Source organism: Euleptes europaea, chromosome 10 (genome assembly GCF_029931775.1).
Source record: "Euleptes europaea isolate rEulEur1 chromosome 10, rEulEur1.hap1, whole genome shotgun sequence".
Taxonomy (NCBI): domain Eukaryota; kingdom Metazoa; phylum Chordata; class Lepidosauria; order Squamata; family Sphaerodactylidae; genus Euleptes; species Euleptes europaea.
The window spans coordinates 53,534,788-53,786,261 of NC_079321.1; the positions used below are offsets into that span (position 1 = coordinate 53,534,788).

At 42.1% G+C, this 251,474-nt stretch overlaps 2 protein-coding genes across 3 annotated transcripts; one reads left to right on the forward strand and one right to left on the reverse strand.

Moving 5' to 3' along the window:
• Positions 1-16,255: 16,255 nt before the first annotated feature.
• On the reverse strand, positions 16,256-221,592 carry RNGTT (RNA guanylyltransferase and 5'-phosphatase). Of its 2 annotated transcripts, XM_056856425.1 has the most exons (16): positions 221,522-221,592; positions 218,193-218,302; positions 212,993-213,096; positions 212,817-212,905; positions 199,172-199,247; positions 189,419-189,671; positions 184,379-184,488; positions 181,513-181,614; positions 150,745-150,880; positions 147,422-147,493; positions 124,771-124,935; positions 102,453-102,521; positions 55,267-55,367; positions 27,911-27,977; positions 18,267-18,390; positions 16,256-16,413 (listed from the first exon to the last, which is right to left on the reverse strand). In XM_056856425.1, exons 1-16 carry the CDS (start codon positions 221,583-221,585, stop codon positions 16,256-16,258), a joined length of 1,800 nt encoding a protein of 599 aa, XP_056712403.1. In that variant the 5' UTR covers positions 221,586-221,592. The 2 variants fall into 2 exon arrangements, with proteins under 2 accessions (XP_056712403.1, XP_056712404.1); XM_056856426.1 differs by lacking the exons at positions 16,256-16,413; positions 27,911-27,977 and having other exon boundaries at positions 18,275-18,390.
• An 18,345-nt stretch (positions 221,593-239,937) lies between these two features.
• PNRC1 (proline rich nuclear receptor coactivator 1) lies at positions 239,938-243,223 on the forward strand. Its single transcript, XM_056856432.1, has 2 exons — positions 239,938-240,360; positions 242,436-243,223. Exons 1-2 carry the CDS (start codon positions 239,938-239,940, stop codon positions 242,877-242,879), a joined length of 867 nt encoding a protein of 288 aa, XP_056712410.1. The 3' UTR covers positions 242,880-243,223.
• The last annotated feature ends 8,251 nt before the right edge of the window (positions 243,224-251,474 follow it).

A 251,474-nucleotide genomic window follows, 5' to 3' on the forward strand; every position in this document is an offset into this window, starting at 1 on the left:
AATTTTCTAACCGTTAGAGCGGTTCCTCAGTGGAACAGGCTTCCTCGGGAGGTGGTAAGATCTCCTTCCATGGAGGTTTTTAAGAAGAGGTTAGATGGCCATCTGTCAACAATGCTGATTCTGTGACCTTAGGCAGATGATGAGAGGGAGGGCATCTTGGCAATCTCCTGGTCACTGGGTGTGTGTGGGAGGGGGAGGTTTTCTGTTCCTATTTCTATTAACATTTGTGTAATCCTTCCATTCCCAATTATACACTCTGTTTTGATAATAATCTTTGTCTCTTCATGAACAACTTTGAAGAGCTCCACGTTTACCTACCTGCTCTTCTATTGGCTCTCAGTGGTTCCAGGGTCCAGAAGCCACAGTGGGTACAGCAATGATGAAGGGAAGGCAATAATAACAGAGGGGTCAGGGAGGCTCAGTGGGCTTGGCAGCAGACGCAGGGAGTTGCTGCTGGGCCAGCCAGAAGTGGTTACAATAAAGGTGGGTAGGGAGCCACGCCGGGCTTGGTGGCAGTAAAAGGGGGGGGGGAAGAAAGCTAAGAAGAGGAAGGGATGCCCCCCATAAGTATATTGGGTCCCTACTTTTGAAATCTGAGGAACAATACAAGGATTCTTATATTAAATTTTTGCACACATAGATACATATGTTTTTAGCATAAAACATGAGCGACAAAGGGTTGTTGCTGTTATTTTTTGCTAACTTAAATGCAGTTGTCAGCTTCACATAGCATGGTTTTTAAAGATTGTATATAGCATGATTCTTATAAAGCTTTAAAAGAAATCTAATTGTCACAATACCTTTATTAAAGAACACACAGACTCATATTTGTGTAAGGATTTCTTCATATGAAACTTTGACTTGGGAATTATAACAAGATTGTCAGATGAGGTCTGCAAAGATGTTAGTGATATCTGATTCTTAGTTGTTTAGACATCTTTCTGTGACTTCAGACCTTTATTGTGATGTCCTAGCAATGCAATCCTTATTTTAGAGTCTATTGTTACTTGGACACAATGTGTTCTAGCAATATGAGTGAAATTAACCCGATTGACAATCAAGATGTCCTGAAGGATTTTCCTTTAAAGGTAAAGGTAAAGGTCCCCTGTGCAAGCACCGGGTCATTCCTGACCCATGGGGTGACATCACATCCCGACGTTTACTAGGCAGACTTTGTTTATGGGGTGGTTTGCCAGTGCCTTCCCCAGTCATCTTCCCTTTACCCCCAGCAAGCTGGGTACTCATTTTACCGACCTCGGAAGGATGGAAGGCTGAGTCGACCTTGAGCCGGCTACCTGAAACCGACTTCCTTTGGGATCGAACTCAGGTCGTGAGCAGAGCTTTTGACTGCAGTACTGCAGCTTACCACTCTGCGATTTCTATTTTATGCTGTTCCTGACACTTGTATTTTCAAAGTCCTTAATTTCTCTTTCTCCAGCACTCAGATTCTTCTACCCAGATTAGTGATGCCGTCAACTAGTATAATTGACACCAGAGTGTCTATCTCTGTTAAAGGAAGGGGTGGCTTTCACTTAAAAGTACATTATTATATCCATAGCCATTGCAAATTAAGCTAAAATGAACAGACAGAACAAAAACAAAACAAAAAAAAGAGCTAATTTCTTTTTTATTTAAAAATTATTTATTGGGAAAGGAGAAGGGTACATAGATAAAGGGGGGAATTGGCGATACAAATACAAGTATATAAAAGTGTATATTAAAAAAGAGACTGATTTAATTGTCATACAGATTTGCACGGTTATAACATCAAGGTAACCTTCCTGGCTTTTAAATGTAATTAATTAAGTTTTTCATAACCTAATAGTTAATATGATCAACTACCACCTGCTTTCTACTACATTTTTTTTAAACCTTAGCATATTGATAAAATAGTTTCCATTTTTCATGAAATAACTCATAATTCTGATCATTATTAGTCATAATATTGTCGAAGGCTTTCACGGTCAGAGTTCATCAGTTCTTATCTTCCGGATAACCTACAAGAACTGATTATTAGTCATGTTGGTCATTTTGGCCATGATTACATATTCAAAAAACTTTTCTTTCCATTCTTCTATATCAGGAAGCGACGCTTGCTTCATTTCCTTGCTAGAACAGTTCTCACAGAAGCTGTAGCATATGTAAACAGATCTTCGGATTGCGCTGGTAGTTCTAATGAGCCCAGCCCAAATCTTCAGATGACTTCACCCAGTAGTTTCATATTGATGTTGAAGAGCGTAAGGAACAAGATGGAACCATGTGGGACCCTACAGGTCAAAGACCAAGGTCAAAGGCCCACAGCACCACCTTCTGAAACCTACCCTCCAGGTAGGACCTGAACCTCTGCAAAACAGTGCCTCCCAGTCCCAACCCAGCCCAGCAAGGTAGTTGAGAAAGATACCATGGTAGATGGTATTGAAAGCTGCTGAGAGGTCCAGGAGAATCAACAGTCACATCCCATTTTCCATCTCCAGGTGCAGGTCATTCACCAGGGTAGCCAAAGCTGTTTCAGTACCATACCCAGGCCTAAAACCAGACTGGAAAGGATCTAAATAAGTCTCATTTACAGGTCTGAAATGTAAAATGGAAATGTTTTCAAGATTTTATTCCATTTTGAAGAATATTGCTTATAGATTTGCCTTAGTAACCGCAGCTTAACTTGCTTTCATAACTTCTTGGCTGTAAGGCAAGGTGACTCGCTTTCAGCAGTATCTTTGGGAAGCATAGTCTATTCTTAACTTTTGGGCCCTATTCTTGCCAGAACTGCTACATCTCAGTATGGTTTTCTCATGATCAGATTCAAGCACCCAAATGTAAAAAGGTATAGTGGTCACAACAAACTACATTCCAAACCAAGCTCCACATTCAAATTTTCTTTTCTTTAATTTATATTATTTATCATCTGCCTTTCTCACTGAGACTCAAGGAGGTTAACACAGTGTAAATCAATACAATCAACAGGATGGAACATCCAATGAACAATGGATTAGAATTGCAGAAACCTGAAAACAAGCAGAAATGTGAAACAAAGCTGAAACAGAGCAGAAGTATTGACATGTTAAACAATGCAGAAATTACAAATATAGTATGTACTATATACAGTGGTATAGTCCAGTCTCTTTTCCTTCTTTAAAGCATCTTTCTGAACCATTCTTTGAGCATAGCCCTATTACTTGTGTGAGAGTACCCTCCTGAATAACTCAGTTTTGCATAGATTGTGGACTTCCAGAGCAGAGGCCTTCCTCACTTGATCATGAAGCTCATTCTGTAAAGTGAAGGCTGCACCAGAGAACGTTGATGGCGCCTGTTTTGAGGCTGGGACCTGCAGAAGGCCCTGTTCAGATGAGTGGAGCTGATGTAGTTGAGCATAGGTAGAGAGGTGGTCTCACACATATAAGGGTCCAAGGCCATGAATGGTTTTATATATGATAGCCAATACCTTGAACTGAACCCCGGTAATTGATGGGCAGACAATGAGTGACTGAAGAATTGGATAATAACTGAGCTGCAGCATTCTGTACCAAGTGGAGTTTTTGAGTTGACTTCAAGGGGAGACCTTTGTAGAGTGCATTTTAGCTGGGTCCCTTTCCTGTGGGGAACTGAAGCCACATTCACCCTTGCCATGAGTACATAATGGTCAGACTGTGGTGCAGGCCAAACTCCAATATTGAAACCAGACCTTCCCTTAAAGGCTCAGTGTAAAAGATTGTCATGAGTTGGACCCCTTATTTGAGAGAGGCCCAAGGCAGCCAAAGAAGCTATGAAATCCTGGGCTGGACCTGGTGGGGTATTCTGAGTGTGAATGATGAAGTCCCCCAGAATGATCCATCTAGGTGTTTTCAGCACCATACCTGAGAGCACATCTACCAACTCAAGGTGCCTACCTGTGAACTAAACAGCTGGTAAACAAACAGTATGCCTAATCTATCCTAAATACCTAGTGTAAGGAGCACACAGTCAATCCCACTGATAGTTTGCACTGGAGATCTATGGAAGTTGAAGGTCTCATGGAGGACAATAGCCACCACTCCTGTCTGGCCACCTATGTGAGATTGGTAGAAGACCACATAACCAGATGGACTTAGTTGGGATGGACACATGACATATTTTCTTCCAACCAGGTCTTTGTTATTTAATCCAAGTCAAATGTCTCTTCCTGTAACATCCTAGGCAGGCATGGAGTTTTGTGCTTCACTAAACTAGTATTGCACAAAACCAAGGAAGCAATAGGAGCCCCTGCTTCATCGACTCTCAGGATTATACAGAGAGTAGATAGGCAGTGAGAATCCTTGCGAAATACTTACCATCTTTGAACAACCCCACCAGCTCCCATGCGCACCGCATTAATCAAATATCTTGCCCCAGGTAAATAGAGTCCCCAGCACCACTAATAAATGCCCCTCACACCCCACAGTTCACATGCTGCCATCTACCAAATAACTATACAGCAGTCTTAATGTTTGGACAGGTGTTCTTCTACATCAGCGCTGCTCCTGGGTTTCCGGTAAGCAACTGGCATCACTCTACCTCTGCTGTAGTGACAGAACATCTTCCAATTGTTGTCTGAAAAGGCGGAGTCCTGGTGGCATTCCCCAGGCTAGAAGCCACAGTCCAAGAGCTCTCATGCTTGCACAAAGAGACCGAGCCTTTGGGAGGTACAAGCCCTTCGGAGCTCAGTAAATGGCAGTCACTTCTCCCCTTCAGCAATGCAAAAAGACACAGGAAGCAAGCATGGAGCAAAAACCAGCGGGAGCATCTCTCCCTTCCCTTCCCAGCCCCCATGGGATTAGCAGGGTTCAGCCCTCGATCTGTGGCCTTTGGCAAGGTGTTGGCCCTTTGGAGTTCAGCCCTCAGGAAACTGCAGTCGCTTTAGCAATGCAAAAAAGACACAAGAAGCACACTGAATGCAAAGCATTCCTCTCTGATAAATTTCCAGGTATGAAAAGTGAGGCAAAGGTCCCTACAAAAAGACATTACCACCACAACCTCATCCATTTGAAAAAAAAAGTTTCAACATGCCTCCCAAAATGAACATTGACTCTTCCTTGCTGTTTCATAGGACTAGCATTGTGTTGTTTTCTCTCCAGCAGTCAGTTTAATAGAACGCTGTTCATCTGAAATGTTTCATTGCGCTTCTGTCATCTTTGCATAAGACACTGATGACTGGTCACCAAGAAAGGACCCATTTTTAATCTCTGCTTAAGTAGGCAACTTAATTCATTCCTCATTTTGTCTGCCTGGGGGCAATTTTATCAGCTAGAATCTGTCAGCTCTCTTCTGCCTCTTTTCTGCAATCTTTGAAAATGAGCTCAACCAATGCAAACTCCTGTTTGGAATATGGTCTCTGACAATAGATTGGCTTGGCTCATTTTCTACACTTAAACTGCTATCATTTCCACTATTATCCTTGCAGAGAACTGAATTACACCAACATATGGCTTGCTGTTCAATTTTTCTAGACCATGTTGCGCATGCAGACAAATCAGCTCACTTGAAAATGGATGGAATAAATTAAGTCATGGAATCAGGAAAGATTGGCCTAAAATGACATGCAAGACAGAGCCCAGTAAAATATTCAAATATAGAGTAGTCTACCATTTAACTGCGAAGGCTCCAGTGAAAGAGGCACCCTCTCACAATAACATGTCTTGGGATTTTGGAGGGTTGTGTGGGGGGTGTTTAAATACATTTTCAAGAACTGTAATTTCGCTTTCTCATTCCTACAGCCCCCTTTCCGAGCATTCTTTGTTTTAATATGCTTGTTTAAAATGCTGTATTTTTCATAGCTACTTGTTTTGTATGGCAGTACTACAGACCACATAGCCCAGTGATTTGGTGCTATCAATTAAAATTAAAAAGGTAAAGATCCCCTGTGCAAGCACCGGGTCATTCCTGACCCATGGGGTGACGTCACATCCTGACATTTCCTAGGCAGACTTTGTTTATGGGGTGGTTTGCCAGTGCCTTTCCCAGTCATCTTCCCTTTACCCCCAGCAAGCCGGGTACTCATTTTACCGACCTCGGAAGGATGGAAGGCTGAGTCAACCTTGAGCTGGCTACCTGAAACCAACTTCTGTCGGGATTGAACTCAGGTAGTGAGCAGAGCTTGGACTGCAGTACTGCAGCTTACCACTCTGTGCCATGGGGCTCATTCTCAATTAAAATTAGGTACCTCTAAATCACATTACAATGAGACTTGGGCAGAGAAAGCTTTTATTTTATGAGGATGCCTGATTTTCTTGATTGTGCCCATTATTAACCAAGTGTTTTTTGTTGAAAGTTCTGGGTAGTATGAACTGTTTCCCATTTACCTGGTCGTTAGCAGTAAGGAGCAATGGCTATCTTTTTTCAAATAGAGGGCTAGTACATAAGGAGTTTCAGTGCCCCTATTGCGCCTGCAAACACCTTTCCTGGTGCCTGCCAAGTGTTTGGGGGCTTTTGTGGGGCTTTTGCCCAGCAGAGCGTCTGGTTGGTGGTTGGAGATCTGATTGGCTGTTGCAGATATTTTAAAAGTTGTTTCAGCAGCAGCTGCCACCACAGCACAAGAATCTTACCTTGAATCATGCAGTGAAGCTGTATGTGTGCAAGAAAATATTTTAAAGGTATTCTGTTAAACAGGGATTCTGCCTGAAATGTTGAAAAGTTACTATGAGAGTTATGCATGACCTCACTCCCTGACGTTTTGTGGTTAGTTCCACCTCTCATGACAGCTATTTCGTCATTGGTTCCACTTTCTGTGGCAGCGATTTTATGGTTGTGCCCACCACACTGTGTCAGAATTCCAAAGGTGCCCCACAGGCTCAAAAAGTTGGGGACCCCTGTCCTAGGGGGTCCGAGAGCATCTCTCCTTGTGCTTAGCTTTCCTTGCATGGAAAAGCACACTCGGAGAGATGCTGTTTGAGTGGAATGTGGACTCCTGGCTCCAAGGTAAGTGGTGGGGATGGACAGCAGGGGTGGGTGTCCCCTAAGCAACCTCTACTCTCAGCCTTACAGATAAATCTAGAGTAGTACAGCAAAATGTCCTGTTGTTGGCAGTGTGGCTGAATGTTAGATAAGCTTAAGTTTAAACCACACACCAGCTAAAGTAAAGGAACTTCCATTACCTTAAATAAGTGACTTTATAAAATATTCCTAAACATGAACGGAAATGTGAATGTGGCTCTAACTCTTTGGACTCAATCGAGCACATTTTGCTAGATTGCCCACTATACGTGTCCGCTAGGAAGAAATGGTTAAATACTTGGATACATTCTGAATATTATCTTCCTAATAAAATAAAATGTCAAATTTTATTGAACGATACAACAGTAGAGATCACTGTGGCAGTGGCTAATTTCTTAGTCGATGTGTTAACAATGAAAAATTTGAGAAACTCTGTGTTATGATTTTATGTTTGTTTTAGCTTTTTTAGCTGATAGTTGTATTTATAGTTTTTTCCGTCTTTGTAATAATGGATATGCCATTAAAGGTTGATTGATTGATTGATTGATTGATTGATTGATTGAAGTAACTTTATTAAAATATTCACACACATTTTGTGGAGGAATGCAAATGTTATTAGGGGGTATGTCATTGATTGCAACCTGTGTGCATTACTGAATGCACATGTTTTATGCCTGTTTGTTTTTTAAACCTACTCACAGCATGATATTTTTGTAGCATGGCCAACTTTTATGCTCATGGCTTCAGTCTCAAAGAGAGGTTCTTTGTCTCTTGCACATATCAAGTCAGGCTGGTCCAACTGACATTGCTCACAAGTTCGGAAGAGACCACAAAGGCCATCCAGTCCAACCCCCTGCCATGCAGGATCCCACAATCAAAGCACTCCTGACAGATGGCCATCCAGCCTCTGCTTAAAGACCTCCAAAGACGGGGACTCCACCACCCTCTGAGGCAGAGCATTCCACCGTCGAACAGCCCTCACCGTCAGAAAGTTCTTCCTAATGTTTAGGTGGAAAGGTACATTGTTTACTCACCGAGAAGGTCCTTTCCGCTCTGAAGTAGAAGGTCATCTTGTGATCATTGGGTGTTTCTCGCTCCCATTACTTGGAGAGGCAGGACGAAGTTAAAATTGACTTCCTGTCTCGGGGCGAGGAACGCCCACAGATCCAGTTTACTACTAAGAGCTCACGAGAGACAATCAAACAAGTAACAAATTAAACAAAGAGACAGAAAAAACACCTCCTGGGCTGTATGTTGTCTTATCAATGTCATGAACTACTACAAACTTGTAAACTCTTAAACATAATTGTGTAACAAGGTAAAGGAGTTGGGCTAACTAACAGATAGCCACCCTTGGAAGATGAGCTACATCTCCGGGTGGGCAAGATGACCTTCTACTTCAGAGCGGAAAGGACCTTCTCGGTGAGTAAACAATGTACCTTTCCCGCTCTGAAGGAAGGTCATCTTGTGATCATTGGGATATCCAAGAGCCCTTATTCTGGGTGGGGAACTGAATCCTCATCTTCCACTACATGCTGAAGAATGTGTCTACCAAATGCCGCCTCTGCGGAAGCTAAGGTGTTTATGCGGTAGTGCCTAATGAATGTGGAAGGGTTGGACCAGGTGGCGGCCCTACAAATTTCTTCAATTGATGCCTGTTTGAAGAAGGCGGCTGATGTGGAGGTACTTCGAAAGGAGTGTGCCGTGATGCCCCGAGGCACCGGGGTGCCAGAAGCTAGTTAAGCTTCCTTGATGCAGTCCCTAAGGGTTGAACTGATCGATTGACGAGACATGGGGAGGCCTCTGTTGGGGCCGTTGAGGGAAATGAAGAGAAATTCAGTTTTCCTAAGGGAGGCGGTTCTGGAGATATATACATGTAAGGCCCGTCGCAGATCCAGAGTATGCCAGGCTGCTTCCCTGGGGTTGGAAGGGTTAGGACAGAAAGAGGGAAGATTAATGTCCTGTGTTAGATGGAAACGTGATTGGACTTTGGGAGTAAAGGAGGGATCAGTTCGGAGAACCACTCTATCTTTGTGGAAGACACATAAGTCTTTGCGGACGGAGAGGGCTTTCAGTTCCGAGACTCGTCTGGCAGATGTAATAGCTGTTAAGAAAAGGGTTTTCATTCTAAGAAATTTTAGAGGAACTTCCCTCAGTGGTTCAAAAGGTTTGGAAGTGAGGGCCGTTAACACTGTATTGAGTCTCCAGGTGGGAAAACGGTGCGTTGCCGGAGGGGTGGACTGTTCTACTCCCTTTATGAAGGCTTTGACCTGAGGATGAGAAGAAATGGGGATTCCATCGATAGAAGGGCAGATTGATGCGATGGCCGCAATCTGTTTACGAAGAGTAGCAGCTCTGAGCTTTTGTTGGACGCCGTCCTGTAAGAATTGGAGTAATTGTGGAAGGGAAGGGGAGGTAGGATCGGTATGTTTGCGTAGGCACCATCTAGCAAAGGTCTTCCATGTGTAATTGTAGATTCTGTTGGTTGACGGACGTCTAGCCTGTAGGATTGTGGAGATAACCTCTTGGGAGAGACCGAGGGCTAAAAGCCTGTTCCTTTCAATCTCCAGGCGGTTAATTGAAACCATCCTGGGTCCGGATGGTACATGGGGCCCTGTCTGAGAAGAGTGCGAATGGTTGGTATGTGCCATGGAGGTTGAACCGACAGTTCCATCAAGGCTGGAAACCAAGGGCGGCGCGGCCAGTTGGGAGCTATTAGTATGATGTCCGCCTTCTCTTGGCGAATCTTCCGTATTACCCTTGGAAGGATGGGAAGAGGAGGGAAAGCGTAGAGAAGTCCCTTCGGCCATGGGGACAGTAGGGCATCCACTTGCTCCGCTTTCTTGTGGAAGAATCTGGAGAAAAAGCGAGGAACCTGACGGTTCTGAGCAGTGGCAAACAGGTCCAGGACTGGTGTTCCGAAAAGCTCCGCTACTTGTTGGAAGGTCTGGGGATCCAAGGACCATTCTCCTTCGATGATCGGTTGTCGACTCAGCCAATCTGCCTCGAGGTTGTGGGTCCCCTGAATGTGTTCCGCTTTTAGAGAAAGGAGATGCTTCTCCGCCCAGGCGAGGATGGCGGTGGCTTCTTTGTTCAGTGTTCTGGATCTTGACCCGCCCTGCTTGTTTATATGGGCCTTGGAGGCCACGTTGTCCGTTCTGATGAGGACGTGTTGATGGTGTAGTATGGATTGGAATTTTAGAAGGGCCAGATGGATTGCTTTCAGCTCGAGGAGATTGATATGCATCTTGGACTCCGAGGGAGACCAGGTGCCCTGGGTGAAGGTGCCCGCGACGGTTGCTCCCCAGCCCACAAGGCTGGCGTCGGTGAATACCTGTATCGGTGGAGGATGAAGGTAAAATTGGCCGCCTGTAAGATTGTTGGGGTTGGACCACCAGTTTAGGCAGATTCTGGCATCGGTGGTCAAGTTGATTTGTTTGTCTATCTTGTGGGCGATGAAGAGCTGAAAGGGCTGAAGGGCGTTCTGCAGAGGTCTGGAGCGGAAGCGGATCCATGGACCCAAGTCAATGCAGGAAATCATCGAACCAAGGAATCTTGCAAGAGTCATGAGACGATGATGAGGTGCTCTGGCCAATGCCCTTGCTGTCAAGGCCAAAATGGATGCCTTGTCCTGTGGAAGAAACACTTTGTTTAGGTTGGAGTCTATAATGGCTCCTAGATGGCGGATGCGTTGAGATGGGACCAAGGAGCTCTTGGATTTATTGATGATGAAACCGTGTTGTTGTAGAGATTCAACTACGCGTTTTGTGTGATCAGAAGCTAGGGTGGCCGATGGCGCACAGATTAAGATGTCATCAAGATAAGGGTGTAATTGGATTCCTTCTCTTCGAAGCAAGGCTATGGTGACTAATATTTTGGAAAAGACACGTGGTGCAGAAGCCAAACCAAAAGGTAAAGCCCTAAACTGGAGGTGCAAGTCCGAGTAATTGAAGCGGAGAAACCTCCTATGAGCAGGATGAATGGGAATGTGAAGATAAGCTTGGGTCAAATCTATTGAAGACATGTGGGCACCAGGACGAAGGGCTTCCAGAATGGACCGGAGGGTTTCCATACGGAATTTTTTCTTCTGGACAAAGCGGTTTAGGTATTTAAGATCAAGGATCGCTCTCCAGTCGCCGTTCTTCTTAGGGACGGTAAAGAATATGGAATATATTCCAGTGGACCTTTCAGGGAGCGGCACCTCCTCAATTGCCCCTATGTGAAGTAGGTGAGATATGGCCCTTAGGGTAATCCTATGTTTGTCTGGTTTTTTATAAACTGGGGAGATTTGGAACTTGTCTCTGGGAAGAGACTTAAATTCTATGAGGTAGCCAGATTGAATGGATTGTAGTACCCAGGAGTCAGCCTGAGAGGTGATCCACTGAGGAAGGAAGGCCTGGAGCCTACCTCCCACGACGGGATCCTTATTGTTTGTTGTTTCTGGGGAACTTGTCAAATTTGTCAAACTTGTCCCCTTTGAAGGCCTGTGAGGGAGGTGGTCTTCCGAATCGGTTAAATCTGCGAAAGGAACCACGCTGGGAGGGCCAGGAGGGACGCCTCTGATCTTGCCTGAACCTTTGGAGGGTATGGGAGGAACGAAAGGTTGTAGGATAATGAGTGGGTCTGGATTCTTTTCGTTGGTTCTTTAGCATGTACCTGTTTTTGTCTTTGGTATCTACCAACATTTTGTCTAGCCTTTCCCCGAACAATTTGCCTCCCTTGAAGGGGTGAGCTAAAAGTAAGGCCTTGGAACGGTAATCCACTTGCCACGGTCTGAGCCATAGAGCACGGCGTATGGCTGTATTAGAAGCTATTGCTCTGGAGGAAAGGATGAGTGCATCCAGGGAGGCGTCTGCCATAAAGGCAGAGGCTTGCAGAACTCTAGATAAGCCCTCGGCTACTCTCTTATCCGAAGTGGGAAGGAGTTTGATTAGCTTCTTGGTCCAAGCATTAGTTGTGCGGGCCATCAGGGCAGTGGTGGTGTTAACCTGTATGGCTAGTGCGGATGTCTCGTGTACCTTCCTAGAAAGGAAATCCATCTTTCTATCTAACATATCCTTGATAAATCCTCCCCCATCCTCTGTGAAAAAATCTGAGGTTTGGAGCGCAGTTACTGCGGCGTCCACTACGGGGAGCTCTAACAGCTCCATGGCATATGGAGCCAGGTCATATAATTTTTTGGTAGAGCCTGAAAACTGCTTATTGTGTAGGGGTTTTCCCATTCTGCTCTTATAAGATTTTCAAAATGCACAGGGAGAGGAACCTTAACAATATGAGAGTCTCCCTGAGGAAAATAATCCTTGCACCCCCTGCGTTTGACCTTGGATTGAGGCTCTTCAGGGGTTTCAGGCTCACTTAAGAGGTCTAGGGCGAATAAGGCCTTAGCCAAGAGAGACTGGTAGTCTTCAAGTTGAAAAAGTCTGGGTTGCTGTTGTTGAGTGGAGGGAAGCTCTTCATCTGAAATGAATTCTCCCTCCTCCAATTCCTCGGGTAACAATTCCCGGCTGGCCACAGAATCATCATCTCTAATGGTTAGGTCGGGTCTCTTAGACTTAGACTTAAGAGCAGCCTTAGTTAACCATTGTGGTTTGGGTTGGCTGCAGACTGGATTCTCTTGAGAGGATGAAGAGGATTGGGAAGGGGATTGGGAGGAGGATTCCAAGTTATGGGGATCCCCAACCTGGGTGCTAGATTCTCCCTTCTGGGCCGTGAGGACAAGGGCTTGCAGCTTAAGAAAATGATCCTCAAAGGTGCTTTTAATTAAAGATTGAACCCGTTCCTCAGTCAAAGGGGCATTATCAGGGGCCCCACCCTCGGCCGAGGGGGGGTACTTTACCCTTCGAAGAGTCTGCCCGCTTGTTGGAGGAGGAGCCGGCAAGGACCTTAGAGGTCGATGCGGCACTCCTCTTAAGATGGCGGCGGCGGGTCGTCCTGTTCCCGCTCTTTTTGTCTTTTTTCTTTCCAGCCGCATCCGGAGCGGCGCCGCCATTGTCGGGCTTGGGGGGGGCTGGAACATCTTCCCCTGATTCACGTGCCGCGAGTCCGCCGGGGCGGCCGGCGGCAGAAACAACTTTAAGGGCTGCGTCCCTATCATTATCGGAAAGAAGCTCAACTTCTTCCGAACGACCCGCGGAGGCAGCCATCTTGGCCTCTCTCCCACAGCCGGCTCTGCCCTGACGCCGGAGCAATGCAGCCGAAGCCGCTAAGGTCCGGGCGGGCGCTAAAGACAAACGGGGGGGGGGGGACGCAGACAGGGAAATACAGAAGGAGGGAGGGAGGGAACAATTCCGGAGGAGAAAGGAGTAGGAAAAATTCTTATTTAATTGCAATGCTAGTCCCAGCAAAGGCTGGGGCGTCCTCTCTCCGTGGAGGCAGGAGAAAAAACTGGATCTGTGGGCGTTCCTCGCCCCGAGACAGGAAGTCAATTTTAACTTCGTCCTGCCTCTCCAAGTAATGGGAGCGAGAAACACCCAATGATCACAAGATGACCTTCCTTCAGAGAGGGAATAGCTTTTCTCTTAGTTTAAATCCATTACTCCGTGTCCTAGTCTCTGGAGCAACAGAGAACAAGCTCGTTCCCTCATCAACATGAAACCCCTTCATATATTTAAACATGGCTATCATGTCACCCCTTAACCTTCTCTTCTCCAGACTAAATAAACCCAGCTCCTTAAGTCTCTCCTCATAGGGCATGGATTGTGTAGTTTGGAATGGTCTCGTCTTCTACTCTTCAAGGCAGCATCCTGTTCTTTAATTTCAGAGGAGTAAAGAATTTCACCCGTTGCACAGAAAATCTGAAAATCCATTCACTCCACACAAAACTCTAGGGAGCCTGAGGGGAAAGTTGAAAGACAAAATGGGCCTGCAGAACTGAGAGATTTTTTTTTGTTCTCATGGAGGCCATACAGAGGTTTGTAATTTGAATTGGAAAGAAATAACAAGAAAAGTCTATGAAATGAATAACAATTGGTGACAGGCTACAAGGCTGTAGCAGCTAAGTAACAACCAGTTTTTACAGCATGTTCAAATAGTGACAGACAGGAAAAATATTTCTAACAGATACTTAAAATGTACACATGTTGTTTAAAACATAATTTGAAAGGTTTCTATTATCCCACGCATACAAACAGCATCAGAAATCATTTCGATTAGACCATGATACTTTGTTAACTGCATGATACAGCTTTAAACTGGGGGCCAAACAATTCGATCCATTAGAAGCTCGCATTTTAGCAACGTACACTGTCCAACTGCATAGCCTTTCTCATCAACTGGTTAGACTGCTGGAAACTACTGTGCAATCTTGCATAGTGACTGCTATCTTTTAGATACGGAACAAGGAACTCTGTAACACTCAAACAGTATTTTTGCAGAGCATTAACTACATAAAGTAATCAACTTCTTCAGTCTTTTCAATGCCTGGAAAGATAAAGATAACATTCTAGAAAGTCTTCAAAATGGCTACTGTATAAGAGATATGTTGTTATGTACAAAAACAAGGATAAGATCAGAACTTTTAAAATACCGACGTTAAACATTTCCTAATACAAACACCATTTGAATTATAATTACATAACACGTGAAGTTTCCTCAGATCAGCAGCCTGCTAAATGGTTACGTGACTCTTACATATCAGTCAGTATAAACAGCTAAAATACTAGTTGGCTTATTTAACAGTCAATGAAACGTTTTTATTACAACATAAATTTATCACTGTTTAATTACTTAATAATTGCTCAGCGGGTCAGTAAAATGCCACTTCTCAGGATAACGGAATAACTGCTACTTCTGTACCCCAGCAAAACTGAGCAAACCTATTATGTTTACCTTTTAATGCAGTAAAAATTAAGTCCTGGGGGTGGGGGGTGGCCTGCATTCAGACATCCTATTCAGCCCTACATTAAACCAGCATGTGCACTGATGTGGCTTGTGACTGGATTTGTGCGGCTCCCCACCACCACTCACATACAGAACCCAAGTCAGAAATTAACTGACCACCCATAACCTATGAACGTAGGTCCATTACGTTACTCCTCCCAGCACACGCAAACAAATTGGGATTCTAAACCAAACTTTAATCCAGGCTTAGAATCCTCGTTGTTGTGTCAGGGGAGGCCAGCTCTGGTTTATCTGCGTGCCTGGCCTTCGTACGTCCCTGGTACCAGGAGTTAATTTCTAATGGAGATTTCCATATGAAAAGGGAGGGGGGGAGAGAGAAAGCACACGGGGGCACGCACGAGCCTGCCTGGCAACAAGGTTGTTTCGTGCAACTATTGGTCTAGCCTTCAGTTTATCAAGATGTCAGAATGCAGTCTGATTGAATATACTGTTCTCAATCATCTAAGCTGACATTTTCTTTCAAAATAAGTGGTTTGGGACTCCACAGTGCTGCTTTCACAAATCAAAAGTATGCCTTTTCTATTGATTTTAGGCTTTTTCCTTGAGATGGAGGCTGCATTTCACTTTTATTTGCCTCCTAACATATCCTCTAGAATGGAATTCATGTCATTATATTAGTATGGTTAGTTGTCTTACACTTCAAAATGACAAGCATTTCTTTTGACAACTTTCATTTGCAGTTGTTTTTTATAGAGACTATTTTTCATATCAAGGATTGTGTCTATCGGCACATAAAATGTCAGATTAGCACAGGTTCTCAGCAGACAAATTGGTTTGAACAGAAACAAACAAACACAACCACGCTAAAAGTACTCGATGCATACGCAAAAGGACATCTACACAATAATTCTCAGGTAACTTCTTTAATATAAAAAAAGTTTTTAAAATTAGCGAAACCTGATCAAATTTTATTTTAAAGAGTACACGGCATGAACATTTGCTGCTACTTGTCTTTATACTTGAACCTAAGAAACAAAGGGAAACTATGCTAAATGAAACAAACCGACAAATCCTAATCACTTAAATAAAGGAAACACCACACTCTTTGAAACACTGCTTGTAAAAAAACAACAACACAGCAGTTGTGTCATGGCTTCACAGTTCCAGATTACTAGTATAAAACATTAGATTTGAAAGGTACCTATCAAACAAGGCGGCTTTCCGCTGATTCCAGACTTTTCTCATCTAACCGCTGGATTAAACTGGATTTCAAATTCCACAGAGCAATGTTCGACTGTTCAAGTACAAAGTACAAAACAAATCTGTGTTCATGATGTGGCATTCCAAAAAAATGCACGGTAAGTATTTACAGGAAGTTTATAATAACTTTTTGCAAAAGTTTTTTTTTAATCCACACATATTCTGTTGTAGAACTGTAAACAACATGCCATCCCCTCTGTTCCGAAATGTCCCGTTACGGTCGTGGTCTTTTAGGAGGAGGCGGGGGCATGAGTTCGGTGTCTGGATCCAGGGCGTGTTTCTGAGCCTGTCCTGCAGGTGCCGTTGTACACTTCTCAATGAACTCAAAGAGGATTTCCTTTGTCACTGGGTGTCGTATGCTGTTACACACAGCTGAGAACACAAGAACATACATGAAAATTAGCTGTACGAGTAGAACCTTTTCTGCTTTGAACAACTGGGTGTCAGTCTGGGGCACATCTGTACCACAGAAGCAAACCATTCAACTGTCATTGCTGAAAAGAGACCAAACATCCCGATCAACAGCGGAGTACATTCTCCACATGGAGCTTCAGCGGGCGCTGGGGCTTCTTCGGTCTTCTAATGGAGCACTTGCATGCCTTAAAAATCTTGCCTGGTTCCTCGCTATGCAATATTATTTTCTCATAATATATAAAACCACAGAAATAGTACAAATCCTACAAAGGAAGGCAGGGGAGGTTGGATTTGTCACTGCCAGCTAATGAAAGGCTTCCAAAAAGCCCCTCCTATGTGTATTGTTCTTTCCACTACCAGTTACTAGGGCTGTTGAAAAAAAAAATTGGTAAAATTCGGATTCGGCAAAATTCAGCCCGTTTTTATTTGGGAAATGCCCAAGTCCGAACTCCCCCGCTTCGGGTCTGTGCAATTTGGCTTGAGATCTGGGCCAATAGCCTCCCTGGCTGGATCCTCCCTTCGCCCACCTTGAAGTGCTGAATGGCTGCTCTGCTTGCCTGCACAAGCCACATGAGGACCCAGCTGCTGGCCTCCTCCTCTGGCTCATTTCCAGGTACAGCCTGTGACCTGAGCCTGTCGGGTCCTGGGGCAGCTGTGGGGGCAATTCCAGACATGGCCTCACCTTTGAGCCCTTCCCTACAACCTCTGTCTAGGCTGCCTGCCTCAGCAGTGCCTGCGTTAGGCCACCCCCCACCGGCACCTCTTTTGAAGCAGGTGAATGGGGGGTTGGGCTGTTATCCCCACGGACAGAGGTCTAAGCCCAACTAGAAATGGGGCAAGGCTTTTTGAATTGGGGGGTTCGCGTCCACCTTGAGTCTCAACAAAAAAGGCAAATTATGAATGAAACAAGTAAATAAGTATTTCATAACGAACCAATCTGAAATTCATCACCATTACAGGCTAGTATGGGCTACAACAATAATATTTTTACTCCAATTATTAGTTTGGAGAGAAAAAACTGAAACACAATATTTTTTGTGTCATAAGATTTTAAAGGATTATCATTTTAATGTATTTAGTTTTTGGAAGAAAATTAACTCAGAGAGCAAAACCTACACCAAATCACGCAGACTATAATACAGAAGAGCTGAAAAGCTGATAAATACTTTTGCCAGCTTATGCTTAGTAGGCTCTTTGGTACTGACAGCAATAGTTAAATGTACCTATCATACAAACTTGCATTAATTTTTAAACTCTTATATTCAGCATGTAAGAGAAAGCTGCTGCCTTGCATTTTCACAGTGTCCTTTCTATTATTTGAAGGAGAATTGGAATGTGTCACTATTCCTTAAAGGACAATTTTTTTCCATAGCCTTCATTTGTTTTATTCCCCATTGTTTGCATACTATTTTAGGATCTGAAAATTACAATTTCTCCTCCTAATTTTGTCTTCTTCCATCTGGCAAACAATGACTGCGCCATTTTGAATAGAGCTGAAATTATCAGGGATTTTTGTTCCAAAAGTTCAGCTTCTTTAGCACATTCAAGTGCCAAGCTACCTTTTCTCTGTATATCAGCACAAGGCAACCTGACACTGTGAATGCCCTTTGCCAGTTCAATGTAGACAAAATGAGTTTTATTTTAAAACATTCACAAATCAAACTCATGTTCTGAATTCAAAATTTAGCACATCCCATTTGAATGTAAAGGCAATTTAGCTCCAGCCTAAGGTTCTTGAAAAGACGTCTTTAATCAGGTTGACCTAAGTATAAATATGAAATACGACTATAGAACCAATCTATTTAACTCACCCATAGCAGTGCTGTAAGCATTTGGGAAGCTTTTGTCTATCCTTTGCCTCATGAAGACCCAGCTGTTGTTCTCAAACTTGCATTCTATAATCTTATTATCATATTGTTTCAAGTCTTTTGTTACCTGATTATAAAACAAAGAAACAATATCTTTAATTTTGTGAAAGGCAGTGAAAAGTCAAATGTTGTCCTTACCTCAGGCTCTTCAAGTTACCATAAAAAATATTGCTTTAGTAGGCATACTAATCAACCAACAAGAATGCAGGAGACTTGAGAGGGTGGGGGGAGAGACATTTGGTAACCAGGTTTGGTTCTGTAAGCAAATGGAGTGTAGTCATGGCTTGTTTTCCATCAGCAGAAGGGCAAGATTTCAGATGCTTACCTTCACTCACTGCAAACCATCATGTCCTATCCAGCACTATTCCTGGGAGTCCCCCAAATCCTTGTGGCAGACTTTCAGCCATGAGATGGGGAAGCAGGAAAGTTTTTGCTGCATGAGAGAAATAGTATGCTGGATACAGCCCAATGTACATAAGTGGAAATGTAGATGTTGAAGATGGTGCAAATTCTGCGTAAGTTATTTAAAAGGTCACTAAGAGCTCAAACAATGCACAGTAGGCTAATGAACTGACTCTAGAAGCTAAAATGACTAAACTGAGGCTGTCGTATTTTGGTCATATCATGAGACGACAAGAGTCACCGGAAAAGACAGTCATGCTAGGAAAAGTTGAGGGCAGCAGGAAAAGAGGAAGACCCAACAAGAGATGGACTGACTCAATAAAGGAAGCCACAGCCCTCAATTTGCAAGACCTGAGCAAGGCTGTCAAAGATAGGACATTTTGGAGGACTTTCATTCATAGGGTCGCCATGAGTCGGAAGCGACTTGACGGCATTTAACACACACGCACACACAGGCTAATGTTTGCATGGAATTGCTGTGCAGACCAATTGCAGGAAGGTTATATTCCTTAACAGGGTTTGTTAAACCTCTCAGATCATTTAGTGAGATATGCTTTAAAACTCAGTCTACTTTCAAATTCAATTCTAGATTTTAAGGAAACAGCACTCTAGTTTAAAAAACAGACATCTTTCCTGTCAATCTATTGGCTGAGTCTCCCAAGAGCAACAATAATAATTTATCTGGAGTTGATTATGATATCTACTATACTGTTCAGGAAAAGTAACTGTGGTTATGACATCTACTATACTGTTCAGGAAAAGTAACTGTGGTAGTGTGTCCTTCTAGCATAGCAGAGGTGACATCATGAGAAGTTGTTGTTTTTACAAAAACCATAATGCCAGTGCAAAACAGATTTTCAATCACTCCAATCTTGTTTGCATGGTTAACTCCCTAATAGGCCAATTTTTCCTGTTTCAGTAATCCTGTTTTATACAGCACATTACACATTTCTCTACGTGTGAGGAAAGCATTTCTCAGACAGATGTTTCACAACCATGGGCTCGGCTAACATATCACAGGAAGATGTAGCATCCTTGTCTAATCCATGCTGAATACGCTCAAACGCAGGAAGCAACTTTAGACTGTGTAATGATTTGGAAATGACTATTAACTGGTAGTTGCTGCCAAGGAAAATGGTATTTATATACCTTTTTTCCTGTTGAAGCAGGAAAAAAGATTGTTAGTGAATCACCTGCTTGATGGAGAGAAGAAAGGGGGGGAGAGTTTCAGTTATAGCCAATACGTTCACAAACTGGCAATGTCTGCAAGGCTTTGTCATAGCTGATAATTCTTGTAGTTCACAGGATGAGAATAGCAGAAAATTATGTGGCTGCTCTATTCGACTGTGACAATTAAGCAGTATTAACTATCTGTGTTCTTGCTCGGCCATTCATTAGCAATCTGGAAGGCCGATCTTTCCAGAAAATGCTAACGTATGCCAATGCAATGATATAAATGCATTTCCCCAAAAGAAACTGCTGATCATAGTTTAAATCATGGTAACTTGTAATTACTATAATTATCTTGAATATGGCAAGAGAAGAAAAGGCCAAAAAAAAGGGCATCTTACATCCTGTATTACTTAAGTGACCGCAAGCTACCATTAACACTTACCTTCAGTTGTAATCAGTGAAATCATGCAAGTTAATAGTACTCTAAATTATGTAGTGAACATAATTATGGAGACAATGTGCAGAATGGGAATTTTGTACATGCTCTGTAGCATTTGAGTCTTTTAGACACCAAGGGAAAAACAAAAAAACACTTTCTGCATGTCTGTGTTAAATTTTGGTGACTGAATTTGGTGCACATCAGTTTATGGAGAGCCAGCGTGGTGTAGTGGTTAAGAGCTGTGGTTTGGAGCAGTGGACTCTGATCTGGAGAACTGGGTTTGATTCCCCACTTTTCCACATGAGGAAGCTAATCTGGTGAACAGGATTTGTTTCCCTACTCCTACACATGAAGCCACTGGGTAACCTTGGCCTAGTCACACTCTCTCAGCCCCACCTACCTCACAGGGTGTCTGTTGTGGGGAGGGGAAGGTAAGGTGATTGTAAGCCGGTTTGATTCTTCCTTAAGTGGTAGAGAAAGTCGGCATATAAAAACCAACTCTTCTTCTTCTAAGTTGTATGCTGATACAAACCTTCCCTAAAACGTGAAGGATGCTAGATTTTTCCTGTGGGTTGGTGGAGGAGTCTTTCACCCTTCTAATACACCCCAACATGCTGCAGAGTAAGTTGAGCATCTCTGTTCAATTTTTTTATTTGACATCAGTTTATTTCATCTTGAGGGTCATGTTTTATGTTTTACAAGAGCCTATTGTTCCTATCCAATGGAACCAGGTCTGGCAGGGGCAGCAAACCCCTAGTCTAAGACACTATCGAGTGGCTGTGCACATTTAGGGAGATTATTTTTATTAGAGGAGTTACACTGACATGCTCTCTTCCCCTGGAAAATAGTCCATCATCATGTTGAGAGATGTAAGCTCACACACAAGTTGTGAAAGAGCCCTGGCAATTGTTGAGGACAGTCGCACATTCTTCGGGCCAGGGACCACCAGCAGATTACTATTAGTAGAACGTAAAGCTCTTTGGGGGGCATACCAGGAGAGGATGTCCTCAAAACACTATAAAGATCAGTGACAGACTCTACAGCAAGTTGTATGAGCCCATATGGGATGGGTTTAAGACTTCCCTTTGTGCAAGAAGGCAATGTCTATTTTTACCCTCATACTTCAAGCCCCATCAATCCTCAGAGGAGGCTTCTCAGGGGATGCAGGAGGCTGTAGATATCAAAGGGAGGCAAGCAAAGCTATGCTCGTAGTTTTCTGGATCCATGCTATAGACTACAAACTAGAAATCTTTAACAATATACCAAAAACTAAAAAACTAAACCCAAACTAAACTAAAAACTAAAAACTAAAAAACCAAAATAAAACATACTAAATAGATCATATTTCTTTCAAATTACCTGAACTATAAAACAATGATTGCATCTCTACAGGTTACTGTCAGAATGGTCACAATCCAGCCAAAGTTACAGAATTTGGTTCAGATATCATGTGCTGTTATGCTTCTCATACTAAAGGAGGGAAGAAGTTCTCCACTGATTCAGACTGTTCCATCTGCTGAATCATCCACTGCAAAAATTCCATCTGCTGAATCATCCACTGCATTTGTTAAATGTCTTTTATATAAATACCGACTTAAGTTAGCTGTAATTTATAGCTTCTGTAAGATGAAAGTATATCATAACTTGTTTTGCTGGATTTTTAAAAGCCTCTTTTAAGTATAGTGAAGCAAATTCAGACTATAAAAATGAATTTGTTGTGCATTTAACCAAGTCACTCTTCTTTTTGACATTTTTTTCCAAATGTTTAAATTTATTTAAACACCTTTTGCATATTTAAATTGCAAATCTTCCCCCTTAATTATATATATAAATTACAGGAGCAATGCTGATGTTCATTTGTCCATTATTAGCAGCACCAGAAGACAATACTGCTATCCCAAACTTAATGAATACTTTACAGTTAATACTATTACTTTTGATTTCCTACTCCAATTATTCCTATTCAGACTAATACCTATTATTCAGATTTCTCCCACCCTTCTTCCTCATGTTATGTTTCCCAATTATGACATGCAGCAATCAAACCTCTTGAAAGTGGAACAGACCAATCATCCTAACTTTCTCCTGAAATCAACAGGATCTGCTTCTAAATAAGCATGCCCTGGGCTATTCATGTAGGCTTGTCTCTCCCAATGACTGATGAACCTTGGTCACTCAATGGTTTTGCCCTCTTTCTGGAACATGGGGCAGGTGCCAAACTGGGGAACAGACTAGCTACACCAGAAAACAATCTTCTGTTCATCGCTCTGTGGAACAGAAGAGGTCTTAATGTGCTAGCACACTAGTAAAGTAACCCTGGCAATGTATTCACAAGCAAGCATTTTCGATCAACAGTTAAAGCAAAATTACCATGAATATCCATTGCACAACTTTCTATGAAATTATAAAACAATCTCATCACACAAACTGGGCAATAACCATGGGGCCAGGCCAGCAAATACAGGATCTGTGCTTTGCAACCTCTCCCACAAAGCACTTTCCTATTAACCACTTTTACAAACCAAACATGCCACCAGCACTCACAGTCCTCCTTCTAAAAATATGGGATTCCGTTTTTGTCCATTTTGGGTTCTGTTTGGTTCTGAAATGAAGAGACTCTTCCCACACGGCATTTTAAAAATTCACATTTTCATGCCAACTCAAACATCCAAACTTCTCAGGGAAACGGGCCACAGTTCCCCAGAACAGATAAGCTTGATGATAATCCAGGCCAAAGCAAGAATAATTAAACACAAAATTATTTTGGCACTTTGTCCTTTACCTCTTAGCATACCATACAATTGTGAAATGCTAGGTATCTGAAATAGTATTTTTCCATTCCATTCTGCCTTGCTTCCAAACAGCTCGATTTATTCAAGTTTTTTTAAAATTTAAATACGAATTCAACACTGGGAACAATTATGCTAATACTGCCAGAAAATGTGTTTGCTTTGTTAAATTGAGCTTCAAAAGCATTTCAATTGAACACACATTTTGATTGCAAGTAAGGCCTATTCTTCTATCCATTCAAAATGTTTACTTTATTACAGCTTATTACAAATATGCTGTCTAAAATGCACCAGCATGACTCTTCAATTTCTAGCCCATAATTTTATGATAATTATATGTAATAGTATGCATGGGTCGACTTCTATGCCTAACAAAGCTCCAGATTGGTGCAGTAGTTGCTCTGCTTTTCCTGAGGCGTAATATTCCCTGTGTAGGAACATGCTTCAATTAAAAAAGGAGAGCTTTAATCATATTTTTTTCCAGTATGTTTTATATTCTCTCATCTGGGTCACAGAACACTAAAAAAACAAACACGATCTCAAAAGACTAACCAGGGTATACTTACAATAGCCAGTCCTGGCAATTAAGAAATGTACATTTTATTATATACCTAGCCATTTATATGTTATTAGCAGACAGAAAAGTAAATGCCGCAGATTTCTTATATTTAGAATACCCTTCTGAAGGCATCTACTTCATTCAGCTAAGATTCCAATTATATTTTTATGAGTTAAAATACCATTTCAATATCATATTTGAAAATATCTTGCCATTTTTGCCTATGGCATATTCATGGCCAGAAAATTTCATCATTCTGACAGAGTTTTCAGTTTGTATGTTCTTGAAATTGGAGGGTGAAAAGGCTTTAGGAGACATTTTTTGTCTCTAATGTTCAGGTTGCACAGCATACAGACCTATCATCTTTCAAAGCAGATCTTTTCTGTAACATTCCATTAACGAGAGCAGTTCTTTTCATGTGAATGAAATTAGCATCAGTTTTTCGCAAGGGCAATTTGCACGAAACAGTGCATCTACATGACTAAGCCCACGTGCCCCAGGGAACTTTGTACATGTGTTGCTCAGACAGCAGTGCCTCCCCCCTCCCCGCCATCCCCACAACACATGGCAAACCTTTTCTGAATCGGAGGGGATTTTTAAAAGCTGCTCGTTATATGGCATTAAAGAAAAAAAATTCCATTGGGTCCATCTAGCCCTTGGGCATGCCTGAAGTAGTTCTTCAGGTCCTGACCTTTGTCTTATTAAAAATAATGTTTAGTTAATATTGCCAAAAATTATAAAAAGTTGGAGTTACATTCTAGCATAACCTACAATGGTCATTGCATTTTTGCATATTCCATGATTCAGCTTAGAGAGTAAAAATGTTCATTTCTTTGCTAAGGAAGTTACTGCAAATTAAATGGATTAGCCTATTCCTCAAAGCTATTTTACACAAAAACCAAGCTGAAAAAACTGTTTTAAATTCTGCAAATTCTGCACAAACAATCCCACCTCGGTGCAGATGACATTTCTGTCTATCTATAGTATATTTGTTAAGGCACTAAATTGCCAGCATGAATATTTTCTGTCTTTCCTATGGAAAAAAAAGGTAAAGGAGTAAGTGTCCGTTAGTAATGTATGTCCTTGCATCATCAGCAGAGTGATGTGGGCAGCAGGCCTCTTCACACAGCCAACAATGTCGTCCTTCTAAGACTTTCAAAACCAGGGGTCCCCAACGTGGTACCCTTGGGCACCACGGCGCCCACTGACACCTGGCACCCACCAAGTGTTTTTAGAAGGTGGGTGAGGCCAGGTGAGGCTTCTGATTGGCTGTGTGGATTTTATTAAATGTTGCTTTGGCAGCAGCTGCCACTACAGCACAAAGATCTTCACCGTGTGACTGGACGTAAGCTCTGGCAGCCATTTTGTGGCTGCACCCACTATCCTGTGTCAGAATTCCATAGGCGCCCACAGGCTGTTCAAGACAGTTACCCAACTGCAACATGTCCCCGTTGTATCAGATCTTGAGCACTAGGGTTCAGACACAAGCATGATACAAATTGTCATTTCAAGCCCAGCCTTTGGGGTTGCTGTTCTATATTCCTACTTGTGTCAGGCTCTACAATGAAGCATGGTAAGGTGGTACCTCAGTTGAGTGGATTTTATGGGGGGGTGGAAGCCTCTATCACTACCAACACCCAGGTGTCAAAGAAGCTTCTGGTCCTTCCCTTTTGGTTCCCCAGGTATCTTTAAGGATTCAGTGGCAATACCTCCATGGCCCAACAGAACTTTTGCAAGATGTAGGCATGCTCAGCTTGCCATGCTTTCTTTAAAGAAGCCTGGGAAACCAGAAGGTAAAAAGCATTAGCGGCTCCAGTTCCAGAGCAGTCATGAGGATAGTGAGAGGGTGTGGGGTATGTAGGGTAATACCACAATGGACCCAACAGCAAAACTCACTCTCACTTTGAGAAGAAAGGATACTACTCTGGGAAGAAATGAAGCTCTTAATTTAAAAAGAATAAATATGTTGTTACTCTGCTTGCCTTCATCTCATATGCTGTAGGCATGAAAGACCATATATGTAATAGTAAATGCTGTGAGAAAAGATCAGGGTTTTTAAAAAGAATTAAAGATTTTAAATTCTGCTGAGAAAGACAGACACAATGACCCCAGTCAATTGCCAAGATATACCTATAAAACACTGACAATAAGTTGTTAGCTTTAATCTTAGCCTTCATCCTTTCTGAAATACTGCAATAACTAACATTCAAAAATGGTTTACTCATTAGCAGTTCATTGATCTTTTTCATAAGTAATGTGAGAATGATGTAGATACTAGTACACCTTCCATAGAAACCAGTATTGGCCAAATAACCCCACAAATAATCTCTCTAATAATCTAATTTATCTATGGATTCAAAAACTGGGTGGTGACTGTTCCCAGCTTTCCTAGAGAGGAATGCAACCAAGCAACTTGAATTGCTGCCCAATCATAAGACAGAAAGAGCGGCCACAATGAGATCATCTGAGGGAGGACAGGAAGGATCCATCCTGCCTGGATCTGCTCCAGCTGTAACCTCCCTTCCCTTCAACTTTCAATTGCCGTTGCTGGAACCATCAGAGGTGGGGGCAGGAAGTAGTTAGGCACTCCTGCACTGTGCCAGGACCGAGTTCCTGCTTAGGATCCTTTCCCCAACTTACTTTAATGATACTGTTCACATGGCCAATTCAGCCCTGAACAATGTCACACTGAGATCCTTTCCCCAAGAACCGCTGTGTGCTGAACTTTGTCTTTTATATTAAAAATCGATCCAATAAGCCACTTTGCGAACCAATTTATGGGTACAATGCATAATCAATATACAGGTTGAGTATCCCTTATCCAGGCATCCAATATCCAGCTGACCCCAAAACCGGACTTTTTTGGGCCGGCATGCAGGCATTAGAGGCCTTCAGCTGCACACCGATTTGCTTTCTGATGGTTCAATGGACACAAAATTATTAAAAATACTGTTTAAAATTACACTCAGGACATGTGTATAAAGTGTATATAAAACATATATAAAACATAAATGAATTTTGTGTTTAGACTTGGATCCCATTCCCAAGATATCTCATTATGTATATGCAGATATTCCAAAATACGGAAAGATCCGAAATACGAACCACTTCTGGTCCCAAGCAGTCCGGATAAGGGATACTCAACCTATATAATAAACAATGAGTTGGATCTTGTGACTCTTTTCTGCTAAGTTTTCCTCCAATGGAGAAAGCATTCCTCTGATGCAGAAATTCCTTCTTCATTGAAGGAGGTTTCTCTGTGTGTGTGTTACAGGAAGGGAGTAAAGGTAAAGGTCCCCTGTGAAAGCACCAGCAAGGAAGGGAGTAATAGGATCCAATTTAGTGGAAGGGAGTAGCAAGATCCAACACATACAAAATTTTTACTAAACACAATGCCTTATACTAGGAAACATTTAAATTTCTACCAGTATATACTCATCAAGTCAAACCCTGATCATGGCCACTGGAGATGGAACACTAACTATTACATTGGAGATGGAACCAGAAAACATTGACATTTGTAATGAACATATCTACTGAAAAAGTATGAACAGTAGATACTGTGACTCAGCTTGTAACTGGGATCAATGTAAGTGTTTAAAGCAAGCCCAACAGCTTAATGTAAGCTGAGGAGGACAAAGTGAACTATTTATTTCCTTACTTCTGTTACTAATGCTCAGCCATTGCAGGTGAGCTTCTGCTGACAGGGGAGGGGAAGGGTCACAACCCCTACAGCAGCTTTCTAGAGATTTCTTTCTCTCATAGTCACCATGTCCATACATCTGCACAAAGGACATGAAGAGAACCCAGAAAAAAAGTGTAGAGTTCCCACCCATCTAGAATATATATGGTATGAAGAAGTTGCTCCATATTTTGTGGTTGTTACCAGCCCTGAGCCTGGCTTTGGCCAGGGAGGGAGGGCTAGAAATTGAAATAATAAACAAATAAATAAAAAGGAGGGGAAAATTCACTGTGGACAATGTCCGTGCTTTCTGTCAAAGCAGAACAGCATGTCAACAAATTTCAGTCAGCGCTGCCTTCACTTTCAATGAGTGTTTGAAAATAAAAGCCTGCTAGAGAGCAACAGAAATCAGGACCCTGGAGCAAGTTGCTTAATTTTGTTCTCCACCCTCCTATACCCATTAAGAAAGGCTTGAGAAGGGGGGAAAACCCTACCAAAAACTATTTCCCAAAGACACAGACATACAAAATCCATTGCTCTTACCTTAATTTGTGCAAAAGGTCTATCAAAACTTCCAACATAAAGTAGTCCAACATTCTGTGGCACAAGCCTAAAAGAGAAAATGTCTTTTAAGCCATTTCTATGCATCACTGCAGTCCTTCAGTAATGATATGCCTGACATGGCTAAACACATTTACGTGAAGGTGGCTTGTTCATAATCTGATACATTTGGTGCTGAAAACAGACAGTGGAAAAAAATATCAATAATGATGCTCAATGAGACACTAAGAGTGAGCGCTATATCTTGTGAACCAACACTATATTTCTTTTGCAAATGGGTATTCAGAAAAATGACAAAAATTCATTCTCAACATGCTGATATCCATCAATATTTGTAGTAATTAAAGATGCACAAAACCTTCTCTATTATTGCTTAAGATATTCCTGCCTCACCAAAATGTAAAATCATATGTTTGGGACACTTAATCCACAAAAGCGGACCTGCAATTTTCACTAGGATAGGATTTCAGAATTGTTATTTTGCTTATTTGTTTTGATTCCAGCACTATACCACATCATTTCTTACTTAAAGAGAAAGTGATGTAGCCTAATTTGCTATTGTACAAGATACCAAGCTATCACTCATCAGTTCCCTCTTTCAAGTGCTGATCAGCTTGTTAAAGCTCATGTTGTTTCCAAAGTACCAATCTGTCTGATACAGTACTTGGTGCTGGTCTGTTGTTCAATGGAAGTATTTTGCATTTTTCCTCATTCTGTTAAATAGGCGTATTTGCAAAACATGATACATCCCCCCGCTATTCTTCCCCTCCCCCACACATTTGAAATAACATTTCAGAAATCTGTTGCTATATTGAGGACATTTATACATAACTGTAGGTGTGTGATTTTCATTCTAACATAAATCGTTAAAGGATATTGCATCCCTTGTGCTGATATGCAAGGGTAGTAAAGCAGTTTCCAGGTTTGATAACTTTCAACAGAATCACTGTTGCCCTACACTTCCTGTTCATCTCTATTTCTGTCTCAGAGCCAGTGTGGTGTAGTGGTTAAGAGTGGTGGTTTAATCTGGAGAACCGGGTTTGATTCCCCGCTCCTCCACATGAGTGGTGGACACTAATCTGGTGAACATGGTTAGTTTCCCCACTCCCCCAAATGAAGCCAGCTAGGTGACCTTGGGCTAGTCACAGCTCTTTAGAGCTCTCTAAGCCACACCTACCTCACAGGGTGTCTGTTGTGGGTAGGGGAAGGGAAGGTGATTGAAAGCCAGTTTGATTTTTCCTTAAGTGGTAAAGGTCGGCATATAAAAATCAACTCTTCTTCATCTATAACAAAGCTTTTGCATCTCCCTTACCCAGGAAATGTGCAAGTCTCCACCCACATTAGAAGATTATGCATTCTTGAATGGGAGAGGCAAAAATTCTGTTTTGAACAAGACAGAAAATACAAGCACTTGTGTGATAAATCTTAACCTATGCTGACCATGCTTGTCACTCTCTGGCCAGCTTGATACTATAAATTTTCCTTTTTAAATGGTTAAAATTTGGGGAGACAAGAAACCTTGTTAATCTACCAGTCACCCCCTAATGATGTAGGTACTTTGCGTCTACACTTCCCCAATAATTAGGAGCTTAGTTAGACTTTTCCCGGACTATGCCCTAAGGGGGAGTGAGTTGTAGATTATGCGTAAACTTTCTCTTCTTATTGTTATTTATCAATGAAAAGTATTAATTACTTGGAAGATATACGGTTAGCTCTGCATCTGATGTTACTAAAAACTAACATGGCTATTCTTGGACTACGTCCCTAGGAGTGTGGAGGCTGGATCTGGTTACCAATGTGGGAGCTATTAAAATAGGTAGAACCAGGACTTAGCACAAAATATATCTATCTAATATCTGCTGAAGAAATATAAGTTTTAAGAAGTTGCCCCAAAGAAATCAGGCACTATCTTTGATTCTCTGAGATGCCTTGAACAAATAATTTGAAGAAAACATACCTATCCTAGATCCCATCTAAGCTATGAAGGGAAGAAGTGAGCCACTTCAGATAATCCCTTGTTATTTTACTGCAGCCATTTGAAGATTCCCCCTGTAAAAAAGGTAAAGGTCCCCCGTGCAAGCACTGGGTCATTCCTGACCCATGGGGTGATGTCACATCCTGATGTTTACTAGGCAGACTTTGTTTTACGGGGTGGTTTGCCAGTGCCTTTCCCAGTCATCTTCCCTTTACCCCCAGCAAGTTGGGTGCTCATTTTACTGACCGCGGAAGGATGGAAGGCTGAGTCACCCTTGAGCCGGCTACCTGAAACCAACCTCTGACGGGATCGAACTCAGATCGTGAGCAGAGCTTGGACTGCAGTACTGCAGATTACCACTCAGCGCCACGGGGCTCTTATACTCCCCCTGTTCTATTAGCTATTTTATACAATTGCATTGCACTCCTAAGAACACTTATCTGGGAGTGAGCTCTGTTGAACAGACCTGAGCCAGATTCTAAGTGGACCTGCTCAGGAGTGCTATCTTTAAGCATAAGCATATATATTAAGACTTGTATTTGCATTAGACACTACCTATGCTGCTTGGTCACATGCTTTCTTGTAAAGGCTTAATAGTTAGCCCAGATATTACACTTGCCACATTATTATTTTGGAATATGGTGTGAAATATTGCCTTGTGTGCGATCAGCTGCATATGCTCTGTTGGCTGGTAATGTTTTAAACTATCCTATGGTGATGTTATAATAATTTTTTTTTCTTCCAGCTGCCTCCTGTATCCCATGAGTCCTTGGTAGCTTTTCAAAAGAAGCTGTTAAAGCTGCTTTCAAAGTTTTCGCCACTCATCCGCTACAGCACCTCTACTGCTAAATGTGATTTTAAGTTATACTTACCACCCACAATATATTAGTTTTTCTCATGGTTTTTATGAAATTTATCATTGGCAGACAGCTTCTCTCTGTGTGTAAACTGCATTATGATTAAGGTTATGCTGCAAGTACAATGCAATATGTTGAACGTACACTTTTTAAAAAACGTTTATGATAAAGTATCTGTTAAGCAGTTTCAGTATCTCAGGCCAGAAGAGGAGACTGGTACAACTATCCTGAGCACAGGTTTAAATTGGATGTGCATTCCAGTGCACATCAGAACATGTATGTTGTCTGTTTATGTTGCAGAAACTTTAATAGATAAGTGGTTCAATGGAAATTCATATGAACATCCACACTGCGCTGTATCTAATCATGCATAAATGCCAATTTTGTGTAACCCTAGAGTTTAATCAGAGCATCAATGGCGACCATTTTTTTAAGGAAAGTAGATTTCTTGTGTAAATACCACTTTGATATGGACGGGAAGACAAACTCACCAGAATCAAAGGCAAATATGGAATACCACCCACTAACAGCTCTGTGAAGGGCAAAGAAATGTTCACAGTGTGGGAGTCTGCCTTGCACCAGTACCGTTAAGCACAGCAATGAAAAAAATGAATGTTAGTCTAATATCACGCAGACACACTGGCATCACATCAACTATGCGGGCAGAGATAGGATATTGCTCAAAACTAGAGTAAACAGTACAAATGTTGTAAACAGCTTTGCAAATTTTACTATGATGGAATTTGAAACATGAATTTCTGAAGTAGAAAGCAGAAGATCCAATTGTATATGATAGCCATTACAAATAAACATTGTGGAAAATGGATTAAAATACATCAGTGTCATTTATGCAGGGGAAATTTGTGTTTGGTTTGCTGCACAGTTTCCTGCTCCGAATTCACAAACATCACATGCATGAGGGATTCTCTCTACCCCTCCCCATTCCAGGAGTACCTTGTGATTAATTATGCATCCTGGTGAATCACAGAGCTTCTGAGTCCCTCCCCCTGAAAAAGCAGCCTTGTTGCACTTTACTTGGAGGGGGCGGGTCAGCTCTTAAAGGGGCTGTGTGCACTTTTGCTGGGTATTCCTCCCCATGTTAAGCTGCCTTCCAACCTTTGCAGCCTCTCTTTGGTGTCTTCCTGAACATTTTATGACGGTTTAACTCCCTCTTTTGCTCAGACTGAATGTTTACTCTTATAACAGTGCACATCAGGGGTTAAAAAAAAGTAAAGTAAAGCAACCCCTTACAATGTAAAATTCCAGTTATCTCCTCCTCTGACTATCCAAGCTATTCTGATTCTGCATCAGAGCTCTGTAAAGCTTCAGTAATTGCATTCTTCAAGTAGCAGATGTTGGTACAATAGAGTTATTGCTATACCTACTTGCTACAGCTTATTCTCTTTTTTTGTCACTTTAATTTTTACTGATTTTAACAAAGAATAGCTAACTTTGAGAATAACAAGCAATCAAGAAAAGATTAAGAGGAAGAAAAGTGGGAAATTAGTAAAAAAATTAAAAGAAGAAAAGACTAAGAATGGGATTTTTGCTCACAATACATAAAAGTTAAACTTCAGAGAAAAATGATATACATGTTGATAACAGAAGAATCCATATAAGTTATAACAAAACAAAACAAAAAAAAGAGGCAAATAATTGGTCTCCAGTACAAGGATACAGGAAATCAGGTCTAAGCCTATTTTCTCTTTATTTGCACAATGTTCAAATGATTTAAGTTATTTATCATAATCGGTTCTCTAGAAGAAGAATTAAAAGGGAAATTGCAAAAGTTAACTTTGGGTTTATGATTTCCAAACTCTCATTGCTGCTCTTGTAAAAGCATTACATGTAGCAACCATGCGAGAATGGTATGGTTTTAAACCAGAAGACGTGAGTTCCATTCTTATTCAGCAATGCTATGCGTGATCTTTAATTAGGCACAATATTAGCTTTAGCTGAAAAGTATCACAGTTCCCGCTTGATTTCTTTATCCTTACATCAGCCTTTCTCGGTAACCTTTTTTGTTGTTGTTGTTAATTACTGGAAGACAAGGGGATATTACTTGGTAGAGTGTGAAAGAAAAACTAAATCTGGGGAGTATCATAATTCTATTCTACCAAGTGCAAGTTGTGAAGCTTCTAATGTTTAGTAGCCAACTTAATCTGGCTAACAACAGGGTTAAAACTGAGCTTTCAAAGATGGGACACAATTAAAGAATATTCCCGTCTAGGTACCGGTAGTTCATAGTTGTAGAGGGCAGCTTCCAGCCACTAGTTCTATGCAGCTATACCTAGTCTTCACGTGACATGTTAAGGCAAAATAGATCTAATTTATTATAATTTGTTTTAAAGCCTGCAGCAAGGTCATAAATCTGCATTTTCTTTTGCACTTTGTTACAGTATTATTGGAGAGATAAAAATATTACCTCATTAGCAAATGAATGGATAATGTAGATATCTCCAATTATTTCAGTCCCATTAATTAGATAATTAGAACAAAGTGCTCACAAAAAGGGCTCTATTAGAGCAAAAGGGAGAGGAGAGGAGAGGAGAGGAAGTGGGTAGTTCCACTTTCCAATTTTTTGACCAATGAGAAGAAAAAAGAAAATCTAATGTGTAAATTCTTACTCAAGCATTAGATGTTTGGTACAATTACTTTATTATGTGTATAAACCTCCTTTCACTTGAGTAGATTTTAGAAAAGGCCACATTAGCCTATCAAATGAGAGCACTGCTACTGGGTCCTAATTATGACTTTCAGTTCTATAATAACTAGCCAGTCTGAGGCCGCCATCTCTGCCTTAGGGCACTGTCTGCATGTGGTGGTCACGTGACTCAAGGGGAACAAGCTGAAGCTGTATCTAGGCAAGACAAAGGAGTACTTCTGGACTTGCTTTGTTGATGGAGATTGATGCTGTTGCTAGAAGTACCTTCTTTCACGTACACCTGATTCGCAAATTAGCTCCCTATCTAGACTCAGCCAGACTGGTCATTAGGGGTATGCATATTGACATTTTGGTATTTTTCGGGGAGGGGGGTTACTGGCAAAAAATGGTGGCAATACATGGGAGCATTATTCAGGCTGCTTTGGCCCCGCTGCCATTTCCTCCCTCCCCTCTTCACTTACCTGCTGGCTGACGACTCACATCCACGTCGCCACCTTCCCCAGATTCTGGAGAAGGCAGGCAGTGTTTTTTTACTTAATATGGTAAGGAGACCATAGCCTTCAGTTTACAAGCCCTGAGCAAGAAGCTTTTCCCCAGCAGAATGCACTTCTTCCACCAGACAACAGTAACACTTGTGTTGAAGGAAGGTGCTCCTGTTAACATCATTAGTATAATAAGCATTTTGACGAGCCCTTTTAATTTTCTTTCAGTCCAGTTTCATTTTTACCTAGCTAGCAATTCAGATAGATTTTCCATATTTGGCTTTATAAAAGATGAGCCAGACGGCTTTATACCTGTCCTGAGGACTGCTGTCTGTCATCACAGCATTCTGTGCAAGGGTATAGGACTCTTTCATGTTTGCTGGATTTTCACTGCTTTACTTCACTGCTAGCACCATGTTGCTGTGTGCCGCTGCCTCTCCCGCTACCACCACACCACACTGGGAGGTTTGCTGGTCCCAGCAGCTGAGCTCGATTTTTCATATTCATGATTGGTACAGTTGAGACAAACCACAGCTCTGAGTGAAGAGGGCCTGTGTGGCTGGTTGATTGCTGGCCCCACTCTCTGCTGTTTGCTGTTGAGAGGTGAGGCTGTGAGCTTTTGATTTAAAGGGCTCCTCCTTGCCAGAGGAAGAGCTGAGGCAGCTGTGCTGGAAGTCAGAGCAGGAGGCAGAGCAGCTAGAGAGGTGTGTGCTAGTTTTTGTTTTTCCTAAGCTGCTGGGGAGCAGTAGCTGAGATTGCTGTGTGAAAGGATAGTGTGTTAGGGTGAGTGGGTGCTTGGAGCCTGCCGGAGAGGGGTTTCAGATTGGTTCCGTTTGCTCTTTGGCCTTGTTGCTGGGTGAAGAGGACCTGTGTGCCTGGGGTTGATTGTTGCCCCTGACCTCTGCTGTTGAGAGGCGGGGCTGTGAGTCTTTCATTTACAAGGCTCCTCCTTGCCAGATACTTTGGTGCGAGCCAAAGGGTGAGAGCTAGAGGGCTCTTGCCCTACAGCTCTTAACCTGGGGATCGCGCCTGAGGACCATATAAGTAGTTATGAAACTTTTACATTGGTGCTCTTGTTTCCGTCAGTAGACACTGTTTAGGTATACTAGTTTAAGGTTAGAGCAACACACCAAGGTATTTCTAGCATGAAAGAATTCACTACAAGGATGATGATGGATGCTCATGAACCATTTCCAGTCACCTGCAGGGAGTGCACCATGTTTGTCTTCCTCCCTGAGGACAAGATGGACTTCACCTGTCACAAGTGAAGTTTGATAGGGATCTCAGAGGAGAAGGTTCAGAACGTGGAGGAAAGGATTGCTACTTTCCATGACATCAATGAAGGGGAGGATTTTATTAACAGAAGCCTGGAGGCCCTGCATAGGGAAGGGAGATTATTCAAAGGGACAATGGTGTGGTTGCCTGCCCTAACGAGACTCCTCAGATTACTACAGCATGTCCCCAAAGGCGTCAAGCAAGACGGCACTCAGTGGAGGTTAGGAACCTGTAAGGGTAAGTTCCTCAGACCCATGTTCATTTTGTATCAGTGGTCTGTTGCCTGCAGCAACATGAGATCTGGAATCTTGCAGTGAAGAATGTTGGATATCCTCTTGCACTTATTCAGTTAGTTAAGATCCTTAACATTAAAACTTTTAAACCAACCATTGCCTAAGTAATAGAACAAAGAACAGGGCATGATCAGCACTGATAAGATCTACACTCTAGTCCCAGAGTGTAAACACACTTCATTGTAATATCCACTAATCAAAAGATACAACTATGAACCACCCACAGCAAAAGAAACTCAAACTCAAGCATGAGAATGTCCTCCAAAGTGAAACATCATTATACTTACGCGGCATAACTGAGTGATCGGAAGCTTTGTCAGCTTACACAGATTCATCCTTGCTCAATGGAATATTAAAGCAAATACTTCCAAATTGTACAACTGTAACACAATACAGCATAATGATACTTGTAGTTACTAAGAAATATACTGCCACCAGATGAGGGCTTTGGGTTGGATCCCACACAGAGTTTCCACAGACAGAATGTTCAGGAGCATAGCACTACTTCCTTGCTTCCCCCTTTCTGCTACAGCCCAAAGTGATGTCCCTGGCTGTCCGTTTCCCCCGCAGGAGCAGCATTTCAGTGGGCATTTTGGACTGCAGCAGGAGAGGGAGATAAGAAAATCACACTCCACAGGCAGAAACCCTTCTATCAGTAGGGGATCCAAGGCTTAAGCCACTAATTATGAAAGCATCAGTAGGATTTTTATTCAGGTGCAGGAGCCAAAACATCAAGGCGACAGTTGCTTATGAGGACCAAAGTGAACAAGATCTGGCTTTTAATAACTGGAATGTCTTTTTTTTAGATTTCTGGGACCAGTCACGGAGGGTATTGTATTATTATCTTCAAGGTCCAAAGCCTATTCCTGTAGAGATAAACCAAGCAGATTTAACAGATAGCACTGTTCTTTGTGGTCTGATGCATGGTGTTGTGTCTAAAAGGGAAAAGAGGAATATAAACTATATTTGACTTTAGTTTCTTAGTGAAACTGAGATGACACCTCAACATTTCCACTAAAGTATCCTGGAACACTAAGTCTAAGGAGGACTTGTAGCCAGTCTCTGGCAACTAACACAAACCTGTATGGTGTATACACACACTTTTTGGATGAGCTGGGAGAAGCATATTATCATAGTCTGGATTTGCACTTGACAGAGGAAATGGAGGAAGAACTCTTCAGCTAGTTCAGAATTACTTTTTTACTATATTTAGGTGTAGTAGAAGATCTGAAAACCAGGCTTCAAAAAGTTAATCACACTGGATTATCCTTAAAGTAGAAGCCTATGAATCCATATATCTGGATGGTGTAATTTTTTCTAGGTCCCTGATTTTGAACCTCAGGTCCTTGTAGGTTTGGTGAGAGGCACTAAAGTGCTTTGTTTCTTGAGGACAGCATTTATTTATTTATGTAATTCAATTTATACCCCGCCCTCCCCAGCCAAAAGCCGAACTCAGAGTGGCTTTCATCACTATATTAAATGAAATAATTACCTTTATCACAGTGTAGATGTGAAACATTTGAGACTTCATTATTCGACCACTCAGCTGAGAGTTCCCATTTAAATTTCTTAAATGTATATTAATCATTTCACTTGTTAAATCTGCAGAGGCTGCTGCATCTCAGTCTTTGTGAAACATTGAAAGATTGGAAATATGCTTCCAAGGCTTTTCTGCTTATCAGACACCTCCTAGCTGAGAGCAAGATCATAACCTCCAAAGTAAGCTTTCATGTGGTCTCTCTCTGTAGAATTGACCATCAGCCAATACCCTTCTGGGAAGCCAAAAAAATAAATTGCATTTAACTATTTTGGTACATTACTTCTAATAGTTTTCTATCAGGTTTGAGGGAGAGATGTCAAGTTAAACGATCCTCTTATATGGCATCATCACTACCCCTATCTTTCATTCTCTTGGAGTAACTCTGCATTAGATTTTATGGCTAGGAGCCCGATGTAACAGACTGTTTCTCAGTTTTCCAACGTGCCCCCAAATCCGCTGCTGAGGGTCTGGAGAACCTCATGCTATGCAGCATCACTTACTGCAGTGAGGAAGAGGAATTAGGCAAAACTGCCATCCCTTGCTCTTCCATAAGCACTGCAAGCCTCTACCATAATTACTTCTAGTTTGGTATGTAACTTACCGATAATTTTCGCTCCAAACCAAATGTAGTAAATATCTCAAATCTAAGTGCAACTTTATCTAACACTAACATTGACACATATACAATATCTCAGGCTTATTACAACTCAATTAGTTTAAGCAACTCACTCTGAAAGCATTAATTTTTTATCAGATTTTTATCTACATCTGCAAATGCTTTTAGTGAGGGGGGGGGAAATCACTGTATGATAGTCAAAGCAAAAAATGCCACGCCAATTATTTTTCTTTGTTCAGCTGGGTTCATCCTGCCTCTCTAGAGTGCAGGTGCAATATTTTTGGAATAACTCAGTCTTATGTAAAACTTTGGGTGCTTTTGTTATTTTGTTCAGTAACTGTAAAGAGTAAATTATTAAATCATCAGGGTTTGATGAATACGACAGACAGGGTCGATGGCTAGAGCGATGGTGAAGGAAGATTCAGGACGAATCTGACAAGGCACTGGCTAGAGCTCATTTGACAGCTCACTCCATGGTGGTGATGTTGGCAAAGAAACAACATTTTTTCTACCACCACTGTATCAGCAGTGCAAACCTGCAGAACTCTTCCAGGTGACCGGCGCCTAATGGGTTCTAGCACACAGCAGACTGCTCTGCAGCCTGCTGTCATCACTCTGCTAAGTACTTTGCAAATAAAATCTCTTGCATCCATTCCAACTTGGACTCAATAGTAGCAAAAACAGGATCAGGTGGTCCCCAGGGTGCCAATTTGTCCAGTTGTGTGGGATACCTTTCAGCTTGCGCAGTCTGAGGATGTGGACAGGGTTATTGGAAATTTGAGACCTACCTCCTGGGTTGTACGACCCTTGCCCCTCCCTAGCTGCTTAAATCTGCCAAGCAAGGGTCTGGTGGACTGGGTCCAGGAGACAGTAAATGCCTCCCTGAGAGACAGGGTGGTTGCTCCTGCCTTGAAGCAGGCAGTGGTGTGTCCACTCCTAACAAAAGCTATGTATCATTCTTGAGCAAGGTGGCGGCGGCTGGCCAACTTAAAATTCCTGAATGAAATGGATTGTTTAGTTCCATTCCAATCTGGTTTCAGGCCTGATTGTGGGACAGAAATGGTCTTGGTCACCTTGGTGGATGACATGCATCAGGAGATGGACATGGGTGTGTGACCCTGTTAATTTTCCTGGACAGGTTTTGATACCATTGTTCATGGTATCCTTCTGGATTACCTTTCAGGTCTGATAGGCACTGTTCTGTGGTAGTTCTGGTCCTACCTCAAGGGTGAGTTTCAGAGTGTGGTGCTGGGGGACTGCTGCTTTTCGTCTACAGGGTTCTCCAAGGTTCCATTTTATCCCCCATGCTTTTCAACATCTATGTAAAGCTGATGGGAGAGTTCGTCTGGAGATCTGAGCTGAGATGCCACTAGTATGCAGACGATACTCACCTCTATCTCAAAGTACCAGATACCATGGCCAGGTGCGTTGAGGCAGTTTTGGAATGGATGAGGGCTAACAAGCTGAAACTCAATCCTGACAAAATTGAGGTGCTACTGCAGGGGGAGGATCTGATCCATGAAATGGGTTATCCCCTGTTCTGGATGGGGCTGCACTCCCCATAAAGGAGCAGGTTTGTATCTTGGGGGTGCTCCTGGACCCAGGCCTCCTCTTGGACAAACAGCTGGAAGAAGTGGCTAGGGGCGCCTTTCCCCGTCTTTTGCGGGTGAGTCAGCTGTGGCCCTTTCTGGTCAGAAAAAATGTTGCCACTGTGGCACATGTCCTGGTAACACCTAAATTAGATTATGCAAAATGCTGTACATGGGGCTACCCTTGGAGACTGTCCAGAACTTACAGTTGGTACAGAGTGCTATGGACAGAGTGCTGACTGGAGTGGGTCATAGGGATTAGATCACTCCGTCTTGTTCCACCTACAGTGGCTTCCAATTTGCTTCCAGGCTCAATTCAAGGTGCTTTAAACCCCATATGGCCTGGGACCAACATACCTTTAGGACTATATCCTCCCATACAAACCCACTCGTACACTACAGTAATCATTGGAGGCCCTGCTTTGGTTGCCCCCACCATCTGAAGCTAGAGAGATGTCAGCCTGATAAACAGTCTTCTTGATCATGGCACCAGAACGTTGGAACTCCCTCTCCAGTGAGACACTTCTGTCTCACTCTATCAAAAGTCTTTCCCCGTAGGTGAAGACTTCTTTGTTTCATCTGGCATACCCCCAAAAGCAGTTACTGGCCCTCCTAGTGAGGTTTATGTGTTTTAATTGAATTATTTTATAATTTTTAACTGTATTTGAATTGCTCGAATGTTTAATGTTCTTATGTTTGCTGCCTTGTAGACCCTGATAGGATGGAAAGGAGACCTAAAAATATCTGCAATAGTTTCCCCCTCATTTCAGGTTGATATTCACTGCAGAAGTCATTAGTTCAGGACCAAAGTTAAAGGCAGCAACAGTATCAGCATTTATAACAACAGTGGACAGATGTTGGCTGCTATTTATTTAGAAGCATCCCTGGGGAGTCACAAGTTGTTAAAATGAAGCAAATCAGCCTGTTTTAATTAGGAGGAAAATTGATTTTTCTAAAGCACATTTTTGTTTTTGTTGCTATTTGCAGTGATTTGAGTATTACATATAGATATTTGTCAATTAAAGTTGGATAATCTTTATGTCACAGCTAGAGCACTGAAAACTGTATTGAAAAAAATGTGGGAAAATAGTGTAGCATGCCTTTAAGCCACAACTTATAGTTGTCGTCCTCCCATATGCTGAGTGTTTGTCCAGCCTATTTATAAATTATTCAAATAATAGGTATTTTCTCATTTCCTTTGGGAGATTATTACACAGTATAACAGCCAGTGCTGTTAGAATTTTTCCTTTGACTGTGAAATCTCTGTCCCTCTCCATTCCTAACCATCTGTAAAGATACATTTGTCATTAATTATACAAGACAGAAGACATGGAGACTATTTGTGATTCTTCCACAATATTTTTTCGTTCGATTCTGGAATAAAGTTTAAATTCCTGTGACTGTTCCACAGTCCAACTAACCAAATAAATAAAAGTGTCGAAAAACAGTATTGAAAAGAGGAAGGTATTTGTTTTTCAAACCACTAAAGCATTTCAATGAAAGATGACTCCTAGATGTCCCAGACCTCTAAGTAATTCCCATTTTTCTTTAATATTTACATGATTTGAACACTTTGGAAGTACATTTTGTTACTGTTTGTTCCCCCAGCAGTTCAATACCATATTTGTCCTGATGATCATGGTTTATATCCTTCATAGCAGTTCACATTTTTCTAATCCATACCTCTGATCTACTAAAGAGCAATTGTATCAGGATTCAGAAGAGAAAGGCTGATATAGTCAACAACAAAAAATTCTAACTGTGCTTTGCAGTCCAGAGATGCTCTAGATTTTGGCTGCTAGGTTGAAAAGATAAGAAAACTGCATTCATCTATAACTTTGCCCTTCTTTGTAAGTTATCTGTTATTCCAATGTATTTCTTCGAACAACATTCTCAGGCCCTATTTTATAACAAGCCAGTCTTTTAAATATCCATCCAGCAGATCAGCAAGTGATGACACTTTGCTGTTTTAACTTCTTGCTACTGTTTTTTTCCCCCGAGCCATTTTGTCCATAGCTGACTTCCCTGTGTTGCTCCAAATCAACAGCTGACATTGTGATGGTGACAACTGTTATTTTGGGATAGCATTCCCGGGCAAGTGGAAGGTACAATAAGGCAGAGCTCTGCAGAGAAAAGATCCTACAGTAAGAGAGGTTAGAGGGCAAATGGAATTTTTATCTGTAATTTTGTAGTAATAACATGTAACTTAGGCTGCTTTCACACACATTGGATAATGCACTTTAGCAGTCGTTTGTAAACAGGTTTGCAAATGAATGCTAAAGTGAATTGAAAGTGCATTATCCAAGGTGTTTGAAAACAGTTTAAGCCTTGCTGCAAAGTTTACTTTCCTGCTCCAATCTATAAACTGCACTGACTGACAGGTACTACCAAACTCCTATGTAAAATCACACGACCATCTTCACAGGTCTCTAGATGAAATACAGATAACAAAGATCATAACGGCCTAAAATTACCTATTTTTTACATTATGAATGTAAAATTGTTCTTCATATGGATAGGTGGGAAGTGCTCCATTAAAGGAATAGAAGAATGGGAAAAAATGCGTAAGGCTTCAATCTTAAGAACATGCTGCAGAGAGTCAGCCTGATCAAATTAGACTTCTGAGAAGACCTGTTTAGGATTGCTCCATGAGGGTGCTTAAAATAAGATTATCTCGTAAATATGGAGGTGAGGTATTTGATCAGAAAACATAGTGTAACATTTTGAGCAGCTGTCTTGAAGGCCCAACTGTTTATTTTGTTTAGTGACACCTGCCAGAAGTGGGCTATCAGAGATCTGTTGCCCCCTGACTCCCTAAAAGTATATGGAATGATTTATTAATGTCAGACTGGATAATAGGGCTCTGTTACACTGGAGCAACAAATAAGAGTCTCTGAGGATTATACACATGACCAAACACTGCTAGTGTAATTTAACTCTGCTGATGTTGTCTGTCGTGTAAATATTCTAACTGTGGCTATTACTGGTGGCAGAAACTGCAGCAACAGCTATGATCAATCACCAGAACAACACCAACAGCATATCATTAAAATGTAATTGACTCCTTGTTGCTCTGACAGCCACAAGATAACCACGTTCAGCCTATGTTTTTCAAACGTCTCATACTCATAGACAAGAAACTCACCTTGCTTACCACACAATACAGGATGAATATGTATTAGCATGCAAAGGATTGCCGCATTAGTCTGCCTACCCTCAGTCCTCTGCTAACAGGAACCATGAATCCTACTTTGTCATTTAAGACAAGCATTTAATCTATCAGCACTGGATAAGAGATCAGAAAGTTAACTCTACTGATACTGGGTAGGGACAAGTGCTGGTTAATTATTATTTTTTTCATTTTTATTTCACCTTTCTGGCCAATGGACATACAAAGAAGTTATGAGTTCAGTCTGGAGATAGGAACCAACACACTAGGGTCCAAATACATGGTCCATCATTTAATTCTCTGAAGAAGAATTGGAAAACAGGTGAGAATACTGGATCCTTGTTAAAGGACATTGATGGACATGATATTAATACAATTTGCAATCCTGCCCTGCACAGGATCTTGATCTCAAATCTGCCAGTGGATATACTCTCATTTTTAGACCTTACATCATGTAGACCTTCATTTGACTCTTGCTTAATCATTGTCTTGCAAGATATCTGTATGGGCTTTTCACAGTATTGTGATATTTATTGTGATATTCTATAGCACTATCCAGGTTCTAGCTGTCATCTACTTGTATATATGATTTATTGTTAGCCACAGTCGCTGTGATTTTGGTTAATTAAATGTGCCTGATATTCAAGCTTATTGCTTTGCTCTTCACCCCTACTCACAACAATCCATCAGCAACCAAACCCTACCCCATTAAGAATGCCAGGGAAGCAGCTCCTACACCTGACAGGACCCTTCCCCTGAGTCACAGAGCTACCTGTGCAGCAGCCTGACAAGCAACCAAGCAGCCCAGGAGAGGTCTGATAGAGCTGGCTCTTTACAGCTCAAGGCGGGCCAAGGGAGAAGGAGGTACCCAAGGTTCATAGCAGTTCACATTTTTCTAATAGCCGGTAGCACTGGCTGTGAGAAACACATCAATGGCTGGCCAGCTGGAAAAGTGGGAGAGTGCATGAGCATGCCCGAAGATGTTGGGGTATGGTGGCTGCAAAGAAGATGATTTGCTTTCTAAGTGATGCCGTATAACTGAGCATTCTGGATAATCAAGTGCCAGATAAATGGTTTTATTGTAAGATGCTAGACATAGCAATACAATTATAAAAATCAGCACAGAAAAGGGAAACAACTAATTTCCTCTTCAGAGCCCTATCACAGCCCTAGCTGGTTGCCTGCAGTAAATAAAAATCCCCTCCAAAGTACAAAGGAAGCATAACTGTCTTTGTATATTTTGCAGGGTTGTCCTACAGCTCAATATAGAACTGAACCTGTAGACTTCATAGAGGAAAGCATTCCACAAATAAGGTGCCACCACCAAAAAGTACCTGCTGCTATGGAATGCCTGCCCCATTACCTGTAAGAGATGGCCCCTAGATCAGGATCTCATCTAAAATCCTTAATGTACAGGACAGCTGATACAAAAGATGAGATTCTCTGAGGGACCCTGGGCTTAAGTCATAATCTCTAGTTCAAAACACAGGCAAGGGTTACATTTACCCGCTACTACAAATTAAGACACTATTATATTAAGATAAAATTATCTAGATGCATGAACCAAATCAGCGTATAATCAGACCTCAGAGAAAATGGGGAAGGGAGACCCATGCATGCTGCCTTGAGCTCCTTGGAGGACCAGTGGGATAAAAATGCAAAGATCCAGTGCAGTTTTAGCGACAGACAGACTGCCATTTTCAATCGTACTTAAACCATTTGAGTTTTCAAAACCACTTGCAATAATATTGAGGGGCTATCGGGCTGCGGCCACTGCCTTGCTTTCAGATTCATAGATCCTGGTATAAACTCATTGTCTACAAGAGACTTTCTCCTCCCTTGTTCAGTTGCATTTACAAATGTTAGGGGAAATGTTGATGAAATGGCAGTAGCAGAAACTGAAATTGCTACACTGTTAAACAGAAACATGAATTTGATTGACCATGCTGTGTCACTAGAGTTTCTTAGTTACGGAATAAGAACAATTAAAATAAAATTCTCTAGGTGCATCCAAAAAAAAGTTAGCTGTCCGCCAATCATACTTGGTCTTATACTAAACTCCTTTTGTCTGTTCGAGAATATTTTGTACCTTACAGTGCAATCCTTAGTAGAGGAGGAGGAGGAGGAGAAGAAGAAGAAGAGTTGGTTTTCATACCCCACTTTTCTCAAACTTAAGGAGTCTCAAAGCAGCTTACAATCGCCTTCCCTTCCCCACAACAGACACCTTGTGAGGTAGGTGGGGCTGAGAGAGTTCAGAGGGAACTGTGACTAGCCCAAGGTCACCCAGCAGGCTTCATATGGAGGAGTGGGAGACAAACCCGGTTCTCCAGATTAGAGTCCGCTGCTCTTAACCACTACACCATGCTGGCTCTCTATACTCTTCTATGCCCACTGAAGTCAGGCTTAAAAGGGTATAACTCTGCTAAGGGTAAGGGTGGCACCGTTAAATTCTTCATCACCAAAATGTACTATGAACCAACAGCATTTTTACCTTCAGATCCAATCCCCAAAATACAATTTACATCAGAGGGTTTTTTCCGTTATATATTTGATATACATCAACAAGATGATGACACATGTTTTGCTTGTCCAACTAAAATAAGTGTTGCTCAGCACTATCTATCAGTTACACAGGTGAATTTTATAAGGTATTCACAATACTATCTATTACAATTACTTTCACACTGTTGGAGCAAAGCATTAATAACCTTTACTTAAAATATACTACACCGGATTGTCATTTTAAAAATCAATATAAATTCAATTTTAAGGGTTGACTGTAATCTTGTGAAGGAAGCACCTTCCTTGTAAAGGAAAAACAGGAACCTGTGAAACATAGCTTGAAGTTTCTAGCTCAATTAGACTGCATTCACATGCTGAACCTCTCTCAAGAATTTTCTTGACACCCCTGGCTAGCTGGCTCTCCTTTGCATGTTTATTCCCAGGGGTGAGGAACTCACATGGACTAACCATGAGGATAGGAGATGAGAATCAAGGGGAGCAGTGGGAGTGAAATCTGCTCCATTCTTCCATCAGTGGAGCTCTGTTCATGGAAGAGGAAAAAGGGAGTGTCGTGCCCCAGTGATGCAAGGTGCTTAGAAGCACACCAGGTAGTTCTTGAGATCCTGACAGCTGCTTGCGTTCCCAGAGACGAGAGCCATGAAATACACCAAAAGGTCAGCTAGAGTAGACATGTATTTCCACAGAGAGATAACTATTTGCTCTACCTGCAAGGGAGGGCAAGACGGACAGCTGTTGTAAACATCACCTGGGAATTGAGTTGTGTGGGAGGCATGCTCTGGGTTGACTGGGATTCACCTTCCCAGGTGAGAGCGAGTTCCTTAAATCTGGACTGGGTAGAGGCTTCCCATCAGCAAAGGCAGGAAGGGTTAAAAGATTGGTAACATCCATTAGATTTTGTTCAAATGCTGGAGGTCGGATTCCTTTGCATGGAGCGGGCAGGGGTCAGGGATGTGCGTTTGCTTCACAGACATCTATGGCAGGATGTCGAAGGTAAATTTTCTGAATTCTGTTATGTTTAGCTTAAGAGTTATATTTTGCTGTTATTTTTATTAGATTTGTAACCCAACAGGCATAATAGATTATTTTCCCTGCCTTTCCTGCCTCTAGCTTAATATATACCAATAAAGTATTTTCCTGTCTAAGAGAAAAGACTGTGATTCAAAGTCCTCGTGAATCTTGGATGATTCACTCATGCTAAACGCGCTTAAACACGCACACACAGGAGAAAGGCTGAAGTAACTGGAAAGCTCTGCCCTTTGTACTTGCACAGAGGTAGCCTTTACTAGTGTTCCTCAAGTCACTGGTAATGTGGGAGGCTGATTTATAACTTGGAGTAGTGGCATGGAAAAGAGGAACATGCTTTACATGCACGTGAACACAACACGCATGTAAGAACACATAGACCCAGGGCAGGTTTATGACATGGTGGCTGCAGCACTGGGATAGATTTGAGGATTTGACAGAGTCTGGAATTTGATCAGAGCACAAACAGATGGGAAAATATATCATAGCATTGGTGAGCAGAAAGTTGTGGTTTCCAGGGACGTTTTGAGAAGGCTAGGGTAGTAACCCAATGCACCTGGGTCAAAGCAGGCTTCAGTGGTCTGGCAAGGAAAAGCAGAGGGGGCAAGGGAAGCCCTGTGACTTTTCCTCAAAGCACAGAGCGTGCCACAAGAAGCACTCAATGTGCAATCGAGGCTTCATCTCAGCCGAGAGGCAGCCAGCAGAGGCGAGGTGCAGCGAGACTGAGATTGTGGAGAGTGTCTGGAGCAACTTCACCAGTAGTTGAGCTGGATGGCCAGAGGGAGGAGAGGGCAACATCACCCACCAGCCCAACGGAGAACCATCCTGAAAGCACAGAAGTGGGTGCTGATCCGCAGTCGCACAAGGCTCATGCTGAAAAGATTAATGCCATGGAGGTAGAGAAGTTTAAGCCTCAACTATAGGAGAGAGAAGGCTGCGTGCGATCCACGAGCGATCCACACAATGGATGAGATTGGAGCAAGTGCAGCAGGGAGCTGGGGGGCAGTGCAGCCGAGTACTCCCCCCAACTCTGGTAAGGTGGACTTTGAGAGACTTTAACCAAGATACGTTGATGGAGATCATCTGGAACTGTTTCTTGTGAATGCTGAAAATGCTTGTGAAGAGCAGAACATCCCCAAAATAAAGTTTTTGTGAGTTTTATGTCCCCACGTTTGTGGGTGGTTATTGGCATTATTGGGTGAAGAGCAACTGAGTAAAATGAATTACTTTGACTAGTTTGGAACCAGAGCTTGTAGACACTTTGGGCTGTTGCCAGCAATGCACAGAGAGACTGTGTAATGGATGGGAAGAGGCGGATGTTGCATGTGGCCATTTCACTGTCTAAATACAGAGATTGCTGAAAAGGTGGCTAGTAGGAGCCCAAGCTCAAATTCGGGAAGCAGCTGCAAATTTGCCAGTGAGAGAGAGTTTGTCTGATGCCCTGAGATCACTGAGAGAGTGGAACTGAAAAATCCTCCGGGCATACTGGCAGCTACTGAAGAAGCAGACAGGCTGGAGATGACTGCAAAAGTGGAAAGGGGGTATGAAGGGGCCAGGGGAACTCAAAGAGTGAGCACAGAGGAGGTGCATGGCCGAGCCAAAGTTCCAAGAGTGCAAAGGGGAAGTCCATGCTTCGTGTTCACTGGAGGAACAAACAGAAGTTGGAGGGAACAAACTCTGGCCTTGGAGGGAATAGGCTCAACCATTTCATCTGTTCATGCCAGGCTGGTGCACCCAGAGTAGATTATTCCAAATGAATATGTCTTTGTCAAACCCTTTGAAAGTTCAGTGTGTAAGTTGCCAAAGGCACAGGTCCCGATTTCGTATCGTGGATGGGAAGGTTTTGGGGAGGTGTCTGTCCATCAAAAGCATCCTTCCCAGTTTCTGTTGGGGAATGACCTAGCAGGGAAGAGATATGCTGTGAGTGCAATTACATGTGGACAGCCACAGGAGGAGCAGCTGTCAGGAGATGTCAGGTCCCTCCCTCAAGAAGAAAGCTGTGAGGTTTTGGGAGGGACAGAGTTAGAAGGGGACTGGCCCATTGCTCTGTGTAATGACAGAGGGGGATACAAGATGTATTCTTCTTCTCTGGCCTGACCGCTTCTCAGGGGGCTCAGATGCAAGAAGTGGTAGCCAAGTTTGCCCCAGCTCTCTCCGGCAAGCTTGGAAAGACCACGTTAGCAGAGTATGTTATTTTAACAGGGGATTACGCACCCATTACTTCTGCATCCTAGAGCCACAGGGAAGCAGGCTGAGTGTGTGGAGAAATCAAAAAGATGCTGCAATTGGGGTAAGCCATCAAAAAGTGCATGTGCTGCCCTTATTGTCATAGTAAAGAAGCCAGATAACACAGTGTGATTTTGTATAGATTACAGAAAGGTGAATACTGTTACTCAGGCAGATGGATATCCTATGCCTCATATGGATGAACTCTTAGACACAGTAAAGAGGCAAATTTATTAGTACCTCTGATTTGTCAAAAGGGTACTGGCAAATTAGTTTGACTCCTAAAGCACTGACAATTTACCCATAACCTGGGACTGTTTGAATTCACAATGTTGCCCTTCGGGCTGAAAAATACCGCTCAAATGTTTCAGCACCTGATAAACTGTTTGTTAAGGGGTCTGCTATGGCATACCTGTATGATATTGCTGTATTTTCCAATTTTGGGAGGAACACCCTAGAGCATGCACAGACTGTCTTGCAGAGCTTGCAAGATGCTGGACACACACTGAAAACTTGCAAGTGTCAGATGAGTCAGCCAGAAGTTGAGTATTTAGGACATAAAGTGGAACAGGGCAAAATATATCCACTGGTGTCTAGAGTAGAAGAGATTGGAAAGTGATCACTCGCGACCACCAAGAAGCAACTGCAATCTTTTCTTGGGATAGCAGGATATTACAAGATGTTTTGTGAAGCAGTACAGTGAGATTGCTGCCTCTTTAACTGACATATGCCGGAAATGCCAACCAGACAATGTAGTTTGGACTGATCCAAATCATAAGGCTTTTGAGACTTTAAAAGCCAAGTTTATGGCTAAAGCTGTTCTGCAGGCCCCTGACTTCCAGAAGCAGTAAACCTTGGCATTATAGTTTATACTTGGGATAGTTAAAAGGTGATGTCCAAAGACTTCACTGTAGACTGCAAAGACTGGTATCAATAATAAATGCACTATTAGACCCAAGCTCCAGCCTGAGTCTAAGAGAGCAAAATACATGCAGTTGGAACGAGTTTTTATAAGTTTATTCGTTCTCTCTCCATGGCGGCAGAAAGAAAACTGGAGGGAAGAGTGCTCCCTCCTCCTTGGGTCATGTGACCAAGGGGCGGGGAGATTGCATGCCCCAAGGGGAGGGGGAGCACTCTCTTTAGAATTTGCTAGAAGCTGACAAATCTTATCCGTGGCTGGCCTGCGCCTGCGCAGCCCCAATGTGGGACTGCATAGAAGCCATTCAGATGAACAATGATTACAATGTCTCTTTTTCTTTAGTTTCTTACAATAAACTGAAATACAAGATAAACTCACAGCTCCAGCATCAAATTCTTATTTTACTGTCCCAGTGCTTTGGTCTCATAGGAGGCAGATTGCTGAACACCTGGACCTTGGGGTAGATTTGTGGAATCTGGTTGGAGCATGTTATTATGAACACTACAGGAAAAGGCTGAGCACAGAGGAACTGGCTCTGTGGGGGGAATTTCAGGCTTGTGGAGCTTGTTCCAGGATGAAGCTGGCAGAGCAGAAGAGAGGTCCCCTACAAGCTTACCTTGAAACTTTTTACAATGAGGACAGGAATCAAAATTGTGCTGTTTACTGACCAGATTAGACAATGGTCATGGCCACTGGAAGAAGGAACTGTATCCCACATATCTTGGCACTTCTAAAGGGAGACCCACTATGTCACAGGTTCCACAGTAAGAACAAAAGAACGATACTACATAATAAATATGAGATAGTAAAAGAAAATCTTCTGTCTAAAAGGAGGGAATAGAGATCAGTGGGGGGAAACTGCCTCAAGAGAAAGTTCTCCACAATACTGATTATATGACAGTTGAAACAAAACTAAGTTGGAAAGTATGTGCTCTTCCCCATGAGACATGCGTAAAGGAGAAAATCTTTCCATTTCAATGGAGATTCATGAGAGCCTGTCCCCAAACTCTAGGGAGTTCCCAAGCAGTGCTCTATGCAGGCACAGACCCCATAGGCCTTTTATGGAGACTATAAAAGCACACTGTTCTTTTGGCAAAAACGTGATTCTATAAAATTCTGGAACATGTTATAAAACAAAACATACACTGTATTTGCCATTTGTCAGCAAAAACAAAGATTGTGCAGCAGTAAAAGTTATTTGTGCACAACTCCTAGTTAGGTTTTTAATAAGAATACGTTTACAAACAATTAAGACTGTTAAAAATTCACAATCAACACTGGACTCCTTCTAAATACAGTCATTTACCCAGAAATTGTCCCAATTTTTATACTACATACAAAGAAATAAAATGACAACACATGATTTTGCACACTCATAAGAACATAATTCAACATAATTTGTCATCTTTCCATAAGAAGCGTCTGCTTCTTAGGTGACAGTTTCTTCCATAATATGAATGATGTATCTGCCACCCAACTCTACCTTTTCATTGGGTCAGGGTACATGTATGATTTTAGCCAAATCCTTTTTACTTTTTTTTACTTTTTTTTGGCCAGCGAGAACATATGCGAAGCACTTTGAGTCCTTGAAATTGCTACATGAAAGCGAAGTATTTTCCGTTGTTATTAAGAAAGCATGGCCATTTACGTATGGGAGGTCTTGCCCCGGACCCGCCTCTCTCCAGATGCACGCCTCCCCCATCCGAGTTCTCAAAACTCTGCATGGGGGCTTATTGTTGAGTTCTGGGAATTTGGATAGGGAAAATGGGCATCTAAAGAGCGGGAAATCCAAGCCAAAATCTCCCATGCGTAAATGGCCCATATAACACCGAAGAAAGATCTCATAACCCAAAGCCCGAGAAGAGACAGGCGAATGAAAGTCTCTGGCTGTATGTTTGGAAGGAGATCTCACCTGGATCAGGACAGACCGGATAAGAGCATTTACGGGCACAGTGCAGGCCGCCGCGGGGCCACGCACGCCCTGGAAGCACCAAAGTACAAGGCCTCCTTTGCTGAAGATAGTGAAGAAGTCGAGCATGGCGGAATCGGGGGGCTCCGGGCCTCGCCCGGGGGAAGGTAGGGGGAAACTGAGGTAACGGGGTCGGAGATGACGGGAAACCAGCCCAACTTCTTTACCCACATCAGATTATTCTCTAATGCTACGCATCACTTCCGCCGGAAGCAACCAGTAGAAAAAAATAGGGTGGGGCCAACGGAGAAAGGAAGACCTGTAAATGGGCCTCACTGCCGGAAAGCGAGAGAGAAAAAAGCCAAATACTTTTAAGGCACATAAAAACTGCTCAGATTATTACAATATCAGAAAATTTAGGAAGAACTGGAATCTAAAGCCATTTTCCCCCCAAAGGTTATTATACATGGCATTTCCTACTGATGACCAGGAAAATATGAGCACACACTTTGCTCCCGCAGGATATAGAATTAAAATGATGACCCAATCATACACAGTTTCAAAAGCAACCACTGACAAATTACAACAGAACATTTCCTAGCGGCCATTCACTGAATGCCCCTTTGTTCCTTCATCTTTCCTTCCATGTTTAAATTATTAACTCTTCCTTTCCCATTCCTTCTTACAAATTCTCTAACCTTTTTGTGTGTTTTTGTAAGCCTTTGGGCTTTCAGTTTGGTTTTTTAATCTATACAGTGCTTTGTGGATTATTCGAAGGAAGAATACCACCACCATCATGCCATATTGGCCCTGCACTCCACCTTCTGTCTTCCTTCTTTTCAGAGACCCAATGCCAAGTTGTTTATAGTAGCCTTGGCTATTAAAACATCTAATAAAAGTATTTTGGATATTATAGCCCCTGTACATCTCTTCTGGGGTCTAACATTTATCTGATAAGGTACAACAATGAAACAAATAATGTGTGCTGATATATAAAATAATGCTGAAATGTTCAACACGACTAGCCACATTGGAGCTTAACTCCTATGCAATCCTTCTAAACAAATATAATGGGTCCAATATTTGTGACATAAAGCACGTCGCTGACATTGGTGCCAACTGGTATCATCTTCACATTTTATAAAATATCTGATTTTACTAATTTAAATGAACCTAACATTAATGAGACCATCTAATACAGTGAGTGTCCTAAAAATTGCCATGGTACAGAAATATGAAAAATACAGCTGTAATTTATATCCCAGCTACAGACATTTTTCATATATCTATATCTTGGATTTTCCAGAAGGTCAAAGGGGACTAGTATCCCTCTCTTCTAAAGCAGCAATAACATGAGATATTCCTGATTTAAAGGGGAATATAAACAGGAATAATGTAAGAGCAGTACTGACAGTTTGAGGATAACATGGACACAAATAATTCCAAATGTTACTGTAAATACACTCAATGGATTATACTGGGGAAATTACTAAATCAGTGTTACAGGAAAACAAAGTAATGAAAGCAAGACATTCTAAATTGCCATTACCTCTGGTTGTAGGATTTCCGAACAAATTCAACATGGGAATATGTTAATTTAGTATATCCATAGAAGACAAACAAAGAAATAATATGCAAATTCTCTCAAGTGAATCTACAAACATATCCATATTCTCCAAAGGTAGCAAATAGGCAAAATATTCTGGATTTAAGCTTTCTGATGATTCTATTGAATAATGATTTCTGGATTGAGGACTTTCAGCTTTGTCTGTCTGTTCCAATGTCATGCTGATGGGTAATTCCATGAAATTATTTCCTGCTGAACATATAAACCAAGCCCCTTGTTTGAAGAACAATCTCCTACATCTTCACCACATTGTCTTACAGTAAGAGAAGCTATCAACCTTTCTTCAGATTACTGAGGCAAAGAACCTGATCATATGCTGCAGTTGCCAGGGCTTATAGTGTGGGCAAACCCTTGAAACAGGTGCATGAGTCTGATATGGACAAACCAGTATGGCCATTTTTCTTACTCTCTTGGCTATGTTTTACTCCAATGTCATGGAGTTCTCTTTGCCATCAATGTATGTAACATTGTTCCAAACAACTCTCTGGGATAAGTCTAGTGATAACTTCCTTCCTTTTGGGTGGCCTGCTACTCATCCAATGATGCAAATGTTCATTCTACCTCCTCTTTCTCAATACAGTTGTACATAACAGCGACTAAGAGTGCAATCCACAAGGGGTGAGCCAAAACAACTCTGGAGGCGGCATGACCCCAGCGGTGGCACCCTGACTCACTTCCGGCCCAGGAGCCCACGCTTGTACCAAAGGGGGCATACTTGGGGGCGGGGCTACCGTTAGTCAGCTCCTGAGCCCTTTTGGCACAGGAACACCTGCATTTGCCGGTGCAAGTTTACGCTGGCAAAAGCATAGGCGCAAGCTGGCATTCCTGGTCTACGGGGGTTGGGGGAACTTCCCCATCAGGTTGCTGGCTGCAGCACAGCAAGAGGTGGCTTGGCTGCATGGTTGCTGTGCTGTCCCCCCATGCCCCCAGGATTTGGCTGCCTGTCAGTTAAAAAAAATACAGCATCTTTCTTCTGCCAGTAGCAATTTTCATTAAAAAATTAAGTTAGAGGTATATGGATGGCTTCACAAGAGCAACAGTTTGGGAAAATGCTGAAACCCGATCATTTTTTTTTATCTTAGAACCAGAAATTAAATATGAGCCACAACTTAAAGCATTAAAAACTCGAACAAAATCTCTAGAACTTTTAGCTCTCCATTTTGAACATCTGCTGTTAGATTTGATGGTAAAGACTGCTGCGTTACAAACTGTTATTGAGATATTCTTTAGCCACACTCTTTGTTTCATTGAATGCTTCCTTTACTGCTGCTTCCGGTTCCATTAACATATTTTCTTTTCTTTAGTTATCAGCATCCTCCTTCCATTTATTGCCAAAATGTTGCAATAGCCTTCCATTTCAGATAACAGAGCCATAATTTGCTTGTGCATGCCCTTAATCAGAGGTACTTCTTCATTCTTGATTATTGGCTCTTCAACAAAATCACATATGGTTTCAAGTGCTGTTTTAGGCAGCCTACCATCTTTTGTTGACTTTGCTTTCGAAGGCAGGTATACAGCACAAAACAAATATTAGTTCATCTCTTTGGCAATGGTATGTTCATTTGTACTGGTCAGCACATTTGCAAGTCTTTTAATATTCACTTAAAAGATTGCACATTGTGCCCTTTAATTCATGCTTCACTCGTAGATGTTTCTTTTATTATTTTAGTTCAAATATGCATTTCTTTTCAAATATACTTGTTCTTGATGAGGCTTCAATGCCAGGTAACTGCAGACAGACAGATCATGAGCTCACCCTTCAGCCCCTGCACTAATTTTCTAAGAGACTTATGTTATTGTAAAAGTTTGCTAATTGGGAACTCAGTGAAATGTGTTTTCAACTAAGCCTTCAGGAAACTTAAAAGAATAACCCCAAAGTACATGCCAGATATTACTGAACCGAACAATTCATTTTCCAATAATAAATTTGAAAAACACAACTCAACACATCTCTGATACAATACAGTCATCAGATCAAGCTCTCTCTCTCTCTCTCTCTCTCCACACACACACACACACACACACACACACACACTAATGGATAAATACTACAGAAGGTAAAAATCTGAAGAATGACAATGTATTAGAGAAACTGTATCTATTCAAGGATTTTAAAAACAGATGTTTTATTATAAGGAGTGAGTGAAGACCGCCAGCTGATGACTGGACTCGTTATTTCAAATCAGATTTTGAAATTCAGGCACATGTCTTAGACCTCCTTAGTTCACTGTTCATGTGCCTCCAGAAGTCCTTCAGTAATCCAATTTAAGCCCACCAGGCAACAGCATATTGTTGGGCAATTTACAGGATAGAAGAGGAACACCCTCATTAGTATTTAGCTCCTGTCTGAATTTTCTTCCCTTGTTCCCTTCATTTCCCAGCCAGAGCCCTCCTTTCTTCAACCCTTCTGCTTCCTCCACCTATTTCTTCCCCTCTCAGACCTGGGCTTCTCTGCCCTCTTTTCAGTAATTCCCCTCTGATGGGCCTTCTTTCTACTAAGCTCCCTAGCTCCCAACCTGTAGCCCACTCTTTTAGCAGTACACAGCCCCCTCCTGACCCCAAAGCCCTCTGGAAGTTTTCTCTCCATGCTGCAGGTGGTATCACATTTTAGCCTACTTTTATATAAGATGAATGGGAAGAGTTTACATACCCTTCTCCACCAACTCTTGTTATTTTTAGCCGAAAATCCACCGAATTCAGACTGGGTGGCTTCCATTTCAAAATGTCATCACATCGTCCAGGCTTGTATTTCTTTAAAAAAATTAAGAAGAATTAAATAATGCTTACTTGTTCGTTTAAAAGCCAGAATTTGACAGCTTTTTGAGTATTTCAGAATGTGATTATGAGAACAAGTCTGTATTGTAACATCCAGTGCTCTTGGTTGGTGATTTAGCTAAAACTCAAAGTATTAAAGGCAGTACTTGGAAGGTGGTGGTACCATTCTGTGAGCACTGTATAACATGTGCTGTCCATGTAATGATTCTTAATAAGCTAAGGGAATTTTATAGGGATTTGTACAGGTTGCATACGATCACCATATGGACTTCAGGGACTAGATGCACTGAATTCAAGAGTAGAATTCACCCTCCCCCCCCCACAATTTATGCAAGTGTGTCCTAAATCTAAAACTAATGAATTTTAGCTATGAATGCCTGTGACTTTACTCCAATGTTATGCAGCTCTAAAAGATAATGGGACAGCACAAGACAAAATGAGATACTGGATTGTTACTTTAAATATATATATATATATATATATATATATATATATATATATATATATATATATATATATATATATATATATATATATATATTACTACTAAATAGTCATAAATATATAGTCATATATATGACTACTAAACATATACCAAGAGAAAGCAACAAAGCAAAATACGAAAATATGAAATACAATCACAGTTCCGAAAAATTCATTTTATTCTTTCTTATTTAAACGCTTAGATCCTCCCATCAAGGCACCATTTCACTAGGGTTTGACCAAAAGGGGGGGGGTTCACTTTTGTGAACATTTTTGTCTTCTGTTAAAAGCACCTCCCCATTTGGGGGCATGAGGGGCTTAAAAATTATTGAAATGTTTGCATGTAGTGTGCACCACCTGTCAAAATGACATCCCACATGCAGCACAATACTATGTGTTATTGTTAGAAGCTGCATCTATGAAGCTTGTCTATCTCTAGTTCAGAATAGTGCTGTTTAACTTATTCATAAATTATGTGGGTAGATTCGTGGCCAACCCAGTGACTAAATTTTTTGTCCAGGAAAGTAAAAAAAGAAAAAGACTGCTCCCAAAACAACAGAATGGCGTGACATTGACTTGCATTCAAAGAAGGATGTATGAAAACTGGCTATATAAGAGGATAAATGGAAATCTGGGTTGTGCAGGACAGCCAATTTTGCAGATCAGACCCAAACAGATCACATATTGCTCCAAAAGACTGTCTCCAAAATGGGTGAACAGACATTAAAATGGCTAATGAGATTCAATGTAAAATAACACACGTTGGGTCAAAATTCCAGTTTACATATATATTTTGCCGTCACATCACAGTTGACTTATGGCGCCCCATAGGGTTTTCAAGGCAAGAGAAATTCAGAGGTGGTTTGCCACACTCTGCCTCTGCATAGCAACCCTGGTATTCCTTGGTGGTCTCTCATCCATAGGGTTGCCAGGTCCCTCTTCACCACTGGAGGGAGGCTTTTGGGCTACAGCCTGAGGAGGGCAGGGTTTGGGGATGGGAGGGACTTCAATGCTATAGAGTCCAATTGTCAAAGTGGCCATTTTCTCTAGGTGAGCTGATCTCTATCGCCTGGAGATCAGTTGTAATAGCAGGAGATCACCAGCTAGTACCTGGAGGTTGGCAACCCTACCCATCCAAATGCTAACCAGGGCCGACACTGATTAGTTTCCAAGATCTGTTGAGACTGGGCTATCCAGGTCAGGACACAGATCTATACTGGTAGGATTCGAATTGATTATCAACAAAGAAAAAGATCTTGGGACATGGTTGGTAGTTTTACTGTCTGCTATGTGCAACAGTGGTGAAAAAGGCAAACTGTGTGAGCTATGAGTTATTAGGAAAGAGAATGAAACCTAAATAGGCAGTATCAGAGTGCCTTTAAATAAATTTTCTTATTCCAAAAATTCTTATGTCATCTCTCCAGCGACCTGCTCAAGGTGGCTTACAAATAAGACTATAAAACAAACAAATGTATTACAACTGCCTGGGCATAACAGCATAAAGTACATATTCAGCAGTCTAAAATGCTACAGATAAAATGAACCATGGGACCATAAAACAGACCATAAAACATTTAAGAGATAAAACCCTTAGTTAAAAGCCTGAGTTAAAAAGAATGTTTTAGCCTAGTGCCTAGAAGAAAGTAAAGCAGGTGCCAAGCAAGCGTCCCAGAGGAGGGTATTCCAAAGATGAGGCCCCACCACTGCAGATGTGAATGCCTGGGAGGGGGTGGGGAAAGGAAAATTCAGGACAAAAACAGATGGTTTTTTCCATTTTTCCCCCAAGGAACTTCCCCCCTCATTTTTCTAACAGGAAAATTGGAAATTCTGGAGAGTACTGAAAAAACTCCCGTGGAATATTTTCTCCTTCAGAATGAGTGAAATGCTTTTAAGGACTAGGCAGGTATGCCTTCTTGACTTCTGTGGCTCTTTTGACCTGACTCTTCTCGTGTTGTTGACCTTTTCACACCTTCCTCAAACCACTGTGACATATATAACCACAGGTTGGGTATCAAGTAGCTTATTGCCCTACCTTGCTGGAAGGGGAAAAGATCAGAAGGAGGTGGGGCAACTGAAGTTTCTGAACAGTTTTCAAAGGCAGCCCTATATAACATGCATTACAGTAATCTAACCTGGATGTGATCAGAGTATAAACCATTGTGGCAAAATCCCGCTTTTCAATGAAGGGCTGTAATTGGTTTATCAGTGATAGCATACGGGCCTGCCTAAAACTCCAGGACTGGACCTGGCAACCCGATTATGCAAGCGCACTACTACTTTCCAGCCGCGCGCCTGCCCCAAACGCTACTGGGCGGTCGCGGCGCGGTTCATTTGAAAGCTGACACAGCCGCTCTCGCCAGCCCGGGCAACCAGCCGCTAGGAACCAGATGCAAAGGGCAGTCTCCAGTGAACCTGAGAGGAGCCATGTTCCTGTAAACCTCTGTTCCAGCAGCAGCCATTTTGAGGAGAGCTGACAGCCACGTACTCAATGCAAACTGCTCCCCCTCCCAACTTCCTCCGTTGCTCAATGGGTCGTTAGCAGCGATCCTGATATCAAGATGAGTCATCCCCCCAGTCCAGCTGCAGCGATCCTTGGACGTTTGCATAGATCGCTCCCATTGTTCCTGAATGTAAATCACATCAGCAGAGAAATTCCAGACCATCACGGGTTGCGAAAGCATTGGAATTATAATAGATTTCTAAATTCTCACCACCCAGCCCCGGCAGACACAGCTTAATCCTTTTGTCACCTTTTGTCACCTGGAGGGGTGAAATCCCTCTACCCGCCCCCAGAAAAATAGTATAACTGGGGTGCCCCAAGTCCATTCTACACACCTTAGGTCTTTCCTGGCACCTTTGCCGTTACTCTGTTGGTTTGGTTTGCGCAGCCTTACCACGCTCCCTCCCGCCTTGCTGGTCAAGTCTACGGGAACCCCTGCCCCCATCTCGGTCCTCCTTTTCAATCTGTTTGCAGCCTACGTGAGATTGGACAACACCTTGTCTAGATACGGTAAATATTTGATCAACGATATCCTGCCACATTGGCAAATGTCTCTGTACTCCTCTCTTTAATTTACTAGTCTCTCTGTATGTTTGTGTTGCACCATTTGAATGCTTGAAGACATAAACACTGTTTAATTTGGAACTCCTCGTCTCTGTCTTTATTCAAACGCCTCATTAAACAGATTCTGGTATAGTTGAGTGCAATACCGCTATAAAAATACATAGTTACCGATTGCTCAGCTAATTTCCCCATATAAAGGAGCAATTCGGCTAACATCAGTCAAAGCTGGTAAAAGGTGCTAAACCATTGTTATGGTTCCATTTGGAATACTAATTGCATCACTGGGAAAAAAAGTCACTAAGCTAGAAAATGTGTGTGTGGGGGGGAGGGGAAATAGGCAAAATAATTAAGGGTTCCAAAGAGCTTCTTTGTAAAAGTATTAAAGGTATTTCTAATTTTTTTCATTTAAAAAAACTGTGGATATATTTAAAACATGGCATGAAGAAAGGACCAAGAGAAGCATTTTCATTAACGGAGGTAGCCTTCACTGACAGAACAGATGTGGGATCTACCCTCCCACAAGCAGAACCACAACTCCTATATAACTTTCCAGATCCTTAGAGAATTCACAGCAGAACATGTTGTGATACCCACGGCTTTTTTATCTGAAATATTATCCTCAAGCCTTTTGACTCAAGAAACATCTCAAGGTGGCTAGCAACAACTACGATTAAAAACAAACCTGGCCAGTTAAAAACATAGAAATTGAAATTAAACTACAGCAGAACACAAGAAAACTAAAGAAATGGGGAAGAAACCAGTTCAAAGAAAAAATACCAGCAACAAATAAATCTAACAGGAATTTTCAAAGACCCTCCCAACAGACGGTCATCTTTATTCAGTACCTAAATGCCAGTAGCAAATGAGTTAAGCAAATCTCTCCCGGGATAGAACTCCACAGACTTGGTTTCAGGGTTGAAAAGACCTGTTCATGACATGACCATGCACTGAACTTCTAACAGTGGAGGCATACAAAGGAAGGCCTCTGAAGAGGATAGGTGGGGTTCATATGGGAGCATGTAAATTCACAGAGGACAGGTCTATCAGTGGCTACTAGCCACGATAGATCAGTGGAACCTTCAAAGTCTGAGGCAATGTAAGCTGCTGACTAGCAGAGGCCAAGGAAGGGCTGTTCATACCCTGCTTGTAGATTTCCAGGAAGGAGTTCGCTGCCAGCTAAATTAGACAGACCTTTTATCTGATCCTGCAAGTATCTTCATATTATTGCATGCCAGCAGGAAACAAAATGGTTCTCAGAAACAGAAGAATTTTCATGAAGGCAGAACTTTGGTAATGTTATTTTTGACTGCCCAACAAGAGTAACAGACATCATGCAGCAACTTAGGTGCATGTCTTCAAGGCAAAGCAATCTTATATGAAGGCAAAGATGTCCAGTTTTTTTCTATGTAAAGCAAATAATTATTATACAAAAGATAATTATCATGGCCTGCATGCAGGTCATCATATTTAACTTCTTCACTTTCTTCTGCCTCTTGAGTTTTTCTCTCTCTCTGTGAAGCTCCTGTGGGACAATTTCTTCATCCGTGGCAATAAAGAAGAAGATGCTTCCCATTGCAGTTGCTGTTCCAAGCAGTGAATCCTTTGAGACCTTCTTCCTGTTGCTGTTACCCAGCTTTTGCCTCACGCTCAGAGTCTGAGTACAAATTCATCAGTTCTTTGTTGCCCCACAGATAGTGTGGCCAGGAACTCCAAGTGGGTTTTTGGTCAATATGATATACTAGTTGGACCTGCATTCGAATCTGCACTCACGAAACATCATAGGCTAGCTGCAATCTCTCAGCTAGATCTACCTCGTTTTTTTTGTTTTGTTAGAATGAAACAGATTAACCCCCATACGTATCACACTGAGGAAGAGCAAGATATAAATGTTGCCACAGAGGGAATAATTCATACCCTGGCAAGTGCCATGAGATGGCTCTCATTTATGCCTACAGTGACAGCCATGTTGCCACCCGGCAGTCAGAGTATTTCATCACTGTTATGAGGATTAAGGAAGGCACAGTTCCACACAGCTGGTTCTTATTTTCTGTATGAGATTGCTGTTTTTCATGGCCAAACTAAATGTAAGGCTGGAGTTCTGTAATAGGAATTTGGACCTACAAAGCAGCTTTGGGGAGGGGTCTAATCCAAACAAAGGCCATGGTGCTGGGTAAGGGGAGGATTAGCACTCCACACGCATTTTTCTAATCTGAAATGGCCCCTCCCAAGCCGTTTAAAGCCCCAGTAGGGAAGATGACAGAATATAGTAATCTATATCTGTCTTTTTTCTGGGGGGGGGGGGGAATGTTGAAAAGCAACCAGGGAGGGCATTTCCAAAAGGGGAATAGTGCATAGTTAAGCTTCCCTGCACAACAACCCCAACAGTGATCTCACATACACCCCTCAGCTGCTTTTTAGGGAAATTACACACTTGGTGTTCCAATCACGGAATTCTAGCATTGTGTGTTATTTGGCTCTCAGGATAATCATCACCAGTTTTGCAAGGCCCAAGCATCACTGTCCTCCAGCAATGTGAACATCTGACGAGTGGGACACTGATAACTGCCTGATCTTATTTTCTTGAAGGGAAGCAGCAAGTCAGCCAGAGCCTTTGTGAATTGCCAGTTTTAAACTACAACCTCAAGGTCTGCATGGCTCTCAGACATTACGCCAACTGCCACCTATCCATTCTCTCGATATGAGGGTAGGCATTTCTCAGTGCTGTTGTTGATATGGCATTCTCGTGGACTTGAAATCGCTGTAGCTCCAGGTGGCTGGCTGAGATGTCCACAGATTTTCCCTACATTCTTTAGAAGACTGTGGACATTCATGCTCCATTCTCTTGACTATGAGATTAATACAGTGTTTCCTGCATAATATATGCTCAACCTCTAAATTTCTTTCAGTCTTCAGGACATTGATGCTATGGTCTGCAGCTACATACTCCCCCCCCCCCCGCCTCCGCAAAGATGTGTAAGTTCTTTGTCCACAAACCCCACACAATTTGCTGATAATGTGCTCTGATGAGTTCCTGGCAAAGCATACAGAGGATAATTATACCATTCCTGAGTGCCACAGTTGCCAGAGAGGAATGAGATTGCCAGGATGCTGTGGTGGACAGTGGACAGTAACACTGTTCTGACACTCAGCAGACCCCTTTCTTTGCAACCAGGATAAAAGGATAAAAAATATATATTTAATGACAGACTAAGCAGCAACTGTCCCAATTTCCTTCCCCCCCAAACCCCCCCCCCAACAACAAAACTACATGGGATCAATAAAGCTAATAAACAAAGGAAAGGAGTTGCAAAAGAGTCAGAAAAGTGAAATTAAATAAATACCTCCCGATAACAAAAACTGAATCTTGCACATTTCAGCACACGCTGAAATAGACTCTGTACACTATTTTCACTGGATGGTGTTGCAATATCATGAAATGACAATGAAAAACCAGGAGTTCTATCAGCTTTTTAGGCAAGTAGATAAGATAGAAGGAAGGAATCATTCTAACTATGAGCTACCTTTCTTCAGATGAAAATCAATCTTTTTTCAGGAAGGTTTAGGGGCTGAGAAACTGTATCTTTCACTCCAGAAATCGAGCATCACAAAAATTCAGCACATTGCTACATTTCACAACTATTCAAAGAGACACCTATCATTTTTTTTTGCATCCATTGTTCTGTCACCAGGTTTTAAAGACCAAAACCGAGCAAATGTATACCTTAATATGAGAATTTATTGTAAGGCAAAACAATGGAACTGGATATCTAAAACTTAATAGAGGTAGCTGTTCAATTGATTCCTAGAAAAAGCAATGCAACGTTAAGTAATAGATCATGGCTGCCTCAATCAGGATGCAATTATAAGAATGACAACATTTGCACCAAAAAAATTGCTAAGTCATTAGAAATAATTTCTAGATTTGTCTGGGGGAAATGGAAACAGTGTGTTCTCCTCGTATACTAACAGTGCTGCTCTTCTCTACTTCCTCAGACAATCAGCTGGCTGAAAGTAGGGTGCTCTGCCTCTTCACCGACTGAACACATCATCAAGCCCTTCCCAGAAAGCCTATCACTAGCAGGCCTCTCTTCTCTGTTGCAGCGTAAAAATGCCTTGTCTCATTGTGATCTAATTACATCAGGTACTTCGGGGGTAGGCTCTCTTTCCACCTGATTAAGAGAAGAAATGGGAAAAAAGAGTGACTGCATCCCAGAAGTGGGACACCTTCATCCTTTCCCGATTCAGACAAATAAAAACATCATGGCATCCTTTGCTGGTCTCTACCTCAACAATGATGTGCTGTTTAAAAGTAAAGGTGCAATCACCAGGTCAACCCATGGGGTGACGTCACTTCTCAACATTTAGCATGTTTTTAAGGGGTGGCTTGCCATTGCCTTCCCCAGTCATCTACACTTTACCCCCCGGCAAGCTGGGTACTCATTTTACCAACCTTGGAAGGATGGAAGGCTGAGTCAACCTTGAGCCGGCTACCTGAAACTGACTTCCATCAGGATCGAATTCAGGTCGTGAGCAGAGCTTTTGACTGATGTGCAGTTTAGGGGCGGGGGTTAAATCTCCCCCCCTGCAAATGGAGGCGTTTGCAAGAGCAGAAAACCTTATGGAAAGATCTCCTAACACAGCGTCACAAGATCTCAGTCACCATAATTGGGGTGGCATAGCAACCCCAACAAACATGGCTAGAACAAGCAAACAGGAAGGTGACTGCAAGTGGAAGTGAGGCAGAAAAGCCAGGGGCCAGTATAGTAAGCCAGGCAGGCAGTAAAGTGACAGAAGGCAAGGAAGCAGTGATGGCCGGGGTGGGAGAAGCTGGATGATAAAGTGAAGGGAAGAAGCCAGGGAGGCAAGCAACAAAACAGCAGTGGCTGCCAAGAGGAGACGAAAGTGCTGCTTTCAACTTGCTTCCCTAACTGCTGCCCATACCAGGGACCGAGAAGGCAGTCAAGTAGCAGAGGCCCGGAGGAGAAGCAGAAGGCACTCCAGCTGCTTTCTCATTGGTTCACTCCTTCCCCAATCTGACTCAAACTAAGGGTTTTACCACTTTTCTTCTCATCCCTCCCCTGCACCCATCTAATTCCTCCAGTATTTCTTGGGTCCTGACTGGCTGCTAGAAGCTCTGCACACATACCAAACACAAAAAAAGGAGACTGGAGACTGACAGAAAGGAGCACAACCTTTGCCCATCTGTCACAGTTCCCACTGGTTACTCTGATGTCTTAGCTTTTAAGTGTGCTTCGTTAGCTATACAAAACCAAAACACGACAAGGAAACTTACACACTTGAAAAGTATACTCGAAAACGAACTGCTCTGATCCAAATCGGAGCTATCAAAATGAGCGGCAGACATAGGCTCCCAACAGATTTGCACCAGCAGCCTTCCCAAACTAATTTATAAGCTATAGTAGTTTCATATTTTGCCACTTGAGCTGCTATGCTCCTGAGTATCCTACTTAAACAGCTGATGCGAGGTTTCATATTCAACAAAACATCAAGTAGTTAAAATCTGTTCCTTGAATTGTGTTACTGTAAGACTGCATAGCTAACTTGTACAACTCAGTCTTAAAAAAACTAAAGATATCTATTCATCTAATCAAGTGTACATGCATTTTGGATTAAAAAGAGAATGTTCATTACAACTGGGAGGGAAGAAAGGTTCTGAACTGGGTGGCAGTTACTCTTACGTTGGACGGTAACTTTTCCATCAGGGAAGACCCTGATCTTTTCTTAAGAGACTCCTGTAGTTCACCTCAGATATTGCTGATGCAGCTTTTGTGGTATAGGCAATGCAAGTGGCTAGTTATCCAGAAACAGGCAGGGCACCCCACTCTATTCCCAGTTGATGCTCCCACTCACTATGGCAAGGCCCCCAGGGTGGGCTATTCCAGGGGTCCAATGGGCCATCCCAGAGAGCTTGTCTGATTACAACAAGAGACTGGCGCCTTTCCCATGACAGGCAGGGGTTTGGCTGGAAGTTGGGGCTGTGTCAATCAGGACTGTGCAGCCCAGCTGACCAGCAGGAAAGCACAGGTGGGGGAACAATGAGAGCCCAACTCAGCCAAGGGATGGAGACCCAGCAAGGGAGCTGATTGACCAGGAGGGGATGAAGGGGCAGGTTACCCTGGACTCAGAACCCACCTCCAGCTGGGAACCGGAAGAGGCTCCAGCCACTGGGCTAGCTCCTCCCTTTTCTGTCCAATGCCCCATGCAGATGTGCCAAGCCACATTTCTATCACTGCCCTTCCCTGTGGCAGTCCAGCACAGTCCAAGCCTTTCACATTAGTCATGCTACATTTTATCTCCTGCAGCAGGAGAAGCTGCCATACTTTACCTACCCTCCATATGGCTTGTAAAATGTATGGACAAACCCTTAAGTTAAGCCACAATTAAAAACAAAAACTATAAATAAAATAGCTGTGATCCAGGTCTTGTAGGCAGATGGTCACCAGTACTTCTCTGGTGATTCCAGTACCTCCCTCGATCAATAATCATATTGAGAACTTCAAAGCATCTTCAAATGTCAAATGCCAATCTATGCCCAAACCTGTTTTGCACCACAGCTGCTTTCATCCACGTCACATATTAACAGGAAATCCTGCCTCAAAAGGACAAGCAACTTAATACAATGATGAAAAGGCTACATTTTGTACCGACAATGCATTTGATGGGATGCATTTTGAGTTGGAGGGGTTAGTTTCTCTACTGCAAGATAGCTCCCTGTCTTGTAGGCAAATAAAACTATGCATAACAAAAATTTTGAACTGATGCTTTCAGAGCAGTAAAAGGCACTGTGTTGATTAATAATTCATTATGCAGACAAACTCAAGGTTCTTAAGGATGCTGACCAATCCCCACCCAAGCAATAATTAAAAGGGATATTTAGCCCTTGTCTTAAAGCATGGTTCGGTTACTTGACAGTGAAAAGACAGCACAAAAGCTGTTTTACTACATTATGGGGGGTACAAACTGTGGGGGAGGGATGGAAAGCTGATCTCAGTTGATCTCTGGAATTAAACCTTTGTTGTCCATCCTAAAAAATCAACCAATGGCTGCAGGCCATTATCATACAACTCACTAGTTTTCAAAATTTGTTGCTTCAGGGAACTTTTTCTACACTGTTGACACAGATGTCAGGAAACTCCTCAGGTCCACCATAGAATCTACCTGCAAAGAATTCTGGTACATGTTATAACGTGCATACTTAGTTCATGTTGGAGGTTGGCCAAGACTATTGGGAAACACTGCAACCCTCCTTTAACACAATGCACACTGCTCTGTGGTTACACATACCCATGTTTTGAAATGTCTTTCAGGTGAGCTTGTCTGCTATTATTTATTAATGAAAACATTCCTCTTGGCTCAAGGTGGTTTACAAGTAAAATCCAGGTAAAATTTTAAAATCCCCCTCCCCCAAGGGCTCTTCCCACCCTATCAAATGCTGGCCAAACATTACAAATCTTTTCATTGCGGAATGCCAGATAAACCAATAATCTCGCTAAGTTTATCTGAAAACTAGTACTTCTACACATCCCTTTGGTTGTTGTTGTTTTTTTAAATACTGAAATCAAATGATAAAGGGCATTGCACAAAAGAGAAATAGTTTTAAGACTGTGTTTCAGTTATGAAATCAGGACATCTTTAGTGACCCATTTTCTGTGCCCCCAAAGACACTTTCTCGCCTCCTACTCTATAGAAATTACATGTTGCATTTATTTGTCTCTAAGTGTTCAAACATGATGATAAACAAAACAGCAGCTGAGAGCTCTTACCTTTGCAATACCTGGCATAAAATATTTACATGTAAAATTCAGCACTCTCCTCTGAATAGAAGTAATCATGGCTAACAGACAAAGCTTTCACCTCCGCTTTCAAGGGGTGAGTTTTGCAGCAACAAGTGTTTTCTACCAGCAAGTGTTTTCTACTAACATGTGCAAGACTGCTGCACAAGAAAACAATTTCAGACAGCAGTTAGCTCGACTTTTCTGCATGGAGCTGCCTAAAAGGAATGAGGGCAGCTGGGGCCATTCATGCTTTTGTGGTGGGATGATATTTTGCTATCCTAAGTATTATTTAAAAACACTAAAAATATATTGTTAAACTATGTATCTTAATACATATTTAACTTAGGTATGGGATAAAGCGTGCTGTCGAGTCACAGCTGACTCATGGAAACTCCATGAAGTTCTACCTCATGGGGTTCTCAAAGCAGGAGATGAGCAGAGGTGGTTTGCCATTGCCTTCCTCTGCATTTAACTTAGACAGCATGTTTAGTCTTCAGCTCTTCTGGAATTGGTCTATATGGCTCTTCATTTGGCTCTTCAACCATACATAATTTTCAGGGGTTCATGAGGTTCTAGCGGTAGTAATCAGCATTAATTTATTTAGTAAATATGTACAATTTTTTGGAAATTAAAAAATACTATGTGGTCCATCACTTGGCAAATTAGATAGTATCAGAATCCTCACAGAATCTAACACAAGTTTTTAAAACAAGAAATGACCTAAATCCAACTCTTTTTCTGCAGATTCGTGTTATTTATTACATGTCACTAGACTAGACCACAGATTCTTAACTATTTTCATAGAAAAGTAGAGCTGGAAGTGTTCCCAAGGGTCATCTAGTCCAACCCCCTGTACAATGCAGGAAATTCACAGTTTACCTCCTGCTCCATTCCCCAGTGATCCCTGCTCTATGCCCAGAGGAGGGCAAAAACCTACAGGATTCTTGGACCGATCTGGCCTGGAGAAATATTCTTTCCTGACCCCAAAGTGGTGATTGGCATGACCCTGGGCATATAAGAAATGGGTAAAAGAGCCGAACACTGGCTCGTCCCATCCCGCAATCCCTCTTGCAATCTGCCTAAATTCATAATAAGTCACAGAATGGCATTTCATCTGAGTGGAGGGAGATGCTCAGTGGGGTGCCACAGGGCCTGGTTCTGGGGCCCAGTACTCTTCAATATTTTTATAAATGATGTGGATGAGGGTGTGGAGGGACTGCTCATTAAATTTGCAGATGACACCAAATTGGGAGAAGCAGCAAGCACCCTGGAAGATGGACACTGAATTCAGCGAGATCTGAACACACTGGAAAAGTGCAAGGATGTGAACAAAAAAAATGCAACAAGGATAAATACAGAGTTCTACATATCAGTAACAAAAATGAGAAGCAAGCATACTGGATGCGGGATACACTTCTGGGTAGCAGTGTGTGTGAACAAGGTCTTCAGTGTGATGCAGTGGCAACAAAGGTTAATCTTTGTTTAACATCAATAGAGGCATAAACATCCAAATCGCAAGATGTCATAGTCCCACTGTACACCACATTGGTCAGGCTGTACCTGGAATACTGTGTGCAGTTCTGGAGGCCTCACTTCAAAAAAAGATTTGGACAAAATGGAGTGGGTGCAGGAGAGAGCGACAAGGATGATCAGGGGCCTGGAGACCAAGCCCTATGAGGAAAGGCTGAGGGACTTGGGAATGTTCAGTCTAGAGAAGAGGAGGTTGAGATTGCTCTCTTTAAGTATTTGAAGGGCTGTAACTTACAGGAGGGCAGAGAGCTGTTCCTGTTGACAGCAGAGGATAGAACTCGCAATAATGGGTTTAAATTGCAGGTGGAATGGTATCAACTGGATATCAGGGGGGGATTTTTACTGTAAGTGTACTTCAGCAGTAGAATCAGCTGCCTAGGGAGGTGGTTATCTCCCCATCACTAGAAATCTTCAAGCAGCAGCTGGACAAACACTGGTCAGGGATGCTTTAGGCTAATCCTGCAACTCTATGATTCTATTATTCTAATCAGTATTGCTGTCAGATGGTCATCTAGCCTCTGCTTAAAACCCCCCAAAGAAGGCTACTCTATACAAATTCAACTGAACTGCATTGTGTATTCTGAGCTCTGTGATCTTCATTATCATCAATGTGCATCTTACACTAATATGCCACAAAATATCAAGAGTCAGTGATCAAATCAAAAGTAGTTCTTCTATCTCACTCAATTCTAATTAAGCACCAGTAACTATGACCCAGCTTTCCCCACAATCTCACATGACTAATACAGCAACCAAGACTCTTAAAGGACATTCATCTTCTTTCTCCTTTTTCCACTTCTCCACCTTCTTCCACTGTCAAATCTCACACTTCTTGGAGGATGTACTTAACACCAACACCACCACACTGTTTCCCCTGCTGCCAAAAGCACAGTGATAGGGATCACTGTGACCTTCCTAATGGATCATCCTGCAAATTCACTGGGAAAGAAGTTTCCTGACCTTGCATCACAAGTGTCTTTCAGTAACATTTTCCCCCTGTAAACCTCAAGAATTACATTTTAAAAAATTCTATCACCCTACAAATTTAAATTACAGAAGATTACTTTTCTGGTAAGTTTTATAAAATGCATTTACCCTAATCAAAAAGATCTGATTTATCTAATCAAAGAGCCGAGATGGCCATTGTAGCCCTCATGGACAATCACTGGACCCATCTTGATAAGGGCAGGTCAGTGCTTCTGCTTTTAACGAATCTGCCAGCAGCATTTGATACAGTTGACCATTCTATTTGGATCAGCTGTCTGGCCTCCCTGGGGGTTTGTGTCATCACCCTTGCATGGTTTGCCTCCTTTCTCCAGGAACATAGTCACAGGGTAGCCATTGGGGATGAGCCTTTGATCACGCAGCCCCTGGGTTGTGGGGTTCCTCAGAGGTCGATTCTATCCCCAATGTCATTTAATATCTACATGTGCCCTCTTGAGGAGCTCATCAGGAGGTTTGGAACTGGGAGCCACCAATATGCTGACAACACCCATCTTTTCATGGATTACAAAAATGTATGAATACGCAGATATAGCAAGATTATCCAACTGGACGAAAGAAAAACCACCAGAAGAGCACAAAGATGGCAAGCATTCTATGACAGATACACTGTAAACTAGAGATAAATATATATGTAAAAAGTGTTAAGATTATAATTGAGTTAGACAAATGGAATAAGAAATGTTGGAGTAAACGTTCAATTACTAAATAATAGTGATTTATAATATTGACTATAGAGAAGTTTTAGTAAGATAGATAATAGACAGAAAGACAATGAAAAAAGAATATAACAATAGAGGAAATCAATGTAAGACCTGTTCCGAATGTCAACCATGTACAATACAATTGTTCCCATTCCCTCTTTCCCTTCTTATTCTGTACTACTTTGAAAAATCTAATGAAATTTTTTTTTTAAAAAACACCCATCTTTTCCTCCTGATGGATAAACAGAAGGCAGATCTCTTGACCATATCCCAGTGCCTGGATGCTGTGATTGAATGGCTGAGAAGGATCTGGCTAAAGTTAAATACAGCAAAAACAGAAGTTATGTGACTTGGGAGGGCTGGATCGTTGGGGGGTCTGCTGCTCCTGGCTCTTGATGGGGTCCAGCTATTGTCAGTGGATTCCATGAAGAGCCTGGTGGTTTGGCTGGATGCCTCTCTCACCCTAGATAAACAGGTGTCTGCAGTGGCAAGGCTAGCATTTTTCTATCTCTGCTGGGCTCATCAGCTGTCCACCTCTCTGTCTCAGTCGGATCTGGCCACAATGATACATGCCATGGTCACCTTCAGGTTAGATTATTGCATCTCACTCTATGCAGGGCTGCCCTTGAGGCTGTTTTGGAAACTTCAAGTTATACAGAATGTGGCTGCTGGGCTGTTGACCAATACATTGTGGTTATCTCATATTTTGCCTGTACTTAAGCAGCTGCACTGGTTGCGTATTGGTTTCTGAGTGAAGTTAAAGGTGCTGGTTCTTACCTTTAAAGCCCTAAATGGTCTAAAAGGTCTGGGACCTTCACACCTACAAGACCACCTCTCCCTATATGTCCCCCCAAGAACGCTTCGTTCTTTATCACATGGTCTGCTGGTGGTGCCTAGCCCACATGTGGCTCAACTATCCTTGAAGAGGGCAAAAACTTTTCTATAATGGCTCCTGCCTGGTGGAACTCTCTGCCAAATGACATCCAGGAACTGCAGTATCTTTCTAGTTTCTGTAGGGTCAGTAAGACGGAGTTGTTCCGCCAGGCATTCCGTTGAAGATAGTCGAGGCCAGTTTTCTACCATCTATTAGCAGTGCCACCTGTTTTTGACAGCAGTCTGGGATGTTGGTTGTCATGTGCTAAATGATCATGCTTTATTCTGATGCCTGAGCTCGAATATTATCTTATCAATTGTATTATAAGATTTTCTATGTTTTATCTCTATTAATAGATTGTTCATTGAATGTTGTGAGCTGCCCCATGCCCTGTGACCCGTACCTGGAAATCATGGTGTGTGTTTTTTCTTCTGTGTAGCCCAGTGCAGAGCTCTTTATTGCACCAGCATTCGGGGTCAAACTTTAAACCAGTTTTAGATCAGGCTCCAAACATCTGGCCACAAGAGACCAGCTTCAAACTGAGCCACCACATTATTATTTTTTCCAAACAGAGACCAAAAGAGGTATTGCTTTGGTGGGCAACCACTTACCTCCAAAAGATGTTAGAACCCTGTTGACTTCTGTAATGCATTTCCATGCATCTCCATCTATGATAAAGCATATTAAAGCTTTATATATCCCTGGATTTCTTTTAGATTGGAAACAGAATTCCCTAATTTGAATATCATACCTAGAATTTACAAATCCAGGCGGCTACTCAAATCAATTAGGGTCAGATCAAAAATAATTTGGTCAGGTGTCTGCTTTATTATGCCAACAGTCATCCATGGAACTACAAAGACAGTCTCCTAGCCACCGCCTCAATCCACAGCAATCTACCTTGGACTTCCCCTGTCTAGCCCTCAACAGAAGAGGGTGACAAACACACTTATAAGGTAAATTGCTCCTTCTCACTGGTTGAGTAATCTCCTCATATCCTCCTGACAAATATGAAAGCCTAAATTATTGAGCTATTCCTACTCATCATTTGTTCAAACTCCTTTGGGGAAGGGCTTCCTGAGAGTTAAAGGTAGTAGGAGATCCAGTAGACCTCCAACTGTATATTAAATCTACCTAAGCATTCAATTAAACTGATGTGTATGAAAGATTTTCACAATCTAAGCAATGGTACTGTCTATTGCCATGAATTCTAGCAACTCTGTTGCTAAAGATTTCTAGCCTGTCCTGTAACACCTTAAAGAATAACAAAATTTCTGGTAGGGTATGAACTTTTGTGAGTCACAGCACAGTTCTTCCGATAAGAGCTAGAATGTGAGTTCATTATCCTTAAGTAGAGAAGAGTGAATTCAGGCACCCAATGGTTCATACTCCTGTTCATCTTCTAATGTGATTTATGCCAGCAATGCCCTTCCACCCTCTACATTGGACAAACAGGCCAGTCCCTGCGACAAAGGTTAAATGGACATAAGTCTGACATCAGAAACCACAACATTCAAAAACCAGTGGGGGACATTTTAACCTTCCAGGACAATCAGTTGCTGATTTAAGAGTACTATCTACTACCCCTCTGCATATCATACCTAATCCAATCTTGCCTGCTATTGTCATTTACTTGCTATTGACATTTTCATGCTACTGCCATTGAAGAAAATGGCTGCTTTGGAGGGTGGACTCTATGGCATTATGCCCCACTGAGATCACTCCCTTTAGTTCTCCCCCCAAATTTCCAGGAATTTCCCAATCTGGAGTTGGCAACCCTACAAGACTTTCAGTATTAAACTGCCATTGCATTCAACAGGCTGAATCCCCTCCTAAATTCCATTCACAGAAGAGTGACTTTCCTGCTTCCCCTCTCCTGCTGAAGCACCAAATGACCCCCGAAATGCTGTTCCCAAAGGATTGGGAGACTTCCAGAAACAGCATGATGGAGAAGTTGAAGGACTTCCACAGGAGGTGGAAAAAGGCCAAAAATGACACTAGCTGTGTGAGTGAGAAAGAGAGAATGATTACAGAGGCATATCTGCAATTTTCATGTTGGAACCTGGCTGTACTGTTCAGAATGACATCAGGCAGGAGAGAGTGAAAAAAAATCAGATTTAAATATTATCTGAATTTTCAAATATAATATGTAATACAGAGGTGATGATTAAATACCAAATTATTCTATTTAATCAGCTACTGCTATTTCATCAGTCATACTCACAAGTGACTGAAGTATGTGGAGAAATAAGCTACATGATTTACATGATAACCTTTGCAGACAAATTAACATTTGGAAATTTAGATAGTATGTTTGAATTGATGTCAATACTTTTATAGGTATTTCTTCAAAGGTAAAAAATAATAGAGCTTAAATGCCTGCCACTTATGTGCAATAATTTAAAATTCAGAGCATTAAACATAATTTAATAAGCATGTTAACAGCTTTTCTTTATTTTTCATTGAACAAAAGAGGGAAATGGTGAAATTTCCTCTACCTTCATTAAATATGTTAATTCCCACTTTTATTTATGCAATTTATTGAACAGCTAAACCTCTCATATTTTACAAGCAGCAGCAGCAAAAAAATTATCAATGTTCATTTTATTTAGCATAATTTTCCAGCCCTCCATCTGTTGCAGAATAGGAAGAAACTAGATGAGATGGCACTTGTGAAATGAGACTGGAAAGATGGGAGAGTTCCTCTATAGTTAAACCCCCAGTTCTCCTGCTTCAACTTAAAAAAATAATAATCAGCATATCAAGGCAACTAATGATTTAGAATATATTATGGGTATAAGTCACTAGAAACTAGAGGCTGGCTTATGACGATTAAATTCTGGCTGCGGTTGTTTTTCAGATCTAATCCCTCCGGTTTGGTTAATGCTAAAGGTAAAAGGTAAAGGTCCCCTGTGCAAGCACCGGGTCATTCCTGACCCATGGGGAGACGTCACATCCCGACGTTTTCTAGGCAGACTTTGTTTGTTTGCGGGGTGGTTTGCCAGTGCCTTCCCCAGTCATCTTCCCTTTACCCCCAGCAAGCTGGGTACTCATTTGACCGACCTCGGAAGGATGGAAGGCTGAGTCAACCTTGAGCCGGCTACCTGAAACCGACTTCTGTCGGGATCGAACTCAGGTCGTGAGCAGAGCTTTTGACTGCAGTACTGCAGCTTAACACTCTGTGCCATGGGGCTCCTTGGTTAATGCTAGCCGATCATTATCAATCTAAATGGCTCAAGTTAATCACACTTAAACTCAAGAAAATGGGAATCCCATTGGAGTCTCTCTACGTGTCTGAGGAGCAGCAAGCTTTCAGATTACTGAAACAAAGGATTCTAGACATTGAGTGGCAAACCTTGTCCTCATCAGCGCGTAGGGTCTGCTCCCAACTAAAAAGGTAACGGTAAAGGTCCCTTGTGCAAGCACTGAGTCATTCCTGACCCATGGGGCAACATCACATCCAGACGTTTACTAGGCAGACTTTGTTTACAGGGTGGTTTGCCAGTGCCTTCCCCAGTCATCTTCCCTTTACCCCCAGCAAGCTGGGTACTCATTTTACCGACCTCAGAAGGATGGAAGGCTGAGTCAACCTTGAGACAGCTACCTGAAACCAACTTCTATCGGGATCAAACTCAGGTCGTGAGCAGAGCTTGGACGGCAGTACTGCAGCTTACCACTCTGCACCACGGGGCTCCCAACTAGAGCATGGTATTTATCCAACATTCAGAGCCCTACCAACCTACTTTTCTTGTTTAACTTCCCCATGACTCTGATGGGCCTTCATGTTAGCACACCTAAACATCTTTCCATCTGAAATCCTTTGGGGCAGATTCAAGAATAACCCTGTCTGTAATTGGGCTTGCTCATATACGCAGAATCTACCAGAAACAATGACCCATGTGCTGTTCTATTGTGTCTATTATGAGTCCAGTACATACTGATACAGATGCGAAGGAACCGCTAGGCTACGCTGACCCGTCTATTATGAGTCGTTATATTGAACCGCTGATAAAAGATATTTCATATCTCTCTGCAAAAGACAAAGCGGCTTTCCTTTTGACTGACCGGCACTCTTGTACCTTGGAGAAGGTAGCAACGTTTGTTCTAGCTGCCATGAGAGTTCAAGGAACTAAGCGTAACTTACCTAAAGGCTACCATGAATGAATGATATTTACTGTTGTTTATTTATTGGATATCCTTTTATACAATTGCTTTTGTAACCAATAAAGGTATTGATTGATTGATATATTATGGTGAATTTAGTACTAGCATTAAATCTGAGATAAGTATATTCAATTCTACAACTAACCAAAAAATCCAGGGAATTTCCACGGAAAGCTGTAACAATGGTCCCAGGTCTCTGTTGAATAAAGGAATGATCCCTCAAACTGCAAGGCAGATTAGTAGCTAAGAAGAAAACATGTGTTTTTTCAAGCACATGCTCATGAATAAGCACAACTCATGTTATACATTATGTTACATTTAACTTGTACGAGCCCTCTACAATTATTACCTCTCTATGGTTGCACTATTTCCAGTCATGGGAGCGGACAACCTTGTAATCTTCTATAATATTTCACAAAATGCAGCAGCTACAACAAAAGAGTGATTCAGATCTTTCCTGCCCACCCCTTCCCACTGCAGCCCACTGTACTCTGCAAAATGTTGCTTCTGGGGTCTGCAGTGGAACAGCAGAAGTGGTTAAAATCGCCATTAATGTCAACAGAATTGCTCTTCTTGTGGAAGTGATTATTGTTACTTCTGCACTTTTAATTTCAAATGATATGGAGATCATAATGAGTAAAAGGTTAACAGAAAAGGAAAAGTTCTACATCCTCCAAAACAGCCACTAGCATCCTTTTCCTCCTCCATGGGGCTCTCTATTGAAGGGCCCAGACTTTTTTACTGAGACAACATCTTTAGTAATGTGCCCTGATGTAAGATGATGTCATAGGTGGCCACAGCATGACACCCCCTTTAAAATATTGTCAAAGGCTTTCATGGTCAGAGTTCATTGGTTCTTGTAGGTTATCGGGGCTGTGTAACCGTGGTCTTGGTATTTTCTTTCCTGACGTTTCGCCAGCAGCTGTGGCAGGCATCTTCAGAGGAGTAACACTGTCCTTCAGTTTGCAAAATGGAAGCAAAAAATAGGAATGTATAGGAATCTAATAGCCCAACTGAGTGTGCTGGCTTGCAAAGATTACAGTGGTGACTCAAAGTTCTGCAATGGTAAAATGTTGTCTGTGTTGCTGAGGCCCCAGTGAAATGATTCACAAACCACCAAGGTTTTTACATTATTACTTCTACTGAAAATTGTCTGTTCTCACTGCCCTTAAAATCTAAACAAATTTCTAAACAAGAAAAAATGTCTGCTCAAAAGACCCAAGAATTAAAGGATTAAATGTAGGAGACGTATTCAAAATGAAAAGCTATGCCGATTATGTGGTGCTGACTGTGTCTAACCCTCAGTGGTCCATTGGACATTTAATGCAACAAATTGAAGAATTTGCGGTGTATACTGGATGTAAAATTAACAAGAAAAAACCAAAGACTATATTAAATTTTTTATCAAAACAAGAAGAAGATGCTATTAGTGAAATTACAGGATGCATAGTGACAGATTAGATATTTGGGAATAAAGATAACGGGCCAAATAAAACCCTATGTAAAGATCATTATAAAGCAACATGGGGAAGAGTTGAAAAGGACTTATTAAGATGGTCGAAATTTAAAATCATCTGGTTAGAAAGAATATCAGTGATAAAAATGAATGTAGTCAAAAAGGGCAAGAGTCCAGTAGCACCTTAAAGACTAACAAAAATATTTTCTGGTAGGGTATGAGCTTTCGTGAGCCACAGCTCACTTCTTCAGATACAGCTAAACTTTATTTTCTCCTTCAGATGCTTCCAATCTACCTTGTGGATGACAATAAAAAGCTGGCAACAACAGTTAAATAAGTTTGTCTGGAATAGCAAGAATTACAAGATGAATTACAAGATGAGATGAACAGAGGAAGTCTAGCTCTTCCGAATATAAAGTTATACTATCAAGCTGCCGGATTAGTGCAGATATCAGATTGAATTAAGAACCCTGAATCAAGATTGATGAAATTAGAAAAATCAGGTATGAAAGAAGGATTTCATTATCATTTATGGTCCAAAAAAGCATCAGGGACAAAAATAGGACAAAATTCAGAACATGTAATTAGAGAATGTCTACTGAAGATATGGGAGCTTAACAGAAAAAGATTAAACCCTACACCCTCATTATTAATGTCTCTTATAGAAGATTATGATGATGGAATTGTACGGAAACAGAATGATTATATAACATATCAAGATACGACTAATGCACAAGGAGACATTAAAACATGGCAGACAATCAAAGAAGAGAACAAAAAATGTACAATGGCTAACATATTTTCAGTTAGTTTCAAGACTAAAAAAAGATTGCCAATCAACAAGAGAAAGAATAAGAAACATGACCAATTTTGAAAATCTGATAGTGAAGCACAAGGATCATCTCATGGGAAGGATTTATAAATTGTTACTTAAATACGACACTGAATCTGAGCAAGTTAAACCGTGCATGGTGAAATTGATGCAGAATCGAGGAGCAGAGATACCAATGCAGAGGACTGTGCTGGAAATGCAAGGAAAATGAAGGGACATTTTTTCCTATGTGGTGGTCTTGTAAAAAAGTCAAGAAGTTTACACAGAAATACAAATAATTTGAAAACCATACTTGTAATTAATATGCTACTAGGAATTGTACCTACAAGTGTTGGAAGATCATCAGAAGAACTGTTCAGGTACATGATTACACAGCTGCAAGGACTACATTGGCTACAAAATGGAAATCTGAGGCGTTCCCAAGAACAGAGGACTGGAAGGACAAGTTAGCAGAATATGTGGTGATGGTGAAACTGACAAACTATGTGAATAGAAGGCCAAGCAAAGAATTTCAAGACAAAATGGAAATTGTATTCCTTATATATTTCTCAAAACCTGGTGTGAGGGTGCAATGCATATTGTGAGAATATGATTTTCTATGTCAAAACCGCAGAGCTAATAAGAACAAACTTAATCATGAATAAGTTAATCAAGTTAAAACATTTAGAATTTATTAATATCAATATGTAAGGTAACTTTTTAACGATAAAACTATCTAAAAATGCATAATGAGTGGTGTTAAGTTATGCAAAGGTAGACTAGAGTAATTGAATATATGAAAGTAACTCTAATATTTCAGGTTAAAAGTATGTATTGCAGCAAATTCAGTTAGGTTACTATTATTGGTGTATTTTATTATTCTGTATCTTTTTGTTTTATTATATTTTATTCTGTATTTTCAATACCTTTGCTTTGTTTAAATTATTAAATAATAATTAAGTTTTGAAAAAGAAAAATGTCTGCTCATGAAATGGATTTTTCCTTGCTCACTCCATCTTCTGGCATCTTCAAAACCTCCTTAAAAACTGCTCCTGCCCAAGAAAACCCTTGAGAGCAGCCAAGGATGTAGTACAAACAATACAGCTTGAATGGGAATTTTGCAGGTATTATAGACCCACCCCCACCCCATCCTAATGAGCAGAAGCACCCCCCTGCTTTCACAAGGGCACTTTTGGATTAAATCCACTGGTGTCAAGTGTCAGCTTGAAAACTCAAACTGTACAAACTTGAAGAAATGGGACACATTAATACATAATCTTGCAGCCCGAAGGCTTCATATTCTTGAATAAAATACTGTATGACTTTTTCAAGGAATATCTTTACACACAACACAGGAAACAAAATCAACCTTTCAAAATGCATATTCCAAGGTATAATTACGCAATGATTAGTTTTAATTGCATTAAATTCATGTGCTTGGATCTAGATTAAAATTGCACACACTAAATTTAACCTCATTTAATTCCACAAAAACAAAATAGAAGCAGAGTTAACCTGGTGAGGAAACGCGTGTGTAACCTTCTCCTTTTCCTGCTAAAGCATCAGTTCTGAAAATTAATCACATTAACTTGTATTAGGGACTTGCTAGGAGGTTGTGGCTATACAGTCACAGCGGATGCAGTGACTTTACTGTATATGTGCCATCAGTGGTCATGTACAATGATGTGTAAGAAAAATAAACAGGTTTACAATTGAAAATTTCAGCAGAGTAGGAGACAGCAAAGGTATATGTAAGAATGGAGGATGAATTTGAGAAAATGCAGTTGCATCGATTTAAACTGCATTTTAACTGGAAGATGAGGACTAAGAGGTTAGTCCAAAGACTTCATAGTAAAAGCATCTTTTGGGCAACAAGACATGTGTTTGTTGTGAGTCAGCCTGAGAGTTACTCTTCAGAAGAAGAGGCGGCGTCAGAACAAGCCCTCACTCCCTCTGAAGAGATAACACCGGAACAGCAAGACAGGGCCTCTGAGCCAGAAGTCCGGCCGGCTGAAACAAGAGAACAGGAACAGGGAAGAGAAAGCCTTTCACCTTCAGGGTCTCCTCCACCAGTGGAGAGAAGAAGAGTAAAAGGTAGAACGGCATTGCAGCAAAGGAGAGAGTCGGCTCAGCTTTTGGACAAAAGACGTAAGCTGGCGCAGGAGGAATCAGAGTCTGAAGCCGACAGTTGAGCTGAAACCTGGAGAGTCACGAAGGCAATATAAGCAAGACTGACCGTTAAGTGCCTCGTGGGAGCAATGTTATTGCATGCCGCCTGTCTCTTATCTTGAGAAGCTTCGTTTGGAGTCCGGTTTGCCGTGCTGTTGAACTTGGAAGAAAGCCGTGGCCTGCAGCCAAGACCTTAAGGGCGAGGAGCTTGTGTCTGTCTGTGACCTTGTTCCTGTATAGTGAGTACACTGTTTCTGTCCTTATTAAGGAGCTGCCGGCCCCTCCCGGCAAGAGTAAAATACGCGTCAGGCTCTGCTTCCTTCAGCACCGATACATTGCTGTGTGGGATGCAGAGACTCAGACCTGCCTGTACGCAACAGTGTTTGTCTTCTGTTTCTCATATTTTCATGTCCCTCACCCCCAAGGCTGCTTCAAATGCTATATATCCCAACTTTTGGAGAGTGATCAGTACCTGCAACAAGTATATGACAGATCAATTACAGTGTGTGAACTGAATTAAAAGCTGCTGCTTTGTATCAATAGGTGCTGAGTTAAAAATATGCCTATTCATTAATCTTATAATAATCTTGCCCGTAAGAATCTGCAAAGGTTACTTTTTGCAGGTGCTGCTGCCCTTTTTCCTGGATGCACAATTAATTATTTTCGCTTTCTCTTTAAACTCAGCAGTCCTAGTGGACACACCTGAATTGGTGTTATTGGATAATTATGCTACTAAGATCAGTAAAATGTAATTACCCTTCCCCAGGTCCAACCTCAGCATTAGGTAAGTGTATATGGCTAGGGTTTCAAAAGCCGCCAGATCATTTTAACCATAAGAGGTGGAAATGTCATTCTGCCTGGAAAATAATATTCTCTTGATCAAGGTAACTCTTATGAAACTTCAAGACACAGGATGTAAAAAAAAAAAAAATTCCTGTTCACTGATCACTGTTGATTGAAACCCTGCTGGCAATCACTCTAGGTCAGTGGAAAACAGCTTCCTGCTCTTCAAGAATGATCTGTATAATTATGGTCTAATATAGAAACCCCGTTTTAATACCTCAAAGGAACTGAAGCTGCATCTAGTTAAAATGCACTTAAGAGTTATTTTTATTATTGTTATTAGTACTATTTAAATGCCTGAACCTTGCACGGTTTCCTGAATAAATCTTCCAATTAAAAAGCTCGGTTTCTTTTTTTGGGTAATTCAAGACTATGGCCAAGCCATAAATTTTTACCAGATGTTCAACACATACTACGTATACAGAAAACAGGGTTGCACTTAGCTATAACTGGTGTTCGTTGAGTGGTCACCTACTGCTGAGAGGTTTTTGAAGCTCGGGATAAGGAGGGGGTGGAGTGCCCTTTCCTCAGTTCCTTGCTGCCGCCACCAGAGAGAAGTAAAGCTACCCACTATGATATAAAGAGCTCACAGAGATGCAGGAAGGAGGGATGTGTGACTGCACAGGTGAGTAGCAAGCTGACCTTACCAAGTCCAGGAAGGTGGCTGTGAGCTCTTAGTTAAACAGAGACTGGAGTACCACTCTTCCCACTGCCACATCTCTCATAGCATCCATGTCCACAGAATACGGGTTAAGCATCCCCTACCCAAACATCCAAAATCCGGACCTTTGGAGCCGACATCCAGGCAGGTCCCCACTGCCAGGCCTCTCCAAAGTCCGTAGAAGCTGGGCAGTGGGGGATCTCACTTAAGCTTCACCGCCACAGTTGAACTCTGGCTGTGGCGGGGAGGGATGCCAAACTGAAGTCTGGGCACGCTGCCAGCGAGCCTACACTTCAGTTTAGCTTCTCTCCCTGCCACAGCTGAACTCCGGTTTGCAGCACCCAGACTTCAGTTTAGTGTCCCCACCGCAGCCAAAGTTTTATTGTGGCAGGGAGGGAAGCTAAACTGAAGTCTGGGCGAGCTGCAAGTGAGCCTAGAATTCAGTTTAGCTTTTCTCCTCACTGCAGCCGAACTCCGGGGAGGGAAGCTAAAGTGAAGTCTGGGCTCACTTGCAATGCACCCAGACTTCAGTTTAGCTTCCCTCCCTGCCACAGTCGAACTTTAGATCCAAAATCCAGACAGATCCAAAAATGGACCCCTTCTGGTCCCGAGCTGTCCAGATGAGGGATACTCAACCTATAGTTTGGTAAAGGTGCCTGAAGAGGACCATGTAGCAGCTTTGCAGACAGAATCTATGAGGAGACCATAGAAGACAGCAGCTGAAGCAGGCAGGGCTCTGGTGGAATGAGTCAACTCGAGCTAGCTTGTAACATAATCTAATGCACATGACTATTCATCTAGAGGTGCATTGTGCTGACAGTTTATCACCTAATTTGGAGCCAAAGCACAAGATGAACAGTTTATTATTCTTTCTAAATGGTTTGGTTCTGGCCAGGTAAAAGTAGAGTGAAGGGCTCACACTTTCTCCGCCTGTGGTTGCGGAAACAGTACCAGCAGGGTGATGTTATGATTGAGATGGAATTCAGGACAGTCTTGGTGCTGAAGAGAGCTAAGCCTTCGAAGGGGAGGTCTTTGATTCTAGATTGGGTCTCTTGAGGTAGAGCCATGAATCTCAGCCAGGAGTGCTAGCAGAGTGAAACTGCTGTGACAACACAGCAGGCTGCACAGCCAACTGGTTGTTTTGCAGAGGAGATCTGATGCCTGGACAGTTTAGATGCCTCCAGAAACAGGAGCTTTGTCAATCTGCACTTTTCCTTGAGCAGCGGTTCTAGGTATGGAGCATAGGAAAAGTTGGTAGCAGGCCATTATGCACTGGAAATTGGCTGTTTTGAAACCAAGGGCAGATGAGGCATAGATTTTCCTGCCTTCAGTTTTTGGCCCTCATTGGCCAATGGGACAAAGTGTTATGTGCTCTGTTCTTCTTCTGGATGGAATCTATGACCAAGGAGTTAGCTATGGGATGCTGAAAGAGAAATGGACATTTTTCTTGTTTTTCAATACACCAGGTGGGTGTTGGCACTGAGGCTGAACATAGCAAAGATCATGTTGTCACCTCGAGCAACTCATCCATTACTGGTCAAATTACAGAGCCTGTGGTCTCTAGATGCATGACTGATGCAAGTATGTCACCCTTGGAGGTGCACAGGAAACATCAGTTTTGAGGGTTCATGCCATTTGAATGAGCTGATTATAAACAAGCAAGTACTTACTTGGGGAATAAATGGACAGTTCCAGTATGGCGTAATCAGGTGAAGGCTCAGATGTACAGTAAGGCTCTGGTTCTTTGTAGTTGGGATTGTTTGTGGTCAAAAGAGGGGTATGGCATGGCCTCATCATACAGGTCCAGAGGGAATTCTGGAACAACCAAAGTTGGATCCGAGCAGAGTGTATGGATCCCAGCCTTGATTGCAGTAATCACAGCAAAGGTCCTGGTAAAGGGATCTTGACGACATAGGACAATAGTCTGCCAAATCTGACTGATGGGATGCATCTGAGTGGCAGGTGGATATATACGGTTGATGACAAAGGATAGGCAGTTCTGACTTTTGCCTTCTAACATGGAGTGGGTCAAATATGGAGAATGACCTGAGAGGGCACTCTTGAAATGTAAACTGCTTCTTTGACAGGTTCCAGGGCTGCCCTCTGAGGAACTGAGTCCTTCAGACAAGAAAGAGTTGGTGCCAAAGATGACCTTGTGGACTTTTTCAAGTGTTTATGTTTGTGTCAAGCCTTTTTTCAGTGGTTGCTCTTGCGCTTCACTCTGGTGAAGCTGGAGCAGAACCGGGGGCCTAACTCAGAGTCTTGGGTGGAACGAAAGGGCCTGGAGTTGGTCTCAGAACCATCCAAACCAAAGACAACTGGATCCATCTTTCTGACATGGGTGTAAGAGTTTTGTTCTGACATTTTCCTGGAGCACCAGACAGAGGTTTTCCCCCACAGAGTGGTTTTCAAGCAGGAGGCTCTATCATGCCTTGATTTAGGTGTTGGCATTGAATTGTTGGCATACTGAGCAATGAAAGACGCTGTGCTCTTCACCGAGGCACAGCAAATATTTATCATCTCTGTGGGAATTTTTGATCAACAGGACCAGCTTTTTTAAACAGAGCTTTGGGAGTCTTAATCAGGGGGGATAGCTCCCCAGCGATATCCTTTTTGAAGAATTCTCAACTGAGGTCAAGTTTTATTTCTGACTGGAAAAGTTACAATGGAGCTTTGAGAAGTGAACCTCTCTCAGCAGCAGAAAGATAAGTATGGAAAGGGCGCTCCACCCCCTCCTTATCACAATGCAAAAAGGTGGGAATGCAGCATCGGGGAGGGAGACAGAGAAACCTCAGGCATTACTTAGCTTCAAAAACCTCTCCACAGTAGGTCTGCAGATGAAGTACCCATGTGGGACTGCACAGGCACCACAACGATGAACACAGAAGAGATGCTGTAGAAAGCTGATCCTTAGTAAAAACAGACATGTGGATTTTCAGAAACCGCTATCCAGTTGGAAGGGGAAGGGTGAAGAGCGGCAATTTTTGGAACTATCTAAAAGTCATGCCAGAATAGTTCTGTGGGTGATAGGACTTTGAAGGCATCAGAACTGTATCTCCACTGTGATGCTAATATTATAGAGGGTCTTAAGTTTTAAAAGTATATCTATTCCATATGCAAAGCAATCTCAATGCCTTTATTGCCCTGAAAAATTTGTCATCAGAACACTTAAAAATCTTTAAAGGAAGTTAAGACCTTAATGAAGAAAGTAGAAAGAGCTCTATGACATAAAATTAATGGCACCAGGGTAGTACAGAGAAGCTCAATTGGTAATGTGGCTGCAGTTACAAGACCATAGTTTCACACAGTTGGTACCCTATTGTCTTACCATAATACATCATTATATGCCTAACTTTTTTTTAACCTAGAAATGTATTGGGAGTCTAGTATACTTTGGCTTTAGTTACCAACTTCATATTCTTTACACAACAGTAGACCTTTTCATGCTATGAAGCTTCAATGTTGGTTTGCTTTTTAAACCACCTAGGTTTGTGTTGCAAAAAATACTCTATAAGGCTATGGGGGTCATTTCAACAACATCTGTTAGTCACAAAGACAACTAGCTACAGAATATGTGAAACTGCATGCTGAGTTATGTTTTAGGTCTTGCAAACAGAACAGCCCTTGTAAGTTGATAACTAGTATTCATATTCCTTATATGCCCTCAAGTATGCCACCCTCAGACATCTCCCACAATGACACATAGTAAGAGGCAGTGCATAGCTAAATCATGGCTTCTAAGCACCCTGCTGCTTAAAACGTCTTGCAAGCTGAGCTGGAGTCACTTTCCAAGGTTCTAGGAGCTGTTAAATGACCCTTACATGTCCTCAGATTTCCCTTCAGAAAGCATTTTCTACCCCCCACAATGACATCCATGCTTAGAGAGAATACATAGCCGCTCCTAACCTCTTTACTGTGAGCAAATTTACTACAAACTGAACTAGGTTGATCTTGAAACATTTAGAATGTGATGCAATTGCTCCCAATAGCTTTTGCATTGAATCTGCATTTCTGTACAAAAAAAGTTTACTATTTGTTAGTATGAATTAATTTTTAAATTAATCCAGGTTTTCAACTGTAATATTAAATCAAGGATCCTCTGACTTCATGAACAGCTTTTCAGGTGGTATAGGCAATTGCAGAAGACACAGAGTGACAGGAAGGATCAGCTAGTTCTTTGGATTCAACTAATTGTCTGACATTCCAGTTTAACGACTTCCCTCCGTTTCTTAAAACTATGCTATACAATTACAGTAAGGTTGCTATTACAAAGAAAACATTTTAATTAAAAAGAAAACAATTTAAGACATTTTCTGCACAGCAAAGTGCTCCAGTTTTTTTTTAACCTAGTATTCGTCTAGACGAAAAATAAATGCAAGGATACAGGAAGAAGCACCTCACCACCTACTATGCATGTCAGAGGACAAAACCCTTCCTAGGCTGAAGGCCTATAAACATTTGCAAGCAAATGTCATGGAAACCAAAGCTCTCTCCATGGTAACATCATCTCTGAAACAGTACCTAGCCACAATAACATCGAACATACTGTGACCTTGTCTTAGAGCATATTATTGGTTTTTATTCTACAAACCACTTACAACATTCAACGTCCCTGACAATTGCAATGACTTAATAAATTAATAATTTCAAAAATGCAGTTGAGCTCACAATTGAACACACGCAGGAAACCCAATTAACTACATCCAGATAAGAGTAAACTAAGCAAGTTATGAAAAATAACGTAGTGTTTATCATTAAATCCTCGCCTATTAAGGTACCAAAGGATTTCCCACACACACACACACACGGTTCTGCTCAAACAGTATGGCACCTATTTGACATCAGACAATGTTCAGGGTTGTGTCTATGCTGCAATTTCGCAGTAATGCAGGGAAAAAAAACAATTAGGAAGACTAAGAATATTGTACCTTTACGAGGTCTATGAAAACCCCATATACTTCAGAAAATTCAGGATGCATTTGTAGAGGGTTTGCCAGACTCTTCCATTTTAGTAAAATAAAATGCTTATTTCAACAGGAACCCAACTCTAGTTTTCCAGTGCTCTTAAGAACACTAAGATCATCCTGCTGGATCAAGTCGAGATCTGCCTAGTTTAGACAGCTAAATGCTTAGATAGTTTATTTTTTAAACTATTTCAGATAGATTCAACATTATGATTTTTTTTAACACAGGAAACATAATTACAGAAATTGGTACATTTTCTTTTGTTCTTTTCCCATTGTTTCCAAAGTGCAAGGCAAGTAATTAGTAACAGAGTCAGAATATAAAAGGTAGAAATGGGGGTGGGCAAATATTTAATTTATTTGAAGGAAAAATATGAAAATAAAGGGGGGAAACAGAAAAAATAAAGTGGCTACTAGCCTCTCAATCATACTATGTTCTGCCACAGCCAACAATGTTTAAGTAATTGGGGAAATGTAAATTTGTTTTGTCCTCTGAGCCTTTTAATTTGGATTAAAACAATCAAGTATCCCCGCTTATAAACTATTTTTTTACAAAAATTGGCTATCTGTTCTTATTCAGTTCCTTTGAAGCGAAAATGTGCTCAAACTGAGATAATAAGTGATTTTTAAATGCACAGTTTATTTCAATTTCAAAATCTTGACAAAATCAAAGGCATTTTCAGCAATTACTGAATAGCTGCCACATTAACCACTCAAGTCACTACACTGGAGCAAAGAAAGCCCATTATTTCTACCAGTTCATCAGGCAAACAGACTGAAAAATAAGGTAGTCAGTTATTAACGTGAACCTTTCATTAATCTGCCAAGGTCAGTATTATGTACTGTGATTGGCGGTGGCTCTTGAGGGATTTCAGGCAGAGTTGTTTCTGTCATTACCTGTTATCCAAACCTTTCACCTGGAGATGCTGGGGATCAAACATGGAACCTTCTACATGGAAAGCAGATGCTCTGCTACTGAACCACAACCCCTTACTTATTACATTGGCTATGACACTAAGAAAAATGTTTTTGTTTTGTAATGTATCAAAGGGACGGCTGCCAAGATGCCTATGCCGTGAGGAGATGAGCCAGCAAGGCCAGAGCTGCTGCAGGGACCCCCACGCCATGCAGTGCACTGGTGGCATTGGCAGCAGGGGATGATGGTGGAGGAGTGCCAGCTGAACCTGCTGCGAAACCAGGTAGTCATGGGGAGTCTTGGGGACATGGCAGTGGTGGAACTGTTGCTGGGAGAGGAACAGCTGGTCCCTGCGTGGCCGCAGACAGGCCCAGTGCAGGATGCCCAGCACAGAAGACCAAAGCAAAAAATATGGAGGGAGCAGGCAGCATCAGCCTCCTAAGGCCGACATGAACTGAAATAGTAGCCCTTTGAGGAGACCCGGGTAGAGGGGTTAGAAGACTTGGACACCCGGGCTTGAGGAGACTTGAGGAGACCCGGGCAGAGGGGTCCCACTACACTTCAGGGCTCAATGCCAGAGCAGGGGACTTGGACACCCGGGCTTGAGGAGACTTGAGGAGACCCGGGCAGAGGGGTCCCACTACACTTCAGGACTCAATGCCAGAGCAGGGGAGACTATGGGGATGTCCCACCCCCAGAAGACCCTTTAACAGATAGGTCAGAGAAGAGCCAGGGAGGAAGGGCCAGGCCACTCCCACGATGCTTGGGGAGAGGCAAATGGTGTGAGAAAGAGCAAGGTGAATCAGAACCCCCCTCTTTTCTCTAGTCTGAGGCTCATCCAAAACCTGACCAAGAAAAAGAGAATGCTGCAGGGTGCTACAGCTCCGGACTCTGCCCAGCACAGGGGGAGTCAAACAGCTTGATACTTCACGTGTTGATCTGTCTGATTATACTTGTTTAGCTCTATGATGGGCAGCTTTCTCACCACTTTAATATAAATAAGAAACCAATTTGTCAGAATATCCCTAACTGTGCGGGTTTTTTTAAACCCCACAGAATCTGGAATATAGAACCCATACAATCAGAGTGACTCAGATGTTTAAGAGTTGAACAGGAGTGTACAAACTCCTTCTGTCAGACTAGCTGCCTCTGCTGTATGCGTAGATGCATACAGTTCATGACACTCCAACTTGTAAGCCCTCTGTCTGCATAGCGCGGGCTTTTTGTCCTATGGGACATGTTTTCATAACTGTGTGGCCATTTCCCAAAGATGCATCTGGTAGCGGGTCATGAGGGCTCCATGACTTGCGATGCGCAGACCCAGGGAACCCGCTGAGTAACATTTCCTTCCCACCAAGTCAAGTTTTTCTGCCCTCTTTGTCTAAAGGGGCAGCATGGGGCCCAAGTTTTCCTTTAGAGGGAAGTGTTTCGGTGACTAAAGAACTATTGTGAGGGTGTTGGTAGAGACACTGTGTGTCCAAGTCTTCCACCCTATATAAATTATTCACTTTCCGCAATACTTGCGAATAGGAGGCGGGTTTGGCCCAGTTATTGTGGGCAATGGCCCGAATCCCCTTGACCATTAGGATATGGACTGTTCCACATCAGTGGTGAACAACACATCCATCACCAGGTCCTCCTCCTTAGGCTGTGAAGGAGTCACCACCATTCCCAAGGCAGTAGCCATTCTGAGTAATTGTTTGTTAAAGGCTCTAACTTCCTGATGAGGAGGTGAATGGCAGCAGGAGCATGATCTGGAGTCCCAGTATCGACAAGAACTGTCACTTCAACTTCAATGGGAGCCTCTTCATCCAGGAGAGTCGATGTTGGAGGGAAAATTGAGAATCTCAATGATGTCCCTTTCTGACAAGGAGAAGGAAATTCTCTCACCTGGCGATAGAGTACGTCTCGCACTCAGTGAGCCATGTTGTTTCCGACCTGTAGAAGGCGAACACTGGTGCAGAGGAGGAGCTCAGTCTCTCCATGGGGCAAGGCTCCGTTCAGAAGGTCGACCTCTCCCCGCTCCCTTGGAAGGCAAAACACTGGAGCATTTTGTCGAAGGTCTTTTCTCTGGTCTGTTCCGAGTGGGGGGCATGATTGCAGTGGAGCCAGTTCGTCCATCCTTGGACTCATAATGTCTCTTTATTTGCCAGGTGCGATCTTGGTTGGGGAGCAGAGTCGAGGAGACTTGCCACAATGCCCTGCATCAGCCACATGTGAGGACAAGTGAGACCTCTTCTGGGCTGGTTTGTACAGAGCTGTAAGTTTTTCTGTCGACACCGGTGGGGTATGGCATCGAGGAGCTCAACTTTGATGCTCAGATCCAAGCAACTTAGATGGAGTGGGACTGGTCTTCGAAGTCCGAGCTGACTTGGAGGATCGTTTGTTCTTTTTCTTGCTCTTAGAAGAAGAGGAAGACTCACCAGATGCCCGTTTCGAAGATTGTGACGGACTCTTTAGAAAAGCCAAACCTGTCAGTGGAGCCTGGCTTTGGGATTCAGCTGGACAGAATGGCTTTTTATAGATGGACGGCTTGAGGCGGGAAGCCCATTCCTGCCTCTCCTTGGGTGTAAAGAGGCTACAAGCCTAGCAAGAGGCCGTGCTCCTTGCCCAAACCACATAAACAATCCTTATACTCATCAATTTGAGCCAATTTTGTCCCACAGGACCAACACTTCTTGAATAAAGCCATCAGAAGAAAATCTCACCAACTACGGTAACAAGGAGAAGCTCTCCACATATCATCTCTCCATGGCGGCAAAGAGAGAACTGAGAGATGGCCGCTCCCCCCGCCTGGCGGAGGGGGAGGGAGGAGCATCCTGTATCTTCTAGAAGCTTTCCATATAAGGTTCTCCGCGGCTGGCCTGCGCATGTGCAGTTCCCATGTGGGACTGCACAGAGACCATGATTATTAACAATTCTTATGTCCTTCTCTTGTAATTTCCTGAACAAACACACCCCTCCTTTTCCCACCCCTCTCACATTTAAAGCCTGGGGCATTGTATACAGGCTCTTCTCTGCAACCAAATACATGAAGCAGGAGAGTGGAGAAACAGGGAAAGTTGTGGCTGGCATTTCTAGTAGGCCTCTGGGGGAAACAGGGCTACTTGGCTGCCCACACTGCATAAAACTAGCCTGCAGCAAAGACATTGCATTATAGTGCAATAGACGGTGCACTATATACCACTGTAAGTCATTCTGGGGGGGAAACAGATTTTCAGAGAATGTGTTCCATCTGGTGGAAAAGATCACAGAAGGAGCTGGCTGAGCTGAAATCTCTTACTTCTCCCTCCTCTGCTGATGCAACCTGCTAGCAGAAGGAGAAGAAAGGGGCCATTTGACCTCCTTATTGATGCAGCGCCCTGACCTGGATGGCCCAGGCTAGCCTGATCTCGTCAGATCTCAGAAGCTAAGCAGGGTCAGCCCTGGTTCGTATTTGGATGGGAGACCACCAAGGAATACCAGGGTTGCTGTGCAGAGGAAGGCACTGGCAAACCACCTCTGTTAGTCTCTTGCCATGAAAACCCCAAAAGGGGTCGGCTGCAACTTGAAGGCACTTTACACACACACACACACACATTGATGCAGCATCCTACTCTGCAATGCAGTCTGTTTGAAAGGCTCTCCCAACCCTCACAGAGGTGTTGCGCAGACATTTTGGAGCAGGGGCGGGGGAGGTGAGGAAAGATCCATCCAATCTACTCAAGCAGGACTCTGGAGAGGTGGCATAAAAATTCCCTAAATAAGTTTCCTTTCACAAGCTTTTTCACTGAATCCAACTCAAAAGCTTCCTTCTCATCAGCCCTTTGATGCAAGCAATAGCCCCTGCTGGTTATCTGGCAAGATTCACACCATGGTTTGTTGCCTTTGCTAACCAGGACAGCAAAACATCTACAAAGACATGAACAGAAACCATTCTGTTGTCATTAACTCCTAAAATACATGTCTTTCAGATAAAGGCAGAGATTAAAGAATGAAGAACACAGATACATTCTGCCCCAAATCCTTATGCTGCTCTGTTGCATCTGTCTCCTATTGGCTGCAACAACCGTCTACTTATACTAGAATGAGTTGCCACTGAATCAGGAGAAATATCATAGAGAAGCCACATTTTCACTAGATAATTAAATTAGAGGCTGATAAAGATAACAGATCAATGAAAACAAGCCGCATTGGGATGAAAAACGAAGCAATGCTACTGCTCCTTCCTCTTGCACTCTTAATAAAACCTAAAACTTGACAGCTTTCAAGTGCAGGCTCCAGAATTAAGCACTGCTCATTTCCACTGACAATTGGAAGTCAAAAGTGGACAGGCTTGAAAAGATACTGATGCTGAATTCATGGGAAGATGCTTAACCATCACTGGAGAGGGAAGGTAAACAAATCTAGCATAACCAGGTTTATAACCATGCAGTTGAAATCCCTAGATTTGAAAAGCACTGGCTATATATTCTGTACATGTGAAAAAAAGAGAAGGGAAAAAAGCCACCATCACAGTGAATAATAATGTAGTCCTACCCTTACAGTACAGGAAAAATATCATGTTTTAGTAAGGTATATTTAGTCTACCCATCAACAAAATGGGACAATATGACTAAAATCGGATAAAAGTAATTTAAGAGAACAACTGCTGGGAAACTTGCCATGGAAACTGAGCATAATGGATGATTATTCATGGCCAGAAAATACAGCTGTAAGGGTCAATGCTATCACAGTACATTGACAGCGTGTTCTTGTAAAAGGCCAGTCTACAAACAAATTGAGAGAGCTGTACTGGCATGACAAGTGGCCAATTTCATTGGTAATGAATTTAATTAGGACTATTCTTCAGAGAGAGGAAAAACACAAAGGAAGCAATAGAGTGATATAACTATCATATTTAAAAAGGTTTGCCCAAAATGTGACATAAACCAGAAGGTCTTTAACCCCCTTAGGCTGGTTATTAACTTCCTGAGATCCAAAATATGCTGACCAAAAAAACAAACAAACCCCTCATTGTGAAAATTAGCAATATCTTCTTAAAAAACAGGGCAGCCATTTCGAAGGGTAACATTATTACCCTGAGATTTTCACTGCCTTGAAATGTTACATTCCTGAGCACAGCAATCTTATCAGAACCCTGGCCCTTCACCATGAGCTTTGTACTGTTTCAACATTTCACTGCAGTAAAGCAAAACAGCAGTTTGGATATGGGTAGCAATAGGGTGAATGTAGTCAGTAGTAGGCAGTTAATTTAAATATATTTATTACCCACAGAAGTAGAAACCTGATTCTTAAAGACACAGAAATACAGACAGAATGTTTATAGTTAATTCCTACATTCTTGGGGCCTAACTAAATGAGATTATCGGAACTTCCATTATTAAAAGCAAATAGCTGTCACTCATTTCCACAATTTCCCTTGGGGCCATGGCATGTGCGGAGAGGAGGTTTAACTCTTCCACCCTTGCATAGTACAGCATATTGAAACTAACCAACCCACACAATTATTAGCTCTAAAAATAACAAAAGGCAATCAGTGTCTCGTTGCCCACCTTCCTTGCTCTCCAGGGCTAACAATACTTTGACTGATTAGCAAAAAAAGGACAGCCTGGACCAGGGGTGTCGAACTCATTTGTTACAAGGGCCAGATATGACATAAATGTCACTTGGTCGGGCCAGGCCATGCCTCACCAGCCCAGATCAAGAGGGGAGTGGCTGCCTCAGCTTGGCAGCCTGCAGCGAGCTCGCTAGCCTAGATCGGGACTGGAGGGGAGGTGGCTGCCTGTAGCAGGCTCGCCAGCCCAGAATGGCACGGGGGGGGGCAGCGGCCTTGGCTGGCTCGCGGGCTGGATAAGAGCTCTCAAGGGGCCAGATACGGCCCGTGGGACATATGTTGGACAGCCCTGTTTTGGACCATTGGTAATAACAAGCAGGGAACCACATAAAATCACTGTCTGGTTTTATAAAGAATTTCATCAGAACGTTCAGATGGAGGCCCATAGTTAACTCTCTTAAAGAATTGTTCACCAAAATGCAAAACTGTAAAAACATTGAAAATTCAGAGGATTCCCAAAAGAAAAAAAGTAATTTTATGGAGTCTAGTTCCATCTGAGATGTTTGCTCACTGTCAAAGAAACACTTTTAGGGACCTAAATTTCTAGATAAAAATAATTAGTTCGCTTTACTCTGATCTGTCAAAGAGTAAAAGGTGACCATGTGCAAATTGACATTCTGTTGAGAGAGGCTGTTAGCTCAAACAGTCCCAACATAATAAGAAGATTATCCACAAACCAAGTTAATACCATATATGACAACCTTCCTGTGACATCTTCTTCACATGTTTGCAGCTTTAAGAAATACATACTAAATAATAAATGATTTAATGTTAATTTGGGACAAAATTAGCAATCAGATAGCTCCAGCCACTTCATCCTTCATTCCAGCAGTGAAAAAATGGGACGTAATAAATCAAAATACAAATAGGTTGGAAATGTGGGGGAAAGTAGGTTTAGCTCATTATGGGTGCTTGATCAAAGATAATATAATAATCTCTTATGAAGCAGTTAAGCTGCCAAGCAAGAATACAGTATTTCTTTTTACTATTTACAAGTGAAAAGTTACTTTTATTTCTTGAGGATGTATAAGACTTTAAGAAAATCCGCAAAATGTGAGGGACTAGTGTTAGGTACCTCTGATCTCATCAGATCCTGGAATCTAAACAAGGTCAATCCTGGTCAGTACTTGGATGGGAAACCACCAAGAAAGTCCAGGTTCACTACACAGAGGCCAGCAATGGTAAACCATCTCTTATTCATTTGTTTGTTTATTAGATTTATATCCTGCATCTAGCTGCATCCTGCATCCGGCTGTATTACAATATTAGCCACGTTATTTTTAATCCCTTTCCCAATAATTCCTAGAATGGGGTTTGCCTTTTTTCCCTGCTACAGCACATTTTGCTTCCCACAACCCCAATATCTCATTCCATCTCAGTCTTAGTCAGGGCAGACTGCATCAGCATATATTCAAGATTAGTATTTTTTGTTCCAATATGCATCACCTTACACTTACCTACACTGAACTCCATTTGCCATGTGGTAGCCCATTCACTTAATTTAGAAAGATTTTCACAATCTTGCCTTCCTGCCATCTAACCAACTTTTAATTCATGAGAGAACCAGCCCTCTTATCCCATGATTGCTAAACTTACTCAGGAGACTTTGGTGAGATACTTTCCCAAAAGTTTTTTGGAAGTCTAAGTATATGATGTCTACTGGACTGCCCACTTACTTGTAACCTGTTTAAAGAAATCCAAGAGGTAGGTGATACAGAACTTCCCTTTGCAGAAGCCACGCTGATTGACCTCCACAGATTTACAGTAAATTTACTGCACTATTCAGAACTCACTTGCAAAATACCCCCCCACACACACACTACTTTCCCCTTCCCCAGCATGAAATGAGGGAATCTCATATCAATTAATACAGAACAAGTTTATGTTCTTATTTTTCACAGTTTGCCTTTCTAAATAAATGGAAATACTGAGCAACAGGCTGTATTTTATGGTTATTTTGCACATTATAGACACTCAAATTTGCTATAAAGCCTCCCAGAGCTTGCTCTACCAGATCATTCTCTTCCTCTGTCCTGGCTTTTCAATCCACCTGCAAGGAAGTCTCAACCTGTTTTTTTGGTTTTGACACACAGTTTGAGGATTGCTAATTAAGACCCTGCACAAGGGATGAAAGATAATGTCCAAATGGCACAACAGGACAAGGGCATATATCCTACACCACGCTATGCACAGAACAGTTTCCTGCATTCCTCTCTGTTCCTGCAGCCCTTTCTGAACCCTGGAAAGATCAGACCCAGGGTTATGGGACCCACGCAGAGGAACAGCGGCATGGGTTGGAGCAGCTGGAATGAGAGGGTGCACGAGAGGGTGAAATTGCTCCTCCTTCCCCAAGCGGAAATATAATCCCCACAAAATGGAGATGCTATTGTTGGGGTGACATAGAAATTTAAACCAAAACGAAGGGATCCCACTACCCAATTAACACCAATAGGTTCAAAGTCTTTATTCTAGAAAAACTACTACTTTTATTGATTAATCAAGACAAGTGCCTGACACCCAAAGAATCCACAGCAGTTGCAAAGATTTAAAGCACAGTTTAGGCAACTATAGAAATTCTGACATCACAGTGACGTAGAGACCAGTACATTTACACATAACCAACAACCATTAATCAAGATAGGCATATCCAGTAAAAGAAGTCTCATCCCACTAAAAACTCAGTGTTCCTCGATAAACAGGAGGCAGTGGTAGCCAGGGGTGACTTTTAGCAGCTTCAGCTGGTGAGCCAGCTCCAGCCCTTCCTGGGCTGATAAGATTTTGCCACTGTGGTACATGCCCTGGTAACATAGATTAGCTTACTGCAATGTGTTCTATGTGGAAGCTACAGTTGGTACAGAATGCTGTGGTCACAGTGTTGACTGGAATGGGTCATAGGGACCACATTGCTCCAGTCTTGTTCTACCTACACTGGCTTCTAATTCGCTTCTGTGCTCAATTCAAGGTGCTGGTAATGACATTAAAAGCTCTGTACGACCTGGGACCAACAGACCTTAAGGACCTCCTTCTCCCATATGAGCCTACCCACTCACTCTGATCATTGCCTTGATCCCCCACGCTCCAGGTCACTGACTCACATTACTGTTCCTCTGCATAAATCCCATGATCCTAGGAATGAACTTTCTGGGGGATGCAGGAAGACAGAGGAATTTGGGAAAATTCAATGTGCTTGGATACATACCACTAGTATAATTTATGTGCTGTTCACAGGATAAATATCACAAAATAAAACAAACTGGGTCACATTTTTTCTAAATAAAAATAAAGTAGCCCATGCATAATGAAAAATTGTGAGAAGATGTCGTTATTTCATCTATATTTAGCCTAATTAGAATATTTTTATTCAGTGACATTTCACTGAAATTGAACCCTGAAAACTACGGGCCAGTAACGTGAAATGGCCATAGTGCCTTAAACCATCATTTACGCCCCCACCTCAATGGTCTACTTCTGTTTTACAGACCTTTTTATGTTGCTTGGGTCTAATGGTTTGTTTTGTTAACAGCTTGTTTTTTTTTTTTTTTTTGTATATTGTGGTTTTTAATTGTAAGCCACCTCGAGCAGTACCCTAAAGAGGCGGCATAGAAATATTCTAAATAAATAAATAAAGGAAAACCACTGTAGAATTTTTGTTCTGCTTTGAATTCTAAATATATTGTGCTGCTAGAGCTTTTCTCCAAAAGTGGTAATCAAATAACAGATTGTATTTGTTTCAGATTATATTGTAAGCATTTGATAGCCTTTCCTTCTTCTTCAAATACAGATCTTCATACCAAGATTCATACATATCTGCATAGGACTTAACGCAATAATACTGATGATAGCATGTCTTGGGTATTACAATGACATTAATATTAAATAATAATAATGCAAGGACGTCTACGTCTAATTATTCCAAGTCGAGCCAAATCTTAGCTTTGCATACACAGTTCCTAATTAACATTATTGAAAAATCTCTTGCCAGTTCACATAAAGGTCTTCTTAAAAATCATAAGGCACAAAGAAACAGAAATCAGCAATTAAACCCTAGGAGGTGGTTTAGGGAAAATTAGCTCTGTGGTGTGATACAAAACATAAGCTTTTGAAGTTATTTTATAGACTATTAACCATTACAATTTTAAGTGCACCTTTAAATTGTAGTAGAATGATTAATTTGTCCTCCTGCAATTGATGATGTAAACAACTAAAAGTCCATTATGAATTCCAGTGAGAGAGTTAAAGAGTATTACAAAATATCTATGGTTTAAAGCTAATTTTATTCCTCAAGTTTCTTGTCATTTCCCTGATTCTAAAGACAAAGAAAGACGTATTTTAAAGTATAACAAAGGATTTCCCCTTCATATAAAGGATTTGTGGCTCATTGAAATTTAATATCTTAATTTCCGGATAATGTGGCCAGCTTAATTTAAGCAGATACATGTTAAGAAGAGATTAGAAAACCACACTCTTTTAAAAGACACTGAAGTATACGCTTTATGTAAGATTGGTTCATGCAGTATATCTAGAAGAAATCTTAAGTCACAAACTACAAAATCAAATATATGAGCGAAAAAAATACTCGTTTTGAAACTAGGAAGTTGCTGATAAAAACTTTTCTTTGATATTCAATAGATGCTTCTAAAGCACCTTAATCTCTGCCTATTTGCAGCCACAAATCATCAGGAAAAGGCTTTATGAATAAAAATATGCGCCCTTTTCTTTTCAAAGAGAGAGTCAATAATGCTTCTATGTAGTAGGTAAATCAATTTTGCAGATTGCTTGCTTAAAGATCAAGTGGCCTCAAAAGCCTGAAGATATCCCACCTGTAATTTCCAAGACAGCTAGCCTAAATAATTTTTCTGATGAGTGGGCATTATGATTTTCCCTGATACCATTTAAGAAGAAAGGATTTTGAAAGTATTAGTTTGAACGAAACAAGGAAGCACATGAAAAAGAGATTTTACACAATGAGAATTTTATATATATATATATATATATATATATATATATATATATATATATATATATATATATATATATATATATATATATATATATATAGCATCCCTTAGATGTAAAATTATTCTGTTTTGCTGTCAAATTCTTTTTTTTTCTTCTAAAGTGGGCTGCAGATTTATAAGCAATGTAAAACATCTGCTTTTTTATCAATGCTTTCTTTTGTTCAGAATGATATTTCCAAAACCCTACTAGTTAGTGAAAATCATAATGTCCATCAGCAGAAAAAGAATTCAGGCTACCTGCTTTAAAAAGCATGTAACTGCAAGTTATGCACAAGAAAAAATATTATTCTTGAAGTTACCGCTGTCTGTACTGCTCCCTCTAATAAGATATGTCTAATTTAATTTGTCCACATGCTATTTGCAGAAGGGCAGGAAAACAAAGTCTGTCTAACAAATAAAAAGCTACTTTAATAATTTATTAAAAACTAAAAGTAAGATGAAATTAGAGAGACCAACAAAGGTCTCTAGGTTCAGCATGAAAAATTGAGTGGCTTGTGATACTTTCTTCTAATCTAAAGCAAGCACTACAATCTGATAATTCTTCTCATTTTGAGATTTAACCAATGTAAGAACCACCCCTATCTTTCCTTCCCTCTCTCCTCCTTCTACCTGCCCAGTTCTGTAGCTCAGGTGGGAGCAGGGGGAAGTCTGTTTCTCCCTGCCTCCTTCCCTTTGCCTCTTCATCCCCTTCTAATACAGATATAATGTTTCACCTGCATCCACACTTAAAAGGTGCCTGACATCTTAGTGTCAGGGCTAAGGCCTACATTTCCAAAGTTTTCAGGCACGCTGCTAATACAGCATCTAAGGCACTGGGGTTGCAGTTATCCCAATTCCAAACTGAACCCAGGAAGCATTTGCCCATCACTAGATAAAATCAATCCAAGCAGCGATTAGGATGGCAGCAACAGACACAACAGCATAAAACAGGCCTGTTGTAAGTTTGGGCAAACAACAGCGTCTTTACCAGGTTTGCCAATAAAAAGGTGCCAGGCAAATGAGCACATAATGAAGGGCATCATTACAAGAGGTTATCTGGTGTGCAGGCTAGCACTGATATGTAGTCCCAAAGTATAACGAAGCTTTAGGGTCAAAAACCGCACTTTGATTTCTGCATGGTTTCCGGATATGAACTATCGAAGAGCTTAAGTACCACTAAGCTATGTCCCAGTTGCAAAACGCAATTGTTTGTCTAAATTGTTTGTCTGCTGTATTTTCAACCAGCTGCAAAAACTGAGCAGTGCTCTAGTTACGTAGCGGGGACATGAGATTTGGGAGGAGAAACCCAAAACAGACAAGTAGGAGAGGACACTGACATGGATGGACAGGCAGAGGAAAGAGATGAGCAGAACAAAAGCAAGGGAATGCAAAAGGAGGAAACAACACAATAGCAAGGAAGTAGCATCTCATTTCTATCCCCAGAGTGTATTAAGAATGTCAACAGCATGCCTACCATAGACATGAAGTCTTTAGCCACTTCCCTTAGTCAAGTCAAAGTACTTTATTCTAAATGCTATAAAGTGCCAAAACAATACTATTACTGGGCATCACGAACGTGTAGTTTAGCACTGTGGATCAACTGCATTTAGATGGCTTACAAACAGAGCAAGGGAGACAGAGAACAGACTGAGACAACTGTTCCACTATTGTTACTTTCCACACCCGTTTTCTAAAAATGGGGTTTCCAGATAATACAAGAAGTATTTATACACAGATGCTAGTAGCTAGCAGCATATCTTGCAAAAGTACACAAGAGAAAAGAAACATGGATAAGCCAGCTTCATTTTCTCAAAAGTTTTAAGGCACCATTAGCAATATAATCATTCATACATATTTGATATAAAAGCTATGGAAATGAAAAGATTTTTCTTTATAAGCTTACATTACATGGATAATGTCAAGCAAAAGAATTTACAGCAACCTCTTAGAAATAAGTTTTAAGCTGTCAAGATCTAAATGGACCATTTCATACTTTATTTTTTAATGAAGTGTTTCATCTAGGAAATAATAACAATTTCTGTACAATTGGCTATATATGACCTTTTCAGTTATTAAAGGAAAATGATAGCAAAACTGTTTATGAAAATAAACATTTTGCTCATTTGCTTTTGCCAAGGGTTTTTATTTAGTGAAAATACTGGCTTTGTAATAGAAAAATGTGTCTTAAAATTGATCTGTGGCTCAGTGGTAGAGCATCTCCTTGGCATGCAGAAGTTCCCAGGTTTAATCCCCGGCATCTCCAGTCAAAGGGACTAGGCAAGTTGGTGATGTGAAAGACCTCTGCCTGAGACCCTGGAGAGCCACTGCCAGTCTGAGTAGACAATACTGACTTTGATGGACCAAGTGTTCATGTGATCCTAGGAAGACATACTGATTAATTGTATTTATCAATCAATTTGTATGCCCTCTAGCCTGAGGGGAGGGGTTAGTGAAAAAAATACTCTCTCACATGCTCAGCTGTCTCATTTCACTTAAAGCAGTCATGCAGAGAAGGTTAGAGCTAACTTGACTCAACCTACAGGCAGGTATATACACCCCCTCCTTCTCTGCCTGCATGGTAGCTACACAGACAGCCAAGAAGAATTTTATTTCTGGAAATCTGGACAAAGAAATCTGTACATGTGTTGCACTTACATGCATGCAGAGGAGTTCCTAATTTCCCTTACCAGCTGCTAAATTTTATACTCCAACTTTTTTCTTCATTCTAAGGATGTTCCTACACTGTATCAGTCACACATCTGAAGGATTATTGTGTTGTAGTTTTGCAAATTTAGGCTGGAAGAGCAGACTGGACTGTTAGAAACCTCATTTTGGAAAACTGTATTTCCAATACTTCTAACTATTCCAACAAAAATAATACCAGTAAGCACCACACTTTTGAATATTCATACATATTTCTTGTAGCATTCTTTACAACAACCCTGTAAGGTCAGTGTTATCCTCATACTGGACATGTGGGGGGCAGAAGAGCTGAGGCTAGAAAAGACTGGCTGCAAGTTTGGTTCCTACCAGAGGTTAAGTCTGAATTGAGAACTTCCCAGTTCATAGCTCAGTCTCTTACCCACTTTGGTACACTAGTTTCAACACTAGATTTGAGTTCATTGGCACCTTAGACACCAACAGGATTTTGGGGGTATAAGCTTTTGAGAGTCAAAGCTGCCTTTCGAAAGCTTATACCCCCAAAATCTTGTTGGTCTCTAAGGTGCTAATGGACTTGAATCTAGCTCTTATACTACAGACAAACATGGCTACCCTACTGAAATAGTTCCAGAGCTGAATTTATACCCCTCTTCCAACATTTCTGTATGATTATCTTGCACTGAAGAAATTTCTTGCTTGTTTTGTCTCTGCTGTTTTTGTTTTCCTTTACGGAGCTAAGAACCTAGGAGAACCTTTCTTCAATTACTAACCCAAAGGTTGGAACTCCTGAGATCTTTCTTCTTGGAGTTCCAATTAATCATATATTCCTATCACCTGTAACACTGATTTCATGTTACGAATCTGAAGCCTCTTCTCTGGCTACAAACTTGCTTGTTTACTTCCATAAAATCAAATCAAAGTTGTTACTTCTAAAAAAGAGAGTTCTTAAAGACCTGTGGAAGATGAGTTTCCAATTCCTGTCTCCTCCTTTTAGGATTTCTTAATAAATCAACTCAAAGACTATTCATCTTTTTTTTAGTTAAGGGTTGCTTTTTCACCACAGATGAAAGCTGGTAGACAACTAATGTTGTTGCCATTTCTTCTGACCACCTAATCATCTTCCAGTCTCTTTATGTTGTGCTTCTTCACCTTTCTTATCCAGTCTCATTTTGTTTAAAAACTGTACCAAAATCATTTGTGTCTGCTCACTGAAGAGAAAAAAAATATCTGTTTATATCTGATAATTTGATATCCTAAACAATTTGCTAGGGTTTAACACCCAATAATGCCAGAGTATGAGAAAATTTAACAAAGTTTAGGGCATTCAGACTAACTGCCAATGGCATTTCCAAGCACCAAAAGCCTAAACAGTTAAGAACCCAAAATATGGTTACTCACACTGAGACAACAGTTAGAGAACATAGAATTGCCCTACTACTACTGTAAGTTACAGAAGTAGTTACTACTACTACTACTGTAAGTTACAAAAAAACTATCATCATAAATTGCAGGCTGGATCCATGGCACTGCTTACTCAACAATGTCTATACTCATGTACACTTAATCACATTAAGACTTTTCTCCTTGAAAAATGAGATAACTGTGAATTGTCTATGTAAGATAAAAGTCATTTGACATTCCTTTCTAGAGCTCTAACTGCAAGATAAATTTTTAATTGTCAAAAAATACTAATGACAGATGTATAGGTAACATGAAAATATATATTTTATTAAACCTACAGCAAGTCACAGAAATTTAAAACAAGGAAGGAAATAATACTATTGCTTACCTTTCCTGATCCTACTTGCTCCGCATAGCTACCCATTCCACACTGTTTCTCTGTATATTAAGAAAACTACCAAATCAACATGTATTTGCAACATGCTGTTCTTTTTTCTATTAACATAAAGTTCTACCTCTTTTGCTGCTCATTTTCACAACTCTCAAATAACCCAATAAACAAGATGTGTCACACAGTGCCAGCGTTTTGCTCATCCTCTTAACACATTTAGTCAAAAACACTGGATTGAATATCCATGAATATAAGAACATCCAGGGAATACACTCAGGTACTTATACCTTTGGTCAATTTATTAAGAGATGCATGTGGAAAAATATGAAGTCCCACATACCACTGGATAAATTATTGTGAAGGTTTCAAGATAATGCAAGATATCGCTTTTGGGAGCCAATTGATTCTGCAGACAATTTTACTAAAAGCCAGAAAGAAGGGGTTTTAGATCATGTTAAATTACACTGCTAAAAACATTTTTCCAGCAGTAAATGAAGAAATTTTCAGTAGCCAAGTTGATGAATACCCATATCGAAAACGTTATTAAAGTGATAAAAATCAAACTCCTGCCAACTTACTCCTGTAGGCTGAAAAATTAGTCCATCCACTTCATGACTGACTTCTCTAGCAAAGTTTCCTTCAAGAAGCTGCAAAACACAACACATAACAAGTTTTTATTGGAATTTCAAGGTAAATATTGTGCTGCAGAATTTTCATTTTCTATGGCATCTATATAAAAACAAAGATAAATGTCAGCTTTATATTATGTAGACACTATGAGTTGATCCATACAAAGTGATCCCACACAACTGCTTCAGGAGCACATAAAAGTGATGCTGGGATCACAGTTGGTTGCATTAACTTATCATTTTTTTCTGAGCTGGTTTTTCAATAAAGACCATATAGAAAAGCCTTCTCAATTACTATAATCCCAGATAATTTCCCCCTAATCTGCTGCTATTGTAGTAATTAGGGCAACTGCATCTATAGAGCAACTGCATCTATATATCTCTATAGAAGGCACCATTTCATATGAACAGTGTGGCTGGCAATATCCCCAAATATTCCCATGGTAACTGCACAGGAGCCAGGTCTGGTGTTAACAGATCTATATGGGTTATAATATTTTTGACCAGTTTAACTTGAATTGGTATACTTTTTTTCATTTGGAGGTCATCTTGCTTTTTATATGCCTTCCAAAGCCACATAATGTTTCCCAGCGTCCCTCTTTGACCTATCAGCCTGCAGAAGTCTGAAATATGTATTTGTAAATATTTTACTCTGAAACACTAAGATTTTGGAGATAAAAATTTGTCGAAGCAAACCTTTTGGGTTGTCAAAGGGCATTTTTACGCAATGAACTTCAATAAACTCCTGAAGACAACATGTCTACAGTGCAACTTGTAGGGTTAACAACTGTGAAAAGCTAGCCCTTGATATGAACCAATTACTATTTCTGTTTTTCTTAATTGGGTTACTGTGTTTATTCTACTTAAAGATGAGGGTGAACACCCAAGTCAATGTTTGAAGAATAATACTGACAAAAACAAGCTCAGACTCCCCAGACCAACATACTGGAATACTATTATAAAGCATTATTGATTCTGTAGCTTGCTGATTTGAAACATAAGTGAAATCAAAAGAACCTGCTGAATAAAATATATACTGTGGAGCACAGTTTGGCCACTGAACACAGCAGAGCTCAAATATATATATTCTCCAGCTAGCAGAATTCTAAACGTCCCTTAGGAGATACATAAGGCATTTAAATTAATCGTATGGATACTCGGCTAAAAAGAATGAGGATGGTATATTAGGGAATCTTTTCTAGAGGCTCTGGAGAAACTGACTATTTGCAAAGGAGCTTTGCTAAGTATGCTTTGCATATTGCAATTCCACGTAAGCCACTGAAGACTGAGTCAAATACAGTGACTGTACAAGTTTTTTTCAAGAACATACTCAATTATGAGGCAGTACATTTTCCAACCACTCTCACTGTCTTTCATTTAAAAAAATTTTTTTAGAACTTGGACACCTTCAGGGGGCTCTAGATATACTTATTTTTATGATCTTCCCATAAGTTCATAGAAGAGCAGAGATCCAAACACAGAACTCTAAGGTGTGTGTAAAAGACTACAATAATGACTCTCAAAGCGGAAGACATCTCTTTTCCTCTCCCCACCTCCCAAAAAGCATTTTGATTGGACAGGAAGCACTTATGACAAACTGTTCAGAGCAGTGAATAGGGTGTTGGCCCCAGGAATGACTTCCAGTGCTGAGAATTAGTGGGGCAATTTTCAGCTTTACATATAGTTCTCACTTGCCTGCAGCTATTCGACAATGTGTCTGAAAGCTTTGCCCTATTGGCTTAATGCGAGATAAAAAATGTGTCCTTCCAGTTCTCATGCCTTTATTTTATCTTGGTTAAACTGAGGAACCGATCAAATGTCTTTTCTTCAGACTTTCAACTAGGCACTCGTCTCGTCTCCTATGGTGAATAAAACTGCCTCTAGCAACCAGGCGGAGCGCACACATCTGAAACACCCGTTCACTTCCTCCCTCCTGACAGAAAAAGAGCTTGCAGTGAAAGCAGCATCAGCGCTGCTGTATTTTCCTAGCTGCAAAACAGAGAATACGGCATGCTGAGACTCAATCACAGCACTCTGCAGAGTAAGCTAAGGCAGACCGGAGCAGTTGCGCTCTCTTTCTTTTCGCAGATCAGCGTGTGTACGCTTGGTGGTGGGGTAGCAGTAGCAACAAGGGGATTGTGACTTGCTTCAAGGGAGATGACATTAGAACTGGGAACTTCCTGCTACAGTGCACCAACTCTTAATACTATTACTGTGAACACATGATGCTGCCTTATACTGAAGCAGACCCTGTGGTAACACATGGCCACACTTTCAACTGATTGGGTCATGGTGATTGTTGTGTGGTCGGAAAAAGTGTGCAAGTTCACCATATGAAGTTCTAAAGATAGTATGTTGCATATTTATTTAAAAAAAGGTAAAGGTCCCCTGTCAAGCACCGGGTCATTCCTGACCCATGGGGTGATGTCACATCCCGACTTTTCTAGGCAGACTTTGCTTGCGGGGTGGTTTGCCAGTGCCTTCCCCAGTCATCTTCCCTTTACCCCCAGCAAGCTGGGTACTCATTTTGCCGACCTCGGAAGGATGGAAGGCTGAGTCAACCTTGAGCCGGCTACCTGATGCCAACTTCCGTTGGGATCGAACTCAGGTCGTGAGCAGAGCTTGGACTGCAGTACTGCAGCTTACCACTCTGCGCCACGGGGCTCCTATTTTGCATATTACCAACTATATATTAACCATAAAAATGATTTTTTTTCTTCCTTCCAAAAGGAAAACAGTATGGTACTAATGCTCACTAATAGCATCAGCTCACTAATTACTATCCATGATTCATTTGTAGCATTCCAAACCTGATTAATGTCAGGTCAAGTTTAACATATGATGAGGTTTATTAGTAATGCTTTGCTATCCCACAGCTTGTCAGTCTTTCACAGCGAGAGCCATCTGTTGCATGTGGGAATAACAGTCAAAGCAATGAGAGCTCCAAGTTATTGCAACTGGTCACTAACGTGCGCTCCAAAAATTGCCCAGGGCACTTAAACTGACAACCCTGCGCAATCCCTTTCAAATTTGTTTCAAATATAGCTGATAACATTTGACAGTATTATAAAACGTACTTTACAGAGTATGCCCCTACTGTAAAAGCTATTCACTGCTGCTCCATATTCTTTCATAGCCAGTAACAATCATTGAACACATGAAGCACACACTAAGTCTTAAAATGTTATGATTGCTAACTATAAATTAGCCACTTCATGAGTGCTGTATAATTAAAAGATGTATTTGTGCACTATTCAATGTATAGTTTTCCCAATTAATAAATTAATAATGCATTGTTGAGCTAGAAGTCCTAGGATCTTAAAACTGCACACTTTGCAGCTTTCGCCATGTCTCAATTAATGTGACTTATCAGTGTCCCAAAGTAAGGCGTTCTGTACCTAATGCATTTGTGATGCATGACACCGCAACCTTAGGGTGTACATCTTTAAAGGAGGGCAGGGGAAATTCTGTAGCGTTCTGAGGTAGCGTATTTGATATTATAGACCGGAAACATTTCAGGCATATAATAGAAGGCTACCTTTCTCCAATTTAAAAACCAAAGCATGTAATCGGTTAAACACAGAGAACTGAGGCAATTATATGCCATGCCTAAACCATGAAAGGAAAGGTAGGCTGAGATTATGGGTTACCTCACCATACTTAATACATGCAAAACAATACCTCCACATATGCTTTGAGTGCATTAGTGTTTACTTTCACAACACATTCACATTCACAAATTCAGGATAGTAATCCAGTGCCTCACAGTGTTACGCTTATTAAAAGCAGAGTTTTGTCATTAATTCCCCAAGATGTTTTCAAGAGCCACTCAAATAGGAAAAACAAACAAGACTGAGATAGTTTCACCACAACATACTGGAGAACACTTCACAAGGAAATGAAATTCCTCAGGGTATGAAGAATCGTTTCACGAAGGTACATTTAAGAGTTTAATTTACTGCATATTCCAAGTGTATTGATCAGAAAACGACTGGTTATGTTTTAAGCCTTCTTGTGAAAAAAATATTAGAATGGAAATTTCCTATACTGGCCAAGATAGCAGGATCTGTATCTCAAGGAGACTCTGTCCCATCCCAAACGCTGCTTGGCTGCTTTTAAAACTGAAGAAACCTTTAAAAGCAATTTCTAAGTACTGAGTGGGGGTCTTCTGATCTAATGGTGGGGGAAAGTAAAAATAGTGACTTGAATCAAACCACATCGTTCTAAGACCTAAAGCAGTGGTCCCCAACCTTTTTTTTTTTTTGGCCATGCCCCACCTAAGCATCTCTAAAATCCTGATGCTCCCCTGTGACATTGTCACCAGCTGACCACCGTGTACATTCGGATTTTAATTTTTAAAATGTGTTTGTCATAATATATATTTATATACTGTATGAGGCCCCTAGAACCATAAGAAATAAAAAAAATTCACTGTTAATAACTCATTCTCAAATTGCCCCCCTTAAAAATCAAACTGCCCCCCTGTGGGGAGTGTGCCCCACATTGGGAACCACTAACCTAAAGGCGCTTAAGTTTTCAGAAGATAGCATTAGCCATTTCTGCCAATTCCCCCCCCCCACACACACACACACACTGAATACCACTAAGGTCCCCTCCAATTTTGCTCCTGGGGAGGTCAATATGCCCTCAGGAAAAACACAAATGGGGATCTACAGATAGAGGGGGAAATCAGCAGAATCGCTGCCTCCCCCATTTTTGAAAATTTAAGTATCTTTAAGTCTTTAGAACTGTGTGGCTGGATGGATACAGGCTAGTCTCATTCGGCAGACAGCTAGAACAGTTGGGAGGGGGTGAATAGGGGGTCTGCAGTGGGAGAAGGAAATTACCAGCACTCCCCCTCTTCCTTTTCTGTGGGGAAGCAGAGAAAGAGGATAGGGTGCAAGCCTATCAGTTCAGATTCAACAAGGAATGTGATACATGAACAAGTCCTGTGGTCTGTGTCCCTTCACTTTTCCTATTTACAGTCAAAATTATTGATCGTAAAATGGTTCAAACCAGGATTGCAAACCGTTTTGTTTGTTGTTTGCAAACCCAGTTTGGAGGGAGAGCACAAAACTTCAGCTTGCTGGTTTTGATGTAAGGGGAGGCTCTGGCTTACCATAAAATGGATGGGAAATCAGACTGCATGTGCCTAAGATTTGTTCATATTAATTCACTTTAGAATGATTAACCGTTTTGCCTGAACTGAAATTGCAGCTGTAAGTCTCTGAGAATTTTCAGACTCCCACTGCAATGTAGAATATATTGGATGAATTTTTGAAAGAGGACAGAAGATGCCAAAATGAGACAATTAAGAGTAAGGCTGCTAGAAGTAGAAGTAGCCTCTTCCTTTTCAGTGATTCAGTTGCAGTGAAGTGATTACCAATATGCCTACTTCTTCCTATAGAGACATTCTGATTTTTTTTGGGGGGGGGAACCATATTGCCAAGAAGCAGTTTACAGCCTACTGCTTTCCAAAAAGGCACAACAGGCTATGTTAAAGCTATTCCATCAATTTCCACAGCACAGTTCCACAGCACAGTTGCTGAGCTGTAACCACCTTTAGTTAAGAGAATCCAAATCCTGAAAAATTAAACCTAAAGTTTCCATGTGTAAAATTAACAACCTTTCTGGGGCATTAACTACGTCCACACTAAATGCTGTTGCAGAAACATTTTTCTTCTCAATAGTGATCTCCAACCAAGCACACTAATACCTCTATAGAGAGGGGGGAGGTTTTGCCATCAAGTCACAGATGACTTATGGTGACCCCGTAGGCAAGAGATGTTCAGAGATGGTTTGCCATTACCTGCTTTCACCTCATGACCCTGGTATTCCTTGGAGGTCTCCAAATACTTGCCAGGGTCAGGCCTGAAAATATGTGACTGGCCCAAGGTCACCCAGCAAGCTTCCATGGCATGAGTCGGAATTTGAACCTGGGTTTCCCAGGTCCTAGTCCGACACCTTAACCACTACACTACCCTGGTTCTTTTTTAGTGAGTATTAGTGAGTGAAAAATGAAGCATCCTGCAAACCACTGTTTGCCAAGGTGGAGGCTCATATGCCTCCTCCTCATCCAGCAGTGTCCAGCCCAAGAATCGCCTCTCCAGATCATGATTAAGAGGCAATTCTGGCAAACGTTGACCATATTCACACTGACGTAATAATCATGGTAGGAGAAAATTAAAGTAAATCATGAAAGGACAGAACCATGCACAATAAGGAAGCAGCACAGTTCTGCAAAACATGTCATATATCTACTATGTCTGAATACTAAAAAACTCTGACTTCAAAGATTTACTGCTCTCATTAAATACTTTGTAGCACCTTCTTAATTATTTTTAAGATTTACAAATTAAAACTGAATATTCCTAAAGCATAGCAGAGCCCGATCTCGTCAGATCTCCAAAGCTAAACAGGGTCAGCCCTGCTTAGTATTTGGATGGGCAATCTCCAAGGAATATCAGGACCATGACACAAAGGCAGGCAATGGCAAACCACCATTGAACATCTCTTGCCTTGAAAATCCTACAGGGGTCGCCATAAGTCAGCTGTGACTTGACAGCACACACACACAAAAAGGGTAAGAGATTAAATAACTTTAATCTAGTTATTTTTATTTGTGTACTAATCACTTGTCTTCCCATTTCCCACTAAAAGACAGAAAATTCTGATTTTTCCCTCATGACTCTCTTATGCTTAACTATGTTGCATATAAATATAGGTATCTTGTAGAGTGAACAGATTGTTGAACTGTATTCAATGAGTTTTAAACATATTACAAATATACAGATCAAATTATTATCAAAATCACACAATTTTTCTGTTTCCAGCACAGAATGCTGATTATATGGCCTTGGAAAAACCATGAAGTAGGGAAAACCATCCCTCAGAGTAACGGTTGAAGTGGGGAAAAACAAAAAACCCAAGATGTATTTAACTACATACACACACTAGGAACCTTAAAAAAAAACATTTTTAGTGGGAGGGATGAAGAGCTGAAATTGGAGACTGGTATGAGGCAGGAAAGAAACAGAGATGGGGAAAGGGGAGGAAGAGAAAATGCACACACAAGGAGGCAGGTCTGTATGCACAAGCTATTAATTTGGACCACATGGTCAAAGTACCGTATTCCACAGCAGATACATTTAAATGTATGTTTGAAGCAATGCAGAGAATTAGCCATCTTGCAGAATTATGACAACCCAATTTGAAAGTTCAACACCAAAACTTACAATATATAGCCTGGTACAAGGCAACCCTCTTAATCTGCACCTGACATGATGGCTCATATACTTTTCCTCCATCTTGCAAGCACTCCCTTGGACTTGGAGCCAGCCTTTGTGTCATGTTCACTCTTCAAGGCCACATAAGAGTTATGTCCACGCTTCAAGGACAGCCTTCATTGACCACACTGCAGCCATCTAATCTAGCTGTTACCAGGGCATGCACCATAGTGGCAAGATCTTTTTTGCCTAGGAAAAGCTGAAGCTGGTGAAGCCACCTGTTTATCCAACAGGAGCCCCAGGTCCAGCAGCACCCATCCAAAACAAGAGACACCCTCAGTTCCTGAGTCAATTCCACTAGTAGCACCTCCATTGTATCAGGATTAAGTTTCATCTTGTTAGCCCTCATCCATCCCACAACTGCCTCCACACAAATTCAGGTTCCCCAGCATCCTGGGATCTGCTGAGAGTGCAAGACAGAGCTATCATTTGGATACTGGTAACAAACCAGTCCAGACCTCTGGATTACCTCTCCCAACAGCTTTGTGTAGATGTTAAAATGCACGGGGAGGGGGGAGATGCAACCTTGCAGGACCCCATATGTTAGAGACCAAGAGGCTGAGCATCAGCCCCCAGCACCACCCTCTGAAACCTATCTTCCGGTTAGGGCTGAAACACAGCAGAACAGTGCCTCCCACCCTAAAAGGTGGTCCAGAATGATACCATGGCCAATGGTGTCAAAAGCTAGCAAGAAGTCCAGGAGAATCAACAGGATTACACTCCTCACACCCCATCCATCTCCTGGCACAGGTCATCCGCAAGAGTGACCAAAGATGTTTCACTGCCATAACCAGGTCTGACACCAGACTGAAATGGACCCAAACAATCTCCTTCATCAAGGAATCCCTGGGAGTTGACTTGCACACTGGTATAAATATATAATCTCTGCAGTCAGGTGCTAAGGCACTTGAGAGGAGAAGTGGTGGTCGCAGTAACTGTATCTGCACTGCCCCATGATAGAAGGTTCCGACAAACATAGGGCCAGACAGACAGGGAACAAACAGCAAGCAAGGAGGAGCAACACACCAAGATTATGGGATGCACCACTCAAGTGATGACAAGACCAGTAGTAGGATGGAATGTTAAAAAAGGGCAGCTTTCAGCGGCTGAAAGACAGTTTGGAGGAACTGCAGTTGTTAGTGATGGGAAAAAATTCATTGAGCAGCTTGGAAACTTCAACTCTCCTTGCTCTAGTACGCTTTATTAAGGCTTCAAATGGCTATTGGTAGAGTTAGTCATGATTTATCAAGGTCATTTCTCACAATAATATTAGAGACCAGAGTGCAATTCCCTGTGGTTCATGCTGCACACAAAAATGGGATGCTAGAAGAAGAAATTAGTAAAATAATGGATAGTGAAACACAAAGCATTTTACTACTAAGGTGCAAAATCTTCTAATCTTCTTCGGAGAAAATGAAAAAGGAAGGGCTGACCAAGCAGAAGGGGCACAAGGAAGAAAAGGAGAAAAACAGAAGAAGATGACAAATAGGGCAGAAAACAAGAAGGAACAGATGGAGCTGGGAGAAGGGCAGGGAGAATAATAATGCCAATTCTGGCAGGAAACCCGGGGCTGAGAGGTGAGGTGAGTCAGTCCTTCCTGAAGGCATGGAAAATGGGAAAAAAAAACTGAAAATAAAAACAAAGAAAGGAGGTCATGATTTTGGCAAAAGAACAGCTCCAGATGGTGTCAATTGTTTCTCTACCTAGCTATGGATCTCAACATGTCCACTAAAATACACATATTTTTCCAGCTATTCTCATGCAATTTTAGTTATATTCCTTGCCTGCTGCATTTTTCATTTTACACTGATGGACTGCTGATTCTCCAAGTAGCACTCAGCCCTCTATTCATTAATTGTGTTTAATTCAAATATACAAATCTGGAATTTAATAGTTTTAAAATTATGCACGCATCAAAAAGGGCTGGAGGGCAATGTTAAATATGGCAGTTTCTAAAAGATAATTGAAACTACAATGGTACGAATATTAAGTGAAGCAAAAAAGTACCAACAACTAGGAAAGATGCGCTTTCAGAATATATGTGTGTCCTGGTGTTTGAAAAAAGTACCATGCTGTTTTATGGTTTACTCTTCATGACAAAATTTACTCACTCCCATTCATCTCCTGCTAGGACCAGCTGTCACATTTTAATCACCTAATATTCTTAGAAGTTACACGCCAGAGCTATACTATGCGTTAGCATTTGGGAAAGGTTGCACAGCGGTCTTAGATATCATGATCTAACTTTCTATCCTATTGTTTTGCTCATGTTTAGCAATCCTCAATGGAATCATGACCTGGGGAAGAAAAAAGGAGAGATTTTCCTCGAGCTACAGATAATTTGTTAGAAACACAAACAGAAAAAAATAGTTTTCATACGACATGGTTCAAGAATGGGCAGTGTCAACAAGTAGGAAGGGCACCACCTCTTGGCAACAGGCAGGGACCTTGTGCTAAACACACACACACAAGCCACACAAACTGGGATATAAACACAGGCTTTTATGTATGATTGCCCTACCCCAGCATAACTCAGAAAGGCAGAACTGGACATCATCTTCCAGTGGGTCCAGGACAGTTTTGACAGATGGAAAGTCAAAAACAGAGTATCACCAAAGGTGCGCAAAGGGTATCTTAGTTCAATACTCTCTAAAACACAATCTTCCAAATTCTGAATGATGAGCTGATTTCCGTTCAACAGATGTAAAGATTTCCAACTCCCCGCCTGGCAAAGAGATTCTATGGATAGGCAGCACTTGTAGGATGTGGACATAGCCAAACCCATTAAAAAAATGGCTGTGACCTCTGAAAGAGTCTTAGTCTATTCCTTATAGATAGCTCCGGGATATGCAACATGAGTCTGGCCCCAAATAAATGTCTGAATTGTGCACCGCTGGACTAGGGTTTGGGAGATCCATGTTCAAACCCCTGTCTTCCATGAAACTTGTCAGGTGACCCTGGTCCAGTCACGCACTCTCAGCCTAACCTACCTCACAGGACCATTATGAGGATAAAGTAAGGAAGGGAGAACCATGTACATTTGTCTCAACTCCTTGGAAGAAGAGTGAGATAAAAATGTACTAGAGAGATTACATCTTTATTTAACTTATTCAGGATCAAATGATTAAATCAGTTACAGCCATGGTAAAAATTACTAAATGTTTCATTAAGTGTTTAAACTGCAGCTTTCAAATTTGGGGAGGGGGGAATACGTTTATTGATGACCAGAGACATAGGTTACTTGTACTGGTGCAGACCGGTACATAAATGTCAAACTGCTGTTTTGGTGAGAATTTAAATGCCACTTTCCCCCTGACAACAGGTCTCCAAGACAGGTAACAATTAGGAAAAAAATAAGATACAGTAAATACAGTAAGTTTTTAAAAAAAAACACAGTAGTGATTTATGAAGGCACTGGAATTGGGCAATAACCTAAAATGTTCTCTCCATTTGTTCCAGATACAGTCCAATTGTTCCAGATACAGCAGTCCTCAAAATGTGTGAATGGTAATCAGGGCCAGGTAGCATTACATATTTTTATTTCAAGGTAAGGTTTTTTTGTCTTGCTCTAGGCAGATGATGCTTCCCGAAAACAATGGTTGGTGATTATTAGGGTTGGGTAGAGCAACCATTTAACTGGGGAGGTCATTTAACTGGATTTTGAGTGTGTGTTGTTAAGTGCCCTCAAGTTGCTTCCGACTCATGGAGAGACCCTATGAATCAATGTCCTCCAAAACGTCCTATCTAACAGCCTTGCTCAGGTCTTGCAAATTGAGGGCCACAGCTTCCTTTTTAGAGTAAATCCATTTCTTGTTAGGTCTTTTCCTAGCACGATTCTCTTTTCCAGTGACTCTTGTCTTCATAATGTGACCAAAGTACAATAGCCTCAGTTTAGTCATTTTACCTTCTAGGGTTAGTTCAGGCTTGATTTGACCTATAACCCACTGATTTTTGGGGGGTTGTTGTTTTTGGCAGTCCACGGTATCCATGACACTCTCCTCCAACACCACATTTCAAAGGAATCTACTTACTTCCTATTTTGTACACACAAAGCTTCCATTTTGGATAAATTCCAAATTTTTGTTGCAGTAATATCAAAAGCAATAAAGCAACCACAGCAAATACCCTCAAATTCCCTTATCCCTGTCAACCTCACTTCTTCATTCCTTCATAAAAACATTCCATCTCAAGTGCAGAGAAAAGCAGTCTTGGTCCAAAATAAATGGAAAGTTTCCCACAATTCATTTTGTCCTCGTAAGAGAAACTAGCAAGCAGTATGCCCGGTCTTGTTTGATCTTCCGTCCACATTTTGAAAAGACATTTGAATTAACTATATAAGAGTTAATATAGTCCATTACAAGAACAGAATTATATTTCAAAAGACATTTGAAAGTCTAATGGCCACTGAAAACTAATTTCCATTTGACTGTGGAGAACATTTTGGGGTAGATATAAACCACCACCACAGTTGTTACAAACGGGGGAGGGGGAGGAGAGTGACAGAATATATTACTAATTACTCCAGTTAAAATACATGTAACATTCAAAATCCATACTGCAAGACTTCATGCTTCCATAAGTGTGCAAATTTATTCCTTGTCGGATGACCTTTGGGGCACGCAGCAGAGCACTTCTATTCACACAGGCATTTACCAATTGGAATGGCAGCGCAGAGCCGCACGCCTCAGTTGATGAGTTTTCCAGACTGACATTTTAGTCGAGGACATAATAGTATGTTATGTTTTATACATGAACTTATAAGTGTCAACAGAGCAGTCATTTAAATAAAAAAGCATATTATGAGAAACATAAATGAGAACAGAAACAAACCGCCAAGAATTACTAGATTAAAAAAAACTTGAATATGCAGCAGAGTACAGAAATATACATAATCTAATCTTTTTCACCCAGTTGTATCTCATTAATGGCGCACAACAGCAAGCCACATCGTTCATATATGGTGACATGGCATTTTTAAATCAGTGGTTTCCAACTTTCCAATCACAGAAAAACCTTCAATAAAGGCCTTTAAAACCTTCAATAACTGCCTGCTTTTAACACTCCCCCTTCTTTTCCCTCTGCTGGTTTCCTCCTTACCAAACTTACTCAGGATTTTTACCTGGGTAAGGTGCAAAAATTCTAACAGTAATTTCTGAGTTCTTTTTTGCTCTTTCCCATAAAACCAGCCAACTATGCATGGCGATTCTTTGCATTGTTGCTTCTTTACTGACAACTGGAGAAAGAGAAGGTTTAAAAAAATGTGACCCACTAGAGATTCAGTGTGGTATAGTGGTCAGAATGTTTTAGTATGAGCGGAGAGCACCGGGTTCAACTTCCCACACAGTCCTACAGCTCACTAACTTGGCATACATTTTCAGAACAATTTACCTCTCAAGGTTGTTGTAAGAATCAAATGGAGGAGGGGGGAACCATATATATCACCCTAAGCACCTTGGAGGAAGAGAAGGGTTTTTGTTTTTAATGACAGATTATTTCAGATTGCTGTAATTCAGTTGTGGGTCATGACCCAACAGCTAGAAACCAATATCGTAAGACATTATTACGAGAAGGCCAGACAAGGGCAAACTCAAACAGAAGGTGAATTCCACAGCGAGTGGTAGGATAGTGTCACTTGAAAATTCTGTACAGCAACTAATATATTTCAGGGGTTAAAATATTAAACAGTAATAGCAGATCAATTAGATTCACTTATTTAAGAGAGCTTCCTACATGACATTTTTTCCTATACAATTATCTCCATCCATGTGGGAAACAGTCCTTTAAAATGCCAGAGGGGTGGAGGCCACACAAAATGGCTCATCCTTGACTCAGTTCATTCCAAAAACTACAAAATCAGAACTAATGAATAATGAAGAGAGGTCAAGAAGCAGAATGTATAAACCTAAAATAAAATAATGTGCAATATACAGACACATTCATTGTGACCTTAAAAACTGAAAGCATGTTGATGACAGTGAAGCGGGTTGTCTAGCCTCTTAGTGTATTATCATATCAACACAAGAGTCTAAATCAGGGGTGTCTAATGCAATTGTTACGAGCGCCGGACATGATCTAAATGTCACCTGGCCAGGCCAGGCCTTAACAGCCCAGATTGAGAGTGGGGGGAGGGTGGCCCCCTCGTCTGGCTTGCGGGCCGCATAATAATAATAATTAAAAGAAGAGTTGGTTTTTATATTCCAATTTTCTCTAGCTTTTAAGGACAATCAAACCAACTTACAATCTCCTTCCCTTCCTCTTCCCACAACAGACACTTTTTGAGGTAGGTGGGGATGAGAGAGTTCAGAGAGAACTGTGACTAGCCCAACGTCACCCAGCATGCTTCATGTGGAGGAGTGGGAAATCAAACCCATTTCTCCAGATTACAGTCCACTGCTCCTAACCACTATACCACGCTGTCTCTCAAGGGGCTGGATTCAGCTCACGGGCCTTATGTTTGACACTCCTGGTTTAAATTGTTGGCCATCAGAAACTAAAATTAAGGTTTATGTCCTTTCAAAATTCATGGAAGAAATAGGAAAGCAAAATATAGTGTTGCAAAAACTGCAAAATATAGTGTTGCAAAAACTGCGTTAGCCCAACAAAGACATTTCTATTTATTTAAGATGGAACTATTATTGATGTCTATTAACACTATCACAAATGTTATCCTACAGTCCTCTTTAAATTAGCTTGACTGAAATTTTACAGCCTATCAGTTACTGAGAAACACTGTTTGCATCTATTTCTTGGTTTTTCTTAGGGAAGAAAAAGTATTCATCCCTTTGGAACCCATTAGCCAAAGGTCAATCACAGCAGGGGGAAAAATACCCTTCATGCAAGCCCCCTTGCTGCTACCATCTGAAGCAATCTGGTCCCCAAAGCATATCCAATATGTAGTTTCTCTGGTGTATGTTGCCCAAGTTCATCTGTTGAACTGAATTCCTTCATCCATCTAGACCAGGAGTCGGCAAACTCATTAGTCAAAAGAGCCAAATATCAACAGTACAATGATTGAGATTTCTTTTGAGAGCCAAATTTCTTAAACTTAAACTATATAGGTAGGTACACGGTTTATTAACTTAATAAACTTTAATTAAAGTTTTAAGTCTTAATTAAACTATAGGTACACTGAATAAAACTTGATATCATACTTAATAGTGATCTTATTTATTGATAAAAATTAAATTGTAAGTCCCTGCCATTTCCCCCTCCCCGTCCGGAGTCCTCGTCTGGAGGCCTGGTCTACCGCCATAAAAGCCTATTGGTAGACCTGGCCTCCGGCTGAGTCCCGTTGGGAGGCCAGGTCTACCCATTGGCTTTCTCGGCAGTAGACCTGGCCTCCGGAGGCCCTTAGAAGCCAATTGGTAGCCCTGGCCTCTGAAGGGGGATTCCCCTCCCCTGCTTGGAGTCCAGGTCCACCGCCAAGAAAGCCAGTGGGTAGACATGGCCTCCCAATGGGACTCAGCTGGAGGCCAGGTCTACCAAAGGAAGCCCGCCCCGCCCAACAGCTGATAGGTGGGGGGCAGGAACCGCCAAGCCGCCCACCTAGCAATCACACGGCTAGAGGGGAGGGGAGGCTTTAGCCTCCCAACCATTGAAGGCAAGGGAAAGGGGGACCCAGCCATTCTCCACGGCGGGGGGGGGGGGAGAGAGACAGCGCTCCCGCTCGCCTGCTCTCTCTCTCTCAGGCATGCAGGCTCCGCAGCCCGGCTGCCAGCGTGAGCGGGCGCAAGAGCAGGGGCTCCAAGTCCGAACCAAGTTCGGAGAGCCGCACTCAACGGGCCAAAGAGCCGCATGCGGCTCTGGAGCCGCAGTTTTGAGACCCCTGATCTAGACATCTGTCTTGCTGATCTATCTGTGGGTTCCGCTAAAACACAAATCAGGACCCATATCAATGTTTCTGTGACAACTACACCTGATTACAGCTACTCCTTATAATTACAGCTAACCTTACAAGGAGCTGAAAGCCCAAATTTGCATTTCCCTTTTACTAGAATGTAAGCTACCTTTAAGAATGGGATTTTCTGTATTTCACTAGTCCACAGTCTGAGGCTTTGGTTTGTCTTTTTAATCATTGTTACATCTACTTATTTTTACTGTGTCATCAATACTGCAACCTAAAATAATGTAAGGGCTAAAAGAAACAAACAAGGGGACACATAAAAAATTAGAGGGGAGGGATGTAAGACAGACGATCTAGCATTCATTCACATGACCTTGACCTGGCATTGTAATGTATACCAGGAAGGCACATTCAAGAGATATCCCTTGGGAGTGTTTCCTAGCCTCAGAGGTTGGGGGGGGGGGACAAGGTGGAATACTCACACCCATCAAGGCCAAACACAGAGGGGAAAGGGAACAGTCCTCTAAATCACCACCAAGCTTATAGGCAGAGCCCACTCTCTCCTATAGAGATGGCACTGCTGCCTTTATCTACCACCAGGATATTGCAGATCATCTGGCCAGGAAGAGGAAAAATAATCACTATACGAAGAGACATAGAAACAGGAAAAGATAGGGACCAATCAACATCTGCTGTTCTGCCCAAACTCAAAATGGGTTTCTGAATGCCTTCTGAAAGAAAAAGTGAGCACAGCTACCTCACCATAGCATTGTCCACATTGGAAATCACCCCTCAGGGTGCACAATGCCTCTGAAAATCACTGAAGTATTCTGTGAACTTTATGAAACATGGAACCACCTCCATCCTCTATAAGTGGGAAAATGAAATCCATGTGGAGCTCCTTATCTGAACAACTGAGTAGTCTGTCTTCTAAGTATCCTGAGGCTTTCCTAATGGTAGATTTTAATGCTCGTATTGGAGCGGATAACATGCACTGGTTTCTAGCCAGTGGCAGGTTGGAGGATGATTATACTGACAAGTCCTTATTCCTTTTAAATGATAGATCTACTAGGGATAGTAAGATAAACAAAGCTGGCTTGTTTATGTTACCCTTTGCATTAGACAATGAATTGATCATCTTGAATGGCAGGAGAAGAATAGATGCATATAGCAACTACACCCTTATTTCCCAAAATGGTTGTAGACTCCAGACCAGGAAACCTTCTCTAGAATACCAAGAAAGTGGACTCTTCAATGTGGACTGGAGGTTGATACCCTATTATTTTCAAACTTATTTAAGAAGCTAATTCCAGAAATAGTTAATGCCCCTGACCTACTTATTGCTTTAAAATCATTCGAGAACCTCTTGGAGGCCTTTAAAAGATCTTTGTGCCCCTCCCAATTTAAGGGGAAGCACGGCTGATATGATCGGGAATGCAGTCAGTTAAGGAAGGCTATCCAAAGATCTGGCAGGAATTTTAGGTCATCTGGAAACGATGAGCACTTGAGATTGTTACTGCAGCTTAAAAGAAAATATAGAACTTAATAAAATTTAAAAAGTGGTATATCCAAAAAGAGTAGGACCTCCTCGTAGTAGTAGAAGGAGGAGGAGGAGGAGTTGGTTTTTATACCCTGCTTTTTTCCTCCTCAAAAGTGAGGGGAAATGTCTGTGCGTGTTATGGAGCGAATGTGTGCACAGAGCCGGCTGGGCGCGCTGGAACGACGCAAGCCGGCTCTGTGCGCCCCGTTCCAGCACGCCCAGCCGGCTCTGTGCGCCCCGGGACGCACAGAGCTGGCTGGGCGCGCTGGAACAAACAGCCGGCTTTCCCCACCCGCCTCCCAGCTGGGAGGCGGGTGGGGCACACAGAGCCGGCTCGCGTCATTCCAGCACGAGCCGGCTTTCCCCGCCCCAACGGCCAGCTGGGGGGGGGGTGTTATGGTCAGGTGCGTGTTATGGAGCGAAAAATACGGTATTCCTTCTGCTATTATGCTCCTTGAAGCAAAAATAGTTACACAGCTTCCTCTGTGGGCCACTTCAGCAGGCGAACATCTTGATGCTATTCTGCATAGGTTTTTAAGAAAGTTACTGGGTGCGCCTTACTGTGTGGCAGGGATTGCTATTAGAGCTGAGTTGGGGATTCATTCCCTGGAGGCAGAAGCGCGGGCTTTAATCTTCAGCTATCGATTAAAATTTCTCTTTGCTCTTACCGAGGTAGCCTTCTAAATTTGTTATCCAAGGACTCATATCTTAATCCCTGGTTTGAGTATGTAGATGCTAAACATCAGAGGCTTGGATTGGAAAATAACTTTTTGTCAACTATGTCTTTTTCTACAGCCTGCTCTCTGGTGAAAAAAAAGACTATTCCAGTGAGACTGTCATGGTACAGGCGAGGAGCGAGGGCTGTAAGCGTAGTCTGGGGAACAGTCCAAGGTCATTCACAGTGAAGGCAGAGTCCGAGATATCAATACAGGCAAGGGAAGTCCAAAGCGTTAGTCAGAGCCAGTCCAAGAAGTCAGGATACCAGGAATCCAATGGAGAGCAGGGAAACAAGGCAGGTAAACAAGGCAGGTACTCAAGGAGGTTGGTGACAAGTTGCTTGCACAACAGCCAAGCCTAACTGATGGCTTAAATCCCTTCCCCTGCTGCTGTAGCAGCCAGCTGATGCTGATGAGGCTGAGTTCACAGGTGGTGCTTCAGCCCTGCTCTTCCTCATCACTGCTACTGGGGAGGTTCCTCTGTAAAGCCTTCAGCCTAGCACTTTGCCGTCTCTGCTGCATTGCCAGACGGACCTGTTTTCTCCTCTGCTCCAGTGGCCCTGGCGAGGCCTCTGGAGACACTGCATGTTGCAAGGTGTCAGGTCCAACTGGAGTCCTTGAGCTGGCTGGCTGCAGACATGGTGAGTCATCCCCTGACCTTCGCTGATCCTCCCCTCCGGCAGGCTGTAGGCCCTGTGGTTGTTCCTGTGGGACTTCTGCCTGAGGATGTCCCTCTTCGTCAGAGGAGGTCTCTGCAGGCTGACTCATGACAGAGACCTAAACAGCACTGCTCTCCGTGCCCGCCATGTGTGCTCTCCTGCTTTTTTGCGGTTCACATATTAAAATTCTTGTTGTCAGTATATTGATTTCTTAACCATCCCAGTTAACAGAAGACCTTTCTTTTTAGTCAGATTCAATGTACTACCCCCAGCATTTTGAGTGGGTGCTATTCTAAAAAGCCCTATTCCGAGCATTTACGTGGATGTGGAAGTGGTTCTATTGAAACCATGCAGCATGTCTTTTTATTGTAGAAGATATAAGCACTTAAGAACACAGCTGATTAATCCATTAATTCCTGATTTAGACATGCCTATAGCTAATAATCTACAATTTCTGCTGGGTGGTTGTGATCCAGCTATCACAGTTCCAGAAGTGAAATTTATGTTGGGTTTATTTATGTTGGGCCACCAAGACTAGATTAATTCATGCCATCGTATTCCCTATTACTATGTATGGGTGTAAAAGCTGGACAGTGAAGAAAGCTGATAGGAAGAAAATAGATTCCTTTGAAATGTGGTGTTGGAGGAGAGTGTTACGGATTCCGTGGACTGCCAAAAAAACAAATCAGTGGGTTATAGATCAAATCAAGCCTGAACTGACCCTAGAAGCTAAAATGACTAAACTGAGGCTATCGTATTTTGGTCACGTCATGAGACGACAAGAGTCACTGGAAAAGACAGTCATGCTAGGAAAAGTTGAGGGCAGCAGGAAAAGAGGAAGACCCAACAAGAGATGGATTGACTCAATAAAGGAAGCCACAGCCTTCAATTTGCAAGATCTGAGCAAGGCTGTCAAAGATAGGACATTTTGGAGGACTTTCATTCATAGTGTCACCATGAGTCGGAAGCGACTTGACGGCACTTAACACACACACACACACATATATGATCATATATATATGATCAAATATAAAATAAAATAATTTTTTAAAATTCTGCCCAGCAGTTCAGTGTGGTTAGCTCACAGCCTATTGGCTAGGAGCGGTACCATTAAACGAAAGGAAAGGAAACATGGAACCAGAGAACAATTTGTATGCAAACATGTCACAGAATAAAAACATACTTTCTGTGTTAATTCTATAGACTACATTTGTTGCTATGTTTCTTTGCTCCAGAAGGATTAGTTTACATAGTTTTCCTTCTTTTTGTACAATACTGCAAAGTCTTCAAAGGCTTTGAATGGCAACTAAGCATCATGAAGTATTTCTCAAAAATATGCTGACCCGTCCCTGACGTATGCTGGCATATCTGGAGTTGTGCCAGTACCAATCCATGCTCTACCCTACCAGCGCGGAGCCTACATCAGGAGTCAGCGTACAAGGGAGCATTTTTAACTGCACGCCACGGGCAGATTTTGCCTTAGTTGTCTTCCAAAGCCTCTCTAGCCTGTCACATCTGTGATGCTGGCTTACCAGTATATCAGCAACTACCTTGATGTAAGATCCCATTGTAGGTGAGCAGTATTTACTTATTTCAAAATTTTCTATGCTGCTTTTCCAGGAAACCTGAAGTAGCTTACAAAGCATAATGAAAACGTAACATGCTAATGGATAGTTAACAATTAGAGCACAGTATTAAAAACCTAGCATAAAAACAACATAAAACACTGAGCAGTTTAAATTCTCAGGCTATTAAAATGGTAAAAGATTAACCCCTTAAATAAAAGCCCTGGTAAAATGGCATGTGTAAAAAGAAAAGAAAAGAAAAAGTACACTATGGAGAAATGGTAAAAAGGGGGGGGGACGAACTCAGGTATCGACAAAGATGAACACAAGGGGAACACATACAAAGGAATTTCCCAAGCAAGTCGGAGTCCAATAATGAAGCTGCCACCCTAACCGAGGCAGGACGGAAACTGGGTTTCCCGCCAAGGGAGACAGGAAGTTGAAAAATTTTAGTCCTGCCTCCCTGGGCACGTGATGGTAATACCCGCGAGTTTACAAGATGCCCTTCACCCAGAACGAGAAGAAAAAGTACACTATGGAGAAATGGGGGGGTGATGTGGTCAAAGTGGCCATGCTTTCCTCTCTAAATGTGCACCTGGTAAAAGAGAACACAGTTATAACAGGGGACTCAAACTAAAGTATGCAAGGCTCCCTGGTATGTGTGTGTTCCAGGGCTCTGTCCACTCATGCCACAGTCCTCCTTGGACCTTGGGTGCACATTGGTTCCCTCCTTCATAGTGTTTTGTGTGAGGGCAGTGGCAGGCTACCATCACAGGATCATGGCCACTGATCGTGACTGGAGAAACCACCAGAGAATTTGAGACAATAAAATAACTAACCATATTTTAAAAAACCGTTTCTTTTGTTGGATGAAAAGTATATGAGAGAGTTCCATATCTCTGTTCTTAATTTAGAAAACGGGGGTTGCACTTACCTGTAACCATTGTTCACCAAGTGGTCTCCTGTGCAGGCACACACAGGCCTGCATGCATACGCAGTGCCATGTGGGACTGCACAGAAGCCACAAAGATGAAGAATAGATATGAAACAAACTACTGACAACTGCCCCTAAGCTCTTTTAAATATGAGTGACACAGCTACAATACGAAAGTGCTTTCTCCCCCCACCCCCACAAATGTAGGGGTTTGCCTTCCAATAGTCCTTCTGCTTGACAAATAAGGCAAGCTCTTTCTAATCTGCCTCTAGTGTACACGTGCCATTCTGAGCCGCTTTCCAAATTCCGACACACTTGAAATTCTTTTCCTGTCAAGGCTGCACAAATTCAAACTTGAGGACACCTACATTAAAAAAAATAATCTCCGCTATTTGTCCCTCCACCAGCTGAGACTCCACAGAGTGTGTAACATGTAGGCACAGGCATAACAACCGGTCAAAAAAAAGAAAGAGTGAGGAAAGGGTTGTCTCTTCCTTAATTTTAGATTGTGGTGGAGAGAGATTTGGGCAGTTCCACATGGATCCTAAACCCTGAGATCCGAATCCCAATTTCACAATTCCTCTACCACTGCATTTTAAAGAATAAGGTATATTCTCCAATCCTGAGGGAAACATTCTGCATTTTATTATAGCAAGGTTCCATAATGCTGAGTTAAATTTTAACTGGTATCACCCCCCCCCCGCCCGTTTCTCCTCAGAGAAGAAACGTTCCAGCCTATGAGGCAGAGGGAGCGAAAACTTACATTTTAGAGTTTTTGAAGGAAAAGAATGGTTGCATTGATTTTGATCATTTGGATATTGGTACAATGCTGACAGCAAGAACGAGAGAGATGGAATACATTATCATTAATGACAACTGCCATGACAGTCAGAGAGAAGGGAATATAGTTAAGGGTGGTCTGTTCCTAAAGCTTCCCCGTAATCTACCACTTCTTCAGTACTTTTCAGCAGTGTCAGCCATATCTATGTGTCCGCAACATTTTGAGTTTCCCTCATCATCATCATCATCATCATCATCATCAGAGTTGGTTTTTATATGCCGACTTTCTCTGCCACTTAAGGCAGAATCAAACCGGCTTACAATCACCTTCCCTTTCCTTCCCCACCACAGACACCCTGTGAGGTAGGTGAGGCAGAGAGCATGACTTCCCCAAGGTCACCCAGCTGGCTTCGTGTGTAGGAGTGGGGAAACAAATCCAGTTCACCAGATTAGCCTCCACCGCTCATGTGGAGGAGTGGGTAATCAAACTTGGTTCTGCAGATCAGACTCCACCGCTCCAAACCACTGCTCTTAACCACTACACCACGCTGGCTCTGAAAGTAGCTCAGTGATGAAACAAGACTGTAGTTTTCACATCACAGTTTACAGCAAACCCTGATTAATAAGTACGATTGTGAAGGCTGGTGCCAAGAGAAACCTCAACCATGATTAAGTTCAACATGGAGAATGCATGCCACAGTTTAGCTACAGGAACATGCCTTTTCTTGTTTGCCACCCTTATACAAATAACATTTTAAAAGCTCTCCAAAAGAAAAGTATTTTACACTTTATTCATTTATTTATTTTAAAAAACTTAATTAAACATAGAACAAAAAGCACTTGTGGTTACATGCATGGTTTTATCTGTAACGAAACCCTAAAAGAGGTTGAAGTCATGTCTAAAAAGAGTGACTGCTGGATTAAATGTTCAAAAACATATTTACCTTTTTTGCTGCATAGATGTCAAAAAATGGTTTGTTTCGAACACTGAAAGGCTCTTGTGCTTTGTCAATTTGGCCAGTCTTCATTTTGTCATGTCGTGGGAGTATAATCTCTTTTTCTATACATGACAGACGAATATTGAAATCACATTCGCCAACTGGTTGTCCCTGGCAAGTTAAAATATTAAAATTCCATTAATACACAATTTAACATGAATCTTTACAAAATCCAGATAACATATTTAATTTTTAATTGTAAGCCACCTCAAGCAGGATTCTGATGCAGCAACATAGAAATATTCTAAATAAATAAACATATACTAAAATTTCACTTGACAGCTCTCAACGACTAAGCGATAACTCTCTAGTAGTAATGTTTCCAATTTACTTAGAAGGAAAATGGTAAGCAAGCAAATGTCAGAAAGCGGTTAAAATCCTACTGCTCTTTTCACTGCAAATCAAGTACTCAACATAAGTCATTCTGAGCTTCACATCCATATGTTTCTGTAATTTGAGGCAGCTATACCATCTCATCAATTATAAAATACATTTTTTGTGAAAAACAGTTAAATTTTCTCTCTGCTCCAAAATAAGGTCTTGTTTCTCTACTGTAAGTGTGCATCTGTATCCCTCCGTGACACCCTCCGTTCTTTTCTTCTCTTGTGCATGAACCTGTAAATCTCATATTAGCCCTTTTCTCTCTCTCTCCTCTCTCTCTCTCTCTCTCACCACCATTATTCCCAAATTTTTCCTTTGCCCTATTCCACAGGTTGCACTACACTCCCACCAATTTCCTCTTTTTTTCTTCCCCTCTTTCTGCCTCCACCCAATTTTAAATTTCCTTTATATGTATGAAGGCAACAGCCTACAAGGCTTTCAGTTATCCAGCAATCCACAAACCGAAGGAGTCTCACACGAAGGCTAGGAAAAGAGGTGTCAACTCCACCAGGCACCTTTGAATCCAGGGAGCGGAGAAGCAGTTATAGATACAGTTATAGATACGGAAATGCATCTTCACGACTCATTTTTTGATGGGCTTATGTGGGCTTTAGATATTCACAATAAAGAAATGTGAAAAAAATGCAAACAATGGGTAGCTCCAATCCCCCTGATGAGGGCAGGAAATAGCTAGAGGAGGGATTATGCACCTTGCATTGTGTGGTATTGCTTTAAGAGAATGATATAAACATTGGCCTTTGTCAACTCTCTTCACCCCGTGCATAATTTTATAAACCTCTATCATGTCCCCCCACCCTTAGTAAAATCTTTTCTAAACTGAAAAATCCTGGCCTCTTCAGCCTGTCCTTGTAGGAAAGGTGCTCCAACCCCCAAATCATCTTGATTGCCTTCTCGCGTTCTTTTTCCAGCTCTGCACTATACTTTTTGAGATCTGGTGACCCGAACTGCACACCATATTCCAAATGAGGCCGCATCACAGATCTATACAGAGCCATTATGATGTTGGCTGTTTTACTGTCAATCCCTTCTCAGTCCCACAGCTATATAATTTCATATGTTTAACAGAATCACTTTCATTCCCTTCACTGCTCATTGGATGTACTTGAACAGACCAATAGTGCTGCCTGGGATACACATGCTACATATTAATAATGATCATCTAAGGCCATTTTTTACATTTAGAGTCGCAATTACTGTATGACACTATTCAAACTGGATATATACAGCCCCTTAAGAAATCAGCATTCAGATTGTGTAAGCATCACAAAGCTTTAATGATAGCACAGTCTTAGGGTGGGGATCCACTTTAAGATGCCCATTGGAATTTTATTCTTGTAGTTGGCAGACACCACCCACAAACTCCACACCCACACACTCCACATTCTCCTTGGATTCAAAAGATATTGCTATGCAGCATGTAGGAATGGTGTTCAAGAAAAGAGAAGCCCAAAACTCTCTCAGATGCATACAAGCAGCTGTTCATGACTAGAGTACACACATTATTTAAAAGGGGGAAACTAAAAGCAACTGACACCTCATATGCCTTACTCTGGACTAAATACTGAATTACTTTATTCCAAAATGCACTTTGGGCCTATCACACTAAGGGGGAAATGCAGCAGATGTATACTTTGCTAAGCATGATCATGCTTTCTTTTTTCTTCCAGTTAAAAACAGCTGACAAAATATACAACGCTTTTCAAACAGAAGGCTGAGAATCGCATACTAAACACATAAAGCATAACCCTCAGTGTGTCTACATCCGAGCAGCACAATGGGGCATGACTCTTTACACTACAATTCCTGTCAAATGTGATATGGGAATTTGCCCAAGAGCACAAAGCAATGCTCAGTTATTTACATCATTCTTACTGGGGGGGAGGGGGACTCAACATCCCTGCTAAAGGCATCAGATCAAGTTTAAATTTAACACACTACTGTAATGACCTTAAGTTCTCCCCACTTATGAAACAACTTGCTTAGATTCACATTTTACTAGAAATAATCACCACTGTTTCTAACCACCTAAAATACAAGCTCAACACTTATTATATATAAGCAGTGCAGCTGTGCTCTGTATTTTCAGAGGGCAGGGTGCCCAGTGGCTAGAGGTATATTTTAATGTACAAACTGACCTTTCACAAGTGATAACTCTTCATAATAAAGTTGAAGTAACTTTGCCCAAACTTTTTATTATCGATTAAAACTTAGTGCAGTTAACAGGGCCCTTGAGGACTAGATCAAGGTCGTGAGCAGTAAAATGGTCATCCATGACACAAAAAGGGTACAGTATTTTGCTGGATTCCTTATTTAAAGGTAATATTTAAGATATGCCAGGCACACTTTCTAAACACTAGATGATACTAAACAAGAATAGTTACCTGAGCTTCTTTTAAAAGAGAAACTAACAAGAGTGGGTTTAATGCTTAAAATTTGATACACTGAGAAAACGAGAAGCTTTCTAGCACAACCAAATTACAATGAAGGACATATTCCAAACAAGTAGAACTACATGGCAACAACTAATACTGCTGAAGGAAAACAACGTTCGGAGAAACTGTTCAAAGAATGGACACACTAATCACATCTTCTTGATCTCTCTAAGATTAAACTTCAGTGGGACAAGATTGTTAAAGCAGCATCAGAATCAGAAATTCACCCCTGGCTACCAGTTATTATCCTGAAAAATAAAAGATTAGAGCCTTGGGAAAATCTTAAGAACTGTCTAATAACACAGTGGTTGCTGTACAGAGAAGATTAGATGAAATCAGAAGGAACCCTAAATACCAGACTTGTAGTGAATGGCATGAAAGGAAAAAGGCTATGCAAGCTATACCATTGTTCATCTGCCAATTTACACGATCATCTCATGCTGAAGTGTTAATTCAGGAGCCCCCAATCCTATGGAATTGCCCAACTATTTTATCTGTGAAAGTTCACAAGGCCAAATCAAAGCAGTGGCCAGATAAAAAAAGATTCTACATGAAAGAAAGGAATCCAGCCAGGAGTAATGTAAGCTATAGTTTTATGTGATATGGCAACCTTTTCAGGCCAGAGAACCAACAGGTATATTTTTGGCTTTTTAAAATGTGCATCCATTTCCAAGCAAATTTTGAAAACGGGGGGGGGGGGTCATTTTGATCCAATGTAAGAGGAAAATGAATGTGGATCTAAACAAATTTAACTGTATGTTAAATTTGTTAAAATATGTTAAAATATGTCACAAGGTCTACTGGAAACCAACTCACACAGATCGCTACCTACACAAAAACTCCAACCACCACCCCCGACAGAAAAGAGGAATAATCAAAACATTAATGGACTGTACAAGACGGATCTGTGAACCACAGTTTCTCAAGGAAGAAACTAATCATTTAAATCACGCACTGCTAGCAAACGGCTATTCCAAGAATGAAATCAGAAGGGCCATTAAACCAAACAAAAATCAGAAAACTCAGGAAAAACAGTCTCCCATAGGAAAGGTATTCTTGCCATTTATTAAAGGAGTCACTGATAGGATGGAGAAACTTTTGAAAAAACATAACCTACAAACAGTGTTTAAACCCACCAAGAAAATACAACAAATGCTACGATCAGCAAAAGACAAAAGAGACCCCCTCACCTCTGCAGGAGTATATCGTATACCTTGCAGCTGTGGAGAAGTTTACATTGGTACCACAAAACGCAGCATACAAACAAGGATAAAAGAACATGAAAGATACTGCAGACTTGGCCAACCTGAGAAATCAGCAGTGGCTGAACATGGACTGACACAAACAGGACACAGGGTCTTATTCCAAGACACTGAAAGACTGGACAATTCTACCAACTATTTTGTCAGATTGCACAGAGAAGCCATTGAAATTCATAAACATCAGCACAACTTTAACAGAAAAGAAGAGAGTTTAAGAATGAATAAGGCTTGGCTTCCTGCCCTGAAAAACCTCCAGACTAACAAAGGCTACAGTCAACAATAGCCATGCAGATTAGCTTTGGATTTCACACATTACCAGATCATTTCAGGATACAATGCTTCCATATTAACATACCACACTCTCATTAGTACATTATCTTGATACTTACAGGACAATGATTAGCACATTACGTCTGCAGGACAGTACTCAGCTCAAACCCAACCTCTCTGACTCTTCCTACACACTTGACACTGAGAGACACTGTCCTTCAGTGTTACTACTCTGAAGATGCCTGCCACAGCTGCTGGCAAAACGTCAGGAAAGAAAATTCCAAGACCACGGTTACACAGCCCGGATAACCTACAAGAACCAATTAACTGTATGTGTTAGTTTCCATTGGTTTAAACACAAAATATTATGTCCAGATGTAATTTCTGTGCTTTCCAATTGGGGTACAATTTTCAAGGACTGTACTCCTTTCACGGTGTGTCGTCTATACAGGCAATTAAAATAAAAACTCCTAGTTCTCCCCCCTCCAAAAAAAAAGCATCCCAGATGCTGTAGCATCTAGAGAGCTAATTATTTCGTTATTTACAGTGAAATGTGAAGAGACATCTGTATCCCCATGAGGATTTAGACAAACAGGAAGTAATCCGCCAAGCATTCAAGTCAACAGGAAGAATTCAAAGTAAAAAAGAGCTTTAGAGGGAAAGGAAGAAAGGACTTCTCCTCCTGCCTGTCTGAAATTGGACAGACTCCTCTGAATAATGTACACAGATGCTGAGAAGTTAATTTCAGTTGGATGGATGATCAGCCATAAAGGTATCTCCCATTGAAACCAGTTGGGGGGAAAATGAAGTTTTAGAAGCTAAATTCTGTTTTGTAGCAATCAAAATTTGCTCAGAAAAGGTGGGTATAGTCAATAACTTTAAATCCTAAGTTATTAAAATTTTGGCCATATTTTTAGAGAGAGAATATTTTATCTGGGTTTTTATTAATCATTTATTTTGTATTTATAATGTATATTTGTACTCTTTTGCTGGCAATCGCTGTAATAAATCTGACTGACTGTCACTATAATATTTATTTATTTAGGGGGGGCAACCGTTTTTGAGCCTGTGGGCACCTTGGAATTCTGACACAGGGTGGTGGACCCGGTTGGTGTGATACACATCCAGAAACATTGATAATTTTACAACCGATGATAGTGTGAGTAAGTTACCATGCTTAAAGGCCTATGATTGGCAGTACTACTTTACATCTGGCCACACAAGATATAAGGGTTTCAAATTTCCGGATGTGTTTTTAATAATCATGTTTATGAAGAAGGCCCAAGAGGCCGAAACGTGTATGGTCTATTGGTCATTTAAATTATGTATATCATCAACTATGTTTAATATTTCTGTAACAGTTTATACCAGTGGTTTTACATGTAGCCTGTATTACAGGCCTAGTGTTTTTATCATATCTATTGTGTATACTTAATAAATATAATTATTTTATAATATTTTATAATTTCCAGATCAACCTTTGAGTCTCCTCAAAAAGAACCTAGTTCAGAGAAAATCTTGCTGCCAGAGTGTACCTTGGGTTGTTTTAGAAGCAACTGCTAGCATACAGATATGGTGGAGGCTACCCATTTTGAGATTGAGGTGAAACTTGGTCTTTTGATGCCCACTATGAAAGAGGAACAGACTGTGGTCCCTATGAAAGTCCTATCTAGAATGCTCTTTTGGCATCCAAAACACAAAGAGCTTTCTCATCCTCATCCTTTGGCCATGGAAAGGTTTCAAGTAACATGATGAGATGAAGAATAACAAGATGAGAGGGAAATACTACTTTAGGAAGAAGTCTGGGTGAAGAACAACTTTGTTTAGGTGGAAAACAGTGAAGGAAGGATTCTATAGTTTGCTGGCTCATCAAGTCAACATACTAGAAATCAGGAATACTGTTTTGAATGCAAGGAGTCTAGGAAGAGACATATTCCACTTTGCTTCAAAAGACTCCCTCAGAGGACAAGTGGGAATTGAAGATGATGTCCGAGAGTGAAGGGATTTGAGAAGGAAGGGTTGAATCATCCAAACTGTCCATTTGAAGGATATGAGATTGTGATGCAGTATACCTGGTTCTGCTGTGTGAAGTCTGTATGAGGTGAAGGACATGTTCATCTGCTAAGTGTTTTTCTGCTAAGAGGAAACCATAACACAACCACTACAGGCTATCAGGACAGAGATGAACTTAGTATAATTTTGCAGAATATAATTATTAACACTAATTAACACTAGGAAGAATTTTCTAACAGAGTGGTTCCTCAGTGGAACAGGCTTCCTCAGGAGGTGGTAAGCTCTCCTTCCCTGGAGGTTTTTAAGAAGAGGTTAGATGGCCATCTATCAGCAATGCTGATTCTGTGACCTTGAGCAGATCATGAGAGGGAGGGCAACTTGGCCATCTTCTGGGCATGGAGTAGGGGTCACTGGGTGTGTGGGGGAGAGGCAGTTGTGCATTTCCTGCATTGTGCAGGAGGTTGGACTAGATGACCCTGGTGGTCCCTTCCAACTCTATGATTCTAACACCACTAGTGAATGCTTAAATGAATGTTGTTCCCCAGTGAAGGAGAAACATATTGCCCAAAGATATGGTCTCCACCACCATCCCTCTTCAGTAATGGGACACTCCTGTACTGGGCAAAGGTTGTGACTGTCAGAATCAAGAGCTTCCACTGCAAACACATAATTGTTTGACAGAACACCATTGTGTCATATGCATCCTGAGGGCAGCAGGGGGTGAAGAGGGGAGACAGAAAATAAATTAGGACAATGTTTAAGGAAACAGCTATACTTCCCCCCGAGCACTAATGAAAAAGGGAAGAGATAGGAAGGAGAAAAGAAGGAAAGCTGAGACAATTCTCTGCAAATATGCAGCAGTTGAGGCCAAAGCTTGAATAAATAAAGGGTGGGAAAGAACAACATGAAGAACAGTGAGTGCCAAAGATAAAGCACTGCGGAACTCAGAGGGAATGGGAAATATGAGCAAGGTGAAGGTTGGGAAGAGACTTCTAAATATTAAATCAAAAGGTGAAGAGGAAAACACAAGTAAACTGAGGAGTACCAGTAAAGGTCAAGAAGAAAATTTTTAAATGGAAAATGTGTTTTTTTACTTATTCACAGACTTTGAAATCTCACCTGAATATTCCAAACATGGCTTGCCTGTCGCTTTTGGGAGACCTGATAATAAGCCAGTTCTGAAAGCAATTTCATAATGTTGCAAGTTGAGAAACTTCTGAGAGTCAGGCAAGGAATGAGAAGCAGTCTACACACTACATACTCACTATTTTCAGAGCATGTGATAGCATTTTAAACATTAATAACATTCACAGCTTTCTTAAAAACCATTTGCACCTTTCCAACCTTTTCAACCCTATATCCCTGCAGCAGTGACAGTACTGGAATTGCTAGCTTGCCAGGAATATGTTTAGTTCATATTTTCCTACCTTTCTGAAATAAGATTTAACAAAATTAAGGATATAAATATATGTGGTATACATGCATAGAAAAGGTGAGTACCACCTAGAATAAGTCCTAAGAACATTTTCTGGGAACTAATTTATCTCTTCTCCCCACCCCCAATCGTTCACCACATGAGAGCAGATTAACTACATGTAACAGGAAATTGCTAATATTACATTTTCAAAAAGTAAAACATCCAGAGGCAGTAAACCTGTGAATACCAGCAGAAGGAGGCAATGTCAGGGCAAGGCCTCAGTCTCTATGCCCTGCTGTTGGACATCCAGAGGAACTGGTTGGGCTCTGTGAGAGATAAGATGCTGGACTACATGGACCACCGGTCTGATCCAGCAGGACTCATCTTATGTTCAAATCTATTTATTTCAAATCAAGTGACAAAACCCTAGAATGGTATCACAAATTCTCTTTTGTTCCCTACTTTCTGCTGGTGTGGAGAGTCCATATAAATAACTTTTCTTTCCCCCTTCTCACACATGCATGTGATTGTGAAGGTACATTCCAGCAAGTATTTTACAATGCACAATAAAACATTAAGGCATGGCTTGGGTAGGAATACATTAGACACAAAATGTTGCAGAGGGAATGAGGGGGGACCAGAGTGGAGAAAACCACAGCCATAACAAGGGGAAGGAAGATTTTGATAGAAATAAGAAAGAAGTTTGATAGTACAATTTTATTATTGAAAAACTGTTTTAAAGTTTTCTTTGTGTCAGAATTTTCTTTCCTTCTCATTTTCAAAACACCAACTTAAATTTATAGAGGGCTGTCTGTTGTTCCCGTTTCTTCCACATCCCAGAATCAAATCTACAGCAAAAGCTGAAAAGGGAATCCAATAGGAAACAAAGCCACAGTCTACAAAATAAAACCGTACAATCACTGCACAATAAACAAAAACCTCCACTGTTCAACAATACCAAATATACTCCAAATGGATGGCCAACATGAAACCAGACATCGTGCACACCAAAAGTAGCAGGACCAAGGAAAAAAATATGCCGCTACCACCACAACCATCACTAAAAAGCAATGTTTCAGCTCCATAGTGTTTTCCCAAGCCCAAAACAGCCCCTGTGGTTCTAATGGACGACCAAATAGAAACACAGCACCCGGGGAGGGGGGAACATCACCCCCACACACAGAACCCGAGGATCTAAGGAGAGAGCCTCAAAGTTCGCTGCACAGGAAGCCTGTTCGACCTTTCTGCATTCTGTTCTTAGGATTCTTGCTCAATCCTTTCTGCTAGCAGATCCCATCGCTTCTCTTTTCTGCTCCAGAGCTCCTCATCAGTCTCTTCTGTCCGATTCAACACTTCATGTGAAATCTCAAGCTGTTAATTAGGGCATACTCGATTAGGATGAGGTCTATTTTCACCCTCTTTGATTTTTAGGGGCTCAGAAAGTGAGGCACTAGTTCCTACATTTCCATCAGATGTGGAGTGTCTCTTTGAGATTCCAGGGAAATTATCTTCACAATCGGGCTTGGTTCGGTTATCCTCCTTGGGAGATGAAAAGACAGTCAATGGTTCCATGGAAATAGAGGTGGTATTTAAAGATTTCTCAAACTCCATCAGCCTTTGTTCATCTGCTGTAATATGCAAGGGTCTCCTACAACTGCTCAAAGGTTGTCGTTCATCCGGAATTATGTCCGCAGAGGGGAGAGTTGTATCTAATGTATCCGTCATTTGAACAGATTATAATCATATTTAGCAGAGGATGTTTTATTAGGAGTCCTTGGCTGAGACATCCTCTTAGTAGCCAACATAGTGGCCGGAATCAGAGGTTGGGCATCTGAATCTCTAAAGACCCTTATAGGTAGAATTTGGTAGGTGGAAAGAAAGGATTTCATTTTAAACAGCATAGCTGAAATTGTAGCATGTTCAAATGTCAGTAACACTCTCTTAAAAGCTCGAGAGCTTGGTAGCCAGTCAACAGTAGATAGGTCAATAGAGTGGGGAGATGCACATTAATTTACTCAAGGAAAGAATAATAGCTTTTTAAGATTCCCATTGCCTTTGATTTACTCTTACTAGGATGACCTGCAACATAATTTGATTAACTTGTAAAGTTTGTGTAATTATCTTTTCTTCTGATTGGATTGTTTGTTTGTTATCAGCTCTCTATAGCAATTATCACACTCATTCCCAGTATTTCTCTCATAAATTAACGACTGTCTCCTTAAGTTATCAAAAAAGTCTTTAAGAGAATCTAGTTGTTAAATAATTTTTGCAAATTGCTCAAAAATTGAAGTGACTTTTTGGGCAGTCACCAGACACTGATTTCATAGGAGGTCTAAGGGGTTATCTTGTGTATTTTGTTGATTAGAATTACTATGGTTATCTGATAGAGGGTCAGAAAAAGAACTTACATTCTTGAGCAGCTTTTTGAAGGATATATTCTGGGCAAACTTGCAGTCAGCCGAAGACACTAATGTGGGAGGTTCATTATGGGATCTTGCTGATGGCATGCTCAGTTTTTGGGGAGTCATGGTTGCAGCTCCCCCCACTGTTGCTCCCAGACCACTCCCATGAAGGTCTACAATTACCATCCACACTGTGATACGTAGCTACACAATCTCTCCTAATCATGTGACCACAGTAGGGAAAAGGGCAACACTCAAGGTGTTAACATGGGAGTACCTACAGATAATTCTTCTCTTTGGGGAGAACAGTGGGGCACAAGTATTGTAAATAATAAAAAGAAGCACACAATTGCGAGTAATTTATAAACTGGGTCTACCCTTTTTACAGATACAAGCGGAAGCTTCTGACCTGCTCTGTTCAGATTTTTCATTTACCTATCTCATAAACCTCATGTGTTAGCAAAAGTTACGATCAGTTCACAGAGGCTGCTTTTAGTCATCATGCAAAATCATATTTATAATCATGGATTTATAAATCAGTCCCTAGTTTGCTATCTCATCTGGATACATCCCAACAAACCAAGAAGGGGGGTTGTCAGCTGGCACCAAACCAGGATTTCAAACTAAGATTTATGATGTGCGTAGCACAACTTGTATTTGTTTACTAATTATTGTGAAATCTGAATTCACAAATCAAAGTTTGTTGAGCTAGTCTACCTCTTGCAGCTGTGTGGCCACAGAGATGGCAGTATAGGGAAGATTTTTCCTGCTGGCAGATATGGCATGAATTATACTTACTGGGGTTACATACAAACACCAGGATTTGTTACTTACACCTTGTAGAGTAACCATATTTTGTTGCACTAGTCATGGTTTAAACAAACCAGTTTATTGTTATATCTGAATACAGGCAGAACCCCAATACTATAGCCTACATCTTAACAGTTAATATTTTATAGGCTGAATTATGAAGTTCATAAACATTGCAATTTACCAAAGTAAGTTCAACTATAACTTTTAAATGATTAAAAAAACCAACTAAATATTCAATCCAAATAATTATGGGTGACTTCAAACCTGAAATACATTTTCCATTTAAGGGCACAGTTTAACCTATTTTAAAAATTATCAGAATGAGATTAAGAACATCTTTTAAACTTGACGCAAAACTACAGTAACTTCATAAATAATGCATGAGAATTGGCAGAAAGCTATTTGTTCTTAGTCACGTTGCAACATTAATAGCGAAGCTCAGAGAAATGTAAAAAAGAAGAATACAATAGCATTATAACTTTAATTCTTCGTCCTACTCCACCAATGGGTACTGCAGACATTGGTGAAGAAACATCCCAGAGCCGACAGGCATAGTGGGAGTCTGCATAAACTACTCATATGACAGTGCAGTAACAGGGTAAGTTACTACATGATGTTTTCTAACTACAGTCTGACCTCTGTCCCAGGAAGATACTTGAGCAGATTTTAAAGGGGTCTGCGAGTATCTAAAGAACTACTTGGTGATCTAGGAAAGTGAGCACAGATTTGTTCCTAACAGGTCCTGCCAGACCAACTTCGTTTCCTTCTTTGATTGAGTGATGAGCTTACTGGATCGTGGGAATGCCATCAATGTTGTTTATCTTGATTTCAGTAAAGCTTTTGACAGGGGCCCATATGATGTTCTGATGGGTAAGCTGGAGCACCACAGATTAGATTCTAGGATAGTTAGGTGCATGGGGAACTGGACAACCGCACCCAAAGAGTAGTCGTCAATGGCATTTCATCTAATTAGAGAGAGGTGTCTGTTGGGGTCCCAAAGAGCTCGGTTCTGGGCCTAATACTTGTCAACATTTTTATAAATTATCTGGGGGGGGGGGGGACACTACTCATTAAATTTGCAGATGACACCAAATTGGGAGGACTAGCAAATACCCCGGAAGATAACAACAGAATTCAACGAGAACACCCTAGAAAAGTGGGCACATGTAAACAAGATGCAATTCCACAAGGATAAGTGAAGAATTCTACATATGGGTAACAAAATGAGAAGCACATATACTGGATGGGTAACGCTTCTGGGTAACACTGTGGTGAACAAAATTTAGGGGTACAGGTGGTCTGTAAGCTGAATATGAGCAGTCGGTGTGATGCAGCGGCAAACAAGGCTAATGCAGTCTTGGGGTGTATCAACAAGGGCATAACATCCAAACATGACCACTGTGTCTGCGGGACCATCTCTCAGTGTCTTGGAATAAGACCCTGTGGACTGACACAAACAGGACACAGGGTCTTATTCCAAGACACTGAAAGACTGGACAATTCTACCAACTATTTTGTCAGATTGCACAGCCATTTAAATTCATAAACATCAGCACAACTTTAACAGAAAAGAAGAGAGTTTAAGAACGAAGAAGGCTTGGCTTCCTGTCCTGAAAACCTCCAGACTAACAAAGACTACAGTCAACAATAGCCATGCAGATTAGCTTTGGATTTCACACATTAACAGATCACTTCAGGATACAATGGTTCCATATTAACATACCACACCCTCATTAGCACATTATCTGATACTTACAGGACAATGATTAGCACATTACCTTTGATACTTTTTGCAGGACAATGATTCAGCTCAAACCCAACCCCTTTCTGACTATATATTACTCTTCCTACACTCTTGACACTGAGAGACACTGTCCTTCAGTGTTACTCCTCTGAAGATGCCTGCTGGCGAAACGTCAGGAAAGAAAATACCCACGGTTACACAGCCCGGATAACCTACAAGAACCTATTAGGAATTGCCTTTTTAAATTTTATGGTATATTTATTGTATATTAGGATTTTATTACATTGTTGTGTGATTTTAGTTATGTTAGCTGCCCTGAACCCGGCCTTGGCCTGGAATATAGGGCGGGATCAGTTTTTTTAGCATTATTGTTATTTTAAATATTGGATACAGTTTTATGTGTCAATATGTCAATTAAGAAAATTATAGAAAAAAGAATTTATCCGTGCACTTCCTCTCTGAGGTAGGTTAGGGTGACAAAGTATGAGTGGTATAAGGGCACCAGTTGAACTTTCATGGCTGACTGGTTATTTGAATCCAGGTCTTCTCGGTCCTAGACTGACTCTCTTACCATTGCACCCCTCTGTCTCAAAAAGGCGTGATCACTATTGTTAACACCCCTTCCAGTAAAATGCTTAATTTATAAAATCTAAAACAAACATAGAATTCAGCTCAAAGATGTTACCTTCATTACCTCCAGAAGTGGAATAAATAAATAAATTATAACACAAGAAGAACGTATATAGATATGTAAAATGAGAATAAATGAACATTTTAACCATAGATGAAGACAGCTTCTTTTTATACATTCAACACATTAATCCACTCAGGACACCAGAGATTGTTAATATCCACCCAGAAATAGACAGAGAATGCAGTCACTTCTATCTGAGTTTATCATTTGATGTGTAAATAATGTATAGTACATTCACAGTATCAGTGGATTAATTTATTTGGGATTAATTAATGCAGAGTATCTACTGTCCCCATTATCAAAGGCGACCTTTGGTAACTAACACACCCTACAGCACCAAACAAGTGAAAAGAGACAGCCTTCCATAGGCTGGGATCCAGATGCACTACTAGATACAGATACCTTGAGAATTATGGGCTTCTGTTTTGCAAACAGCTGCTTCCCCAGGCAAGATACAGAAGCTCATTTCAAAAAGAAGGGATTTTCAAAATCAGTTTGTGTCTGCAGTCCCAAGGGGAAACAATGCTGCAAATCATGCCTAATCCCACAGGTATCCCTGAAGTTGCTCTTTGGAATTTCGCTTGCTTTTATGTGAAGCGCTACTCTGACATGCTGGTTCCTTCAAAGCAATTTTCATCCAACTGCATACCCTTCCCCCCCCCCCCAAATGAACAATCCTGAGGCTGAGAAATTATTTGGTCATAAAGCACTGTCTGACATCGGAAAAACCACTTATTAAAGCAGGGAATAATTTTATTTAACACCACAAGTTCGGCTGCATTTTCATACACCAATTCCTTCTCGGCTAATCTGATCCAACAGATAAGTAGTACCTGCTCCCCTCACCCCTGCAGCCCACACACTCCTCATCTCCAGGTGAGTACACACAATCTTGTAGGCACACTTGGAGACTGGCAGCAGCTCAGCAAGCTATTCGTATTAACATAGTTTTCATTGAGTGAAACAGAAACTGGATAACTGCAACACTGCATACAAGCATATTAGAAGCTGGCCTGGGAGAGTCCCCAAAGAATCCCACAAGAATCTCTCTACCCTTTTAATGAGGCCCAAACTGCTAGATTTTTTTTAAAATATTTGTTCACATATTCACATATCCAGCACATTTGTCCACATGAACACATGAAGCTGCCTTACACTGAATCAGACCCTCGGTCCATCAAAGTTGGTATTGTCTACTCAAACCGTCAGCGGCTCTCCACGGTCTCAGGTAGAGGTCTTTCACATCACATACTTGCCTAGTCCCTTTAACTGGAGATGCCAGGGATTGAACCTGGGACCTTCAGAATGCCAAGCAGATGCTCTACCACTGAGCCACGGCTCCTCCCCTAAGGAAGGGAGGGAAATCACAGATCTAGCATATCTATCCATGTAATATACCGTATTTTTCGCTCTATAAGACGCACCTGACCGTAAGACGCAGCTATTTTTTAGAGGAGGAAAAAGAAGAAAAAATATATTTTTCTTCTTTTTCCTCCTCTTTCCCAACCGCCTCCCTTCCCAACCAACCATTTTTAACTGATGTAAAGCAAATACTTTTTTTAAAAAAACCATGAAGGCTACCTACTATCTACAGGGGGTGGGGAGGCCCCTGTGAGCTGCCGAGCGAGCGGGGCCGGGCTGCCGCGGGAGCCGGCCAAGACTCCAGCCAGCTGGGGGTGGGAAGCCCCTGTGAGCTGCCGAGCGCAGCGGGGCCGGGCCGCCCCAGGAGCCGGCCAAGACTCCAGCCAGCTGGGGGTGGGAAGCCCCTGTGAGCTGCCGAGCGCAGCGGGGCCGGGCCGCCCCAGGAGCCGGCCAAGACTCTAGCCAGCTGGGGGTGGGAGGCCCCTGTGAGCTGCCAAGCGCAGCGGGGCCGGGCCGCCCCGGGAGCCGGCCAAGACTCCTTCCAGGGAGGGGGAAGCGGAGCAGGAGGTTTCCAGTGCCAGCGGCCCTTTGTCATTCCAGGCGCGAGCGTGCCCTCGCTCTCTCCCTCTCTCTCCTTCGCTGGTGCGGCGCCTGGGCATGGCGCCGCACCAGCGAAGGAAGGAGAGGGAGAGAGCGAGGGCGCGCGCCCCTGGAATGACAAAGGGCCACTGGCGCTGGAAACCTCCTGCTCCGCTTCCCCCTCCCCGGAAGAAGTCTTGGCCGGCCCCCGGGGCAGCCCGGCCCCACTGCGCTCGGCAGCTCACAGGGGCCTCTTACCCCCAGCTGGCTAGAGTCTTGGCCGGCTCCTGGGGCGGCTCGGCCCTGCTGCGCTCGGCAGCTCACAGGGGCCTCCCACCCCCAGCTGGCTAGAGTCTTGGCCGGCTCCCGGGGCGGCCCGGCCCCGCTGCCGCTGCGCTGGGTGGCTGGGAGGGGCCTCCCGCCCCCCAGCTGGCTGGCAGCTTCCTAGCCGGCTCCTGGGCGCGCCGGCTCTGCGCTGGGCTGCCACGGCCGGGCCTCTCTGCAGCTTTGCCCTTCTCCCCGGGGGCCGGATTCCCCCTCATTCGCTCCATAAGACGCACAGAGATTTCCCCTCACTTTTGAGGAGGAAAAAAGTGCGTCTTATGGAGCGAAAAATACGGTATAACATCCCAGCTTCAATCGACCCTGGTTAGAGACTCAGGTAGCAGGCCTGGAAAGATCTTTGCCCAAGCCTTGAAAAACTGTTACCAGTCAAGCAGTAGCAGCTGCCTAGAGCGGACCGACGATTTCACTTGGTATAAAGCTGCTTAATTGCTTTCTCTATGGTTCTTTGTCCAACGGCATCTTATCTAGATGCTCTATTACACTTTGGATTTCAGACTTTGAAGCTCTTTTGAGGAAGGAAGCAATCGTATCCTTTGAAAAACATTTAATCAAAATTAATATGGATAGGAAATAGGTAAATTAATTCATCACAGGATGACTCAATTATCAAGTCAGACTTGGATTTAAAAAGAGAATGCACCAGATTAACTTCCCTGACCTCCTGTAAAGCACAAGCAATTACATTTCCCGTTATTTAATATCTAACCCGTCCAATTGGTATTTGGCCAGACGTCTCTAAAAAAAGAAAGATATAGTCTCAGTCTATTTCTTCTCAGTATAGTTTTAAAGCTTTTGCATTTTTTCTCAAAAAAAGGATTTCTCTACCTTTCTTTTTTTTTCTACTTCCAATACACTGAACAGACTGTCCCTAAAAGGTTTCATGTGGGTAGCTGTGTCAGTCTGCAGTAGAAGAGCAAGATGAGAGCCCAGTAGCACCTTAAAAATCAAGATGTCCAGGGTATAAGCTTCCAAGACTCAAAGATCCCTGTGCTGAAACAAGCAGGAATGGAAATCCCTGTGCCTTATATCCCAGTCAGAAGGTAGGAGGGGTGCTACAAAGAAGGGAGTCAGGATGCTAAAATACAATGCAAAATGTCCCTACAGGGATATTTGAAGAGGAAGAACTGCCACACAAATGTTCAAGGTCACGGATTCCAGGAGGAGGCAATCTTCACTGTGGGGGACAATATCTTCTTGGGTATTTCTGACAGAAGACACAAAGTGGGTGGGATTCCCAGGAATACCTAGACAAAGCCTGGGAGTGGAAGAGCACCTCTTTTTTTTTTCTATTGAAAAAATCAAAATGTAATGCCCAATATCCATAACTCAACAAGAGCTCTTGCAAACCCAAGCCATCCCTATTCCAACAGGACAAAACATGGTAGGGGATCCAAGAAGCCAATGTGGATGAACAGAGAACTCCATCATGACCTAAGGAAGAAAAAGGAAATGTTCAAGAAATAGAGGGAAGGACATACCTCTAAAGAAGAGTATCTGAGGGTTGCTAGGCATTGTAGGTCAGCCATCAGAGAGGCCAAACCTCAGAATGAGCTGAGGCTGGCCAGGGAGGCTCGCTACAACAAGAAAAGCCTCTTCAGATATGTGAGGAGCAAATGCAAGGGAAAAGAGCCAACAGGCCCACTGTTGGGTGAAAATGGAGAAACTATGACAGAGGACCGAGAGAAAGCAGAAAGGCTCAATGCCTATTTTGCTTCAGTTTTTTCCCGGAATAAGAGAACAGACTCATCTAGAGATGGTAGTAGGAAAGGTACAGAGTCCAGGCTGCAGGTTGACATGAACAGGGAGGTAGTTGAGAAGCACCTGGCTGAACTGGAAGAGTACAAATCTCCCAGGTATGCACCTGGGAGTGCGCAAAGAACTTTCTAGAGAGCTTGCAGAGCTTTCCCCCTCCTTACAATTCTATGACTCTATGAACAGCAATAATTAAACCCAAGTCTGATTTGATAATTTAGTCATCCTGTGATGAATTAATTTACCTATTTCCTATCCATATTAATAGCAACCTTCAAAAGACCCATCATGGAGGACTTTGAATAAAGGGGACAATTTTGAGACACCAAATGTTTGATAGACATAAAGGGTGATTATCTTTCAAGTACTGTATTTTCTGGCGTATACGACTACTTTTTAACCCAGGAAAATCTTCTCAAAAGTCGGGGGTCGTCTTATACGCCGGGTGTCGTCTTATACGCCGGATGCTGAATTCCGAGCTGGACTGGAGAATCTGCCTGGGGAGCCGCCTCCGCTCTGTCCATGTCCGCCGGAAGAGGGAGGGGAGGCGAGCCCGGCGAGGGCGCTCACTGCCCGGCTCGGAGTCGGAGCCAGGCGTGCCAGGGTGCACGGAGAGAAGTGCTCGCCTGCGCTCCAGCGGCAGCGCAAGGCAGGCAGGCGGCTGGCCGGGGTTGGGGTGGCCACTCTCTTCTCCCAGCACAGGGTGTTTTGGCTGCCGCCTAGCACACCCAACATGCCCCCTTTCCTCACTGGCCCCTGCTTCAGCTTCTGTCTTTATGGGCTTCCCTCCCCTCCAAACCCTCCTTTAGCCCCGCCCTCCGCGGGCCGTCGGCTCAGTCCTCCCCTAGCCTTTAGCCTCGCCCTTCTCGAGGGCCCTTACTCTCGCCTCCGTCCCCCTCTTCTTCCCCGCTCCCTTCTCTCCTCGCCGACTCCCCCCGAGAGCCACGTCCCGCCGCTTCGGGCTCCCACCCTCCCACCGGAGCCCGGGGCTGAGCCTTGGCTACAGCCGGCGTCTCTGGCTGCAGGGCTCCCGCTGCCCGGGGAGGCTCCCTCCCCGCCTCGCCTCCAGGATTTGCTCCGGCCGGGCCGGGTCGGCACACACTCTTCCATGCCGGGAGGTCGCCCCCCAGCCTCCTCCTGTTCCTCCCGCCAGCCCCGCCTCTCGGTGCGCTGCCAGCTCGTCCGGCTGCCCCCGCCCCCTCTTTCTCCCACCCCGGTAAGTGGTGTTGTTTCCCAGGGGGTTGAGCCACCCCAGGAGGACCGGGGGTGGCCGCGGGGTTGGGGCGTAGTCCCGAGGGCCAGCCCGAGGCCGCGGACTCGGGTTGGGCCGCTCCAGGAGGTCTAGGGGCGGCCGCGGGGTTGGGGAGCAGTCCCGAGGGCCGGCCCTAGGCCGCGGACTTGGGACAATCCCAAACTCTATATTTTAACTGTAAAAATGGGGGGTCGTCTTATACGCCCAGTCGTCTTGTACGCCGGAAAATACGGTATATTATATGCACAGTTGGCACGAATATTTTTTTTCTTTACTTCATTATATAACTGGGAGATTATTTGATTGTAAAATATTGTTGAAAATCAGGGTAATGTAGTCTGCTTGATTTGCATCCAAATTTTTGATTTTTCAATTGTATGCTGGATACCACCCTTTCCCCTTTCCTTTTTTTCCCTTTTGTATGACTTTTATAATAAAATAAATATAAAATTGTACAAAAAAAATAAAGGGGACAAAGTGAACATACCTGAAGTAGAATGAGATGAATTAACAAGTTAATATTTCTTTTATTACACACTCACAATTAAGTATGATTTTTTATCTAGAAGGCAAATGGTCAGTTTATACCGCACTGAATTTTTAGATGAATTTTTTTCAGAATTTTTGTGAACAGAAAAATAGAATTGTGGTCCATATCCCAGTCTATTATCCAAGCTGCAATTTTGATTTTTTTATGCAGATGATATACACACGGAGCAATTCTGATTGGCAACCACCCATCTTGGTAGGTTATTTCTAGTAATTGTCAGGGTCTGACTGATGTCACCAGAAGAAGGGCTCTTGGCAGGACCAGGCCAGACTCTGGCTTCAGGTCAAGTTCGTGGTTCACATGCCACAAACTCTGTGTATAGTTTCTCATCCTGTTATCCTGTTATTCGCTCAGTCGGCAATCCACAGCTGTTGTGGTGTCTACCTTGCCCTGGGAATTGTTATCTCGGTATTGTTTCACTTTGTTTTACTTTCTCTGGCTGGAGCGCTTTTAACCCTGTATTCTACCCATGTCATGTCATTAGCAGCCTTACCTGTGGTAAGGCAGTCAGCTTCTTTTAATCTGTCTTTTTGCTCCTAATAAAATAGCATTGCTTAGGATCACCTGCCTGGGCGTGTGTGCTTATTGGGATGCTAGGGCCAGACACCTGAGTCTGACAGTAATTCAAGTGCTACAGTAAATAAAAGCAAGATAAGGAGTCTTATGAGCTGTCATGCTGAGAGGTGAAGTGAAACTGATTGAAAATAACAAGTAAAAATAAATAAAGTTTTACACGGTTTTAGCAAAAAGTAAGAACGTTCCTGTAAACTGCATGCTTCCAGTGGATAACAGCAACCAGCTTTGCATACCTTCTTAAAACAATAACACCAACCTCTCTGTAGGTAATCATTATGCCCCACTGATTTTAGTTGCTCAGTACGACATAACTCTGATAAAAGTGTTTTCCTTGCCAAGTCAAATACATTAGCTAGACTGTTTTTGTAATTACACTTCTATAATTAGCATAAAGACAGTTGGTGGGTTTTTGTTTTTAAGCTTTGCACTTGGCTACTGTCTGTGGCCTCTTTCAGATAAAGCCTTGCTTCTGCTCAGGCTGATAACACATTGTTCGAGACTGCCCTTGAACTGGAAGTTCGATGCCTCTTCAGTAAATTCCCCTTATGGCTTCCCACTGTACTCAAAGCAACCTAATGTATTTTGACTCCAAGTGTTCCTAGCTGCACCCTGGGCTAATACCATTCTCCGATTATTGAAGTTCATCCTGTCAACACTGGTCTTCCTTTCTTCCTTAAAAAGCCACTTCTTTGAAAGTATCTTAGCAAAACACAAATGTCTCCTTTTCGTGAAGAAACAAACAACCCAGGAATGAGTCCAAATGAGCAATGCCACAGATGGAAAGTACTGTTGTTCCTTCCCAGTGGAAAACAGAGATTCGCGTGATTGCTTCTCTTCCTAGTAGGGTTCCCACTCTTCACAAGCTCAGCCCTGCTGCTATCACTGCTGCGCAGCTCTCCTCTGTGACCAACAGTGAGTGAAAAAGAAAAAGTGAGGTGGGAGCCAGTGTGGTGTGGGAGCCAGCGTGGTGTAGTGGTTAAGAGCCGGGGAGGGGGGGGGTTTGAGTGGCGGACTCTGATCTGGAGAACCAGATTTGATTCCCCACTCCTCCACATGAGCGGCGGACGCTAATCTGGTGAACCGGCTCGGTTTCCCCACTCCTCCCCATGAAGCCAGCTGGGTGACCTTGGGCTAGGCACAGCTCTCTTAGAGCTCTCCAGCCCCACCTACCTCACAGGGTGTCTGTTGTGGGGAGAGGAAGGGAAGGTGACTGTAAGCCGGTTTGATTCTTCCTTACGTGGCAGAGAAAGTCAGCATATAAAAACCAACTCTTCTTCTATGTGCCTGCTCTATCGGTAGCAGACATGCTGCCAGCAAATGGACAGAGCAGGAGGGAAGCTTCTCACCCAACCCCTTCACCTTGTCCATTACCAGTGTCATTAGCATGGCAGCCAGTGCCACCGACACCTAACCCTATCCCACACCAGCCAGCCCCAGTCATAACTCTCCATGTGGTGGTGGCTGATGTTTGTTCCTGCGTCCGCTTGCCTGCTCCTGCCTAATAATTAAGAAGGCAGCCACTGGCAGCAGGTGTAGCATCTACCCCTAGACAGAGAAGCAACTTTGCTGCTATTGCCTTCACAGCTGGCTCTGTGCTGGAGGAAGAAGTGAATGGAGCCAGGCTCACGGGAGAGGAAGCAATGAATGGGAAAAGAAAAAAAATGATACAATGAGGGCTGGGCAGAATACAGGAATACAGTAGCAGTATGGTGTAATAATGTGCCCCATGGCGCAGAGTGGTAAGCTGCAGTACTGCAGTCAAAAGCTCTGCTCACAACCTGAGTTCGATCCTGACGTAAGTCGGTCTCAGGTAGCTGGCTCAAGGTTGACTCAGCCTTCCATCCTTCTGAGGTCGGTAAAATGAGTACCTAGCTTGCTGGGGGTAAAGGGAAGATGACTGGGGAAGGCATTGGCAAACCACCCCGTAAACAGCGTCTGCCTAGTAAATGTCAGGATGTGATGTCACCCCATGGGTCAGTAATGACCCGGTGCTTGCACAGGGGACCTTTACCATTTTTTATGGTGCAATAGAGCTTTAAATGAGGAAAAGGAAGAAAAGATTGAAATCATGAATGCGAAATAGTAAAAAAAATGCAAAAAAGGATAAAATACTTGCAAGAGGAAATAGTGAATTACCTTGTTTTCATTTTTTTCTACCAAAAATTAAATTAGGAAAAATTTTTGTGTTGCTGACACAGTTATAGGAAGTGAGTTATAGGAAAATGAGAACCAAGCTCCAAACTCGCAACTTTTATTTGGCCAATTCATGCTCTTTTAGTAATCTTCTACTCTAGTAATAAGTGAGGTTTAATTCTGATGCAGAGGGATCAAGGCACCTTCCATCAGCCTGCCTGGTCAATAGCACCTAGTCCAACCCTCCTGAACTGTACTCACAGCTGTCCAGGCTGTAGAATGAGAGAGAGAGAAAAAAGAGAGGCTTCTTCTGGACTGGCCCACTGTACACCATTACATGTTTCAGAGTCACATGACAAGTGCAATAACAGCAATATCCAGGTAAACATATTACGTCAGTACATTCTATTCTGATTGGAACAGCTCTCTAAGGGCTCTGGCAGAAAAGGGTCTTTCCCATCACTTACTACCTGTGATAATTTAACTGCAGAGGTCAAGGATTGGACATGGGACCTTCTGCATTTGCTCCACTACTGAGCCACAGCTCCTTCCCACCAGTCATGAATTTTTTAGCATATAAAAAAGTAAAATCTACTTACATTGAACTTAATTATGTCATAAATCAAATACCGAGGAACAATCTGCCCGTTCACCTTGTCGATGATCATCTCCTTAAAAAAAGCAAAGAAAAACATCTTCATATTTCTGCATCAACTTTACCTGTAGATTATTTTACACTGAAAAAAATTCCAGGTTTCTAAAATGGATTCATTTTTTGTGACCTTTGTCTAAAAGCTAAAACCAGTTGGGCAACTAAAAGTGTGTAGAGACTGACAGATATGTACTACTGTGCATGTACTATGTATCTGTGAAGCCTAACTAGGGCATGACCCTTAAAATTTACGATCACCAGATCCTTGGGGTACCAGGTTCCCCCTTATTAACAGCACCCTACAATGAAAGAGGCTTTACTAGCTTAAATCCTACTAAATAAGTGCAAGAGGCAACAATTAGCATACTGTTTAACAAACTCAAGCAAAACAAGAACACACTTAAAGTTTCAATTTAATCGAAGAGGAGATTAAACTCAAAAGATGTTCCAAATCGTTCCAAATTAGTACTACTGTACTGGTCGGATGGATACTTTCCCAGCAGTATGGGCATTTTTTTCTGGAATGGGGAATTACACTTTTACAAAACAAAACAAAAATCTAGTGACAATCAGGGTCATCACTGGATTAATGTCTTGGAAAACAGCCCCTGGTAGAGCGAGTGGCTCCTAGAATTCAATGTGATGCATAACATCGTATTTTTACCACTGAATAATAAACCTCTCTCAGTAGAACAAGAACCGGTACAATTTTTACAAGCATTAGCAATTTTTCTCGTCTATTTTCTGAAATTTCTAATTGTTCTGTATTTTTCATGAGATGTTGTGTAGGCTAATCCATCATAGAAAGAGACTGAGGACAAAAAAAGAATATCTCTGGATAAGAACTTGCAAGGATCATACCAAGGATACTATTATCCAGAGACAAAGATGCAGATTTGAATTCAACATCTCCTTTCACATTCAAGTCAAGGTAATAGGCTCTTCATTGTTATTTTCACTAGCATGAAATCAATGAGCAAGCCTAACACTAAGAGTATTATTGACCTCTGGAGCAATATTTGAGAACAACAAAAATGCATCTTTGAGGGGTCATTAGAGTTGAGTTGCTATGGAAACTGAAAATGGATAGATTTCCATTGGATATTCTGCTGAACTTGCAGTGTGGAGTTCTGAATGGCTGATACAATGCTCACAACCATCAACTAATACTTTTATTTGCTAAGTAAAAACAGCATCCTCTAATAAGTCTAACAATGCATATTCAGAAATGATTCTAATATCACTTGTTTTATAGTTACTATATGTCCTGAGATGCGGCCTCCAGGCACATCCTTGGTTCTTCCCCACAGCCCCAGACCTACCGAGACGTACGTGGGAAAGATCGCCGACCCATGCAGCTCCTCTGTGCCGCCGACAATGCTGCTGCAGCCACTGCCAAAGGTCTCCATGAGCCAGGCAGGCTTGGCAGACAGCCGCCCTTCAGCAGTGGCCCCACCCAACCTTCTCCAGGCCAGAGTGAAGGCCGCAGAAACACACACACCCCTCGGAGAGCGTGGCGAGACAGAGCCTGCTCCACTCGTCAGCTTTTGGTCAGGGAAAGTCCCTAGGGACCCGGAGGTTGGGCCACCACGAGGAAAAGGGAGGCCTGGTGTAAAGGCAGGGAACTAGACTGCTCTATAAAAGGCCAGAAGGAGGCTGAGGCCAGAGAGGGAGACTGCTGCACAGGTCACCACTATGGGCAACCTAGCAGTCAACGGGTCTGAGGAGAGATATTCCTCCCCAGAGCCCGATTCTAAGGCCAAGAAGGCACCGGCCTTGAGCAGTGTGGGGATGGAGGGTTCCAGCGGGAGCACGGAGGGTTGACGCCTCCCACTATATTTGAAATCCCTATTCAGACTAGGAAAGATCAGGAATAACTAGGAAAAGAAAATGATCTTCAGATCAAGGCTGCCATTGATTCTTCTGCAGTACCTTTGCAGTGCCTATTATAATCTTTGATTGTTTTTCATATGGATGTCAAAAATATTTTTTAAAACTCCTCTACTCTCTTGGTTTACACTTAACTCTCAAAAGGAAAAAAACACCTCTTGTTACACAAGCAACCTAGGAAGAGATGAACTATCAGCTCTGGGTCAAGAACTATCTACCATCTGCTGGAATGATAGTCACATCAATGAGGGCGGAGACTGGATGAGAAACCCTCCAAAGGCATCACCTTAAATGTACCGGCACCCAAGCAAAGAACTGCAAACAATGAACTTTCATATGGATTTAAGAAGGCAAATAGTGACTCTTAAGTATCACAGATCAGATTGGTGGTTAAGATGTCACATCAGCTAATGGCCTTAAGCTATGAACTGCTGCAGTACATAGAATTTCTTAGAATAGCTTAAAAATCTCAGTTATGGCATCTTTATATCTAATTCTGAAAACGGCTCTTGGGTCCTTATAAAAAAAATCTGTACAATGGAGCCATGAACAAGTTTTTCTACAAACCGAGAGAAATGTCCAGGTTAGCGGGAAAATCCAAAAAGTTTTTTAAAAGTGCTGGGAGAGTTAAGAATCCTCCCGAACTACAGCAAACCAAAAGTGTGCACCACTGTGTTGTGAGATCTCAGCTACCATTTTAGGGGGTGCCTAGAAACACCTGTAAGCAACAACACAGAATAGAACTAGCTGGGGAGAAAAGGAGGCAGCTTCAGCAGAGACAATGCAAGGGGGAGAGAGACAGCAGAGAAAGAAGCCAGATGCCTGGGTGGGAGGGCAGGTGGCCCCTGCTGCTTCCAAAGAAGTAAGTCGGAGGCAAGAAAGGAGGCAGGGGCAGGAGGCTGAAAGGAAGTGGAGATGAACAGGACATGTGCTGGGAGAGCAAGGATGAGAACCAGTGGGTGAGAGTGGCTTGTTCAGTCACCTAGGCATAAGGAGACATACCTATTTCTATAATGGGTATGTGTGTCTCCTACAAGTCCTCTGATACTGAGGAAGAGACAAGTGGATATTGTGATTTTTCTGTCCTTATGTGAAACCTGGTGCACAATGAGAGAAGAGACCAACAAACCTTCTGCAAGCCGGGTCTTATTCAATTCATTTGTAGTCTCTCTTGCACAACTGCAGTGCAACTTAGGAGTGGCAGTCACTGGGGCAGGGAGGGGCTGTCACCTTTGGCAACCTGTGTAGCCCTTCCTGAGCCCACAAAAAAAAATAGGTCTGACAAAATGAATAAATAGGCATGCTTCTGAATCATTTATCTAACATTCTGGAACTCCTGAAATAAAAAAAGGCCAAGAGAGTACACGCAGAGTTTCTTACCCCATCCAGCAGAGTGTTCTCTAAATGTACACGCAGATCTTTACGAAACGGAAATTCCAGATTAGAGACATGAAATACTGAGTTATCTCTGTCAATCATATAGACTTCATCTTTGCCATCAATCATCATCATATACCTGTAAAAGAAAAATTAAAGACCAATTACACCAAGACCTCCCCAAAGTCCGCAGCAGGTTTTTTTTTCATATTATAAAGGCTACATAAAATGAATAGAAGTGTTGCACGAGCTTCTATATTGGCTATGGCAGTTCTTCAGTCATATAAGAACCATTATTTCAGAGAAAGGCGTCAGGATCCAAAAACTGGCTACTGCTAAGAAGCAGTAATCCAACAGGATTTATGATTCTCGAACAGCAGTCTTCCATGTCATATGGCAATCCACTTTCAAAACTCAATTGAAATGGTATTTAAAAAGCCATCTGTGATAACGTTACAGGGTTTTACCTTCTTCTTTTTTTGCTCTGAACAGTAACGATTCCAATGAACAGATACTCGTCTATAGCTATATTTACTGCAGGTCTCCTGATACTTAACGGGTGTTTTACCGTTTCCTCTTATATACAAGTGCTTTGCTTACAGTTGCTGAAGTTGCAAATAAGCAAATTAAGATACACCAGGACAGATGTTCAACAGGAGTTCTGAGTTCTGAACAGGTGCGATAGTGCCTTCAAGTTTTCAAACTTGTAAACTGACAGTTAGCCGAACAGCATTTTCTTCTCGAAAGAAAATACCTACAACTATCACATTTCATCTTAAACATGGACCTGCAGCATTTCCTCAGTCCCTGAGGAAGACATTTATATTACAACCTGACGAACTCCAAAGTTCATCTGGTAAGAAATCCACACCAGCTTGATTACCATCCCCGGTAACCTGATAGTCTTATCCTCCAATCCTCCTTGCTTCTAAAAGGCAAGGAAAGAGACATCAGAAATACTTCAACAACCAATGTTTCCCCCCATCAAAATTCAATCCCAACCAATCTCTCATGATTTGTATGCCCACACACTTCTCCCACTTTTACATATAGGCATACCTCAGAGATATTGCAGGCTCGGTTTCAGACCACCGCAATAAAGCGAATATCGTGATAAAGCAAGTCACACGATTTTTTTCCCGTTTCCCAGTACATATAAAAGTTATGTGTACACTATACTGGTAGTCTATTAAGTGTACAATAGCATTATGTCTAAAAAAATGTACATACGTTAATTAAAAATACTTTATTGCTAACAATGGGACACAGAGACATGAAGTGAGCACATGCTGTTGGAAAAATCTGTGAGTTAATGTAGCTGTGAATGATAGAACCGCTGCCGGTCTGTGCAGACAATACTGACTTTGATGGACCAAGGGTCTGATTCAGTATGAGGCATATTCATGTGTTCAAAAATGGCACCGATAGACTTGCTTGACGCAGGGTTGCCCCCATCCTTCAATTTGTAAAAAAAACGCAAAAAAGTTGTTTGTCACCTGTACATTGAGTATAAGTCAGGTCTGAGAAGGTAGTTGATTCTATAGAGCCACAACACAAAATGCCAGGACCCAAGTCCTAATAATTGTTCTGCCTTAGCTGGATGGGGCTTTGCACTGGAAACATTTAAGAAACTGCTTTATTGTAACTGCTTATAATCTCCATTTCTATGATTAAACCCTCTTCACTGGAAAGCAGAGTGAAAACCAGTTATGTCTATTTTACGCCTGAGGTAACTAAGATGATTGCATTAGGACCGTACCTCTTTGGTGCCGATCAGGCATTTAAAGCTCCTAGGGATGAGAACCTGGGCAACTAATCAGTGTGTCTTCTGGCGAGCACTCTGAGGGGATCTGGAACTTAGGCAACTGCACAAATTGGATTTGTATGATCTCCTGCTCTCTGAAAAGAGAGGGAAGCCCATTCTGTCCCCTTCCCCTGAAGAAGAGTCTCTCTGCCTCCACTCTTAGAAAGCTTGGAGGGCTCCAATTTTGTATTATTAGATGGACATAAGAGTGGTTTGCCCTCTATCTTTACAAAGGGTTCGTGGACCCCCAGTTGACCCTGGACCCCAGTTTAAGAAATGATGCTTTAACCATTACAGAACAAACCGCTACCATAATTAAGTTATGAATATCAAATATCAAATTGTAACTGCACTGTGTCACCTCAATGTACCTCCATCTCAGCAGAGGCAGAGGGTAACCACCATAGTGTTCCCAATTAGAATGCTTTACTTCTCCTCTCAGGAGTGAATTAACTTATAAGGATAAAAGAAAAAAGGTATAATGCATGGATACCACTGGTATGGGGCTAAACCATTCCTTAGTCTCTTGTGATCATATGGGGGGGGTCAAGGTTTGGAGTCCATTTGGAGCCAGTTTCCTATGTCCAATAGACCGTATTTAGAGCCGGTGAGACCAATCCATCTGCATACTGCCATCCTGTGTTACATTTGTTGGATAATCTACACTAGCATGATGTCAGCGTGACAGAGGAAAAGTCAGAGAACAGTGCTACCATACACAGCTACATTAATTCACAGATTGTAGCATTCCTGAACGCTGCCACAATTTGAGGTCTCAAGTTTGGAAAGGTAAGCAGGACGTGGGCCACTTATCCTGAAGTTAGCAGTTTTCCAAATCAGTAACAAGTTACAGCAAAAGGTTTATGGGTCAGATGCCCACAAAATACAAGAACCCTTTTGGTAGTTGAGTACTCTGCCAAAAATAGAACTGTAAAGCCTCATAAAATAAGAAGCTGGACTGGCCTGCAGCTTGTGTCAAAGCTGACAGGGCCGCCCTATACAGTTACACACTAATGGGCTTAGAAGGGCAGAACTCTGTTTACCATGGCACTCTGAGTTATCTCTACACGTTACAACATTTGGACCAATAAGAACTTCCGTTAAAACTGTTAAACCAGCTTTTATACATTACATTTCTGGAAAGGGCTATAAAGCCGTCTGTTTCTCTCTCTGGAACTTCCTATCAGAACTACAATCATTATTGACAGAGGAAAAAGTAACCCACAATATGGGCATCTTCCACTGCAACGGAAGATGCTTCTCTCATCGTCAGTCCAGTTACTTGCACCTAACAGCTGATCTCTGGTCATAGAATGCAAGTCTGCAGAATTCACGGGGGAATGGGCTAAATAAAGGCTTCCAGCTATTACCCAGTCAGTCTGATCCTGCATTTGACAGAATTGCACAGAACTATATACAGAAATATATACCACTGCAGCAAACTGGAAGCCATAAAACTGGAGAAAGAACACAGCAACATCATTTTATGTAAGCCAGAACACAGCCAGGTCTGTGGTTCTTTACACTAATGGCAGAATTTCCTATAATATGGAGCTCCACAACTTTGCCTATCTAGGTTAGAGGGGTCAGAATTTGAGAAAGAAAATATTTACATGTAATATACAGAATTCTCTGCAGAATAGAAATCTCTATAGAGCAAACAAAAAATGTTTCTTGGTAAGTCAAAGCAGATTTGTCCATCTGCTCATGTATGTTTTGGTTACTTTGGGTACAATTCTCTTGAAATCAGTACCGATTAGAAATTAGTAAGCTACCCCATTTTAACAGGCACACACAGTAGAGCAAAACTTTTCTGTAGAATTTTTACATACAACCTAGAATAAAAACGTGGACAGTAAATGGAGAAGATTTAAGGGAAAATTCAGGGATACAACATGGGTCTGTTAAACTTCTGAACTTAAACTGCTTTTAGGACATTCATCACCACATATGCTGCTACTTTTGCAGAAACTGATTCTCTCTTTCTGAAAGAGCAAGCCCTTAACAAAAGCACAATCCTTCATTCAAATGCTTTTTAGAGAGAAAAAAGTCTTATTTGGTTTAAAAATTTAGCACATCTGGAATCAATTAAAGCTAAGATAAAGATGACTATTTCAGTGGCCTGGCTCAGAAATTGTGAATTATCTACCATTGTTCCCTCTATGCCAGTGAACCCATATCTAGCTCGTACTTGTTGAAATCAACATTTTAAAATCTTAAGGGGTTTCATTTGAACTGACATTCTTCCTTTATTTCTTGCAGCTAGAGCAAAGTGGCGTAAACTATAGTGCAAAATAGCGAAACCATTCAGTCTTCTTGATCCATTGATAAACCATCAGTTCACACAATGGATCTCCCCATTCTTCATTCCCCATCGCTATTCATGAGGGTTTGGGGGAACTTCGGGAACAGAATAGGATACACTACGAGGAAAGCTGCTTGAAACGGAATCAGCAGAAATCACCCCCTGAATGTCAAATTTTCTTCAGTGAGAACTCATGGGAGAGAGGGGGAGAGATTCTCCTTTCATATGGCAGACCCACCCCCGCTGCACCCCACATCGGTTCTGAGAGCTGCCAGATCCTAATGAGCAACTTTTCAGATGACACAGGAGGCTGCAGAGGCAAAAAAAGACACTGGTCCATCAATCAGTTATGGTCACCGTTCCCTGGATCCAGTTCATTTGGTGTAGCGAAGATAAGAGAATACATCAAAAAGTTTATAAGTTACTGACTTGAAACTTAACTACATTTTCCACTGGCAGAGTGGAACTACTTGCCAGATAAGAAGTTCTAATGCGGGCGAGTTAACCCCCAAGATTTCAACCGCAACTGGAGTGAAGCAAGGCTGCATCTTTGCCCCTACCCTATTTAATCTCTTTTTAAATGATTTGGCTCCCTTCTTGAGTTAAATAGATGGCCACTACCCAAAAATAGGGAATAAGAATGTGGCCCTACTCTTATATGCTGATGACGCAGTTTTACTCTCGCTATCGAAAATTGGCCTGAAAAGGTCAATAAATCATTTTCTATCTTACTGTTCTAGTAATAAATTATCTTTAAATTTCGAAAAATCTAAAATTATGGTTTTTAGGGAAAATTAGAAGCCCAATAAATGGATCTTCCAAGGTAGGTGCATTGAACAGGTTAAATGCTTTAAATATCTTGGCATCTATTTTCAACATGATTCTAGTTGGGCCACTCACGCTAGGAAAACGGCAAAAGCTATAAAAGGTACAACTCTGGCAATTTCTCATTTTTTTTTCACCAAAGGAAACCAGTATATACCTGCTGTACTTAAAGTGTTCAACTCAAAAATTTGTGCTAGACTATTATATGGCGCCCCAATTTGGATTTCTGCCTTTGGTCCACTGCTTGAGAGGGTACAAGCAAAATTTCTTAGAAAAATTTTAGGGCTCCCGGCTTGTGTACCCTATGCGGCTTATTGCATGGAATTGAAACAGAGACATTTAATAACTAAGGCTTGGATGACAACGATTAAATTCTGGTTACGTCTTCATTTTAGGTGTGACCCTAACAGCCTGATTTCTATCATGCTTGCCGAGCACCATAGATCCGAATGGCTGGCTAATATTGATAAGAAAATTTCAGCCATTGGCCTGAATATAAACGACTTGGCTTTGCTTTCTGAAAATAGTGCCTTTGCACTGATTAAACAAAGACTTATTGATATTGAGATACAAGAATTGAATAGCCTTGCTGCTGGCCGTTGCTCCCCAGCGCTTTGGGGCTTTTTTCCCGAGCCCTCTCTTCCGAAATATTTTTTCTGCTTGACTGAACCACCTCTCTGTAGGGCATTTATGTTGGTTCATTTTAATGTCCATCCTTCCAGGGTGTTATATGGAAGATTTGAGAAAATCCCGTATACTGATTGTGTCCTTGTGGGATGAACAAAACTGAGGATAATGAGCATGTTTTGCTCCATTGTAAATTCTATAAGGACCTTCGCACTATTTATTTACAGTCTAGCTTGCAATTGCTCGAGGGGCAATCGGATTATGGTAAAACCCGTAAGCTTAGAAAGAATAGGATTATTATTATTCTTACAAAGAATAGGATTATTACAGAATCGGTTGCGAACTTTCTTTATTATGCTACTAGGAGGAGATTTGCCTTTGATCACTGACCCTTATGTAGTTTATGATGTTTATGCCAATAAAGGTGTTTCTGATACACTGGCAGAGGGCACTTCTGCCATCAGAAGAATGGTTTTCATCAAGCGGGACTCACAGCAAATTGCGCTGTGGGCTGATCTGCCCTGGCCCCCAACTCAATTCAAATGGAATGCGAGGCTCCACTGGCTGTGGGGAAAGCAGAGGAGCCAATCAGGTGAGGGCAGCTGGCCCCTTGCCCCTGTCGCTCCTCTCATGCTGCTACTAAGAGTAAAGATTTGCATCCGCAGATCCAATCTCATCAGCTGGCTTGTTGCTTGCAGTGGGAGCGTGGTTTGTTGGTCTGAGTGTGTCCCTGCTAGTTGCTCATTCATTAGGAGTGGGAGTTCAGGATAAGATGTCATTTTCTACACGCACACACCGTTCATTTGCTAGCTTGTTAAATCTGGAGCGCTGAGAAGAGAAAAAATGCAGAGTGGCTACGCTGTCACTGGCCACCCAGTTGCCAATTGGGGGGGGGAGGGTCCGCTAGGGGCTTGAGAGCTGGCTATTTCGAGGGGCGGGGTTGCCTTGGCACCCCTGGGAACATTATCTTGCAGAGGCTGGGCTGTGTTCTGTCTTTCGGGCAGGAAGGCAGCAGCTCCTTCAGTGGAGTACTAGCAAGCTGCCGGAGATTTGACTTCCAGGAGCATCATGCTCTTCAGCTTCAAGCCACGTGGTGGGATTGCCATCTAATTTCACTGCCCCCTTTTCGGCTTTGTCTTGCTCAACGCCCTGTCACTGTGTTCCCTTTAGGGAAGCAGGGCTTAGTTTAAGCTTGCGGGCTTGGCTTTTGTCACAGGGAGTGCTAGTTAATGCCAGTGCCATTTTCACAGCCCTTATAGGTGGGGGGGGGGGTTGAGGCTCCCCATCTTGAGTATGTCTGCAAAAAGCACCATTTTCCCCACCTTGAGCTGCAGACACCATTTTTGCAGCTAGCTGCAGTGTGGCTGTGAGCCGCCTTCCCAGGTTTGGTTGCTTTTTACAGGGGGTATTCAGCCAACTGGAATTTGGGGGCTGAAGGGGGGTGTTGCTGTCGGCTTTGTTATGAGGTCTGCTGGATTGCCTTCCTTTAGGTTGAAGGTTAATCTGTAGGCTAGAAATTGTAGGAGTTGATTTACAGTTCCTTTTGTTCCTGTGTAGGGAGTAAAAAGGGAAAGGTAGATCCCTGTGCAAGCACCGCATCATTACTGACCCATGGGGTTATATCACGTCACAACGTTTACTAGGCAGACTATATTTACAGGGTGGTCTGCCATTGCATTCCCCAGTTATCTACACTTTACCCCAGCAAGCTGGGTACTCATTTGACCAACCTCGGAAGGATGGAAGGCTGAGTCAACCTTGAGCCTGCTACCTGAACCTGACTTCCGTAAGGATCGAACTCAGCTCGTGAGCACAGCTTTTGACTGCATTACTGCAGCTTGCCCCTCTGGGTCATGGGGCTCAAATGTGTAGAGGAGGAGCATTAAACATATATATATTAAATAGGTATAAGCATATGGGTACTGGTGTTATAGTTCAGAGCTACAGCAGTAACTTCCCCCCCACACACACACACACATATCTTTATTGTTTCAGTGATTAGGGCTTGATTCATCTGTGGATTGGGGGGTTTCAGGCATCCGCTTCTGATAGACAACCTGCGTGGTGTAGTGGTTAAGAGCAGCAGACTCTAATCTAGAGAACCAGGTTTGATCCCCACTCTTCCACATGAGTGGCAGACTCTAATCAGGTGAACCAGGTTGCTTTCCCCACTCCTACACATGAAGCCTGCTGGGTGACCATGGGCTAGTCACAGTTCTCCCCGAAATCTCTCAGCCCCACCTACCTCACAGGATGGCTGTTGGGAGGGGAAGGGAAGGCAATTGTAAGCTGTTTTGAGAGTCCTTTAAGGTAGAGAAAAACAGGGCATAAAAACCAACTCTTATCTTCTTCTTCTGATCCCTGGTCTAGCAGTTCAGGTGTCCCTGGGATCTGTAGTGCAGCAGTTATAATGTCTGGCTGGCTCTCAGTGGGAGTGGTGATTTCATAGTAGAGGTCTGACTTGCTGTCATTGGTAGTGGTGGTTAGTCATTAGAGGGCCTGATTGCGATCTGAAGAATACTGCAGAGGCCTGGCCTTGCAACTGATATTAAACCATTTTCTCAGATTCTTTTGAAGGATGGGTCCCATGAAACGGTGCTGTGTGGCAAAAAGGCAGCTGGTGAAAGGAGCACCTGTGCGCTTGTCCTCTGATGAAGATGATGAAGGGAATGGGAGGCTGTTAGTGAGGATTTGGAATGGGCTGCTTGGCAGTCCCAAATTTCAACTGGGCAAGCACCTGATGAGGCGCTTTGCCCCAAGAAAGGGCCTTGGCCCAAGAAAGGGCCTTGGCAGGCAGCTAACTGATCTTCCATTTCTTTGGCAGCTAGGGTAGCAGCACTGGAGGCGAATGCACCAGACAGGGCATCTGGGACTGTGGAGGATGGGGCACTGGACCATCCAAAGCCCACTGAGATTGGGGAATTGGCATCATCAGCTTCTGCAGCAAGGGGGCCTACTACACCTGGTCTCTGAAGGGTGCCAGCAAGTCAGGGGGAGATACAAATAACGTGTACACACAGCATCTCCACAGCGAAGAGTGAGGTGGAAGAAGTACAGTAAGTGGGCAGCCTACTGGTGGTGGGTGAAGGACCCCTCTCCACCCCAACCATACAGCCTTCAAACCTCTGGCCATTGAGAAGGATAGGCGTAATGCCAATATGGCCATTAGAAGGGCAGTGTTGGGGATGGGGGCATACCCCATCTCTCCATCTGCCATGACATGCTGCATTTGTACAGAAATGGTGGGGTCCACCCATCTCAGGATGAGTATGACACACCTGGTTGATCTGCGACAAAGCCTGCGTGACAATGTTCAGCAGATGGGGCAAGGGGTATTAAGCTAGGCTAACCCCCTTGTGTGGCAGGTGACAAAGCTCATAATTTTCGCTAATTGAATGGAATGTGGCTAATTGGTTTTGAACGAGGCATCACAGTTCTCGGCCTTGGAGACTAGGGAGTCAAGAATGCTGCCTCCCAGAACCTGGAATCTTATCTCAGTTACAAAAGGTCACAGCTTGTTAAATCTCCAGCACAGCACAAGTTATTTTCCATCTTAAACTTTCTTGCTGTATGGCCAAGCCTGAACCAATGTTTTTAAAAGAGAACAAGAAACTGTATTCAATTTCTTGACAGACAACACTTCCCTTTTACACCTCAGGAAAGAATAACTATTGCTAGCAGTGTAGCCAGTATGTGCTTAAATTGTACAGGGGAAAATCAGGGGTGGATTATTAAAATCCACAACTCACCCACTAACTCACAACTCACCCAAATACTATCAATTTTAATCCCTTCCACTGGATCAAACCTTCACTCTATTCTCTGACAAGTAATATTAAGATTATTCATATAATACTGGGATTATTGTAAGACAGGTTTATGCATTTGCACAGGAAAAGCTTCTTTGACCTGGTCTGACCTGGACAGTGGGAGGAGAAAGAGAGATGATAAAACTCCTGGGAGCAAGGAGGAGGGTCTCTCTTAAAGCTGATTCCATCAAGGCAGACAGAACTCTTAACTGAGGTCTTTAGGAGGCCACTGCCATGTCCTGGCCGGCACACTTGAAAGAGTCCTGGCCGGCACACTTGAAAGAGTCCTGGCCGGCACACTTGAAAGAGGTTTCAAGGTAAGGGATCGTCTGTAACTTTCTAAACTAAGAAGCCTGCCTTATATTTAACATCTGCTGTGGCATGCTGAGAGGGAAGGGCAGAGGAATTGTATTTTACCCTTTTCTTTTGAATCCCTTGTCAGTATGGGGCTGTGCTGAGAGTACACTTGTGAACATTTTCTTTTCAATTATACTTTATAACTTTGGATACTGGTAGTGGTTCTCTGTACCACACAGACCTCCACCATCTTGGACACGCTATTTCAATCAATCAAGTTTTATTTCGATTCAATATCAGCTCTGAATAAAATCAAAGTTAGGTTAAAATAACAAAATAAAATAATAAAAGTTGATTCTGGGAAGGATGATTTGAAGAAGAGGAGGAAAGATCTTCTATGGGGAAAGGTTTTCAATCAGCCGTTTACGAATCCCACTAGACCAGAGGCAAAATTTGGCTACTTGAGTGGTTATCTCCCGAGAGGTGTCTACTAAGAGAAGGGAAACTTTAGGTTCTTCCGATCTCCCAGGAAAGGATGACAATATGGGGAGAATGTACTGCGATCTTATGTCGTTGTAGAAGGGACATTGCAGCAGAACATGTTCTATTGTTTCCACTTTCTGTTTTGCATGGGCATAGTCGTTGATGAAAGGGAGTACGGAGGTACCTGCCTTCCAGGAGAGCTGAAGGTTAAGGCACTGAAACGCGCAAGAGTAAAGGCCCTTCGATATTTGGATACTTCCAGGAATCCAAGGTAGTCTGCAGGGTGGAAAGGTTTGATGTATTGCAAGATGGGTGAATATTTATGAATCTGAGCCTTATCTGATTGAAGGGCATGGTCCAAGAGTCTCTGTTTGATTGTTTCCTTGACTTTTTGGGGATACACTATTTTAAAAGGATCACCAGGAGGAATGGGAGGGGCAATCAGTTGGCAAGTGGCTACTCCTCCAGTGGTGCACAAGACAGTAAACTGTTCTCATGGTAACCAGACGCTGGATAGCTGAATGGATGATTTGGCTCAGTTTCTTGAACCAGCTCAGTAGGAGAAGCGGGAGAGGCCAGCAAGTATGTCCGTTCAGGATTGTTTCAGTTTTGTATCCGTTTGAGACTAGTTTCAGGAAGGAACTAGTGATAATAGATTTGGCAGAGGCATGGAACAGATGCAGGGTCTCACCTTCCTGTCAGGTGACCCCCTTACAGAGTGGATTGGTAAGGGCTTTTGGCAAATGGAACCAGAGGAAGAAGCCAGAGCTAAATCTGCCTTCATTACTCCAAAGGGTATGTATGAGTTTATTATGTTGCATTTTAGACTTAGGAATGCATGTACATTGTTTCAGAAGCTGGTGATTAACTTGTGGAATAGCATGTCAGAATTTGCGATGGTTTAGATTAATTACATCATGACTTTTTGCAAGGCTTTGGATTCGCACTTGGAGCATTTAACAAGAGTGTTGGGTGCCATCCAAGATGCCCATCTCACAATCAAACTGGACAAATGTCAGTCTGGAAGGCCAGCCTTGGTTTACTTGAGACACAGAGTAGGTATTGGGAACATTCCCCAATTGAGGGACAAGGTAGATGTTGCCTCAAGACGGATGAGAAGTTTGGCTGGAAAGTTTCTTTAATGAGATGCTAAGGTGGCACCAGGGGGGAGAGGAGATTTACTGATGGACAGGAGAGAGTGTGCGAAGGGGAGCAGCAGGCAACTGGCTAAAGCCGGGACTGTAAAATGCATACTTTTGGATAAAGAAAGCAATGCAGCATAGCTGCAGACAAGACTCAGCCAGACACTGAGACATGGTAAAGAGATCCAGGAAGAAGGCCACTGAACAGAGATGGGGATGGGGTTAAATCATGTGCCCACAGACCCATCAAAATAGTAGCTAGCTAGGGGATCCACTGAAGGAAGTAGGGGGCAGGATCCCTTGTACACCACCCATATACCCCAGAAATTTAAGTACCATAGCTAACTCTTCATACAACAGCTATAGCCATTTCTGGAAACCAAAGGACAGAAAGGAAGCAACAGCTGACTCTCAGCTCATGAGAAACACCCTGTTGTTTTTTACCCAATGTGCTGTTCTACTTCGAAGCCTTTGTTTGTCTCTGCAAAAGTGCAGATTGTATGCAACACAAACTAAAATGAATGTCTGTCATCAAGATTCTGTATTGTCTCTATTTCTCTAGACAGTCATTTGTGGGAACAGTAACTATAACTCATTTCCAGCTTTTTTTAAAAAAATACATATTTCTACATCAAATTTTGTTTATAATAAAGGAACATGGGGCGGGACTCCTCTCTGGCTTTTCCCAAATCAGATCTAATAAAATGATTTAATAGCCTGCTTATGAAATACTGTTTCTTAAACAGATCTTCTGCATTGGCAACAAATGTATGTGCATGCACGGGGAAGTTGAGCAATGTTGCTCAACTATCAGGAAGTTGAGACAGGTCTTGAGAGCAAAATGTTACACGCATGTTATCTACTGCTTCTGAGGTCATCAGTATTTAGGTAATACAATGTAATTTTTTTAATGCACAGTGTAATGCAAACTGCAGCACAGACTCATATTGATTCTTCCCCCAAAACAGCTCTATACAATAGCTGCAATAATATCATAACAAGAATATGTCAACATAATACAATTTGCAGGAGACACCCAGGAGAAAATAAAATTATCACCAGTGATCTAGTACCATCATCATGAGTCGACACGTTAAATCAACAAAGCACCTTGTGATACCTTAAAGATTAACAAATATATTGTGACACAACAAATTCGTTAGTATTTAAGGTGCCAGAAGTCTCTTTTATTTTGGCTGCAGCAAATTACCTTCCAGATTACCTTTTTGGAGATAAAATTAAATGTTTTGAGTTCCACCTCCGTTTTGTGCTGTGGGAGAGGAAATGCTTGTTTTATTGTTCAAAAGCACTCTATATATTTGGTGTTTTAGTGTTTTATTTCGTGAGTTTTGTTGGAGGGCAAATTTAAGCAAATTACTCCATCTGAAATGATAGATATCCTTGGGGAATAATATTGTAGAGTGTTCCATATGTGTTGGTAATTCTGTAGTTTTTATGATGGACTTCAAACTAATTTGTTGGTGCCCTGGATTTCCAAATTTTCAGGTAGACTATTTGAATGTGTCGTTTTATATTTATACTTTGATGCACAAAGGAATCACAAGATGCTTTGTCTGAGTGACAAAATTTCCATCTATTCAAGGTGGAATGCAATTTTAAAGAATTAAGTCAATGTAAGATGGTATCTTGCTTATGTTGTCAGACCTATGATGTCTGATCTGTTTATTACTGTCTTTGAACCGGAACTGAATAAATTGAAATTTGTGTTTAATTAGAAATTTTTTTAAAAATTCAAGTAAGAACTTAAGAAAGGCCCTGCTGGATCAGACCAAGGCCCATCAAGTCCAGCAGTCTGTTCACACAGTGGCCAACCAGGTGTCTCTAGGAAGCCACAAACAAGATGACTGCAGCAGCACCATACTGCCTGTGTTCCACAGCACCCAATATAATAGGCATGCTCCTCTGATACTAGAGAGAATAGGTATGCAGAATGACTAGTATACATTTTAACTAATAGCCATGAATAATACCCCTTTCCTCCATGAATATGTCCACTCTCCTCTTAAAGCCCTCCAAGTTGGCAGCCATCACCACATCCTGGGGCAGGGAGTTCCACAATTTAACTATGCCTTGTGTGAAAAAATACTTCCTTTATCTGTTTTGAATCTGTCACCCTCCAGCTTCAGCAGATGACCCCGCGTTCTAGTATTGTGGGAGAGGGAGAAAAACACATGTTCAGCAATCTTGATTCTTACAAGCTTGCTCTAATGCAGAATATTTTCTTGAATCCTAACCTCTTTTTCCACTTGCTAAAGAGAGGGGGATGTTAGATTATTGCCTCTCCTATGGCACAACCCACTTTGCCACCCTCACTGCACTACTGGAACCCTGGCTACAAAGGTCCAACAATCTTACTGATTCCAGGAAGCACAACAGGCTGCAAAACAAGAAGAAAGGAGGGAAACCGCCTTCATCAAGCACAAGTTGTCACATAAGATCCACGTCATTGTTTATGTCTTAGTTGCGCAAGTTTTGTTTGATTACCTCTCCTTAGCATTTCTAGATCTCCTCTCTAACGACTATTTTAGATTTCCTTATGATTAGCAAATACTTAGCATGGATCAGGAATCCCCAACATTTTGAGCCTGTGGGCACCTTTGGAATTCTAACGAAGAGTGGTGGATGCAACCACAAAATGGCTTAATATTCAAACATGCTGGTAGTCCTACCCATTGTGATTGCAGGAGTTTTCTCTCCAAATTATACTCTTTTTTCTGTTTTCTACAGAATTTTTACTTTTCCCCCCTACCTCTCAGATGGCAAAAATTAAGATTCAAGTTCTACAGTAGCATAGGGTGCAGCAGTTTGCAACTCTTTCTCAAGTAAATACTTTTAAAGTCCATAAATATACCACACAGTACAATTTTATATGCTAAGTTATAAATGGTGCCTTTTATGCTGTTAAATCATTAAAACTAGTTTAGGTTTGATAGGAAGGTTTTTCCCAAAAAACCTTGACATTGCCTCTTCCTTCCGCTTCCTGTTTCAGAGGTAGGTAAGCACTGCTACCATTCCACCTCTACCTCAGACAAACGGAAAGGGAATCAAACTCCTCAGGAAAATGTCATTTTGAACTTTAAGAAGGAAGTCTATAAGGAGGTTTCGTTCTACAACACTTGCAAAATATAATATTAAAAGTCCATGTGGAAAGGACCTACTAAGCTTTCAGCTCTCCCCATAGTTGACGGACCTTTCCATAACAACAACTACAAAACCCTCTAGATGCACATCTTTCAATCTAATATTCAAAACAAAGCCAGGAAGAAAATTTTATATATGCAGCGATTGCCTACTCACTGCTCAGAAATGTGATTCTCCCAAGAGTACTGATATGCTAACCATAAACTTTGCTCACAAAAGCAAATGAAAATAGGCAAATAACATCCAGAAACATGCTGAAGCAAGTGCTTATATACCCCGTCTCATTTCCTGAGAATAAAACTACAAAATAACTGCTGCATCAATACGCTTCTATATTTATCATGGGTAAAATAATTTTAAATAAAATTTCAAACCTCCATTTGATACTAATAATCCCCTCATCACCGCCTAAGCTATTCATGCTCCGCTCCATTCTGCTTTGCTATCTGCCAGTGTGACAAAAACAATTAAACTTAAAGGGGAGCAGAATATGAGATATTCTTGTCAGGTCAATGATGTATTTTGTTTGGATTGCAAAACCCGGTGTATTAACAGCTACGGGAAGCTCAAAACCTTTGAAACACGTAGAATCATTGCATATGCAACGAAGTTTCTGAAGAAACAAACCACACACCCTCCTCACTGCAGCCCCAACAGTCTGCTCTGGAAGCAGCCTTCGGCGTAACTCAAGGGGGGGGGGGACACTGGATCTCTGGCCTCACTTTTCTCTGTTTTTAACATTACTAATTATTTTTTTGGCTGCTGAAGTTTTACTGTGAAAGATTGTCATCTTTCAATTCTGCTCTGTCATCTTATAATATGCTGTAAGTTGCTTTGATGTGTTTTAAATTGATAGGCAGAATCAAAATGTTTAATCAAACAAGTTCCAAGTTTGTGTTCCCTCACTGAGGGCCAAATTATATATAACTGGTTGACTCTTAGCAGGAAGGGGGTAGGGATTGGGCTGCAGTGCTCTGCATGGGGCGGGGGGCTAATCCCCACTCACAAAACATTTTTCTGATCAAAAATAGTCCCCTCCCCAGTTTCCTTAAGTTCTGTAGAGGAGAAGAGAGGCAATATTGGAACGTGTATTTTTCCCTTACCCCTCAGTGAATTATTTGGCAGATTCTCAGACAGTCCAATTGACTGTCAGTTCATGTGAACTGAACAGAGACCAATTGAACAGAGTCTGCCCGTGTGAAAAGGCAAAGGCAGAAACGTTTACCCATTTTTTATTTGGTTGTGATTTATACTCTTCTATAAGATCTTCTTTTGTTTCTCCATTGATCTCCCATTTTTCAGTATGTTCACACGATTATCCTTTAATATACCTTCTGGTAAAGACAAGGTTGTTACCCTATACGTAGTTCATTATTTAATGGCGTCCAAAGGTATAATTAGCTTATGCCTAAATGCATATTTGCATACAGGCACTCATTTGCACTGGAACTGGTATTTTCCCCTGTACTGGGGAATAAAGCCACCCATTTCATATTGGGGCCCCAAAGCCACTTAATTATATCATATATCTGGTGTTCTGGTTTTGTTTCATGCTGTTTGGCTCTGAAACTCACTGCCAAACTACATCTTCAAATTCTTCTTCTCAAATTCTCTACTCAACACAGAAAGGAGTGAGCATGTCTGATACCAGACAAAGTAATCTGAGCTAGTGCTTGTGGAGGAAGTGGGGTTTAAAGCTGTATCAGAAAAATCCAAAAAATATTAAGCTCCCCATCCAACATCAGTTATATTGTTTTAAGAACTATATGTCTTCGTATTAAGTATACACACAAACGTCAGCACTAATGAAACAAGACAGTCAGCACTGCTCAAATGACACTTGAAGTTTGGTGTCTCAATTTATTTCTCAAAAACTGTGGTATGTTTGTGAATAAGGACAAAAGTTTTGTTTGTTCCTGATAATTCTGTCTGCAAAATGCTGTCCATTAAAATGCTTCATGTGGGCAGTGTCATGATAAATCCTGGCCCTCTTGGTTAAATCCCTTCTGCTATAACTACTAATGGACAAGAGAAGCAATAGCTTTGCTTGAAATGGTTACAATTTGTTTGACAGTTTGAACTTTGGGTGTAGTAGACTGTGTGCACTTGAACATAAGGACAGCACTAACTATCAGCGCTGATTAATGTACTGCAGACAGCTAAGACTGCTCTTCAAAAGGTCTAGATGATAGATTAATTATGCGATTGTTCAGCTGCTGCTCAAGGAAGTATCTTTGGATGCTATTTTCCAACCCCAAAGGCAATACTACCCCACAGCCAATCTTTCACCTGGGGGCTAAATCATACAGTTGCCTGACAGCACCAGGGACTCACAAATGACCTTAGATTCTCAGGCTCCTGCCAATCCAATTTCGGACAGCGGCAAAATTTGGGTATTCAAGACTGACCATCTTTTTGTAACAGAAGAAACTGGACAGCATCTATTTTTGCAGACTTTTCAGCAGTCTTACATATCAATGATGTGGTATTTAAGGGTTAGAAGGTGCTCTTAAGACCCATCTCCAGCATTTCTATTCCTGAGGTCCCACAGAGTAAGGGAGGCTGTCAGCCAAGACAATACAATATCTACAATAAGACATCTCCAGTACATTCTACAACTCAGATCTTTTCTTTGGTTTTAGGCCCTGTGGCTTCTACTTTCTCTTGGAGCCTGACAGCAACTGAGGAACACCTTTTAAAAACCACAGCTGGTCAGGAACTGCAAGCCTCTTTCTCATTCGGTCTGGAGAGGGTGATGCAAGCCCTATGACTCAGCACATGTGCCTTTTTACCTTTTAACACTATTTAAGTGGGATAGGATCACCAGTTTGACTGCTCTACTAGGTTGATACCTGCACACATAGTATACGAGAGACATATACTAACCAGGTATGTGTTTATACATTGGTATATTTAATATACATAGTAAAGTAATTATTCAAGTTAGATTAATGAACGGAGGTTTCCAACTGGTTTAATCATGTTTTACAGTATTACAACTAGAACCAATCCGATCAGATGTTTGAGTAATTGGTAATAGATTCTGTAAGTATTTTTCAAACATCTCTTTCAAGACTTATATAATGGGCTCTTAAATAGTTAGAAACTAACCCATTATTATTCGGTCTTTTCAGACAACCTATACACATACCTGGTTGGGTTTGAACTGTTTGTATATGTATGTATGTATTTATTTATTTCTGTAAATGTGTGCAGGTTAACATGGGTTTTAATTAACCACTGATGAAGGCCCAATAGGCCGAAACGCGTTTGGTTGTGGTTACAGATGTCAACCTTAGGATATGCCATTGTGCTATTTTAATGTTTTTAGAATATTTTTAACCTTTTTAACCTTTAAATAAATTATATTTACAGTGTGTGTGTGTGTGTGTGTGTGTGTATAGTTTCTAGAGTAAACCAATCTTCTCTCAGTAGGATACCAATGTAAGCAGCACAACAAAACTACATCAGCAGCACTGATTCCATGATCTGCTTGTATTTAGGTTGAAAATAAATAAATATTTCTACATGGAGCTACCAAGCAGCGTGCTTTCAAGTAGAAAGCATGTGTTGAGCAAAGCCTTTCCTTACCTACGAATTGGCCTCATTGCATAATTGTAAATACCAACCAATTCCTTTCCAATGTCAGCTTTGGAATATTAAGTTAGTACAATGAGCAATATATTTTCTGTCGAAGGCTTTCACGGTCAGAGTTCATTGGTTCTTGTAGGTTATCCGGGCTGTGTAACCGTGGTCTTGGAATTTTCTTTCCTGACGTTTCGCCAGCAACTGTGGCAGGCATCTTCAGAGTAGTAACACTGAAGGACAGTGTCTCTCAGTGTCAAGTGTGTAGGAAGAGTAATATATAGTCAGAAAGGGGTTGGGTTTGAGCTGAGTACTGTCCTGCAAAAGTAATGTGCTAATCATTGTCCTGTAAGTATCAAGATAATGTGCTAATGAGGGTATGGTATGTTAATATGGAACCATTGTATCCTGAAGTGATCTGTTAATGTGTGTAATCCAAAGCTAATCTGTAAGGCTATTGTTGAATGTTGTCTTTGTTAGTCTGGAGGTATTTTCTGCTTGTAATTGCAGGATCGCCCAGTTAGTCTTGCCCCTTGGCATCCTTCCTTCCCCTTTGTCCTGCCCCCTATAGCCGCAGCGTGCAGGAACGCTGGGGCACACTGTAAGCCACTCTCGCTGCCTGTCGGCTGTTGAGCAGCGAGAGGGGGGGAAGAGGCCCGCGGCTCCCGGCGGCAGAGCATGAGCGCAGGAGCCGATTGGGCTTCGGGGGGCCTTTTGTGGACTCGGGGGGGGGAGGCACTGGGGCCAGGTCGTGTGGGGCCGGCGGGTGTGTGTGTGTGGGGGGGGAAGGCTTTTCTCTCTCCCTCTTTCTCTGTCTCTTTCTTTGTCTGTCTCCCTCCGTCCTTTTCTTTCTCCCCCTCTTTCCATTTCTTTCTCCCTCCCTTTTCCTCTTTCTCCGTTTTCCTTCCTTCTTCCCTTGCCGATCGACCGTGGGCTGCGCCCCCCTGGTGCCTCGTTTGCTCGGGCCCACCGCTGGCTGCCCTCCCACCTGGGAGGGGGGAGGACTGGGGGAGTGGGGGCGCCCTCCAGGTCTTCTCTGCATGGCCTCCCCTGGGGTTGCCAACCTCCAGGTGGTGGCTGGAGACCTGGCAACCCTAGCCTCTCCCCCCCCCCACCGGGAGATCTACATCTGGTATGGCCCCCGAAAAATGTTATAAATGTGCAAATGGCCCTTGGCAGGAAAAAGGTTCCCCACCCCTGCTCTAAGCATTGATTATCTGTGTATGTGATCTGTGTAGGGTTTGTATTTCCATCAATGCCAGGATACACATAATTTCACATTTTAATGGCACTGATAAGAAGGGGAAATCTTTAGTAAAAAAGCTTCAAGTTTAAATAATTACATGTATTTTTATATTAGGGATTTATGAAAAGAGTAAGCAAGTTTTCCAAATTACTGTTTATTATATGTTTTCAACAGAACTGTTTTACTGAGTGCCTGAGACCAGCTAAAGGTCAGAAATTAAATACTATCATTACAAACTGCTATGGAGAAAGGATCTGTTTTTTCGGGGGGGGGGGTTTAAAGAAGACAACTAGTAAAACAAGTTTTCTCTGAATAGTGAACACACTGTACCCACTCTACTATTTAACAAATTACCAATGCAACTGTCAGTGCAATCAAAGGCAGAGTTATGCCCTAAGTATATTGAAGGCAATGGACTTAGAAAGATATAACTCTGCTTATGATTACACCGTAAACCACAGAACTATGAATATATTATTTGGGCAGAATAACTCTTCTGCTTGTAATATATAGTCACAGTGTCTTGTTAATGTGTTCTGCTCACTTTCCCCCCAAAAGCCTTAATGTTTTTTTAAAAAAACTGACAAGGTCTAATTTAAATCAGTAGGAACCCTTCATTCTGGCTCTGCTTACTTCCTTCTTATAGACAGGATCCAGTGGCGAAAAGTGCCATAAAGTCAAAGCCGACTTACGGCAGCCCCATAGGTTTTTGAAGGCAAGAGATTTTAAAGGTAGTTTGCCATTGCCTGCCTACACATAGCAACCGTACATTTCTTGGCTACCAAGCTTAGTATTCAATACGAAAGCTATCGACACTTGTAAATCTTTAACATTACATACAAGAAGGACCTCATTTATCTTGATTTAATTAGAGTATTCCAAGGCAATAGGACAAGATTATTAATCATAACATTAAAAAGATAATTAGCATTTTAATGCACTGTATCTTTGCAATAATCAAATGAGCTTGCTTAGAACATCATGATAGTGGTTATTCTATTTTCAGACTGTCTCATCTGCCTCAAGGAAATCTTATAGTAACAAGCTGAATACATAGGAATGACTTGATGTCACGAAATTCCAAGCCATATGTACCACTTAATGTGAGACGGAAAAGCAGGAATTATTTGCTAGTCAAGCCTTGTTCCTTATAAATAAGCACTTACAAAATATGCAAATGAACTGTGAACCATCTATTACAACATCTGGATGGTTTATGGTAAACCCAATGTTTAAGAGAAAAGAGAATCCGTGAATGAAATTCAACTTTCCGTCGCAGAATGCAGACTCCAAAGTAACAGAAAAGGTCAATTCAGTTTGCCAGCACAGTAAAAAAAATTCTGAAAGAAGCCCTTGTCCACTCTTCCTTATTTGCAAAAATGCCTTTTATTGTGATCCCACTAGGGGACAGCAAAACATCATAAATGTCTTCTATGGTAGGTAGAAACCCATACTAAAGGATGCTCATTAAGGTTCCCCTTATTGTAATGAACCAAGTCCAAACTGGTTTTCACACAAGCACAGTTCCCTTCATCCACCCACTCTGCTCCTTTAAGTCTTTACGGTGGGGGGGCGGCTGAGCTGTAACTCTGCCATGGGTCAGTTCCACCAGGCCTGACTAGGTCTGGCTGTCTTATTTTGCCCGATGCCACAACTCCTACTCCAGGTTCCCCTTCTTCCCTTCTCTGCACCTTCTCAACCTTTCTCAGACAGCTTGCTTTTCTGGCTAGTATTTGGATGGGAGACATCCAAGGAATACCAGGGTCGTGATGTGGAGGCAGGCAATGGCAAACCACTTCAGAAATTCTCTTGCCTTGAAAACCCTACGGGGTCACCATATAGTTCATAGATGATGGCAAAAACAAAATAATACACAAGGGTGACAGCACTAGGTGTTCCACAAGATTTTGTGCAAGTAGAACTTTATGAAACCTATTCATGTTTCCTCTTGCGCATTGCTGGAGCCAAGCCTATATTTACTATTACATTAATTACACAGGTTGGAAATTAATACCTAACTGTGCATTAGTGTAATAGTCCTCCATTACTCTAGGTATATATTTTGAAATGTTCCAGAAACCTTACATCAGATAAAAAGCTGCAAGTCAACCAGATGCTAAATTACATCTCTCAGAAATACGTAGAGTATGTCTAGGTGGCAAAGTGGCAATCCTTTGAGCAAATGTGGCTTTTATTCGAATAGCTTACTGTATTGTTTGTAAATTCTGATGATTTGATACTTGTACCCTAGGATCATGTATCACACAAGATCAACTTAAGCAGTCCAAGTAATCTGGCTCAAACAGGTTCACCTCAAACTAATGGCAACAAAAAAATTGTTATAAACAAAAAAGGAGGAGTTTGGCTCTATCATACAAAAAAAAAAGGTCCCCCAAAATCACCTTGTTGGAAAATCCCCACCTCTTTTAAAGGCATTTTGTTGTTTCGGGCTCTTCCATGAAAAACCAATATCTCCAATATTTCTAGAAATATTACAACAGAATATTGAACTGAACACTGCATGAAAAAGCATATTGAGTCTACATGCAATTCAGGTTATACTGTCACCAAGAAAGTTAAATTTTTGTTTTTAAAAAAATAATCTAAGGAATGATAGTTTCTACAAAACAATGTATAGCAAGTTTCCCTTAATAAAACTTTTAGAGTCCATTTTAATGTGCATTTTGGTGCATAAGATATAGCTCTAACAATAACTTTTGCCAAGGAAAAAACTTAAGTCTTATATCTATACATATTTTATTTTGGTAGCTGGTTATATTAAATTGTACCACATCTTCATACAGATGCCTCTTTGTGTTTACAGCATACTTGATTGATTTGAAACTACTAAACAATCTAAATGTCTACATATATAAATGTCGAACTGATTTTATGAGTTAAAATGAACTTTTAAAAGACTAATTTATTATAAAATGCACAGAAAATATTTATTTATTCCTGCAGTCATATAACAAGTAACCTTTAAGATAAGAATTTGGTGAAAACCAAGATTAACATTGTAATATTGTAAAACAGTGTGGCCACAATTCAACTAAAATTAAGCACTTCAAACCCCTACTGAGTTTGACAGGAGCGTTAAGCACATGTTTAAGTTTCTAGATAGATTGTGCCCATATTATTTTTAGATAACTATGTATATTCCAGAATTAACACCTCATCTTTATTTATTTCTATCCTCACTTGTCATTGGCATTGACAACTGTTGCCAAAATGTCTAAGGAAGGATAGCAAGCGGAGAATAATTATAACTGGACATTCCAGAGATTGAACATGAGATAGTCCATATACAGTACATGTGCTCAGCCACTGTAATGGGGCACTTTCCCAGAGGGTGGGGTGCTGCTGCATCCCTAGAAGTAGGCTTCATCTATCATTCTTTTAGTCAACAGCCAAATGCACTGATTGACTGCACCATGAAAGCCAGTGAGTCAGACCTACAAGAAAAGCTAGACACAAACCAAATATTCCTATCAATAAATTTAGAGATGATGATGGAAAGCAGAGAAATACCCAGATTCAGATTAATGGACTAACAAATTAACAGAATACAGTTATGGCAAAATTGAAATTTTTTATACATAATAGGCCGATCACAGAATTTTGGGGTAAACAGAATTTTTTTTTTAATTATATTGCTAGAAATTTGGAACAGAACTGAATCAAATTTAGATAAATTAGGTAATTAGCAAGCAATAAATGTGCTAACTGATATGGAATAGTACATCATAAACAAAGAGCAATGTAATTTAATGAGGTTGGCAATAGAATTGCAATTTTGAATGGTAAGCTTTATATATACTGTTATATTGAGTTTATGTTTTAATGTGTTTGTTAAAATAATAAAAATGTTTTAAAAAATTAGAGATGATGGAAACTGCTTGATATTCTTGCAATTCAAATGTGATTTACCACATCCTACTTCCTCTCTAGGAGCCCCGTGGTGCAGAGTGGTAAGCTGCAGTATTGCAGTCCAAGCTCTGCTCGCAACCTGAGTTCGATCCTGACTGAAGTCGGTTTCAGGTAGCCGGCTCAAGGTTGACTCAGCCTTCCATCCTTCCGAGTACCCAGCTTGCTGGGAATAAAGGGAAGATGACTGGGGAAGGCACTGGCAAACCACCCCATAAACAAAGTCTGCCTAGTAAACGTCGGGATGTGACGTCACCCCATGGGTCAGGAATGACTCGGTGCTTGCCCAGGGGACCTTTACCTTTTTACTTCCTCTCTGCTACATATTACATTGTGAATACAACCTTATCGCAAAAATGTTATCGTTAACACTTAAAACCTGTTAACTTTAGAAAAAAGACATAGGTACCAAGCCCAAAGGGATGAAGTAACAAGCGGAACCACAGAAATCATCTTATTAAACTAGGCTGAACAAATATGGCTAGCCTTACAGCATTCCAGCATTATACTTGAGACAAATGCTGCTTCAGTCACTGTGTTTAATAATCTGTAAAAGTTTTATGTGTTTGACAAAATGCAAGAAACATGACTATGAATTAAAGGATTTACCAACAAATTAAAAATACAAAGTTATCAAAATTTTATCTTCACAGATCACAAGCCAAATGCAAGTTTCAAATGAAAAGTGGTCGCACAGAAAGTAGGCTAAGCTTGCATTTGCTTTTGGATCCTAGTTACTAAACTTGCTTTTCACCGAATAACTACCAGGCACAATTATTAAAATACAACAGCAATTTCCCAGAACTGCCTATTTATGCACAATGCTTTTGAAAACAATTTCCTCAAACTACGGGAAAATTATCTTACAATAATTTCAGGAAATTACAAATGTGTCTCAAAAGCAAAATGATCCACACTGGCCTAAAAGATTCAAGTCACTTAACAGTTTTTGGTCAGTTTGAAATTCTCTAATCATAAAACGAACCATTGCCTTTTCACTATTGCTATCTATTCCAGAGACAAGTGAAATCCTTTTTAATATTCTCCGTTGGGTTTTGTTCTCCGAGATATGGGTGTCTCATTACCTTCACTGCACTATTCCAGTCTGAACACTCAACTCTACTCATTAGAACAAACATCTGCTACAAACGTTATTAATGAGATACGTTATCTAGGGAGAGAAGCAAGCCACTAACCACCTGGGCTAATTATACTTTTCATTACAAAAGCCAATAGCAGCAGCAAATATAGAACCCGCCTCGCCATACTGAGATAATTATCTTATTCATACAATTTCAATTTCGATAACCTAGTCCTTCCAAATTAGGTACATTTGTAAAACCATACTTCCCTCAGCTATTCCGAACATATAATATTATATCCAGCATTAGGGCCACAAGAATAATTTCTGTAATAGTAAAAAAAAGTTTGCCTTCTGGAGTTCTCTGTCATGAATATATTAGCAAGAAAGTATTTCAAAGACAGCAGCAGGTTAATAACAATGATTCTGGAAAAGTCATTACTGAATGAATTTCATGGAACATTTAGAGGCAAAAGCTAAGTTATACAGGCATTTGAAAGATACTTTAGGATTTTATTTCCCCAAAACTCTATGCCCCCAAAAAAGAAAATGCATACAGATGTATTAAACTGTATGTGCACATATAGGTGGCAAAGGAAATAACTTCTTCACAACTTTAAGACAGTTGCCATATGTCAAGGGATAGTGACAGGTCAGGGCAAAACGAAACATACAAGACTGAGAGACCTCGCCCAGGGTAATGAGTCATCACCAACCCCTTTAGCTAACCTTTCAGCTGACAGACCAAGGGACCAGGTGTCTAGCCCCTCCGGGTGTTAATGAAGAAGTCAGCCCTGTAAGGTAGAACACTTTCAAGTTGAGTTCCAAAAACTATTACTTCAGGGATTGAGGGGGTTGCCATCAAGTCACAGCTGACTTATGGTGACCTCCATGGGGTTTTCAAGAAAAAAGACATTGAAAGGTGGTTTGCCATTGCCTGCCACTACGTCGTGACCCTGGTATTCCTTGGAGGTCTCCCATCCAAATACTGACCATGGCTGACCCTGCTTAGTAGCTACAGTCAAAATAGGCCAAGATGCTGGATTTAGATTAAAGCCCTCAAATAACACCATAGAAATATAATAAATAGAATAAAGTTTATTAAAAGAAATGTGCAAAAGGTTACAAATATAGGAGCAGCGCAAAAACAGGGAAGAAAATAATAAAATTAGAATAACTAACCCAAGTTTTTTTGGTCCTCTAACCCAGATGTTACCTGAACAGACTGGAACACAGAGTCCAAACAGAATTTCAAAGTCCAAAACCAGGTGTTCCAGCCATGGAAGTCCCAACAAACCAGAATGACTGATCTTCCTTTATGCCAGACTGCCTACAGCTGGCCTGATCCTGATTGACCGATCAGGTGTGTTGCTATGTACTTCTGCAGCTAGTACATGCCCACAGTCAAGCAAGCACTCACCCCAACCCAGGGTTCCCTGCTCTAATGAGATGGAATCTGAGAGCAGAACTCCCTCTTGGTCTTCGCCTTGAAGCTCCCATGATCTCATCTGCCCCTGTGTCCATCGCACTCTTATCTCTCTCTCTGAGTTTGCAAGTCATCATGAGAGCATGGTGTAGTGGTTAAGAACGATGAACTCTAACCTGGGGAACCGGGTTGGTTTCCCCACTCCTACACATGAAGCCAGCTGGGTGACCTTGGACCAGTCACATTTCGCTGAACTCTCTCAGCCCCACCTACCTCACAAGGTGTCTGCTGTGGGGAGAGGAAGGGAAGGAGATTGTACGCCGGTTTGATTCTTCTTAAAAGGTAAAGAAAGTTGGCATATAAAAACCAACTCTTCTTCCTAGAGTTACAGGACTTCTGTAACATACTAGGCCCAAAAGCCTGAACCAAAGATTTTGAGAGGCCAAGAAATGGCTAGAGAAAGGGCAGTTGCTGGACACTATATATGATGAGAAGGACAAGGAGACCCATACTTCTCTGAGATTTTTATTCTGATGTTACCAACTGAGTTGCATAATATCCCCCCCCCCAATTCCTCACGACAACAATTCCAAGTGAGAAAGGCAGTGTGACACAATTATTAGACAAGGACTGGAGAAGCCCAGGCTCAAACCTTCACCTAGTCATTAAACTCATTGGATGGTCTTAGTCCAGTCACTCTCAGAAGGTCATTGTGAATCTAAAATGGAGGATGAAAATTCCATGCACAATGTCATCCTGAGGTCCTTGGAGGAAGGCTGGAGTAAAAATGTAATAGAAGTGTTGGGACAAAATTCCCACAGCCAAACATTCTGTCCTATGTGTGGTGTGGTTGATTTTGTGTTCAGTTGCTGGCCTCTAGTATAAGAACATTTTTAGGTTCTCAACTGTGACAGAAAATTGTACAAGTGTCTCATTTTCAGACTTTTCTAGCAGCTGGGGGTGTCCTGGACTAGATCTTGACCAAATTCCAAATGTCTGATTTAAACGTATCTTAGGCATTTCAGAGTATACTTCATGACCCCCTGTTAAGTGTTTCATTTTCAGATTCTACTAGGATGTCTTGGTGTTCAACTATGAGTTATTTCATTCTTAGTATGCATACTCCTGTCAGTGATAAGACTTCCAGTATCTTATAAAGAATCCCCCACTATTCATAGTGGGCAGTACTAGCTTCCAGAACCAGAGCAAAGAGGTATGAGCAGGATCACCCAATGTTGTAAGATGCCCTCCTCCTCAGAATGAGAAACATAGGATCAAGCATTTCATCTAAAATTGTGATCCAAAGTCTCATTACGAATACTGAATAAATTGTATGAAATGGCTGTTATCCTGCCAACCTGTATCTTTCCAGTGGTTTTTTTCCCCAACTGAAGTCTCTAATAAGCATTATGTAAAGATAAAATAATTTTGGTTATGTTTGCCAAACTGAAATCTACTCACTATGAACCAGCCACAAAAAGTAACTCTTTTCAATCTCTACAAAACCAGGAGATTCCCCCATTATTAAAAACATGGGAGCGGGATCACAGTGATATCAATACCTCTCTAAAAATTTGACCCAGTGCTTGCACAGGGGACAATCTTTACCTCTTAAGAAGAAACATGCCCACATCCCATAAAACATGAGGAATGTCCAATGTTGCTGGGGAGATTCCAGCGTAACAGGCTGAAGGTAAGTGAACAGCTAGTTAATTCATTCTGCCCTAAGACCAGGCTTCTGGGAAGTCTTAGGACTTTTGCTGAGCTCTGGCCACAAGATAAACATTACAATTGTGTAGACTGAATAGAGAGCAAGAAGTATGAAAGTTCTCCATGTCTACTGCAGCTCAAATTTGGCCTCATCATCACACCTCAGACTTGGAACTGGAAGGAAGTGTCTTCCAGCGGTCTTCTTTTCTGCCTTTCTACACGTTATAACAGGGGAGAAAGGAGCCCTCTGGAAGGCACTTCCTCTCCAACCACAACAGTGGAGAATAAGCCAGAGTTGGGGGAAGGCAAGCAATCAGGGAACATGGAGGGGAGAGGAGTTTCCATTTGTTTTTTCCCAAAAGCAAAAAAAAAAGCCCAAGCCCAGCAGAACCAAAATCAAACCAGAGAATCTCTGCAGAGGAAACTCCAAGTGGGGGTACTTTTGCAAGCCCACCAGAACCAATGCCAATGTGCAAAAGCCCAGCAGAACCAGAGCCACTGTGGCGGTGCAAGCTCAACAAAAGTAATTTCAAACCAAAGAATCTCTACAGTGGAAACTGAAGGTGGGGATGCACTTTTGCAAGCCCAGCAGGACAAATGGCAATGTACACAATGCCCAGCAGAACCCAGTGCCTCCGTGGAGGTGTCACATCAATAGAACTAATGAGAATCCACAGAAGAACAAATCCAAGCATTGAGGAACACTAAGAAACCAGAAGGGAATACAAAGCAACTCTTGAAAAAAGGGGGGGGGAATCTCTGACAAAGAAACTTGAAACTGACAGAAGTAGCTGGCAAGCCCATAGAACTCCCACAAGATGCAAAAACAAAATGAAAAAATGGGGGCGGGGAGAACAGTCCCCGGACGTTTGCAAATGCTGACTCCCGAGCTTTCCAATAAATCCTGAATATTTCCGGGATTTTTCAGGACCTTTTTTTTCAGTTCCCTGAAAAATTCCAGATACATTTGCGAGACCAAAATATACCCGAAAAATACCAATAACATATGTTTCAGGTATATTTTCAGCTCAGGTGCACCCCTAGTCACAACTCCTATAGATTCAACTTGCTTATGTTTTAATTAAGATTTCAATTCAAAATTTGAGGTGTTACTTTACAATAAAGCATTATCTTGCCATTGCTCACTAAGGAAGAAATTGATCTAGAGATGGCAATCAAACATTTTGGCTCGCCTTGGAAACGAGCCAATATCTGTGGTCATCAAAGACCCTTTCCTGAGTATTCCGGCATGCTGTGAGGACTTGGGAAAGGGAGTAATCTTTTATCTGATGTCACACTCAGGGCACAAACACACATGAATGTGTCTCCAGGCTGAACACAGGGATGTTGCTGTAATTTTAGTGCCTAATAGGAGATTTTAAAAAGCTGCAAGGGCCCAATCCTGATTTGGTCCACAGTGCAGAGGGACCAGGCACTCTGGTTTCCCCTCCCTCCACCTTTTGATGTGCCGAAAAAGCCACAGGGGGCTGGAGTTGGCACTTGAAAAGATATAGGGAGGGGGGAACAAGAGTGCCTTGTACTGCTGCACTACAGACCCGGTCACGATTGAGCCCTCACAGCTTTTTAAAATTTCTTCTGTTAGTTCAACCCAGGGACACCGTGACATCTAGTTGTGCCGTGAGTTTCGAAAGAAACAACAAGGCCTCTCATTGCTTCAAAGTGCCTCTGAAACCCAACACAAGTTCAAGTCACAAGATCCTACTCTTACTCCAGGTTCCAAAGCTCTTATTCCTAACACCGCCCTAAGCTTTGGAGAAAGCTGGAAGCAGCAAGACCCCCAGCTGCCTCTTACTACATTCTAGTGTGATCCCTGGGTATCTCTTGCATGGCTATATGGTCAGCATTCTTTCACAGCTTCACAGCATGGTGTATCCTGGTTTTTCAGATATAAATGGAACCAGAACCTCACTTCTTAGGAATTAAACAACTGCTATCTGGATCACTAATATCCAGTTTAAAAAGATGCATAATTACAAAACATATGTGCATTATTTGGGGATAGTGAAAAAAACTTAAATTTGTAGCAAGCTTTCTGAGAACCGTCACTGAATACTGTGTGATGCAAATTACCGAATGGACATAAAATCATACTGCGAGAACCAGAAAGCCTAATCCTTCCTTGGGTTTAAGCATGCTCAAAAAAATCTAATACTGATAGTATTTGTACTGTAATAGAGCTAGTAGATTTTATATTAAAGTCCAGATTTCTAGATGCCAACACAAGTCTGTATATCTTTCTAAAAAGAGAGTTATTAATGAGAATGTACCTACAAAGCCCATTCTAGAAAGCAATTCTCACTGACCACAACTGCAAGCTTTGGCTACTCAGATCTGATGGTAACCTACAACAAGGATACAGAATACAGAAATGCACCAAGTGAAAACAAGGAGATAACCAGTTTTTCCTTAGCACACAATATATACAGCTGAAAAAAAGAGGAGTACATAAATCAGTGCTGTGCCATGTGTGTACAAAGGAAAAAGACAAGAAATTAACATGGGATAAGAAGAAGAATTGGTTTTTATATGTAGACTTTCTCTACCACTTAAGGAAGAATCAAATCGGCTTACAATCACCTTCCCTTCCCCACAACAGACACCCTGTGAGGTAGGTGAGGCTGAGAGAACTCTTAACAGAGCTGTGACTAGCCCAAGGTCACCCAGCTGGCTTCATGCGGAGGAGTGGGGAAACAAAAATCCAGTTCACCAGATCAGCCTCTGCCACTCACGTGGAGGAGTGGGGAATCAAACCTGGTTCTCCAGATCAGATTCCACCGCTCCAAGCCACCCTCTTAACCACTACACCACACTGGCTGTGGCGTAACGGCTGTGTCAGACTAGGACCTGGGAAACCCAGGTTCAAATTCCCACTCATGCCATGGAAGATTGCTGGGTGACCTTGGGCCAGTCACACACTCTCAGCCCTGACTTTGGCTAGTATTTGGATGGGAGACCTCCAATGAATATCAGGATCGTGAAGTGGAAGCAGGCAATGGCAAGCCACCTCCAAACATCTCTTGCCTTCAAAACCCCACCAGAGGCCGCCATAAGTCAGATGTGACTTGATGGCAAAAAAAGAAAAAGGAAAAATAACCAAAAGGGGAAATGTATATATGAAAGAATATGTAGGCAAATCTGTGCTCTACTTGTTTTAAAAACCAAGCTTTTCATTTAAAGGCATTAGCAAAATGATGTTTTCTGGTTTAAACTATAAGCACTTCTAAAAGCATGTAAAAACAAGACAAATCATATGAAAAGTTATGAAAAGACATGTTCAGTTACTTCATAATGATCAAGGTGATAAAGAGAACTTCAACTTACCGTGTTCCATCTGCTTTCCAGCTTACTTTGTATGGCTTCTGCTCTAAAAATTTAATATTCTGCTCATCCATAGAAACAGGCTGAGCTCCAGGAAATCCAGTTCTAAAAGGGAAAACGGGTAAAGGCTTTATTCATTTCTGGGCCCCTGTTAACTTGGATCACCCCCCTGCAACGTCATTCTTACAAATCAGCTTTTCTACTAAGTGGGAATTATCCAAAAAAGGGAAGTAGTTTTTTTGACCAAAGGCAGTTTTCGTAACCTTCTTAATGTACCAATTATTTTCTGACTGAATTACATGCAGTTTGGGTTTTTGGGGGGAGAAATCCTAATAGCTTCTCCAGTGAAAGAAAAAGTTTGGCACACTGTAAACTTTCCAGCAGTGTTTACAATTACTTTATATCAGGAACTACAAAATTCAAAGTGTTACGTCTAATGATCATTCCGAGACCAGGGTTTGTTTAGAATAAGGGAAACCCGGATGGAGAGATTCACTGACCATTGTCTCAATAAACCTGTAATTTTCCTCTCAGGTTCAAGGCAATGTTCTCATCTCATTTCTTTTAATAGGCAAAATATTATCCAAAATTTTAGACACGCTATTGCTTTGGGACTACAGTTTCTGGTATCCAGAACTGAAGCAGCACTAACTGAGAGCCTTCCAAGAAATTTTTTATGGTAACTGGAAACTAACCTTCTCAATACAAGCCTATATGCATCTGAAAGGCCTTTGCAGACCTTCAAACTAAGTTCAGAAACAATGAATGAAATATGCTCTAGAACAGGGGTCCTTAACTTGATGCCTATGGGCACCATAGTGCCCCCTGACACCTTTCCTGGTGCCGGCCAAGTGTTTTCAGAAAGTGTAGGGGGCTCTTGCCCAGCAGAAGTTTGATTGGCCACTGGAGTTCCAATTTGTGGTGCAGATTACAATAACAGCACCTGAATACTGGCAGATGCTACCACAGTGTTGACTTTACGCTCTCAAACCTCTCTTTCCCAGTGTATTTTCTTAAATTACTCTTGTCCACTCGTGCACTGGGGCTTCCTCTGTATGAGCAGCTCTGCCTCCTGTGGTGGCCGTTTTGTGGTTGTGCCCACCACCCTGTATCAGATTTCCAAAGGTGTCCACAGTTTCAAAAAAGTTTGGGGATCTCTGCTCTAGAAACTTATTTTAACTATTCTCAAGATCCCAGTTATTAATCATGAAAGGTACAGCATTTACAACCTACCCATATCTTCCCATTCCACTGAACAGAGTTTGAACCCATCCTCTGTTGGTGCCTAAAGAACCCTCCTCAGTTGAAGCAAAAGCCACAAGTTGGCGGAAGGCCCCTCGGAGAATCGTTGGGGCATATTCTGCAGAATGGGGTGGTTCCATTAAAGAAAATGACCTTTGGGACTGCCATTGGGAGGCACCATCTAGAGGTGGTTTCAATCCTACCTCAAAGGTTGGCTCCCAAATGTGGTGATAGAGGACTGCTACTTAGCCCCTTGGCTAAGGTTGGCTCCAAAATGTGTTGCTAGAGGACTGCTACTTAGCCACTTGGCCTCTGGCTTAAAGGGTACCACAAGGATCCATGTTTTTTTTACATCTACATGAAGCTGCTGGGAGAGTTATTCTGGAGATTTGGGCTGAGCTGCCACCAATAGGTGGATGACACTGAGCCCTATATCACAAGTGCCAGGGAGGCAATGGAAACTATAAACAGGTGCTGGAGGCAATTCTGGGATGGATGGGGGTTAACTTAGTCCTGACAATACCGAGGTGCTACTGATGGGGAGGATTGGTTTGACCCAGGAGCTGGGATGACTCATGTTCTGGATGAAGTTGCACTCCCCCTAAAGAGCACGTTTGTATCTTAAGGGTGCTGCTGAATCTGGGCCTCCTATTGGTTAACATCAAGATTAGGTTACTGCAACATGCTCTATGTGGGGCTGCCCTTGAAGACTGTCCAGATGCTATAGTTCATACAGAATGCTGCAGCCAGAACGTTGACTGGAGATGATCATAGCAACCTTATCACTCCAATTTTGTTCTATCTACACCAGCTCCTGGTTAACATCTAGATCTAATACAAGGTGCTGATATTGGCCTTTAAAGCCCTATACAGCTTGGGGCCAGTATACCTTAAGGAACACCTACTACCGTATGAACCTACCTGACCACTCCTGTCATCTTCAGAGGCCCTGCTTTGGGTACTCCCCAAACTGATGCTAGATAGATGGCAACCCAAGAAAGAACGTTCTTGGTCATGGTGCTGAAACCTGAAGCCCAGGGAGATCCGTCTGCCTCCCTCTATCGTCTTCACCCAGTGGGTGAAGACTTTGTTTGTTTAGCATTCCCTCACTAACTTTTATTAGCCCTCCTCCCTGTACATGTTTATCTGTTTAAGAATGTGTACATATTTACTTATTTATTTATATGATGATGTTCACTGCCTTGGGGATCCTGAGTTGGATAGAAAGGCAGTATTGTTTTAACTAAATTAAATAACTTCTACCCTATTTCAAATACTTAATCATCAATCTTTCTAGCAGCAAACTCAATGGTCAAGTGCCTGGCAGTGAAGCCACAGAAAAGGTCAGGGGTTTTGCACATTCAAAGAACACCCTAGCTATAATAGTATATAATATAATATTAGTTCACAAATTTTTAAAAACTAAATATGGATTGGGGCAGAATTTCCAGATCATTTATCCTCCCTTCTCCTTTGAACATTCCTTGCAAGGAACATGTGTGACATCTCATCCAAATAAGCCAGCAATTTTGATAATTCAGTTGTTAGCTTTTTATTATATATACAAGAAACAGGGCAGCATTTCTACAATATAGCAAACTACATTTTCTTTTTAAAAAGCCCATACCCTTTCCATCCAGCAAATTGCTGGCATTTGCGCTGTATTTCTCCAAGCTTTGGCTGAGACGTCACTTGAGTCACATGTTTAACTGAGATTCCTTCCAAGAATACTGCGCCCTAAAAATAAATATACAAATATGGTATTAGAATACCATGTGCAATAGTAGGAAAATCTATGGAATATGTAGATTTCAACAAGGAGAGTTTAATTTTGCACTTTAAATTATACGGAGTTAGTTTATCTTACAAGTTTTGTTCACCACACTCACAGCAATATAATTTTATATTTTACAAAGTGGTACAATTAAATCTGAACAATTGTGTGTTTTAACATGCAGTTAGACCCTCGATTCAGCACTATCCCATTCAACTAAATGGAGTAAGCGAACCTTGTTCACTTACTGTGAAGGTTCCTTCTGTCTGAGGCAAGGAGAGCATCTTGAAAGCTGGGTGATTCCTATCGGTTGCCCAGGAAGGCAGGACCTGATTTCCTCTTCCTGTCCCCTTGGCTGGAATTGCCTCAGTTTCATGACTATCCAAGCTAACTCAGCATCATCAAGGACCTTACAATAACTAACCTTAACTATAGAACTGTAGATATAAGTAATAACAGTGAAAAAACATGTAAACTTTATTTGAAAAACAAGAACAAGGAAGAAACAAGAACAGGGAGAAATGTCCTCACATCTGGTGACTAGAATGAATCCTCATATCAACTAGTCTTGATCTACTCTTCTATTAAGGTTTCTTCCTGTCATCACTCCACTTATTATTCTTTCTTCGCCCAGGGTGGGTAAGATGCCCTCCTTGCCTCAAAGCAGAAGGAACCTTCATGGTAAGTAAACAAGGTTCTTTCTCACTCTGAGGCAAAGGGCATCTTGAAAGTTCCATAAGATTAATCGATGTCACGAACGATCCCTGCCTGAGAGCTTCCACTATGGATCCCAGGGTTTCCATCTGAAAGCACTTGTGCCCTATAAAACCTGTTCATGTATTTTAAGTCCAGTATGACCCTCCAATCTCTGTTCTTTTTTGGAACCATGAAAAACACAGCACATACACCTGAGAATCTTTCTTTTGGAGCTACCAGCTCTATAGCTCTTATCTGCTGCAGATGTTCTATGGCTGCCAGGGTCCTCACATGTTTTTCCGGTTTCTTGGAAGTTGGAGATTGCACAAACCGGTGCGCTGGAAGGTTTACAAATCTACTCAGTATCCGGATAGGATGACTTGATGGACCCAATGGTCTGGTTGAGATAGGGTCCACTAGGAGGCAAAATGTTGGAGTCTGCCTTCCCCACACACACACACACTTGTGACGTCTGGGCGTCACTGCTTGTTCTTCTTTGCAAACTTGTCTGATTTACCTGCCCTAGAGGACTGGTAGTATACAGATCGGCCAAGCACCCCTCTGCAAAAGGAGCCCCTTCCACTATTCCAGGAGCCACGTCTCTGGTCATGTCTAGATCGTGATAAGGAATGATAGGTACAGAGGGAAGAAATTTTCTTTCCTTCTTTGCTGACACACTTGAGAATAGCTTTCTTTTTATTGTGCATCTCAACTAAGATCTTATCAAGTTTGTAACCAAGACTGACCATTCTCATGAGGGGGGGAAAGGGGCCTTCTTTCAGTTTCCTTAAGTCAATAAGTATGTACAGGGGAGGAATCTCTGGAGGAAGCAATAGAGGGCGCTTGCAGAGAATGCAATTCCTCCCTGAGGGCCAGAATCTCCTCTAACAAAGCCGATATCTGAACAAGCTGATTGAGAGGTACCCACAAACCCATAGGGGGAGAGGGCGACCACGTTCCCAGCCAATGACTCTCCTGCTGTTGGCCGTGCTGGTCAGAAATTTTGTAAAGAACATAGCGTTTCGCTCTCCCCTGGCTGAGGTCGGGCTGGTGATGAGTCCACCACTGGGCCCCGCAGTATTTTCGCAACTTTTTCTTGTGGCGGTTCGTGACTCTTGCGCTTTCCAGTGACAGCCACTTTCTCTTGCCGCTGAGCCTCTTCAGGGCCTCGATAGCACCTACCAGAGGGCATACCCCTGAGATCGTGTTTGGAGGATAAGAGACCTGCTACATGGTCTACCTCCGTCACATAGTCATCCATTCCCTCAGCTCCGGCAGCCATTTCATCTCTCTTCACCGTTGATGGGAGGAGTGTAGAGATAGAGAGAGGACAAAAGGGGGTACACCGAGGAGAAAATACATATGGGAATAAAAAGATCAGGTATAGATAGAAGGTTGTTAGGAAATTAAGAAGAGGTTTGAATTAAGGATTGGAAGGTAGGATCGTTTCCAATTTAGGTGGCTACTACAGAGAGCTGCTTCTGCCTTTGAAGCAGGAAGAAAACTGGAACTGAGGCAATTCCAGCCAAGGAGACAGGAAGAAGAAATCAGATCCTGCCTCACTGGGCAACCGATAGGAATCACCCAACTTTTAAGATACCCTCTGTCTCAGAGCGAGAACAGCTTTAAGTACATATAGGCCTATGTGCATACAGCTCCCAGAGCTTCTGCTGAAAAACACTTGTGGATATGTGTCAAAGAACTGTGTTACTGAAAGGAAGGGAATGGACAGGCAAAGAAGCATTGGTGACTGTGAATTAATGGACCAATAAACCAAATAAAAAGGTAGGAGGAAGGATTCTATACATTCAATCTGAATAAACACAACTCTTTCATCTCAAATCCTCTTTGTTCAGATGTTGCAATGTAAAAGGTACCTGCATAAAAAAAAATGACCATTTTGACATTTATGTAACCACAGAATATGGGTTTTATTATGGATGGCAGCAGTTTTTCAGAATTAGCTTCCTACAGAAAAGATTCTTTAATGTCTGCTGCGGTCCAGCATTGGGACTATAACAATCAACCAAATAAAAGATAAAAAATTAAGATTTTAGGCAACTTGTTTCACCATTAGTGATGGAAGATTGCAAATGAAACAATGATGCATGCCAATATTTAGGCAGATTGCCATGAAAGTAAACTATTGTGACGTTTAGTGGGGAAAACCTTGGCGCTGAATCCACCAGAACTCCTACCCACAGAGCATGCCTTCCCCATATCACTGCGGCCCAAAATGTCCCTCAAAATGCTGCTCCTGGGAGACAAGGACAGCACTCTGAGGAGCATTTGGGGCTGTAGTGAGGGGCAGGAAGTGAGAAAATCATGCCTCATAAGCAGAAGCTCCAGTGGATCCAACCCTATATTTCTATCCAACAACCTTAATCAACTTCATATTTAGATATAATAATACTTCAGCTAGTCAACTGCTAAGGAGCAGAATCAACTACAACATTTCTAGTTTTATTTTATTTATCCCATTTATCTCATGCACTTTCTCCATGGAGCTCAGGGTGGCATATATGCAGAGCATTTAATTTTCTCCTCACAATGACTGTGAGGTAATTGAATTCGAGAGAGACTTACTTAAGGCCACCCCATGAGCTTCATGGCTGCATAAATCCAGATCTCCTCATTCTTAACCCAACACGCTAATCACTAAACCATATTAGTTCTATTGGAAGCTTTTTCGCATGCAAGCAAAACTCTTAGGAATCTGTCCAGAATGCGATTTAATCTGAGCTTTTGAATCTGGAGACAGTGGGAGTGAAGGAAAGTATGACTGGCTTTATGTTAATTAATCCAGTCGTAATTACTCATCCTGCTCCAAGCAGCTACCACTGAGCGATATATATCCAAGCATCTCACAAGAGCCTGCAGACTTCCAGTTTGTTTTCCTCTACGCATATATCGCAGTACATCCATCTTGGAAAAGCATCCTGATGCCGTCCTCACCATGTACAATTGATTCTCTTTCTCAAACTGTTCAGGAACCACATCATGTTTCATGTGACCTTTTTGAGATTATAAATGTGTACTGATTATTTTGCTAGCCCTACCTTCTGAAACTCTTTACAACAAAGCATTTCAGAAATAAAACCGCTCTTTCACTCAAAATTATTCATGTTGTACACTCTAAAACCTACACCATTTTCTTATCTCTACATCTGCAAACCTAGCATGCAGCTTCACTGTGCATAAGCAAGCTTCAGCACTGCCTTATGAGATTTTCACATTTGACTAACATTTTTACTTACACGATCACAAACACAAAACTGAAAAAAAGGGTTCTGAAGTCTAATTTGTTTGTCAATTAACACCTACACTGCTTTTTCAAATCAATATTTTGTTCTTCCAAAAGTCAGCAGCTTCCAGTGAAGTTGCTGCAATTTTATTATCTTGAGTCAAGAATCTCAAGGGCCAGTGAAGTGCAACAGTGCACTGAACCGAAGTCACCCATCATGCCTGAATGTTAAAGAAACCAGCAGTGGTGGAACTGCTCCATATAGCTGTCACACGGACATAGGTGAAGCGAACGTCAATTACGTGAAGCATTAAGTTATAAAATGCTTTCATTAAATGACTACTCAGCCAACCTTTTAAAGCTAAAAGCTTACCAGCAATATTAATTTATTGTGACAACCCTTCCCATAAAGATGAATGGCTGCTTTTATTTTCCAGCACACCTATTATTTCCACTTGTAGGCCTGTATTTCTTGAGTTCGATCATATATAGACTGCATGCTTCTCTATTCGGCTACTGGCAAACTCTAATTTGTCATCTAAGAAACATCTGACAGAATTCTCCATTGTACCTTGACTATGAGCCATAGATCACAGGTGGGGATTTTTAATTACAGGTTTGCAGATGGTTCAATAATAAAAGTCACCTTTCATAGGAAAGCCAGTTTGTGGTTAATTCCGATCAGAGGCTATGGTGGGAAACCAAGCTAAGTGCAAAAGGGAAAGGGAAGAAATGTGCAATTCACACACTGTGCAGAATCCTTCCATCTATAAATTTCCCATAAGCAGCAGCAACTCTGTGATCACAATACAGCAAAGATAATGAAAAGGGGTTTCTAAGTCTGTGCAACTCTAAGCAGATGTACTAGGAACAAAACACCATAAAATTATTAACAGGGACAGAGTAATTCATAATTAAACAAAGAACAAAATAATTTAATTTCTGGACATTACCAGCTTCAAGAGTTCTTTTTTTCTTTTGCCAGAAAAGGAACTCGATGACCCAGCTTCCGATTCTTGGGTTTCTGGTTTGCAATTGTCATCTTCTTCTTCTTCGTTATCTTCGTCAAAGCACCACTCTGGCAATGGAGGTGGTGCTGGGGCATCCTCTACATCACCATAACGCCGGAATAGCTCTTTCAAATAATCACCTTTATAGATACCAGGTGGCCTGGCTTGGGCAAAAGTAGCCACCGCGGCTTCAATGCTGCAATAAATTTAAAATTGAGACTTCAGAATGCTAGAAACTTTGCTTTTACCATCTACCGTCAGCCACCGTAATTCCAACTGAGAAATCTCATCACCTCATAAGAAAATAAACGTCTGCCAAAAATAGAATTATTGGATTTAGCAAGAAAAGGGCCCAAAGAACCAAGAATATGAACCAAGCAGCAAGAAAGGGTAGTCAAACCTCAAAGGAAGGTGTGGAATACTCTGAATTGAACCTACATGAACAAATGTCTAATTCCAAAGCTGGGGGTTTTCACTAACTTTAGTAAGCTGCATTCAGAAAAGTTCTGAAACCATGGCTGTACTGTTTGAAGGGTTAGGCTTGGACTAAGAAGATCTGCATTTGAATCCCCACCTTGGGCCAGTGGCCAGTGACTCTCGCTCTCAGGACTAACCGACCACAAGAACAACAAATGTGATAGCTCTATCCCTATATAGCACCATAAAGCTCTCCTCACAGGGAAGGTGAGGTATAAATGTAAAGAATGAAGGAAACTAATGCTTTGCATGAAGAAGGTCCCAGGTTCAGTCACTTGCATCTCCAGCTAAAGGATCTTAAATAGCAGATGTCAGGAACAACTGCTCTGCTTCAGACCCCAGGGAGACAGTGACAGTAAAAATAGGCTTGACTAAGCTATATGGACCAACAAGTGACTTGTTCTAAAGAAGTTTCACGACACAGGACTACAGGACAAGAGGGCTCTGGCCTACAGGAATGCTGATAGGAACATGGAGAAACACCACTGATAGGCAGATATCATAATGATCGCTGAAATCAATTCTTAATACCCATACAGCATATTGGTGTTATACAGAGCAATTCCAGCAGCTCAGTCATCATGGGCCTATGAAATTTAAGAAATATTCCCCATAGAACTGCTTAGTGCATCTTTTCAAAGTGTTTCTCACTGATTTGAGAGTACAAAACTGGAAAGTGAAGGAACACGACCTTATTCTCACGGTTTTATATTTTAGGCTATTTTTTTCTAGATAATAGTATATTTCTCCTCCTGCACAAAAGAGCAGCTAGCATTGTCAAATTTTCAATGGATCCTAAAACTGTGTTAGGAATTTTACCATCAGCAATAGTGAAGTCCATGGACGAATTGTTTAGATACACAATCATGCCTGCAAGAGCGGTGATTGCCACAAAGTGGAAGTTAGAAGATTGTCCAGACATAGATGATTAGAAAGACAAATTAGCAGAGTATGCAGTGATGACCAAGCTGACCAATTATGTGAATAAAAGATCCAGCGAAGAGTTAACAAAAATGAAAATTATGTTATGCATATGTCTCGTAAATTATGTATAACTAGAAATGAAAATGTTTAGTTATAATGCTATACAGAAAATATACATAATAGAATCTAGTGAATATAAACAAGTTCACATAAGATTATAAGGCAGTTAGAATGATTCAATAACGGTCAGTTTTATTATGTAAGTTTAAAGTACGTATACCATGAGAGTGAATAAAAAGCAGTAAATTCAATGTTATAAAGTCATAATAGCATACCATAGGGAAACAAAACTGTATATGTTCTCCCAGTTAAAGCTCATTTTTGTATATTTTAGATTTTGTGAATGTACTGTATTGTCTGTGTTTGTGTTATGTATTCTATGTTTGTATTTTTATAGTAATGAAATAAAACATATCGCCTCAGTTACAAAAGTCTAGCCAGATTCAAGTTCTGTAGCAACTTACAGTGCATTCCTAAGGAGAGTTACTCCAGTCTAAGCCCATTGAAATGAATGGGCTTAGACTGGAGTAGCCCTCCGTAGGAATACACCGTTAGAGACCAACAAGATTTTCTCTAAGTGCTGCTGGACTTGAATCTAGTCCTTCTACTGCAGACAACACAGCTACCCTCTTGAAAAAGTCTAGACCTATGCAAAGAAGACTTACGACCACCTTGCAGAAATGCAAGCTACCTAGCTACATTAGGAGAGCATTCCCAGTGAATAGGGCTGCCCCTGTGGTAAACCTTACTTTGAACTAGCAAGTGAAACTCACTTGAGCATTCACTCTGTTCCTACAACCTCTCTGCTTCATGTGCACAAGGAATAAGTGGAGACACCAGGCAGTACTATGAGGAAAACAACAGTAAACAACACCTCCTAACAAGGATGTAGCTGGGAGGGGATTTCTAAAGACCATGTACCTTCTTTGCATAATCCTCGCCTAAAATAAATTCTTTTAATCAATGAGTTTAATTACTCCAATTTGCTACTTGCCAAGCGCATGGGTTGGCAAGCTTCTGTAAGATTTTTCCTGAAAAACACTGGAGAATACTTGTGATATAATATATGTGAATACATTACAATAATGGCGGTGGGTGATCAGGGTACTTTGCAGGGAACCCTTGGTCTAAGGGAGTTTCCCAGCAAGGAAAGGCACCACTTTTCCCCTCCTACCATAACAATTAGTGGCAGTGGTGTGAGATTTGAATTTGAAGAGGTTTTATTGTCTCTGTTGCTTTTTTTAAAATTCTGAGTTTTCTGTATGGTTTTTTGCTGAGAAATCCCAAGTGAGAAACTCAGAAGCAAAGCAGGGTCAGCCCTGGTTAGTACTTGGATGGAAGACCACCAAGGAATACCAGGATCAATATGCAGAGGAAGGCAATGGCAAACCACCTCTGAATGTCTCTAGCCTTGAAAACCCTACTGAGTTTCCATAAGCCGGCTGTGACTTGACGGCACTTCACACATATGCACACACAACGCTATAATAAATGCACAAGACTAAATTAAGATGCATATGGAAGAATGCTGAAACCTCTCTAACAAAAATAGCAGGCAGGGGTGAGGGGAGTGAGTAACCTCTTGCACACACATAGAGGCCTCAAACCACTGAAGGAAGATTAAAGGGCAAAAACTTTGAGCAGGAGCAGAGCTTTACCCTAATGATAGGTAGAAGCAGGCTAATAGGTTCAAGCCCTCTCTCTCTCTCTCACACACACACACACACACATTGATTCCCACTGCCTCTCGGGTACTTGGAGACAAAGAGAGCAGATCATGACAGAAGCAACGTTGAACTAGTTCTGTGTACAAAATTGCACTCTTACCAGCTTACACTTCAACAGATTTCTTAAGCTGAACAAGTTTACCTTGATTAGAACAAAATAGGAAACTTCTACAGTAACTTCTAATTCTGTAAGGCACTTAAATTACATAAAATGGGTTGATTAAAGGGTTCACACTTTCTACCAAAGCAGTGTAACATAGGGGAAAAAAAACCATGGACTAAAGACAAGCCGACTATCTTCAACATACCTGTTCATAAAGGAAGAAGGTATGTAGATGTCCCTTAGAGTTCGTAACTGAATAGCTGAGTTTCTAGTGGCTCCATAAACATCTTTCTGACAGTACTAGTCATTAGAGTTTATGAACTTTCTAGGTACTGAACTAGTAATAACTCTACCTCCATTAAGATCTAAAAGCATTACCAGGATGCCATGTGCCTTTTTGCAATTAGAACAGGACCTGTAAAAGGTATGAGGTCAGGAAAACCTTAATGCATACTGAAGTGTAAAATTACACCAGAACATTCAAAGTTCTGTTTAAGATCACCCTTCTCAACATCTAGTTGCCCTTTGGAAAAAGAAAGGTATTTACATATGTGTTTTCTGGAGGATTGAATGAAATAGACAGCTGCAAAATACATGGTATTGTTTAGTACTTACACTGGCAGTCCAGGGGTATATTGGTTTCATGACATGTTAAAAATTACAGCTTACAAGAAAAAATACAGAAAAACAATTTTTGGATAACAGAAAAATCTCCTCTCAATGGTATAACAAGCAGCTAAAAAGTACCAATAGAAAACTAAAACTAGAAATATGATAAAAAACAGTGTTGCTCTTACCTGTAACTGTTGTTCGTTGAATGGTCTTCTGTGCAGGCACACATGGGACTGTGCTTGCGCAGGCCAGCCAGAGATTTGTTTTGACTCTGTTTTTGGTGAATTAACTATGTCCACACTGCGGTATTCTTTTCTAATATAATCGCTTTGAGAACTGTTTCAGCTAATGTAATGTTCGTTTTCATGGCTTCTGTGCAGTCCCACATGGGACTGCGCTTGCACAGGCCAGCCACGGAGAAGATTTACAAGCTTCCAGAAGAGTTAGCTGCCTAGGAGAGCTCCCCTCCCCCTGTCCGCGATCAAGCCTTAATAACAGCTTTTCCCACCCAGCGGTCACGTGACGGGGCGTGGGGAGGAAAGGCGTACATCAGTGGACCTGACCATGTCAGTTGGAAGGCGTCTCCTAGAGATGTTGCATCGACCCCCGCCCTGGAACAGAATTGGGCACACTTTGTGCTGTGAGCCGAGGCGAATAGATCCACGCTCGGCCACCCCCAAAGACTGAAAATAGGGTGGATAAATGAGTTCTGGAGGGACCATTCGTAGTCTGCCAAAGTGTCCCTGCTGAGGGCGTCTGCTGCACAATTTGTCAGGCCAGCCTCATGGATAGCCGTAATGGAGACTCGGTGCTCGATAGCCCAGTTCCAGATGCGAACAGCCTCGTCACATAGAGCAAGGGAGTTGGTGCCCCCTTGCTTGTTGATGTAATACTTCACCGTCATATTGTCTGTCGCAATCAGGACTTGTTCTCGAGGATATCTGCAAAGGAAACAAGTGCGTTTCTAATTGCCTTCATCTCTAGGACATTGATTTGAAGGGACGATTGAGCCTGTGACCACCTGCCCTTTGCTTCCAAAGGGCCACAGTGTGCCCCCCAGCCCCCCAAGGAAGCATCAGTATAGATTTGCAGATCTTGGGAGCAAACCCGAAAGGGGACTCCAGCCAGGAGATTGGGTTCCTGAGCCCACCATCCCAGAGACCTAATAACGGTTCTCGGGATAGAAAGCCTCTTCCATTGGGGATCTACATTCATGCGAAAAGCTCTAAGGAACCAGTTTTGTAAGGGCCTCATCCGAAGCCTAGCATGCCGTGGTGGAAGACATGAGCCCTAGCAGCTTCTGTATAGTGACTGCTCTCTGAAAACATTAGTGAAGTTTTGAATGGCTCTGACCCTAGTGATAGGGAAAAAAGCAGCACCTCTGTTAGCATCCAGAACTGCACCAATAAAATCAACAGATCTAGTTAGAGATAACCTGGATTTTACATAGTTAACCACAAGGGCCAACTCCTCCAGGGTATGTGTAACCAGGTTTATGGTGTGTGCAAGGTCCTGCAGGGACAACATCCTAAATTTTCTCACATGAATAAACTTGTTGAGGTCTCGAAGGTCTAGGATAGGCCATACCCCGCCACCCTTCTTGTCTACAAGGAAGTACTTTGAATAAAAACCTAATTGAGAGTTGTTGGGCGGAACAACCGATATGGCCCCCTTCTGTAGCAGATTCTGAATTTCTGAGACAAGCTCAGCAGGTTCAGGTGTCCTTTGTAAAGGGGGAGGGAAACAATCAGGAACTGAGAGGAATTCAATGTAATAGCCCTCACGAACTATATTCAAAACCCATGAGTCGGAGGAAATGTAAAGCCATTTACTGAAAAAACAACAGTCTATTCAGGAACATATGAACAACATTAACAGAACTTAGTCATGCGGAACCCTTCTTGGGTCCCTGGTCATTAGGGGAATATCCTCCTCTCTTCCCCTTACCCCTTGGGGTGAATCTTTTCCCTTGGTTGGAATAGGAATAGCGGCGGGACTGGGACTGATGGTAGCCCCATGAATGCCCCCTATAGGGCCTGTGCTGATGATACCCCTGCCTCTGGTGGGGCCTGGGTTTGAAGGACGGTGTAGACTGTTGAATTACCCCCAGGGATTTAGCCGTAGCCTTTTGTTTCCTAAGGTTATGTAGGGTTTCATCCGTCTGTTCAAATAACAGTGGTCAAAGGGGAGATCTTCTACCCTTGCTGTGACATAAGCTGGGAGCGAGGAGGAGCGAAGCCACGAATTCCTCCTAAGAGCAATACTAGTAGCCATGGCTCTTCAAGAGTAATCCGCCATGTGGTGAGATGCTGCAAACTGGTGTTTCCCTAGCCTTTGGCCCTCTAACTGTAAGACCTTGAGAAGGGTCTTTTTCTCCTCTGGGAAGAACTCCAATAACTCAGAGGTTCTATCGCACAGGGCCATTTGGTACCGGCCCATTAGGGCCCCAAAGTTAGAGATGCGTACCCCCAGGGCAGCCGAAGAGTACACCTTTCTCCCCAGACCATCCAGTTTTTGTCCTTCCTTGTCTATAGGAGACAAGTATACCCCTGATTTGTACTTGGCCAACAGCACCTCAGTGCCGACTGAGTTACCCTGAGGATGCTTGAAAAGAAAATCACAGCCATCCTCCGCTACCTTATATAAATTTTCTATTTTTTTAATAGAAGCCATGACAGAAGCTGGCTTCTGCCAGCCCACCATGATGACATCTCTGATGCCCTGCAGGAGAGTTTAGGGGGACCAGAATCAGGGCTGTACAAAACACCCCTGATAGGGTCAGCAGGTCTCAGATCTGACTGGACCACCTCAATATTAAGCGACTTAGCCATCCTGATAAGCTGCTCAGAGAACAGTTTCAGGTCCTCTGTGGGTGACACTGGCGTGGGGTCCCCCACGGCGGCGACTGGAGAGGGGAGGGAGGTGTCCTCCGAACCCGGCTCCGAGGTCAGCTCGCCTTCTTCTTTGGTCTCCGGCGACACTTGCCTAGAAAGAGGCATCGGCGCCATGGCTCCCGTCGGAGCCGACATCGACGTCGATGGTAGGACCTGGGTCTGGCAAGGTTGTGCTGCTTCCCCATTCCCATAGCGCCGAACGTGCTCGACGTCGGATCACTTAGGTTGGGCCCTCAGCACCATGTACGGAGTCGATTGGCCGGGCCAGCTATGGAAGCGGGGATCAACGTCGTGGGGACCGTAGTCAGCGAAGCCATATCCAGAGTAGAATGGAGGGGGATAACATCCATACGGCATCCAGGGGTGCTGGAGATACTGAGGCCTGCGGGGTAGCATTGGTCCTGCAGAAGTCCCCTTGTCCCCAGACGAAATGGTCTCAGGGATACCGATTTCCTCCTCGTCAGAGGATGAAAATTCTACCTCGACCCCAGATGGTGAAGGGGTTCGAGGGCGCCCCAAGGCAGGTACGTCTGTACTCTGCGGGCAAATGCTCTTCCATCCTTTATCCGACTCTGTCAGCGTCTTGGTAGCCGACAGTTTGGTTGGCGACGGAGACCTCCGTCTAGGGGAACCTGTCCCTTGTCTAGACGGATAACGGTGTCGAGGAGAAAGAGCCTTCCTCAGCTCCAAGGCCGGATCCGGAGGATTCGGAGATGGGGAATGGCATCGAAGAGGAGTTGGCGCCAACTGCGTCGATCGCTCCTCAATCTGACCTCCCGAAGACTCCTCCCGAGATCTCAGGGATGATAGGGACCTCTTGGACTTTTTTTATGCTTCTTTGAGGGGGGTTCAGACACAGCCCTCTGGCCCTTCAGAGGGCTGTGTCTGAACCCCTCTTAGTGTTAGAGGAGAGAGAGGTTTGGGGACCTTTAGGGGCTGCCTTATCTCCTGCCTTCTCAGGACGAAGAGATACTTCGTAAAGAGCTGCCTTAAGTTTTTTAGCCATGTCCTTACGACATTTATGAGTGAAGCGGGCACAAGCCCTGCAGGAAGCAACAATATGCCCCTCACCCAAACAGAGCAGGCAATCGGCATGCTCATCCGCAGTGGCCATCTTCGTACCACAGCTATGGCATTTTTTAAACAAGGCCATGACTTAGCTCTCTCTCTCTCTCTTTTTAGATAAAGAATAAGGAACCGACTGTGAAAAAAGCGCCGACCTGAAGAGATCAATCTGAGGAAAATCACAGTAAGTGTGGAAACTCGTGTGTTCTCTCCGTGGCAGCAGAACGAGAACTGAGAGAAGAGTGCTCCCCACCCCCCATCACATGACCGCTGGGCGGGAAAAGCTGTTATTAAGGCTTGGTCGCGGATGGGGGGAGGGGAGCGCTCCTAGGGAGCTCACTCTTCTGTAAGCTTGTAAATCTTCTCTGTGGCTGGCCTGCGCAAGTGCAGTCCCATGTGGGACTGCACAGAAGCCATGAAAACGAACATTACATTAGCTGAAACAGTTCTCAAAGCGATTATATTAGAAAAGAATACCGCAGTGTGGACATAGTTAATTCACCAAAAACAGAGTCAAAACAAATCTAAATTAGGTACAAAGGGCCCACATACTCAAGCTACTCCTGCCATGCAACCTAGGTCATGATAATATCAAAGATCAGTTTCCCATTTTCTCCTTAAAGGGAAGGGGTAAAAGCAGCTCCTATCAGTTTGCTTCCAAATTAATGAATGTAGCTGGCAGTCCCTAAGCAGCCACCAAGCACTTTTTCCTTATTCCAGAATCACATCACTTGCAGCCAAGCATGCCATGGAAAAGAAAGCAGTGACTCACCACCACACAGGTAAAAATCAGGCTTAGCATGAGTTTCGATCTAAGTAGGAAAGAGGGATCAGGGAACATAAAGCTGCTCCTAGAGAGGCATAAACTGAGAACAGTTTGCCTTACTGCAGAAAGCTACTCCAGAACACCTTCAAAAACGTTGAGCTATGCATCGCGTAAGGAAAATATAATTAATTTCCCCCAAAATACACAAACGCAATTCTAATTTTTCCTGAAAACAATTTCATAGTTAAGTGGCTCTCATTCTTAATTCACCTAATTCACTGTATATGATGCCACAAACCAATCACATGTCCTCTAGTCCACAAATGCATAGATGTTGCCATAAGAGCATGACTGCATATCCAGACATATGTGTCTGAATATCCAGACACAACTACCTGACAAAATCACACACTCCACTCATACACACACACCCCAAAAAAAATCCTTGAAACAGCCAGCCACCCAATGAACACCAACAGCTGCCTCTCCAGTCCACTGCCATGGTTTTATGCTATTAGAGGGCACAAAAAGCCTGCTTCCTAGAGAGGCCAACATTAAACATCCAAGCCACTGTCAATAAGGACCAACTTCAAAGACTTTACAACGGCAGGGAGAAAGGCCAGACAGATCTTTTTTTTCCCCCTTTCAGACTACCAGTAGTAGTACAGCAAGCTACAGGTTCTTTTGATTAGAAAAACCATATGTGGGGTTAAGTGTTAAATACCCTCTTCCTTTACTGCATGGCTCTGAATAGAAACACAGCTACACACATGCACAATTTACCTTTAATGGAGACCTACAGTCTTTATTCATTGAAATCAGCTATTTACTGTTTGGGTTATAATACAACTCATCAAGTATTGTTCAGCATTCCTATTTTATCATGTTCATCTGGGGGGGAATCACAAAATACAACCTATGCTAGTTTGTGGGAAGAAGACCTAGAATTCCTACAAACTGTACTCTAAGACTGCACGGCACTTTAAGCTGAAAATCTTAGATTAATCCATCCCACAACTGCATTTAGCCATTTAAGACCATTTTTAAAAAAATATTGAGTAATATTACCTCCAATCCAACTTTTCAACCAAAAAGGCACAGATAAGAAAGCCAGTGCGATTGAAACCATGCGTACAGTGGACACCTAGAAAACAAAAACAAAAATACAACTGGAGTTAGAGATTCTTTAAAACTATCAGTATATTCTGTTGTTAACATCCAGCTCTCACGCAGATGTAGGACATCCTCAGCTAGTGGAAGTTTCATATACCCACACATGTTCCCCCATCATATTTGGATCAGGAGCTCTGTGCCGGAAGAAGTCAGAGGAGGAGGAACTGGGTAATCGTTTCCTTGATTAATCAAGCACCTCATTTCCTTATCAGTGACAGAAAACAAAGCTCTTGACAGCAGCTTGTCTCAAGAAAGAATGCCTCTAGCACCCCCTACTGCCCTCACTGAGCCCGAATAATTGTGAAGATGCTGGTCTCTCCCTCCACAGCAACAAAGAGAGCAAAAGAAGCAACGGGGAGCTCTGCTCTCATCTGGCACGAGGCATGTGCCTATGTTCTTCAGCGACCCAGCTCAACTCTAACCCTTCTTCCTCCCTGTTACACTCACCCAATTACCACCACATGTTACTCTGGAGAGGCTCCTTTCCAGCTACAGCTCTTATGGCCCCCTCATGTCTATCTTTCTTCCTATCTCACCGCAATACCAGAGGCATGAATAGCCACAGCAGTCTCATGATCTGCAATTGCTATGCTATGAAGGGGAGAAAAGGGGAGGCTAAACGCAAGATTCCCCATTGGCAGTTTTTGACAGAATTGTTTGCTTGGGGGGGGGGGGACAGCAGGGAAGAATGTTTTGCACGTAAGGAGCATCTGCCAGATTATCAAAATCCTTTGAATTGTTTCTACCAAAGATTCCAATTCTGATATATAAATTCTCTGATAAAAATCTCATTGGCTAATATCAACAGCTTGCCACAACAGCTTTATTTCAATTACTAGTTAATTGATATTTGAATGCCATTGCTCTATGGTAAACATTTGTACAAAGGGCTGGAAATAATTTAATCATTAAAAGAATGTTGTTTTATCTTTCCAGCTTTAAGTTGCAATCAAATGTATACAAAGATAGGTCACTTAAAGTTCCTCAACATAGCTGACAACCTCTGCTTTACTTTGCTTTTCTTTAAGTGGACTTACAGATTAACAACTGCTTTAAGAAAATTCTGAAAGTAGATTTGAAGAGTGTCTTCTGCAGTATAAAGGAAGAAATCTGAAACGTTTGAAGAGTCTTATTTCTGTGGAAATGGCTCCATCTAGCGGTTAAAGAAAAATCTGAAAAGCACACAGAAGCACCAGCAGACATATACTGCTCACTTTTCTATTTAAAAAAGTATAAATTAAAGTGCAATGGCTGAATAGTGATGTTTTCTTGAGCACCAGGACTAATTATTCCAAACGGCAATTAACAAAAGCAACTAGTTTTGTCCAAAAATGTTGTCAAATTTGCCTGCAGGCCTTTCAGTCTTATTTCTATAGCTTGCTTCACTTTGCCCAAGAACCATTTGGCCTGACGTTCAAATGCAGCTTCACATATTGGGTTGCATCCAGAGGTTCCATTCCGTTAAGCCTGGATCAGAACCTGCCCCAACCCATGTAAATGCATTGTGTGTGTGTAAGTGCCGTCAAGTCGCAGCCGACTTATGGCGACCCCTTTTGGGGGGGTTTTCATGGCAAGAGACTAAGAGGTGGTTTGCCAGTGCCTTCCTCTGCACAGCAACCCTGGTATTCCTTGGTGGTCTCCCATCCAAATACTAACCAGGGCTGACCCTGCTTAGCTTCTGAGATCTGATGAGATCAGGCTAGCCTGGGCCATTCAGGTCAGGGTATGTAAATGCATTAGCCAAGCTTATTCCCCTCAATACACACAGGGCGAAAACGCATGGTCACTTTATCCTCCTTTAATCCCTGTTTCAGCCAGGATTCAGCCAGGATCGAACACATGCGTTTCGCCTAATGTGGGTTCGATCCTGGCTAAAACAAAGATTAAAGGAGGATAAAGTGACCATGCGTTTTGGCCCACACACAAACTTCTACAAGTAAATATGTTTCTCTACAAAAGCAAGGATAAACAAAAAAAACTACAGTGCATGGTTGGAATGACTGTATCTTTAAAGCACATGGAAACAAACTAAACTGGTACTTACAATTCTCTTACTCTTACATTATAATAATGTAATATAATTATAATATTATTCCCCCTGAGACTCAAGGTGGATTTTACATAGTGTAAATTAAGTACAATCAACAGGACATCCAGTGAGCAGCACAATAGGGTTTGGACCACAGAAATCTGAAAACAGAAATCTCAAACAGAGCTGAAACAGCATCTATATGCGGAAACACTGCTTGTTTTCTGTTTAGCAATCTCTACGTAACACCTGCCAGATACAAAGGTGCAAATATGCTAATATTTGAAAGAAGGAGATAACATTCTTAACAGAAGCAAGATGAAATTAAATGCCAAACAACAAACCTCAAAAGCACGTCTTAATTGATGCAGCGCAAAACACTAAGTGTGAATCAGTCTTTTCCTCGCAGCAAATCAAGAAAAGTTAATGACATTAAAGCTATGGCCTGTTTTAGAATTTTAAAAATTACCTAAATCCACTGCAGACTGCTGACTTTATGCAACACCATTTAATAACGGCAACTCTGTACGGTCACTAAAAGTAGACCCCCAAGTAGACTTTAAAAAAAGGTAAAGGTAAAGGTCCCCTGTGCAAGCACCAGGTCATTCCTGACCCATGGGGTGACGTTTACTAGGCAGACTTTGTTTACGGGGTGGTTTGCCAGTGCCTTCCCCAGTCATCTTCCCTTTACCCCCAGCAAGCTGGGTGCTCATTTTACCGACCTCGGAAGAATGGAAGGCTGAGTTAACCTTGAGCTGGCTACCTGAAACCAACTTCCATCGGGATTGAACTCAAGTTGTGAGCAGAGCTTGGACTGCAGTACTGCAGCTTACCACTCTGCGCCACGGGGCTCATGTAAATCATACTTTAGCCATCATGAAATGTTCCCTCAAAGTTTTCCGGCAGGAACTACATGGCATCCCAATACACACATAATCAACACAAGAACAAGTAAGGAGTTTGCTTCAGGAGGTCAAACAGCCATATTGGTTTTCCGCAAGGGGGTTGTTTTGCTTCTTATCAAATCCTTCTAGAGCTCTGAATCCACAGAAAAGCCCAGCAATTGGGGAACGCACACCTTCCAGGAAAAGCCTGTTCAAAACGTTAAAACAATCTACAACTGGAAGTTGTGCCACGCATCAGAGCACCACTTGTGGAACCATGCTCTGTCATGCTGTCAACTGGCAGGGCGTCATTATCCCTGGCACAAAAATATAGTTAACTACTCAGAAACTGATTACATCCCTAAAAAAATAACATAGCAAGTCAAGCTGTATACTAAGCTTTTTTTAATGCTCTTCTGAAGCGCACACACAAAAACCCGACCACACAGTTATGCCCAAAATGATCATATCCCTTCCCGCCCAGCAAAGATATTCCCATCACACAAGCACAGATTAAATCCACATACTCGAGTCATCAAATGACCCCACTTGTCTACTATTCTGGGGAGCAAAACTACATCAAGCAAGCGCTTGAACAAATGGCGGTCATCGAAGTAAGGGAGCAACAATTACTGTAGCTCAGAACCAACTATGAAATCTGCATTTGCCATTCTTTAGCCCGATACACACAGTGGGTTGAATCCAGTAAATCATCAGCACAAGGTACTGGCGGATATGGATTTTTCCCTCATTCCGCTCTCCTCAGCAGCCCCTTCCAACCCCAGGAAAGTTGACTCCTGCGGTCACGGGACCCACATAAGCACCAGACTGGGGAATCAGTGTGAGGAAGGGAAAGAAGTAAAATACTCCTTTACCTCTCTTCCATCAGTGGAGCTGCAGTTACGGGAGGAGGTTTCACCCTTTTCGCCCTCCGCAGTGCAGCACCCAACCCAGCGTGGTATAGTGGTTAAGAGTGGTGGGCTCTAATCTGGAGAACCAGGTTTGATTCCCCACTCGTCCACATGAGCAGCAGACTCTAATCTGGTGGACTGGATTGGCTTTCCCACTCCTACACATGAAGTCAGCTGGGTGACCTTGGGCTAGTCACAGCTCTCTTAGAGCTCTCTCAGCCTCACCTACACAAGGTGTATGTTGTGGGGAGGGGAAGGAGATTGTAAGCTGGTTTGATTCTCCTTAAAAGGTAGAGAAAATTGGCATATAAAAAACAACTCTTCTTCTTAATTCATGGGGACCCTACAACCTCAGCAACCACCCTTCCCAGAAGATGAAGTTACTGCTGGCAGCAGGGAAGACTCAGCAATCATCTACACTCAGGGATTGCAGAATCAAACTCAATATATGGAGAGACAAGCAAAAAAAAAAGTTTAACTGTTTTCCAGTAACCAGGCAATGCTAATGAATTAATTCTGTTGGTGGATATATTTTATGTCCCAGCTCCTTCCAATTTTGTTTATTATCTGATTTGAATGCACTGACAATTTAGAATTTCACTTCCATTCAAGTCAGTTTAAAAAAAAATTAAAAGGACCTGACACATAAAAATACATCCAACACCAGAGTTGATTCAGTAGTATTGCCTAATGGCTAGAAAACTGAACTGTATTCAAGAAACCAAGTAAAACTGTGCTAGCTACAGACATGATACTCTAGTTTCCATGCTATACAAGGATACTGGGAAAATATGCTAACACCAATTTTCCCCCACATTCATTCAAAACACTTTTATCCCACCTTTTCTCGTTGGACTCAAGGCAGCCAACTATGCAGCAACCAACTTGCAAAGGACATAAATTATAATAGTCCAATTAACAAAATTAAAAGAAATTAAAATACACCGGCTGCAAAATTTAAGAGCACGCACATGAATTACAACACACAGGATCAACAATCTCACAACCAGATCTGCCAAGGCAATTCACCCTCCATCAAGTGCCCCCTGGAATAGGACTGTCTTACCCGTCTTCATAAAAACAGCAAAGGGAAGGTGCCCTTCTCATCCACTCTGGCAGGCCATCCCAAACAAAAGGCCCCATCATGGAAAAGGTCCCAGATCTTGCTCTACAGACAGTTCTAAGGGAAGGCACCTTAAGGAGGAGGCTGTCTGAAGACCATAACTGATGCAGGAAAGTGTGCCAGGAAATGTAATTCAGCAAATGAGAGGGTCCCAAGAGCTTTAAAGGTCCCAACCAGATCTTTGAATTGGGCCCAGAAGCAGGTCGGTAGCCGGTGCGGTTGATTCAGCAATAGAGCTGTGAGTCCCAAGTGGCTGACCCCAGAGAGGAGAAGCTTGAAAGACATCTTCCAAGGCAGCCACATGTAGAGTGTATTACAGTTATCCAACCTGAAGGTTACAGCAGCATGGATCAGGGTAGCCAGGTCCGCAGAATATAGATTACAAGCTACATGTAACTGAAAGAAGATGCTCCTAAGTGACAGCACCAACTCGCTTATCCATTAACAAGGACAGGTTCAGGAGCAGGGCCAGACCCTTAACATAATCTGCAATGAAAAGCTTGACTCCATCTAATAATCAACACCAGCCAAACAGTATGCCTTCTCAAAGAGTATCACCTCTGCATTGACTGCATAAAGCTTCCGTTTGTTCACCATCGTCTCAAGACACTAGTTTGGGACCTTCACAGCCATTTCCAGAGTCTTGGATAAAGAGACATAAAGCTGGGCGCGATCAGCATATTGGTGACAACCCACTCCAAATCTCCTAATGATCTCAGCCAAGGATCTTACACTGGGAATAAAATAGGTCAACGGGGTATCCCATACATCAGGTCCCAAGGTGTTAAATCTGCCTTTCCTACGGTCACTCTGTTTCCTGCCAGCAAGGAATGAGTGAAACCAGTGGAGGGTGGTTCAGTTTTATCCCAAACACTGATTGCAGTCAATCCACCAAAGCATCAATGCTACTGATAGGTCTAACAGTAGCAATGGATTGACCTTATCCAACTGTAAGTATGTGTCACAGGAGCCTTTGCTCCCATAATACGCAGGGCATTCTCTTCCCACTTATGCTCAATTTAATTTAGTGAATCACTAACAGAAATGGGGGAAAGTAAATGGAAAAGAACTATCAGTATGAATATATGGCTTTTCACAGGGACTACACAAACTCATGACAAGAAACACATACGAAAGCTCAGATAGGAACTGGATTATTTCACTCCCTTAAAGCCTTTCTGCCCTGATCTAGAAAGCCCCAGGCTAGCCTGATCTCTTCAGTTCTCAAAAGCTAAGCAGAGTTGGCCTGGTTAGAATTTGGATAGGAGAGAAATATCAGGGGTGTGGAATATCAGGCAATGGCAAACCACCTTCAAACAGTTCTTTGCTTGAAAACCCTATGGGGTCGTCATAAGTCAGCTGGGACTTAACAGCACATACAAACACACAAAGCCTTTCTAGGCCCGTGTTGGCGAACCTATGGCACGGGTGCCACTTCCGGCACTCGTAGCCCTCTCTGCCGGCACGCGCGGTTCCTCCAAGCCGCTGGCCTTTCCGGCTCTGCCCTGCCCCGGATGGGGGAGGCTGTAGCCCAGGGGTGGGGAACCTCCGACATCATTGGCGGTGGCCCCCGGACTCTCCCACAGAAGCTGCCGCCATTGCCGCCACTGGAGCGTGCGTGGCCGGCCAGGTGGGTGGGAGAGCGGGGAACAGAAGCCGAGCGCCCACACTCGGCATGGCCGGCGGCTTCTCCGGCGCCCTCTGGGCCTGTGCGGGTGGAGGGGCGTGGCTGGCCGGTGGGTGCGAAGGAGGCGTCCTCTGCCCTACCCTGCTCGCCTCTCACTAGCCTGCCGCCGCCGCCACGCCCCACCGAGTGGCAAATCCAAGGCAAAACCTCCCATGCATAAATGGCCTCTTTCTTTTTCTGTCTCCCTCTGTCCTTTTCTTTCCCTACTTTTCTTTCTCTCCCTTGCTCCATTTCCTTCTCCCTTTCTCTCTCTTTTTCTTTCTTTCTCTCCCTCCCTCCCTTCCCTTTCCTTCTCCCTTCCCTTCTTTCCTTCCTTCCTTCTTTCCCTCCAGCGGCTTCTCCGGCGCCCTCTGGGTCTGTGCGGGCGGAGGGGCGTGCAGTCCTATTCCACCTTTGAAGTGCCCACAAGCCATCCTCCAAACACCTTTCCATTTGTCTTGATATGTAGAGAGAAAACACTAAGGAACTAGTTGCCAATCTCCAGGTACTGGAAACAAATAAGACACCTCTATACACCTATCTTAAGATGAGAAATTCAGTATAGGAATAGCTGTAACTAATGCCAACAGTTTTGAGGCTATATATTTACAGTATGTGGTAATATACCCACCAGCATCACATATTACCAACAACACATGTATTTATTTCTTTTACACATAGAATTTATGAACAAAGACACATTCTCAGCACTTCCTATGAAAGGTAAGTATAATAGTATTGCATCATAATCAATTTGTCCTTTATGATGTATTTCTTTTTCTTTTGCAGCAGCTGATTAGTTGAAGGAGAAAACGATCGTTTCAAGGCACAGGGGCCGATTCTTCTTCAGTTCTTCCTATATGATACAAATATATTTTTATGATATAAAGAGAGCTTTATTTATTGTATCATATAGGAAGAACTGAAGAAGAATCGGCCCCTGTGCCTTGAAACGATCGTTTTCTCCTTCAACTAATCAGCTGCTGCAAAAGAAAAAGAAATACATCATAAAGGACAAATTGATTATGATGCAATACTATTATACTTACCTTTCATAGGAAGTGCTGAGAATGTGTCTTTGTTCATAAATTCTATGTGTAAAAGAAATAAATACATGTGTTGTTGGTAATATGTGATGCTGGTGGGTATATTACCACATACTGTAAATATATAGCCTCAAAACTGTTGGCATTAGTTACAGCTATTCCTATACTGAATCTCCAGGTACTAGCTGGAGATCTCCTCCTATTACAAGTGATCTCCAACCAATAGAGATCAGTTCCCCTGGAAAAAATTGCCACTTTGGCAATTGGACTCTATGGCACTGAAGTCCTTTCCCAAACCCCGCCCTCCTCAGGCGCAAAAACCTCCCACTCATGGCAAAGAGGAACTTGGCAACCCTAGCCTCTCCCTCTGGGCCCCCTCTGGGGGTGGTATTCAGGTTAAATTGCCGCATTGGCACTCGGCAATAAATAAGTGGGTTTTTGGTTGCAGTTTGGGCACTCGGTCTCTAAAAGGTTCGCCATCACTGTTCTAGGCAGTTTGATTAAGGCCTTTTGAGTTCAATACTGGAAAGCTCTCCATGGCTGCAAACTCTTAACTATGAAGCCGAGGAAAACATTTGCATATCATAAGATGTTCCTAAGTTCCTAAGCCCATCAACCAACCTGGTATGCCTTCATTTCACTCTTTCCCCACCATCTAATTCTTCTCATCCCCACCCCCTTCCAGCTTCATTCCTTCTCATCCATACCTTGGTTGGGGAGTTAAAATATAGTTAATAGTGGAAAAGAAAATAATTAATAGTAGAAAAGAGGGGGAGTCCAAGTTAATATTTCCCAAGAATCTATCAAAGTAGTGAAATTGTGATTTCCCCCACACACACACACACTTTAAATGAACTGCGATCTGCATTAAGACGCTTAGGGCTGTTTAGCTTGGAAAGAAGGCGGCTAAGGAGAGACATGAGAGAGGTCTATAAAATTATGCATGGTTTGGAGAGAGTGGACAGGGAGAATTTTTTCTCCCTCTCCCATAATACTAAAATGCGAGGTCATCTGTTAAAGCTGGAGGGTGACAGATTCAAAACAGATAAAAGGAAGTATTTTTTTCACACAACACATAGTTAAATTGTGGAACTCCCTGCCCCAGGATGTGGTGATGGCTGCCAACTTGGAAGGCTTTAAGAGGGGAGTGGACATATTCATGGAGGAAAGGGGTATTCATGGCTATTAGTTAAAATGGATACTAGTCATGCTGCATACCTATTCTCTCCAGGATCAGAGTAGCATGCCTATTATCTTAGGTGCTGTGGAGAACAGGCAGGATGGTGCTGCTGCAGTCGTCTTGTTTGGGGGCTTCCTAGAAGCGCCTGGATGGCCACTGTGTGAACAGACTGCTGGACTTGATGGGCCTTGGTCTGATCCAGCAGGGCCTTTCTTATGTTCTTATTAATCTCTATTAGAGGTTATAAATGTGGAACAGTGGGTGCCTTAGGTGAATGTCTTGCATAAATCCCTCGCATAAGCTACTATGAGGTGACATCCACTGGTTTGGAAGAGTTTAAAAGGAGATTAGACAGAGGGGAAAGGTCCATAACTGTCTATTACCTATGATGACCAAATAGAATCTCCATGTTCAGGGATAGTATTCTCCTGAATGCCAGTTTTGGGGGGACAACTGTTTGGGGTGGTTGTTGCCTTTATTCCTGGCTGGTGCAATTCCTAGATGATTCTGGCTAGCTAGCATGAGAAATAGGATACTGGACCTCTGGTGTGTTCCAGTAAGTTTCTTATTTTAGTCTTATGAAAGGTACAAGGCGTGTGGTTATCCTACCCTCATTTTTACAGAGGGGTTTAAAAATGTTACTCGGTGGTCCCACAGCTTCACCTGTATCTTTAAGTGTGTGGGAAGAAAGGAAACTGCAGTCTTTCAATGTTGAGGGATAGGCAGTCTGTGCATGCCCAGAAATATTTTTCTTCCAGATCTCAGCCCATGCTGAAAATGAACTCTTAGGCGAAGTCCCAGTGAGATCTTGGCACAAGCTGAGTAGAAAAGACAATTTCTAGAGGTGTAGCCATGTTAGTCTATTGTGGCAAAACCAAAAAAGAATCTTGTGTCACCATAAAAAAACATGTTATTGTAGTTCCAGCTTTCATGGTTCAAACTATGCCATCAGATGCATGAAGTGAATTCTCAGTCTGTGGATACAGGCTGAGTATCCCTTATCCAAACTGCGTGGGACCAGAAGTGGTCTGTATTTCATATCTTTCTGCATACTGAAATACTTTGGAATTTTTGCATATACTTAATGAAATAGCTTGGGGATGGGACAATTCTATTTATGTTTGATATACATTTATTCATTTATGTTTTATATACATAGTCTGCATGTAATTGTAAACAATATTTTAATAATTTTGTGTACATTGAACCATCAGAAAGCAAAGGTGTAACTATCTCACCAGAATTCCTGTATCAGCTGTTAAACAAGAGCAACAACAAACTAACAATGGCACGCTTTCAGTCTCCACCTATGATGCAGTGTACACTGTATTTTCTTGTTTTAGGTGAGAGGAAACACTGAAAGCAGGCAGCACAGATCTTGAACGGTCCAGTTTTCAGATCAGTCTGGATATGGGATGTCTGAATAAGAGATACTCCACCTGTATTGCTGCACTCAAGGAAAAATGTTTGCTAGTAAAGAAGAAAAGTAGTTCTAATTCCTATGAATTTGCATGTGATGGAGCTATGATACTCTCTAATTAATATTAAAAGTTTAATTTTTAAAGGCTCATATGCAAGGGAAACAGAAAACTCGGGGTAAGCACTATTGAATAAAATGGGACAATTCTAAGGATACTTGCTTAGGATTGCTCCCAAAAGTTCTAGCCTTTTTGGTCTACTAAGGATCTGTACCTTCAACCTGATCAGCAGCATGGATTGGGCCACTCTGGAAATTATCTCCAGGGTAATTTCAGTTGCCCAATCTGCCCCTGCTCTCCTGCTTTCAGTAGCAGGAGAGGAGGAGAGTTGGTTTTTATTTTTATATATTTTTTTCAAAATAGGTATAGGGTACAGGAAAGGAAAAAAGGGAGGGGTAAAAACAATCCAACTGCAATGGACGAGCGTTCTTATTGGTCTAATATGTTCAAAAACATTTTACATTTTCATATAGCTAGTTATGTTATCTAATTTCTTATACTATGTTTATCTATATGATGGCTGATATATAAGTATAAAATGACTACCATTTCTCATTAAACTGTTCCACAGACTCATTATCTGAGAGTTGGTTTTTATATGCCGACTTTCTTTACCACGTAAGGTAAAATCAAAATCAAACCGGCTTACAATCACCTTCCCTTCCCCACAACAGACACCCTGTGAGTTAGGTGGGGCTGAGAGAGCTCTAAGAGAGCTGTGACTAGTCGAATACGAAGCCTTTACTGACATTAGTTATAAAAACAATAGCATCTACATAAACATAAAAAAACAGTTTAGGATCACTTCCATAAAATTAACACTAAAACAGTTTTAAGTGCAGTGGAAGTTACTCACTTCACAGCCCTAAAATTGCCTCATGAATTACACAAGCTTTCATGCACTTTAATTGCCATCAGTAAAAATCTTGCCACCACATCAATTAGTGGATCCTGTGCGTTCATAAGGAGGGAGGCCTTGATGCTTACAGGTAACCATCCTCTGTATGCAAATACTGGGTTTCTGGTTCCTCTTCACATAGTATAAATCTTTCACTGTGACTAGTCCAAGGTCACCCAACTGGCTTCATGTGTTCACCAGATTAGCGTCCACAGCTCATATGGAAGAGTGGAGAATCAAACTTGGTTCTCCAGATTAGAGTCCACCGCTCCAAACCACCGCTCTTAAACACTACACCACGCTGGGGACAGAATGAGGGGAGCTGGAGCTAGATGGATTTCAGCATCACTTTCTAAAGGTAGTACAAGCGCAGGAAGACAACATCATCTGGAGACTTGGCTCACCTGCCTCCTCTCCCAAGATGATGAAATTGACTTCTTACATCTCCCCAGTTTTCCTCATGTTGTTGTGAGTCTGCTTTTTTTGTTTCGGGTGAGTAGAGCCAGCGTGGTGTAGTGGTTAAGAGCAGTGGTTTGGAGCGGTCAACTCTGATCTGGAGAACCGGGTTTGATTCCCCACTCCTCCATATGGGCAGTGGACTCTAATCTAGAATTGGATTTGTTTCCCCACTCCTACATACAAAGCTAGCTGGGTGACCTTGGGTTAGTCACACTCTCTCAGTCCCGCCTACCACACAGGGTATCTGTTGTGGGGAAGGAAGGGAAGGTGATTGTAAGCCAGTCTGATTCTCCCTTAAGTGGGAGAGAAAGACGGCATATAAAAACCAACTCTTCTAGAAACAAAGTATTTTTGCAGTTTATGTACTTTCTGGGAGACTCTGTTGTCTCAATTCAATGGGGTTTATTCACATGTAACGTGTCTCACCTATATTTAATTGACAGTGCATGCCAGTGTTCTAGCCAAGTCTCTTGGCTGGGAAGGCTTCCTGATTCTGCCCACTCCTTTTGTTTGTTTTGCATGGTATCCCTTTGCAATGTGCACTGTGTAAATCATAAATTAAGCAAAACGGAAGATGGTATTTTTGTTCAGGGGCCTTTGGTGATTCTCAACAGCCCTGCTTTCTTCCAAGCAAGCCATCAATGGACACGGACTGAGCTGGAGAAAATATGTTGTGTAACCCGTCAGAAGACCAATACACCCAGTGGCAACTTCTCCATCACACAGCGCCTTTTGAAGCTGCCAAAACCAAGAAAATCACTGCACGTGCCATCCATGTACCAGGTTCACACAGCAGTCCAGTGTACCATCCAGTCTTCTAACATAGCATTTCATTCCTCTTCCTTGCCCTGTCATTTTTTAAATTACCTACAGGCATACTTCGTTTTACACTGCTTCGCCTTATTGAGCATCACGGATATTGCATTTTACTACAAATTGATGATTTATGGCAACCCTGCATCGAGCAAGTCTATCGGCGCCATTTTTTCCAACAGCATGTGCTCACTTCGTGTCTCTGCGTCACAATTTTAGCAATAAAGTATTTTTAACTAAGGTGTGTACGTATTTTAGACATAATGATATTGCACACTCAACAGGCCACAGTGTAGTGTAAACATAAGTTTTATATGCACTGGGAAACCAAATAATTAGTGTGACTTGCTTTATTGCGGTGGTCTGGAACTGAATCTGCAATATCTCTGAGGTATGCCTGTAGTGCAAATTATGTGTATATGCGCACATGCTATCCCCACAAGACACTTTCAATCTCTTAACCCTGATTAGGAGATCAAGATGCATTACATATTTCTGTAATCTAGTGGGAGATACAGATGCCTATTTCCAAGTTAATGGGGGATGGTATTATTTGCTTTTGCCCAAATCAGTGGTTTTCTTTGTTTGTTAAACATTTTGGACATGAACCCTGTTTGAGAATTTGGCTCTCCAACCCATTTGCGTCTGATGCCCCTGCTGTAAGTTTACCTATGACTCCTAGCCAATCTAGCCAAGGGGGCTAACGTTGAACAGTAAAAATCCTTGTTTAAACTGCTCCATTGACGAGTAGGAACTATATTTCTATATTTCTCCATTGACAAGAAGCAGCCATATTTAGTTTCATTCACAAGATGCCAACAGGAATACTTTATTGGCTTAAAAAGAAGACACTGTGACAGCAATTTCTTTAACCTGAAGCACAACACTAGCATATTAAATAAATGTGGTTTTTACATCAATTTAATATCAATGGGAATACATATGCCCAATTAAAACCAACGAACATTAAGGGCCAGATAAGTGAACAATAGGGAGGTAGGGAACGCATAGGACACAGAAGTAAGCCAAAAGAGATTCATTCAAGACACATACCTATAAGCTCTGTTGGGTTCTTATTACTAAAATTTTCACATATACGAATGAACGTTTCTGTGTTCTCAGCTGTGGGACATTCCCCATGCCTGACAAAACAGAAGGGCCAATGTTATAAGATGCCACAGAAACAAAAAAATTATCAGAAAGAAAATTCATAAGTCCAATTCACTCACCCTTTACACTGCAGTTTTACAAAGCTGACACCATCCTGCTCAATATCATTCCTGTCATAGAACCTAGTGGTGTTTGTCAAGTCAATCAGCAAACCCATCTTAACCTGAAAGTAATAAAATAAACTTTTAAAAATGCATTTATGCAGTCCCAGGGCTCTCCTGGGCCAACCGTTCAGCAAAAGAACTTGGACACAATTCTGTAATTACCCCTCCCCACACCCCTTCCAAAGCCATCCTAATACTGACATTTAGGATAGTAAATATAACCGCATCCGTCAAAGTTTAGCAAATGTCCCTATGATTCCACCAAAGTAATAGACCTTTAGCACAGACACTGCCAGTCTGCCCAGATTCAGAAAACATGGCAGGGAGAAGGAAAAGAGAGCTGGACCAGACTGGGAGAAACAACTATCTGGATTCCTTGCACTAGTTCCTTGAACTAAATGGATACATCCAGTAGAGACATCACAGAAGAAATGCAAAGAATCCAGCATATCTGACTAGGCAGACGGAGTGGACTGCATGCTGTGCCTACATGGGTTCTTATCTCCCAGAGTAACGGAAGACTCATACTTTCCAAACTCATGCAGATGCCAGCATGACACTCATCTGAACCCATACAGAAAGGCTGCTAAGCATGGAGTAGTATACTGGTACAATTTTTTGTATTGCCCATTAAATCACAATAATTTATACCCTGTCCACTCTCTTATTTTCATACTGGCTTGATTATCAGTGCAACTCATCAAGTCAATTACATTCAAACCTCTGCCATTCCATATATTTGTTGTTGTTGTTTTTAATCAGAATATCATTTAAAGGCAAGCTGTTTCATTCCCAAGGGTTAAACATGAGGGAAAGCAAGAAAGGGAAGCAATAACCAGGCTTCAGTTTGATCACAGCCCAAAAGTGCAAGCCATTAAGCAAATTAAAGCCAGCTGGTTAAAAGCTCTTTTTTATTATTTCATATTCTTTTTGTTCCAGGAGAGTTCATTCTGTAGCCTCCTTTCAACAGCATATTTACCAATTGGTTGTGCTGAGTGTTGTTACTGATGCATGATGCTCCCCAATAACCTTCTCTGCATTCACTTGGCAAGCATCAGAGTACTCAATACCCACATGCTTTTACCAAGCAGATGTTTAGTGACTTGATGTAGTAGCAGTACATCCAAGTATTTGCAAATACACAGTTCCATAGGCAGCCGTTCACCTACAAGCTGTTTATTATTCGGGGCAAAAAGGCAAATAGGAGGATCATCCAAAATGACCAGATAACTAGATTATCAGGAAAAGAAATGACAGGGAACACAATTTTGTCCTTAGAACAATGATTCTCAATTGGTGGTGTATGTACCACTGGTGGGATGCAGAAGTAGTCTAGGTGGGACGCATGGTTTTCATAAGTTACTAAGAATTCACTCTCCCTCAATCACCATGTCTACCTGCTGCCCTTACCTGCAACCAATTGTCCACCTGTGACCTTCTGGTATGCTAATAGTAATTACAGAATGCCTGTAAACATATAAATGCCCTTCCTGGGAAAAGTGGTCTTTTTGTTTCTGTCATGGTAGGAACCAGGTTCTTTCACAGAGTGCTGGTAGGACATAAAGATGTGAAAAGATAAGAACCACTGACTGCCCTGGAATACTCAAAGTGTGCCTAACCGTGGAAACATGGCAAACAAGAGGCTTAATGTTGACTTGCAAAGGCCACTAAAATTAGTGCAAAAGTGTTCCTGTGAACTAAAAGGGTGTTTCCATCCTGAGGAGCAAGAAACTAGAAGCATCCCCTTAAATAAGGAATTGTTGAGGACATTCAGAACTATATTACGATTTTAACAATTACAGCAGCTTTCCCGCCTATGCAGATGACTGCTAGTTCATCTAAACTGAAAAAAGGGTTCATTCCATTGAACATATGCTTTGCAGATGAGCAGCTCTGATTCAGAGCAGCAATTCTCCGCACAACTATTTATGAGGAAGCATCCTGATAGCAAGGCAGGAGAATTGGAGGAGCACAGCAAGTGGTTAGTTGGCTTTGCCCCCTTTCCTGGCACAAAACAGGGTTTCAGGGGTACAAGTCCCAGTGCAACTGGTGCATCTGCTACTGAACAACAACAACAACAACAACCAGCAGTTTGCCAATAAACTGGTAACCCTATGATGAATACCACAGAGAGTACAGGATGTAGTCGATTCTAAATACAAATTTAGGTATGTATAACAGCTTTTGATTAGGGTGATTATATTTAATTAAAGGGGCACAAAGAATCAGCCAACACATGCTATAAATGTTATATTCAGTGAGGGGAAAAAGTATTTGATCCCCTGCTAAATTTGCCCGTTTGCCCTCTGACGAAGTAATGACCAGTCCATAATTTTAATGGTAGGTCTATTGTAGCTGTGAGAGACAGAATAACAACAGGAAAACCCCCAGAAACCCAGAAGACAAAAGTCAGAGATTGATGTGCATTATAATGAGTGAAATAAGTATTTGATCCCCTATCAACCAGCCAGATTTCATCCCCTATCAACCAGCCAGACTGGGCTACAAACTGGACTGGGCTACAAGACTATTGCCAAGCAGCTTGGTGAGAAGGTGACAACAGTTGGTGCAATAATTCGCAAATGGAAGAAACACAAAATAACTGTCAACCTCCCTCGGTCTGGGGCTCCATGCAAGATCTCATCTCGTGGAGTTGCAATGATCATGAGAACGGTGATGAAACAGCCCAAAACTATATGGGGGGGAACTTGTCAATGATCTCAGGGAAGCTGGGAACATAGTCACCATGAAAACAGTTGGTAACACACTACACCGTGAAGGACTGAGATCTTGCAGAGCCCACAAGGTCCCCTTGCTCAAGACATCACATGTACAGGCCCGTCTGCAGTTTGCCAATGCACATCTGAATGACCCAGAGGAGAACTGGGTGAAAGTGTTGTGGTCAGATGAGACCAAGATCGAGCTCTTTGGCATCAACTCAACTCGCCGTGTTTGGAGGAGGAGGAATGCTGCCTACAACCCCAAGAACACCATCCCCACCGTCAAACATGGAGGGGGACATATTATGCTTTGGGGGTGTTTTTCTGCTAAGGGGACAGGACACCTTCACCGCATCGAAGTGACGATGGACGGGACCATGTATCGTCAAATCTTGGGTGAGCACCTCCTTCCCTCAGCCAGGGCATTGAAAATGGGTCGAGGATGGGTATTCCAGCATGACAATGACCCAAAACACACGGCCAAGGCAACAAAGCAGTGGCTCAAGAAGCACATTAAGGTCCTGGAGTGGCCTAGCCAGTCTCCAGACCTTAATCCCATTGAAAATCTGTGGAGGGAGCTGAAGGTTCAAGTAGCTACACATCAGCCTCGAAATCTTACTGACTTGGAGAGGATCTGCAAAGAGGAGTGGAACAAAATACCTCCTGAGATGTGTGCAAACCTGGTGGCCACCTACAAGAAACGTCTGACCTCTGTAATTGCCAACAAGGGTTTTGCCACCAAGTACTAAATCATCTTTTGCAAAGGGATCACATACTTATTTCACTCATTATAATACACATCAATCTCTGACTTTTGTCTTCTGGGTTTCTGGGGGTTTTCCTGTTGTTATTCTGTCTCTCACAGCTACAATAGACCTACCATTAAAATTATGGACTGGTCATTTCTTCGTCAGAGGGCAAACGGGCAAATTCAGCAGGGGATCAAATACTTTTTTCCCTCACTGTACGACATTGGCTCCTAAAGATATGAGTTGGATCTAGGGTTGCCAGCTCCGGGTTGGGAAATACCTGGAGATTTTGGGGTGGAGCCTGAGGAGGGTGGAGTTTGAGGAAGGAGGGAGGTACTTTGTCGCGTCCCTGCCGGGGCCGCTGCACCGTCGAGCGGGACTTCTGCCGATGCCCCGCCTGGCTGAGCCCAACCTTTTGCAGGTAGGGTTTCCTCGGCCTCAGACCACTCAGAGGAGGAGGACGACCCTTCCTCCCCTGAGCTGGCCAGCTTGCTAGCTCTCTGGAAACAGGGAGCGTCAGTCACCAGCCATCCTCATTGGCCTCCACCCACGCTGCTTTATTCCCCGCCACCACCTGTGCTCCCCCATCCGCCTCCGACCGAGGCTATAAATGACCCCTCCCTCTTTTCCCTCTCTTCCCCTGCATCATCCCGTCAGCGGGCATGGCCCCCGTCTCTGCCTGGGCCGAACTCTTCTGCCCGCCCCGATTCGGTCAAGCTCCAGGCGGGTCTTCACTTCGGGCGTCTTTCCTCCGCGCCTGATCCCTCCCCCGCCCCAACCATGGCCTTCCCTCAGCCGCTGAGGCGGAAGTCGAGCCGGTTTGCCTGCCACCCTGGGGCCGTTGGCCCCCGCTGCCCTCCTCCCTCCTGCCAGCCGATGGGCGGGGTCTCTGGAACCTTCTCAGGGGGCCCTGGTCGCCAACCGGCCTGGGTGCCCCGCAACTCCGCGGCTGACGTTGCGCCCCGCTTGCTGGGTGTGGTGCACCCACGCCTCTTCTCCCGCTCGCCAGCTGACGAGTGGGGCCGTTGGCGGTTGTGGGGGCCTCTGTCCCGTTCGCCGGGGCGCATAGAGGAGGCTCAGGCCTGCCTCCGCTTGCCGCCCCTCCCGACGCTTTCCCCGGTGAGTGGGGTTTTCCCGGGCCCTTTCCCTCCCTCTCGAGGGCTGTGGCTGGGGAACTCGGGACATACTTCAATGGGGTATAATACCTTAATGTCCACCTTCTAAAGCGGCCATTGTAATCCCACAAGATCTCCAACTACCACCTGGAGGTTGGCAACCCTAATTGGATCCATTTTGCTAAAAGTGACTTTCCTCTTGTGCAAGGAGTGTTCACTGACGTATCAGGGAAAACTATCTCATGCTGGAGGAACGCACCAACTTTAAGTGGCATAGATTTGCAGGATCCAATCCATGCTGACATTAGAGGTGTTCACACTGTATTCTGACTTAAGCTGCTGTGAGCCTTTGCATGAAAAATTTGCAGAGTTAATAATATGTTTTACCAGGGAGAATACAATAAGATGCAGCAGAAAATGGATTTATCTGTATTTGGGACTTCCCACTACAAATGTCTTCAAAAAAACAGTAATTTCCTTACCTACATCCTTCTAAGATCATAACTGTTAGGTACAAAAATGGCTAATGCTTACATGGTAAAGGAACATGTTTTCAGGTTTCTGCCCTTACCTTAAGGCTCTTTAAGTAGTTGGAGAGCATACTGGGATAGAAGCGGTGCTCTTCAGCAACTTGATCATCATATTTTGGCCCTAACATTGTCTTCAAAGGTAAAAATTTTCCTATTTGACAACAAATGAAAAAGTTACTTTTGATACACGTCTATGATGATCATGAAGACATGCGAGCAACACTATTTGCTAGAACCTTTGTTAAAATGCTGCACTAAAAAGATAAACCGTTGCCAAATTTGCTAGAATTCATTTCAGTTTATGACTGTCAAAGCGCTTGCGTTAAAATAAAGTGAAAGAGTACTAAGTCTCCCTTTGGGAACTTTCAATAAATGCTTCCCTATCACATGGAAACGGTCTGTGAGCAACAAATCTCACAGGAATGACGAAGCTAAAGGGATGAGCCTGATCAGTACCTGGGTGCCTATTTAAACTGCCTGAAGTCTTTTAAGGGGAAAACAGAATACATCTATTACAGGAATTGGCAGGATTTTTTTTTAAAGATCTCAGTCTTTTTATGAGCAATGAAGTTACTGATGATGCATGAAATCAAATGTGGTTTTAAATTAATTAGGCAAGCGCACTGATATCTGCACAAGACAGGAAAAAACACTGTGGCACAAAGCCTCACTTGTTCAGTCAAGTTTTGGTCTCCCAAAATAAAAACATAGAAAAAGGCTGAATAGGAAGTTATGATGTGCATCGTTAAATTGTGGAACTCCCTGCCCCAGGATGTGGTGATGGCTGCCAATTTGGAGGGTTTTAAAAGGGGAGTGGACATTTTCAAGGAGGAGAGGGCTATTCATAGCTGCTAGAAAAAATGGATACTAGTCATGTTGCATACCTATTCTCTCCAGGATCAGACAAGCATGCCTATTATATTAGGTGCTGTGGAACTCAGGAAGGACAAGGCTGCTGCAGTTGTCTTGTTTGTGGACTTCCTAGAGTCACCTGGTTGGCCACTGTGTGAACAGACTGCTGGACCTTGGTCTAATCCAGCATGGCATTTCTTATGTGTCTTGTTATCAAGCATCTCTTGAACCTTAGAAGATTTGAGGGACAAACAGCTGGGCTGCTGGAGAAGGGGATCCACTCCACCAATTCCTTCTGAAAACATTTCTGCAGTCCAGAGTGGTGGACACCTACATCAGACCTTCCCGTTTGGTCTGTAGTAGCTTGTTGTAAGGAAGTGGTGATCTGGACCATAAGAGGATCAATGTCTCTTTGAAAGAGGCAAATGTCCATTATGCTGAAAGAAGCTGTCAAACAATATTTTTTTAAATAACTAAAGAAAGTGTGGCTTTGTTGAGTCCTCTGGACCATACAGTGGCTTCCACTGCCATCCTTCTGGATCACTTGTCAGAACTGCAGAGGCAGTACTTCACAGATATATCACTAGTTTGTTTCAGAAGATGTTACTAGGGGGTTACTCCTTGATTCCCTAACAGTCAACACAGGTTTCAAACTTATCCCCTATAATGCTAACCATTTACGTGAAACGAAAGAAAGAGCTCCTCTGGAGTTCAGAAGTGTGGTATCATCTGTATGCAGATGACAGCTCTAACTGTCCTGTTTGTTAGATCCATCAACAGCTAGTTTGCATAGTACAAGGGATTTCTTGTGGAATCCATAATGGATTCAATGAGGGTAAATAAACTAATACTTAGTCTGGAAAAAATACATTGGCTTGTGGGAGGGGGGCAAAGAACCAAAGAGTTGATGGATCTACTGCATCTCTCCCTTGAAAGTTTAGAAGCTCTCCTTGCTTCTAGCAAGCTGTGAAAAGGGGCACATCTCACTTCAATTGGCGTCTCATCTGTATCACTTCCTGGATGACGGCTTGCCACTGTACTACATGCTTTAATTGATTTTACTTTGGTTACTCAGTAGTAAAGAGAAGACAGTTTGCAAATGACTCATGACATCTTGATCTATTATTACTTAGAATTTTCTAGGTTTAGGACCTGGAACTGGAGTATTTTCATGGCTTAACCCTGACTCTACTTGGGCTGTTTTACAGATACATTAGAAATTACATTCAGGATCAAAGCTGCATTAATAATTACCAGTATTTGCTTATGTTTCTTCCTCTTTCCAGATCTGGAACATTCAGGGGAAAGGAAGCAGTACACAGAATACTATGGCATCAATACCCAAGAAAGATGGTAATGGGCTTCTCAGTGTACTCTCATCTCAGGGCAGATTTATATACTATGTTAAATGCTGGCTAACTTGCATGTGTGAAGGCACCACCACCACTGCAGATGGCTTGTGATGCTACAGCATGTCAAGTGATATCACTAAACACAACATGATGGCTGGTCTCCTAAATCCCAAAGCCTAGGCAAAACATACATACATGACTTTTCTGTACATTTTTCTATGTTAAATTAGCCTATCAGAAAATTGCAAGGAAAACGTTACCCCAATTTTAAAAAAAGAAACAAGGCAGAGTGATAGGGATGACTACATGTCAAATGAAGTTCAGTAAATGTAAAGTGGGGCAAATAGTGTCCCTGACCTGGATGGCCCAGGCTAGCCTCATCAGATCTCAGAAGCTAACCAGGGTCGGCCCTGGTTAGTATTTGGATGGGAGACCACCAAGAAATACCAGGGTTGCTGTGCAGAGGAAGGCACTGGCAAACCACCCCTGTTAGTCTCTTGCCATGAAAACCCCCCAAAAAGGGGTCGCCATAAGTCGGCTGCGACTTGACGGCACTTTACACACACACACGCAAATAGAGTAAACAATCCTAGCAATAAATATACACGTATGGGGTCTGAACTTCAGTGTGCAGCCGTCATAAAAAAGGCAATTTCTGCACTGAGAATAGAGAAGGTATTGGGGGGGGGGGCCTTCCATAATGATGGCAATGCCTACACTGCAGCTGCATTTGGAATCACCCCGTCTCAGAAAGGATACTGAAAATCTAGAAATGCAGAAAAGGACAATCCAAACGCTTAAGAGAACTGGAAGCCGACACCACAGGGGGGAAAAAAGATCTGGTTATATTCCACCTTCTCCTCAAGGAGCTCAGGGTGATATACATGGCTTTCCCCCCCCCCCCCACTGCCCATTCTATCTTCACAACTATCACCCCAGGGGCAGGTTAAACTGCAAGAGACGGCACGGCCACCGCTGGTCACCCGGCAAACCCAGGGGCGGAACGGGGATGCGAATCCGGGTTCCCAGATCCTAACCCTACAGGCTCAACCGCGACCCCACAGACGCCTGAGAAGCAGCAGCCCGCCGAAAGCGCCGCCGCCAGCAGCCAAGCAGCGCACGAGCTGCCCTAGCCCTGTCCTTTCCCCCTCCTCGCCCCGGCTCACCTGCCACGGGATGCCCTCGCCTCGGACAATGCAGCCACCGCGGCGGGATCTTGTTGAAGGACATAACGGGGCAGAGGGCAGCCAGGCCGGGGCACAGCGCGGCCAACGCGCAGCCGCCTCACCTCTCCGGGGCCACCAGCCCTCGCCTCCAAAGCCGCCGGGCCACAATGCACCGCGCTCCGGAGCAACCGCTTCCGCTTCCCGGCTTCCGCCATCACGGCCGGTCCGCCAACCCAAAGGAGGCGGGGCCTCTCGTCTCTATGGCACTGCCGTTAACAAAGGCGTGCGTCTCGAACCTCTTCGCCCCGCCCCAGGAGGGGTAGAGCGGCGGAAGTTTCCGGTTTGTGCGGGGAAATCGCCGTTGCCAGGGAAACCGGAGGGCTGTGTGCTCGCTTGCAAGCGTATAGTGTGGAAACACTTCTTTTTTCTTCTTCTTTAAAAAAATATATTTTATTCATCTTTGTGGGATACAGGAAAGAAAAAGGAAGAAGGGGGGGGAAGACAACATACAAGCAACAATACAGTCTGTTCTTTGTCCGTGTCCGACGTCCCGCCTTCTCAGTCTTACCCCCAACAATAGTCCCTTGTGTAAATACAAAGTATAATTGGTAATTGGTTCTTGTGGGTTATCCGGGCTGTGTGACCGTGGTCTTGGTATTTTCTTTCCTGACGTTTCGCCAGCAGCTGTGGCAGGCATCTTCAGAGGAGTAACACTGAAGGACAGTGTCTCTCAGTGTCAAGTGTGTAGGAAGAATAATATATAGTCAGGAAGGGGTTGGGTTTGAGTGAATCATTGTCCTGCAAAAAGTATCAAAGGTAATGTGCTAATCATTGTCCTGTAAGTATCAAGATAATGTGCTAATGAGGGTGTGGTATGTTAATATAGAACCATGGTATCCTGAAGTGATCTGTTAATATGTGAAATCCAAAGCTAGTCTGCGTGGCTATTGTGAACTGTAGTCTTTGTTAGTCTGGAGGTTTTCAGGACAGGAAGCCAAGCCTTATTCATTCTTAAACTCTCTTCTGTTAAAGTTGTGCTGATGTTTATGAATTTCAATGGCTTCTCTGTGCAATCTGACAAAATAGTTGGTAGAATTGTCCAGTCTTTCAGTGTCTTGGAATAAGACCCTGTGTCCTGTTTGTGTCAGTCCATGTTCAGCCATGTTTCAGTGTCCTGAAAACCTCCAGACTAACAAAGACTACAGTCAGCAATAGACATGCAGATTAGCTTTGGATTTCACACATTAACAGATCACTTCAGGATACAATGGTTCCATATTAACATACCACACCCTCATTAGCACATTATCTGATACTTACAGGACAATGATTAGCACATTACCTTTGATACTTTTTGCAGGACAATGATTCAGCTCAACCCAACCCCTTCCTGACTATATATTACTCTTCCTACACACTTAACACTGAGAGACACTGTCCTTCAGTGTTACTCCTCTGAAGATTCCTGCCACAGCTGCTGGCAAAACGTCAGGAAAGAAAATACTAAGACCACGATTACACAGCCTGGATAACCCACAAGAACCAATGAACTCTGACCATGAAAGCCTTCGACAATATTATAATTGGTAAATTATACTAAAAAATTATACCTTGTGTAAATACAAAGTATAATTGGTAAATTATACCAAAAATTATACCTTGTGTAAATGCAAAGTATAATTGGTAAATTATACCAAAAATTATACTTTGTGTAAATACAAAGTATAATTGGTAAATTATACTTTGTCACTGGAAAAGACAGTCATGCTAGGAAAAGTTGAGGGCAGCAGGAAAAGAGGAAGACCCAACTAGATATGGACTGACTCAATAAAGGAAGCCACAGCCTTCAATTTGCAAGATCTGAGCAAGGCTGTCAAAGACAGGACATTTTGGAGGACTTTCATTCATAGGGTTGCCATGAGTCGGAAGCGACTTGACGGCACTTAACACACACACGATTGGTAAATATGCCGTCCTGCTTTGTTTCAAACTTGTCATATACCTAAAAAGTATTATATATTTGAGCTTCAACTGGTATTCGTTTTTTTCTGCAGCCCGACCCAACAAAAAGCATACGATAATCATGCGACAATCTAATCTGACTAGGGTAACTTTTCATCTCTCAATGAAGCCTGACCTAACCTGTCATGTCATAAGCACACTTTAACTTGCATATCTATCAAAAAAGCATTTGCCGTCATTGCTTATAATCATCGATCAACTTTCTTTGAAGCAGATTTGTTAATCTCGACATAGTTGCACTCATACGTTTTTTGTAATCCATTCTGTTAGTTATTTTTTAAAGATATTTTATTAACATTTTCAAAAGCAAAGATAACAAACAAAACATATACAAACACTTCCATTCATACACTTTGTGCTTACTTCAGGTTATCAGCTTACATGAACATTGTACAGTTATTATATTTACTTAAACATTGCTGAATTTAGCTGTGTTTTTACTCAAAAAATTATCTTTATTTACAACTTATTCAAGATATATGACTATTATTTTCTATCTCTATTAAATTTTTATTCTACAGTTTCCAGTTAGCATATTGAAAATAACATTTCCATTTCTTCAACAAGTCTTCAGTCATTCTTTTTTTTGTTGCCACTTTTCTAAATCTGGAACAGTCTCTTGTTTCCATGATGCTGCCAGTACTATCCTTGCTGCAGTCGTCAGATATCCAAAAAGTTCTCTATGATTATTTTCCAGGTTCTCTGGTACCATCCCCAGTAACATAATTTCCGGATTCATTGGAAATTTGATTTTCATAATTTTTTGCATTTCTTGATGAATCTGTATCCAAAATTTCCTAACCTTTTTGCAAGTCCACCACAGATGAAAATAAGTTCCGTCTTTACCTTTGCATTTCCAGCAGCAGCAATCATATGTTTTATCTATCTTTTTAATATCCATTGGTGTGATATACCATCTGAAAAATTGTTTGTACCAGTTTTCTCACAGATTATTACTGGCAGTGAATTTAATTGACCTAGTCCATAGTCTTTCCCATTGCTGCATTATCTCCTTCTTAAAATTCTCCAACCATTTGACCATGCATACTTTAACTTGCTCTTGTTCCATTTCAAATTTAAGCAATAATTTGTAAATTTTTCCCAAGATATGTTCTGTCTCTTTACTAATTAGATTTTCAAATTATGTATTCTTTTTTAGTTTGGTCTGTTGATAACAGTCTTGTCATATTTTCATGATCATTTGGTTGTAGATTAGCCAGTCTACTTTTTTGGTTTGCTTCATTTCATCCCAAGATTTTATTTCCTCTTGTTCATTTAGCATGCCCTGATATCTTAAAAAATCTGTGCATTTTTTCTCTTCCTTACTTAAGTATGTATCTCTAGGAGACATGATTAGAGATGGTAAGGGACTTAGTCTGTTTTTGTTCCTGATCCAGGTCTTCATCAATCCATCTTTAATAATGTGTTTCTGTGCAAAGATCTCTGATTTCTTTGCTTTCCAAAGATAGTAATGGAAACCACAATCCCATGTTCCCTTTTCTATCTTCAGCATTTTTTGATTTGGGTCTCTCATCCCATCGGCAATCCAAGATAATCCTGTCGCTTGATGATATAACTTAATGTTCAGTAGTGCCAGTCCTCCTCTTTTCTTCTCATCTTGCATGACTTTGAAGTTGATCCTTGGTTTTTTACCAGCCCACAAAAATTTGTTAATTTGTCTTTGCCATTCAGCCAATATTTTTTCTTCTATTTGTATTGGGAGCATTTGAAAGAGAAAGATCAATCTCGGTAACACATTCATCTTTATTACTGCTATACTTCCCGTCCATGACAGATTCAATTTAGTCCACCTCTCTAGGTCATTCTGTATTGGCAGCCAAGTTTTTTGATAGTTGTTCTGTTAGTTCTGACGCTTTCTTGGCTTTCCAATACGTTGGTGTGGAAACACTTCTGTATTTTGCTGAATGCTGTCTTTGGGTTGAAGGGTAATGGCAATGCTAATGCAACTAGATTTACTTTGGCTTCAACCTGAGTAATGTTTTGCGCATGGGGATCTTTTGCTGCACCATCCTCTCTGTTAACTCCGGTGGTGTTCTTTTGTTGCTGCAGAGACAAAAAAGAATCTTGTGACTCTTCAAAAATGAACACTGTGGTGTATAAGCATTAAAGTGAACTACAGCCCGCTTCCCCCAGTGCATGAAATGAATTCTTAATCAAGTTCAGCCGATACATGCGGAGAGGGGTTTGCGAACAATGAGGTTAAAAGGCCATGAAATGCAAGAAGTATAGTTTTTTCACCAAACTGTATCATGATTTCAGGTGACGTATATCTACAGGGTGCTATGGACGAAAGCAGTCCGCTGAAAATACCTGCATAACCGTGTGATTGTTCTACTTGTCTCTTTCTAGATAACATAAGGATCGAGCAGGTGATGGCTCTTAAAGCCTTCATTAGAGACTTGTAAGAAAGCCACTATCTCATAACACTGACCCCAGTTTGAGAGGCAGAGATCATGAGAAAGGGTGGTGGTGATCTTCACTATGCAATAGGGGGATGTTACCTTACAGGTAATAAACCACTCTCTTCTACCCCCGCTCTGCCTCACCTGCAGTACGGGGACAATAATATTGGACTACGTTGCAGGGGTGTTGTCAGTCTTCCCTCCTTCTCAACCTTGTGCAGAGCACAATTGCAAAACAATTTTTTAATTAAAAAAAAAAAAAACAGAATTCCCATACAAGAAGACCTAAGTTTGAAAATAGCACAAAGAGTTTTGTTTTTGGCTCCTGGAGAAGGGGGGGGGGGTTATATGCTGCTAAATCGCTGTAAAAATAAAATCATTTTCAGGACCAAAGTCCCCTGATCAGATTCCTAGCTCCATAGCAACCCTCTGACTCCTCCATTGGGCAACTGTATGTTTTTTCATTTAGATATCTTATTTATGCCATTCTTGCTGAGATTCAAGGCCGATTACAAAATTAGAACAACAATGCAACAAAGGGAGCAGTATAAAACATACCATAATCAATGCAACAATGGCATTATGAACATGAGAAAACAATGTCGTGAAAACAAGATCATACAGTAAACCATGCAATAAACTACTGTCTTGTTCCCATTTAAAAAGTGCCCTCCTAATCAATTTGTAAGTGATCTATTTTTTTCCCCTTTTAACAGTATTAGCCAAAAGGGGGAAAGACGCTAATTCCTTTGTCATTACGTTTCTCTACTTTTTTTCTATCATGGTTCAGATCCCGAAACAGTTGGCTGTGAATTACTAACCCGGCTGCGATCCTAAACACCTTTAATAGGATGCAATCCCCATTCAATTCATTCTGAATTAAAAGCTTAGAATTGCACTGTACATCTTGAAAACAAAAGTGCTTACTTGAAACTAATTTGTTCCAATGTAATACATAGTCACAAACTGACTTTAGCAGGACCAGAGTCCTAGATGAATTACGAACTGACTCTGTCACAAATCATTGTTATTGATTCTGAACATTTAATGTAGCCTTTACATCACCAGGTGGCGCCATAATTCCATATATACAGTGAGGGGGGAAAGTATTTGATCCCCTACTGAATTTGCCCGTTTGCCCTCTGACGAAGAAATGACCAGTCCATAATTTTAATGGTAGGTCTATTGTAGCTGTGAGAGACAGAATAACAACAGGAAAACCCCCAAAAACCCAGAAGACAAAAGTCAGAGATTGATGTGCATTATAATGAGTGAAATAAGTATTTGATCCCTTTGCAAAAGATGATTTAGTACTTGGTGGCAAAACCCTTGTTGGCAATTACAGAGGTCAGACGTTTCTTGTAGGTGGCCACCAGGTTTGCACACATCTCAGGAGGTATTTTGTCCCACTCCTCTTTGCAGATCCTCTCCAAGTCAGTAAGATTTCGAGGCTGATGTGTAGCTACTCGAACCTCAGCTCCCTCCACAGATTTTCAATGGGATTAAGGTCTGGAGACTGGCTAGGCCACTCCAGGACCTTAATGTTCTTCTTCTTGAGCCACTGCTTTGTTGCCTTGGCCATGTGTTTTGGGTCATTGTCATGCTGGGATACCCATACTCGAACCATTTTCAATGCCCTGGCTGAGGGAAGGAGGTGCTCACCCAAGATTTGACGATACATGGTCCCGTCCATCATCCCTTCGATGTGGTGAAGGTGTCTTGTTGCCTTAGCAGAAAAACACCCCCAAAGCATAATATGTCCCCCTCCATGTTTGACGGTGGGGATGGTGTTCTTGGGGTCGTAGGCAGCATTCCTCCTCCTCCAAACACGGAGAGTTGAATTGATGCCAAAGAGCTCGATTTTAGTCTCATCTGACCAAAACACTTTCACCCAATTCTCCTCTGGGTCATTCAGATGTGCATTGGCAAACTGCAGACGGGCCTGTACATGTGCTGTCTTGAGCAAGGGGACCTTGTGGGCTCTGCAAGATCTCAGTCCTTCACGGCGTAGTGTGTTACCAACTATTTTCATGGTGACTATGGTCCCAGCTGCCCTGAGATCATTGACAAGTTCCCCCCGTGTAGTTCTGGGCTTCTTCATCATCGTTCTCATGATCATTGCAACTCCACGAGATGAGATCTTGCATGGAGCCCCAGACCGAGGGAGGTTGACAGTTAGGGTTAGGGTTGTCACCTTCTCACCAAGCTGCTTGGCAATAGTCTTGTAGCCCAGTCCAGCCTTGTGCAGGTCTACAATTTTGTCCCTGACATCCTTGGACAGCTCTTTGGTCTTGGTCATGGTGGCTAATTTGGAATCTGATGGATTGATTGCTTCTGTCGACAGCAGAACCCTAACCCTAACCCTAATCTGGCTGGTTGATAGGGGATCAAATACTTATTTCACTCATTATGATGCACATCAATGCCTGACTTTTGTCTTCTAGGTTTCTGGGGTTTTTCCTGTTGTTATTCTGTCTCTCACAGCTACAATAAACCTACCATTAAAATTATGGACTGGTCATTTCTTCGTCAGAGAGCAAACGGGCAAATTTAGCAGGGGATCAAATACTTTTTCCCCTCACTGTATATCTTACATTATTTACAAGTGTTTGAATTTTAAGAGCCAGAGCCCGTGCTGCATAATAGCTGTGATGTCATCTGATTCTGACATCTATTTTTTGTGTTGGTGTTTGGGTCTTTTTATCTGACTGCATTAATAAGGTAACTTGCTGAAACAGGAAGTAAACCAATAATCTGCCAAATAAATTATTCGAACTAAGAAGTATATAATCATGAATTTGGCTCATTGTCTTTTGAATTCACATTTATGAACATAACCAATTTTTTTGGGGGGGGTGGCAATTTGCTTTTTAGCATTATTCACTGTTGGCCCTTTCGGTATTTGGTTCTTATAATTATTAGCTTATTATATCAGGATATCTTTTAACATGATATTTAATACACTGTTTTCACAGTTTGTAGATACAATCTCACACATAATTATTTGATTTACAAATATCATAATTTGTATCCAACAATTCTAAACAGGTAGAGCAGAGTGAAAGCAAACAGCCCAGCCAATTTCAGCCATAATTACTTGCCTTCCTCTCCTGCTACAGACTGACTCCAAAGAGCCCTGCTTTCCAGGTCCATACTGGAAAGTATTGTTTTACCAAACTGATGGCCTTCCACCCAAGCAGTATGAATTAAACAATCACCAGTTTCTTGGAACAATATCTTTCATTCCTAGCTTGCAGCCCCCCCCCCCCCCCAAGCCGGCAGGACAAATCAAAGAGACAACTGAAAGAGTTTCCCCAACTGAAGATGAAAGATCTTTTTTTCCAGGGTCTGCTTCCACACAGTCATCACCACTGCTATGTTGTTGTTTTTCAGGAAAAAAACTATGCTCCAGGTACAGTCATGTGAAGAATTTCCTAGACAATGTCACACTTACAAAAAATGGGGGAGGGAAATAACTGTTTGATTAAAGCATTTTAACGATTGACATTAATGTATACAATTTAATTTGCAAAGGGATATTGGTCTTGCAAAAACTACGTATTCTGTTCATGTTGAATTTGAAACCTTGACTTTTAAGTATGCAAACATTTACAAAAAGCCCGTGGAACTAGATCTGAAATCCCCTCCTTTTTCAAGAACATGACCTACTTCCAGGCTCTGTTGTTGAAACAGATTGCATCAGCAGCAGATCCATAGATTACTCCCTAAATATAGTTCAACAGTCAAAACACCTAAAGTATGTTCAGGTTCACTCTGGAAATCAGGCCTATTCCAGAGAATGTTACATGCAGGCTGTACTGTCCTGAACTTAAAAAAAAAATGCTCAGTCGCACCAACCGCCAACACCCATTAGCATTAATGAATGTTCACTGAGCATAAAGAGCTCAAGTGTGGATGCTGGAACTTTTGACGGGCTTGCAGACCACTTAGGGAGGAGAGGGCAATCCTATACACATTTCAGGTTTATAAACTACACATGACAGAGATAGACCTATTTGTTTAAATCAGGGCCTGCCCACATCATATACAAAAAAAGGGGTGGGAGGTCTAATTTGTAGATTAAAAGAGATGGGTGGATAACAGGACCTGAACTTTCCCAAGGCTATCACTGACATCCTTAGACTGTTTTTCTTTGTGCCCCCATGATTTTCCTGCTTGCATTTCCACTATCTTATGTTTATAAGTCAGTAACTCCTGAAATTATTAAAAGTCACATGAAAGAGCTCATCTCAATTGTCAATATAATACTTTGAATTTACATAAAATTCAGAATGCCCAGTGCACAAAATAAGTTAGGATGCCACCTAAAAAAGATTTGATCACTATTTGTTTCCTATTAAATGGTTTTAGGTACAAACAATATCATCCCAAGCATAGTTATACTTCGCTAAGCTTGTTGACTTCAAAGGACTTAGAAGGGTGTGCTCCTGCTTAGGATAGCACTGCGCTTGTCTTAATGAAATTTAAAGTACTTAAATGCATATAGCGTAAGCCATAACTTTCCCCAGAAAAAAAAGAGAAATCTTACATCTGTTCGCTCTTCATTCTGGTAGAGATTTATATCATTTCATAATAAATTTATATCATTTCATAATAAATATCATCTCATAATAGTGTGATTCATACTAATAGTCCTTGGTGTCAAAATGAAAGTATTATAAAGCTATTAGAAATTATTTAACTATATACATTGAGTCTAATAGTTTAATAGTGTATGTGTATATATGCGTGTTTGTGTGTGTTAGTAACATATTGTAATATATAAAGAAGAAACTAGGAAAGCCTTGGTACTGCCTAAGGCAAATTGTGATGGCCAATGGCTATATACAATAACATTTTCATTCATTAGGCCTAAGGCTACTCCAGTCTAGTGCTGGTCCTTCAGTTCCCTATATTGGACTTCAATGCTGGGGGCCCAAGTTAAACTATTTAGGTTGTAGGACTTTTCCTTCCTATGGCATTCACTCTGTTAATTTGATCAGAATAAAAGGCCACACGCTGAATTGAAATATGCATGTCCTGATTCCTGAACATAATCAAGGGGACAAGAAATCAACAGAATACAACGTTAAAGCAGCATAGTAGGAGTCATAATATTTAGATATTGTTCAGAGTAAAGAAAACATTTGGGATGATTATTTGAGATGAAATGATTGTTTGAAGCAGTCAACTATTTCTTTCTGGTTTGTCACACAGTGCAGAAGGGACACAATGTCAATGGATTTTTAGCATACAGTGTTACAAAATAAAACAAAGACGTGCTATCACACAAAATAAGAAAAAAAGGGAAGGTTTCTTACTAAGGGAGAAAAAAACTCATTAAGGAGCAGAAATATTACCATACTATATGTGTGCGTTTAGTGCCATCAAGTCACTTTTGACTTATGGCAACCCTATGAATTAATGTCCTCCAAAATGTCATATAATTAATAGCCTTGCTCACATCTTGCAAACTGAGGGCCATTGCTTCCTTTATTGAGTTAATCCATTTCACGTTGGGTCTTCCCCTTTTCCTGTGCGTTCAATTTTTCCTAGCATTATGGTCTTTTCCAGTGACTCTTGCCTTCTCATAATGTGACCAAAACACGATAGCTGTAGTTTAGCCATTTTAGTTTCTAGGAACAGTTCAGGCTTAACTTGCTCTAGAACCCACTCATTTGTCTTTTTGGCAGTCCAAGGTATCCATAAAACTCTCCTCCAACAAATTTCAAATAAATCAACTTTCTTACTGTCAGCTTTTTTATTGTCCATCTTTCACACCCATACATAGTAATGGGGAATACTATGGCATGAATTAACTTGATCTTCATCACCAGCGACGACACATCCTTACACTTAAGAATCTTATTTAGCAAGGGTATCTTTACAGCATAGATTTATTAGGACCAGAGTTTTAACAATTCTAATATTTGACATTCTACTATGAGTTATGTTTAGTCAATGCCAGAGATGCACAATGGAAGAAAATAACATAGATGGTAAGGAGCTAGAAGTGTCACTTAGTTCAATCTCAACTGGGAACTTCCAAAATGCAAGGCAAGTTAACACACACAGTATATTTATATTACGTTGCTTTAGTTCAAACAGAAACTAGGACAAAGTGTTTTATCCCAGTTCCTGCAGTGTATTTCCTAACAAGGAAAATTGGCAGGATGCCCCCTCAAACAAGCTGGTTTCCAGGCAATGTTTCCTGCTGCCTTAACACTTTTCTTCTGCGAGGCCAACACAGAGAGTGCGTGCCTCTGATGACACACAAATGTTGCAATCAAGACATTTCCCAGCATTATGTAAATGCCAGTCATCATCCACAAACTACATAGTTTCACTTCTGATTTAATTAACACCGGGGGAAATCCAGCCTATGAGCCTCCTTTCATGGATATTGTATTCCCTTCTCTTATTCAGTGTACAGTTCTGATACCTGTATGCACATTTTATTTATCCTAACATATATCTGGTCTGGGAAAGTGACTTTGTGTGTGTGTGTGTGTGTGTGTGTGTGTGTGTGTGAGAGAGAGAGAGAGAGAGAGAGAGAGAGAGAGAGAGACTGACTTTGGTATTGATTCTAACTTTGAACTACAATTCCATGCATAGCTTATTTTTTATTAAACATGCTAAATGATGGGTTGACATTTATCAATATGTTCTAAGAACCTCATGGTGGTTGGCTATTCCTTTTTTTCTTTTAAGGAGATAACTTCTGGAACAGAAAGTGAACTGGCAGTTGGGGACCAAACAAAGATAAAGCAGCTGTATAAATGTTTCTATAGCAGAAATTTTTCTTCTGCTCTAGTGAAGCAGAAACAATTACAGAATCTAGAAACTATGTTTTCTTCAATACGAATACATTTTAAACAGCTAAACATAGTTTTAACAAGGTTAAACAAGGTTTAGAAACAACCATATGCGATCCCTAAGTGCCCCATTTAACTTTGTCCAGAAGCTGCACTTATAATCCAGGACTTTTCTCACACTCCAAACAATATTGTTATGCTGGGAAGAGGTTACTTTTTTTTCAAGCCGCTAGCTTGTGCCAAACCAGTCATGAAAATATAAAAGGTAAGACCAAGGCCGGAGGTGCAAAATAAAATGAAAATATATTTCGTTAGTCAGTGAAAATTCCCTACGCATTTCGCCAAGAGGCTTCTCAAGGAGAATCTGTTGGTCTTGTTAGTCTTAGACTAACAGTTCCCATGAAGAAGCTTCTTGGCAAAATGCGTAGGGAATTTTGGTAATTTTCACTGAATAACAAAAAAATTTTTTACTTTATTTTGCACCATCAGCTTGTGCCGAAGGCAATGTGGAAACATGCTGCAAAGTCCAGGAATCAAATCCTTACTTCTTCTGCTTTGGAAAATGTCACTGCTCGCATACTATTTATCTCACATCGATAAAAGTGCTTGAAAAGTACATAATTTGGTATTGGCTTTAGTATCGCATTACTATTACTAAATTGTTTGGCAAATGTCCCATCTGATTTGCCCGAGTTGGTTCTGTATGCTGTCACAATTGTTTGAACTGTATCTGCTAGACACTGAGGAGGGGTGAGGAAATCGTCATTTCCAAGCAAAAAGGAATGGATAAGCTGAAAGATGTTTGCACAATTAAATTAACAGCTTGTTTAAAAAGGAAACCTTTTAAAATATTAGTGCTTCGAATCAAATGATTCAAAAGATGGAAAGCTAAAACAAAATGGATGGATGTAATTTAAGTGGTTAATGGTCACATTTTAATATTAATATTTTACTACAAAATTTAAGTTATTATTAAGATGCATATACAACACTGATTACTGTTTGTATTTATGTGTGTGTGTGTGTGTGTGTGAGTGAGAGAGTGAGAGAGTGAGAGAGTGAGAGAGAGAGAGAGAGAGGGGGGGGGCTGCTAGGGATGCAGTTCTGCTCTGCCATAAACTGAATTCACTGAATTGCTGTGTGGCCATAGCAGACAGAGAAGAATCGGCTTTGTGCTGTCCACCCTGTCCCATTTCACTGTAATTGGCCAAAAAGCAGAATTTCCCCCGTTGAAAGATGGAAGCAGCATTAGCCATCCACTGTAATTGGACAAAAAGCAGAATTTTCCCGGTTGAAAGAAGAAAGTAGCATTAGCTATGCAGAGGTTGGCAACAGGGGAGGGGGGTTTCCCCAGGAAGTCATGTGTATTTCATATGGATTACATCACCCTTTTATCTGTATCACATGAGGCTTAGTCATTACTGCTCTTGCATACAATTCTCAAGAGCAAGTCTAGGCAGCAGCTGCTTAATTTTCTTCTCTCCTGACAACAGCCTTTAATTTACAACAGACAGTATTGTTTCAAACAGCTCTACATAGGTAATTTATGTTTGCAACATGTTTCCACTTGTCAAATAGTTAATTCGCATCAAAATGCCATCAGATTCTCCACAGTAGCAGTCATGTTATTTCATGCAATTGCTAAAAACACACTGTGTTTTTTGCACACTGTTTTGTTGATCCACCCTATGCTATCTTAGCACATGTACCTCTTTTTTTGCTATCTTGTAAGAGAGAGAGACGCTCTCAATGAAACTTTGTTTTCCTCTGAGGCTTTGGTGCAGTTTCTCCCCCACCTCCTGATCTTTTTTCTCCCTCCTGCAAGGTAGGATAATAAGCTAATATGTCAGTGGTTTGAGGGAGAGGTGAAAAGGTCAACCACATCAGGTCAAAAAGCAACAGAAGGCGTACAACTGTTGAGAACCAATGAAAGCCCGGCATGCTCTGCTCACGAAGATTAGGTATCCTTCTAGGTGCAGAAATGCATCTTGGATTTAAGAGCTGTTTATGTCTACAGCATGACCATCATGTAAAAGCACTCATTCTAAAAGAGAACATATTTCAGAGGAGGTTCCCCCCCCCCGTATTCCTCAAAATTCCCAATTTTTCCATCAGAAAGTACAAAAAAAGGATAAGTCCTCTCCCACCATCTATAATGTCTCCGATTGAAGCCTATCACGATAACGTTAGATTGAAACCGGGTGTCCACTTTGCCTACAAAGATATGATAGAACCTACAGGAGAAATTAAAAGTCAAGCTAAACTTCAAGAAAAATTTCAAAAATTGAACTGGTTGACCTATTTTCAATTGACATCTAATTTACAAAAAGATTGTTTGTATCCTCGGCCATTTCGAGAACTGACAGAATTCGAACAGATAATATCTAAGAATTATTCTCATTTATTAGGAAAAATTTATAAACTCCTTTTGAAATATGATACAGAAGAAGAATAAGTCAAAATTAACATGATAAAGTGGATGCAAAACTTTGGTGAAATGATTAATATGGAATCCTGGGGAAAATTATGTACCTCTGAACTCAAATATACTGTGTGTCAAGAAGTAAAAGAAAATGGGTATAAAACATTTTATAGATGGTATTTGATTCCAAATATGATCTCTCAGATGTCCTCCACCGGGAAAAAAGGTGTCTGCTGGAAATGTCAAGATACAGATGGTTCTTACTTTCATGTCTGGTGGACTTGCCCCAAATTGCAGACGTATTGGAAAAAGATCCACCGGGAACTTCAGACGATAATGAAAACGAAGATAACATTTGACCCCAAATACTATCTTCTTAGTATGGTACCACAAAACATCCCTTCGAAATTTCATGATGTTTTTAAGTATGCTACAACGGCTGCCAGAACGGTTTTAGCAAGAACTTGGAAACAAATGCACACACCAGAAATAGAGGAATGGAAAGAAAAAATGTTGGACTACGCTGCTATGTTTTTGTTTTAAACCCAAAGTCTAACGAATCTACAGAACAATTTGACGAAAAGTGGGAGTCATTTTACACTTATATGAATTCCAGTTACGTTAACTAAGAAGATCAGCATGACCGTTTATTAAATAATACAAAGGTTTTACTATGTTATATTATATACTACGTTATATTTTAATGGGAAATTGATTGTCAATTTGAATGACTTTAACATTTCAATATGTATCTTTCTGTTTTGACATAGTGCTCTACAAATGATTAATATTTTGAACACGATTAGTTAATTTTCAACGGAAATTGTTATTTGTCATACTGTTTTTATATATTATATTGTTGTTTTCCTTTTTTTTACTTAATGTCTTACCCTTTCCCTATTTTTTCCTTTTGTATCCCTCAATTTTATAAACAAATTAAAAAAAAATAAAAAAAATTGGGGGGGGGTGGAGGGGAAGGCCTTGGGGAAAAACAGGAAAGTTTTCCCTTAAAAATGCTTTCCCCCCGCCCCCCGGGCCTTCACATTTCCAGTAGGAACTGAAACTCTGAGACACCAATGACATTATCTGAACAAGTACTTATACTTGTATGTTGCTTTTCTCCCCTGGATCATTCTCATCACCTTGTAAGGTAGATATGGTTCAGAAGTAAAGACTAGTCCAAACTCACCGACGATGGGATTGGAATTTAAATGCAATTTTCCCTGATCCAACTCCTGCACTCTGTCCACTATAGCAAAACAACCAATTTTGGCAGATGCAAATGGGACAATTTCCCCTAAGTAAAGCTGTTGTTTAAAGCCTCAGAAAGTGACAGATCCCAGAAATCCCAACTGAGTTTAAAAGATTTTGATAACTGCTATTAAAAGTAATGGATGTATTCTGGAACCATGAAAAGTACCAAGTGGAAAACAGAAGATATCATCAGTTCTAAGAGGAGTAAAAACAAAGGTTAGACAACAATCTACCGAAGGTGATGCAAAGAATTGCTCTTGAAATTCAGCCAGTAAACAAAATCCAATTCTCGTTTCAAATGAGGAAAGTCCCTTTTTTATGACATGATTAAGGGGGGGGGAAAACACTTGTGCAAGAAAAGTGGAGCAAAATACTGGGATCCTTGTTCCCAATGTTCATTATAAATCATCTTTTAAAAATGGCCCTACTAATAGACGCTTAAGGTTAGAACTTGTATTATTTTATTTGTTATTTATAGTCCATCTTTCTCACTCGGACTCAAGACACAGAGTGAGTCAATACAATCAACAAGATGGGACATTCAATAAACAATGAAATAGGATTTGGGTTGTAGATCCAATCATAAATCTAAAAAACAGAACTGAAGGAGAACATAAGTGGGAATATGACACAGTAAATGATGCAAAATTACAAAACGGGAGCCAACCCACAGCAAACTATATACTGTAGTAAAGTATAGTAAAGTATAAAGCACATTCTGTTAAAAGGACCTCAGATTGTGAGCAGCACTATTATCTGAAAGTTAGGGCAGTTGATCCCAGTCTGCAAAGAATATTGGTCTAAGCTGGATAAACTGTCTGACGTGGTGTAGTGCAGCTTCCTATGTTTATCATGTAGTCCCATGTAGTTTGTTGATCATGGAGGGGAGGGGGCTGAGAGAACAGCAGCTATATCTTTCATGGCTAACAAGAATTCCCAGCTCACAAGCTTAATCATTACTACAGTCACACCAACTCTCATTACTATAGTGTCATTAGCCACCATAGATTTTAATCCAAGTAATGCATCTTGGCTGATTTATGAATCAAAGTTGCCTAAAACAGATTGTGCTTACCCATAACCATATACAACTTTAGGTTCAAAATTCAACCAAATGTCCTCAACTTTCATTTTCTATGATTAAACAATACCGGAAGTGATTTGGGGATTTCCATTTCAGTTGACAAAATGAACATTAAGCTCTCGTTTATAATAGTAGAAAAGGGCAAGAGTCCAGTAGCACCTTAAAGACTAACAAAAATATTTTCTGGCAGGGTATGAGCTTTCGTGAGCCACAGCTCACTTCTTCAGATACAGCTAGAATGTGAATCCATCTGTCTTTAAGTAGAGGAGAGTGAATTCAGACAAGCATTAGTATATAAATGTTAGCAGTATGTAAATATGAATAGGCCTGATGGGATTAGGTGTGGTATGCAGAAGAGTCTGTGATGTCCAGGGGAGAGATGGGTGTGGAGAAATCAGCATTGGTAATGAGCCATGAATGCAAGGTCTTTATTCAGCCCAGGTAAATGCATTGACTTTAGTTTGAATATCAACTGTAATTCAGCAGTTTAGTTTGATATTCAAACTAAAGTCAATGCATTTACCTGGGCTGAATAAAGACCTTGCATTCATGGCTCATTACCAATGCTGATTTCTCCACACCCATCTCTCCCCTGGACTCTTCTGCAAACCACACCTAATCCCATCATGCCTGCTATTCACATTTACATACTGTTAACATTTATATACTAATGCTTGTCTGAATTCACTCTCCTCTACTTAAAGACAGATGGATTCACATTCTAGCTGTATCTGAAGAAGTGAGCTGTGGCTCACGAAAGCTCATACCCTGCCAGAAAATATTTTTGTTAGTCTTTAAGGTGCTACTGGACTCTTGCCCTTTTCTACTACTGCAGACAGACTAACCCGGCTACCCACTGTGAATTATCCTCGTTTAAAATAGATAAATTTTAATTATTTGGACTATAACCCTAAATACCTCTGTACGTGCAGGATTTTAAAGCCCCCCCTCCCAATGAATCTTTCACCCATGATCATCCTTCAAGAATGTATACATCCCAGCTATGGAGCTTATCTGCACTATGCCAGTATGGGAAGGTGCCATGCAAAGGCCTTAAGAAAATTAGTTCGAAGGACTACTTTTACACGTAAGGTGATTTGGGTCAGGAGGCCAAGACAGGCATTGTGGTAAGAGGAAGGGCTTCCGGAAGATAAAGGCTGCGTTGTTAATGTGGCACAATTTATTTTACACACAATTTTTAAAGAGAGAGCGAGCGAGCGAGCGAGCGTCCTGAGCAGAGAAACCTGCTTGCTGCAGTCTGACCAAACGGTGCAAAATTGGGGGAAGGAAAAGGCAGCACCAGTTTGGTGCAGAGAGCGTCCTGAGAGTGCTTTGGAGGAGAAGTAACCCGCGCCTCGGAGGAAAAGCTGCCGGCCCCAGACCAGCTCGCTTTCTCGAGCAGCCGAGGAACCGGCGGAGGCCGCGGCCCGGCTACTTGCAGAGGGCCTCCAGCCTCTCCAGCGCGCCCTTCAGCTCCCGGACGCGCTCGGCCAGGTCCGGCACGGGCTTCAGCTCGCGGTCCAGCTCTTCGCAGCGCGCCATCAGCGCGTACATGGAGCGGATGCTCGCGTCCACGGCCTCGCCCAAGGTCTCCACGCCGTCCCGGTAGGTCTGGACGCAGCCCACGCTGAGCGCCGTCAGGGCCTGCAGGCGGCCGTGCACGCCCCGCAGCAGCTCGTCCACCTGCGCCGCCACTCGGGCGGCGAGGGCCGCCACGTCCTGCAGCGCCTGCGGGTCGACGGCCGGGATCAGGCAGCCCGGGGCCACGTGCTGCTCCTCCGCGAGGCTCGGGGCCGCCATGACAGCCGCAGCCGTACTTAGTCAAGGAACTTCCAAAGGCTCGATCGATAAGCCGGGAGGGAGGGAGGGAAGGACGGCTGCCCTCCCCACCCCCCTCTTCCCTTTCTGATTAGCCAATCATCACAACCTAAAGGGGCGGAGCAAACACTAATGTATCTATTTCGACGGGAAGCTGCTTTGGGGAAGTTCTCTTTCCTTCCCTGCCCCTCCCCCAGTCGTCGAGGGAATAGAAACGAGGGGGCGTGGCCGAACAGTATTTGTGTCTGACTTGATTGGCGCGATCCAGGCCCAAGGTCTGAATTGAGTGGGCAGCCGCGAGAAAGGGGCGGGCCCCGGCGCGACCCCCTCGGCGCCGATTGGTCGGCCGTAGGGAGGAGGCGCGGCCTCCTCTCGAGGGTAACAACAGCAGGGCGTTGTGGCGATTCTCCTTCACTCCCCCGCCATGTTCTCCTAGCAGCGGATCGGATCGCCCGAGCCGGCCGCTCCGCAGTCAACGTCCCCCCTGCAGCCCTGGCTGTTTTTCCTCGGCCCGCCAACCCAGCTTCCTCCACCTCCCCGCTCCGCTCGCCGGGACGCGGCTCCTCTGACCCTCCGCTATGGTGACGACCACGGCGCCCTCGCCCTTCCTCGCCCGGATCTCGGCCGGCCCCGAGGACCCCCGGCGCTTCCCCACGTCCCTGCTCCAGCGCCTCATGCGGGCGGACCCCAGCGGCGAAGGCCACCCACCCGGCTGCTGCCTGGTGGGGCCCGGGGGCAGCCCCCGGCCGGCGCTGAAGAGAGTGCGGAGGCGGAAAGGGAGGATCCGCTCCACCCCCGCCAGCCTCTCCCAGAGCCGTTACCAACAGCACCAACAGCATCGCGCCGGCCTGGGGCGGAGGAACGCCGCGCAGGGGGCGCGCGGGCCCCCCTACGGCACCCCCGCGGCGTTAACAGAGCCCGGCGTCGAAACGGGCCCGGCCGAGGAAGCTCCGGCGGCTTCCCCGAGGTCCGCCCCTGCCAGCAAACCGCTCAGGAAAGAGGTGAGGGGAAAGTGGGGGGAGGGGGGCGGGGACCGGACCCAGGAGGCCAGCCGTTGTTGTTTCCCATGTTCATGGGGGGGGGAGGGGGGAAGTTTCCGTTACGTCCGCTGGCTTCACTGGAAAGCGGACGCGGCCAGGCTCCGCCCGCGCGCGGATTGGCTGAAAGGCTCCGCCAATGAACGGCGGCGGCTGCGCCCAGCAACAGCCAGATTTAGCCCGTTGGCTAATGTGCGGCGGGGGGGGGGGGAGAAGAGAGAGACGTGACGGCGCCGCCGCGCCCAATGGACGGGAGGGGCGGGGCGCTGGCGTCAGTGGCTGGGGAGATGCCCTGAGCCTGGCTGTATCGAGCTCGGAGGAAGTTGCTCAGTAAAAGCTAGGAAGGAGACATTCGTGTGTGTGTGTGTAATTCACAGTGGGTAGCCGTGTTAGTCTGTTTGCAGTAGTCAAAAAGGGCTAGAGTCCAATAGCACCTTAAAGACTAACAAAAATATTTTCTGGTAGGGTATGAGCTTTCGTGAGCCACAGCTCATTTCTTCAGATGTGTGTGTGTGTGTGAAAGAAGTGCATTCAGGTCGCTTCCGACTCATGGCGACCCAATGAATGAAAGTCCTCCAAAATGTCCTGTCTTTGACAGCCTTGCTCAGATTTTGCAAATTGAAGGCTGTGGCTTCCTTGATTGAGTCCATCTCTTGTTGGGTCTTCCTATTTTCCTTCTGCCCTCAACTTTTCCCAGCACGATGGACTTTTCCAGTGACTCTTTTTTTTCCCCAATGGAAACCATCAGTTTAATTACAATATAAATACAATATATATGTAACGATTTAATCTTCAAGCTTCAGCGCTTTTTCCAGGTAAACTTTCTGCGGGCTCCCTCTTGCCCTGGCTTCTTTCGCTCTCTCGCCCGTGGATCGGACGTCAGGAGGCCAGCTTGCCTCATGTGCTCCACGTCATCTTCTGTCACAAAACTACACTATGCTCTTGCAGTAGCTAAACGAATTGCGCCTGCTTGTGCTGATCTCCCACTCTCAGAGACGCTGCAGACCATGTCGAATTTCCCAATTGATGAACAAACTGAAATGGGAACACCAGCTGCTCTCTGTCCTGCAACACGGGGAAGAAGAGTAAATAATTCTCTCCATTTATTATAATTTTTCCACTTCCCGTCATAAATGGTAACAGTGGCTCTGGCTGTCTTTCTTCGTCCTTCCCCAGTTATGAAGGCCACTCCATCCTCATATTTCCAGTGACTCTTGTCTTCTCACAATGTGACCAAAATACCATAGCCTCAGTTCAGTCATTTTAGTTTCTAGGGTCAGTTCAGGCTTGATTTGATCTATCCTTTGCCAATCAGGTTGTCAAGAGTTTCCTGGATGCCCGAGATGAAAGGGCCTATTTGGGAAACGGCTTTTTAAAGATTCACCAACTAGAATACGCTTTTTGCCGAGCCAGGGAGTTCTGAAGTGTTGTTCACAGACGCCACCATTCGCTTGTTCGGGAGAAATCCCAGTAGGATCCCTCTGGATTTAATTTAGCTGCTCCAGAATGTGTGGCTTATCATTGATTTAAAAAACATCTCTCCACCAATTGGCCTAATAAAGAAATCCTGAATGATATCTGTTTGAACCTACATCCCCTTGGTCTTTCAGGAATCTCTGTCTCAGGCATTAAATGAATGTGTTCTATGCCTGAGCTAGATGGGTCAGAGATCTTACAGTACAAGGTAGATACCTGTACTGACCTAATAATGTGATCTTAAATACAGTTGCACATATATAAGGTCTACCACCAAATAAATCTTGAGATTCAAACCATAGTTCTAAGTTACTAATGTTAAAAACATAGGGAAATTAGTTGTAAAGAATGGGGTATAAGCTTCCTCAGGAGTTGTAAGTGGTGGTTTGTGTGTCTGTAAATAAGGTTGCTTGTAAATAAGGTCTGAAAAGGGTTGAGTTCCTTTGCAATCTTTTTCTGGGCTTCAATGAATGTCAGTGGGGCGGGAATATGGAGTATCAGCTCTAAAACTCTAGGTATGGCAGTAGCTAGTGTATTTATGAGATCATCTCTTATCTTTACAGTTGTTGAAAAACAAGATGGGAAAATCTGAGAAGACTACCATTCCATACAATCAGTCTGTTCACACAGGTGTAGACTATGAACAATCAAAAATTAACAGACAGAGGAGCAAATGTAATATACAACTAAACAAGAGTCCGCCAGCAAAAAAAAGTGAAAATAACTTTTGGCCAGAGTCAGTGTCATCTGACCTCATTAAAAACCAGGAGAAAAAAACTGTGAAAGACACAGAAAACAGCAAAAACATGAAATCAAAGAAACCCATCTTTCTGACTGAAGCTAACCAAAAAGAAAATTATGCTGGGGCAAAATTTAGTGAACCTCCTTCACCCAGTGTCCTTCCAAAGCCTCCTAGTCATTGGGTAGGAAGCACTGGCCAATATTCTGACCAAAATAGGGAGATGATGGCAGTCCATCTAAAAACTCTCTTAAAAGTTCAAGCATAGCATATGAATAACCAAGAACCTACTGGAAATTTGAAACCTGCCTTGTTGCAACATGAAGTGCAAAAGACTGTCAAGTCTTAAAATCACAATCTTGTACTCTATTTTTTATGGTTGTGTAAATATTGTATATCATGTAATGTGTATATTCATATTTTGAGGTACATTTTAGTTTTGTTATGAAAGGATGTATTTTACACTGCCCATGTGGCAGATGATTTTGTATATAGTGACGGACAACTTGTAATGTGTGCTTAACACATGAAAGACTTGACAATGTTTGCACAAGGTAATGAGATTTGACAAAGAAGAAAAGCTCTCATCTCAAGGTTCAAATGACAATGTGAAAACAACTGGTTCAAATGACAATGTGAAAACTTACTAAGACACTACTGACAAGTTTCACAATCTGTGGCACAATACTTCATTGAAGAAGCTTTCATAAAAATGTGAATGGAACAGTATTTGGAGTTAAATTCAATTCTTAAAGACACATTTGGAATTTGAGTTAAATAATCCAGTAATTCAGCATAGTTGATTCTCTGAAAGAGAGGAGCTGTGCTTTTTGCCCAGAGATAATTGGTCGTTAAAAAAAATGAATTAAATAAAACAATTTGGCCTCCCCTGATGTTTCTGGTATTTGTTGTGATTTGATCTATATAGCTGAAGTGGGTAAGTAGTTCATAATACCCCTGTATTTATGGGCTACATTTATGCTATGACTTCCATCTTTCAGATATTGCAGTTGCTATTTACAAATGTTCATTAGGCCCTTATCAACAAATCTTTAAAAAATAAGGTGAACATGATATGGGGCAAGGATTAAGTTATTAGTTATAATGCAGCTTGTTGAGCACTCATATTAAATACATATATCTACCTTACATCCAGGATGTTCTTCGCAAACACATCCCCTGCAATTTTATGTTCAATTAGTTTAGGCTGAGAGATTATGACTAGCCTAAATTTATCAGTCAAAATCATGGCGGAACGAAGATTTGGACCTGCTTCCCTCTGGTCCTAATCCAGCATTCTACCACCAGCTGCTTCATAAAGGTAATACTCCTCTGAAGATGTCCTTCTGCAGGAAGGGAACCACCCCCACAGCTTGTTCCAAACAAGGAAGATCAACACATGGAGGCAGTCTTTGTGCACAATATATCACTGCTAGATCAAAATCCATCCCTACACGAGGTGAATGCAGATATAAATCCACAACACAGATGTATGTCCACCTGTAAAGCAGCAGAAATAGGTGTGATTCCTAACTTCAATGGGCTTAGGCTGGAGTAACTGCAAAGGCTTGTACCATAAATTAAGAGCGCTCCAGGCCACCAATTTAGTAAGCGAGCTGTGATTTGAACTCTTGATTTCAAGATAACACTAGCCATGGAAGATAGGGGCTCTTATTCCTCTATTAGTAGTAAGCATTAAATAAATGCAGCACTGCCTTTACTTCAAAATATGTTGCAGTTATCTTCAATTAGTGACAAAGGCCAAGAAATACAAAGCCAAAATATTCCCTCAGAGTTGAAATAAACCTTGTGAAGAATACTTTTAGGGTGTTCATGGCTTAGTCCACATTTTGCTAGGTCTATTACAAGCACATACCAAATATTACAGTTGAACTAAGCAAATTAATAGCCCTGAAGTGTATACACCTACAGTAGACAAAGGTGCTGTGGATTGTGGCACCTGAAAGACAGAAAATTAATGAGAGCTTTGTGGATAAGTGACTGTTGCAAATACTCAATTGCAGTTGCAAGTAGGGACAAATCTATTTTGTCAGAACAGCTTGCATTCAATTAGTGTAATGCTCTTTCTGATCTGAAGCGAGCCCAGTTCCAGCTGAAATATTACCTATAACAAAATCTGAAACAGAGTACTCAGTGCAGATGTAAAATTTAAAAGGCATATCTCATTCTGGTCTCCCAAAATAAATGAAAAGACATCTACAGCTAAATGTTCTCAAAGTGGGTGGTATAAATGCACTCAATATACCCTTTCCAGAGATGCGGGAATAAAGTCAACTATCGTGACAACTTTTTGTGCCCTGCTAGGAAACATTTTCAATAAAGCCATCATCATTGTCCACTATTAATCCACTGATATAATTTGAGCATCTTTAAAAGATGGCTGTTAGAGCTTACTCATAATTCCGTAAAACATCCAAAAGTTTTATGGCATATTACAATAGCTGCAAAATAATCCTCTCAACAATTTTCCCTAAAATGTCTGCTGGGCTTCAAAGCAAGTTAATTCAAAGTGTCCCTACCCAAGTCATGTGACGAACATAACCAGAATGCATTTATTCAACAAGCTGCATGTTTTGTATTTAACTTGGAACTTCACCTTTCAGAAAAAAACTTTCACATCTTGAAGTCAGCGCTATATTTCTACCTGTGAGAGGAATACTGTATGCTAGTGAAACCACACATTTTCTAGTTTATGTTTGTCCTTTTGATTATCATTTTTTTCCTTGTTAATTCTGTAGTTGTTTTGTAAACCATCCCAGAGTGGTAAACTGTACTACTGTGGTCCAAGCTCTGTTTATGACCTGAGTTCAATCCCAATAGAAGTCAGTTTCAGGTAGCCGGCTCCAGGTTGACTCAGCCTTCCATCCTTCCAAGGTTGGTAAACTGAGTGCCCAGCTTGCTGGGGGTAAAGTGTAGATGACTGGAAAAGGCACTGGGAAACCACCCCATAAACATAGTCTGCTTAGTAAATGTCAGAATGTGACATTACCCCATGGGTCAGGTAAAGGTAATTCCCCGTGCTTGCACCTTTTCAAATACAATTAAGGAAACGAACAACTCAAACAGTATATCGCTGTAAAACCATAAATAATAGGTTACACATTGTCATACTTATAATCTTCTAGACTCAATTGTGTCCCACGTAGTTCGTTTTTCTTGGTGTTGAGCACCCAAGACAGACTGGAAAATCTGTACTAGCCACCACACTGCACAACCAACATAGGCTAGTCTAGAAGTTGTGTCAAGGTAGCACTTCCTGCCTTCCATGACATCCACAGGTCAAATCAAATGTATTAATACGGTCGACTGACTAATCATGTGCCAACACATCAAAAATTCCAGACTCAATAGTTTTGCACTGCAGAATCACAGACTGCCCATACATATAAAGGTATAAGATCAATAAAAGCAATCCCTGGTTAAAATTATCATCTTAAAATTGATAAAATTGTAAAATATGCTAACTATCAATTTCTATAAAGTTCTGCGCATTTTAATAGCAACGGCGCAGAACTTGGCAGTTTGAAGCGTAAGCTGAGGGTCTTCTCCTAATAGGAGCTTCTTTGCCGAAAGCTCAACTGGGGGAAAATAAGCTTTGATCTAACTTCGTGGTAGAATGGGCAACATATGTGCATGTTCGATGGTTTCAATGTCCCCTGTTCCACACAGACAAAACCTCTCTGATCTAGGGATCTTCTTATATTTCCCTTCTAAAACAGCCAATGGCAGGGACATTCACAAGTCTATCCTGTTCTCAACAGCAGCTGACCAACGCTTATTGCAGGGCACACTATCAAGTCTAGAAGCAGTTGCTTCCGTTTGGAATATTTGAAGGGGAGATGCTGCCCCTACCTCCATCAGACTAGACTATCAGATCACTTTATTTTCAAAGGTACAGAAAGGCAGATTCTAAAACTTGGGGTTTTCCCTGCTGCAGTTTGAAAAAGGTTGCTATATGGAAGCTGTTCTAGGCAGTCAGCCATTTTGTGAGTACCATTCACCACCATCTGCCTCTTCCTGCCAAACATTCTTGGCAAATGACTCGTGGCAGTATGGAGACAAATCAACATGTGGGGCCAACCTTCAGGGCAAAATCAGTACACACAAACCCGCTCACCATTAGGAGCAGCCGTCACAAAAAGACATTTCCAGCAGTCTCCACGTAGTAGCCATTTCATGAGAAGCTTCTTTCCTTCTTGGCTTCTAACTCCTTTGCCTTCTACCTTCCAGGTAGCACAGTATAAATACAATGTGCCTTTGCTCCTAGCTATATTCCTGATCTTTGCACTGATCAATATTTTTAGTTTCTGGTGGGTCTTTAAAGTGAAAGTGGATGTACTTAAGGCAGGCTTGTTGGAAGTGTGCTGACTGTTGAAGTATACAGAAAGGTTTGAGCACCCTCTAGAGGATTTCTTCAATCTTTTCCAGTCATAAGCTTGGTTCAACCGTCTTTTGTCATGCAGCCCAAGTTCAGAACGACAGTAACAGCTGCTTTTAAGGGTTCATTTATTCTAAATAGAGAAACTCAAACAGTAAACAGTAATTCTGGTTCAGGAGATGCACAGACCAGGCCACCAGCTCCTCATCAGGGGGAAGGATCAATTCAAAGTCTCTGATGAGGAGGCTAAGGCCCTGGAACCATCTCAAGAGGTAACACCCAGGATACCTCTAGAAGCCCCGTTCAATCTGCAGGAAAATCTCCAAACATGTGTAGGACCACTATCTCACTTTGGGAGGTAGCCCTACTTTTTCCCCCCTTAGACTCTGAACACTCTACCCAAGTAGGGTTGCCAGCTGCCTGGAGAAAAACTGTCTTGTCCCTTTGATAGAGGCTTAATGGGATGTTATTTACCAGGTGATTTTACTTACCTGTCCATTTCCACACATTAAGTCTCCTAAAGTGGCAAGACAAACTTAGGGATTGATGGTCCCCTGGAAACAGCGTGGGGGTAAAGAGGGAGTCTGCAGAGAAAATTCCCTCCCCACTTTCTGCTTGTAGAAGTGTCCATCCCTCCTTTTATGTCTACCAGAAATAACTTTCAGATACCATCATCCTCCAAGTGGAAGATACATCAACATACAGAAACAGTACCCTAATGAAATGGTTAACGTTTGGTGAAAGAGGTCTAAGTTAAAAACATGTAAAGTCTTATTAATAATATATTTATAACATACACTATTAAGAAATTAGACCGTTTGCTATCCAAGAAGTTTGAGGAAATGATGAAAATTATACAGCAAGTCAAATTTTTCACTATTGATATTCTTATAAGTGCCATGTTGCAACGGCTTTGAAAGCTCAGGTATCCTGAACAGGCCACTTTGTTCAAATACCTGACCATCTTCCAAATATCTTTTAATTGATAAACTTACAGCAGACCATCTGGAACATAAAGTTAATCTTGAGCAAAAATGAGCCAACATACTACTTACAGTTCAAATCTCGGTACAAGAGACAAAAGTCGGTATGTTAGACAAAAATCATCAATATTGGAACTGAAAACCTTGAAGTGGTAAGTACCAACAGCAGAGATCTCACCAAGAACAGCGGGAACTGTCAATCAATCAAGTTTTATTTCAATACAATATCAGAATAAAAAACCAAAGTTAGGTTAAAATAATAAAATAAAATAATAAAAGTTGATGATTCTGGAAGGGATGATTTGAAGAAGAGGAGGAAAGATCTTCTATGGGGAAAGATTTTCAATCAGCCATTTACGAATCCCACTGGACCGGAGGCAAAATTTGGCTACTTGAGTGGTTATCTCCCGAGAGGAGTGAGCAGGAACTGTAACTGGCCTTGAACCAAGAGGAAAGGTGGGATATAAATGTTTAAATAAATAAATGAAAAACTATCCACAATTTCTTTAATCTCTTTAATATAAGAAGTAATGTAAGTCAAGGAATCTGTTCATTAGTCATACATCTCTAAAACTAGTAAAGATTTATGGCATCTAAGCTCATAAAAGCAGTATGATCAGCTCCCTGACTTCTCTGAGATGCAAGCAAAATTTTTCCAAGCATTCTAGTTTAGCTGGACTACAGGCTAAACTGTATGCAACAGTAATCATTTATTGGACCACGTTCTTTGTTTAGTACAGGGATAGCAAGGTAGTGTGAACAGACCCCAATCCTGCCTCTTCCCTGGTTTTCCTCAGTGCCTATCACCTAGAGTAGTGCCTATGTTGCAGTTGTACTTTCTATTTTATGCTAGGTGCATCTACAGCAGTGATACTCAGTGGATCTCTTCTGAATGCTGTTCCCCACTACTGCACCTGCCTTGTTTCAAGTGGGCAAGGCCCTCGCCTGGGAAGGCTTCTGGTTAGCACGTGGTTTCCACCTTGAAATAGCCACCACCGCAGCTGGGGACAGTGCAGCCATGGCGAGGTTAAAAATACTGGTCACCTTGCACATGGGGAGGGGAGGCATGTTTTGCTTTTCATTCACAGGCATCATTCCCATTAAGAAAATGAGTTCTAGAAGCCTCTATGTAGATATCACTTTCCCCAAAGGGTGGGGTACCCTGCCCATTTGAAACAAGCAGCACACAACTTTCTCTAGAAGCTTACCAATAAGGCATGAAAGTAGGGTTGCCAGCCACCAGGTACTAGCTGGAGATCTCCTGCTATTATAACTGATCCCCATCCGATAGAGATCAGTTCACCTGGAGAAAATGGCCGCTTTGGTAATTGGACTCTATGGCATTGAAGCCCCTCCCCAAACCCCACCCTCCTCAGGCTCTGCCCCAAAAACCTCCCACCGGTGGCAAAGAGGAACCTGGCAACCCTACATGAAAGTGATGTCAATGCCCTTATTCCTGAGAGGTATCACTCAGATACGAAAGTTTTATATCCAGTAGATCCCCCATTCATTTATACAATACATTTTTAAAGTTGTCTAAACTAATGGCCATCAATGGGGAAGGACAATAAGCTCAGTTGTAAATTCTTTGCAATGCACAAAGTCCCAGATTCAACCCTCAGCATCTTAAGTACATCTTAAATAGCAGAACCAGGAAATGCCTGTAACTTGGGAAGCTGCTGCCAATCAGACAGTACTGGGCTAGATGAGCAATGGTCTTGTTCAGTGTCAGGCACATGCATTCACAACACACTTTGTAATACATTGTTTTGAATTTATTGTAGCAGTCAGCTTAACCAAGTTCTAATATAAGACATTTTTCCTTTGATCCGCTCTCTCCCACAATCAGTTTTCTAAATCATGTTCTACCTTAGCTGTGATTTTCTAAGCTAAAATTTAAAAAGCCAAATGCTTTAGATTTTCTTCATAAAGTGCTCCAGTGCTATAAGTTTAATTAACCTTTTAAAATACTTTAGAAATTTCATGCTATGTGTTGAGATAGGGCAACCAAAACCATTCAAAATATTCTAAATGTGACATAACCACAGATTTATATAATGACATCTTTATTCTTGCTGTTTTACTTTGTCCCTTTCCTAATCATTCAACACATTGAATTTGTTTTTCCATTATTGAAGGATACTAAGCTGAAGCTTTCAGTGAGTTTCTTGCCAAGACCCCAGAAGTGTTTTCCTGCTATTCTAGACTTGATTCCTATAACACTGACAGTGCAGCCCACAAGGAGGACCAAAGTGCTGAGGAGGTAGTGTGACCCTGGCGCAGTGTAAATGTCACTTGAGCTGTGTAAGGGGCCCTTACAACAGAGCCAGGGTACTTACGCTGGTGACGGGGAGCGGCGCAGCAGCACCACACATGAAAACCAGCACTGCTGCGGTGGTAGTGTTTGCCAGCACACTTCTGGCGCAGGGGCTTGTGCCGGCACCAAAGGGGGCATGCCTGGGGAGGGGCTGGCAATAGTCAGCTCCTGGAGCCCTTTTGGCACAGGAACGCCCATATTTGCCGGCTCAACCTTATGCTGGCAAAAACATAAGCGCAACCCATGGAGCTGTATACAGGTTGAGGGAGAGTCCCTGTCGAGTCGCTGGCTGCAGTGCAGCAAGTCGCTTAGGAAGTGGCTTGGCTGCGCCATGGCTGAACTGTCCCCAGCTGCGGTGCAGCTACCCCCCCACCCCGGATTGCGCTGCCCATGAGGTAGAATTCTGGAGAGTAATACTTCAGAAGCTAGTTGAGGACAGCAGGAAAAGAGGAAGACCCAACAAGAGATGGATTGACTCTTCAAAGGAAGCCACAGCCCTCAATTTGCAAGATCTGAGCAAGGCTAAAGATAGGACATTTTGGAGGACATCGATTCATAGGATCACCATGAGTCGGAAGTGACTTGACGGCACTTAACACACACACACACACACACAATACTTCAGAATGCACTCTTGGGTAGTGGTCAATACTCTCCTGTGGTAAAACTATGCATAAAGGAAACAAGATCAGGGAGATGATACTATTAAGCTCCCCATCCCAATGTACTATTTAATAAGTGCAGAGAGGGTTTTTAACATGAGGAAGTATTAAAAAAATGTGCAGCTTGACATGTTACAGACCCAAATTCAATCTTGTTGTGTATAATACACAAAGCAGCTCTTAAACTGGGGTCTTACATTACCTCATCAGTAAGGGAGCTACAGAATATTTTTCCTTCCTGTTCCAACGGCTAACATGATCAAGGGGCCATGTGGAAGAGGAAACCTACTATAATTCCCCTTTCCCATTAGTATCAATCTTCATTAAAATGGGTTAATGATATCAGTACAGAGGTGCAGAACTAGGTTCTCTCTCGTGTTTACCAGCAGTACAAGTAGCAGCACTGTTGTGGCTCCTTTGCTGTAGAATTCGGAGTCACTTTAGACTTTCTTTTCATATGCTAAGGAAATTTGCATAAATGCTTTCCCACGTGTGGTTTTCA

What these genes read in the sequence shown, in the direction of transcription:
- RNGTT (XM_056856425.1), bottom strand. Translation starts at nt 221,585, where the DNA reads ATGTCCTTCAACAAGATCCCGCCGCGGTGGCTGCATTGTCCGAGGCGA. An exon ending in ACTACTTAAAGAGCCTTAAG is followed by an intron (nt 213,097 to 218,192) that starts GTAAGGGCAGAA and finishes TATTACTTTCAG; the next exon opens with GTTAAGATGGGTTTGCTGAT. An exon ending in GTAAAACTGCAGTGTAAAGG is followed by an intron (nt 212,906 to 212,992) that starts GTGAGTGAATTG and finishes CTGTTTTGTCAG; the next exon opens with GCATGGGGAATGTCCCACAG.
- PNRC1 (XM_056856432.1), top strand. Translation starts at nt 239,938, where the DNA reads ATGGTGACGACCACGGCGCCCTCGCCCTTCCTCGCCCGGATCTCGGCC. An exon ending in GCAAACCGCTCAGGAAAGAG is followed by an intron (nt 240,361 to 242,435) that starts GTGAGGGGAAAG and finishes TTATCTTTACAG; the next exon opens with TTGTTGAAAAACAAGATGGG.